This window comes from Micromys minutus, assembly GCF_963924665.1.
Source record: "Micromys minutus genome assembly, chromosome: 28".
Taxonomy (NCBI): domain Eukaryota; kingdom Metazoa; phylum Chordata; class Mammalia; order Rodentia; family Muridae; genus Micromys; species Micromys minutus.
In genome coordinates, this window is record NC_137963.1 from 7501 (window position 1) to 242941 (window position 235441).

Below are 235441 nucleotides of genomic sequence, written 5' to 3' on the forward strand. Positions count from 1 at the left end.
AGGCAAATAGTAACTCATCTTAAAGTGAAAAGCATCCATTTAAAAAAAAGCATTAATTACCATAATTTACTCATTAAAAGTTCTTTTTCATTACGAACAGACCCTTTTCCATCTATTTAATTGCTAATTTTAAATCATTGTTAAGAGTTCAAAGTCATATATTTAAACACATTAACTTTTAAACTTTCTATTTTTCTATCTGAGACTATATAGAAACTCATCTTAATGTGAATCCCATCCATTAGAAAACAATATGCATTAGTTACCATACAACAGACTTAAGTAACTGGACAATATTCACAAAGTTGTAAATACTTAAAAAACACAAACAACAAAACAGATTAATTTAGAAAATAAAAGGCAAGTAATAGGCAAACCAATTATCTGTGTCCACTCTAGTAGAGTCAATTCCCGTGTGGTTTCTGGTAAACTTAAAAGCGTCCAGAGCAAGTTGTTCTGGAACTTAACAAAGGGTATTCTAGCAGCATTTCCATGGGCAAAGTCCTGTCAGTGTGTGATAGCAAACTCACAGAATGGTAATTCTAGTAAAATCCCAGACATGTATCAGTTGTGCTGTTTTGCAAACAATTAAGAACTTATTACAGGATGGTCTGGGCTTTCCAAAGCAACCACAGAAATAAAGTGCTTCCAAACTGGGACAAGTGGCCCTCCAGGCTGCCATTTTAACAGCACACACAAGTGTGAGCAAAGCATATATTGAGACACTGGGGTGGGGGTGGGGAGTAACAGGTGCTCTGCATATAAAAGTGATAGAGAAGTAACAAAACAAAAGGACAACATTGCCTGGGGATATTGACACCTGATGGCTGAGAGCTGAGAGCAAGGCAGAGGGAGAAGCCTCTGCAAAAGCTGAGGAGCAGATGTGCTCCGGGAAAGAATGGCCCAAGACACGGGTGCTGGAGGAAGGAGTGAGGTGGGAACCCGGTGGCAGGACTCAGAGACAGGGTCGTGGGCACACAGGTCGGTGAAAAACCGGAGTGCAGGTGGCAGAGTCCAGTGGCCTTGCTGTGCCTGAGGGGGAACCTGTAGCGATCGCCTATCTCGCCGGCAAGGAAGACGTGCCACAAAGGATACTTATACAGGTGTTTATTGTGGGTTTGATTGCGAGTCCAGAAACCAACCCTCTTTATATAGGCTTAGGAGGATTGTGTCGCTACCTGATTGGTGCATTCTGTGCGTCCTAATTAGCATACTCGGAGTCAGCATGAGTCAGCAAAATAGGCATATGTGCATGCACACTTAGGTTGCTTATCTCAAAACTGGCCACCCTCCCTTCGGGCTGGGTGCCATCTTGTAATGGCGAATGTGGTAGCTTCCCACAGGAACAGAGGTCACAGGTTACATAATTCGGCGGCCTGAGGTGCAAGGGAGGTTCAGGGATCCAAAGCCTCCAGGCTCCTCACCATTCCCAAACCCACCGGCCCAAGGGTTGCTCACCTTCTGTACTGCCTCAAGACACCAAACCTAGGCCTCGCCGACGCCGTCCACACTCAGTGCCCCCACTGCAGCCAGGAGGAAAGCGGAAGAAGGTAGCCAGTCAGCAGGACTCCGTCTGCACCATGCAGATCTCTTGCCCCCTCAGTCCCAGTTCCAGCCTCATGCCTCCAGGCTGGCTCCACCCTGCTTCTCGCCACCGCCACGCCCCTCTAGCTCACCCTAACTTTACAAACCTGAGGTTTTTCCCCCCAGAAAGGCAGAAGAAATTCAAATAAAAAAAAAAAAACCCAACCCCAACCCCTAACCCCTAACCCTTAACATCTAACCCCTAACCCCTAACCCTAACCCTAAACCCTAAACCTAACCCAAGACTTCAAAACCATTGAAGACTTTCTGTTTTACTTCTAGGTATATATAGTCCTTGCTACTCATTAACAGTTATTTTTCATTAAGAATAGACCTTTTTTCATCTATTTAATTGCTAGTTTTCAATTATTGTTAAGGGATTCAAGTCATATATTAACTTTGAAACTTTCTATTTTTCTATCTGAGACAAAAAAATATGCATTACCATTCAACAGACTTAAGTAACAAGACAATATACACAAAGTTGCACATACTTACTTAAAAGACACAAACAACAAAACAGATTAATTCAGAAAAAAAAAAAAAAAAAGGCAAATAACTAGGCTAATCAGTAACCCATGTGCACTCTAGTAGACTCAATTCCTGTATGGAGAGTTTCTGGTAAACTTCCAAGCGTCCAGAGCAGGTAGCACTGGAACTGCACAAAGGGTATTCTAGCAGCATTTCCCTGGGCAAAGTCCTGTCAGTGTGAGATAGCAGACTCACAGAATGGTAATTCTATGTTATACCTGGCCCAATAAAAACAGTAAAATCCTAGACATGTATCACTTGTGCTGTTTTGCAAACAATTAAGAACTTAGTACCGGATGGTCTGTGCTTTCCAAACCAGCCACAGAAATAAAGTGCTTCCAAACAGGGACAAGTAGCCCTCTAGGCTGCTATTTTAACAGCACACATAAGTGTGAGCAAAGCATGCATTGAGAAAAGGGTGGGGGGTGGGGGGGGAAGTAACAGGTGCCCTGCATATAAAAGGGATAGAGAAGTAACAAAGAAAACGGAGGAAAACATTACCTCGGGATATTGACACCTGATGGCTGAGAGCAAGGCAGAGGGGACGGGGCGGGGCGGGGGTGGGGTGAGTGAGGAGAGGAAGCTGGAGAACCCCAGAGCAGGCACCGGGCGCCCCTGCAGTGACTGCAAAACCTAAGGAGCAGATGTGCGCAGCGAAAGAATGGCCAGAGAAGAGACGCTCGGGTGCTGGAGGAAGGAGTGAGTTGCGAACCCAGCGGCCGGACTCAGAGAAGGGGCCGTGGGCACACAGGTCGGCGAACGACGGAGTGCAGGTGGCAGAGCCGGGGTGGCCGTGCTGCGGCGGAGGAGGAACTGAGGTCACGGGTTACATAATTCGGCGGCCTGAGGTGCAAGGGAAACTCGGGGAAACGAGGTCTCCAGGCTCAGCACCATTCCCAAACCTGCCAATCCAGGGGTTGCTCACCTTCTGAGCTGCCTCAAGACACCAAACCTGGGCATCGCCGGCGCCACTGCCACTCAGTTCCCTAATGACAGCTCGGAGGAATTCAGGAGAAGGTAGCCAGTCAGCAGGATTCCCAGCAGTATCTCTTGCTCCCTCAGTCTCGGTTCCAGCCCGGCGCCTTCAGGCTGGCTCCGCCCCGCTTCTCGCCTCCGCCACGCCCCTCTAGCGCATCCTGCCCCAACACTACACCTCATTCCGCTCAGTGCACAGGGGCTGCTATCACAGAGAGCAAGGCAACCAAGGTCCCGCTCTCTTCCAGAGTTGGGGATGGCATAGCTTTGGTGGCACACTGTTGGCTGGCAAAGGAGGCCTCTGTGGTGTCTAGTCTGAGACTCCATTGTCATTACCTTAGTCTTTATTGTTGGAATATTTAAACATGAAGCCAACAACTCTTCTCCCAAAGTTCAACACTTTCATTCCTCCACGTTAGATATTTGAAAAAAGTTTGCAAACACTTAAACAATCATTCTCTACTCCTACAATCTGAACCTGGGGTCTGAGTTGCCTGGTTTTCATTGTAAGAAACCAAAAGCCACAGAAAATTGACTCTGCTGCTTTTAGATTGAGTCAGCTTATCAGAAATGTTCCTGGAGTCATGCTTGGTGACAGCATAATTTTAATCCTAGCAGGTGAATTTCTGTGAATTCCTGGCCAGCCTGGTATACATTGAGAATTCCAGAAAACCCTGTCTTAAAAACAAAAACATTAGGTGATATTATATGGTAATGAGTATATTAGCTTATTTAAGATTTAGTGCCTGAGTGATTAAAGAACAGATGTTATACAATTAAAAGCTCATGAAAAAAATCCCATTACATGTTCTTAACATCCTTTTGTACTTAGAGAAACAATTTAATTTCTCACAGGAGAAAGAGTTCCTCTTACAAGTAACTGAGGCATAGGGTTAGGGTTAGGGTTGCTACCACAAAGCTGGAGTGGCAGTATTTTTTTTGAATGATCTTCAGGATTTATTTAGATAAGAAAGCTGTTGATCCCAACAGGAGGGGGGAAAGGAAAATTTTTAAAAATCTATAAGAAAGTGGCCCCCAAACCCTGACCCATCAACACAGCATAGGGTGCTTCGTATGTCTTGCTTGTCTTTCAAAAACAAGCCAGACAGCCCAAAGAGCTGGTGCTGACTCCTGAGGCAGGTGTGTGCTTTAATTCCAGTCTGAACTGCACTATGCAAAAGGCACACGGACACATTAACATGTATGAAAACCAACAGCACAAATGGATTTCCAAAGCCCACAGTAGTGAGTGTATGAAGCTTTGCAGTGTGCACAATCTGTGACCTTGATCCTAGGGTCCTGGTGGGAGGACAGCAGCATCTGTCAAGAGGTATTGCCTCAGTGAGGCTGCTGACAGCAGGAGCCATCCTGTGAAGGCCACAAGTCTACTCTGGATGACAGCAGGAGTCCCTGTACAGGCTGATCCCTTTCACACTGGCTCACTGTGTGAAAAACTGAGAGGCTGAATCTGAGCTCATCCTAAAGCTTAAGTTGAGAGGACAGTGGAAGCTTTTTACAAAAATGTTGTTTCAGCTTTAGTGGTTTCTAAAAATTGCTGGGTTTTCCAAAATGTCTTCCAGTAAATCAGTGTCTATAAAACAGTGGGACTTCCCCCAAATGACTTCATGTAAACTGTTAGGTGCAACTGGTGGAAAGGAGCCCCGTACTGCAGGTGGCCAGTCACAAGCTTAGGCTGTGAGATGCTTTGGTGAGGACTACATAGTTAGGAACACTTTTGGAAGATATGTGGTGCCATCAGCGTAGAGGTGATGGGACCTGAAGGCAGGAAGTGCTTCTAAAGAGTCTGCCTCATCTTTAACTTCATCTTTAATTCTGTCAATAGACTTGAGTATTTCAGCAACAAGGCTCAGTGTCTCGTCTCCAGACACCAGCTGCTTTATGGATGCATGTGCACGGTTCATGACAACATGGAGGTTCTACAAGGCCACATCAGTGTTCTGCTTCACCATGGTAAAGCTGGAACCCCAGCCTAACCTAAGAGCTTCATTTTCTTGCTTGGTTGCTGGGAATTGAACTCAGGATCTCTGGAAAAGCAGTCAGTGCTCTTAACCGCTGAGCCATCTCTCCAGCCCTATGGTTAGTTTCTTAAGCATACCTTTGCATGAAGTTGCTTTTTCTTTCTGTATTTTCTACATTGTATTATTAAAAAGATTAAAAAAAAAAAAAACTGCTTTCTGAGACCTGGTGGTGCATCCTGCGGAGCTCCCTCCAGTCTGCTCTGTCCTGACTCACTGATCACTCCAGCTGAGAAACAAGTTGGTCAGGAAGCTGCGCCTCAGCCATGGCATTTAAAGATACCGGAAAGCCCGTGGAGCCGGAAGTGGAGATTCGCCGAATTCGAATCACGCTCTCCAGCTGCAACGTGAAGTTGCTGGAGAAGGTTTGTGCGGACTTGATCAGAGGTTCTAAGGAAAAGAATCTGAAAGTGAAAAGACCAGTGCACATATCTACCAAGACTTTGAGAATCACTACCAGAAAAACACCTTGTGGTGAAGGCTCTAAGACATGGGATCGTTTGCAGATGAGGATCCACAAGTGACTCATTGATTTACATAGTCCTTCTGAGATTGTTAAGCAGATTAGTTATGTCGGTATTCAGCCAGAAGTGGAGGTTGAAGTCACCATTGCAGATGCCTAAGTCAACTGTTTAAATAAATTGACTTAATTGTTTAAAAAAAAAAGATAAAAACTTAAGTTCTAGAAAACAAGATACGTGTGGCTGAAGGAAGAACACAGTACTTGTCACATGTTGAACACTAAGCAAATATTTAGTAAACATCTGTTAAAACGGGAAAAAATAACAGATATGCATGTTTGGTAGTGTCTAAGTCCCCTTGTTGCTCTGTCTGGTGGATAGAGTCTAAGCTGCTTGTTTTAGCGGTCTGCATCTAGATTTTTGACCTTGGTTAGCACTTGTTCTTTGAAAGAAGCAGGGAACTAATCTTCTTTCTTTCCATCACTGTCTGGCATACATGGTTTTTCAGCTAAATATTTTCTTTGTTTACCTAATTACCTGCATCTTTGTAACCACTAGATTTGTTTTATAATATTTAACATCCTTTTATAATTCATATCTCCTTCATTTCTATTGGGTGGTACACCAGAAGTCAAATATTAGAGGAAATGTCTAAGTTCCACTTGCTATTGAAAACTGACAAAATGAGATTTTCCTTTCTTTAGAAAAAGTGGTTATAATACCTTGATACTATATTCTTATCTTAACTTTATGATATTAATTTTTGTATATTAAGATTTTTAAACCATTTGGAGCTTGTAAGAATATTTGCTATAAATTAAATGACCAGATCTTCTTTTTATTAAGTTTATAGCCAAACCTGTGCCTAGAACTTGTTTTCCTATGCCTTTCTTCTACTTTTCCCAATATCTCATTCTCTGGATCATTATTAGACATAGCCCCAAGATTAAATGTATTAAGAGCTAGAAGTTAGTATCTTTGACTTCTACACACTAGCTTTATATAAAATCAGGTCTAATATTTTGACTTTTATTGTTAGATGAGGCATCTTTAGTGGTTTTTGGAAACTTACTCCTTGTTCCTTATATTCAGAAATTAGGTCAATGTAACCAGTGCATCTGATCCATCTGTGACTTCCTTTGTGAGCTGTTTCCTGAATTATCTCTTTGATGATTTCATTTGACCTCTGCATGTGGTTGGAATCCTTCCTGGATTCCCAGGATGCAGATGTTTTCTATCCTGTTAGCAACTTTAGTTTTCATTTCACAAAACAACAGATTAAATTTTGTATTAGTCATAGACTTATTCTCAATTATTTCTTTTTCACAGTCTTGTGTCCCGGCCTCTGATTTCTCCAACCATTCCTTCACATTCTCTCTCCTTGTGACTGTCTCATTTACTTCCCAGTGAGGACAGTGTAACCCTGCATTTCCATGAATCTCACATGGAGTAGCTCACTCCACTGGTAGAAAACCCCATGCACTCTGACCATGTGTAACAGGTCAGCTAGCCCAATGAAGAGGAACACTATGATGCTGCCTCTCAGGACAGGGCATTGGGGTTATATGGATCACACTCAGTGTTTACTTCCAAGATGAACTTTGTAAAATTTCCAAGTGAGACTCTTATTTTAAAAGTCTTTTAAATATAAAAGTCATGTAACTTCCTTTTAAAACTTAATTCGTGGTTGTAACTTTGAAATGTAGCATAGTGTGGCCCTTGTCTTTGTAGTGGCATTCTCTGTTGTTCTGTTATTGGCAACCCGTAGATAGTGAACTGTTGCAGAAACACTGGATAATCTGTTCATATTCTGTCTTAACTTTGTAAGAATGTGACACATACTTATATTTTACCAGAAGCCATAGCTATGGGTGCTAGGATCTGAACATGTTTGTACAGGTTGTATATTAGGTAAAGATGTTGATGGTTATTGGTCAGATAAGAAACAGTTATTGTTGGGGTTTTGCATCTGTATTTTGGCGTTTCCTGTATCAAACATGGATTGCTTATGCAGTTTAATCAGAAGCAAAGGCTGTGAAAAATGGGCTGCCCAACAGCTGTGGCCTATAATGCATTATAATTTCATTCTAATTCCTATGAATTTAAAAAATATGACAGCTAATACACATTTATAGCCCAGATGCTGAGGTCAAATGTGGATCTGGAGAGTCTCCAGGAGAGAAGGACAAGAAAATCTCCAGTGCTAGAGATAATGCCCAAGATGAGGTTTTGTTTTCTCATTAAGCAGAGCAAAAGTTCTTTTGAGCAAGATACTGACTTTTCTTATTGCAAGAAGAGCTTATGAAGGTGAGAACAGGAATAGGCATCTGAAAATGAAAATAAAATCAGAAGTCTGCAGAGAACTTTCCAGCTTATATGTCAGCAATGTGAAGAACAGTGAAGAGGAGGCAGCAAGTTTGCAGGTGACTGAGTGGTATCCTTACTTGAGAAGATGAACACATCTCTTGGTACATGGTATGAAGTTACTGATCTAGCAAATGCCTTTTTGTCAGTACCGGTCCATTAATATCACCAGAAGCAATTTGCTTTATTCGGCATTGCTAATAGTATACCTTAACAGTTTTACCTTGAAGATATATTTTCTCTTCAGCTCTGTGTCATAACTTAGTTAGGAGGGCTCTTGATCATCTGTGTCTTCCATGAACTATATTAGTGTTCTAAAGTGCACATTATGTTGGATGGATCAAGTAAGCAGGATGTACTCTCCACTTTGGACTCATTGGTAACACATATGGTTATCAGAAGATGGGAAATAGATCTAACTAAAATTTAGGGGCTTTCTAATTTAGTGAAAGTAATTCTAATTCTTAGGAGTTTAGTGGTGTAGGGTATTCAGAGACATTAGTTCAACGGTGAAAGATGAGTTAGTATACCTCCCACCACCAAGAAAGAAGCACAACATTTAGTGCTCCTATTAGGATTATGAAGACAGCATATTCCTTACTTGGATATATTACAGATCTAGGCCAGCGGGAGACAGAGATGTTCTTTCCTTTACTGGAAGGAATAGAACCTGCCATCTATCTTGTACCTGCTGGGGCCACAAAGCTGCCTCTGTCCAGACATTTCATCAGCTGGGCTAATCTGCATTGCTATCTAGACGAGAGGTGACAAATCTGTTCCAAACTGACAATCAGTGCCCTCTGGCAGGATCTTAGATGCACAGGAACTTGCATGGATGTGTGGCAGTCTAAGACAATTAGTATACCTCTGAAAGACCTCCGAAGGGAGACCCTCACTCAAATCTCAGGAGAGGCGCGCACCCAGCGAGGCACCGAGACCAGACTTGCTGCAATCGCATGAGGAAGTTTATTGAAAGTGAAAGAGTGAGATCTCAGGCCAGCATGCTGGGGTCGAGACTCATACACCACGCAGGGGTAGAGGAGTTCGACCCCGGCCTGAACTTGTAACGGGCTTATAAAGGCAAAAATCACAAAGGAGGGGGAGGACAGAGGGGGATGAGGAAATTCAAAAGGGGAAGAATCATACATTTTTTATCAGTACACCCCCAGGCACACCTAGGGCGTTGGAACATTCCACAGAGGTCATCTGGACCTTCTGTGGTATTTTGGGAACTCAAATCTCAAGAAAGTGGGATTTCCTGGGTGGGATTTCCTGGGAGCGATTTTCTGCAGAGGAAATCCCTAGGGCAAGGAATCAGTGTCCTTTGACAACCTTTTACTCTTCATTCCCCCGTTTTTCTTTTTGTAAAAAGCTCTAATCTTAGAGCGATCCCTCAGCTTCTTGTAATATCTGGTATTGTTGTCTTAGGACCATTACCTGTACAGCACTCACCCTTTCTTTTATAAAAGTCACCAGTCTATTGAGGATGCATGGCCCAAAGGTTAGGATTAGCATTAAAATAAGTAAAGGCCCGACCAAAGCAGAGACTAGCATAGAGAACCAGGGTGACCTGTTAAACCAATTTTCATACCATCCTTGGTATGTTCCTCTTTCTTTTTTTCTGTTTTCTAGTCTTTCTCTAAGCTTTGCCATAGAATCTCTTATGACACCAGAATGATCTACATAAAAGCAACATTCTTCTTTTAGGGCAGCACAGAGCCCTCCTTCCTTTAGAAAAAGCAGATCTAATCCCCTCCTGTTCTGTAGCACTACCTCTGATAATGAAGTCAATGACTCTTCTAGTTTGGTTATGGACTGTTCTAATGCTCCCAGGTCCACATCCATAGCTGCTCTGAGTTCATTATAGTAGTAAGGTTGTTGGATGAGGGCAGCTGCCCCTCTTCCAATTCCTGCTGCCACTCCAAGTCCTAACAAGACAGCTAAGGTCAAAGTAGCGGCAGGGTTAGTGCGGTTTAAAACAACAAATGCACTATCAAGCAGATTGAACAGGCGGTCCTCAGTTCTCATAGGGAGATAGGAGGGTGTGGTCAAAAGGGGATACGAGTCCTCCTTTGGTGACAGAGTGAGACGAGGAGGTCTCTCAGGCCTGGGTACAGGGTTATCAAGCACCGAATTGGGGCCTACGGGTCGTGTGGGCGGACTCTCTATCTTTATCTTAATAACAAAAACGAATCCAGGGTCCCCTCTGCCGGTATAGACTCTCCATCCCCAACAGTTTCCTCTTACCCACTGACGATCTTGTTTTCCCTGTGGGGTGAAGCTGATATTTAGAGGGTTACAATAACTGTCTTTGCACGGTCCCTGAGGGCTACCCGAGCTTTCAGAGGCACACCCAGTCCTATAAGCCGGGTATTTGGATGGATCTCTTTCCCCTTTCTCTGGCTCCCGTGGCCTACGACCCTTTTTAACTATAATTAGATCCCAAGCAGAGGAAGGGTTCCAGTAGGCTTCTTCCGTGGTCTCACATCCCCATTTACTACAAAAATAGTCTGAGGCCCCTCTCTTCATTTCCCTGGTGTGTCCCTGTACGGGGCAGACATAGAAGTCTGCTGCCTGAAGGTTGGCTCGGAAAAACTGTCCTGTACACCCCAATGTGATCCCTATGCCATGAGGGACACACTGTTCTTCTGGGGGTGGCTTTTCTAAATTCGTATAACTGGAAAGATCCCAGGCCATAGAGCCGGCTGCTAACTTAGAGATATCGGGTGCAAGATCAGGCCACCAAGTCCAAGGGGGTGCACTGCGGTTGTTGACCACACGACGTCGCCCACTTCATTAAGCACTTCCCAGGTTAATTTTTGAGGGGCATGGGGGTTATTACCCAAGGTTGGGGACACGATGAAGGCGCAGCTTAAGAGAATTGTCACCAGCTGCCACTGTACCCAAGCAGCAATCCCGTTGACCTTGACTGCCGAGGGGGTAGTCAACAGCACCAGGTAGTGTCCCTTCCACCGGGGCTCAGGCGTGCCAGCGCGATGTCATCTGACCAGTACTGAGTCTCCGACCTGGAACCCGTGGGGCACTGCGGTGGTTCCTGGAGTGTAGGCTTCTTTGATTCGGCTCCAGATCTGTGTTTTAATAACTTCTAAGGCCTTTAAGTGGGTAAATAGAACAGAGGAGGAGGGGGAGTTAGTGCCAGGATCCAATATGCCGCACAACTCCGTTAAGGGGGGCGGTCCCCCATGTAGGATTTCATAAGGGGTAAGGCCGAAATGCCCCGGCGAGTTTCGGACTCTAAGAAGCGCAAAGGGGAGGAGGGTCACCCATTCTTTACCGCCGGTCTCAATAGCTAATTTAGTAAGGGTCTCTTTTAGAGTTCTATTCATTCTTTCTACCTGTCCTGAGCTCTGGGGTCTGTAAGCACAATGTAATTTCCAATTAGTCCCCAATAAACAAGCTAATATCTAACTTACCTGAGCAACACAGATGGCCCATTGTCTGATCCAATTACCTTAGGGGTGCCAAACCTAGGGAAGATCTCTTCTGGAATCTTCTTAGCTATGACCACTGCTGCCATTTCTCTCTTTGTGGGGAGGCTTTTACCCGCCCAGAAAATGTATCTATAAAGACTAATAGATACTTATATCTATATCTTCTTGGCTCAGTTCTGTAAAATCCACTTCTCAGTAAACCTCAGGTCTATCTTCTCTCCTCCCGGCCTTCTACATACATTTGCTTTCTAACATGGCACACAGTTATCTAGTCAAATCTGGCACAAAAGAATTTGACCTCAAGACAGTCTTTGCAAGTTTGTCTACCTCTAGATGAGTCCATTGATGCATTTTCTTCAAGTCCAGTGCTGTACACCAGGTCCTGGATAGGGCAATGAGCTCAACAGGTTATAGGGGTTAAGTACTGTGAGGTGGAGTTCTGCCACCAATTTGTTTACTTCTCAGAGATCTTGAACTGTCCAGCAGTCATTGGTTCCATGTTTCCGCACCAGTAGGAGAGGCACACTTCAGGATGATGGACACATACGAAGTTGCTGGAGTAACCGAATGATGAGTGTCTTGATCCCATCTCATGCCTCCTTTGATATGGGGTACTAACGCACCAATAGCCTGGACTTTCAGCTCCATATGGGCAGGGGCTGGTTCTTAGCCTCTCTCATTCCTGCAGTCTCCACCCAGGCCTGTGGATATGCCTGCAGCCACCAGTCCGTCTGATCTGAGGCAGGCTGTTTAGAGTTGGTACTTGTCCTCCAACTGGATGGTTAGAACCTGCACAGGCTCCCCTTCTGGACCTCTAACCTGTGGTCCATCAGAGTGGAAGTGAATCTGTGCCCCATCTTAGTCAGGAGGTCTCTCCCCAACAGGGTGCAGGGACAGTCTGGCATTACAATGAATAAGTGGGATACGCGGCCCACTCCGAGATCCACAGATCTTCGGGTAGTCCATATTTAAAACTTTGAAGCCACATGTCCGGGGCTTCTGTTGCTGGTGTCCCCCTTTTTTCTTGTTGGGGCAATTTTTGTCTCAGTGGCCTTCTTCTTTATAGTAAGCACATTGATCTTTGTCAAGAGGCTCCCTCCTAGTGACAGACTTGATTCCTAACTCCCTGGCCCTTCACTACTGTGGCCAAAATCCTACAAATTCCTTTTTTGTCTACTACCCTCTGGTCCTCTCTTTCCTCTGCCTTCTGCTTCTCTCTTTCTCACTTCTCTTCCTCAGTCTCCTCCTTATGAAACACTTTCTCTGATTCCTTCACCAAATCCTGCAAGGTATAGTTTTGGAACCCCTCTAGCCATTGTAACTTTTTCTTAATATCTGATGCTGACTGCTGTATAAAGGCCATAGCCACCTCTGCCTGCTAACCCTCAGAGGTTGGGTCAAGGTATAACCCCTGTCAAGAAACACAGACGGCGGTTCAACAGGTCCCTGAAGAACCTCTCTTACCTTAGCCAAATTCGTGGGTCACCTTGCAGCTCCCTTGAGACCTGCCACTAGAGCCCGGTGGTGGACCGTGAGACGCTCCTTACCTTCTGCAGAGTTGTAATCCTAGTCAGGGCGGATCAAGGGAAAAGCTGCATCTATAAGATTAGGGAGATTGGTGGGGGTCCCATCTGGTCCTGGAACATTTTTTCTAGCTTCCAGGAGGATCCTCTCCCTCTCTTCCGTAGTAAAGAGGACCTGCAAAAGCTGCTGGCAGTTGTCCCAAGTGGGCTGATGAGAAAACATCAGGGACTCAAGGAGTCCCGTCAGGCCCGAGGGGTTCTCTGAAAAAGAGGGGTGGTTATTTTTCCAGTTATACATATCGGCTGATGAAAACGGCCAATACTGTAGCGGGACTAGTTCTCCCGGAGCTGGGGCGGGTCCATAAGCCCGTAATGGTAGGGCAATAGCAGAGCCAAACCCCGTGCCATTTCCCCCTGGGCTTCGACCCCGGGAGCTTCAGGTCCCGGCCACTGGTCCTGTTTCAGAGGCCGTCTGGGAGTCAGTGGGAGTCGGCGCCTGTGGGGGACTTGCATGAGAAGCCGGTTGAGGGTATGGGGGTGGAGGGTTGTCGAGGAGAAGAAAACCATCATCAATTTCAGGATAAATCTGCGTGGGGGCTGATGGAGCAGGTGCCAGCTTGTTCGAGGCCACGGCCACCTTTGCCGTTTCTGCCCCCACTGTCCAGGGTCTCACCCAGGATGTCGGGTTTTGGACCAGGTCCTCCCACACGATGATGTTTGGAACCTGATCGGGGTGTCCCCCCTGAAGCCTGAAAAACAATTCGCTTAACAGCGGAGATAAGAGATAGATTAAAAGTTCCCTCCGAAGGCCATCCTACGCCAAAACTCGGCCATTCGGAAGAGCAGAAAGTCTGCCACGGTCCTTTCCTAACTTCAACAGAAAGATTATGGGCCCTTGTCTTAACGTCCGTCCAATGGTTCAAAGTCAGTGTTAGTGGGGTTGTCACAGTCTGGCCCATTTCTAGTTCTGACACACACACACACAAAACACTCACAGATACTACAAAACAGAGAGACAAAGTCAGTCGCCGACCTCGAGTCGACCCGAAATCCCAAAAAGAGCCAGATGGCCCAGAATTGGCCCTCTGACACAGATCGTCAAGGAGAAAAACTGATCTCCTGACTTTTCCCGTGGGGGTCCACCAGGCGTTCCTGGTCCTCCCCCTGTCCTCCTGGGACGTCTCCCAGGGCGAGCAAACGGCGGACACCCGGACACGTCTATCCCCGTCCACTCCGCTCCTCCCTTGGAAGAGCAGACTCGGTTAGAGCGTTTGCGAATACAGAACTGCGATCGCACCAGACCTCTGAACAATCCACAAACACAGAATCACAATCTGGACAATCCACAAACACAGAATCACGATCTACAAACACAGAGTCACAACAGGACAACAAGGAAAGAAAGGAAAGAAAATCCTTACCTCCAAGTAGGTCTAGGGCCCCTGGGTGGTCGCGCAAATCCCGAACGAGCCCCCAAATGAAAGACCTCCGAAGGGAGACCCTCACTCAAATCTCAGGAGAGGCGCGCACCCAGCGAGGCACCGAGACCAGACTTGCTGCAATCACATGAGGAAGTTTATTGAAAGTAAAAGAGTGAGATCTCAGGCCAGCATGCTGGGGTCGAGACTCATACACCACGCAGGGGTAGAGGAGTTCGACCCCGGCCTGAACTTGTAACGGGCTTATAAAGGCAAAAATCACAAAGGAGGGGGAGGACAGAGGGGGATGAGGAAATTCAAAAGGGGAAGAATCATACATTTTTTATCAGTACACCCCCAGGCACACCTAGGGCATTGGAACATTCCACAGAGGTCATCTGGACCTTCTGTGGTATTTTGGGAACTCAAATCTCAAGAAAGTGGGATTTCCTGGGAGCGATTTTCTGCAGAGGAAATCCCTAGGGCAAGGAATCAGTGTCCTTTGACAACCTTTTACTCTTCACCTCATGTTTCTATCCCTACAGATATCCAGAATTTTCTTTCTTTGATTGGGAATGATCCAGCCACACATGGCTGAAAGGACAAAAGTCAAGTGTGGGAACTGGAGAAATATGTTCTCCATTAAGAGCATTTGTTGCAGGCTTAGAGGACTCACATGACAGCTAACAAACCTCTTTAACTCGAATTCTGGTGGAATCTGATGCCCATTTCTGGCCTCTGTGGGAATTGCATACATGTGGTGCCCAAATATTTGGCAGGCAAAACACCAATATATTATTAATGTTTCTATTTAAATGTATGTTATCATTTTAATTGTTGTGTTCCATATAAGGGTTTATCATTATTTACCTTGAGCAGTATAGGTTTTATCAGGTACAGTGCTTCATGTTGAATACTTCCTTCTTTTACTTTGTACTCTTAATTTAAAAAGACATTCATAGGATGATAATTTGTAGAGTTTTTGCTTAATGTGTGCAAAGTCCTAGACTGATTCACAAGTACTGTACAAATTAGAATTAGTGCCTGTCATGATTTGAATATGCTTGGCCAAGTGAGTGGCACTATTTAGAGTTGTGGCCTTGTTTGAGTAGGTGTGTCACTGTAGGTGTGGGCTTTAAGACCCAATCATAACTGCCTAGAAGGCAGTCTTCCACTAGCAGCCTTCAGATGAAGACATAGAACTCTCAAATCTACCTGCACCCTGTCTGACTGGATGCTGCCGTGTTCTTGCCTTGAGGATAATGAACTGAACCTCTGAACCTGTAAGCCAGCTCTAATTAAATGTTGTCCTTTATAAGACTTGCCTTGGTCATGGTGTCTGCTCATAGCAGTAAAACCCTAACTAAGACAGTGCTCATACTTATAACCTTAGGACCCAGGAGATAGAGCAGAAAGAAAAATATTTGCAAATATCTTCAGGCAGGACACAATGAATCTGAGATCATAATAGGTCACAGTCTATCAATAAATGAAGATATTGAAAAAAGCACATAGGCCTTCTCATAGCATCAAATGATACTTGCCATATTGTTTTGCAGTAGTTTCCAGTGACTTCTCCAGGATATATGTGCTTCAGAGTCTTTGGTCTCTTGTTTTTCATTCTTTTTGGCCTGGACTCTCTTTGAATAGTTAATAATGATAATAGTTCTCAAATATCCTAAAGATTGTGGTATTACATAACATTTTTATTCCTACCCTGACGTAAACCAAATTGCTCCTACTCTATAAATTCTATAAGCTTCTTTAACTTACACACAAAAAAAGAACACTGTCTGAAATTGTGGTTTACAGCACATCTCATGCCAGTTTAGGTGGAAAGTAGATAAAGTACTTGACTGCTGAGAAGTTCCTGATGTGGCAGAAACTTTTATTTGTGCATGTGCGTGTGTGTGTTTATGCATGTGAGCATGCATGTATTCAGAAGCTTTTATATAATTCTTTGTTTACATGATGTAGCAGACCAAGGTAAATTAAAGGGATAGATATATCAAAGCCACAGATAATGATAAACAAAGACAAAGTCACTCATTAGCCAGCATGCTCAACGGATCAGCATATAATCATATAACTTACAAAGAAAGTTCCAATCATACTCAATGATAACATGGTCAAGGAATAAAGAAAGAAAGAAATTAAGAATTTTTTAGAATTTAATGAAAATGAAAGCACAACATACCCAAACTGTGGAATGCAATGAAAGCAGTACTGAGAGGAAAACTCATAGATCTGAGTGACTCCAAAAAGAAACTGGAGAGAGCATACACTAGCAGCTTGACAGCACAGCTGAAAGCTCTAGAACAAAAGGAAGCAGATCCAAGAGGAGTAGACAGCAAGAAATAATCAAACTAAGAATTAACAAACCAGGAACTGGTTCTTTGAGAAAATCTCTGTTGACACAGAGAGAGTATCCAAATTAATAAAATCAGAAATGAAAGGAGAGACATAGCAACAGAAACTGAGGAAATTCAAGAAATCATCAGATCCTACTACAAAAGCCTATACTCAACAACAAAACTGGAAAATCGAGAAATGGACAAATTTCTAGACAGATACCAGGTACCAAAGTTAAATCAGGATCAGAAAAACCATCTAAACAGTCCCATAACACCTAAAGAAATAGAAGCAGTCATCAAAAGTCTCCCAAATAAAAAAAGCCCAGGACCATATGGGTTCAGTGCAGAATTCTATCAGACTTTCATAGAAATACCTAATACCAACACTCTCCAAACTATTGCACAGAATAGAAACAGAAGGAACACTACCCAACTCATTCTTCAAAGCCGAAATTACGCTCATACCTAAACCACACAAATACCCTACAAAGAAAGATAACTTCGGAGCAATTTTCTTCATAAACATCTAAGCAAAATTACCCAATAAAATTCTTGCAAACAGAATGCAAGAACACATCAAAACATTCATTCATCATGACCAAGTAGGCTTCATTCCAGGGATGCAGGTCTGGTTCAATATATGAAAATTCATCAATTAATCCACCATATAAACAAACTCAAAGAAAAAAAAAAAACACATGATCATCTCACTAGATGCTGAGAAAGCATTTGACAAAATTCAACATTTCTTGTTAAAAGTCTTGGAAAGATGAGGAATCCAAGGCCCATACCTAAACATAGTAAAAGCAATATACAATAAACCGGTAGCCAAATCAAACTAAATGGTGAGAAACATGAAGCAATCCCACTAAAATCAGGGACTGAACAAGGCTGCCTACTTTCCCCCTATCTATACTATACAGTACTGGAGTCCTGGCCAGAGCAATTAGACAACAAAAGAAAGTTAAAGGGGATACAAATGGGAAAGAAAGAAGTAAAAATATCACTATTTGCTGATGATATGATAATATACTTAAGTGATCTCAAAAATTTCACCAGAGAACACCTACACCTGATAAACAACTTCAGCAAAGTGGCTGGTTATAAAATTAACTCAAACAAATCAGTAGCCTTCCTCTACTCAAAGGATAAACATGTGGAAAAAGAAATTGAGGAAAAGACACCTTTCACAAATAGTCACAAAAAATATAAATTACCTTGTTGTGACCTTAACTAAGCAAATGAAAAATCTGTATGACAAGAACTTCAAATCTCTGAAGAAGGAAATTGAAGATCTCAGAAGATGGAAAGATCTCCCATGCTCATGGATTGGAAGGATCAACATTGTAAAAATGGCCATCTTGCCAAAAGCAATCTACAGATTCAATGCAATAGCCATCAAAATTCAAACTCAATTCTTCATAGAGTTGGAAACAGCAATTTGCAATTCATTTGGAATAACAAAAAACCTAGGACAGTGAAATCTATTCTCAACAATAAAAGAACTTGCAGGGGAACTGCCATCCCTGACTTCAAGCTATATTACAAATCAATTGTGATAAAAACTGCATGGTGTTGGTACAGAGATAGGCAGGTAGATCAATGGAACAGAATTGAAGGCCTAGAAATGAACCCACACACCCATGGTCACAAAGGAACTAAAAACATTCAATGGAAAAAGGGCAGCCTCTTCAACAAATGGTGTTGGTTCAAATGGCAGTAAGCATGCAGAAGAATGCAAATCGATCCTTTTTTTATCTTCTTATACAAAGTTGGAATTCAAGTGAATCAAAGACCTCCAGATAAAACTGGGTACACTAAAGCTATTAGAAGAAAAAGTAGAGAAGAGCTTAGATCACATAGGAATAGGGGAAATTTTCCTGAACAAAACACCAATGGCTTATGCTCTAAGATCAAGAAATCGACAAATGGGACCTCATGAAATTGCAAAGTTTTTATAAGGATAAGGACACTGACAAGAAGACAAAATGGCAGCCCATAGATTAGGAAAGGATCTTTACTAATCCTATATCTGATAGAAGGCTAATATCCAATATATACAAAAAACTCAAGAAACTAGACTCCAGAGAATCAAACATTCCTATTAAAAAATGGGGTACAGAGATAAACAAAGAATTCTCAACTGAGGAAGACTGAATGGCTGAGAAGCACCTAAAGAAATGCTCAACATTCCTAGTCTTCAGGGAAATGCAAATCAAAACAACCCTGACATTCCATCTCACACTAATCAGAATGGCTAAAATAAAAACTCAGGTGATAGCAGATGCTGGCAAGGATGTGGAGAAAGAGGAATACTCCTCCATTGTTGCTGGGATTGCAGGCTGGAACAACCACTCTGGAAATCAGTTTGGTGATTCCTCAGAAAATTGGACATAAAACTACCTGAAGACCCAGCTATACCACTCCTGGGCATATACCCAAAAGATGCTCCAACATATAACAAGGACACATGCACCACCATGTTCATAGCAGCCTTATTTATAATAGCCAGAAGCTGGAAAGAATCCAGATGTCCTTCAACAGAGGAATGGATACAGGAAGTGTATTTACACAATGGATTACTACTCAGCTATTAGAAACAATGACTTTATGAAATTCCTAGGCAAATGGATGGAACTAGAGACTATCAACCTGAGTGAGGTAACCCAGCCACAAAAGAACACACAAGGTATGCAGTCACTGAAAGCAGATACTAGCCCCAGAAAGCTCTGAATACCCAAGAAACAATTCACAGACCTTATAAAGTTAGATAGATAGATAGATAGATAGATAGATAGATAGATAGATAGATAGATAGATAGATAGATAGATAAGGAAGGCCAAAATGTGGATGGCTCAGTCCTTCTTAGAAGAGAACAAAACCCTCACAGGAAGAAATACAAGGTCAAATAGAGGAGCACGGATTGAAGAAAAGATTATTCAGAGGCTGCCTCACCTTGGGATCCACCCCATATGCAGCCACCAAAGTCAAGCACTATTTCTAATGCCAAGAAATACTTACTGGCAGGAACCAGATAGAGATGCCTCCTCAGGGGCTCTGCCAGAGTCATACAGATACAGCTGAGCATGCTTGCAGCTAACCATCAGACTGAAAACAGGGACCCCAATGAAGTTGCTAAAGAAAGAACTGAAGGAGCTGAACGGAATTACAACCTCATGAGAAGAACATTATCCTCCACAACTTCCATGGACTAAAACACCAACCATTGAACACACATTGGGAGACCTATGGATCCAGTTGCATATGTAGCTGAAGATAGCAGTGTCTGGCATCAATGTGAGAAAAGACTTTGGTCCAGTGAGGGCACATATTCCCAATGTAGGAGAATGCCAAGGCACTGAGGTGGAAAGGGAGATTAGGAGCAAGTGCACCTTCGTGGAAACAAATGGAGGGAGAGAGGAGATGGGAGCTGGTTGGGGGAAGGGGATAACATTTCAAATGTAAATACAGAGAGTATCTAAAATACGGAATACTAATAACAGATGCACACAGTATCCAATACTCAAGACCCCAAATTTTTTGTGTATGGAATAGAGCATAAACAATACATATGCACCAGCCATAGATTCTGTATCTCTGTAACAACCAAAACTTTCATTACAAACAAAAAAAAAAAAAAAGAATTTAATTTATTTTGCTCAGAGGCTTTGATATTTGTGTCTGTTTAGAGCAGTGTCTTTTGTAGCTGAGACTTTGGTCGTTATCCAAAATTAAAACTTGTTTTGAAGACCTGCCTCTGCTGCACTGTGCCTTCAAGACAGTAATATACCTCCTTTTATGCTGGGCTTTACTAATCAATGTGAAGGAAAAGACACTAGTGAATGAGTTTCCTCTAACCTCCATGGCTTTTTTTGTAGGAATTATAAATAAAGAGGGACCCATGTAACAATTGAATTCATCGGCCAACTTTGAATCTGGTGTAGTCACAACACAGAAAGGCTGTGGAGGAAAGAAAGTGGAAGCTTTCCTGTTTTGACACTAGTTAGCTTGAGTAATGACTACTCAGGTAATCAACTTTAGATGACCAATAAAAGTCCAAACTGGCCATTTTGGGATGGTTCATAGACCAGGGCAATCAAGAAACTGGATGTGAAACTGAATTTATTTCTAGAAACCAAATTTCTGTAGTTACACTGGATCAATCAACACAGAAGATCTGTACAAACTGGTGTTGCTGTGCATAACAGGTTATATTTTTGTCTGAAAAAGCACAACCTGAGAAAAAAAGATATAAAAATACATATGTCTAATCCCTAAACAATATTGGACCATAAAGCCTGTTAAAACTTTTTAAATAATTTTTTTGAGATTTTAATTAATAATTTTGAACTTTCTCATTTTTTTCCTACTGGTAAGTCTCAAACCCTGGAACAAATGGCTGAGGTGCCAATTTACCAAATCAAAGCAGATCTGGTTGTTCTTCCTGACATTCCCAGTTCCTACCTGTTACAAGGTGTGCCTGGTAAAACTGCTCTCTAGCCTAGGGGTTGGTCTGTCTGTCTCTCAACTGCCCTTCTTTATGTAATTCAACTATTTTGTTACCTGGTCTTTTTTTTAATCTCCTGACTGATAGGTTATTTCTTCACCTGTGATAGGTTATTTATCTGCCTTTGAAATAAACCAATTGAATCCAGATTAGATTTTATTAAATGCAAGTTTATTGGGAAATTTCAGCAGGGTGCGTTCACTGGTCCCAAGGACCTAGGCAGTGGAACTCACGTTGGGAGGGGTGGCTTGAGGGAGAAGAGAAAAACAGAAAGGGTATATGCACAGAGAGAAGGGAAGGGAAAGAGCAAGAGGAGATCAAAATGTCTGGATTATACAAGAAAGAACCTCTAGGAGGAGGCAGCCCAGCCCCTGGGCTAGAAAGTTCGAGGTTGGGGACAAGTTATGCCAAATAGGGACTAAGGAATTGTGATGGTTTGCATATGCTTGGCCCAGGGAGTGGCACTGTTAGAAGGTGTGGCCTTGTTGGAGGAATTGTGTCACTCTGGGGGTGGGCTTGGAAACACTCCTCCTAGCTGCCTGAGGATGCTCAGTCTGTTCTTGTCTTCCTTTGGATGAAGATGTAGAACTCTCAGCTCCTCCTGCACCATGCCTGCCTGGATGCTGCCATGCTCCTGCCTTGATACTGACTGGACTGTAAGCCTACCCCAATTAAATGTTGTCTTTTATAAAACTTGCATTGGTCATGGTATCTGTTCACAGCAATAAAACCCTAACTAAAACAAGAGTGCTGGAGAAACCTGGAGGCCAGGTCTGCTTTGATATGTAAAATATGCATATACCTCAGTATCTTGTCTAGAATACTGATATCTTGATCTGACTCTCCTCCCCTCTCCCCTGTTCCCTCTACCCTCTACCCTTTATCCTGTCCCCTTTACCCTCTACCCTCTACCCTCTTCTCTCTCCTTACTTGGCTTGGGTCATGGCCACTTTGAAATTTCACAGATGTCCCTATATCTTGCTATGCTCTCCCTTTTATCTATAACAAAATTTCAACTACAGCATAGCTAGGAGAAGCTATATCTTTTCATTTCTTGTTTCACTCACCTCCCATTGACCGGTTCTTGCTTTCAGCTTAATGGCCATTTTTTACTTTAATTGTTGTTACTCTTTGATTTGACAGAAGTTTGGCTACAAGACCTCCCAGCTATGAGGTAGATATAGCTCCGCCGGATATTGAGTATGTAATGAAATGTACATACAAAGGACCCTGTGCCTTGGTAGAGTAACAGGAAGTACTCTGGGACAATGAAAAGTTCTACTAAAATACAAATAGTCTGTCCCTAGGATGGAAGGGAAGAACTGGGACAGCTTCAGCTGTCTGAGTCATTTGATCTCTGATCCCCCAATACAGGAGCTGCTTCTGTCCTGATGCCCTGCTTTGTTTGACTAATAAGCATTTGATTTATAATAAACATTAAAGCACCAGAGTTTGGGCAGATATCAACTTTATATTCTATTTTATCTACTTCCCTGCTAATAGGTGTGAGAAATCGCTTGACAAGTTTTGCCTAGGCTGCTCATACTCCCAGGCCAGCCCTCCTGGCTATCCACTCACAATCCACCTACTCCATAACACCTTCTTCCTTCTTCCTCTTCTCTCTCCTTTATTGTCCCTTCTGTAGACACCAAACCTAGGAACTGAAGCACCACTACCTTTCTTCTCCCCAGATTCAGGTTTCAGGCATCTTTATTAAGCAATCATGGAAAGCAGGGGAAAATGATAGAAATGATGTAATTATAATCCCAAAAAAATTATTGTGAAAGGTTGAACTGGGCTTTATGGCTATATGTCTAGAGTCTATAATATTGTATTAGAACACATGAATTATTACTTATACTTTTTCTCTCAGGCTGAACATTTTAAACCGAGAAAATAATAGTCCTTTTAGACAGGGCCACATCATGATACCCAGATTTTCTATTTTGGTTGAACTAGTGTAACTACGGTAATTTGGTTTAACATAAGTTCAGTTTCTTATCCAGATTCTTGATTGCCTAGTGTGAAGACCCAAGACATAGCCAGTCAGTACATTTATTGATTATCTAAATTAATTACCTCACAACTCCTTGCTAATGTCAATCACTGTCAAATCAGAAAGCTTTACCCTCTTTTTCCATGCCTTTATATACTATGACTAAGTCTGCTTCACAGTTGGTCATGGAACTTGATTCTTGCACAGACCTGTCTTCATTTTAAGACCCAAGGAAAGACCCAAAAGGGTGGAGGAACTCATTCAGTGTTTTATTTTTGCTTCTCACTGACCACTCAAGGACCAGTCTAGAAGTTGCAAGACACTTTTTAGCACTGAGCAAAGGAGAAAGGATTGGGTGCTCAAAGCAATTCTCAGTAACATACAAAGAGGCAAGCCTCAGCTACAGGCAACATTCCTGTGAACAGAAATAAATAAATAGGACTTGAAAAAAGTGGAAATTCTTAATGACCTGAAATTGTAGTGGAATAAAAGCAAGCAAGAGAGAGCAGTGATGCATTTGAAATCAATAATTGGCTTTTTAAACAAATAAAATAGAGTGAATTAGATAGTCTAATTCATTCCTTCTGTTTTTATTTTGTGGAATAGTTCAAGGAATATTGGTGTTAGCTCTTCTTTGAAGGTCTGGTAGAATTCTGCACTAAAACTACCTAGCCCTTGCCTTTTTTTTTTTTTTTTTTTTTTTTTGGTTGTGGGGTTTATAATGACTGCTTTAATTTCCTTAGGGGTTATGGGACAGTTTAGGTAATTTACCTGATCTTGATTTAACTTTGGTTTGTGGTATCTGTCTAGATAATTATCCATTTCATCTAGATTTTCCAGTTTATCAAAAGATCTGATGATTTTTGTAAATTTCCTGTTTCTGTTGTTATTTCTGTTTTCATTTCTGATTTTGTTAATTAGGATATTGTCTCTGTGCTTTTTCATTAGTTTGGCTAAGGCTTTATCTATCTTGTTGATTTTTCTCAAATAACCAGCTTTTGGTTTTGTTGATTCTATGTTTTATTCTTTTTGTTTCTAATGGGTTGATTTCTGCCCTGAGTTTGATTATTTCCTGCAGTCTACTTCTCTTAGGTGTGTTTGCTTCTTTTTGTTCTAAAACTTTCAGGTGTGCTGTTAAGTTGCTAGTGTAGAATCTCTCCAGTATCTTTACTACAGCATTTAATGCTATGAATTTTTTGTCTTATCATTGCTTTCGTTGTGTCTCATAAGTTTGGGTATGCTGTGCTTTCATTTTCATTGAATTGTACAAAGTCTTTATTTCTTCCCTGACCAAGTTATCATTGACTAGAGAGTTGTTCAGTTTCCAGTGAGTATGTGGTTTTCTGGTGTTCTTGTTATTACTGAAATCTAGCCTTAGTCTATAGTGATTTGATAGAATACATGAGATGATTTCAGTCTTCTTGTATCTGTTGAGGCTTGTTTTGTGACAGATTATATGGTCAATTTTGGAGAAGATACCATGAGATGCTGAAAAGTATATATGTTTTAGGGTGAAATGTTTCCTATGGAAGAGTCAAAGGAAGGACTTAAGGAGGTAAAAAAGATGGCAGCCCCATAGGAAGAGCAACAGTGTCAACTAACCTGGATGTTTCAGATCTCATAGAGTCTAAGACAATATTAAATAAGCATACAGGGGTTAGTTCATGGCCCCAGGCATGTATGTAGCAGAAGACTGCCTTGTCTGACCAAAATGGGAGAGGATGCACTTAACCCTGTAGAAACTTGATGCCCCAGGGAAAAAGAATGCTGGTGAAGGTGAAGTACTGGTGGGTAGGCAGGTGGAAGAACACCCTCTCAGAGATACCAATTAAGAAGATGGGGAGAAGAACTCAGTTAAAAGGGACCAGAAAAGGGGGCAACTTTGGAATGTAAATAAATTTAAAAATTTTAATTTAAAAGAAGAAAAAAAGAAACATAATTGAAAAAATATGTACCTACATTGACTTTGAAAAAGAGCAGTCCTTTTTCTGGCAGAGAAAATAGCGTTGATACAATACTCTTTGACCTAGTTGCTACATGCAATGTGAACTGCTATGATCTATAACAGGACACACACAGCTAATGCTGATGGCCTGTGTCTCAATCATCTGAGTTGACATAACTCTGAAAGTGAACTGGACATATCTCCAAACTTAGAAATTCAATATTCCTTTGATCAAGCAGAAGTCCCCAAATTATATACCTATCAATGTGGTCTGTCTTTATTTTCCTAATATGAATAAATTCATGCTGGCAAATAACAAAATCACTTACCCTGTCACCATCAGGTGTTTTTGTTTGTTTGTTTTGTAATGGTGACTTCAGGGTAAGTGATTGGAAGCTATGTTATTAAAATAGGCATCTCAAAAAAAAGTAACTTATTTAAAAGGTGCTTCACTTTTAAATATTAAATTTAATAAATTTATTTATTAAATTTATTAAAAACTGAATAATTCACAGAATATATCAGGTTTAATTTGGGTGGGCACCACTATAAATTTCATTGTGTGGAAAAAAAACTATTGTATATCAAGTTCATTGACATGAAAAGGACCTTTTCACTTCCAGAAGTTATAACCACATTCTACTCCATGATGTTGGTAGTAGATTATGCAATAAGCACCAACATTTATCACTCTCTGTTTAATGACTGTGAGCCCATTTATATTACCAAAGAAGATTTTAAATATCCCAACATAGCTGAATTACAAGAAAAAGGCTTTGAAACCAAGTATATGGAGATAATAGAGGCCCTTAAAGAGTAAATGATTAAATCACTTAAAGAAATCTAAGAAAACACAAACAATTGGAGGAAATCAATAAATACCCCAAAGACACCCAGGAAAACACAAACAAAAAAAAAAATGGAGGAACCCAATAAATCCTATAAATAAAGCCAAGGAAAAACAAACCAAAAGGTGAAGGAAATAAAATTATTCAAGACCTTAAAATAGAAGCAGAGAAGAAAACACAAACTGAGGAAATACTGGAAATAAAAATTTAGGACTGCAAAGACGAACTATAGAGGCAAGATTCAGCAACAGAATACAGAGATGGAAGACAGATCTTAAGCATTGAAGATACACTAGAAGAAACTGATGCATCAGACCAAAAAAAAAAAAAAAAAAAAAAAAAAAAAAGTTAAATCTAAAACTTCCTGACATAAAATATCCAGAAAATCCAGGACATTGTGAAAGGACAAAACATAAAAATACTAAAAATAGAGGAAGAAGAATACTAGATCAAAGTCTCAGAAAGTATTGACAGCAAAATCTTACAAGAAAAATTTTCTAATCTAAAGAGGGAGGTACCTATCAAAGTACAAGAATCATTAAAACACCAAACAGAATGGATCATAAAATGAAGTCTATTTCCTGTAAAATAATCAAAACATACAGTACAAAGAATACTAAAATCTGAAAAGGTACCGTCTTTGCCTTTACGTATGTTGCAGTGTTCCTGGTTTAGTGCCGGGAAACTTTTAGACTCAACATTTTTTGACCAATATATCCATTTTTATGCTTGTCTTCCTTTCCTGTTTTGTGGGTGAACCTAACCTCCATAGTTGTCAGCGTACAGGCAATTTTAATGGCCTGCTCCTAGGGACTTAGAAACTGCTTAAGTCATTACCTGCCTCCATCACCTTCTGCTGTTGTCCTGGCTCAGCCACAACTCCAACTCCCTCATGTGGTGCCAGGGATCCCTGTAATTGATATTGGTTAGCTCATTGGTTTGGGGTATTTAGAACTTCCTCATTTATTATTTATTGTTTGTGTCTTAATTGTCTTAAGTTCTCACCATTTCAGAGCTACAGTTATCTGAAGAAGCCTCAGTTGAGGGTATGCCCTCATCAGAATAGCTAGTTACTATGTCTGTGAGAAATAGTGTTGATGATTGATGTGGCTCTTCCACTGAGGGTGGCAATATTCCTAAACAAGTGAGCCTGGGCTGGATGAGAGAGCTAGGTAAGCATGAAACAGGGACCATCAAGAGAACAAGCCAGGAGACAATCTTTGCCAATGCTTTTGTCTTCAGTTTCTAGCTTCAGTTTCTATTTGAGCTCCCTACATGATGGATTGTGATCTGACAGAACCATGTACAGTGACCCGTTATTACCTGAGATGCTTTTGCTCAGAGGATTCAATCACAGCAGCAGAGTAGCAAGATAGAACAACAACAACAAAATGGTATCAAAAGATAATTTTGCTACTGGAAAGAATCTATGTTCTCTTTTGAAGGAATGTGGAAAATGTCAGAAATTGAGATGGCAAAAGTCATAGAAAACTGTACATGGATCTTAATCAGCTGTTCTTATAGGACCTGGAGGTTGGAGTGTTGACAGTAATGTTGCCAGAGGAGTGAGGTCATAAAATTTCTGTGGAAAATACACTCTGTAAAAAATTTAGCTAGATGTCATTTGTGTGATATTTGGGCCAAAAATCTTTCTTACTTGACTTATGACCTGAGATACTGAGTAGGGCAAAATTTAAAAATAATGGGCTGATTTCTATATTTTATTCTATTTATATGTATTTGTTTACTTTTCCCATTTATTTATTTACTTATTTATCCAATTAACATTTCAATTGCTACCCCTTCCCCATTTCCTCTTACACAGTCCCTCATCCCTGACTCTTTTTGTCTCTGTAGGCTGGGTGGTGACCACTTGAGTAGCCCCACCATAGCATGTCAAGTCTCTGCAGGGTTAGACACATCCACTCATACTGAAGTCAGACAAGGCAGCCAAGGTAGGGGAACAGTTTGGACAGGCAACAACTTAAGGGACATCCCTGGCTCCAGTTGTTGGCAGACCCATGTGAAGACTGAGTAGTACATGTACTACATATATGGTGTGGGGTGTATGATTTTTGGTTTGGTGGCTCGATCTCTGAGAATCTTGTCTTCTTATAGACTTCCTATTTCTTCAAAGGCCCTCAATCCTTTCCCCAACTCTTCCAAAAGACTCCCTGAGCCATGTCCAAAGTTAGGCTGTGGGTCTTTGCATCTGTTCCAGTTAGGTGCTAAATAGAGATTTTTTCAGAGGACAATTATGCTACACTACTGTCTGCAAGTATAATAAAGTATCCTCAGTAATGTCAGGGATTGGTGCTTGCCCGTGGAATTGGTCTCAAGTTGGGCAGGATATCATTTGGCCATTTACTCAGTCTCTGCACCATCTTTGTACGTGCATTTCTTGTAGATAGAACAAACTTTGGGTGGAAAGGTTTTTGGTTCAGTTGGTGTACATAAGTCCCACTGGAGGTCCTGCCTTGCTGCAGGATGTGGCTTCTCCATGGTCCATATCTCATTGCTATGCATCTCAAATAAAATCACCCCCATAGACTCCTTGGCACCCTTCCATTCATGGTTTCTGGAACACCCTGAAGATGCTCCCATTCCTCCACCCACACCAGCTGCAGATTTTGATTCATTTTCCTGACCCTCTGGCCCTCCCTTGTCTCTCACCACGACTGTTCCTGATCACTTCCCCTTACTTTTCAGCTCTTCCACCCAGTTCTCTCTCTCTTCTGAGTGACATTGAAACATGCTCATTTGGGCCTTCTTGCTTCCTTGGGTCTATGGAGTGTACTTTGGATATCCTGTACTTTATGGTTATTATTCATTTTTAAGTGAGTACATACATGCATGTCCTTTCAGGTCTGGGTCACCTCACTCAGGATGATGGTTTCTAGTTATATCTATTTGCCTGCAAAATTCATGGTGTTCCTGTTTTTAATAGCTGATTAATATTCCATCTTGTAAACGACATTTTCTGTATTCATATTTCGGTTGAGGGAAATATGGATTCTTTCCAGTTTCTAGCTGTTATAAATAAAACAGTCATGAATTTAGTGGCGCACATGCCCTTGTTTGTATATGTCTAAGAAGGGACCCTAAGTGTAACACTTCCTCCTGCTAAGTCTTAAATTAATAGTAGGAGTAGGCAAAGTGTTTCCTAGACACAGAAAGGAACTTTAAATAAAACCTGATGCAACTGTGGTCCTTCAACTTAGAAGCCAAACTTGATAGGATCATTCATATTTTGCTGCTTCACAAAACTAAAAGATGAAAATTTCAAAGTCATGGATTCTTCCTCTATGGTTTCAGTTTAGCACTAGAGATGCATACAGGGAGAGGGAGTACTCAAAATGAAAGATTTATGAGAATTTACAAAAATAGGGCCATCTAAGCCTTTAGAAACTGAAGTACAATGTGCAAACCTGGTGGATTTATATTTTTAATTTTCTTCTTTTTGTTTTTGTTTTTCAAGACAAAATTTCTCTGTGAAGTCCTTCCTGTTCTAATAATAGGTATAGAAACCACATAACCTGACATGTTTTTGTACAATAGGCAGATGCTTTTGGGCATCTCTTCATCCACATCTTTAATTTTCAAATTTGGCCAAATATATACATTATATTCTATTTCTCAGGATGGCATATGTTCATGACATCAATATTACCTGAGGCTTCAGAGTCATTGTATTCTAGGAATATGACATTCTACCCAACTGTTGTGTTTGTTCTGAAAATTTTGAATAAATAAAAGTATTTTGTCTATGTGCATAAATATGAATATCATGTGTGCCTCATTTTACTGTTGTCAGAAGACAGCCTCAGAACTCCTGATCGTGAAGTAATGAGTAGTTGTTGGTCCCCATTAAATGCTAGAAATTGACCACCATTATGTAGAAGACCAGCAAGAGCTTTCCACTGCTGTTCATATTGAAGAACAATGTCAAAGTTCTAGAAAACATGAAAGGTATTTTTTCATGTGCAAGCTGATACAAATATGTCACTGAGGAAATTTTAATATGTTTTGGAAGTTCTAAAGAAAAGCAAGCATGTAAAATATCAGTTCATTTAATATAATATAATATAATTAAATTAAAATATCAGTGTGGCTATAATTATAATATTCTTACAGAACACTGTACCTCGATGTCAGTTATCTGGTTCATGTTTGCAAGGCATTCCTCTAAGAAAAAAAGACAAGACATGCCTTAAGTGGTGCCTTTATTTGATTTATAGCTCAATTAGGGCTATCCTGTGGAACTACCAGCCTGTATAGTCCCATGATATCTAGATGTTGCACATTGAATAGTGATACATATATATCCAAAACCTTCTAATAAACAAATAGTCCATGGCAAAGTTGGTCATATTCATATTCTTATAGTGACATTGCTAAGTTTATTGAGAGATCAGGTTATGAGAGTCAAGAATGTTTGTCGTGGAGAAACCTTAATCCATATACCCCATGTCTATAAGGAACAAAAAGTCAAATTGTATGAATGCAATGTGGAAACCTTTCATTTGTTCTTCTTTTAATGGGTATATCAAGTGTCAGAAGGAATAAAACCATGTGATCATAGGGCTATTGATATAGCAACAAACCTTTTCTTTATTCCAGAATGATGAGAAGATATGTAGTTTTCATCCTTTGGTAGACTGAATATTATAGAAGTTTGAAATTAATTGGTTTTCTGACTTTACTAGGAATATGCCCAAAGTCATACTGCAGAAAATCCTTATGGGTACTAAAAATTTGAAAATTCTTCTGTTTGTCCTGATTCACAGAGCTTATGTAGTGTGATTCATACTACAAAAAATATAAATACAATCAGTGTTTTAAAGCTCTGAGTTGTTTCATTTTTCTTCAGATATATTAACTACATAAATAGAAATCTCTTATATATAAAAATGTGAGCCATATAATAAATGTTCTTCATCACAGGTATTTTCAAAGAGACAAAACAGCCCATAGTGAGAAAGAACACTGTGAACCTACACAGTGATAAAAGCTTAAGATCTGATTCTTCTTTCTTATTAGACCAATAATCTAATAAATGTTGTAAAGCTTTTACATGTGCCAATTATCTTTGCAGGCAAGTAAGAAGTCATAATGAAAAGAAAGCCTATAAATGTACTTTTTTTTCAATATGAAAAATGTACTTTTTTCAATATGAAACCTTATGAATGTAATCAATGTGGTAAAGCATTTGCAAAACTCAGTCATCTCCAAAGACATAAAAGAACACATACTGGAGAGAAACACTATAAATGTAATCAGTGTGGTAAAGCCTTTGCAACATCCACTCATCTCCAAAGTCATAAAAGCACATACTGGAGAGAAACCTTATCAAATGTAATCAATGTGGTGAAGAATATTCACAAGGGAGAAGTCTCCAAAGATGTAAGACAACACATATAGGAGAGAAATGTTATTAATGTAATCAGTGTAGTAAAAGCCTTTTCACAAAGTTATTGTCTTCAAAAACATAAAAGAAACCATATTGGAGAGAAACTTTATGAATATAATCAATGTGCTAAAGCCTTTGCATACCCCACTAGTCTCCAAAACATAAAAGATCTCATATTGAAAAGAAACCTCATGAATGTAATCAGTGTGGTAAAGACTTTTCACATCTTTTTAGTATCCATTATTATAAAAGAACACATACAGGAAAGAAAACTCATGAATGTAATCATTGTTCTAAAGCATTTGCAAACCACCCTTATCTGCAGCAACATAAAAGATTACATAAAAGAGAGAAACAGTATGAATTTTATCAATGTGCAAAGCCTTTGCATGTCATAATTCTTTAAACATACACAAAAAAAAAAAAAAAAAAAAAAACTCACACTGGAGAGAACCTTTGGTAAACCTGGGCAATTCACAGTCATCTACAAGTACATAATAGAACACATTCAAGAGAGTAATCCTATGAATATAATCAGTTTATTAAGTCCTTGCATGCCACAATGATGTCTGCATACATAAAGAACACATACTGTAGAGAACCTTCAGGAATGTAATGAATCAGGTAAATCATTTTGAGGACATAGTCATGTCTGAATACTCAAAAGAAGATGTGCAAGAGAGAAACCTTATAAATGTAATCAATGTGGTAAAGCCTTTGCATGTCATTGTACTCTCTAAATACTTAAAGAAACACACAGTTTAGAGAAACTCTATGAATGTAATGATTGTGAAAAAGCCTATGCATATCACTATAGTCTCCAAAGACATAAAAGAATGCAAACTGGACAGAAATCTTGTGAATGTACTCAAGTTGGAAAATCATTTACATGTCACAACAGTCTGTGAATGCATAAAAGAGCACATTCTAGAGAGAAACCTTTCCAATATAACAATGTGGCAAAGCCTTTACATGTCCTAATCATATTTAAATACATGAAAGAATTCATAGTAGAAGTAAACTGTGGTGGTCTTTGGAGCTCTGACTAGTACAAAACAGCCCCTCCTACTACTTGCCTGGAAGACAGTCTCTTCCTGGATGCCTTTTCATGAAGATGCAGAACCCTCAGCTCCTCTTGCATTATGCCTGTGTACATGCTGCCATGCTTCCTGCTAAGATGGTAACTTGGAACTGTAAGCAGATCAAATTTGTCAACATAAGAGTTGCCCTGGTCACAGTGTCTTTTCTTAGCAATGGAAATTCTTTTTTTTTTAATTTATTTTTAAATATATATATATATTTAAAACAACTTTATTTTACAAAACAAAGATAAATGTACAGATTTTGCTTAAAATAGCAATGGAAATTCTATTTAAGATGAGATTTGATACCCCAACTTAAGTATTGCTATGATAGACCAAAAAAATCCATGTTTTTGTTTGGAACTTTGGATTTCTACATGCATTAAGTGGAACTTAATGGGACATCCAAATAAGAATGTGCAACACATACATACTGAGGGTGATTTGAACTTTGTGTATAGTTTTTATGATATTTTGCTGAAGAGTGTTGCTCCTTTTTGCTCTTGTCTGAAGAAAGTCCTTGAGGCTAAGGTAAAAAGGTTTATATTAATCGCATTGACAAGAAAAAGTCTCAGAAAAGCCAGCATAGCCTTTGGCCTGTGTTTACTATAATGATGATTGTTTTGATCAAGCATAATAATCATAGAAAGGAAAAATATAAAATGTAAGGTTCAAAGAACAAAGGATCACCAGGAAGTTGAATGAAGCTAAATTTTGTGATCAAGGATATCCAATGGTATTAAAGGAATGGTGACACTGGGGCAAGATTCCAAACCAGCTAAACTTATGGAAATGCAGTTGTATAAAGGAGAACTATATCATGTTAGGCATTATTATTACACGGCTATTATTTTCATGCAGACATAAGGATAAACAAGTATGTGTCAAACTGACAAATAATAGGTTGTGGTTATTATTCTGGTTTTAAATTTAAGATCTATAAGGAAATGCTTAGGTCAAGGCAGAGTGTTATATGCCTTAAATCCCAGGAGATGAGAGTCAAGATTTCTGGTTCAAGTCATCCTGACACAGAACAAGTTTTAGGTAAAGATAAGCTTAGTTATGGGGAAAGTGTTGCACACCTTTTATCCCAGCATTCAGGAGACAGAGACATGCAGATCTCTGAGTTTAAGGTTAATCTGCAGAGAAAATTTGAGGACAGCCAAAATTAGGCAATAGAAAAATAGAAAGCTGGTAATAATGTAATAGAAGGGACCATGTTCCAGCCCCAGCAAGCAGTAGAACTGAACAGCTTTTTCCATGTGGTTCTGGCTTTAGAGGCAATGGCTCAGAGGTTAAGAGCACTGACTGCTCTTCCAGAGGTCCTGAGTTCAGTTCCCAGCAACCACATGGTGGCTCACAGCCATCTGTAATGGGATTTGATGCCCTCTTCTGGTGAGTCTGGAGACAACTACAGTGTACTCATATGACACCAGTAAAAATGAGGCACATATGATAGTCATATCCATGCACACTAGCAAAAAAATCATACTCACTGAAAAAATTCCACAGGTAGGAAAAGTGTCACACACCTGCAATCTAATGACTCTGAAGCCTTGGGAAGTATTGATGTCATAAACACATGCTACCCTGAGAAATAGAATATAGTCTATATATTCTTAGCCAAAATTCAAAATTCAAAATGTGTATGAGGATCTGCACAACAGCATATGCTTGCATGTACAGAAACCTACATTCCAAGCACATAAGTTAATAATATAAAAACAAAATTAGCCAGGTATGTTGGCTCACGTCTAATCCCCTTCAGAAGAGGAAAGGCTACACAGAGAAACTTTGTCTTGAAAAACAAAAACAAAAAGAATAAATAACTCAGGCTTGCAAAATGGCTACACACACACACACACACACACACACACACATGCACGCACGCACGCACGCACGCACGCAAGCACGGTCTGGCCTCTGAAGGGACCAAGATCTCCTTTCTGGTCTACCTGATCAAGCCGCTACCAACCCTAGTATTTGTCTCAATAGGAAGTACAGCAGCTACCCCTCCCTTCGGATCTCCAGGTACAACCTCCTACCTACAGCCCGTCCTCAAACACACTCTCTCAGGGACCCACTCCAGGGAACAGGAGCGTTGCAGAAACTTGTCACCACTAGATGTCGCTAGACAACAGTCTCGATCATCCAAGCAAACCGATACAGATCACTCAGGTGCGGCCACACTCGGTCTCTCTGGAGGGTCCTCCCTATCTCAGGTGGACACGCACCCACGCACAGCGGAGCAGAGTACCCACCACTTCTACGGAGTGGCACATATGGTCCCGGTTGTCCCGTCCGAACCTAGTGAATGTGGACTGGACTGGGCGGGCCGACCCCCTCAGGCAACCAAAAACGGAAGTAAGGGCGGTGAAAACTGGACGAAATCATTCTCTAAGTGACTAATCTGTTAGTGGGGCAAGGAACAGGCACAATTAGAAGAAGGAAGCGTTCAAACAAGAAGTGAGGGGAGAGTGGCGGCGACCTCAGTTCCACGCCATTTAGGTCTCATTTTGAAAACACTCCACTGCTTGGGGTTTGATGTTTTGTGTTCCTCTCTGTCACCTTCTGCCCTCACGCACTCTCCTTTTCGAACACTAAATATAGAGTTAGAGTAAATTAAATTCCAGGTTTGTTTGTTTGGTCTGTTTTTTGTTTTGTTTTTCCCATAGGGATACATTTTCATAATAATTTGTTTTCACTTTGATCAGAAAATAAATTTTTTAATGAATTTGCTTTCCCTTGTTCGTGTGTGTGTGTGTGTGTGTGTGTGTGTGTGTGTGTGTGTTGTCTGTCTGTGTCTGAGTGTGTTTGCTCTAAGTTGATTTTACTTATGTTTTTATATATCTGTTCCCTCCATCTCTCTCTTTCTTTCTTTCTCTTTTTCTCTTTCTCTCTTTCTTTCTATCAATACAGGATTGATCTTTCTACATAACCCAACCTGCCCTTGAACAGGCTATGTATAACATTCCAGCTATGATCTCTGAGCCTTGACCACCACCTTATCTGCCTATTTCCAGCTCCTGCTTGCTGGAGTTACTGACTTTATGCAGTTCAGAGTTCAGCAAGGCAAGCAGGGACACACCTGGAGTCTGAGAGCATGCTAGATCAGCTCTCAGGATTGGGGAGGGGGGAACTGATGCAGGAACCAATAACGCTGCAGGATGGGGTTTCCTTCAGAGGTGGTTAGAAATAGAACATATAGCCAGCCACATTGGGAAGACTGCTAAAGAAAAACAGTCGAGCCTCTCTTGCTCTCTTTTCTCAACCTCTCTGCCCTGCCTCATAATAAAAGGTAAAAGTTAAAGAGGTGGAAGAGGAGGAGGATAACACAGATTTGAGGAACCTGGATTATTTGCTACACTGTTTGTATTTCACAGATAATATAAATACAGATATTAGAGAGTCTGATCCTGCCTGCACCCATTAAATATAATGACAGTGGTTGTGGATCAAGAGTACAAGAAATTCACAATCCCAAACCATACCAAAGCAATTCCTCGTGATGAGAATAACCAAAATCAAAACCAAAACAAAACTAGAACTTGTTCATCAAAGACAATCTCTTAGTTTTAAACCAACAAGCAGCTGAATACCATCTATAACTCTAATTTCTGCAGATAATTCCACCTTTCTCTGGTTTCTGAATGTGCCTTGCACAGACAGAGTTCAATAAAATCGGAGCTGATTACACTAAGAAACCCTGTAAAAAAGTAAAAAGAAAAGAAAGAAAAGAAGAAACAAAAAGAAAGGAAGAAAAAAGAAAAGAAAAAACAAGCAGCTCTGATAGACAGACAGATACACACAGAAAGACACACTGGCAGGCAGGTAGGCAGAAAAACTTGTTTGTCTGGTTTGTTTGTTGGTTGTTTTTTTTGTTTTGTTTTGTTTTTCAGGAAATGTGGCCTAGGGCCTACATAAACCCAGGCACTAGAAATAAATAAGTAAAGATCTCTTAAATACAAATCTGGGGTGAGCCCTAGTTTGGCATGGAGACACACACACAACTAATTTACAATCCCACAACACTACATCCATGTGTGGTATGGGAGAAGAGGAGCAAGAAACAATTTCCACAGAAGCTTGGAGAGTTGTGGACCAGAAAAAGTGGCCATTAAATTGACAATCCCAACATACTTTTTTGTTGTTATTCCTCAGAATTTTATGTTTTTGATGGTGGTGGTGGTTGCTTGTTTATTTGTAAGTATATCCCAGAAATATGTTTTCTTTGATTTGCATACCTTAGAGATGATCAAGTATCTTTAAGTAAAATGGGAAAACTAGCTCACATATGTCTGTTTTCCCCCATTGTTGTTGTTGTTGTTTCATGTAACTAAGTAAGTCCTCAGACATAACTCTGCAACACAAAAATGGATGACAGAAGTTTAATGAACAGCCTGTTTCTGCTCCTCCCTGTCATGTTTCTGCTTTTCATGGGTTCAAGTCCCACTACCCACAGGGTAGGCAAGAAGCAACTGATCCCTTCATCTGGCTTCTGAATGTATCAGACATACACAGGGTTCACAGACAGGCAAGTTGGCAGGCAGACAGGGAACACTACCAATCCTTACCTTATCCCTACCTCCTCCTCAGTGAGAGCGTGTGCCCGCACACACACACACACACACACACACACACACACACACACACACACTAAATAATAAAATCAGGTCATCAGGCACCTTGGCCATCATGAAAGAGTGTGTGTGTGTCCAGAACTGCATATGGCCCTGAACTTATTGATCCCAACCCACAATTCAGGTTCCAATGCTGAACTGTGACATCAAATGAAGACCCTACATTTTATGCCAAAGATTCACAAAAATCTGCACCAAGCTATTATACCCATCTGGATTTAGGGATAGGGGAATTCCTCAGGAACATGTCTTTGTTGTACACTTATCCTGCTCCCATTAGTTGGGGTATTAGACTGTGGCAGGGGACTTGCCTTGTCTAACATTTATGTCTCGACTTGCCAACCAGGAAGTCAGTTGCCCAAATACACAGATGTCTCCTTCTGCCAAGTAGGACGTCAGTTCCCAGGGAGCTTACACTTTACTTGAACGTACCATATTCAAAAGGGAAGTATGGTTCCAAATAGTCTCTGCACCAAATCGGTGCAGGTGTCTCTCTTGTACTGAGGGTTCATCCCTGGGGCAGCTTATAAAAGCAAATACCATAAAAGCTTTACATAGGTGGGTGCAGGAAATGCTGCTGGGTGGTCGGTTTGGGTGCAAGCTTATTACAGGTAACTATAGAACAAAGAAAGCAGTTCGACTGGCTTCTATCGTGTTTGGTCTCTCTCTCTCTCTCTCTCTCTCTCTCTCTCTCTCTCTCTCTCTCTCTCTCTCTCTCTCTCTCTGTGTGTGTGTGTGTGTGTGTGTGCTGAACCAAGAAGGCAATGGCAGACCAGTGTTTGCTCCTCCTTTATGAGCTAGGCCACCCTTTTTTCTTAGTTTGTTTTGTTTATTCCAAGTTAATTGTATTCATTTCTTTATTTTCTTCTTCATTTCTTTAGTTGAGTCTGGGGTCTCTGCACATAAGCCCGTAAATCAGTACCTAGATCAGGTCTGCCGCCAGCTCACAGAGTTCTATCCACCTCTGCCTTTCCAATGATGAGATTGAAGACATGCAGCACCGCACCTGGCTTCCTTTCATTGTACATTTAGTTTAATCTCAATGTTTATTCAAGTTTGAGAGAGTAGGGAAGGAAAGAGACAGAGAGTGTCAGAGAGACAGAGACAATGAGGCAGAATTGTAGGTTATTGTTCAGTTTCTTCAGTAGCTGTGTGTCAGTAGCCATCTTGGCAACCATGACCCTCTACACACAAGTAAAATTAAGTCTTTAAAATATTTCAGTATAGACCTTACTGTTGTGGGCTACAATAGCATAAATTAGATATTCATAGGAAAGAAGATGGAGTTAGCTTACTATTACATTTATAATTTCCATGCTTTCTTCTGGCCTCTGAAAGTGCATGCATGCACATACAAGAGCAAGCCCCCTCCCCACTTATGATAGTAGGGCTGGGGATATAGTTCTTTGATAGGGTGCTATTTGCGTGAGTGCAAGGCCTCAGCATCTGAGAGTAGAGTAGAATTTTATGTAGTGCTTAACTCTGGGTGTCTATTTCAAGACAGGTATTTTACTATAGGTATCTGAAATGTTTGTTTATCTGTTTTTGTGAGATAGAGAAGCATGATAATAATAATAATAATAATAATAATAATAATAATAATAATACATTTAAAAATTCACTAAACTAGATTATTTTCCTCAAAATGGCTTCCAGTATTAGTGTCTGCAATTGAACATCACATCTCTGATTTAGAATTCTTTTATTTTTAGTTTAAAATAACACAAACAAATGTACTGATTTCTTATAGTCATGAGTCTGGCACACAAATGGTTCTCCCATGAGGTTATAGTTAAGAGTTTGGCTTCAGTTCTTGACATCTTCAGGCTTGCCTAGGAATTCTGGGCTTTCTGGTGTGGCTATTGGCAGGCAACTTCAGTTTCCACTGGTGTTGGCTGGGAGCCATTTATCCCTGTGTTAGCATCTCTGTAGCCTCCCTGAGTGATCAAGTAACATGGTAGCTGGCTTCTTCCAGTGTAATGAGAGAGCGCTGGCGAAAGTGAATCGAAAGCTTGAATTTCGTGTGAGAGTACTTACTTCATCTCTTCTGTAGCTCTTATCGGAAAAAATATGTCACCAGTTCTGTCTTTTCCTAGTGAATACATGTAGCCAGGTCTCAGGCATGTGTGCTACCCATTTAAAACTTTTCTGTATCTAAACAGGTGGGAGTGTCCCTGCATTTTGAAGCATATAAACAACCAAGTGTAGTAAACTGACCTAGGCATTCCTTCACATAGTAATTTGTGTGGTGGGGATGAGAACACTTAAAATACTCTCAGCAGTTTTCAAGAGTAGCTACACTATAACTGCACCTGACATACAGGAAATCTGCTTGTTCCTAACTGAATTTTTACATCCTCTGATCAACATTTCCCATCCTTCTCCTCTCCAGCCACACCAGAGCCTGCTGTCCACCACACTACTCTCTACTCCCATGAGTATGCTTACATGTTGGGGTGGGGTGGGGGCTTATCTAGGCACCCAGTACTGAAGCAGGCAATAATCCCTTATTACCTATCAAGTTGGCGTTTGTGGCCAAAGTTACTTTACTCTTGGCAATTTCTATCAGCGATTGCAAGTCAAAAACTGTTTACATTTTAGCAATTTCTGCCTTCTTTAACTCTTTGCCATTCTGTGGCCAAAAGCTGTTGGCTTCTGGCAATTTAAATCCTGTCTTAACTTTTAGTTTTTCAAGGACCCTCCATACTTCATACTGGTAGACATTTTAAGAAAAAAAAAATCTATAGAGGCTCCAAATATGTAAGGGTTTTGTTTCCCTCCTCCAGTTACTTCCCATCACTTGTTAGTGTTTGTTGTCTTTATATAAGGCAATTTAATATGTGACAGATGTGATCTCATTGAGATCAACTTTGTGTTTTTATACATTGAAAAATATCATTAGAAAAAAAAAAGTATTGTTCTCTCTTTGCTTTTTGTTTTTGCTTTTGCTTTTGCTTTTGAGAGATTAAATCTAGGACCCACACACTCTATTGGTATTTTAGCTTCAGTCTCTTATTCAAATCTCCACAATTATCTTCTTGTTAGGTCTTCAGAAATCCTCTTGTGCAGTTTTTATGCAGTTTTACATTCTCCCCCCCCCTCCCTTTCTCCCTCCTCTTCCTCTCTTTCTCCCCCCATATACCCTCACCTCATGCTCTCCTTTCTACTCTCCTTATGAGAGAGGATCTCACATATAGCCCAGACTGCCTTAGAGCTGGTTATATAGCCAGACTGACTTCAATGCTCTATCCTCTTGTCCTAGACATTTTTTTTTCTCAAATGGCTGTTGAATTTATTTCCTTGATCAATAATGGAATAATGGTTCTGGCAGAAAATAGTTAACCAACACTGAGACATTTGTAATGAGATACTAATTTTAAAAATCCATGATACCTTGATAGAAATTAGAGTTTACACAAACAAATAGAATTCTTCAATATTGCCAGCAAATTATAAAATGAGTGTTGAACACCTGACGGGATGCAGCAAGGACATTTATATTTGACATCTGACCATATTTCCAGTCACCATAATATCTTCTCTCCAGATTTAAAATAATGGTACGCTGATTTCTATAACAATGCTTTTTTTCTCTATACAAAAATAAAATAATGGCCAACAAGTCACAACAGTGCAATAGGTAGAAGCTAATGAAAAATCGCACAAAACAGGCACTGAAATAAATACTAACTAGGAGGAGACCAGAACCCTCCTGTGGGTTTGTCACTCACTTTAGAGTGTAGGATTTGTCTTCAGAGTCACAGGGGACCTCCCTGGGGGCCACTCATCTGACAGTGAAATCAGTTGCTCCCAGACCCCAGGGAACAGTCACTGAGTTAGAAGCAAACACCAGGTGGGGCCAATGACAGCTACTGCTTTTCTTTCTTCTGCTGAGCTCTGTCAGCATCCTTGAGATGACATGGACAGGTAAATGTTCTGCATGAGAGCATCTACATGGCAGAGGTGTGTGTGTCCTAGCCCAAGCTAGAAACTGAAGTCACTGTTTTTCCTGGAAGGTCAGTGTGGAAAGGGTTCTGTGTGAGAAGCATCCTGTGTGACCTCAGGGTCAAGGTGGTCACCTCTGACCACCTCAGAGAAGAGGCCTTTGCTAATCCCTGTGAGTGAGCACCCTGCATTGCCCAGACTGGTGGCAGGCTGCATGGCAACCTCTGTCTGCAAACAAACTGGGCCGTCCTGACTCACACTGACTGACTCAGAACTGGAAAAGCAAAGTGGTACAGGGAACCTACCTCATCGAGACCCTTTTTGGATAGTCAGAGAATATGAGGCAGCTCCCCACTGAACAAACTGCACCAAAAGGTGTGGAAGGCACAAGCAAGAGTGGCCAGAGATCCTGCAGGGCTGTCAAGACCACAAGCATCCACAAAACAGGCACAGAAGTGACCTGATTTGGTTCCCACCCTTTGATAAGGAAGAGATCCTCATTCTATTTTGATTAAAATTTTCTTAAAAAGCAAAAACAGAATTTTTGGTTTTAAAAAAAGGCCACTCAGAATTAAAATAGTTATTTTTAACAAAGGAAATTAATTTTCAGGTAAGCTTGACACTATCTGGAAATACCTGTGTTCCCTGCAAGACCCCCCCCCCCTCCGTGTGTCCACTGCTTCACCCTCTCAGGACCTGAGCCTAACATGGAATCAGACATGTGCAAGAGGGAGCATCTCTGAGCACCTGTACAGAATGTCCAGCAAGAAAGACAGCTGGCTCTCGCTTAGAGTACGATGCACAGGGCCTGGCCAGCAGTTCAGATGGGTGTCTCCTTCCTTTCTTTGCTGGGTGAGAGCTTTCACCTGCTCCTTGGCTGTTCTCACTTCAAGGACACCATCACAGGGCTGTGAGCCTGTGCCCCCTTGCCTCTCCGGCTCCTCCTCCTGTCGCTGCATCTGGAGCAGCAGGAGCTGCACTCGAAGCTCAACAGTGGCCTCCTGCTCCTCATGAAAGGCTTGGTTCAAGTAATTGTTTTTTATTTCTAACTCTTTATTCTGCCTCTGTAAGTCTTCCAGAATGATCTGCAGCTCTCGCTATCAGAGGAATACTTCTCTGTCTCACTGCAGCCATGCTGCTGGTGACTCTGGATCTCCCCAATCTCATCTCGGAGGTGGTCGATCTCTTCTTTTTGCGAGGCAATCTGACGACACAGAAACTGCTCCATGGCCAGGAGCTCCTCCTGCTCAGTCAGGATCTCATTCACCTGGGTACGAAGGATATTGATAGCTTCTTCATTTTCATTCATTTCTTCTTTGAAAATATCCTCTTTCAAAAGACTTGGTTTTACACTCCTGTCAAAGACAATACATGATTTATTGTTCACAGTCAAGAAGTGGGCCTCTTAAATTAAATGAAGAAAACCCCAGCAGCAGCAGGAAACTGTCAGTAATGATGGCTGTATATTTGCTAACTAGCTTGTCCCAGACTTCCAAATGTTACAGTTATTGACCTATGCCATGGTTACAAGTTTGTTTTCAAGATAATTTTTTATGTATTTGATGTATTTAATGCTATTATGCATAGTATTTTTTAAATTAAAAAAATTAGATTATAGTTAGGTATGGTGACATGTAGTATATTTCTACCTACTAGTTAATGAGGTAAAAGGTAGCAGATTTCTTTGAGTTCAAGGTAAACCTGGTCTATAAAGTAAGATCCAAAACATTACTATGTAGTGAGACTGTCTCAAAACAACAAAACAAAAAATTAATTAATTAAAAATACTACTGGGATAATAAAATAAGGAACACTGGAGAGCATGAGTTTCTGTTAGGCTCAGTTTATGTCTAAGCACAATTAGGTCAAAGACAAAACATTAAATAAGACAATATACAAATAAGACTCAGGAAAAAATGGCAGTTTTCTATGTTGTTGCATCAATGTCTTGCTATTTACTGTCAATCAATAAATATATAATCAATGTCTCATAGTTTTCTGAGTGAATCCTTGCTGGCTGGGGTATAAACAGTAGCCTGATAATTTTGTAAGAAATGTATGCTATGGGCTGGAGAGATGACTCAGGGGTTAAGAGCACTGACTGTTCTTCCAGAGGTCCTGAGTTCAATTCACAGCAACCACATGGTGGCTCACAACCATCTGTAATGGGATCTGATGCCCTGTTCTGGTATATCTGAAGACAGCTGCAGTGTACTTATATACATAAAATAAATAAATAAATATTTTTTAATAAAGAAATGCATTCTATGCTGCTCCATTTTGTACATTCATAAGTCAGTAAATTATTTACTTAAATATTAAGTATTATGAACTGTATATAAGTATATGAGTTATGCTTCTCTATGGTTGGCAGTGTGGTGGGTTTTGCACCAGTATGACTGAAAACACACATCAGGCAACAAGCATTGGGCTATTATTAATGATTATTACAGTATCTTTAGGCAATAAGTGTCTTTCTTTTTTTTTTAAAGATTTATTTATTATATATAAGTACACTGTCTTCCAATGCACCAGAAGAGGGCATAAGATCCCATAAAAGATGGTTGTAAGCTACCATGTGGTTGCTTGGAATTGAACTCACAACTTCTGAAAGAGCAGTCAGTGCTCTTAACCACTGAGCCATCCCTCCAGCCCCAAGTGTTTTTCATCTTGGAGGTATTATGCATGGGTGAATAATGCCAATCCCAGAATCCATGGGTTATTAAATGAAAATTCAGTGCCAGGTGTAGCTCACCTCCTTGTGAACTGTTGACCAAGAAGGTCTCATAGACCATTGAAACTATATAGACATGTATTATATACAAATATGAAACTGACAAAAAATTTTTTTAAAAAGAAAATCTCACCTCCTTTATGTTTATATGAGACCAATATTATATATATACATATAGATACATATATATATATATATATATATATGTATATATATATAATGTCTCATCACTGAGCAGCAGGCCATTATGTAGGCATAGGATAGAACTCTGTAACTGAGACTGCAAATCTCCTCTTATGTCTACTACAACTTCCTTTCAATTACGTGGTCCTTTGAGTTTGTTGCAAACACAGTTACCTAGTTAAAAATAAGAGTTTTCACTTTCCTTTGCATGTGACTAAATGATGTCTGATGAGATTTGAAATCTAATGTGAACAGCCCCTAGGTCATGTGCTTAAAGGAATAATGTAGATTGTCCTGAAGCTGTTTGTGTTTTAATGTTATATTAATTCCACTTCCCCAAGAAGGGCTGCCCATTCAGTACTCCAGAGGTGACTTCATCTGAACCTTTCCATTTCAATTAGTAAAATAAAGGAAAGCCAGGGACTGGGCAGGGAGAGGGAGGTGGAGAGAGAAGAGCTGGAGGGAGAGGTCAGAGGACAAGGGGGAAGAGAAACTCCAGCATGGAAGTCCACAAAGACCAGCTAGACCCAGGTGGACTTAATTGGCATTAAACAGCTATAAGCATTGAGGATTTTACAGGTCCAATATCTCATATAGGGGGGCAGTTTGTATCTTTGTCTATTTGATGTAATCATGTTGTGTAGAGGGTTTGTGGATTGAGAATCGAACACATAAACCTGTATAAAAAGCTATCGGGCTGTAGAGTTGTGTTTGTATGGCTTTTGGAGTGAACAAACACCCTGGGATGGAGGCAGAAAACAGGCAGTAGGAAACCACCAGGGAAGGGAGTTATGTGAACAAAGTTAGGCCTTAGGGGCAGCTTAGACCAGGCGACAGAGGTGCACACATCTCTGTATGAAAATCAGGCCTGAGGAGTGAGACCTCGGGGCCAATAAAGACACAAACCTTATTTATTTTTTAATATATACTGCAACAGAATAATTTTTTCCCTCCACATCTCTGCCCTGTTCTACAGGCTGAAATATAGCTATACCAGTGATAATCCAATTTTGATTGTGTGGACAACAAGCCCCTGGAAGACACAGAAACAACAGAGTAGAAAGAACTCAGGACTACACATGATCTTAAGGATCAACTCCATTCAAACCTGAAGACCACCTTGACCTTGAGTCAGAAAACAGGAAATTCTGCTAGGGGTGCAGATCCTAGTTCAGCATTTGGTGTCTCTTAAGCACTTGCAAGGACCTGGATTCAGCTCCCAGTACTCCTAGCACCACCATATATACACACATGTGTCAATCTTATCACTTGATCTTAGCCAAAAGGTTGAGAAATAATGTTAATATATTTAGAATTTATACTTTTGAAACTTGCATCAAGCCAGTGTCTAAGGTGATATGTTAGAGGATACTATAGCTGGTTTTAAAGTCACTACTAATTAGAATCACCTGCTTACGGATCCTCACCTGAAGAACTGTCCTGATTGCCTTCATTGATGCAAGTTATGAGGAGTACCTTCTGGTAACAATACAGGCATCAGGCATGCATGTAGTATGTATAGACTCATGGAAGCATACACACATACATGTAAAAATAAAGTATAAATAAAATAAAACAAATACAGGAGCCAGCAAGACAGTAATGCTGGTTCAAAGACGCATAGGAGAGACCCAAGTGTCCACATCCAATGTCAATCATTTACTGTCAGTGTTCTGAACTGTGTGGGTCCATTGGAGAAAGAAGAAAGGCACTGCAGAATGAGTCAAGGCCTGGCTGGCAGCAGGGAGATGCAGACTTTGTGGACTGAAGAGGGAAGAGCTGTACAAAAGTTTATTTATTGGTGGTTACACAGTTGTTGTTGAGTAAAACAAGTTCCTCATATCAAAGCCTCTGATCTAATTTATATGTTTGGTGAAGGAAAACATCACACCCAGCAACTTTACTCCTTATTGTCTACCATTTGTGGTACTCATTAATCCAAGATGTTCCAGGTGTGCCAGGATTGACCTGTGACCAAAGTCATTCGAAGGCTGTAAAGCTTCTCCTGAAAAACTCTATAAATCACAGAAAACAATCTCTGTTTTCCACAAAGATTTCTTCAAGGTCTCAGTACTTCTAAAAAATAACTATTCATTCTGATGTTTATCTTAGATACAGTGATTCTACTAAAACCCCACTATGATCTATCTACATGTTAGAACATTTGTAGGCTGAATTCCCAGATGTGGTGTTCTGAGAGTTTGTGATTTGGCTAAATTACTGTCCTCAATAGGGCTATAACAACACAGACTTCATTCAATAACACCAATAACTCTTTTTTCTTTCTTTCTTTCTTTCTTTCTTTCTTTCTTTCTTTCTTTTTTTCTTTCTTTCTTTTTTTCTTTCTTTTCTTCCTTCCTTCCTTCCTTCCTTTTTCTTTTTCTTTTTTTGCTTTTGGTTTATTAATTTTAATTTATTTTTTAAATTGGATATTCTCTGCATTTACATTTTAAATGTTATCCCCTACTCCCCCACTTCCATCCCCCTCCACCTCCCCTTGCTCCCTCTCCCAACCACCCTCTCTACCTCAGTGCCTTAGTATTCCCCTACTCTGGGAAAACATGCCTTCACTAGACCAAAGGCCTCTTCTCCCATTGATGCCAGACAACGCTATACTCTGCTACATATGCAACTGGAGTCATGGGTCTCTCCATGTATACTCACTGGTGGGTGTTTTAGTCCCTGGGAGCTCTGGAGGGTTTGGTTGGCTGATAATGTTCTTCCCTTGGGGTTGCAAACCCTTTCAGATCCTTCAGACCTTTCTCTACCTCCTTCATTGGGGTCTCCATGTTCAGTCCGTTGTTTAGCTTCAAGCATCCTCAACTGTATTTGTCTGACTCTGGCAGAGCCTCTGATAAGGCATCCATATCTGGCTATTGCCAGAAAGCACTTCTTGGCATCAACAATAGTGTTTGACTTTCGTGGCTGCATATGGGGTGGAACCCCAGGTGAGGTAGTCTCTGAGTGATCTGTTGTTTAATCCCTGCTCCTTTATTTGTCCTTGTATTACCTCCTGTGAGTGTTTTGTCCTCCCTTCTTGGAAGGACTGAGGCATACCTATTCTGGCCTTCTTTCATTTTGAGCTTCATAAGGTCTGTGAATTGTTTCTTGGATATTCTGAGCTTTTTGGGCTAGAATTCGCCTATCAGTGAGTGCATACCATGTGTGTTCTTTTGTGACTGGATTACCTCACTCAGGATAATAGCTTCTAATTCCATCCATTGCCTAGGAATTTCATGAAGTCATTGTTGCTAATAGCTGAGTAGTGTAAATGTACCACAATTTCTGTATCCATTCCTCTGTTGAAGGACATCTAGATTCTTTCCAGCTTCTGGCTATTATAAATAAGGCTGCTATGAACATGGTAGAGCATGTGTCCTTGTTATATGTTGGAGCATCTTTTGGGTATATGCCCAAGAGTGGTATAGCTGGTTCTTCAGGTCCAATTTTCTGTCCAATTTTCTGAGGAACTGCCAAACTGATTTCCAGAATGGTTGTACCAGCCTGCAATCCCAGCAACAATGGAGGAGTATTCCTCTTTCTCCACATCTTCTCCAGCATCTGCTGTCACCTGAGTTATTGATCTTAGCCATTCTGAATGGTGTGAGATGGAATCTCAAGGGTTGTTTGATTTGCATTTCCATTATAACTAGAAATATTGTGCATTTCTTTAGGTACTTCTCAACATTTGGTATTCCTCAGTTGAGAATTCTTTGTTTATCTCTGTACCCCATTTTTAATAGGATTATTTGATTCTCTGGAGTCTAACTTCTTGAGTTTTTTGTATATATTGGATATTAACCCTCTATCAGATGTTGGATTGGTAAAGATCATTTTCCAACCTGTTGATTGCCATTTTGTCCTTTTGACAGTGTCCTTTGCCTTACAGAAACCGACCAAGATATCATGAGTAAAGCATTGTTCAGCTTCCATGTATATGTGGGCTTTTTGTTGTTTTTGTGTTATTGAAGACCAGCCTTAGTCCATGATGATTTGATAGAATGCATGGGATTATTTCCATCTTCTTGTATCTGTTGAGGCCTGTTTTGTGACCATCTATATGGTCAGTTTTGAAGAAGGTACCATGAGGTGCTGAGAAGAAGGTATATTCTTTTGTTTTAGGATGAAATGTTCTATATGTTTGTTAAATCTATTTGGTTCATAACTTCTGTTAGTTTCACTGTGTCTCTGTTTAGTTTCTGCTTCCATGATCTGTCCATTGATGAGAGTGGGGTGTTGAAGTCCCTCACTATTATTGTGTGTGGTGCAATAAATATAAGCTTTGAATTTTAGTAGAGTTTCTTTTATAAATGTGAATGACCTTGTATTTGGAGCATAGATGTTTATCTTGATAGATTTTTTCCTTTGATGAGTAAAAGGTGTCCTTATCTTTTTTGATAACTTTTGGTTGAAAATCTATATTATTCAATATTAGAATGGCTATTCCAGCTTGTTTCTTGGGACCATTTTCTTGAAAAGTTTTTTCCTAGCCTTTTACTCTGAGGTAGTGTCTGTTCTGTTTACATTATGCAGTCTGATAATCTATGTCTTTTTATTAGGGAATTGATTCCACTGATGTTAAGAGATTAAGGAATAGTGATTGTTGTTTCCTGTTATTTTTGTTGTTAGAGGTAGAATTATATATGTGTGGTTCTCTTCTTTTGGGTTTGTGGCAAGAAGATTATTTTCTTGCTTTTTCTATGATGTAGTTTCCCTCCTTGTGTTAGAGTTTTCCATCTATTATCCTTTGTAGGGCTGGGTTTGTGGACAGATATTGTGCAAATTCGGTTTTGTCCTGGAATATCTTGGTTTCCTTATCTATGGTAATTGAGAGGTTTGTTTTTTTTAAAAAAATATATTTATTTATTTTATGTATATTAGTACACTGTAGCCATCTTCAGACACACCAGAAGAGGGCATTAGATCTCATTACAGATGGTTGTGAGCCACCATGTGGTTGCTGGGAATTGAACTCAGGACCTTTGGACCTCTGGAAGAGCAGTCAGTGCTCTTAACCACTGAGCCATCTCTCCACCCCTGGCTGACTCTTCTCTACTTTCACTTTGTCATCTATGTTTACAGGGTCTGTGACAAAAAATTAGGATGAACAGATACAGCAGGAAAAATTCCCTGCAACAAGCTTTTTAGGGGAGAGGGTTGGGGGATGGAATGCCATGTAGGAGGGGTTAGGGCCTTACTATGGAACCTTGGTCAACCTGGAATTTGCAAAGATCTATCTCCCTGTCTTTGACTCCTGAGCAGAGATGGCAGGCATTTGAGGATATGGTAAGCCCTGCCCTGTATTTCTTACTTGTATGTTTGTATGTGTTTTTGCTTATCTTTGGGAGGTGAGATCTGTGCTAAAGGCATACACAATACTACTTTTTTTTCTTTTTTAGTGTAGAATAGAGTTTATTTAGGTTGTGGGGGAATTAAGAGGGTAGTAGAGGCAGAGAGAGAAGAGAGAAATAGAGGAGTAGAGGCCAGCCATGAGCATGTGGATGGGGGGGAAGGGGAAGAGGAGGGGTAAGGGCAGGAGAGCAAGAGAGAGAGCAAGAGAGTGCAAAAGCAAGAGAGCAAAAGAGAGAGAGGAGGGGGCAAGCAGCTCCTTTTATAGTGTCAGGGCACTGGGGCAGAGCATACCTGGCTATTGCCAGATAACTGAGGGATGGGGTATACCTGGCTGTTGCTAGGTAACTGAGGGGTGAGGCTTACAGAATTCCAACATTCCCCCGTTTTGGTTTAATTAAAAAAGAAAAATTAGAGGCAATGGTGGACCAGGAATAGGGTCATTATGATTGCTGACTGCTTCATGCTTGTTTTGGGGCAACATTTCTAGAGAGTCTAGAAAAGTGGGGGTAGAGATGTTTGTCCAGTCTTAACGTTGGCTATTTCCTTGTTGTTCAGGGTCTGTGGTACCATCTGAGGATAGGTCAGAAGGAACAGGTCCAATAGAAGCGTCCGTGTCTGTGAGAGAAGGCTAAAGCATCTGCAGGTTGTTTCTCTGGAGTTGTGCTAGATGTAATGAGCACCTGGACTTGACAAGATGTTGGAACACACATATGTATACATCATGCGTAGAGATTAAGTGCATTTGGAAAAAAGAAAATTTTTGCAGGAATGGTCCTATTGCTGCCATTCCTCCCCTTCTCTCATCATAAAAAGGAGGAAAAGGGGAAGGGGGCCAATGGTGAAAAGGGAATAGGGGCGACGAGTCTCATTGGCTACTTCCTGCTGTCTTGGGGCATTGTAGGGGGTGCAGCTGGCTTTCACCATTGGTGTCCACCTGGCAAATGTCCACATCAGGCTCCTCTATGGACAGTGGCTTATAATCCTGTAATAGGAACTGATTAATAGTTTGGTTAGAAACTTTTTGTATCTGTTGTTGAAGGAACATAGAGGCAAGATTGATAAGGCAGGGGGCAAATTTCTACAGAATGTCCTGGATGTCTTAAAACATTTTGTCAAGAGAGATAGAGGGAAGGTATGGAGTCATGGCAACATCAGAGTCAGGGCACACAATGCTACTTTTGATTCTTGATACCAAACTTTTTTTCTCTTTCCCTTCTGACAAAGAGGAAAGAGAGAATAACTTCTGAGGAGCCCATGGGCAGTGGGTCGGAAGAGAGCCTTTAAGGTGAGTTTTTCAGGACTTTGATTTGGACTTCCAAATTCTCAGAAGAACATGCAATTAAACAAAAAACAGAAGTTAGCTGGCTTGGCCAAACACACACAGTAAATGCTCTTTGCCCTGTTACAGAAGCTTGGCTCTTTTAACCTTGGCTAAGCAGGTGGAAGTTGGCCCCATGTGGCTGAGAAGAGACAGAAATCAGGACAGACTTCACCCCATGTTCTACTCCCCCACCCCCTTACCTTTACCCTGTTCCTAGATTTCTCTTCTTCACCTGCTATGGTCACTCTGGACTCTGCTTTCTTCGAACTAATGAAGCTCCTGCATTGGAGCTGCTTTCAACCTAAAAAGCTGCCTGGGGTGGGGGGTCATTCATTTACAGTAACTTCAGGGTGCTTCATTCCCCCTTTCATCTCCTTTTCTTTTTCTTCAAGCTTGTAATTGCTAGCTGCAGGAGGATTGGTCTCCTAGGAGTGCCTTAATGTGATTGTCAATGTAGTGTCCAATACCTTTAGCCTATTTTCCATTCTTTTCTTGCTTGCCTATCTGTGTGTATCATATTATCATTAATGGTTGGTTGTCTTATTTTATGACAGGGTCTCCCTATGCGTACCCCCATACTGGTCTTGACCGCCTAAATGCTCCATTACAGAAATGCTTACCTAGCATTTCTCTCTTCTGCACTGGCATGTAAATTTCTTGAGGCCTGAGCATTTTCTCTGATTTGGGACCTGTCAGTATCTGTCACAGACATTTTCTGCCAGTCCTCTCTGAGCTAATTTTAATTATCCTTGCCACTCTGTTCTGAGGACTAGCTGAGAATCCCAGGACTAGAGCAACCAATATATCAGCCTGGGGCTCAGAAAGCCAAATCAAAACAAAACATAAGTATTTTTGAGTTAGCTGGAACTGGGTTAGGGTGGGGGTGGGGTTGTGCATGAAGACAGGTGGATCTCTGAGTTCAAGGAACTCAATGAAATCCAGGAATGCCAGGGCTACACAAACACACCAAGGTCTAATTCCTCCAACATTCTTTCAGGGGAACCAGTGAGTTGGCTTTCTTGCATAGCATCGGTGAAGGAGATACTTTCAAGAGTGTGGGTGCTCCTCCCCAAGCCACACCTGGAAAGTCTTTACCTAAGCAGGACAGGAGCTTTATTGTAGCAACGTAGATGAAGCCCACCCCTTCCCAGGCCTGTGTTCTCTAGTTCCTACCCAAGCCATGTGCAATTCAGATAGAGACACATACAACAGGTGTTGGGAACAGCTGAATACCCAGGTGAGGACCTGTGACTCTCCCCAATCCTCTATGAGGGGATGTAAACAGTCCACAAAAGCAGCCAGGATGATCTTCTTTATGCTGCCACTGCTGAAAGTCTCAGGATGGTGACTGTTTGGCTGGGAGAATAGCCTTGTGCAACACCTTTTTTTACTTTCTTTTAAAAATTGATGTAAGGCTTTTGTAATGTAAAATTAACCTGCAAAAATATTCATCTCAAAATCAAGTGTGGTGGCACACACCTGTCATCCCAACGCTCAGGTAGCTGAGGCATGAGGATCAGGAGTTTAAGCTTATATTCGTCACCTCACAGTGAGTTCTAATCCTGTCTAAAAAGTGTACAGTTCAGCCAACAGTGGTGCCTCATGCCTTTAGTCCCAGCACTGGGGAAACAGAGGCAGGCATATCTTTGAGTTTGAGGCCAGCCTGGTCTACAGAGTTCCAGGACAGAGACACCCTAAAATAGTGTACAATTTAATGCCACTTAGACATTTTATTCAATTATTACCTTTTTCTAGTTTATCTAGTTTATCATCCTTACTAAGTAATCGCTCCCCAGTTTTCTCTTCCCCAGCCCAAGTGACTACTACTATGTTTTCTTTTTTTATGAGTTTATTGCTCCTCAATATTTTATTTAAATGTAAGTTTACAATAAATAATCTTTTTCTTCATTAACTGTTTAGAGTTATTCATGCTGCAGCATGCATTAATGTTTTAAGATTAATGGATAATTTAATGGTATATCACATTATTATTTATTTTATATGAGTACATTGCCACTGTCTTTAAACACACCAGAAAAGGGCATCAGATCTCATTACAGATGGTTGTGAGCCACCATGTGGTTGATGGGAATTGAACTCAGGACCTCTGGAAGAGCAGTCAGTGCTTTTAACCAATGAGCCATCTCTCCAGTCCCAGTAACACTTCTAATTATGGAGTTTTCATATATGGCTTTGATCATATTGAAAACGTTTTCTTCTATAGCTAGTTTGTTGGATTTTTATTTTTATATCATAAAAAGAAATTATATTTTGTGAAATACTTTTCCTCTATTAAGAGAAATACTGTGCATGTTTTACTCAGTTCTTACTAGTGTATTTATATCATGTAGTTTTAATTTTTGTATAGTGAGCTATCCATGTATTTGTGCAATCAATCTCAACTTATCGCTTTAGTTTACTAGTATTTTATTGAGAGGTTTTGCATTTGTAATCACTAAAAATAAAAATATTTATCTTCTATGTGTAAATGACTATTGGGCTGAAGATTAATAAAAAATCAGAACTCTTCTCCCTGCAAGAGAAGGCTTCACAAAGTCCAATACAATAGTTAAAGTCATCTGTAATGCTGTGGTTTTCCACTCATCCATATTGTTCCCCAAAAAATGACACTGAGACTTCTTATATATGAATAAATGCCTAACCAACAGCCTTGTCTTGTTCCTTGAGTAGCTCATAACTTAATCATCCCATTATTCCAGTCTAAGTGTGCCAAGTGGCTGGAGATCTTCTTCTCAGTTTCATGTGCCCACAGAGTTCAGGGTGAATCTCTTTTTCACTTCACTTAATTCCTAGAAATCCTCTCTGTACCCCAATTTTCATCTCCCTTTTCTTGCTTAAGGTAACAGGTCACCAGCATTGTATTGACAGGTATTGCTTCCATACAGTAGTTTTGTTTTTCTTGGCACTTCAGCTAAGATTCTCTCTATACTCTCTAGCCTTTCCCTCTTCCTCTTTTTCCTGCCTGATGCCTGGATGTAAATCCTGCTTTACAGTGTTTGCTTATCAGCTCCAAAAGAATGGCATCAGAGGGTCTTCCAACAACTTTAAAGTTTACTTCCGACAGTGTCCCACCTCTGTAGTCTGGGACTACTCTTTCTGGGTCCTGTCACTTTTCCAGCATGTACTATTTGTTAGAATACACACCATGTAAGGCAGCCTCCTAGGCCACGGCCTTGAGTAACTTTTCTCCCAGGCATGTGAATAATCTTGATTCTTTTCTCTCATTAATTGCCTTGCTTTTGAGGACTCTATTTCAGCTACAAATTTATGAAGGTTGAGGATGAGTATATATCTCCTTGGCAATATATAAGAAGTGTTTAGTGTGTTTACAGTTTCAGAGTGTTGAATACATGATGTCAGGATTAAGAGAACAGCTGAGAGCTCAGGTCTCAAAACTGCAAGCAGGAGGCAGAGTGCACCAGGAATAGTGTGAGGTTTTTGAAAACTCAACCTTCCCAGCCCCTACTTCAGTGACTCTCCGATCCCATTAAGGACACACCTCCTAATCCTTCATACCAACTCTGACTAAACTTTCAAACCCCAGAGTTTGTACTGGTCATTCTCATGCAAACCATAACATCCCACCTCAGTCAGATGATGTGATCTTGATTTCCTTCACTTGGGATCTTTTTTGAGCTATGATGTCAGGGCAGTGCTTCTTTGTTCAATTTCTTTTTCACTGTGATTTTATTTGTTTGAAATCTTTGTTGCTGAAACTTTTGTTTCAAATGTTATTTGAAAATTCAGCCAAACCATCTTTTTTGTTGTTTTTGAGTGATGCACTTTCTTTACAGCCCAAGTTTGCCTTGAATTTACTAGATAGCTCAGGCTGACTCCTCCTTTTCTTTCTTGGAATTACAGGCATGAACCACCATACCTGGCTTCAAAATTATCTTAAAGGTGTTTCTTATAACATTAGTAAAAGTTTTGACTTATAAATTGGGAGTTCTAATTTGCAAAAACATAAAAAACAAAACAAGCTTTCTGTCACATACAGACTAGATAGAATAAAATGGGATAGAATAAAGTGATAAATAAATGATTAAAACCAGAAAATAACTCTTTGAAAGGCATTGCTAAGGTGTTCTCTGGCTGTACTGACTCATATTAATAGTGAAAATCTGTTCCTGGTTTCTGAGCTTACTAGAAAGTTTTGTTTTTCTTGGCACTTCAGCTAAGATGGAGAAAGATTTTCCAAAACTGCCCGGTGTGGTTGTTCACACCTGTAATGCCAACACTGGGGCAGATGCAGGCAGATATCTGTGACTTAAAAGTGACTAAGGGATATACAGTGAAGCCTGTGAGAATGTATTACAAAACAAAGCAAACAGTAAAATAAAAATCCAACGACTCAGGGCAAATGACCTAGAACAGCCTGAAGTTGCAGTGTAATAATGATGCATAAATCAAACCATTCATTTGTTTAAGAGAACTATATTTGTTTACTATCTCGTAAAGTTTTTCAAGCATAGTAGCTAAGAATAAGCTATAATCAGGGGCCAGAAAGATGGTTCAGTGGGTAAAGATGTTTACTGCTCAATTCTGGTGACCTGAGTTCAACCCCCAGAACCAATATAAAGATTGAAGGAGGGAATTGACTACAAAGTTGTCCTCTACACAGATGGCATACAGGTCACTAACTCACTCACCACATTGCACACATGCACATGTTTATGCACACACACGCATATACACACTCACACGTACACATGCACAAAACACATATACAACACATGCGTGCACACACACACACACACACACACACATCAAGTGAGAAGTAATTAAGTGAAAACTTGATAAGTCAACTTTCAGACAGAATGTTTTCTGATCTTATGTTAAAATGTACCAGATCTCTCCAGTCACAACACCCTCAGAATTTTGCATGAGGGCTATTCACTGATGACCTATATCTTTCAGAAATCAACACAAAACCCTGTCATCAACAACCTCATCAATTGTCACCAGAATTATTTTCTAGATTTTTATCAAAAAATGGGGTTAAAAATTTTATACTTGTAACTAAATGTGAAGGAAGTAGGAAAAGTGTTTCAACCTGCTGTCCTGGAACTCTCTCTGAAGACTAAGCTGGCCTTGAGCTTAGATCCTCCTGCTTCTGTGTCCCGCGCAAGTCGTCTCGCCCGCAAGAACGACGCGGCACACACAGGATCCCTCTGTAGCAAGCTTTAATAACTCTTGAGAGGGAGAGCCAAAGCTATACAAAGCGGAGACACTGAGTGCACCAAACCCTCCCCTTATATAGGGGTTTTGTCTCGCCTCGGACGTGGCACCTCCTGATGGGCTAGGGCCAAATCATGCAATGTGATGTCAGAAGCGAGCACCCGGGTCGAGGGGCGTGGCTAGGCTTTAGGCGGGCATGCTCTGGTTATTTACCGTTGTTCCTTAACGGAAACCAGCGCCATCTTGCAATGGCATGTAGGGCGGCGCCCCACACTTCTGCCTCTGACATGACAGAATTAAAGGCATGCACCACCACAGCTCCACTTTCCATTTTGAGATAGGATCTCACTGTTTCCCAGATTCACTTATTCCATAGCTCAGGCAGGCCTTGTACTTGTGATTCTCCTGCCTCAGCTTTCTGAGTTATAGGCCTGATATTCACTGTGGTGTTTGTGACAGTCTCTTTAATAGCCTGAGTCTTGCCTTACTTAGTTTTTTTCTATTAAAAATTAGCTTTCTAAAAAAGTACTGATAAGAGACCGTAAAAGATGTCAGTTCATCATTTGAGTAGACAAAGAAAATAAAAAGTGAGAGTAATAGCAAGGATGAGAGATTCTCTGTTTCAGCTAACTAATTTCCTAGGGCCAGGGCATGGCTTAATAAATAAGAATACTTGCAGGGGATTTGATTTGAGGTTCAACAACTTCAATACCTCATTTTATATTTACTTTACACACACATACACTTGAAGGTATTGAAACAGATTAAGGCCACCTTATTAACCCCCTTTTTATCACTATAATAAAATACCAGAGGAAGGGATTTTTGTTGTTTGTTTGTTTGGTTGTTTTTTTTTTTTTTGTTTTTTTTTGTTTTTTGTTTTTTTGGTTTTTTTTGTAAAGAAAATATGTTTATCTTAGCTCATAGTTCTGGAAGTCGAAGGTCTAGTGCCCTCTTCTGGTGATGGCTTTCTTCCTGGCTGCATTTCAGAGCTGTACTGAGCCTTAAGAGAGACAGGATGTACTTACACAGGTGTACTCTCTTCTAAAGCCATCAGGATCCATTTATATGGGTTTTGTTTTAATGACCTAAGCTAACTCTAATCAGTTATCTAATCCAAAGCCCCATCTCTAAATACAATAGTTATGTTAAATCCCAGACATCAGAGCATCTCACAGTGGGGATTAAGTTTCAGTTGTGAAGCCTGGAGTAAGGGATAAAAATACAAACTGTCTTCAAATCAAAGTAGTTAGAAACAGAAAACTGAGTGTCCTGGGGCAGATGCAGACTGTTTACAGGTGGTCAGTTGTCCACGTAGGAATTGGACTGACTAGCTACAGTGAGAACCTAGATTCCCCTACCCCACACTGGTCAACAAAATCAAAGCTTATGAAAATGACACCAGACATGGGGGTACACTCCTTTAATTTCTGAGGCAAAGGCGGGTGGATAATTGTGAATGTGAGGTCCAGTCTGGTCTACACAGAGAATTCCAGGACAGCTGGGGCTATACAAAGAGACCCAAACATCAACAAAACATCAAGAGTCTCAAACATCAACAAAAGTTTATGAAAATGAAATGAATCACACCAGAAATGACACAGTCTTACCACTTGGACTGCTTCTTTTATTTTAGAAGAACATCAAAGAGGATATTGTGTACTGGATAACTTATAAATAATAGAAATTATTCATCAATATTTTAAGGACTGGGTGGTGGCTGAAGTCTATAATTCCAGTGCTTGGGTGGCAGCAGGAATGCCATGAGACCAGGCTTGACTAAGTAGGCTTGCCAGGGCTATGGTGAGACACTATCTCACCTTTTGCCTTCCCCAACCTCTAAAAAACTTTTAGATGCTGAGAAGTCCACAATCAAGGTGTTAGCACATATGGTGCTTATCACTCACACTTCAATCCATGCTCCAGCCTCTCAACCTCCCTAGGAAAGGCAGTAATCCCACTATGAGGAGATCAAAATTTTCTAAAAGGACCAACCTCTTAGTAACTCCCAGGATGAACACTAGGTTTCTGCATAAAAAGTCTGTGGGGGACATCAATATTCAGCTCATAGCACAAACATAAGAGCATTCTCTTTAATTTTCCTCTTGTACAGTTAGCCAGTGGGCTCTATCTGGAAGCCAGATAGGTCACCTATTCTTGAAGGGCATGGGCTTCTTGCTATGCTCAAGAGTAGTGATTTTCACAAGGTGATTCTGGAGTTAACAGTAACAGTAGAAACTGGCCCCCATTCCACACTTAGCTACTCAGAAACTGTGGAACTTGGGCTGTGGCCTGTGACCTGTCTTAACAAGCTCTTCAGGTGCAGGCTCAAACTTGAGAACCCTCCCTTTAAAGACACTTGGGGCTTATCACTGAAGTGCTGAGCCAAAACTAATGTTAGAACACAGATGTTTCTATATGCCTGTCTTGCAAAAATGTTTTGTGTCATGCCCCTCTTCTAGGCTGGTGTAGAAACCAAAGCCCAGACAGATATATGGTTAATGCAAATAAGAATAGAATTGTTAGATATGGATAAAGCCAACCAGTCATGGAGCTATACTCCTGAAATCCTCACTGAGACAGTATTTAGACTTGCCTTAGGCAAGGAAGTGATGGCTTATGAACTAGTCACATACACATGTGACTACTCCCTGATTGGATGAATGACACATAGTCACTTCTCTGGTTGAGAGCATTCTAACATGTGTGGACCCTTTACTAGCTTGGCCAGTGATGTTCTCTAAGATGACCAGTCTCAATAAAGATAACATCAGTCACTAATTCTGGTTATAACTTCCCTCAGGTCACTGGGCAAGACAGCAAAAATGATACTCGTAGTATTCCTCCTTTGGAACATCTACTCTTGACAACTCTTAACATGTTTTCACTCACATTTCTCACTCTTACCCACACTTTCTGTTTCTTTTGAGAATTAGACAAAGAACTCTGAAGCCAGTGGCTTTGGTGGCCATTAATTGCCTGGCATCCTGAGTTAGACTCACTAAAAGCCGAGACTGTTGCTCTTAACCCATGTCACTAAGATTTGGGAGGTTAAATCAAGAGGATCAGGAATTGTGGCTACCCTGGGCTACAGAGCAAGGTCGTGTATCAAAAATATCAAACAAAGGACTGGAGAGATGGCTCAGTGGTTAAGGGCACTGATTGCTCCTGCAGAGGGCCTCGGTTCAGTTCCTAGGACCCATAGGGTACCTTACAAACACTAGTAAGTTCAGTTCCAAGGGGATCTGACACCCTATTCTGATCTTCTCAGGCACAGCATGCACATAGAGGCAGACACACAAAAGACCAGACAAACATAATAAATAAATCTAAAATAAAGAAAATGAAGAGGAGGAGGAAGAAAAGGAAGAAGAGGAAGAAGGAGGAGGAAGAAAGTAAAAAGAAAGAAAGGAGATAATCAAAGAATTATTGTAACTATGTATACATTGCCACAAGGAGATTTTTTTAAAAATGAGAGTATTTGTCAGAATGTGGAAAATATTTGAAGTTGGGGACAGAAGAGGGCACTAGTATATGAAGGCAAAGATATCAGAGAGTCATAATAGAACAGAGGAAAAATTCTTAGGGAGACCTTCTCAAAAGAAAAAACGTACAGTCCCACAACTGCTTAAATTACTTGTTCTGATTGGCCATTGAGCAGAAATTCTCAACTGATGTTGCTAGAATGAGTGAATGAGTAGCTGTCCATACAATAACACTTTGAATTATGTTTATTTTGAAATCTTAGTGTAATAATGTCTGGATGAAGATTGTTGTAGAAAATATTTTATCTCAATCCAGGGCTTTTACCCTGCCTTTGACCATTAAGTTCCTGGATAAAAGACACATACAACCTCTATATTTATAATAAGCCTTTATTATCATTAAGGTTGGACAGATATCTACCCTCTATGCTATTAGAATCTACCTTTCTATTAATAATCCTGAGTTATTACTTACTATTTTTCATCTGGGCTGCTCTTAACTCCAGTTGGCCAGCCCTCATGGCCATGCTTTCTTGACTCTTAACCTAGAACATAACATCTTTTCCTGCTCTCTACCTTCTCACTCTCCTCAAACACCAAGTCCAGGAACACCAAGCTCTATCTGTCTCAATCCTGTCCAGCTACAGACTGAAAGCATGTTTGTTTACCAATCAGCAAAATTTACCAATTAATGGGGCAAGGTTATTTGGGTCTACATTCAGACTCTCTGTTCTCTCTGGGGCAACCAGGCCTTGAGAGTTCATACTTAGTATTATAATAAGTAATAACAGACCAAACAGAGATAGCTACTGGTCAATCATTCATGCACTAAGAAGTTAAAGGATGATAGTTTAGAGAGACTTGTGTGGAAATTCCACAGCTCACAGGAAGCCCAACATTTTGTTCAAGTATCCAAGATTATGTCTTCCATTCTGATGATATTGCCTCATGCCAATGGGACAGAAGCTCCAACTACTACTGGTGTTTAAGTTGACGAGAATGAGGCATGGTAGAAGAGAAAAATGGGATTTATTTTAAACAGCCTTCTTAGATGTCAACTGTAATATTTCTCATTGGTCAGCACTTTGTGTTTGATAGGTTATTTCTCCATTAGTGAAATGAGCCAATTAAAACCAGATTAGAATATATAAAAGGCAGGTTTATTGGGAAGCTGTTCTTGGGTGGACAAATTCACTAGCCCCAAGAAAGGAGGCCAGGGAAGTTGCAGTGGGGAGGTGGGGGAAGAAGAAAAAAGAGAAAAGGCATGCTTGCCCTCCCCCCAAAGGAGAAAGAGGAGGGTGGCAGGGAGGCTAAATGCTTGGATTACATAGGGAGGAGGTCAGAAAATTTATGGGAACTTGAGGGCTAGGTAGCTTTGATATGTAAAATATGCACCCCAGTCTCTTGTCCCAGGGTTAGACACCCTTATGGTCTCTTTCTCTTTTTTGGTACTGTTGGTCAAACCCAAGGCATTCCATCATTTGAACCCTGCATCCTCCTGTTCCCACCTCCCAGGCATTGGGATTATAGGTGTCCACCATCATATTTCAAACCCAGACACACGATTGCTTCACCTCCCTCATTTTTAGGAGGGTGCGGCAGGTTTTTCTACATTTCAGGCTGACCTTGAACTTCTTATATAGCCAAGAGTGACTGTGGAATTCCTATCATGCTGCTTCCGCCTCCAGACACATGCCACCATGTCCACCTTAAGCAGTAGTCGTGACTGAACCCCAGGTTCCCTCCATTCTGGATGAGCACTCTACCAGCCCCCCCCCCCCCCCCCCCCCCGACTGGCCACTCTTAGTTGCAGAGAAGTCCTTGGAATGAAAGCTTTTAGTAGGACACTGTGCTGTCTTATGTAAAAAAAGCAGATTTTCTTTTTCGTGGTGTAAAGAAAGCATGGAGGACAGAAAGCAATGAAGGTTGCTACAGATGTGCTCCTACTTGTTGGAAATCACATTTTCAGGAAGTGAGTCTGTATTGTTGCTTCCTTTTTTTCCCTAAGGGTCTCCCGTAAGTGGGAAGGCGAGGGGGGAAGGGGGGGAGAGGGAGGAAGGGGCCTATTTAACATATCAAAGTGGACCCGGCTTCTCAGTTCTCCCAGGATCCCTCAGTTCCCACCTGGCAAACAAGCACTCTACTCTGAATTCTCCAGCTCTGGGGCTGAGATGCCCTTCTTCCAGAATCTCTTCTTTATATAATCCAGACATTTGGTTACCCACACGTTTTGCTCTGTTTGTACCTTTGGCCTCCTGGCTGCTATACTTGGTTTCCTTTTCCCCTTTCTCCACGTGGTTCGTGGTTATTATCACGCTGGAGGCTTCCAGATCTGTTTGCCTCTGTCTATGCTCTCCCACATATTTGTAATAAACCTTCTCCTCCACCATATCTAGAAGCAGCAGTGACCTTTCCTTATAATTTTTTTTCATTCACTTACCTTATGCCAAGTCCTATGTGTCTCACTTTTAATAATTAAAAAAAAAAAAAAAAAGATGTTAAAGACAGCTATTCTGTTTAGGAAACAGCATCTCCTGCCTGTCTGCGTGCCTAACTTTAATTCCAGAGTACTCACTCACCTTACAGGTATGTGCTCCACGCTCAGCTCTAGCTCTTCTGCAGTGCAAACACATGTACACTTGTGTGTGGAGGTCAGAGGATTACCTTGGCTGACATTTTGGCTCCACCCATGTTGTTTTTTGTTGTTTGTTTTTGAGGACATGGGCTCTCACTGACTTAGAACTTGCCAAATGTGCTATGCTGGCTCCTGGCCTCTGCCTATCTTTGACTTCTCATCTGGGATTACAAATGCATGTCGGCCACCATGCCTGATTTGTGAAAAGTGACTTCTGAGGATCTAACTCAGGTCCTTGTGTTTACAAGGCAAAACCTTTGCCTGCAGAGCAGGTAATTTTTAATGTATTATGGATATTTTATATTTTATTCATGCAATGGCCACTTATTAAGCATACAGCCTACATTATAGTGGAATGGAGGGGGTGTTGCTGCGGGTCACAGAATTTAGGCAAGTGAACACCTGTGCAAATGAAGTAGATTCATCAGAAGAGTGGTAAGTAACTACCGCAGGAGGGCGGGGCAGAGTGTGGCAGAAAGGGAGGGGCTATTTTAGAAGGAGAAGCTCTATCTGAGAAGAGAGACAACCCCATCCATAAACATGATTTGTAACAAGTGCTTGCATAGATATGAGCTGCCCTGACACAAGTGAAGATGTAGCTTCTATTTAAATCAGGCATCAACAAAATCCTCACTCCAGCCAAGGGTAGAGAGTCCATAAATAGTGAGAAGGAAGCTGTCACCAATATGAAATTAAACTTCTTTCGTATGTGTGGCTTTAAAGTGAAGTATTCTTATACTAGATAAGCCAGGAAATGGACTCTCTTAGTAATCGCACTTTCCGACCAGAGCATAATGATTCCTGGCAAGGAGAGTTCTGTTTATCAAGTGAACCCATCCTAATTGTTCACTGAGAAAGAACTGTTTTATATTTATCATCTGAGATCTTAGAAAGCTACTTCTATGCTGAAAAAGAAAGCCAACCTCAGCTAAGAGCAAAAAAACCAGAGACTAGATGTTCCAGTGGCTACCACACATTTATTACTTACAATGGAAGCACAAATAGTTGACATGACCTGAGGACATATAGGACTTTAGGTTTAATCTCTGATCTATATATTCTCCACCGAACCCACGCTTATAAATAGAAATGTTTTAAAAATAAACTTTGTTCTCATTATAATATAATTATGTCCCTAATCCATGCCACATGCTTTGAAATCTCTTCAACACTGGCGGAGTTGAAAGTGATATGAAAAAAAAAAAAGGAAAAAAAAAAAGAAAAAAAAAGAAGAAAAAAAAAGAAGAAAAAAAAAAAAAGAAATTGCCAAATTCGAAAATCAGTTCATCCTTTGCCTCCACAGAACTAAGCCATTACTCTTTTGAGGAAAAAAGAGATTAAAGATTTGTTTATTTATTTAAAAAAAAAAGAAAGTGATATGAAGATAACAAGCAAATGGGAGAGGAAATCACCAATAAGATAATTTCCCATCAAAGTGTACTATTCGAATCCAGGAAGCAATGACTTTTAAAAAGAAACATCAGGAGTGAGTAATAGTGTAGAGGCTGGTTCAGACAGGAAATCTAGCTTCAGAAAGTGAAGCAGAAACAGGACGTGGTGGTAGGGTGGGGTAGCTAAGAAGGTGACAGAAACTTTCATTGGTATTCTGATGTTTCACAGGCACTAAATGACATCTAAGTCCTTTCTACTACTCCACATGTCTGATTCTAAGCAACTTAAGAATATATATATATATATATATATATATATATATATATATATATATGTATATATATACATATATATACACACACACACATATATATAACTATAAAATTTACCTATTTTAAGAGTACAGTGTAAGAATTTCCTTTTGAGTAAAGGTCTATGTAGTGCAGGGTGGCCTCTAACTTGATAGAGGAAGATAACTTTGAATTTTTGACTCTCTTGTATCACCCACCACACTGGGTCTCAGCAGTACCAGGATACGCCTAGGTTATCTGTCCTCCATGCTAGTGGAACATTTTCTTGGCTGAGCTACATCTCCAGCCAGCAAAGTGCTTAATTAGTGTCTGTCACCTCAATCAAACTCATTCTCCTGTTATTTAGAGGGGTTAGGAATTGTTACCAGCCCAGTTATGACCTGTGTCCCAGCAAGCCAAGTTCAATCACCCATATTTCCTAACCCAAATTAATGGTGAAAAGCAGAAAAAGAAGATTGATTCAATGTGGCCACCTTGAGAAGAGGACAAAGATCCAGAGGGACACCCTTCCCATCTCCCCTTGCCCCAGGTCCAGCTTTGAGAGGAAGATCCTGAAATGAAGTTAAGGATTCAGTAGAGTATCAGAGGTATGGGAATCTGGGCTGTCCACGTCTTGTCCATCCTTGTTTTTGCAAAGTGGTTTGACAAGTTGTAAATCTCTTAGAAAAGTTTCCCTTTCAGCTGGCTCCTGTTTTAGAACAGTATTTTTCAACTTTCTAATGCTGTGACCCTTAATACAGTTCCTTGTGTGTGGTGACCTCCAACCATTAAATTATTTTTGTTGCTACTTTATAACTGTAATTTTGCTACTACTATGAATGGTAATGTAAATCTCTGTGTTTTCTGATGGTCTTAGGCAACATCTGTGAAAAGGTCATTTCTACCACACTGCTGTGTTAGGCTTTCTCTCCTTCTAGGATGAGATTCCTGAAGGGAGTTCTGAGTTCTTGAGATCCATTTCTGTGACAATCTGAGAAACAATTAGAGGGGCACACATACTTTCTTTCTTTCTTTCTTTCTTTCTTTCTTTCTTTCTTTCTTTCTTTCTTTCCTTCCTTCCTTCCTTCCTTCTTTCTTTCTTTCTTTCTTTCTTTCTTTCTTTCTTTCTTTCTTTCTTTCTTTCTTTCTTTCTTTCTTTCTTTCTACAATCATTATCCCTGCCAGTCTGGTTACAAAATGGTTACAAAGATGTTACTAGAAATTTTGGGAGATTCTTCATAGTAACTAACTGATACTGAGGAAATCAAGGTCTCCTCTTGGGAGGTTCTTAGTTTCATCCATAAAATAATTTAAGAATGGACTCAGTTAGAAGTCAGAGGACAATTTTATGAGAGTTAAAACAAACAAACAAACAAACAAAAAAACTCCAAGGCAGGCGAACCAAAAACCTCAGGTGCTTCTCAGAGGAGGCAAAAGGAGAAGGAAAAAAAAAAAAAAAAAAAAAAAAAAAAAAAGAACTCTTTAAGCCATCATGGAAGTGAGACATGTGATGGGGAGGAGCTATATTTAGAGAATATAGGCTTAGAAAAGAGAAGAAAAGGAAAAGTTTGGCTTTTCTGAGTAACTCATAAACTCAGAAAAGCAGGCAGACTCAGGAAGCTGCATGTTGGTAGCTCTCTAAGAGACTGTGTGTATGCGCATGTGTGTGGGTGTCTAGCAAAGAAAAGTGTATTATCTCATGAAATGAAGAAAGCATTCCACTTATCTTTATCAAGGCTTCAGAGCCCACCTTCTAAGGGTTGGTGTCTAAGCCAGATGATTGACATGCCTCAGAGAAATGTCAATTCTCCAACCAGGTAGATATTGTATTCTCTTGACTAAAAGGAGTCTTCCCTTAACTGGCTTTTACTGCTGCTGTGTCAAAGACACTTGGAGACAATAACATTGTGAAGCTGGTATCAAGGATGCCATGGTGACTCATGGGAAATTGTGTTAATAGGCCTCCTCTTAGTTAGTCTACTGAAATCCACAGGGAGAAAAAGAGGGTTGGCTGTAGTCATAGAGAGACCGGCTATCAGCCAGGTGCTGCCACCAGACTGCCATGTTTCTGATTCTGTTTTACTGTTTTACTTAGCATCCTGACCCTAGGAATGTGGCTTAAACTTGAGTTTCAGTTTACTGATCTCTGTCCATCTTCTTATGAAAATGAGTGAGACATAACGTACAAGGGCCCCAGCATAGTCCTCGTGAAAGGCTAGTTCTCAATTAAAATTAGTTAGTTTCTTGTTTTTATGTTTACAGACAGACAAGTAGCATAAATCAGATACTGAGTATGTAAATGACTGCATACAACAAGGTGGGGTGTAGTGATAGTAATGATAGAAGTTTGGTGTCTGGAGATACCACAGATCAGGGATAGAAAATTTTATGGGTGCTCTAGATGAGTGGGGTGTTTTGTAACATTTTTCACCAAATTACACCCTTAGGGGAATTTAAAATAAAGCTGACTCTCAACCCTAATATATATAGTTTTAACTTTTTCCCCCCAGTTGGATTGCTCAATTATTTTCCAAGCCAGAAACAGGAATCAATTTCCAAACACAGTCAACAGATACTGCAAAAGGCACAAGAAGGTCCTAGAAATATTGCACTGAAAAAGACAGCATCCCTATCCTCATGGCTAATTCAAGCACAGATTATATTGAGTCTATCTGGATTTACAAAAGAGCTGAGTGAGAGACACGGTAGCAAGGATAACCTGGAGCGTGTTGGGAATTGTACAGGTTTCTGAGTTACACTGAAGTCACACTGAAGCCCGTTGCTTTGCAAACACATAGGCAAAACTGAGCTTCTATCTCTCCCTTGGAGAGGATGTTCTTGACACAGCTCTTGGGCATGTGATGTGTCAGAAGCCTCTAGGTGACCAGTGACCCGTGGTTGTTCTCTAGCTGCATCTGCCAGATGCTCTGGGCGAACAATCTGGTTCCAGACCAAGGACTAGGTGAACCACTAGCTATAGAGGGAGCACAACCACGACCTTGGGTTGTCAACCCTGCGCGATCCAGGCTCCTGCCAATCCTCTAGGGAGGCCAGGACACCAGAGGTTCCCCCACCCCCACCCCCTCCAGTACCGGCTGACTATGTGTGACTCCTCCCCACGGAATCTGGTTGGCTGCTCTCTAAGGGGACCGCGTGCCGGGGCGGGGCTATTCGACGAGGGGGCGGGGCATTAGCCTGGCATCCGCCTGGGTACTGGGTGCGCAGTGGATACCGCGGCGCCGGGGGCGGGGACGGCTGGGTCCGGTCGCTCGGGACAGTCTGGTTCCTCCTCCACCGGCGCTGGGCTGAACCCAGAGCCCAGAAAGAGTCGGTTCTGAGTTCCCTGTGAGTGTGCGGCCGCCGCGGAGGGGAACATGGCGCTTGTGGGCAGCCGAGTGGAATTGGACGCGGACGAGGTGCGAGGACTGGCAGAGCGGGCTGGTCCGGGCGTCGGCGGCCGTGGGAGGGATGCGGAGTCCCGCGGGGTCTCGGCTGGCCCGGAGGGTGGACGGGGCTGTCTTTCACGCCGAGGAGCCAGGCAGAGCAGCCTAGAGCCAGGCTGAGCCTTTTTGGACCCAGTGGGCTTTTGCGGAGTCGTTCTGGACCGACTGTCGCTTTCTGTGGAAGTTCCGCGGGGTGTCCGCCAGGCGGGTGGGGTAGGGCTGCCTATTCACCCCGGGCCCGAGGGCCCGAGCCTGAGCCCCGCGGCCGGGAAACGTCCCTTGTGGTCCAGAATCGCCGGCGGCCTCGCCTATCTGGGCTACCGATGTGACCTGCGGGGTCCTCGTCCGGCGCCGGGGTCTGAACGCTCCCGGGCGGGGGCGCCCGACCTGTTGATTCCAGCACTTCCTTCAGCACTCTGCTGCTGCTGGGAGCGCGCGCTCAGCTCTCAAGTTGAGGGTCAGGCTCCTGCCGCTTCTGCTGCCATTTTACCTGACTTGAATTTTACAGGTCGCTGCTTGAGGAAGCTTTGGTTTTAAATGATGCAATAGATGATGATGTGGAGGAGGCCAGTGAGTTAGGATTCTGTCTTTACTGCCAGAAGATCTTGGTAACGCGTAAATATTGAGCTTTAAATGTTGACCTTAAGAACCGATTAAAAAGCGAAGGATTGATTTTTATGTTACCGACAGTTTAGTCGAACCAGAGCTGTGGGCCCAAGACCACACACCGGGGAACTAGTGCTTGCCCAGGGGGCACGGATGTGTTGCTGAATCTTCTAACTATACACAAGGCAAACAATGAGATAGCATATTATTATTTTCTTCTGTGACAACTTTTATTTATAGCTTTACTTGGGTCTTTTAGTATGACCTGTTGCCTCCCCTTTTTAATTTAACAGCCCTAGGTCTTTTCTGTAATCCAGGTAACACACCACTATAATACTTTGACCATTTATCACTTTCTCCGAAGTTTCTAATATTCCCTCTTATGTATACATTAAATAGTCATAGTCTTGGCATGGTAGAGTCTATATAGTAGTCTCAATTGCTTATCCCAGGCGTGTCTCCAGCTGCTTCCCTGTCCCTAACCATTTAATTTATTTGTTTTGAAAATGAAGGAACAATCCTGAGCCTGGTGATAAAGGTCTGTAATCTCAGCACTCAGATGGCTGAGGCAAGAGAAACACAAATTCAAGGCTACCCAGATCTACTTGATGAGTTCTAGGCACATAAAAAAATCCACTAGCATGGATTTTCCCCCCACCCCCCAAAAAAAATCAAGAAAAAAATTAAGACCCAGAGCAGCTCATAACTGTAAAGTGGTATTTCTGACTCTTGCTTACTGTTGCAGAAATGGAAGCCATCACAGGAGATGTTAAGTGGGATTGTCTTGGCATATTGAGACATAGGTCACTCAGTTTCAACTGCCAATAAAACAAACTCAGGAGCTCATGTGGAAGTTAGGTGTCAGAGCAGCAGACAACCTGGCACAAAGACTTGAATACATGTTTGTTGATTGAATGCATGACTGCAGAAAAGAGTTGGTTTCATCAGTTTTCACCTTATCACTGATTGACTATTACGATGCTATTTCATGCTAGTTATTAGTCTTAGGTGAAACTCAAGCACAAAGAAACTCATTGCTCAGACCAAATCTACTTTTTACTCTCATGGTGTACAGGTATGTGGGCCTAAGTTTATCCACTCTTTACTGAGTCCTTAAAGTGTTGTGTGTTTAAATCTGATACCTCAGAGAGAGAAGGTACAGCTTTGGATGTCTAGGTCTCTCAGAGTGGGCAGGGAGAGAAGTTATGTGTGAACCCATTTAGGGTGAATGAGCAGGTGTGCATTAGGGTTTTGTAAGTAATATTCTTGAAGTACTTGTGAAAAATCCCTAATTGTAAGTGGATTAAAGAACTCTACCTCGATGGGCAGTGGTGGCACATGACTTCAGTCCTAGCACCCAGAAGGCAGAGACAGGCGAATTTCTGAGTTCAAGGCCATCCTATACCAGCCTATACTATAGATCCTGTTCCAGGACAGCCTGGGAGAGAGAAAGCCAGTCTAGGGGCAGGGGAGGTGTTAGAGGAGGAAGAAAAAACCAAAACAAGAACAACCAAACCAAACAAACAAAAAAAGAACTCTACCCTGAGAGTGGGAGACTGTCAGGTTCACCAGGTGAGTGTGTAGTCAGGAGGCAGCTTATCCAAGGTTTTACTTAGAGCACTTTGTTTTCTTCTTGGCCATTATTTGATGCTTTGGGGAAGTAAAAAGGGACAAAGCACTGTAGCCCAGGAAGCTCTAATCTTGTTGCCTCACTTATGTGTATTTGTGGGATTAATTTATGGCCGTTCATTCAGTCGGTAAAATGGCAAGCATCTGATTATCTTAGGTGCCAAGCTAGTGCTGATTGGGAGATCCAGCAATACTAGGCTGACTGGTGACCTTGACTGATAAATCACTCAGCCCCTGAGGGCTTATTCAGTTTCCTAGTCTAGAGGAGTTAGGCCTAGTTATATGTAAATGTTCTAGTTCGAGGGATTTTTTTTTTTTTTTTTAGGGGGTGGGAGGGTGGGAGGGAGGTAGGTGGGGAGGGAGATCCTTTTTTGAGGTCATGACTAATATGGGAATACTTTTTCTTCCTAAGTACCCACAGAATTGATTGTGATGGGGAAACTTATTCTAAGTATTCCTTGGGTGGATTTTGTTTTTTAAAACAGGTTTTTGAATGACTTATTAGGGGGCTGGAGAGATGGTTCAGTGATTAAGAGCACTAGCTGCTCTTCCAGAGGACCCAGGTTCAATTCCCAGCACTCATGGTGGCTCACAACTGTAACTTCAGTTCCAGTTTCAATACCCTCATACATGCAGACAAAACACCAGTGTTTATAAAATAAAAATAAATTTATTTACAATGACCTTTTAGATTCTGCAAAGAGAAGTATAGTTACATTTCTTTTTTAAATTTATTTTATTTTTATGTACATTGTGATTTAATAGAAATGAACACTTTGTACACATATGAATTGCATTTAAAATTAAAAGTCATTCAGTAAATACAGTTATTAGGTTATTAATAGATTTAAATTTTGGATTTAACATTTACAGTTTTATTTAGTTATTCTGAACCCACTATTAAGAAAATTAAGCCATGGGGAATGCCAAGGCGCTGAGGTGGGAGTGGGTAGTTGGGAGTGGGACTGTTTTCATGGAAGCAAGGGGAGGAGGGATAGGAGGGGAGAGAAGGGGATAACACTTGAAATGTAAATACAGAGAATATCCAAGAAAAATGATAAAATTAAGCTATGTATATATTCTCTTACACAATGCATACATCACATTGTTAAAGTTTTATGGGCAGATGCAAATAGGGAAGCATAATGAAGCAAAAACCTTAAACACTTAATCATGTGAAGAAATGGCTTATGGATGGTGTTCATGGCCTGTTCTATGTGTCTATGTATGTATGTTTTAAAGATGGAGTCTTGCTATGTATTGTGGCTGACTGGGAACTTGACCTTATAGACTAGGCTGACCTCAAGTTCCCACATACCGCCTCTGCCTTCTCAGTACTGGGCTGATAGGCATGTGACGCTGTGCTCAGCTGATGATGTTTTAGTAAAACTGATTGCCACAATTGCTTTAGAATGATACTGGAAATCATTGAAGGAGGTAATTAATGTCTCACTGTATAGCTTTGGCTACCTTGGAAATTGTTATGTAGACCAGGTTGGCTCCCAACTCATAGAAATCCACCTGTCTGCTTCCTGAATCCTGGAATTAAAGGAATATACTGCTATGCCTGGCTACACCTTTTTAGTTTTTAATTAAATTGAACTTAATTTTGTTTTGTTGTGGCATGGTTTCTCTGTGTGTGGGCCTGGCTGTCCTAGAACACCTGCTTCTGTCTCCTTAGTGCTGGGATTAAAGGCATGTGCCACCACCACCCAGCCCACACCCCATTTTATTATAAATAGTTACTGGTTAGATTTCTAGAAAATGGCAAGTGCGGAAGGAGAAAGGCCTGATGCAAATGCTAATCCTGTGGAGTTCTTGGTTCTCAAGCACTGACAGGCTTTGATTCAACCACAGTCTAAAGTGAAGCCTCCCTTTCCTTCCCAGGTCTCCCTACTTTTCAGATTGTGGAGGCAGGAGGAGCCAAGGGTGTTTCAACAACTCATATGGGTTGGGATGAGGCTTGAAGTAGAGCGGGGGTGCGGAGTTGGAGAGGTGAGACTGAATTGCAGGGCCTATGGGGAGAGCAAGGAGGAGGACTTGGCTTGGGGCAGAGGTGTGGGAGAAGGAACAGCCATGCAGTGGTAATTCTGGTTCCTGAGTAAGCTCAAGTTGGGTGGAGATGGGGGCATGCATCTGAGCAGAAGAAGGGCTCATTCTTATTCCTATTGGATGGGTGCTTATGCAGGTAAGGAAGCCAGCAGGGTAAACCCTGTGGCTCAGAAAGAGTTTCTTTATTGGGGGAACCTGGACTTAGAGTAGGCAGGTTGTCTGTAAATGGGTAATGCAGGTGAATGGAAGGAAACTGCACTAGTTACTATCAGTAGAGCTCAGGTTAACAAACCACCGCCAGTTGCTGAGATGCTGGGTATAGAGTGTCTTTTGGAATCCTAGCTAGTCCTGGAGTGCAACTTTCTTAGCAGAACTTTCCTTGGTCTTCCCCACCCCTCCACAGACTTGGGTACCTCTCTTCCTTCTTCCGCTGCTTACATGGGCAGGTGTCATCCTTCCAGGTGGTGTCTGCCTTCTTGGTTCTCTGCCTTGGGTCTGTTGCTAATCGTGAGACTCTTGGTTTCCATTTTGCAGTCGTCTATGGACAGTTTCCCCAGCTTGCCCCTCTGGGGCCCAGTTTTGAGTCTTGAGTGGAGTCTTCTGGAGTCCCTACACATTCACTGCCACACTTGTGAGCTTCAGGCAGGGAGAAAGACAGGAGGAGAAAGCCCCCTGTTAGCAGATCTGTCAGAACTCCTTTTCCATCCCTAGGCCCAGTGAGTCTGGGTTCCCTCATACTACAGATCTCTGTTCCCCTGTGGCCAGACAGCCATGTGGGTGAAGTCATCAAAGCTCTCTGAAGGGACTCTTGAGGTGTGGAATACTTGGGAGTTCTTAATGGTATTATGATCCTTAAACTCTAGGTATCTAAAGACCCTGTGTATGCATGTGGTGTGTGTGTGTGTGTGCGCTCGCGCACACACACACACACACACACAGGTAGCTGATGCTTTTTTGCTGTATTCTGTGGACAAGTACCTTGGCTATTTAAAATTATCTAACGAAGTATATGTTAGTTGGATCTTATGGTAACGAATAAGTGGTAGAGTCTTTCTTGGGTGGGAAATGCTAGAGATGGGAAACTCTTCTCTGGGTGGGGCTCTGGAGGGTGGGTCTGGGTGTGTCAGGTGCCAGCTGGCACTGGGGACACAGAAGTGGGTATCTCACTGGGAGAAAGGTGAAGTTTTCATTTACAGGATGAATAAAGGTTAACAGGATTTGGTGTGAAGGGAGTTCAGTATGGATGGTCAGCAGGGTGTGGTTTTGAAGGTGTGTCCTGCCTGGGAGGGAAGGAGGTCAAGACTTGGATTCTAGACTGAGACCTTGGGAAGGGCAGTGACTTAGAACTTGCCCCTTAATACTCTGGGCCTTGGTTATTTTGGGGGTGGGATTGGTTCTTAATGGGTAGCAAGCAGTCTGAAATGCATGCTGTGTCTCTAAATTCTTTCCGGTTTTGACATCTGTCATCTAGAAGGTGACATTTGAACGGGTTCAGAGGTGGAATTTTAGTAGCCAGTGTGGGAGCTGAAAGCTTGAGGAAAGGCATGGTGGAAAGGAGTGGTGGAAATGAAGCCATAGTTGGTGTGTGCCTGTGGCAGAGAGCACTGGAGAATTGGCTGAGACTGTTTGGCCAGGTTTTGGTAGGCCTTGAACCAGCTTAGATGAGTTTTAAAATTTTGTTTTGCTTTTGTTTTTTGTTTGTTTGTTTCCCCCTTCCCCAAATGGGGAGATATGTGAATCTTTTACCTGTTTAGGGGCAGAGTATATGGGGCTTTTAGATTTTTTTCTTTTTCTTTTTTTTCTTTTCTTTTCTTTTTTTTTTTTTTTTTTTTGAGACAGGGTTTTTCTGTATAGTCCTGACTGCCCCAGAACTCTGGAACTTGCTCCAAAGACTAGGCTGGCCTTGATCTGAGAGCTCCACCTGCCTGTGCCAGTGTTGGGGTTAAAGGCATTCACCACCACCACCAATATGAGTCCTTTTGCATTAATTTTGAGTCAGTACTACTGTAGATACTGTCAACCTTCTACAGCATTATAACAGAATATGTTTCCTTATACCAAGACATCAACTGGAGATTCTTTGTAAAATCCGGAGACACTGAGCAGTGGTGGTGGCACCTTTGTGGAAGTGTGAGGAATTAAAGAGCAGGCTAGCACTGTTGTTTGCTTGGAACATTTATCCTTAGTGAATGCAGTTTAGTAATGTACTCAAGGTCTGACACAAGGGGAGGCCAGGCCCAGACACAGCTGCTGCTCCATGCCCTTGGAAGCTGGCATTACTCACATAGACACCAGCAGGGCTCAGTCACTGAGCACTTGGTGAACTGGTCTGCTCTGAGTGGTCAGTGGGTTTCTGGGCAGGGCTGTGAAATCAGGCCTCACTGTCTTCCTCCAGGATTCCTTCCTCCCTAGTCAGCCTCATTTTGCTTACTGTGTGAGAATCTGAGGGTAGTTTCCTGGGTGCTCAGTGGCCTGAGTCAGTGGGAGGAAAGGAGAAGCCAGTGCAGCAGGGACTCATTCTGGCTCTGCCCCAGAGACGAAGAATTAGGTGACAAAACAGCCTGTGTACTTCCTCAGATGTGTCTGACCCTGCCTGGGTTCTTGCTCACTACCCCTAGGTTGTAGTTCTGGGCTCTGGACTGTTCCTAGGAAATAGGATTAAAGACTGGGAAAAAACGAAAGTAAAGGATGCAGCATTCGCTGTTGCTTCCTGTTTTCATAACAAAACACAAAACAGGAGGGCATAGAGGGTCCCCAGTGTCAAAACGAGCTTTTGCTCACACAGTAGAACATATCTGTAATGCCAGATACATTGAAGGCTGATGTAGAAGAATCCTTTGTGCCCAGGAACCCCAGGCTAGCTTAGCCTGGGCAGCAGAGTGAGTGAGTCCCTTTGAATCTTAGAAAGCGAAAGGAAGTGATTGGTGAAAGGTCACAGAACTGTTGGTGGATGGGAAGGTTCATGAAGAACCTTTTGAAATAGGTCAGGGACCTGTGAAATCGCATGGAAGGCCTAACACAGGTGTTACCCACTCCTGTCTTGTCTATTTTGTAAGTAAAGTTTTATGGAAATACAAACAATGGCTGTTTGTCTAGATACTGTCTGTGGCTACTTTTGTACCACACTTGAGTAGCAAGGATACACAGATCATATGGTAGTTAGTACTTAAGGACTCGTAGGTCCTTTGATGGCCCTTGTACTAGGTTATTTCTAGGGATATAGTTTATTCATAAATGTTGTGGAGCCTATGAATGTTTTGCTTACTTCCTTCCCCATTAGTTAGATATCAGAACCTAGTTAAAACTAGTCTGTTTGCCACATCCTCTGAAGTAGTGTGTGCAAAACCGGAGGCGGGTGGAAGTGGGCTTGGATTCCTGCTTCTTTTACAGCATTGGGTAAGTTACTTAATCTCTTGGTATCTTCATCTTAAGGAAAAACAGTTTATCCTGCCTAGTAAGATTGCTGTGAAGGTATACAGACTAAGCAGAGCCTTAGCGTTGGGTATCAGTGCTATCTCAAATGCTGGCTTCTGGTGCTGTCATTGTTCTTAGGCATTTGTTCTCCCAGACCCTGCATGGCAGTCCTCCACTGGGGGACAATGCAGTTTCCTATTAGGTTAATTCCCAGGACTCCAGCTGGGTAAATGGTGCAGATTTATAGTCTTTATAAGTATATAGTATTTATAAGCTTTTCTAAGGGAGAAAAATGAACTTAAAGGGCCATCTGTTCTCGAATGTCCCATGAATGTTAGCATTTGTCCCCAGAGGACGTAACATACTTTCTTCCACTGACATTGGTAGTAAATGGTGGTATAACGTCTGGTTGTTCTGGACCTTGTGTTATGTAGCCCCACTTTCTGTTGGTGGATGTCTGTGTTTTTGCAAGGTTTTCGTGCACCAATTTTGTAAGGGACTAGGATGTAGGGAAGGCATGTTTATGTATGGGTTACTGGTTCCCACTGTTATTGATATGGTAACCTCTGGAGAGCAGAGATTCTAGAGTCTGAGATTGAAAATTGAGATGCCACATCTGGTGAGGACTTTCCTGCTGTGTTTTAACATGGCCATGACACCATGTAGGGAAGGAGCATGCTATAGGGGAGAGAAAGTGGGCTCACTTGACTCAGTAACCTGATTTTCTTATTTATTTTCAATATGAGGGTATTGAACTCATATATACAAGACAAGCACACTCACCAACTAAGCCACATCCTCAGACTAATAACCCACTTTTAAAAAAAAATTATTTATTTATTTTATTTATATGAGTATATTGTTGCTGTCTTCAGACATACCAGAAGTGGTAATCAGATCTCATTACAGATAGCTGTGAGCCACCGCGTGGTTACTGGGAATTGAACTCAGGATCTCTGGAACAGCAGTTAGTGCTCTTAACCACTGAGCCATCTTTCTAGCCTAATAAGCCACTCTTACAGTTACTAACCCACGACTGCCAGTAAGTAACCCTCTTCCACAATAGTAATTGACATTAACCCAATCATTAAGATTTTGTTCTTGTCTTAGTACTCTATTACTGTAAAGAGATACCATGAAAGCAACCTATGAAAGGAAGCATTTAACTGGGAGCTTGATTATTGGTTTAGAGGGCTAATCTGTAGGCCAAGGGTGGAGGGAGAGCCATTGGACCTGGCATGGCTTTTGAAACCTCAAAGTGCCCCCTCCAGTGACACACCTCCTCCAACAAGGCTGTCTTCTAATCCTTCCAAATATCTCCACTAACTGGGGACCAAACCCTCAAATATGAGCCCATGAGGGCCATTCTCATTCAAACTATCATAGTTCTCAGTTTGTAATCACTTCCTAAAGATCTATCTTTCAAGACAGTTTGAGTAGAGACTAAGTTTCCAATGATTGAACTCTGGAGAACCATCTTAATTAGTGTCACTGTAGAAGAGGTTAAAGGTAAAGGAGGTAGGTGACAGTGTGTAACGACTGTTGGCACTGAAGGGCAGTCTGGGTCCTTGCTCTGCTCTAAAGCAATGCATCAAGCAAGCTAGTTTGTGCTTTGTAAAGTGGAGTCCACTCTCACCTTAAAGTCTTGTCTGGACTAATTATTGCCTTTGAGGTAAAACATGGTCATTTTGTCATGGTGGCTTAGTGGTTCCCACTTGAATCTGCTTAAAGTCTCCTTGCTGGGGAGCAGGTGGCTTGTTAAGATGGGTATCCCTGGGTTTTTCTACCAATGATTCTTATTCAGTATGTCTGGTGCAAGTCCTTTGGTTGCTCACATGGTGGACTTTTTACATTAGCCTTTCCAGAGTGCTTAGTGCTCCTTGTCTCATGCCCAAGGTCCTTCCTCAAGTCCACCTCTGTTTCCTCTGCAGTTCCCACACAGTCTTTCATCATGTTCAACCCCTGCAGGTGCTAACCCTCCCACAGCTTCCCCTGCTGGCCCATAGCTATTTAGCAATCTTGGCTTACCCAAAAGAGAAAGAGTCTCCCTTTGACCCATTTGTTGTGAGATCCAGCCAGGATGAGATGGAGGTGTCCTGGGGTTCAGTCAGAACTGAGGCCTTTCTTCCCTGGAAGATTTTAGCAATTCTTAACAGCATGATGTATCCTCTCAGCCAGAGAGAGAAATTTCCTTATTAGAGTCAGTCAGACTTTTCTGTTACTGATATTTCTGATAAAAAATACCAGACAGACAGAATTTAAAGGAGTTTGCTTGGTTAACTGTGTGAGAGGGTCATTCTCTTGCCATTTGGCATTGGGTTTCTAGGCACACAGTGAAGCATATGTTATGGTTGTGGGAAAATGTTTTAGTCTTCTTGGTCATAGAATGGTGGATCACTCCCAACAGCAGCCCCAGTCACTTACTTCTAACCATCTTCTACTTTTCACTGCCTTCCAATAATGTCTGACTCCATAAAGGATCAACCCATCGATTAGGTCAGATCCATAGTATCCAAACACTTCCTAAATGCTCAGAAGCCAGAAGCCAAGCCCTGAAAAATGAGGCTGTCAGGACATTTTGCATTCAAACCCTAATACCTGCATGGCCATTAGCATTAGCTAAGTACATGCATTCTTGCCCATGTTTACCAGACATGTCTGCAGTATCAGCAGTCAGGAGGGGAGATAGGAGGATAAGGAGTTCAAGTCATCCTCAGCTACTACACAGTTTAAGGACAGCCTGGGTTACATGAAAACAAACCAGCCACCCACCTAGCTTTTTTGAGCTATGAACAGAGTTGGCTTTTTCCCTCCCTCCTCACAGTGTAGAAATCTAATCTAACTTCCCCAGTGGTAGCTCACTTTTTATGTAGCTCTGCTTCCTGTGTGCCATTCTGGTGTTTCAGTCAGTGTCTGGCATATTGACTTGACTGCACTCCTGGTTAGTAACTAGTCAGTCTTGCTGTTTCTAAGTGGATTCCTATGGTTAGGATTTTGTAGAGCAGGATAGGCTGTTTCCAGTATTGCAGCTAACCATGTTGATCATGTTGGCCTTGTATATTCATTTGCTGGTAGTAATTTTAAGATGTATTTTGAGGAGGAAAGATTTTAAACAGTATTAATGGTCTTTTTGGACAACTGGCTCATGCTGGTTAATTTTATACCAGTTAAGGTCATCTGGGAAGAGGAAAGGAAATGCCAGTTAAGAAAATGCCTTCACTAGATTGGCCTGTACAAAAGTCTGTGGTGCATTTTCCTGATTAATAATTGAACGGCCCTCTGTGGGCTGTGCCATCCCTGGGTAGGTGGTTCTGGGTTGTATATGAAAGCAGGCTGAGCAAGCCAGCAAGTAGGTCTCTGCTTCAGTTCCAGCTTTGACTTCTCTCAGTGATGGGCCATGTATAACCTCTATGCTAACATAAGCCCTTTCCCTCTCAAGTAGGATTAGTCAGTGTTTTATCACAGGACACAAGCTAAAGCAAGGGAAAGGCCTACTAAGTCAGTTTCCTAACTTACAGCTTGACTCTTGGGGTAGGTATTGAACACAATTGTGCTTTGGCCCAATAAAGCTGTTAAAGGTGCTGTGCATATCTAGCCACTTGCTTGGTTCATATCAGTCACACACACTGCATGTTTCTCATGACTTTTCAAGGTAGAATGATGGCTTTCCTATTTCCTCCTGTTGTTTTTCAGTCTAAGTATGAAGTAGTCTGCACTGGGGTTGTATTGTACTAGGATGCTTGCATTTATGAATTGCTGTTTAGTTGCTGGCTTTAGTTTCATTAAACAAATGTTAAGTGAATTTTGGTTTAGAATTAGAACAGAATTTCCAAATATTTCTGAAATGGCCTAAACACATAAAAAAATATGCTCTATTTTTGTGTGATGTTAGTTGTATTGACTGTTATAAAATCAAAATATTTAATGAAGAATGCTGAAGATGTTTAGTGTCCTGCAGTATCAAATCTTAAGCCAACATATAATTCTTTATAGGAAAATAAACAGATCCTCCTTAATAGTATGAAACTTCACCTTTACCTTTATTCATTAAGTATATGAGTGTTCTGTTTGAATGTATGTTTGTGCATCATGTAATGTCTGATGCCCTTAGAGTTCAGAAGAGCATTGGATCCCTTGGAACTGGAGTTTTAGATGGTTGTGAGCGACTTTGTGGGTACTGGATATTAAACCTGGGTCCTCTGCAAGAGCAACAACTGTTCTTAGTGTTGAGCCCACTCTCCAGCCCCCTCATCCTTAATAAATATTAAAAGTAGATGCGCGTCAGAAAGTTATCTTTAAACAAGTTTTAAAAATTATTCATTATCAATCAATATTTAATTTATATTCCTAGTTTGTATACCTGTATATTTGACGATGCATAATCATTTCTTGGGGAAAAAGAGGTCAGAGAAAATTTAAGAAGTCTCCCATTTGAAAGTACCCAAGTTCAGTTGTCTGTATATCGCATGACAGTAGGTTAGATGTGAGTATTTTAAGGTTGTTTAAAGAACTCTTGTTCTTGTGCTGAAGACTACAAAGCCCTTGATTTCAAGGGAGGTCACTGGAGACTTTTACCTTTTGTAATCTTCTGAAGCAAACAGAGGGCTTTGCAGAAGGATTTAAAATAGCCCCATATCCCCAAAGACCTGGAGTGTCAGCCTTTATCCTCCCACCCCACCTCTCAGTCACCCTTTTTCTGCCTTCAGCCACTGCTGTGGAGTCTGTAGCTCCATTTTGGTCTTCTTTGCTATCACTGTGGTCCCCATGTAAGACCACATACAATGGTCTTCCACGGCCCCACCCCTGGGAGAGCACCCTATGTGTGTCCTTGCCTCCTCTTTGCCCTCTGATCTGCTCTCTGTTCTGTGTCCCCTTCAATCTTTTCCAGACACTGGTTATGTGTTTCTTCTCAGTTTACAGACTTGCAGTGGCTGTTCATAGTAATTATAAGAAAACCATTCTCCTGTGACCAGAATAGTCGAGCTTTTTGCCCCTCTTCATCTGAATCTTGCCGTCTCTGCCTCTTTTTCCTCTCAGTGCCAAGTTATTCCTTAGCATAGAGCTCTTGTGTGAGTGCTTCTTGGTCTGGCTGACTCAGCTGTCACCAATTCCTGAATTTCTCATCCTTAACCACAGAGGTCAAATTTCCAAAGAGGGCTAGTTTTTTGTCAACAAGGCTACAAAGCTAGAGTCATCAGAGAGGCAGGAGCCTCAGTTGAGGAAATGTCTCCATGAGATCCAGCTATAGACAAGGCCATAGGTCATTTTCATAATTAGTTCCACTTCTTGGTGGGTGGTACCACCCCTGGACTGGTGGCCCTGGGTTCTCTAAGAAGGCAGGCTGAGTAAACCATGGGGAGCAAATCAGTAATCATTCCTCCTCCAAGGCCTCTGCATCAGCTTCTGCCTCTAGGTTCCTTCCTTGTTTGAGTTCCTGTCCTGACTTCCTTCAGTGATTAACTATAATGTAGAAGTAGAAACCAAATAAACCATTTCCTCCCCAACTTTCCTTTTGGTTATGGTGTTTCATCACAGCAAGATAATCCTAAGACAGAAGCTTAGTTTGGTTCCTGTCTTCAAATCAGCTAGGTCTTTACTGCAGAGTCCTCTGTTTTCTCCTAGCTGTAGTAATTATCTACATAATCTTGTTTCTTTATATCCTTTTTTATCTGTCTCTTCTATCTAATTTTCACTGCAGGAAATAGCAGTTGCTGTAGGCAGTTTGAGGAGGAAATAAAGTACTTGTAAGGGCTATAGAGTGTTTGATCTAGACTCCTGCTCATGCATGACCCCCAAGTCCTATCTAGAAATGACCCACTTAGGGAAGACCCTGGAGCTCTGGGCTCTGTCAGTTAGCTCTCCATTGCTGTTACTGAAGGGAGGAAATGTTTATTTTGGTTTCCATCTGTGGTCAGCTAGCCCCGGACAGACAACATTCTAGTGGGAAGATGCTGGGGCAATGCTGCTGCTCTAGTGGTAACCAGCAAGAGAGAGAGAGAGAGAAGACAGACAGGTTCCAACATCCCCTCCAAGGACATGTTGCCTCCACAGGCTCTTGCATGCCCCACCACAGCCCAGTAGTACACAAACATGACTGGGGCTAAGCCTTCATGGAGCACTGCAGTGAGCTAGAGTAAATGCCGAGATACTTCTGTTGACATAGCTTGTTCTCACCTCTGCTGGGCAGCAGGAAAAGCCAGAGAGGGGAGGAAGATGGCCCCATCCCTCTAGACTGCCAGTGTATCCTGATAGAAGGAGCCTGTGTTCTGCTTTGTTTTATTTTATTTTCACTGTTTAGCCTTTGCTAGCCTACACACTTAGGGTCCTCTTTCCCCCAGTCCCCACCTTCAGAACCTGGGACTACAGGTATGTGTCACTGTGTCTAGTATGCCCTGGTGAAACTTAGCAGGTGAAACTTAATCCATACCCAGGCATTTGGAGGAGTTGAGAGATTAGCTAATGGCTAAAGGGTGACGTCAGTTTCAGACAGCAGCAAATCAAACACAATGTTAAAGTCCATTTGAGAGTGTACATTGGTGTGTCAAATATGAAAGCCAGGATTGGGAAAATAAAGTATATATATATAAATCTCAGAGTCACAGGGTAAGAATTCTGACCCAGGAATTCTTATGGCAAGCAAGCACTAAGCATTAGAATTTTCTCAAGAGGGAAGGTTGTGAGAATTTACAAGTTATCTGGACCATATTTGGAACAGTTTGAACACCACAATGGTTAAAGGACACAAGGTATATTATAGCTGAAGAAAGTCAGGGTCTTTGAGTCCATGCTGAAGGAAGATAAACAAATGGCTTGCTGTGGTAGAATACCATAGGCAGGCTGAAACAGCAGGGGTTGATGCTGTCTGTGTTCAGAGGCTGTTGCTAGATTGCTTCAGGAGCCTGCTGTGGTAGCCAACGATGCCAGAGAGGTTCTGGGGACTAGTCAGGATGACACTGTCCTAGGTGCTGAGTCTAGGGGCACATTTGTCTAAGCTGTGTGGTAGTCACATGCCTTCTTCGAAGACACTTTTTACATTAATTAATTAATTAAGTAATCAGTTAAATTGTTGTGCGAATATTCAAGGAAGTCAGAGGGCAGCCTGTGGGAGTCAGTTCTGTTCTTTCACCATCTGGATTTCACTGGTTGAACTCAGATCTGCAGTTGTGGTGTGGAGCATCCTTATCTGCTGAACCATCTTGCTAGCTACTCCTTCCTCACTTTAAACATCTTAATAATTGCCAAACAAAAATAGTCACTGTGCAGGGGAGAAACAGGCTGCTGTGTAAGGTGTTATAGTCAACACCACTGTAGGGACAGGTGGCCTGAGAAGGCTGTAGTAGGGTAGTACCTTACTCATATACCTCAGAGTCACAGGGAAAAAATTCTGACCCAGGAATTTTTATGACGAGCAAGCACCAAACATTAGGATTTTCTTAAGAGGGAAGGTTGTGAGAATTTACAAGTTATCTAGGTCGTATTTGAGACAGTTTGAGCACCACAATGGTTAAGGACACTAAGTCTGTTATAGAACACTGGAATCAGATGGGGTCCATGTGATAAAAGACTCACAGAGTTGGAGAACTTTAGTTCTGAATGCTGTAAAGAGAGAAGAAAAGGAAGTTGTCAGAAAGATAATGGTATAACAGTTACAGATTAATGAGGGCAGGAGAGGCGTGAGAACTGTGCAGTAGCTGGCTGTAGCCCAGAGCCTGTACTGTAGGATTAAAGTATGCACAGTGATTGGTTAGCTGACACATAGGGACTGGCATGAAGGGTAGTCTAATTTGCAGAACCAGGCTGCGTAAGAGGTAAGGACAGGCTGTAGGATGTAAACCACACTGATCTGTAAGTATGTCATACCTTACTGTCAGGTGCTTCAGAAAAATAAACCATGTGGATAGCTAGATAGCAAGCAAGGGAAGGAGGTATTGGGAGAGAAGAAAGAGCAGGTTATGAAACCAGTGTGGCAAAGTGCCAAAGATAGGAGAAATTAAGTGGCACATAGGCATGCCACTGTAACCTGGTGACTAGTGTGTAAGTTTGCAGTTCTTTCCAAATAATGTTTTTTTTTTAATGTTGCCAGAATGAAAAGGAACAGAGTGGCAGTGTTCTCACTGTACCTGTACTTTCTCCTTGTGTGCAGAATCTGCTTCATAAAGGAACAGTGTCCCTTTTTATAGTATTCAGATTGTTCATGCTCTGTGTGAGAGACATAGGTATGCATGTTGTAAGCTTTAAATCACTTAGAAATTAACATGGTCTTTTTCTTTACCATTCTTTCCTGCCTAGGTCAGAAGGAACTCATTCTACCTCTTAGTATCATTGATTACCATCCTCACAGGGTTTGCTTTATGAATATAGATAGAATACCACCTGTCTCTTCCAGAACTAAAATGTTCACTTAATATGCCTTGTTTTTTAGACTTGTTTGAAGAGAACTGAGTGACATCATTGTGCCATAGTTTATCTGTAGAAGATTGATCTTTTTTCTTACATGTTTTAATTTTTATTGGTTATTTGAGAATCTCACATCATGCATCTCTCCTAGTCCTTCCCTAGACACCAGAAGCCATGAACTGAGGAGAGTCATGGGCAGTCAGGGAGGGACAGAACTAGCTTTCCCACCCCACATCACTGAACTAGCTCACTTGATCTGTTTTTCCCTCCCTAAGACTATATATGCTGGCCGGCAGCCTTTAGGTGCAGAACAGGCCCTCAGACCATCCACCACCAGGAACAGCGGAGATCCAGTGACACAGGCCAGGTACAAGGGAAAGGCAACAACCAATCACCAACAACAAGATGGCAAGAGGAAAGCGAAAGAATGTACCTCAGGGAAACCAAGACCACCTGGCAACACTAGAACCCAGCTCTCCCATCATAGCAAACAGTGGAATGCCAAACACTCCAGAAAAAAAAGAAGACTCAGATCCGAATTCATACCTCAAGATGATGATAGAGATCCTTAATCAAAAACGGGAGGAAAAGCATAAAGAATTACAAGCTTTTAAAAAGGAAACAAGAAAACCACTCAAAGAACTAGAGGAAAACAGAACCAAAGAAATGAAGGAATGGAAGAAGGAGTTTAAAATGGAAATGGACACAATAAAGAAAACACTAAAAGAGAGAACCCTAGAGGTAGAAAACCTAAAAAAGAAATCAGGAGTCACAGATGCAAGCATTTCCAACAAACTACAAGAGATGGAAGACAGAATCTCAGGGGCCGAAGACAACTTTGAAAACATAGACAAAACAGTTAGATAAGATGCAAAAACTAAAAAGCTCCTAACCCAAAATGTCCAGGAGATCCAGGACACAATGAGAAGACCAAACCTAAGGATAATAGGAATAAAAGAGGGCGACGAATATCAACTAAGAGGCACAGTAAATATCTTCAACAAAATCGTAGAAGAAAACTTCTCTACCCTTAAGAATGAGATGACCATGAGCATAAAACAAGCTTACAGAACTCCAAATAGGTTGGACCAGAAAAGAAATTCTTCCTGACACATAATAGTCAAAATGCCAAGTGCCCAAAGCAAAGAAAGAATACTAAAAGCAGTAAGGGAAAAAGGTCATGTAACATATAAAGGCAGACCAATCAGAATCACATCTGATTTCTCAACAGAGACTATGAAAGCTAGAAGAGCCTGGACAGACATCATGTAGACCCTAAGAGAGCACAAGTGTCAGCCTAAGCTGCTATACCCAGCAAAACTCTCAATTACCATAGATGGAGAGACTAAGATATTCCAAGACAAAAGATAAATTTACACAATATCTGACCACAAACCCAGCACTACAACGAATTATAGGTGGAAAACCCAATACAATGAGGGGAACTACATCCTAGTAAAAACAAGAAAATTCCTAAGCAAGAAAACCAAAAGAAGAAAGACACACAGGCACAATTCAACCTCCAAAAGCAAAAATAGCAGGAAACAGCAACAACTATTCCTTGATATCTGTTAACATAAATGGACTCAATTCCCCAATAAAAAGATATAGGCTATCAGACTGGATACATAAACAAAACCCAGCATTTTGCTGCATACAGGAAACTCATCTCAGAGACAAAGACAGACACTATCTCAGAGTAAAAGTTTGGGAAAAAACCTTTCAAGCAAAAGGCCCCAAGAAGCAAGCTGGAGTGGCCATTCTAATATCGAATAAAGTAGATTTTCAACTAAAAGTTATCCAAAAAGATAAGGAAGGACACTTTTTACTCATTACAGGGGAAATTTGTCAGGAGGAACTCTCAATCTTTAACATATATGCTCCAAATACAAGAGCACCGATATTCATAAAAGAAACCCTACTAAAGCTCAAAAAATACATTGTGCCCCACACAATAATAGTGGGAGACCTCAATACCTCACTCTCACCAATGGACAGATCATGTAAACAAAAACTGAACAAGGACACTGTAAAACTAGCAGAGGTTGTGAACCGACTGGAATTAATAGGTATCTACAGAACATATCATCCTAAAACAAGAATACACCTTTTTCTCAGCACCTCATGGCACCTTCTCCAAAATTGACCACATAATTGGTCACAAAACAAGCCTCAATAGATATAAGAAGATTGAAATACTCCCATGTATCCTTTCAGATCACCGTGGTCCAAGGCTGGTCTTTAATAACAACAAAGACAACAAAAAGCCCATACACATGGAAACTAAACAATGCTCTATTAAATAATAGCAGGGTCAAAGAATAAATAAAGAAAGAAATTAAGGATTTTCTAGAATTCAATGAAAAAAAAAAAAAAAACCCCAACATATCCAAACCTATGGGATGCAATGAAAGCAGTACTGAGAGGAAAACTCATAGCTCTGAGTGCTTCCAAAAGGAAACTGGAGAAAGCACACACTAGCAACTTGACAGCACAGTTGAAAGCTCTAGAACAAAAGGAAGCAGATACACCCAAGAGGAGTAGACAGCAAGAAATAATCAAACTTAGGGCAGAAATAGACCAAATAGAAACAAAAAGAACCATTTAGAGAATCAACAAAACTAAGAGCTGTTACTTTGAGAAAATCAACAAGATTGATAAACCCTTAGTCAGACTAACTATAGGGCAAAGAGAGAGTATCCAAATTAACAAAATCAGAAACGAAATCAGAAAGTAGAGACATAATAACTGAACCTGAGGAAATTCAAGAAATCATCAGATCGTACTATAAAAGCCTATATTCAACAAAGCTGGAAAATCTCAAAGAAATGGATGAATTCCTAGACAGACAGATACCAGGACCAGGTAAACCATCTAAATAATCTCATAACAACTAAAGAAATAGAAGCAGTCATCAAAAGCCTCCCAGCCAAAAAAAGCCCAAGTCCAGATGGGTTCAGTGCCGAATTTTATCAGACATTTATTGACGACCTAATACCAATACTCTCCAAACTATTCCACAAAATAGAATCAGATGGAACACTACTTAACTCTTTTTTTTGAGGCTACAATAACCCTCATTCCTAAACCATGCAAAGACCCTACAAGGAAAGAGAACTTCAGACCAATCTCACTTATGAACATTGATGCAAAAATACTCAACAAAATTCTTGCAAACTGAATCCAAGAACACATTAAAATGATCATTCACCATAATCAAGTAGGCTTCATCTCTGAGATGCAGGGATGGTTTAATATACAGAAATCCATCAATGTAATCCACCATATAAACAAACTCAAAGAAAAAAACCACATAGTCATCTCACTAGATGCTGAGAAAACATTTGACAAAATTCAACACCCCTTCATGTTAAAAGTCTTGGAAAGAACAGGAATCCAAGGCCCATACCTAAACATCATAAATGCAATATACAGCAAACCAACAGCCAACATCAAATTTAACGGTGGGAAACTTGAAGCAATCCCACTAAAATCAGGGACTCGACAAGGCTGCCCACTCTCCCCCTACCTATTCAACATAGTACTGGAAATCCTGGCCGGAGCAATTAGACAGCAAAAGGAAATCAAAGGGATACAAATTGGAAAGGAAGAACTAAAAACATCACTATTTGCAGATGACATGATAGGGTACTTAAGCGACCCCACAAATTCCACCAGAGAACTGCTACAGCTGATAAACAAGTTCAGCAAAGTGGCTGGATATAAAGTTAACTCAAACAAATCAGTAGCCTTCCTATATTCAAAGGACAAACATGTGGAGAAAGAAATTAGGGAAAAGATACCGTTTACAATAGTCACAAAAACTATGAAATACCTTGGTGTGACTCTAACTAAGCAAGTGAAGGACCTGTAATGACAAGAACTTCGAATCTCTAAAGAAGGAAATCAAGGAAGATCTCAGAAAATGGAAAGATCTCCCATGTTCATGGATTGGAAGGATCAACATTGTAAAAATGGCCATCTTACCAAAAGCAATCTACAGATTCAATGCAACCCCCATCAAAATACCAACCCTTTTCTTCATTGAGTTGCAAAGAGCAATGCACAATTTCATCAGGAATAACAAAAGACTTAGAATAGGGAAATCCATTCTCAACAACAAGAAAACACCTGCGGGAATTGCTATCCCTGACCTCAAGCTATATTACAAGGCATTTGTGCTAAAAACTGCATGGTACTGGTACAGAAATAGGCACGTAGATCAATGGAATAGAATAGAAGATCCAAAAATGAGCCCTCACATATATGGTCACCTGATTTTTGACAAAGGAGCAGTAAACATTCAATGAAAAAAGGACAGCCTATTCAACAAATTGTGTTGGTCTAACTGGCACTCAATATGCAGAAGAATGAAAATAGACCCTTTCTTATCTCCTTGTACAAAGCTCAAGGGCAAGTGGATCAAAGACCTTACCATTAAACCAGATACACTGAAACTATTAGATGAGAAAACCTTAGAACACATAGGCACAGGAGAAAATTTCCTCAACAGAACACCAATGGCTTGTGCTCTAAGGTCAAAGATTGACAAATGGGACTTAATAAAATTGCAGAGTTTCTGTAAGGCTAAGGACACTGTCAAGAAAACAAAACGACAGCCAACAGAGTGGAAAAAGATCTTTACCAACCTCACATCAGATAGAGGCCTAATATCCAAGGTATACAAAGGACTCAAAAAGCTAGACACCAGAGAATCAAACAACCCTATTAAAAATGGGGTACAGAGCTAAACAAAAAGTTCTCAATTGAGGAATATCGAATGGCTGAGAAGCATCTAAGGAAGTGCTGGACATCTTAGCCATCAGGGAAATGCAAATCAAAACAACCCTGAGATTCCACCTCACACCAGTCAGATTGGCTAAGATCAAAAATTCAGATGTCAGCAGATGCTGGCGAGGATGTGGAGAAAGAGGAATACTTCTCCATTGTTGGTGGGGTTGTAAACTTGTACAACCACTCTGGAAATCAGTCTGGTGATACTTCAGAAAATTGGACATAGTACTACCTGAAGACCCAGTTATTCCACGTCTGGGCATATACCCCAGAGACGCTCCAATATACAACAAAGATACATGCATCACAATGTTCATAGCAGCCCTATTTATAATAGCCAGAAGCTGGAAAGAACCCAGATGTCCTTCAGTAGATGAATGGATACAAAAATTGTGGTACATTTACACAATGGAGTACTACTCAGCCATCAGAAACAATGACTTAATGAAATTCTTAAGAAAATGGTTGCATCTAGAGAATATCATCCTGAGTGAGATAACCCAGTCACAAAAGAATAGCCATTATATGTAGTCACTGATAATTGGATACTAACCCCAGAAAGCTCTGAAAACCCTAGAAACAACTCACAGACTGTGTGAAGTTCAAGAAAAGAAAAAATAAATAAAAAAAAGAAAAAACCATTATGCTTAATCCTTACACACCAAGAAAACTTTCACTAATTCCAGGTTACATTCTATTTTACATATACTTTATGCTCATTGTAACTAGTAAGATCTCAATGAACACTATCAAACCTTTAAAAAAAAGCCAAGCTCTGACAAAAATGTATTTGTATACTTTTATGCAAAGATGCTTAAAATTTGTACATTTATCTTTGTTTTTTGTTCTCTAAAATGAAGTTGTTCAGTTAAAAATAAGACTGTATATGCTAACAGTGGGATCTTTATGTATGAATATTTTTATTACACACACAGACACATACTACATGCTCATGTGTATGTAGATGTGAATGTTCATGTGGGCACCTTCATGCCATGGCATGATTATAGAGGTCAGAGGACAATTTACAGGAGTCTCTCTCTCTTCTCTTTTCCACATGGGGTCTGGGAATTGAACTCAGGCTTGGCAGCAAATCACCTTTACTCACTGGGCCACATTGTAATAGTATGAACTTAAAACAATATTGTGGTATAAACTATGTTCCTTTTAATTTAAAAATACTCCTGTTAGTGATAGTTTCAGAATCAGATGGTTTAAAACAATAATCTTTTGGTTCTGTTTGTTCTCTTTGTGTAAATTATTCTCCTGCTTCCCACTCCCAAACCAATAGGAGGCCCTTGCCAATGAACTATGCATTAACCAAGCTGGGTGGTGGTGGCACACACCTTTAATCAGGAGGCAGAGACAGTCAGATCTATGTGAATTCAAAGCAAACCAAGACAAAACAAAAATTTAGCTAAGTAATATCAGTGAAACTGAAATAATTTTGCTCACCTATGTTAAATAAATCCAGTACATATAATTGTAAATAAATTCAGTTTATACAATTGTAAAAGACCTTTGGCAAATGCACTTTTTATATTCTATGCACTGCGGTGCACATCTTTTAGAATATGTTTTATATACACTTTGGTAATTTCATATGTGGCCATAATGGTTCTTGATAATTTCCTCTCCCAAATTTAGAGCACATTTTATGTCCTCACTGGTCCATGGAGTCTCTGTATGTGTTGTTTTGCTAATTTAGAGTATTTATTTGCAGCTATTTTGGTAGTGAATTATTATTTTTTTAAGTCCTTAGAACTTCTCCCGTAAGCTACAGCATCTCCTCATACAGTTAACTTTCACTTTTAAAAAAACACACTAATCTGTGGGTAATGCCTTGCTGTTCTACTCTTCTTGAGAGCGACATCTGGTGGCTGGTTTATAATCTCTTCACTTCCCTGTGCTTGTTGGAAATTGAGAAGAATCTTTTGTGAATGGCTGGCTCTGGTTGCTTGGTAGTCACAGCAGCCACTATGCTGGGTCAGGTTGGTAGCACTGAAATCCATACCTTCCCAGAAGCCTGGAGATTGGATTGCATGTTTGAGGAGGTTCTTTTTGTTTTATTAATTTAAAAAAGGGGGGTTGCTACAATAAAGGAAACAGGAAAGACATTTTTTGTGCTTTGACTTCTTTAAAAAAATGAATATCTTCATAATACTGTGTGTGAATTATGTCTAGGCTGCTTTAGATAACTGAGTCATCTAAATAAAATACAACTCATCAGAGTAAAGCTTAGTAAAAATGAACTCATTTAACTCATTTACTTGACTTTTTAAAAATAATTTTTTGAGACAGGGTCTCTCTGCAGAGTCCTGGCTGTCCTTGGCTATGTAGACCAGGTTGGCCTGGAACTCACAGAGATCCAACTGCCTCTGCCTCCTGAGTGCTGGGATTAAATGCATGCGTTATCACGTCTGTTTGTAGTTCCTCCATTTACAGAAAGTGTTCACAGGGATGACTTAACCTATAACCCCAGACTTTGACTATCAAATCTGTGGGTTTTAAAAACTATTTCATATGTTATTTGTAAAAGCTTTTTGCTCAATGCTTGTGTCTCAGCATTTAGGAGACTGAAGGGACGGGTCTGGTGGGCAGGTCCCTTGAGGTCCAGAGTTCTAGGTCTGTCTAGATAATGCAGTGAAAGGTTGTCTGAAGGAAGCAAATTAACAAGAGTGACATAGTGGCTTTTAATTTAGAGTTTGAGGTTAGCCTGCACAATAAATTTTAGGTCAGCCAGGGTGAAACCTTGTCTCAAAATCAAGCCAAACCAATTCCATAGAACTTCCATAGGTAATAAGGGAGCACTTTCTGGAGGGTAACTAGAGAACGATGCAGTAATGTTACCTCTGAAGAATGTGTGAAATTATATTTAGTTAAAATGTCTAAGGCAAACTCTGTCTTCAGGTAGGTGATGTTACTGTTCCATGATTAGAATTCTGTTTTAAAGAGCATTTTGGTGTTTAGAGGTAGGCTTTTGTGGCCCATTTTGAATCTTCAGGCTTCCTACCGCAATCTTCTTGAATGCTGGGATTTGAAATGTCTGCCACTGCAGGTGAATTTAAAATTTTCTGAAGCCTGTTTTTAATAACTGAAAGATTATCCCCTCTTCCCCTATAAAAAGTTGGATTTAAAGACCTTGGTCAGAGGGTCAACTCTGCTGCGTATTTTTTTCTTCTCTTCCTGTTAGTCTGCTCTAATTGAGATGAAATTTGTATGTAGTCTTTGAAACCCGGGAAAGGTTATATTTTGTTAACTGCCAGATCTAGGAGCAGTTATAGGTGGGGGTTTGGAGGTGGTTTCTGGAGTATTAGCTTTTGCAGCTTTTGATCAAGATCTCTAAGGTTCAGTTCAGGTTTACATAGAACTTGCTTTAATTTTTTTTCTTTATTTTTTAGACAGAATTTAGCTATGTAACTCTGACTGACCTAAACTTGATTATATAATTATTTTCTTACATTAGATAATAGACTTTAAGATGACTCAGAAGAAAACCAGAGGGAGATTTTTTTTTTTTTTTTGAGTTTGAGTTTGAGTTTTGAGTTTGAGAGGGAAAACAAACAGACAAAAACAAGGGTAGGCATGCTGCTGGTTGGGAGTATGTAGGTAAGAAGAAAGTCAAGCTGTTTGGATTAAGGTCAGAGAAGCTGGCAGGTGCATTAATGAAAGAATATAGTTTGATGTGTGTGTGCAGAGAGTGGGATGCCCAGAACAGCAGTCTAGCTGATTTAGGATTTTTGACTGGTATCTGGAAAGCAGACTGAAGGAAGAAGCTATGGTCGTGAGATAGAACTTGGAGCCTCATGCAGGCTTAGTGAGCAGTGGACATCTGTTGTAGCTGCACTGAGATGTGCTCCTGACTCGGAAAGTTCTATCTCACTGAATGGACAGTTGTTACTACCATTAAAAAAGATGTCTTTTAAAGAAAAGGTTTATTTTTATTTATGAATTTTTCTGTGTATTCAGGGTGCCCACAGAGGCTCTAAGAGGGTGTTGGAACCCTTGGAGCTGGGGTTACAGGTGGTTGTGAGCGCCGAGGATGCTCTTGACAGCTGAGCATCTCTCCAGCCCCACACTCATCTTTTAATATCTTTCAGGAGTATTGGACAGATTTCCTGAGGGTCTTTCCTTGTCTAAGTGGTGGATAGGTCCACATGAGTTAGCCCTTAAAGGGAAGAGGAAATATTATTGCTTTGTGATCTTATAATATTACTTGGGTGGCATATTACAATTCAGCTCCCATTCCTTTCACCAAAAGTGAACAGAACAGAGCTGATTAAAGCACATGAAACAAAATAGGCATGCTTTAACAGGAAGAAGTGGTCTTCTTTTAATAAGCTTCCACATGCCCCATACCTCCATTGCAGTTGTTAGTGTTGTGTGTGCATGAGCCAAACCAACATGAGGGCATGGGTCAGGGTTTTTTTTCCCCCCTCTCCTGTTTTTTGTGGGTTTTAGGGATAGAACCACGGTTATGTGGCTTTCTGGGTAAGCTCAGTCTGGGTCCCTGGTGTTTCTGACCTTAATGTAGGGCAGTGTGGTGCCTTCTGCTTTCACATGATATTTTAAATTCCAAGGAGTACAACTGTGATATTTTCTCCTTCTTACAGTTAGTTATTTGCTAGGTAAACAAGGAAGATGATTATAGATTATAAGTATTGTGGATGAAATAAGTCAGATGATGAGAAATTATAAGTTGCTATTCTTGGTGATTTAATTAGTGTGATCAAAGTCTTAACCTTGAAGAAATTATATTCTGCAGTAAAAACTAGTGATGGGAATCAGCCTGGGCGGAGGGCCACACTGGTGGGAAACATAAATGAGCATGGTGTGTTAGAGGAGCAGAAAAGAAAGATCTGTAGTTGAAGAGGAATGGGTGAGGGGCAGACTGGAGGTGAGGTAAGAGGTAGGTGGATAGGCTTTGAAGGCAGTGGCCAGGAACTGGGCTGGGTACAGTGAAAGCTTGTAGAGGGATCTAAAGCAGAGCAGGGGATATGTGTACCTACTGAGAGGGAAAGGAGAGGGCTCTCAGGTTAAGGCTGAATGGATGATAGGGAGCACATGTGTGTGTTCTGTATGTGTGTGTCTGAGTGGAGTGTATTGTGGATGTGAGATGGGGGAGGGGAGAAAAAGGAGGGAGGGAAGGAGAGAATATGAATATTCTGACTATTGTTTTTTTAATATTTATTTGTTATTTTATGTATGTGAGTACATTGTTGCTGCCTTCAGGTACACCAGAAGAGAGCATCGAATCCCATTGCAAATGGTTGTGAGCCATCATGTGGTTAACTGGGAATTGAACTCAGGACCTTTGGAAGAACAGTCAGTGCACTTAACTGCTGACCCATCTTTTTAGCTTCATTTTGGCTAGTTTTATTTCAACTCGACACAAGCTAGTTCTGAGGAAGGAGGAAGGGATCCTCAGTTGAAAAAAAAATGTCTCCATAATTTCGGGCTGTAGGCAAACCTGTGGAGCATTTTTTTAATTAGTGATTTATGGGGGAAGGTCCAGCCCATTGTGGGTGATGCTATCCCTGGGGTGGTGGTCCTGGGCTCAATAAGAAAGTAGGCTCAGCAAGCCATGGTGAGCAAGCCAGTGGGCAGCATTCCTTCATGGTCTCCGCATCAGCTCCTGCTTCCCAGTTTCTGGCTTGTGTGAGTTCCTGTCCTGATTTCCTTCAATGATGAACAGTGATATGGAAGTGTCAGCTGAGTAATCCCTTTCATTTCCAAGTTGCTTGATCACAGTGTTTGATCACAGCAGTAGTAACTCTGACTAGGACAGAGTATGATGATGCTTTTGAGCAGGCTATGGGCGTGCAGCACAGCATAGTGACAGTGGCAAGCCTAGTTCAGGATCATAGGATTGGTGGGTAGGTTTGAGATACAGACCAGAGAAAGCCAAGACTGATGTGGGTATGTCCTGTTAGTCACTGGATGCTCTTTGTGGTTGATGAAGCCAAGGAGTGGAAGCTGCTCAATGAAAGAAGCTGCACTCTTGAAAAGGGTGACTGACTTCAGGCTGAGTGTTTTTACCAGTCTCAATCATGGTAAAAGCAGAAAGAAATCTCATTTAAATTCACTGTGAGCAGTATTCCAGTAGGATTGTTACTTTACCCCCTGCTGATCCTTTTCCCACCCCACTCCCTCATTGATAGACTTTTTCACACCTCTAAGTCTCCATTCTTGAGAAACTTACTGTATTTTTTACTCCTTTCCAGGACATCTTTGAAGATGCCTTGGAGACCATCTCTAGGTAAGTAATAACATAATACAAAAAAGTGAGGCTAGGCAGTGGTTGTCCATGCCTTTAATCCCAGCACTCAGGAGGCAGTGGCAGGTGGACCTTTTGTAAATTCAAGGTCAGACTAGTGTACAAATTGAGTTTGAGGATGTACAGGGCTACGTAGAGAATGCCTCTCTTGAAAAACAAATAAACAAACGAAGAAACAAAAAACCAAAGCAAAAAAAAAATGTATTTCAGGGAGAAATTGATGGTTCTTGTGAATAAAATATCAATATTTCATTCTCAGCTTTTTAAGAGTAGTGGCTACTGTCTGGGAAAATGCTCCCAGTCTATAACAAAAAGTTAGGATGATGTAATTACACTTAGGATCTATCAAACATTCTCAACCATATTTTATTCTTGCATTGTAGGGTAATGTACCTAGACACCTTGCCATTGTTAAGAATTTAAGCTGTTACTGGTTTAAAAATCTTTTTTTTTTTTTTTTTTTTTTTTTTTTTAAAGCTAGGAGGTGGTGGCACAGGATATTAATCCTAGCACTTGGAATGCAGAGGCAGGTGAATCTCTGAGTTTGAGACCAGCCTGGTCTACAGATTGAGTTCAAGGATGGCCAGGGTTACACAAAGAAACTCTTGTCTTGAAAAGCCAAACACACACACACACACACACACACACACACACACACACAAACCTACAGTTTTAAAAAAGAGGACATTGAATCCTCTGGAACTGGAGTTATGGATATTCTGATTGGCAATGTAGGTGTTGTGAATTGAACCTGGGTCTTTTACAAGAGCAATAAGCGCTATTAACCACTGCACTAAAAAATGGTTTAAGTGATGCATGTTTTCATATATATAACTCTGTCACATATTTGAATTGTTTATGTTTGAATTATTTGGAAATAATTAAGAACTCAGATATAGGGTTGTTGGCTTAAAAGGGCATGCTTATTGCTGTTTACATATTGAGCTTCATAGCAGAATAATGCAGAATAAACAGAGTAAAACAGCTCACAGCCTGGCTTAAGCAACAGAAACTTACAGTCTTGGTGTTTCAAACCTTGAGAGTTTGTGACAAAGGTGCCAGTGTAACTGGGTTCTAGAGAGGCCATTCTGTCTCCTACTTATATGGGTTTTTATTGCTTTGTCTTTATGTGGCAGAGCACTGTTTTGGGGAGTCACAAATCTCATTGTGAGTGCCTCACTCCTGAACTTGAACCATCTCCTATATGTCACGCACCCCACGTCCCGCCGGCAGGAAAAGGCGTGCAACAACAGGATTCTTCTGCGAACAACCTTTATTGTACAACACTCTGAGCAGGGGATCTCCACGTGGGAGAGAAATTCACTGCTTTTATATGCCCAGGTGACTCGTGTCACTACCTGATTGGTGCACCCTCCAGTAGCTCATTAATATGCCCCGAGAGCAGGCTGTGACATATGTGGCGTATGTGGCGCATGCGCTCTAAGTCTCTTGGCTGGGCAACAGCTCTGTTTGCTGAGTCCTCGGCGGGAAGCCGGCGCCATGTTTGGGTGCGGCACAAACGGCTCTCTACACCTATAGTCTGCATCTTAACTCTTACCATTCTGAAGATGAAAGGCCTTTACTGGGAGAGGACACATACTTCAATCCCTAGCACTTTCAAAAGTGTTTCTTCTGTTTATGTGGGTACCAGTCCTATGTGACTGATGTAGGTAGGCTTCAGTATTACCACCACAGAGTGTGAACTGAAGGTTAATCACATTAAATTGTCCTAGTTAGGGTTACTACTACTGTCACGAAACACCATGAGCAATGCAACTTGTAGAGGAAAGGGTTTATGTAGAGTGTAATTATTAAAAAATATAATATTTTAACATTAAATTTTAATATTAAAAATATTAAAAATTAATCCACACTATGGCTGGGTAGGCAATGGCCCAGTGGTCTTGCCCGCTCCGTGGTCTCTGCAGCTAGCCAGCTGCTGGGCCTCCCCGATCTTTCCAGGTTAACTACCCTCTGGCTAGCTGGCAGAAAGCTGGCTGCTGCTTGTATAGATCCTCATAGCCCAGTAAATGAAAACTCCAGGGGCTTATAATTTACCAGCTAGATTTATAACAGTAAATCTTCAACCCCTAAAATGCCCACACAAAGAACTTAAAACTTAACTGATATAGATACAAGCTGTACACCTAGACTGGACAAATGTGCCTGTCCTACATCACTCAATTGTCTATCTGTGAAATCCCCAGTTACTTATGGCTCCTAGGACTACATGGTTTTGACTCATCATCCTCTCCTACAGGTTCCATAATGTCTCCTTGTCTACATCTCCCATATATGTCTGTCTGACTGTCTGTCTGTCTGTCTGTCTGTCTGTCTGTCTCTGTCCCCTCTCTAAAACTTTCAACTTTGCCTTCTTTTTCCGCTGCCCAATTATAGCCTCACCTGCATAAAGACAACCATCTATGTTTATTTCAGCTAAGGTTCATCACTGAGGGAAGTCAGGACAGGGACTCAAACATAGCAGGAATCTTGAGGCAGGAACTAACCCAGGCTATGGAGGGGTACTTGCTTACTGGTTTGCTCCCCATAGATTGCTCTCCCTGCTTTCTAATAGAACCCAGGACTACCTGCACAGGGATGGCACCACCCACAGTTTACTGGGCCCTCTCCCATCAATCACTTAAGAAAATGCCTTGACGGCTTGTCTACAGCCCAGTACTATGAAAGCATTTTTTCAGTTGAGGTTTTCTCCTTTTAGATGACTCTAGCTTCTGCCAGGTGGACCTAAAATTTGCCATCACCCACTCCTTAAATGATACCTGTTTAGTGCTTAAGTATAAGACATTTATATACTGTCTTTGAATCTGTTTACTTTTGTTGTCATTACTGTTTAGAGACAGAGCCTTGTCTGGCCCTGGCTGGCATATAACTCTTGATCTTTCTGTCCTAGGCTCTTGAGTGCTAGGATTACAGGCATTACCACCAGCTTGGGGCATCTCTTATGTCCATCTCAATCTTAAATCATCCATCTTAATCTTCCATTTACTATAGTGCACTTAATACTTTTATGTTAGAACTGTAAATGTTTATTTTGTCCATAGGTTTTAATATTTATTTTTGTTATTGTTGTTGATTGCCTATGAGACTAAAAACAAACAAAGCAAATGAACAGAAAAACCCACTTTAATCATTGTGAGGATTAGGAAAGGCCTTTTCATTTAGGAATGGCTTCAGATTTGAGGATTTTCTATGAAAGGAGCAAAGAGAGCTCCCGTACACCCTGCACTGGCTTCCCTTGCTAGCTATTTATTAATCAGCACATTATGTTTCCCACACTGAGTAACATGGACAATGCTAGAATTCAGATTAGGAGTGTTCCTATGATGGTTTGTATATGCTTGGTCTAGGGAGTGCCACTAGAAAGTGTGGCCTAGTTGGAGTAGGTGCGTCACTGTGGGTGTGGGCTTAAGACCCTCACCAAAGCTGCTTAGAAGTCAGTCTTCCACTAGCAGCTTTCAGATGAAGATGTAAAAGTCTCAGCTCTGCCTGCAGCATGCCTGCCTGGATGCTGCCATGTTCTTGCCTTGACTATAATGGACTGAACCTCTGAACCTGTAAGCCAGCCCCAACTAAATGTTGTCCTAATAAGAGTTGCCCTGGACGGGGCTGGAAAGACGGCTCAGTGGTTAAGAGCACTGATTGTTCTTCCAGAGGTCCTGAGTTCCAATCCCACATGGTAGCTCAAAACCATCTGCAAAGGGATCAGATGTCTCTTCTGGTGTGTCTAATGACAGCTACAATGTACTTACATAAATAAAATAAATAGATCTTAAAAAAAAAAAAAATTGTCTTGGTCATGGTGTCTGTTCGTAGCAGTAAACCCTACCCAGCTTATGGTGTGGGCTTTGTCCTTAGCCCTGTGCTCTTGCCAAGTATTAGGAAATTTTAAGAGCTGGGACACAGTAAGCTTTAAGTCATTGGCAGTGTGCTGACAAAGGAAATTAGGGGACTCCAGCCTCCCCCTTCCTGTTTTGCCTCCTAGCTCCTACAAGGTGAATTGCCTTTTTTTGCACTGCACCTCTGCTCAGATGTCACAGACCTCAAGGCAATGAGGCAGAACAGCTGCAGCTGTGAAGTAAGCCAGGTCACATATATGGGCAAATAGTTATATTTCTTATGAGGAAATGCTGTGTATCTAGGGAGAAAGGAAGCTGACCAGATATAGAAAGCTGATTCTGAGAACAGGCCATGACAACTGGAAGGTTTACAAAGCCCCTCCCTAAAGTCTATAAACAGAAAACAATTGCTGAAGGAAGAGGAGACAGAGCTACCTATAGGTTGGTCAGGATTCTCTAGATACAGCCACTCCGGAATTTCTACCCACACTAGATAGATCTGTTAGGGGTCTTCTCTTGGAGTCTAGCTGTTGGACTCTTCTGTAAATGACTCCTAGGACGACTAGACATCTGTTCATGTCACCTCAGGAAAAGTCATGAACAGGAAGATAATACATTGCATGGAGAGCAATAGTATCAAAGAAGAAAACACAGAATTGTTAAGTCCTGTCCATATGACAGGAAGGAGAGTGTTCTAAGTTATAAATATTGTTACACAATATTGGCAGTGATTATTTGTGTGAAATGGGATCGTATCTGATTTTAATCTTCTTTTTCTAGTTATTATTTATAATTTGGAAATACCAACTTATTTTACTTGATAGTAACTTTTTTTCTTCACTGAGACAGTGTCTTATATAGCTTAGGTTGTCCTAGAACTCACCATGTAGCTGAAGCTGGCCTTAAAATCATGATTCTCCTGCCTCCACCTCTCCATTACAGGCATGTGACACCATATCCAGATACTATTTTTATAATCAGAAAAAATAATGGGTCCCATAAGAAGAAAGTTTCAGTTCTGTTGTGAGCTAAGCCCTTGTTAGATGAAGCCAAGTTACAGAGGCCTTACTTCCCAGAGCCTTAGCTCTTCAAACCAAGATAGCCTAGGCCAACTTCAGAATCTTGCTTATTTAGGTTCTCTGGAGTAGAGTTCTTTAAGGATCATGTTTTTGGTTTTGGATTAGCCAAATCCACTATGGGGGCTGGGCTTGGTAATGCATACCCATATAAGCCTAGCATTTGGGAAGAGGAGGCAGAAGGATTCTGAGTTCAGGCTGGCCTGGGGTACAGAGTAAGACTCCATGTCAACAATCAAAACACAAAAATAAAGCAACAACAACCAAAAAAGCCACAACTCTAAACCCAAAAACACATTTGAAATAATATTTATTAGATGCCAATTTTAAACTGACCTTTCTAGCAACCTTGATATGACTGCAGTGCAATAGGAGTTTGTCACTGAAATATCTAGACTGAAAATTCTAGAGAAACTCATTTTTCCTTATTATGTGCCCCTCAATTATCTTTTAAGAAAGTACATGGGTATGTAAGTCATGTATGGGAATAACAACCGGTTCTTACATTTTTCTTAAAATAAAGTAATTCATGCTACATCTTGATAGATGGAGAAATGCCTAGGTTAGGTGAGAAATCACTGAAGGTCCTTTGGTTTTTATAAGCCCAGTCCATCTGTATCTGCCTTGCCTGCTCTTTTAGGATTATTAAACAGTGACGGATTAGGACTAGGCTGTGACAGGGATTGGGAAAGAAAATCTCCCAGCATCCCTTCCTGCGGAAGCAGCCGCCACAGTAGTGAGTGTAGCTGCCACTGTCACAGACAGGTCTTAAATTCACCCCTGCAGTGCTCCGGGAGGGTGGCTGATGCCTCGGTAACTCCACTGCCAGATCTGGCCATTGAAAGTCTCTTTAGAGACCGGGGGACGAAGCAGTCGTTGAAGATTTCTGTTGGTTTTATATTAAGGAAGGACTCCTCTTTCAGTTGGTTTTTAAAAAAAGATCTGACAGGAGAGAGAGACATCTTCACAGTGGAACCGTGTTCTCTGAAGTTACTGCTGCCATTAGCTCGTGAGTATGCTGTATTTATTTAGCAGTTCCAGGGGGACATTATTGCAAGGTTCTCTTTTAAGTCGTGAGGATTTATTTAAGGAAAGCTTTGGGGAAAAAAATTAAAGGAGTTTGGTTTCATTAGAGACCTGCAGGTTTTGTTAGATGACATTGTCCTCCTTGCAGTTTCCTGTAAGGCTTTCCGGGTCTTCCCACGCCCCCTCCCCTTTTGAATCTTCCTGAGGGCGATCGAGTCTGTAATTGCAGAAAGCTGCACGTCTGTGTCTGTGTGCCTGCCTGCGCTGCAGATGCTGTGGTCTTCCCAGGTGCCGTGCCTGGCTGACCCGCTGCCATGGCTGGCTAACTATTGCTGCAAGATGTGCCCTGGGGCTCCCTGAGACTCCCACAGCAGAACAATGGCAGCGGAGGAGGTTCACTTGTGTTTGCTGTGTTTGTCTTAGGTCCTCTGCTGCCTTCTTCCTAGCATTTTGCTATGGTAATTAAGATTTTAAAGATGAATAAAGCGATGTTCATTCAGAAATAGCTGGAACCCTTTATCCTAAACCTTCACCTCTTCCTGGGTGGTATTGGCTTTAGCTAGTCTCTTCAGCAGCTCAGAATGGATGTGAACCCCCTGAAAGTGAGCTCTATCTGCTTCATGACCTTTTTAAGTTCACACCAGAATCACCGCTGACTTGTGTGTCTGTGTGATGCAGATCCTGAATTCAGGATCTGTCCTGAGTCATTGTGTCCCACTTTCCCTGCTGGAATTCACCAAAGAGTGCAACTCTTTCTTTGCTGAATTGGTGAGTGCACCCTGAGCATTCTGTTAGCAGAGGTTGATTTTAGATTCCTCTTGTGACCCCACATGTTCTTGATTGGGCTTTGTGAACTGATTCATATCAGTTGGCTATTGATATCTTCCCTGTATCCTAAAACCACATTAAACTGGTTTTTAGAAGTGGTATATTCAGAGGTTGGTTGGTAGTCAAAATACTTTAATACCAACTGGTAGCAGTCATCTTTTTACATGTAATATGCCTGACTTAGGTTGATATAATATAGAAGCTTTTCAAGTGCCAGTATTTGGTTGATTTCCTCTGAGTAAAAATAAATACAGAATTTTTTTAAAAAAAGAAATAAAATTTTCTGCCACCTAGAGATCAAACATCTGCTATTTTTATTTTAAAACATTTTGTCATACCTAAATGCTGCAACTTGAATTTAATTAGGAAGAGTTGCTAAATTTAGGATACCCTGCCTTTAAACTAAAGAACATTCATTCATCCATCCATCCATTCAAAAATGTTTACATTTGTTGCAAAGCTTTTTTTTTCAAGCTCTGAGGAGATGATGCTGAAGAAAACACTGTATTTGGACTCCTAGAACAGATATTTAAGCAGATAGAGGAGGCAGTTAAAAACTAATTACTAAGTTATTTCATTAGAGCTGTGGTGAGCTTTTCAACTATATAAACTACAGGCTACTTTTATGAGTAGCCTTATATGGGACACATAAATGCTTAAAACTTCTGCTGCCCCAGATCTCTGGTGGCTGACTCCTTGAGTTCTTAGCTGGAGAGGGATGTTAGAAATATTTTCATTAGTTCTATGAGCACACAATAGACATGGTAAATATGGAGTTTAGATCACTAAGAACTGGTTTCTGCTTTGGTTGATCCACTGGGGAAAGGGAGGAAGATTGGTTATTATGTAGATTCTGTGCTATCATTTTCTTGTCTTAAGGGAGACATAGAACTAGACCCTTCTTCAAATGTCTTCTGGGCCAGCTTCTACCACTCTCTGTCATCTTACAGCAACTGTTTTGTCACAAATGAGGAAAATAAGTCTGGTCAAACCCATTGCCCAGGGCCATTCAGGATGCTGATTATAATGACAGTCAAGCCCATTGCCCAGGGTCATTCAGAGTGCTGATTATAATGGCACAGTTTGTAAGCTGGTCAACCTGTGTTCCTTGGGGTGATTGCCTGGAAGTTGATTGGGGGAGACTCCCTGAATTTCTTCCTCTGGTATAAATTTCAGTGTGTTGCTGGATATCATGCATCACAAAAAGTAAGAAGTGATTATTTTCTTTGGCCCCAAGCCCAGATCTTCCATCATTTGCACTTGCTGTTCTCTTGCTGGCTTCCATCCTCAGCTCCTTTTAGAGAGGTAAAGTCTGTGTATGGACAGAATGAGCTTCAGTGGTGGGTCAGGGAAAGACATGCAAGAGGTTCCTCTGAGAAAAGAAGCAGCTTTGAGAAGAAGCTAACATTTCTTTCACTTGTTCAGATTGCTGTCAAGTCTAGATAGCTGTCAACCTTAGTGGTGTTCCCAGTGTCTCACAGTAGTATGCTAGCTCCTGCATGCAGTGATGAGGCAGAGTGACTTCAACAGACACATTCTAGCATGTCTTACTTGACCTGCCACAGTTTCTAGATGGCCACACAACTTCTTTGTGGGAATTGTGACAAAGAATTGTGAACCCATGGGATCTGTAAACACCACACTTCCCAAGCCCTTTGGGTATGTTCACCCTACAGCTGGACAGTTTTCCTTCCTTCCTTCCTTCCTTCCTTCTTTTCTTTCTTTCTTTCTTATTTAAATAAATCTTTTACTATACCAAAAAACAAAACAAAACAAAACAAAAAACTTGCTTTCAAATCCGATCAAGCCAGAAATGGAAGCTCATCCAGGACCTCTCATAGTAGGCAAGCACTCCCAACACCACAGTGCTCCTAATTTAGTAAGATACAGGATTTATATCCCAGAATGTTACATAGCTGTGACTGTTTTTCCAAGATGAATGTTTTTGGTTACTGCCATTTCCCCAAGCTCTATAATGAACACACTGATTTCTGGCTGGTTTTCTCTGGAACCACTAACCTTGTAACTGGCATGCTGAGGCCAAGGTGGCATTAACTCAGAGATCCACCTGCCTCTGCCATGCTGTGACTAAAGGTGAACCATCACTATGCTTGGCACCATCCGATACCTGACTCACTTCACAGCTGAGTTTTGAAGGGCCCCATGAAGTTAAGGTTACAGGAAAGCTCAGGGGAAACATCTGTTAAGAATGTGGACTCCTGTGGGTTTTAAGGAAAGGGCAGACAGGGAAATTCTTAAGCCAAATTTAGTGGGCATTTCCTGGGTACATGTGGTTTAGGAAACAAGTCTATTGCTTCATTAATTTTTTTGTCCTTCACATTTTCTGTGTATAGCACTGGGTATCCTGGAACTCTGTAGAGCAGGCTTGCCTGGCCTTGAACTCGGGAGATCTGCCTGCCTCTCAGGTTCTGTGACTAAAGGTATGTACTACCAGGCCCAGCCAAACACTATTTCTTAGTAGAAAACAAGTGACTAAATGTCAGCCCCCTCCTGTAGCACAGAATGAGACTAGCTTAATAGACCAATGTGCATAAAAAAGCTGGCTGTGCTCACAAAAGACTTCCAGGTGCCAAGAGGGTGTGTATGGATACATGGCTTTTTTTTTTCTCATTATAGATAATTGTGAGCCACCATGTGGTTGCTGGGATTTGAACTCAGGACCTCTGGAAGAGCACTCAGTGCTCTCAACCACTGAGTCATCTCTCTAGCCCCATGTATGTTTTTTCTATCATAGGGATCCCCCATCCTAAATCCTGAGCTACAGAAAAGCACTGTCACTGCAGGTCAGGGTACAAATGCAGTTACACTGACCCAAGCCAGGACAGCAAGGCTGAGAGGTCAAAAATCAGACAGAGCAGTTGCAACATGGCCTCACACCAGAAGACTAAGCATGGCCTTTGTTACCTTTCTAACTGCCTTTTCTGTCTGAGGAACAAGCTCCCAGCTTATATACCTATAATCCAAAAAGAAGGCAGAACTGCTGTGGAGTTTAGGGCCAGCCATGACTATATAGGGAGACCCTGCCTTAGACAAACCAAACCAAACACAAGGCCACCAACCCTGACAAAATAAAAAATAAAACCAAGACCCTCTTTGTTCAGATTCAAGCCCTTGGTCTTCCCCACTGCTTTAAGAGTCTTGGAAGGGTGGGAGGGATATTTGGGCTAGTTGCCCACCCAACATTAAACACCAAGATAGAAGGCAGTGCAATTCTTTCCTCCACAGCATGTGTTGATTTCAGTGACAGGCAGCCAACGTGAGCAATCATCCGTTTCCATGGAGCTGGGCTGTGTTAAATGTCTATGATGCTTGCACACTCTACTGTGGTTCTCCTGGCCCCTTCCTTCAGTTTTTGAAGGCAGAAAATAATCTTCTCTGAAGATACTTGATAATTTTAAAAAACAAAAACACTTCAAATACATGTTTTTGATAAACTTGCTTCTGTTCTAGTTGAGCTGCCAGATGAGCTGATTGATTCAGTCACCCTGGTAACCAGGTGAGCCCATCTCCTTGAGGAAGCGTACTCTATTCTTGGTAGCATGACGGGCCACAGAGAGATGGAAAGGACACAAGAATGAAGAGATCTTTTGGAAATGCTTCCCAGGGAAGGCGATCTCATGGATGAGGTCTTCCAGGCAAATGACATCAAATCTCCCCAATTACTGTGTTGTCTGTCATTAATCTTTGCTTGTCTACATTTCAAGATGAGTTCCTGGACAGACTTCAGATTTGGAAATCCCCAGGTCACATAAGGCTCCACTGTGCACAGCATTTTTACACTCTGAGGGGTGACCTTGACAAAGATGCTACTGAATATTTTCTTCAGGCCAACTTTCATGATGGTGCTCTTTACCAATAAACTCACTCCTTCAACCCTTTCCATGCATATCCCTCTGATCGTACCCACATGTGTTTGCTGCCTCTGCACTGAAGACATGAACATGTTGGACAGGACAGGCCTGTGGATGTTGGAGACCTATCTTCAGGCTAAGACTCAGACATTAACCTAACTGCCATATGGCCTTGTGAGAGGTGGCAAATATTTGCTGCTTTAATGGAGACCTCATCCCTAGCATGGATCTGTGCAAATTTCACAAGTGGTTTCCTTTTCTTTTGATGTTTATTTAGTCACAGGTGTGGACAGTCCTTAGTGACCATTCAAGTGGCACAGATGGATTTCTTCAGTGATTGTTAGATTGGTGTACTATAGAATACATTATTTGAAATCATTACAGGTGACTGCACTTTAGAAGAAGAAGAAAGAACATGGGGCTAATTGAATTTCACCTGTGGTTGAGGCTGTAGTCATTATCTTTTTAAACAGAGAGTAAGGCAGAATTTGAGCCTCTCAGTTATCCATAAACCAGGACCTAACACAAAACATTTACCTGCTGTTCACCTCCTTGATAGCTTAGGGCTTCTCTTCTCTTCTCTTCTCTTCTCTTCTCTTCTCTTCTCTTCTCTTCTCTTCTCTTCTCTTCTCTTCTCTTTTCTCTCTCTCCTCTTTCTCTCTCTTACTCCCCCTGACCCTCTCTCTTTCTTTGCAGTAGCATCCAGTTATGAAAGCCATTCCATCTGATAGCTTTGTATTACAAGCTGACATAAATATAGCATATCAGCTAGGAGAACATGGAAGTTGGAGGAAGAGTAAACTCTGGTGCTTAATTTCTAAAGCATTTACAAACCTTTCCTTCCATGCTAACACAGCCACCAGCATCTCTGCACTAATACATTCTCGAGTTCACTTCATAAAATACCACAATTCAAAATAAAAAAAAAATGGCTTTTGGGTGGCCATGGTTCTCTCTCTCTCTCTCTCTCTCTCTCTCTCTCTCTCTCTCTCTCTCTCTCTCTCTCTCTCTCTCTCTCTCTCTCTCCTGGATTATGAGGTGAAGGAAAGGAAAATTTGTCTTTTCAATTGTTGTTTAAATTGTGAAGCTTCTTTTCCTTTCTTTTAACAGTGAAACAGTTTCTTCCCAGTTTTAGTCACACTGAAAATTTGCATTTGTTGTGCACCCAGCAAATATTTGCTTCTGTGCTGGGAAGGGCATTAGTAATTGGCCAAACACTGCTTTTAGCAGCCTCTGCCCCAGGATTGCTGGAAACATTAGGCAGAACTGCTGAGTGGCAGGAATGCCCTGGTTTGTGTAATGGGAAGCTCTTGGTTCTCCTCACCTTAAGTGGCCTAGTAGCATCACCACAATTTACAACCCCTTACGTTTATTTATGTGCTGTCTCTGTTTAAAAGGCAATTTTACAAATGGAGTGCATCTCATTAGACTGAGCTGGGAATTGTTCTTTCCTGTTCTTGCTGAGGCCTACCATCAAAACTGCTGGCACACCTAGGGTAGCAATCCAATTTTGTCTTGTTTCCCACTACACCGCCTCCTGTTTATGCAGTATTCTGGTGAGAAAGGATGAGTCAGAAATGAAGTAAATTTATTGCTGGGATCGAGTCCTCCAATAGAGGAGTTCCCCCCCCCCCATTTGCTTTTTCAGTTAAAAGAGATGAGCAGTGGGACCCAGGAAGATGAAGCAGGAGTTGCACATGCACATCTCTGGCAGGCCTGATGCTCTCTTGTAGTTTGTTTTGAATAACACAGGAAATTTAATCTGCTCTGCCTAAGGACAAAAGTTGGAAAGGTCTAGATTTCTGCTCTTGGGAGTTTGTAGCATCTTCTGGCAAGGAAAATAATACTCTTTGGGGAATAATGTCTTTTCAGGTCTGAATTGGTTTATATGTTATGTGGAAATGAACTTTTATTCTTCCCAAGTGGTTTTTACTTTGCTGTAAAGCCCTCGTTCCCACCAGGAACAGAAAACAAACAGACATGGAGCCACTATTGCTAAGTTGACTTCCTGATTGCTAGTATTCTCTTTTGGAAGGATGGTGGTTTGGGGAGTGGTGAGGAAGAGTCACTGCCAAGTGAACTGAACTCTGCAGCTGTATCTAGCTCCTTTCTCTCCTTCCAGGGAGAAGCTGGAAGTGGTTTGGAGGAGCCCCTGGGTAGGAACTGCCATCCTGCCTTCCCACTGGTGTCTAGTGTGGCTGTGGGGCTGTGAGGGATTGTGGAAGCCTGGAGGGGGTGGCTGTGGTAGTTGTTAGGTACCTGTGGGGCTTGTAAGTGGACCCGGCCTTGATCATGGGGTTTGGAGTTCTCTCTTGATATTGGTTGGCCCACAAGAACCCTGGATGCTGAAGCTATTCCCACTTTGTCACTAAACTAGCCTGAAAAAAGCCTTATTTTGTAGTAATTCTAGACATAGAGAGAATGTGCAGTAATCAAAAAGTTAATGAATATGCTTAATCTAGTTTATATATATATATATATATATATATAATTTCCTTTATAAGTTGGATGTAGTGGCACATATCTGTCATCATGCCAGTCTTTGGAAGATTGAGGCAGAAGGAAAATGCTTAAAGCTAGTCTGGGATATATGAGGCGCTGTTTCAAAAAAAAGTGGTGGTGGTGTTATATATTCTTTCTGAGTCAAATGAGAGTAGGATGCTCCAGAAGGGGGATGAGAATCTTCCCAGTGAACAAGGCTTTTTATATGCGTCTATTTCCTCAGCTTTCTGCTCGTGCTTCTTGCTCTGAAGTTAAAAACTATGTCTTTGGGACCAGCCTTGCATGCCTTCCCTCCTTGGCTATTGACTTTCAGTTGAGTTTCTCACAGTTGGTTTTAACACAGTGAGTGCGTCTAGGTTGGTGGGTAGACCAGGGTGGCAGGTGTGTTCAGGGGAGGGTGGTGTAACCCTTCAGTTGTCCATCCCCTGGTTCCTTTATCCAATTAGCATAATGCTAAATGAAGGTTTCTACTTGCAAAGCATAGGGATAGGTGCTGAGACACTGGCTTTCTTCAGATGTTTGCTGTCCCAGGAAGAGGATGTTACTTGGCACTCAGCTCACTTTGCTCATCCTACATGCTCCCTCATCAGTTAGCTTTCTGCCATGTTCATTAATTCACTTTACTAAGATGTTGCTAAAGCTGTATCTCTCCTAAAAATTAGTTTATTACTATCGTGTATGTGTGTGGGATGTGTGTGTAGGTGCACATGTGCCATAGTGTGTGTGCTGTGTGTGTGTGTGTGTGTGTGTGTGTGTGTGTGTGGTTAGAGAACAACTTTTGGGAATGGGTACTTACTCTCCACCTTTATGTGGGCTCCAGGGATCAAATTTAAGTTGTCAGGCTTGTGTGGCAAACATTCTGACCTGTTGAATCATCTCTATAGATGCTAAGTTGTAGATTCTTTATGCAGTATTTGCCATTTGGATTTTGCTTTGTTTGTGTATTTTCAGACAGCATCTTTCTATAGATCCTGGGCTAGCCTCAGATTCAAACAGTGCTGACCTTTACATACATCTTAGGATATAAAGTTTTCTGGTCTCCAAACATAGGAAAATAAGATTGATAGTGTACCATTATTTATTGTCCCTCCAGGGTTAGTTTCTTCAGTAAAGAGTATGTCTCTGGTTGAGCTAGACCACCCTGGAAAGGTTTGTGATCCCCACTGCTTGGGAGGCTGATGCTGGGAGAAGACTGAGAATTTAAGGCCTGTGTGGGTAATTTAGTAAAACCTGTCTTAGAATAAAAGTGAAAAGAAGTCTGGGCCATAGCTCAGTGGGAGAGTGCTCAGTGCAGTCCAATCTCCAGCAGTAAAGCTGGAGTAAAGCACAGTTCATTTTCAGTAAAGGCAGACAACAATAAAAACAACAGGTTGAAGGTACATTCATAAATTTGGAAACAGTTCAGATGTCTAAAAATGAACTATTTTAGTTTAATTCTTAAAATAGTAATGAAGCATGTTATAGTGGAAGAGATAAAAAGGCTAAATCAGCAAAAGACCACAAAGGTTTAAGAATTTGCCACATTAGTGGGAAATCAAAAGATTTCTGAGTGGCCTAAAATGAAGTGGGAAAAACATTAGGCAGAGATCCATTGTGGCCTCCTCACCTGGGAGGGGCTATATGCAATAACATGCTCTTCTTGCCTAATTTTAACTCCAGTTTGAGCTGTTTCTTGTAAGCATGGGATATTCAGAGTTTCTCTCCTTAAACTAAGACATGACTGTTTCTTTAGTGGTTTGAGCCTAAGCATTCTTTCGCCTGATTATGAAAACAATGTATGACCATGTCAGAAAATTTGGAAAAGATGGAGATAGGAACAAAGAATGGAAACCCCACCCATCACGTCCTAGAGATGAGAGTTGTTGAGTTTTGGTTTAGGAGATTTGGTAGTAAGTTCCCAGAGGAAGGGTATTTTGGGTCACACCATTGTTCTCATACCTAATATTTTATGTCAGGATAAAAGAATTATGTTCTTATTATCACCCCATGGCTTTGTCAGTTTTATTTTTTTTTTAAGGAATCAGGATGAGAAGGAATCAGGGAAAAGTTGGAATGATATTCTTCTGACCCTGGTAGCCATGGTGACAGGCAGATGAGCAGTGGGGGATACTGAAGGTAAAGCACTGTTGATTGACATGCTGAGTTCCAGCTGTTTGTGTTCTCTTTCCTCCAGCCCTCCCCCACCATGCATCTTTGTTTCTGATTTAAAGGAAAATATTAATTTTTATCTGTACATATTCTCTGTGTCTGTGGTATAGCTGTAGACTGTAATTTATGCATAAAACCTTATCTGTTCCCATTCTATCTTCCAAATAACTGACACCAAGACTTATTAAATTTATTAACAAGCAGCAAACCTAGGCTAGGCAGGTTCTGAGCTATTCTAACCTCTAAGGCTATTAATATCAAACAAATGCCCTGTTACTTGCCCTACCTCACTCTGGTCCATGTGTCCTCATGTCTGCTCTCTCATTGAACTTCATGTCAAATCCTCCTGGTATCTATCTCCACATGGTCTCTCCACCTCTTCTCCTCCTGGCCCTTCTACATTTTTCTTCCTGGAACCCATAGCTAGGATTGGAAGCCCAGCCTTCCTATTCCTCTGCCCAGCTAACTGGCTGATCAACTCTTTATTGACCAGTGTGAAGGTGATGGAGAAGAATGTTTACAAAACACTGAGACAGATGGTGCTTCCTAAAAATAACAATATCAAAGGCTGGGCTGTACTCAACTCTCTGCCCATATACAAATTGACATTTGAACAATATAAGCAAAACTGTTATCCAGTACACAAAAACATTCCAACATGCAGACCAGTAGAGGATGTCAGATTCCCTGGAGCTGGAGTTACAGGCAGTTGTGAACTGAACTGCCTTCTGGATTCCAAAAATTTAACTTGAGTTCCTAGAAAAGCAGCAAGTGCTTTTAATAGCCGAGTTGTCTCTCCAGCCCTTCTTTTTGATTAAAAAAAAAAACAAAAAACCAAAACCCCACGTTTTTGTGTTCTTGTATGCATGCATATCACATGTATGGGGGTTTGAGGACAACCTTTGAAAGTCCATTTTCTCATTTCACTGGATAGGTTCTGGGGATCCAATTCAGGTTATCAGGCCTGGCAGAAAATGCCTTCCCCCACAGGGCCCTCTTTGATAATGTTTGAGATTCTAATGTGGTCCAGGCCACCATTTATTCACCATGTAGTGGTGGCTACTCCTGATCTTCCTGCATCTGTCTCCCAAGCACCAGAGTTACAGGTGTGTGCCACCAAACCTGGCCTGCCTCTTTCTTGCTCATCCTCCTTGTCAGAATCTCCTTTTCACTGATCACTGGCCATGAACTTTTCACATGGCCATTTTGCTACTGAAAGAACTCATCTGTTGGGTTGTCATATTTTATTGGTTAGATTTTAAAATCATATACTCACTTTGGGAGACAATTGGCAATTCTTCAGTGTCAAATGTGGAATTATTTCACCTAGTCTGTTATATTCATTTAAAATTTATATGTGAGTATTTATAACAGCACTCTCCATGATACACAAAAAGTAAAATGTCCCATATGTTATGAACAAATGTGATGATAACCAAATTAGGCATATCTCTCCAAATGGCATATTACGTAGTATTAGATATGGTAGTGTTATTCCCTGTTCCGTTCAGTATGAATGAGTCTTGGAAACATGGGAAGTAGAAAAAGCCATTCATCTAAAACATTTACAGATGCAAAAAGGTTTGCTTAGAACGGAGAATGATGGTAAATGGGTGGGTACCTTTGTGTGATGGAATGTAAAAATTAAAGTGTCTGAAATAATACAATATAAAGGATAATTTTTCTTATATGTTAATACCTATAGGTGAAAGATAATGTGTGACCTTCTTTAGTCACTGTCAGTCAAGTGAGTTTTTTTCCCCATGATTTGAAAACATACTTTCTAACTTGAGTATAGTGGTGTTTAAGATAAAAAGAAGCATTCAGGTAAAATTTAAACGTTTATGTTACTTGTAGTTGTACAGATATTAAAATTAGGGAGCAACATAAGGTTTAGTGTTCTTTTAAACACATGGGTATCAGCACAGTGCTTATATACTGCTAACCAGTGCTGAAGGAGATAAGCAAAGCCTTGAATAAGTCACTGTATAGTTTACATTGCTTCAACAAAACAGGTAATTTATATAGAGAAAAAGGGGGCAGCAGACAGACAGTGTTTCATGGTGGTAGCTTGTATAGAAACTTAGTCATATCCTGTACAGGGGGTAGAGGAAGGACACACCAGTCTTGCTTCTTTCACAGCACTGTTCATGAAAACTCAAAGGTTGTAGTTGAACTACCTCACCACTCCGAAGTGATAGACTCTCTCCCATGGGATCTACCTTCCAGAGGTCCACCATCTCCTACTTGGATCAGGTCTTTAATCACAACAGATTTTTGAGAGGGCAGAACAGACTGGAACATAGATGTCAAAATGCAACAGTACAAAGAACATTTTTTAGATTTCTGTAATAATATAATGAAATTAGAATAAAAAATGTTCAGCAAGACTTTTTGTGTAACTTTATAACTATGGCTGTCAAGATCACATAAGCGAGAATGACAATCTAGTAAAAAGATCCCCAAGTACCAGTTAAGGAAGCAGAGGACTCGCTTCTTTTTGTCTCCACTTACCAGAAAGCTGATGTAATGGTAAGTGTGTGACATGCAGGTGGCAGTGGATATGTGCAATAAAATGTTCAGAACCAGGCTGAAGGAATGCATGGAAACTTGCTCTCTGTTATGGGTTGCAGCATGGTGTAACATTGTCCACAAATAATAACTACGCTATCCATGTATGCGGCAGGCTCATTGATCAGCAGGGAGATTATCTAGGTGATAAAATGCCTCCCAAAGTACTTGGGAAACTGAAGAAAAATGTTGAGATAAGATTTATTAAATATAAAATGTTTTATCATTGGCCCAGTGATAAAACCATTGCATGTTCAAACATTTGTATATCTATTGGAGTAAAATAGCTGCAAGATAGTGTCAAGGCTTTAAAAATGTATTTATTTATGCATTTGAATGTTTTGCCTATGTGTATGTGTATGTACCATGTGTGTGCCCTGTGTGAGCCTAGTTGTTCACAGGGGTTAAAAAAGGGCGTTGGGTCTCCTGGGAGCTGGAGCTATGGTTAGCTATGAGCTCAAACCTGGGTCTTCTCTAAGAGCAACGGATTAACTCCTGAGTCATCTCTCCAGTCCCAATGTCACATTTTCTAGAATATAATATTAACAGTAAGTGACCAGCCAAGCAAAGGCAACAGACCTCTGGAGGATGAATTGCTGAGTGCCTGCCAGTGCTTTAGGATCTGGAGAGAACTTTAGTCTTTCTTTTATCTGGTCTCTGAGCTAACACATGGCTGGAGGATGAGTTATTGATTACCTATCTTTGGAGGAATGGAAGAATTGGGGATGAGAGTTAGATGTCCCAGAACCACATTCTAGATATAAAGTATGTGAGCTATGCTGTTTTCTCTCCTTTGTGCGTTTGGAACATTTCTAGCACTGATTTAAAAAAAGGGAGAAAAAATAGGTTCTTGATGCTTGTTTGATGATGTGTCATGCTGAGAATGATGAGTGGGAAGCAGGATTCTGCAATGTCAGCATCCACAGCCCAGTTTCCTTCCTAATTCTCCTCTCCGGAGGCCCCTCCTGGTATCCTTCTGAGAAGGCAATATATCCTGATTATTCTGCCAAGTAACTTTTCTACAGAGGGGAAGCTGGAAGAGAGAAGTTAAGGAGCTGTGTAGTTAGAACTATGTCTGCTGGCCTTAAGAAGGAAGTTTGACTCCTGCCAACAAAGGTAATGTGGACCTTGGTGGCATGCTATAACCAGATCCTGGAAGAAGTAGCCATGCAGAAGGGGAGATGGGAAGACATGCATACCTTACTATTGATGTTTGTAATTGAAATAAATGTATTACAGGATTCACATCCTAAACTAGAAAAACACCTGATCCTGAGCAAATTAAAAGTACACACTGTAGTATGATAGGCCTGTTGTGATATTAATGTAAAATTTAAAGCATAGACTTTCTGGGACTTTAGTGTGTATAAAGGGTGCGAAAGATGTAATCTAAGTGTTTGTAACCAGACCCTGGTCTGGCTGCTCCTCTCAGCCAACACTTAGGAAATAAGAGGCCGATGGTGGGGAGGGAGTGGTTTTATTGATGATCTGGCATTCAGGGCCTGTCATGGGAGCATACACCTGCAATGTTGGCTCTTACAAGACTGAGGCAAAGTTTGTGTTCAATGTCAGTCTAGCTAGAGAGAAAAATTTTGTCTTTACAAACAGTGGGTCTAGAAAGGTAACTAGTAAAATTTCAATGCATACTATCAAACCTTTAAAAAAATTAAGTACTGACAAAATATATTCATATAGTTTTATTCCAAAATGCTCTTAAAAATCTATACATGTATCTCTCTTTTTTAAAAATAAAGTTGTAAGGAAAAAAAAAAAAAAACACTAGCTGTTCTTTCAGAGGCACCTGAGTTGGATTCCCAACATCCACCTAGCAACTCATAACCATCTGTAACTCTAGACTCAAGGGATATGACATTCTACTTTCTGGCTCTCACATGTGGTACACATGCAGGCAAAACACTCATACACATTAAAACTGCAACAAACTCAGCATCCTAACAAGATGGGTTGCTGTTGCCTCAGAGCTTCATCTTATAAATATAATGAATATTTTAATAATGTTCTAATAAAATATGTGTAGCTTTACTTGTAGGAAAAAGTTCTGAGCCATGCTTGGTGGCTCATATCTGTAATCTCAGCCCTTGGGGAGCTGAAGCAAGCAAATTGCTGTGAGTCTAAAGCCAGCCTGGCTATCTGAGCTATAGAGATAGACCCTAACATAAAAAAAACAAAACAAAACAAAAATCTGGAAGATTGTACATATAATGATCTGGGCCAAGCAGTGACACATTCACAATACCAGCTTTTGGTACATAGAGTCAGGAGGACCTGGGAATTTGATGCTACTCTGATCTATATAGTGAGTTCCAGGCTATCCAGGACTGTGAAGCCAGACCATGCCTGTCCCTACCCTCTTCCTCAAGAGAGAGAGAGAGAGAGAGAGAGAGAGAGAGAGAGAGAAAAGGGAAAAATTAAGAAGGATGTAAAAGATGAAGGCTGTGAGTCAACAGTTTTTAACTTATGGGTCATGATCTCTTTGGGTGGATTGCATATGAGATATCCTACATTTCAGATATTTACATTATGATTCATAACAGTATCAAAATTAGTTATGAAGTAGCAACTAAATAATTTTATGCTTGGGGGTCACCACAACATGAGGCACTTATAGGGTTGTAGCATTAAGAAGGTTGCGAAATACTGTCGTGGATGATTTTAGTATATTTTATGTATGTTAAAGTATAAGCAAAGTTGATAAATTTCCCAGTGGTTTTATTTCAGAAATGTTTAACACAAGATAGAATTGCATTACTTGCTTTTTAAAGTGAAGTAGAGGTGAGCTATATGAAATGATTAACAGGTGTATTGTAATCATGTTTGTGCATCTCTTCCTAACAAAACAAAGAACTAAAAACCCTCACTGTTTTCAATCCACAGATCTCCATCAGACATGGCAACCAGCGGCTTTCACTTTGTACCATGTGATACCAAACAGACCTCCAGACAGCCTGGAGCATCTGCTGTGGGACGGTCAGAAGGGTATGTGGGTACTGTTGGGGGACTCTCAGGAGACTAGTACACCAGTGAGGTGGGACTGGACATAGGCAAATATGGTGTCCATTTGGCAAGTTAGAGAAGGTGGATTCCAAGGGACTCAGTGGTATAGTATGAACAAAACTAAATTCAATTCTCGGGGCACAGGTTCTTGATTCTCAACAAACATGTATGTTATTTGTGTGTGTGCATGTGTCTGAGAATGAGTACCATGGCACGTGTGTGTAGGGCAAAGGACAACATACTGGAATCAGTTCTCACTTTCCGCTGGGTGAGTGCCAGGAATTGAACTATGATCCTCAGGTTTGGCAGCAGGAATCTTTTACTGGCCTATCTTTAAACCTTAAAACTTTGGTCTTGTTTTGTTTGTTAGTATGTTTGTTTATTGTAGCTGGGCAGGCCTGGAATTAGCTATGTAGCCGAAGATAACCTTGAATTCTTGACTCATTTGCACACAGTTCTGGAATTACATTCACCACACCTGACCCAAATAGATTTTAAAAACTAATGTTAACTAATACAACTAATAAAAACTAAAATTTTTTCTTCCTTATATTTTCTCAAGTCTTTGGCTTGAAAATACATTTTAAGAAACATATCCATTGTTTAATTTGCTTAAGTTAAGCCTGTTTCCCTCCTCCCTGTTGTTTCTTGCTTCTTTCTAACTCATTTGGCATTTGCCCAAGGCTCTGAATTTCTTGCTTATTAGTATTTCACATCTTCACTAGTAGATAAAACCAAGGTAGTTCCCAGTATTTGCCAAGGAGCTGTTTCAAAATCAGTTAATATTAGGCATTGCAAAAATAGCACCACATTAATGAGATATTAAAGAGCAGCTCACCACACTTATACCTAAATAAACTAGGATAGGCAGAAATGACTGTAGAGCAGAACCAATTTACAGAATTTAAGACTAGACTTTAAAAAAAAAAACCAAAAAAACTAGACTAAATTGCCTGCTTCTGCTTCCTGCTTCCTCCTCCTCCTGCCCCTTCTCCTCCTCAGTGTCTTTCTATGAAGCCCGAGTTGTCCTGGAACCCAATGAGACTAGGTTGGCTGGAAACTCACATACATACTTGCCTCTGCTTCCCAAGTACTCGGACTATAAGCTGTGCACCACCACACCTTTTTAGTTCTGAAAGATGATAATTTTTATTTCATTCCTTTCAGTATATTATTCAATCACATTTTTATCCTTTTATACATTTGCATTTCTGTCTTTTCTGGCTTTTGCAGCAGCATGTGATACCTATTGAGCAAATATTACTTCATCTTCTTGCTTAGTTTTGACTAATTTGTGTGTGAAGGGATTATTAAAACAGGGTCTTGCTCTGCAGATCACATGGAGGGTTGGTGCAGAAGTGAATAGAGAAAAGCCTGGAGCACGCAGTGGCAAGGACGGAAAAGAAGTTTTGTATGGTTTGATTTTTTTTTTTTTTTTTTTTAAAGACAGTGTAGCCCTGGCTGGCCTGGAGCTTGCTATGTAGACCAGTCTGGTTTCAAACTCAGAGAGTTCTGCTTTACTCTGCCTTTCAAGTGCTGGGAGTAAAGGTGTGCTCCATCACATCTGCTGGGAGACAGGATTTCTGAGACAATATACTTCCTTTGTTAGAATAGAATCTACCCCCTCTGACACTATAGTTTCTGACTTTGGTCAAGTTTCTGTCATTTCTCTTATTTTCTGTCTTGCTTGCTGCATATGTGACACAGAATTCTTCCTTCCCCCAACCTAGATATTCCCATGAGTCATCTCATTGTATGACAGGTAGGGAGCACCTTCCCATGATCAGTGATCATCAAAATTAGGCCTCTGTGCCTGTGACCCCTTCTCTCCTAATCTAGTGAGTTTTAGGCCAGAACTATAGTTAAAAAGAATGAAAAGAAGGAAGGTAAAAGGAAATGGGAGAAGGTCTAAGAAACATGGGTTCTGAAGCTCCTCCTTTGGTGGTCAGCATGTCAAAGCACTGTATTTTGGGGTTCACTTTCTGTTTCCTTTTGTAAGATTAGGGAAGAACCTCCTTTAAGGTGCCACTGTCTGATAAGGGAGACTATTCCAGAGGGTGCAGTATTGTGTGCCCCTCTCTATATCCTCACCACTTAGGAAGATGAACCAGAGGACAGAAGAAAAGAGTGGACACTTCCTACCTCCACCACCCAGAAGGATTTGTCAGGAAATGGAGTCCAGAGTTTGATGCCTATGATTATAGCACTCAAAGGCTAGGGAAGAAGAATTGGGCCTTGAGGTCCTGGCCAGTCTGGGCTATGGTATGTTTCAAAGAAAAAACCCACATAAACAAAATCATTGGTTGTCTGTATGGCTCCACTTCCCTGCATAGGTTTATCTGCATTTCAATCTCAGTGCAGGTAATTGGGCACCCACTGTTCAGCCTTGCCATGCCTGTGTGTACAATGTACATGCATGCCTTTTCCCCACCCACCTGTTTCTTATAGATTCATAACATTGAATCAGAAGAATGGAGAAGCTTCTTTGCCCCAGCATTGAGAAACGGCAAAGGAGGAAGGAATTTCAGCTGGTCTCCATTTCTACTCCTTGGGACAGGGTGCTAATAATAAAAACTGCAAAAATTCTAAGTCTTTTTCTTTTTTTCTTCAGTTCATCAGCCAAGGTGGATCTCAAGAGTGGCCTGGAGGAGTGTGCAGAGGCACTGAACTTATTTCTAAATAACAAATTCAAAGATGCCTTAGAGTTGCTTCGTCCCTGGTAATTTCTTTGTAGCTATTTTATGTGTTTATCTGATGTCATGTTTGTATGTGTCTTTGTCTTTGTCTCAATATGTATAAGCTAGTTTGAGTGAGACCCCATCCCACCAATCAGCTTTAAAGAAGTGTCATTTCATATTTAGTCAGTAATCCTTACGCTTTAGCCTCCACACTTGCTCAGGTGTTGTCTCCATGGTTTTGGAGTTGTCACACTTCAAAGTTTTCTTACATCTTCTAATGAGCACTGCCTCTAAGTATCACTAAACAGTGTTTTCTTTGAAGCTAGCAGGGAAATAACTGGAGAAGGGTAGTCACTGTGCCACAATCAAATCTAAGAGATTAGGAATGTGATCAGGGCTCCCTACTGTTGTCATAGAAGTTACTAGCACCGAGCTTTCAAGCTTGGCAGCACCCTCATCCATCCAGCCTGCTCACTGGCCTCAGCTGTGCATGTGATGGACTTTGTAGAAATGATCTTGCAGTGGTCTCCAGGCTCAGCTGCTAGGGGAAAATTTGAAGCTGTAGTTGGGGAACATGATCCCTCAAATCAAGTGGCCAGTGGTGTCCTTCAGAATTGTCTGGACCTCTTCTGGACCTCTGCTTCCTTCATCATCTTTGGTCTGCTTAGCTTTGCCTCTCTCTAGCTCTCTTGCTTCTGACTCAGTGTCTCAAACTATGTCCTTTATTCTTTTTTAAGCATCCTCCTTCAACTGTACTGTGTGCTTACAAAATAGCATAAAAATAAATTATCAGCTTTATAGTCTCTGATCTTTATGCATAGTTCACTGTTAAAATTCTCTTTTCACCCCACTTGAGAGGTTTTGAACTGCCACTGATAACTGAAGTGCCTTCATTGGGGACAAAGGCTCTTTAGACTCTGTCCTCAGTGAGTGAAAGCAGTAATGTTGCCTTAGGATGTTGAGCAATAGTACTTAAAACACACTGATATTTGAAACATAAATAGGTAGGTAAGAGGCTTTGAGAGGAGGTATCACCCTCAGGCAGTGATCGAGAGCTCTTCATCAGGGATTTTCATCAGGACTCTCAGATATTAGATCCTAAGGGTTTTTTTTTTTTTTTTTGCTCGGGTCCCTGTGTGCATGACTTAATTAATGTATTGCAAAAATGTGCTTTTTCTGGGGACTGGAGAGAACAGTTTTAAAGGCACCTTTTCTCCCTATCATATAAACACTTCAGCTCCCCTCCCCTCCCCTCCTCTCCCCTCCCCTCCCCTTCCCTTGGATTTTTCTCTCACTCACCTCCTTTCATTTTTGAGATAAGTTTCATGTGGCTCTCAGGCTGGCCTCAAACTCATAGAAGATAACCTTGAGTTCCCGAGCTCCTGTATTTGCTTCTCGGGATGCTAGGATCAGTTTTGTGTCACCAAGTCTCACTCATTTCAGATTTTAAGATGGTGCAGTGCTCCTTATTCAGCTGGAAAAAAAATAGCTTTGCTTTAAAACTTTTTCTAGAAAACAAGTCCACAGGCTGCCCCCTTGTGCTGAGTTAGGGAACGGCATGTTGTCTACAGCACATATTCTACTGTGTGGGTTTAAATTGGTACTTGAGGTTTTAAAGCAGGCCTTTCAGAGCTTGTATCATTTCAGTAACCATGAAGGAGAAGTTGAGATACACACAGTGAAGAATAGGTATTGTCAGTCTCTTTCTTTTTTATTGAACTGAGATATACTCACTGGCTGTGTTCTTTCCAGGGCCAAGGAGAGTATGTACCACGCCTTGGGCTACAGTACTATTGTGGTGTTGCAGGCTGTCATGACCTTTGAGCAACAGGACATCCAGAATGGCATTTCTGCAATGAAGGATGCTTTACAAACCTGCCAAAAGTATGACTTGAGTAGTTTATATCTGAGCTAAGATACCACACCTTCTTGCCATAGTGTCAAGTAAATGCAGCTTGCTAAAGTAAGGGGCTTGTTTGAGGTTGTCCAGAACTATGGAGCAGGACTTGAGCTTCAGAGTTTCTTGGCTAGTTGATTTCTTCGAAGTGGAACTCAGGAAGTCCTTTCTGGAGTTATAATATGACTCCCATTTAGCACCTGTATCCTCTGCTGGGTACATGGGGCCTGAGCTGTGGTAGAAGTCTGAGGGAGGCTTTAGAAGGGTTAGCAGAGAGGATCTTTTTAGTTATTTTGCTGTAGGTCAGATAAGAACTGAGTGCACTTGTTCTACATGGAAGAAGTTGAACAAGAAGGGAATTTTTATTTGCCTAAGGATGTGTTTGGACACTCTTGGTTTGTCAAGATGAGAGTGTCAGTTTAAACTTCACTCTGCACATAGAAGGTTATTATTTGTACTGGTGAATTTTAATGTGGCTAAGATGTCTTCATGTAATTATGTTGTAAATCTCAAATGAAGAAAATTTTCCTGGTAGTGTACTTTTAAGTTCATTTTTTTTTCACCCATAGAGACACTTAGCACAGGCCTTTTTTTTTTTTTTTTATCCAGAAAAGTGAGGGGGAGGTTTGTATGTAGTGGGTGTATGGGATCCTCTACATTGTGCTTGTTAGGTTGAAAGTCCATGGTTGGTGGTTCAGGACTGGGCACTGTGTGTACAGAGGAGGGAGGCCTTGCAGAGGGGCCAGGAGTTCCTGTGTGGAGACTTCTTGCTATGATTGAAGTGCCCACCAGTGACAGCAAGCTTAGTCTGATGCTGGTCTTTGCCCTTGTCTTCAATGCAGATACAGGAAGAAATGCACAGTTGTCGAGTCTTTCTCAAGTCTCCTTTCTCGAGGGTCACTGGAACAATTGAGTGAAGGTAAGAGTCCACTGAGGCTTGGAATCCCTCTCTTTTAAAGATTAAGATCCCTAAAACCATCACTAAAGTGTAGAGAAGGAAGTGGCCTTTCCTCTTCCCAGCTCACCTTGGTCACTGGTTGACTTTGAAGCTATGTACACATTTGTGCAAACAGAAAAGTATATACGGGACACAGAAAGTTTATTTTTCCCTTGCTTTTGTTTTTTTTTTTTTTTTTTTTTTTTTTTTTGCAAGCATTGAATCACACACATGTGCTACAGTGTGATCTTGCCCCACACCAGTGTGCGTAAATGTGTTTTATCTGTTTGGAGCTGTGCAGTTATGTGTGGGGTTAAAAACATGCTTGTTTTTCCTCATTGAAGGCACCTATATGGTTATTTTTTTCCTATTAGCAAATATTGTTGTCCTAAGATCCTGTACATATATTTTTTTGTGTATTCTTTCAAGTACTTCTTGAGACAGATTTTTAAAAGTAGAATTACTGGAACTTAGGATTTATAACTTTATAATATTTATAGATATTGGCATTTTTTCTCAAAAAACTATATTCAGCTATTGTTGGAGGGTTTCATTTTCTTTTTTTTAAAGATTCAATTATTTTTTTATATATTTTTTAAAGCTTTATTTATTTTATATATGTGAGTATACTGTTGCTGTCTTCAGACATACCAGAAGTGGGGTTCAAATCCCATTATAGATGATTGCATGCCACTGTTTGATTGCTGGGAATTGAACTCGGGACCTCATAAAGAACAGTCAGTGTTCTTAATCGCTGTGCCATCTCTCTAGCCGGGGGGGGGGGGGGGTTCCATTTTCTACAGACTATTAATGTTTTTCCAAGGTGAAAGTACTGTTTTGTTTTTTCCATCAGGGCCTTTCTATGGACTTCTCCCAGTTCTGAATTCACTATGTAGATCAGGTTGACCTAGAACTCACAAAGATCTCACACCTGCCTTTGTTTCCCAAGTGCTGAGATTAAAGGTGTATCTGGATAATGTTTATACCTTTAAAAGTGACAATGTTTGTCTATAAAGATGTTTGGCTTGTGGGCTTTGAGAATAGTCAGGAGTCACTTAAGCACTCAGTCAGATAACTGGGAGAAACATCATCAGCTAGCTTTTGAGTACACCACGATTTTTTTTTTATGGACTAAGGAATTTACAATTCAGATGTTTGCTGGGGAAAAAATTTCTCAATTTAAGTCAGTCATAGTGAAGGAATAAAGCTAAATGAATTAAGTTGCATGTTACTTCCAGAGCTTTTGCTTGTGAGGGCAACCTAAACAGACTGAGTTTGTAGGGTATTATAGTTTGCTTTCTATTGGTGTGAAAAACACCATGGCCAAAAGCAACTTGGGGAGGATGTATTATAGTTCATTATCAGGGGAAGCCAAGGCAGTAACCTGGAGGCAGAAACTGAAACAGAGGATATACCATGAAAGAACACTGTGTACTGGCTTTTCCAGACTACTTTCTTATGCCACCCAGGACCATACCTGCTGGGACCACCGTCAACATCAATCATCCATCTGGAAAATGGAAAATCTGGCCTGTAGGCAGTCTGATGGAGATTGAGTTTCCTCTCTCTAGATAATTAACGTAGGTTGGCAGAAAACAAACCAGAACAAAAGGACATGGCAGAACACTGTGGCTTTAGTATAGGATTTGTTTTCTTGTTGGCAGTTTTTGTCTGCATGGTTTAGTTTCTATCTGTGTTCAGAAATGAGTATCTACATGGAGTTTCTCATGGACTTAGGCAGATGACTTCACTCAACAGTTCATGTAATCCAGGATTATCCAGGAACAAGTCATTCTGTTTCTCTGGAAGCATGGAAGCAATCTAGGTCTCTGTGTCACTTTGGGCTTATTTATCTTCCACCCTTTCTAGAATGTCTTAGAGTAATACTCTGACTTCATATAATTGTATCTGTTTTTAACAGAGGAGATGCATGCTGAAATCTGCTATGCTGAGTGTCTCCTACAGAAAGCAGCACTTACGTTTGTGCAGGTAATAATGTCTGGCTGAATGCTGGGGTTGGGTGGGAAGCCTGCAAACACTGTACAGAGAACGGTAAATGTTGCTCATCCTGTGTTAGCGCTGAGGTTTAGAGTGGTAATAAAAGATATTTGTGGTCCCCCCTTCCTCCCATAAGGATTGTCTGAAAGAAGGCTCTGGGGAGCTGTATTCCCACTCATATGTACTTACTATCTGCTTCAAATGGCTTTTAGGATTCTTCTTAGTGTGAGAGCAAAGAGGACTCCAGTTTGCACATGTGTGCTGCAGACAAGAGGTCCCTGGGCTGAGGACACCTGTTTAGTCTCTGGCAACTCTTTCTGTATGAGCTGCTTCTGCAACACTTAGGTGCACATCTACTCTTTCCAAGGACCCTTCACACCTTACTTTAATTCGCATTCCCCTTTCTTGCTTTTGTTTCCAGACAGGCTCACTATGTAGCTCTGGCTGGGCTAGAACTTGTAAAGATCACCTGTCTCTGCCTCCCAGTGCTGGCCACTATGCCTGGCCAGAACAGTTTTTAAAAGTCAAGAGTCGTTATGAGTTCCTAAATTTTACCCTTTGCCTGTGTGTGTGTGTGTGTGTATGGTATGTGGTGTGTGTGTATGTGCGTGTGCGCTCCAATGCTTTTAAAACATGGATTTTACATTCTGACCTGATGATGGTTATGTCCCAATGAGGGCAGTGGGAGTAGAGATGATAAGCAAGCAGCAAATAGTCTCAAAGTTTTAAATGATTTTGAAAATCCTTCTGTCCCTCCCTCCCTCCCTCTCTCTCCCTCTCTCTCTCTTTTTTTTTTTTTTTTTTTTTTTTTGAGGTGATAATGGTGGTATCTTTTTTTGCTTCTGCAAGTTGACATGTTAGCTTAGATTCTGGTTCAGTAAAACTGAATCAGGGTAGTATCCTGTTCCCTGAAGCCCTGTACATTACTCAGACTGGTTGACTATGGCAGTCTTGACATGTCAGTAGCATCACAATGTGAATCATGGAGGTCTATAATTTTTTCCTATGTGTTTTCCAAGTGGGCATTTGATAACTTTTTAAGGTTTACAACTTTGTTTTATAACTGAGGATTGAAATCAAACGTCTTAGAGGTGTCTACTATTCCTCCCTCATGTCTGCCTGTGGTCACTTCTGTATCTGTGCTTTAGCTTGGTAAGGATCTGCAGCTCCACCCCTTCCTCTGTGTTCCCACCATGAATCCTGGCTCTTGCAGTGGTGCTCATCAGCTGCTGAAGATTCAGTTGTACAGCAGCTGAGTGACTGTCCCTGTTTCTTTTTACTTTTAATTCATCCTGCATTCTGTGATGGATTCTCACTCAGAAAGGAGCTCCCTGCCTTGTTATTTTCTGCTTCTACATTTCATGGCTTTCGTGGACTCTGTCAGTGTTCTGTATTGTAATATCACAGATTGGGAAGGGTTTCCAGGGTGCACTGGAAATCTCCTTTTCCTTTTATGGTTGTCTTCAGGTGCTGCAGACCCTCACTTTGCACAGGGGTCAGAGTAGCTTCCCTCCTGCTCAGCTTCTTCCTTTTCTGCAGTAGTTGCTGTGTTAGCTCTGATCTTACTTGCAAATGGCCTCTCGTGGTCTTTAATGCTTCCTGGTGTATCCAGTTGAGGTTTCCTTTGCATAAACTTTAGGATAGCTTTGCCTTCTTTCCCTGGGTCTGTCCTTGTCCTTTCTTGATTTTCTGGTTGACTTCATGCTCCACTTTGTGTTTTCTTGATACCCCATGTGTACATCCATCACAGTGCATGCCTCCACCGTGGCTCATGCATAGTTATTCAGCACATTATGTTGCTTTTGCATTCAGATGCCCATTACAAAATAAGCATTTAGCCAGTGTTTACTGAATCATAGAATGAAATAATCATTATTTGATTTTAATCCAGCCCAAAAAATTTCTTTTTGGGTTGTATATAAACTTGTATAAGTATAAATAAAATTTTATTTATATATCTTAATATTTTAAAATATTTTAAATTTCTTAATATATTAAAATTTTTAATTTTTAAAATAAATATATAAAATTAAATTTTCTTAATATCTTAAAATAATCCTAAATAAGAATAGAAACATTTAAGTTGTATAGTGAATTAAGTAGCTAAGGAGAATAGTAAACTAAAAATAGGGTTTTGTTTTTGTTTTTTGGCTTCAAAAGTGTCTGAGATCTTTAAATTAGCTAATGGCCTTAGGAGTGTAGGAATGTGGGCCTGTTTCTTGTCATTACCATTACCATAATGCCCTTTCGTTGGTTATTTGGTGTATTTATTAGACTCTAAGAGTGCTGATCCTAAAGAGGCCATTTCTTGAGGCCAACTGCCTCACTTTTATGAGTGTTAACCCTCAAGCACAGAGAAGTAAAATGGTCTTCTACCCCCAGATTGCATTAGTGACAACCACTTCAGAATTTAGATCAGTGATTTTTGGTCCACAAATTTATACAAATGAAATTTACAGTGTTGGAGCTGAAGAAGATGGCTCGGGGGTTAAGAACATTGACTGCTCTTCCAGAGGTCCTGAGTTCTGAGAAACCACAAAGTAGCCAGCAACCATTTGTAATAGGATCCAATGCCCTCTTCTAATGTATCTGAAGACAGCTACAGAAAGGCAGCTCATACACATAAAATGAATAAATCATTTTTAAAAAAAGAAATTTACAGTGTTAAGTAGACTTCTTTTTAAAGCACCACTGAAAGAACTATTATTCACTGGGTATGGTGGATACGAAAGTTTCGCCTTAGAACAGATTTGTGTAGTCAAATGTTTTGGGTCCCACTGAGCCCAGAAGAGTATTTCTCAGTGGATAGTGGTATCTATTGAAGTAGCTTAGGACTACATTTGGCCCTCAATTTTTTGAGGATTATATCCTTAGAAATACAAGGTAATAGACACCTTTTAAAAATGTATTTTCACTAACTTCAAACTTAGAAGAAAAAATTACAAAATGACACATTGCAAATGCAAAGCAAGTGTTATGTATCAATTTCATAATTATGCAGTCAAAACACAGTATTTGGGACTAGGGAGCAAACTCAGTGGTGGAGTGTTCCTTTACCCAGCATGCTTTAAGTTTCATTCCCAGCAAAACACACACACACACACACACACACACACACACACACACACACACACACACCCCTCATTACACAAATAAATACTGTTTAACTTTTCACCCTAAGTGCTCTAATTATTTAATTGTATTATTTTCAGGATGAAAATATGATCAACTTCATCAAAGGTGGACTCAAAATTAGAACAAGTTACCAAATATATAAGTAAGTTACAAAGTAAAGTGTGACTGAAATTGAAATTAAATTAAATATTTTTGAAGACAGGCTCTTGTGCTATAGCCAGGCTACCCTGGAACTCTGGATTTTTCTGCCTTAGATTCCCAAGTGTTAGGATTATTATTACTACCACACTAAGATTGGCTTTTAAAGAGATTCTTGGTCTGTACAATTCTGTTCTTCAAAACTCTTGTGGACTCTTATGTCTAGATTTCTTATGTTTAGAAATCTTATGGCTAGATTTCTTCATTTGGTGTTGGTAAATGCACCTGATTCCTGCCCAGGTGCTGTTTCACAGAGGGGCTTAAATTTACATACTCGTCCAAGAGCAAATATTAGAAGAGAAAGTGACAGACATAGTTTCTGGTCAGGTAACACCTTTATTTGTTTCTCCTAAGAATATTTGTATATTTGTATTTATGTTGCTATTTATATATTGTGTTCTTGAGACAAGGCCTCATTACATAGTACAGGCTGGCTTTACATCTCACATTTTTTCTGCCTCAGACTTTGGAGTGCTGGGATTATAAACACATGCCAACTCATATGGCTTGCTTTAATAAAAACTTTTTAAAGCATCTATGATTTTGTGTCTCTAGTTTTTGCGGTTAATGTAGTGATTATAATGTCCTTCTTGACTTGTTAGCATTAGCTTAGAGTTAACACAGTACTGTTTTGTGTAAAATTTAAGAGCTTTGGGAAAACATAGTTTCATTTGCTACCAGTTGGCATTTGTTCCAAGCTTCCTTTCTGTTGCTGTGATAAAACACATTGACCAAAAGCAACTTAGGGGAGAAAAGAGCTTATTTGGCTCACATTCAGGCCACAGCCCATCACCAAGAGAAGTGAGAGCAGGAACTCAATCAAGAACTTGAAGCAGAAACAGTGAAGAAACAGTGTTTGTTGGTTCATGTGTGTAGGCTCATGCTTAGCTCGTTTACACAGTCCAGGACCTTCCGAAGGAATGATGTTGCCCACAGTGGACTGCATCTTCCTACAGCCATTAGTAATGAAGACAATCTCAACTGAATTGCTCTCAGACCAATCTGTTCTAGATAATTTCTCAACTGAGACTCCCTTCTCAGGTGAGTCTAGGCTGTGTCAAGATGACCATTTATAGTCAGCCTTTTTAAACAGTTCTTATGGTGTGTTCCATATGTGTATCCATATAAATGCATAATACAGCTCCATCCTTTTGTTTTAAATACCTTCGTCTTACTCTGTTTCTGCTTACCAAATATTTGACACCATTTCTGTTTACTTTTATGCTGATGAACTTCCTTTAGCATTTCTCATACTATCAACTTTTAGCATTTTTCTTCAGTTTGCGTTGTTTTGAAAACCAGTTTATTTTGGCCTTTACCTTCAAGGATATTCTTGCTATGTATAGTATTCTAAGTTGTTAGGGTGTTTTGTTTTCTAGCCCTTTAAAAGCACCACTCCATCATATCAGTTCTTGTATTGTTTAGGACCTCATCTGTTTGTGCAATTGTTTCATATATTTAATATATCTTTTTTTTCTCATCTCCTTGAAAAGTAAGTTGTGTCTTTGCATTTCAGCAGTTTAGTTTGGATTTAGACTTTTGTTGCCATTATTTCCTCAAAGTTTGTTTCTCCTGCATTTTTTCTCACTCATTTCTTCCAAACCTGCAATTACACACTGGTCAGCCTGATTATGTTCAATAAATTACATATTTAGTTTAGATTAGATCCAACATGTGGGTCATCTTGGAGTCAATTTCTATTTATTGCTTTTTCTGTTAACTGTATGTCATGTTCTCATGTGGGATAATTTTGTTTAGACTCGGGCTCCAGATTCTTCCTGTTGCAGGGACATTGTTCTGCTGTCTCCTGGCCCCTTCCCCAGTCACATACCTTATGGATCAGCCAAGACTTTGGTTTTGTTTTGACATAGATTTTCCAATAGTGTAGTTCTTTCATCTGTGGAAATGTCCTTACATCCACCCCAACCCCTCTCACTATCTTGGAATCTGTCTTTTAACCCAGGTAGACTATATGTCTTACTGACTGTGGTCTGTACACCCCATATGGATGCTTTCAGACACATAGACACATAGATATAAAGTTAATTAATGAACTATTTCCTACTTTCAGAAGGTACCTACTCTCCCAGCACCTCTAGTTTCCAAGTCTGCAAAAATGTTTGAAATATATTTTGTGTGTATTTTTCAGGGTTAATAATTGTTATGTGCTCAAAGCAAACGGAACATAAGCTTCTGAGCATCACTGGGAACACACCCCTTCACCAGAAGCAGAGCCTGATCAGTATTTTAAGAGGCACTTTTACCTGTATGCATTATGTAAACCTGGAATCCATAAAAAATAATCTCACAAGAGGGAGTACATTTGGGAAACTTGTCATAATGTTTTTAGATTTCCTTTCAAAGTACTTTTTAGAAGATTAAAGAGTTGATTGCTTTTCTAATTATGAGAACTTTAAAAAGCTAATTTAAGTAGTCCTATGGTAGCAAAGACATCTGCATCAGTGCAGGGATGGGGCTTTGAAAGAGGCCTTAGTGTGTTTAGGTGGGCATGTTTGTATGTACTTCTACACACAGATGTTTTCTTAGACGTTCACACTATACTAAATTCCTACTTATTCACGAATCCTTTCAAAATAGTGGAAAAAGAGAAATATTTTAAGTAAATTTTTTTGAAAATTGTTATAAGGTAAAACCATCGTCAATATAAAAATAAATTTCAATAAAATTTAGTATTTAAATTTTTTTTCTCAGGAGACAGAGGTAGGCAGATCTCAGAGTTCAAGGCCAGCCTGGTCTACAGAGTAAGTTCCAGAACATTCAGGACTACACAGGGAAACCTTGTCTTGAAACAAAACAAAAATTTAAGTTATTAGCAAAGAACATAGGGAAATATTTTATGTTCTTAAAAGCTTGGGGCTGGAAACATAGTTCAGAGGTTAAGAACATTGTCGGATTTGTCATAAGGCCAAAGTTTGTGTCTCAGCTCTTATACTGGATGGTTTGCAAGTCCATGCAATTTCAGGTCCAGGCAATCAGAGGCCACATATGTATGACACATAGCACAAACAGCACACACACACACACACACACACACACACACACACACACACACACTAAAAATCTTAAAAGGTAAGCTTTTAAACATATAGATGTTCTATATTGAAATAACTTATTATTATAAATAATATTTATATATCTTTTTTCACACTTACAGATATAAGCATTCTGCAAAATAAGAAGTTTAATTATAGTTTAAAATCAGCTTTTAAATTTTTATTTAAAAAATTCTATTTGGAAGTCTAGAATAACTCTGTGGTTAAAAGTGCACATTGCTCTTTCAGTGGGCCTGAGTTCAGTTCCCAGCTCTTCCCATATTAGGTGGTTCATAATTTATAACTTCTGATCCAAGGGATCATATGCCTCAGGCCTTCTTGGGTATTCATGGACACAGTAACACAATCATGTGCAGAAATACACCACATATAATTAATTTTTAGAAAAATATCTTCTTTTGGAATATTTTCATTATAAATTATTATAATGAATTTTTATAGATCCTTTACTTACATCCAAAAATACATACCACATAATCACAACTCTGTTATTAAACTGATGCTTCCTCGACAGCTCCCAACTCTCCCTGTCTAACCTGGATTTACATTAGTTGGTATGTCCCCTTAATTTCTGTCTGTTTTGAATAGGTCTTACTTCTGTAGCCCAATTTAGCCCAGGCTGACTTTAACTATCTGGAAAACACCATTTTTAACCTTCTGAGTGCTAGGATTATAATCATGTGCCACTATGCTCAGAACAGATGACAGCATGGGATGGTTAAAAGTTGGAAGGAGTCTGATGCAACTTATATACTCTGGTCAGTTAATACTTCCTATAAACCAGTTAACTCTAAGCTGGCTAGATTTGGCTAGAATGCATTGTAAGGGAGACTATGTGCTTTACATTGTTGTATTATACTGGGAATAGACGATCCCTGGTTATACCTTATTGTTTTGTTTGGTTGCTCTTGTACTAGGGAGGGAACCCAGGGCCCTGTGGATGGTATCTTGTGTCCTGCCACTGAGACACATCTTCTTTGTTACCTTTTTGGTAACTGGCTATTTCCCAGTTCAGTAAGCAGTTACCACTTATTGCTAATTTACATGTCTTTGATTATTTGTCTTTGGAAGATGATCTGAGGTCCGGGGATGTAGTTTAGTAGTGGAGTACTTTCCTAATGTATGAGAACCTTAGTTCAGTCACCATCACCACCTCCACCACCCCTTTGCTTTTTCGAAGGGAAAAGATAAGACAAATGATACCCTTATTGTGGGATTAGTCTCAGCAAGTTCCCATGTATCTGTGAGTCCTTGGCAGCTGCATGGGATTGAAGTATTTTTTGCCTGTAGGATCCAAGTGTGCACAGTAGCTGAGACCTGAACACTCCTGAAGTCTCCTAGTAAATGCTCCAGGGAAGCTGTGAGATCAAAGCCTTGAGGTTCTCTGGCTCCTAAATTGAGTTTGCTGATGTTTGATTTTTCTATCCTAAACATTGTAAAATGGGTGTTTCCTTTCAGCTTTTGGGAATTACCCTGTATCCTTAGGAGCAGACTAGCTTAAAAGTGTAATTTGCATTTTTGTAATTTTTAAGGTAATGACATTTATAGTATACAATGTAGCATTACATTGGTCTGACAGTTGTTTGTCAGAGTCATGGGAAACTCATTCTCTACCCTTGTTCTCAATTCAGAGAGTGCCTTTCTATCCTGCACATGATTCAGAAGAATAAGCATGAGCAACACTTCTTCTATGAGTTTGAAGGAGGAGTCAAGCTTGGAACAGGGGCCTTTAATTTGGTAAGGAAACAGTTATAAAAACCAGAACCTTTTGTAGATAGATGAAACCAAGTGTCCACTATCGAACTTCATCCCAAACCTCTACCTGTGTTTGGTTAGTGAGCTGCTGGAATGGACTAGTTTTCCCATCCTGGGAATGCTACAGAGTTCCGTATGTGCTCAGAGTAGCTTTAGATCCCACAGTACAAGGGAAGCATACAACACCCCGATTGGACTAATAAGGCCTTTAGTAATGAGGAGCCTAGAATCTAGTTCTGTTTGTACACTGGAAATGTTTGTTCTCATGTCAGTGATGGCTCTGGAGTTGAATGTGGGAGGGAGTAATACACTGTCAGAGTACAATGAAGTAGTGAAAAGAATCATATTTTGAGCATATAGTCCCCAGGGCTCTATGTTGATGAGCCCATGTGCAGCAGTCAGTTCTGGGGGTGGAGGATGGACTGACTTCTCCCCATGGACTGCCTATTCTGTCTGCTTTGCTCTTAAACCTCATCATTCACCTGGGATGCACTTTCTCCCATTCAGAGAGATAGTTCCAAAATCTCTTCTTCCTAAGCCTCTGGCCATCTATCCCTAGCCTACTGGCTACCTCTATGAATTGGTATATGGCCACTTCTGGGAAACTATCTGTTTTTCACTGTCCTTCAGGGGTGTCCCAGAAGGCGCCAGGCTGCTGTGGCTGCCCACTTCTGTTAGTGCTGGAGTATCACCCACATCACTTTAGGTTTGTACCTTCCAGAAAGGAATGTAAAGGAAACTTTGCCTAAAACAGGAATGGAGGCTCATGTCTGTAACTAACACGTGAGCAGCAGGAGGGCACTGTAAGTTCAAGGCCAGCTTAAGCTACAGATGAGACCATATTTCAACAAAACAAGGCAAAATGAAAAAGAAGAAAGCAGCCTTGTTCTCGATGTCTTTCATATCACTTAATTTCACAGAAGAAGAGCCAAGTCATTCTTTAGAGAACCATGGAGAAGCCAGACTTTATCGTCTCTTTACTGAGTCCTAATCAAGTTAGACTTGGTTTGGCTTATTGGACATTTGAACAGGTTAGGGTTTACCACTGACTGGGCAGCTTATTGTCAGCGTCACACATAAGCTACTCATGTGGGCTGTCTGTAGTCAGAGTCTAACACACAAGTGCACTTATATTTCTATTTTTTTCTTACAGATGCTGTCTCTTTTACCAGCAAGAATCATCCGACTACTAGAATTTATTGGATTTTCTGGAAACAGAGTATGAATGGCATTTGGCTTCATTTTGAAGAAATTTCTGTTGTTCTCTGTTATAGTGGTCTTCTTCACCTAGCTTCTTTTCAAATGATATTCTCTCAAGAGTGCTGCTTTTCTTAGGTTTGAAATAAATACTATCTCTTTTACAGTGCACTCCCTCATATTTCCCCAGTGAGGCTCAAGTGTTTTAACATTCAGAATCATGTATTGTTTTTAGCTGATGGTGCTCACTCTGTTCCCATAAAATTGTGAGTTCCTGTTCCACTGTCCCTGTTGGGGGGCAAGGTCTCTGCAGGCATAGAATCCTGTGTTCTTGCCCATCACAGTACATTGAGCTTGAATCTCAGTATGGTTTTCTGTGGAGCTGGGGATGAAACCCAGGCATGGCTTTGCTCATGCTTGGGTAAATGCTCTACCATTGAGACAAGCCCCTAACAGTTCATTGTGTGTCTTAGTCAGGGTTTATACCTGCACAAAATATCATGACCAAGAAGCAAGTTGGGGAGGAAAGGGTTTATTCAGCTTACACTTCCACATTGCTGTTCATCACCAAGGAAGTCAGGACTGGAACTCAAGCAGGTCAGGAAGCAGGAGCTGATGCAGAGGCCATGGAGGGATGTTACTTACTGGCTTGCTTCCCCTGGCTTGCTCAGCCTGCTTTCTTATAGAACCCAGGTCTACTAGCCCAGGGATGGCTCCACCCATGATGGGCTGCGCCTCCCACCCCCTTGATCACTAGTTGGGAAAATGCCTTACAGCTGGATCTCATGGACGCATTTCCTCAGGGGAGGCTCCTTTCTCTGTGATAACTCCAGCTTGTGTGAAGTTGTCACAAAAACCAGCCAATACACTGTGTAAATCAGAAATTTTACCCAAGAAATACAGCATTTCTTGGGAATGAGCAGTTTATTCCTCTCAATCCATTATATGATCAATATGGATTAGTTTGGTATCTTGCTAAGATGAAATACTCTTCACAAAAACAATGTAGGGAATGTATTTCCAGGTTGCAGTCCATTATTGAGGGAAGTGAGGGCAGGAGCTAAAGGCAGGAACCTGGAGGAAGGAGCTATGAGGGAAGTCTGTCTGCTGACTTGCTGTCTTGCTTGCTTATAGGCTCATACTTAGGTAGCTTTCTTTTTTCTATTTTCTTTTTTCTTTTTTTAAAAAAAAAGATTTATTGTACAAGGTAGTGTTTTTACACACACCAGAAGAGGGTATCTGATCCCATTACAGATGGTTGTGAGCTACCATGTGGTTGCTGGGAATTGAACTCAGGACCTCAGCTTTTAACTGCTGAGCCATCTCTTTAGCCCTTAGCTAGCTTTCTTGTGCAGCCCAGCACCACCTGCTTAGGGATTGGTGCTACTCACAGTGAGCTGTCTTCTTGCATCAAGCATAATCCCCCAAAGACATGTGACAGACCAATCTGAAGTAGGAAGTTCCTCAGTGTGAGCTTCTTTCTCAGATGACTCTGGGCTATATAAAGTGGATAACTAAAGCTAACTGAAATGGAAGGATCTATTAGTCTCATGCCAGTTTAAAATAAAACCCCAAGTTCATGGAGGGCAGGACGTATGAATGCTGTGAACCTTTTCAGTCAGATTTTTCTCTCTTTGTGATACAATTATCCTCCGCAGGACCTGGGCCTTCTGCAGCTACGGGAAGGTGCGTCAGGAAGCAGCATGCGGTCCCCACTCTGTTGCCTTACAATTCTGGCTTTCCATACCTACATCTCTCTGATTCTCGGTAAGAGCTAATAGTCTCTGTCTGCTGACTTTTGATATATATATTTTTTTGAGTTAAGATGGAAGATAGTGAGATTTATCATAGAGATCTTTGGCAGAGAGAGCTGACCAACTGTTTCCACTGAACAGTTTCAAAGTTATGTATATGCATGCATGTTATTTATTTTATGCCTATCAGTGTTTTGTTTGTGTACCACATGCATGCCTTGTACCCATAGAGGTCAGAAGAGGCATTAGATATCCTGATACTGGAGTTACAGATGGTTGTGAGCTGTCATGTGGGTGCTAAGAATTGAACTTGGCTTCTATTTGAGAATAGCCAATGCTCTTAACTACTAAGCCATCTCTCTAATTTCTCATAACATTTTAAAATCTATTCTTAGATAAGATTTATGAATTAGGTGGCCATAATTTTACCACATTTGTGTTAGTATTTTCATATTTTTTATCTTGTAGAAAATTAAATTTAGACGTAATGTAAGGTAACATTGACTAGAAAAATGGAAATGTCAGTGGGAGTCTGAGATAGCCACCTCCATTCTTAGGACTCGTCTGCCCTGGAGCTCTTTAAGTCATACCCCTCTCAGATGAAAACACAAAACAATCATTTTTATCTTGTCTGTGAGTGTGTACTGTGTATCAGTGAGAGTTGGGGAGCTGGTTGTAAATGTGTATTGTTTTGTGAGCACTGAGTAGTGTCTGTTCAATTTTTAGGTACAGGAGAAGTGAATGTTGTGGAAGCAGAGAGTCTCCTTGCACCGTTCCTTCAACAGTTCCCAAATGTATGCTCACTGTTCCATTGTCTGTCTCAGCCATGACTCTTGGCCGTCATTGTGTGTTGAAGTATGTTCTTTCCTTTCTCCACAGGGCTCCCTCATACTGTTCTATCATGCTCGAATTGAGCTGCTGAAAGGCAATGCTGAAAAGGTAGCTGTGTCATCAAGGGAGTGTCTGTGGGAGGGTTGTATCACACGATCACTCAATATAAGTAAATTTGGTTATGTGGACTACCAAAAATAAATAGTAATGCTATTCTGACAAGTTAAACTTTTCTTTGTACATGTATGTTGTCATACTTAGTAACTTACCTTAAAGCATATTTACACATATGTGAAGTAGTTTATGATGGGGTATATAAAATATTTTTAAAAGAATGTATAAAATAATACATAGGCATTTGAGAGGCTTCAGAAAACTTTGACCATTATCTATTTCTGCATTGATTTTGGAAGCTATCTTATACTTAATGATGAAACTATGCTGGTTTCTTATCAAAGGAGCTCATTGATTAATTCTCTAAAAGCCAAAGAGAAGTGTGTGTGTGTGTGTGTGTGTGTGTGTGTGTGTGTGTGTGTGTATGTGTGTGCGTGCGTCTGTGCCTGCCTGCCTATGATATGCTTCTACACAAAATATCTTTCTAGATTAAACATCTTTTTCTATTTATATTAAACCCTAGATCTGCCTTCCAGGTTGTACATTTAAGTCTCCTTGTATTCATTTTGATGACTGGGTTTTCTTTTATGAGCTGGATATTTTAGACTTATTAAAGTGATCTGCTATTGGTGACTGGTCACTAAACATTTTTGTGCACAAATATATCGTTATAGAATTCTGGGTCAGATATGCCTGCATCTTTAACATATCCAAGCAAATTGCCTTTCTCAAGAGTCTTTCAGTGTAAACTTCTGTAAAGAAATGGTGAACAGACTGGAGAGATGCTGCAGTAGTTACAGACACTTGCTGTTCTTGCAGAGGGTCCAGGGTCAGTTCCCAGCACCCACATGGTGTGGCTCACACCTGCCTATAACTCTAGTTCCATGGGATTTAATACCCTCTTCTGGCCTTTGTAGGCACCAGGCATACATGTGGTATACATATATGGTGCAGGCACTCAAATGTACACAAAAAAATGAATCTTTAAACATACGAGAATCCATATTTCTAGTGCACTTTGTCAACTTGAAACATCTCTGTCCTTTAATTTTTTTCCCCATGTGATGAGTGTAAAGTGAAATTGAATTTTTTACTTAATTTTATTATTACTATTATTATTTGTTGTGCTGGTCTAGGGCCTTGTGCAGGCTGGGCAAGTGCTTCACCACTAAGCTATATTCCTAGTTCAAACTTTAGTTAACCAGTTTATGAACTTGCTATATGTTCATTAATTATTCTTTTTTGTGATTTGCCTGGTTACATCTCTACCAATCTTTCTGATAAGGGCTTAGTTAACCTTTTGCTGATTATGGAATTTTGATTAAAGTGCGTTTTAAGCACAATGAAGATTCTTATGCTATTATAGACTGTGTTTTATGAAAGAACTTTGACATTTCTATCTCACTTGGAAAGCAGATTTCCTTCCTATTCCTCACCAAATCCCCTCCCAAAGTGAAATGAAGCAACAGAATCTGTGTTGCCATACGTTAAGGAAGAGAACGTGATGACATGTTGAGTGGCTTAATGAGGATGATTTCTGTTCTTTTTGTACAAAGTGTTTCATGCATTTTTCCATTAGGTTATTATCTCCTTGTCTAATATTTGGATGATCAGCTTTATGCAATTGACTTATAGGCTCAAGAAACATTTCGCAAATGCATTTCAGTTCAAGAAGAGTGGAAACAGTTTCACCATCTCTGTTACTGGGAATTAATGTGGATTTATATATACCAACAAAATTGGATGCAGGCGTATTACTATTCAGACCTACTTTGCAAAGAGAGTAAATGGTCCAAGGTAAGCCCTCTGCTTCTGTCATGTCCTCTGCTTGCTATGTGGTCACAGTGGTTTGTGATGTAAGATTGATTTTTCAAGAATACGGCATGGATACTTTTCTCAGTTTAGAGGCTGTAGGAGAGGGGGAGGTAGATATACTGACCACACTCCAGGCAGGATGTGGCTAGGATATAATTGCAGGTGCCATCCTCACTGGTCCAGGTTTTTTTTTTTTAACAACTTTATTTTACAAAACAAAGATAAATGTACAGATTTTAAGCATTTTTTGCATAAAATTATACAATACATTTTTGTCAGTACTTTTTTTTCAGATTTTAAAATAATTTTTACATAAAACTGTATGAATATATTTTTTAGTCAGTACTTGATATTTTTAAAGGTTTGATAGTATGCATTGAAAACTTAATAGTTACAATGAGCATAAAGTACATGTAAAACAAAATGTAACATGGAAATAGTCAAAGTTTTCTTGCTGTATAAAGATTTTTTTGTTTTGTTTTGTTTTGTTTTATTTCTTGGACTTCATACAGTCTGTGAGTTTTTTTCTGGGGCAGTGCGAGCCTCTGGGGTTAGCATCCCATTATCAGTGACTGCATATTATGTCTGTTCTTTTGTGACTGGGTTATCTCACTCAGAATGATATTCTCTAGATGCAGCCATTTTCTTAAGAATTTGGTCAAGTCATTGTTTCTGGTGGCTGAGTAGTATTCCATTGTGTAAATGTACCACAATTTTTGTATCCATTCATCTTCTGAAGGACATCTGGGTTTTTCCAGCTTCTGGCTATTATAAATAGAGCTGCTATGAACATTGTGGTGCAACTGGTCCAGGTTTTATGAGCCCTCCTCATAGTGCTCCCCAGCAAGGCATTTTGCTGCCAGGATGGACTGCATATGTGGTCACAGTTCTTGATCATCAATACTGAAATCTTGGTGATTTTTGTAAACTTATGGTACCCCAGCAATCAAGCTTTTGGTGATAATTAAAGTTAATTTTGAGCCACTTTAGAAAAGTTGGGAGAAAGGGATCATGGCTTATTGTCCCTTCTGCCCACTTTCCCACTGTGATGGCATGGTCCTGTGGTCCTGTCATAGGAGAATGGTCACATTAACTGAAAGTATGACCATCTATTGAAACAGATTTCTTCTAATAGTTAATCATATTTTTAAGCAGTTTTGGAAATTGTGCCATTGTGCACATGTATAGGAGCACCTGTTTTCTTCCTTTTCGATTTGTGTTTGTTCTTTTTAGACAGAATTTTACCTTGTAGCCAAAGCTAGCCTGGAACTCACTATGAATCACAGATCAGCCTTGAACTTATAGCAACCCTTCTGCATCAGTATCCCAAGTGCTGGGATTGCATCACTTCAGTTGGTGCAGGGAGCTAAAAAGCCTATGCTGCTCTCTGTCTCTGTCTCTCTCTGTCTCTGTCTCTCTGTCTCTCTGTCTCTCTCTCGCTTCCCCTCCCTCCCTCCCTCTCCCCTCTCCCCTCCCCATCTACCTCTCCCCCTCCCTTTCTTCCTAATTAAAAATGTTCTTGGGCTGGAGAAATGGCTCAGTGGTTAAGAGCACTGACTTTTCTTCCAGAGGTCCTGAGTTCAATTCCCAACAGCCACATGGTGGCTCACAGCCATCTGTAACGGGATCTGATGCCCTCTTCTGGTGTGTGTGAAGACAGCTATAGTATACTCACATATATAAAATAAATAAATCTTTTTGAAAAAATGTTCTTTTCATATTCCCTCCAACTGCTCCCTACTCACCCATCTTTATGTTCTCTTCCTTTCTCTTTTTAAACAAATCCATAAATCAAAAAATTAAAATCAAAACACTCAAAGGATCAGTAAACTTAAAATCTTAGAACAAAACAACCCCTACAAACCAACCAACCAACCATACCAAAGCCATAGAGTTTGTTTTGTTATGGTCAGCTTGTCCTAGGCATGGGGCTATGTCCTGCCTGGAGTGTGATTGGTATACCCAGTGCAACACTTTGCAGAAGATTTTCGTATTCCTAGTGGTATCAATTGCAAATAGCTTCTTGGTTAGGGTTGGTACTTATGTCCACTTACCTCTTTTAATTTTGGGACCCTGGTGAAAACAGTTAGCCTTGGTAACATCTGCATAGTTTCTAGGTTTCTTCTGGTTTTCAAGGTTAGAATGTCATGTTCCTATGAGTGTTCTCTAACAAGCTTCTTTTTTTTTCCCTCAAGGCAACATATGTGTTCTTGAAAGCAGCCATTTTGAGCATGCTTCCAGAGGAAGAAGTGGCAGTGACTAAGGAGAATGTAGTGTCTCTGTTCAGGTGAGCATGACACTGTTTCTGTCATAGAGACCCTGGGGGTGTTAAGACACAGCTGAGTTTTCCCTTCATGTTCCACTTCCTTAGTTCGTAATTTCTCTACTCACTGGTATGGACACACTTAAAATAATAATGCATTTAGCCGAGAGCCAGTATGGATTCTTTAGCATGATTTCAGATCTGTTTGCATGTCTGGGAATAATGAAAATATAGCATTATACTTGTTTTCTAGAATTAGGGTTTAGTTTCCAGGGCTTTGCACCTGCTCTTTCATTCAAGCCTTTGGAATCTTTCAGTGATGTAATTAGATCTTTTCTTGAATTCTTTTCCTTATTTATGCATTCATAGAATTATGCATAAGAAGCCACCCACAAATATGTAGCCTCTCTTCATCCATGTGTTTAGATTTTGTGTGTGTGTTGTATGTACACATCATGTGTAGGCATGTGTATGCACATACCTGTACATGTGCAGAGGACAGGGGATAACATCAGGAGACCCACTCTACACTCTCTGTCCTATTCCCTCTTGACAGGATGTCACTGATCCTGGAGCCATTTGAATTCAGTTCTTAATGCTTGTGAGCCATTGCGCTTACTTGCTGAGCCATCTCCCAGCCTAAAATTACTTAGAACTTTGAAAATACTAAATCCTAAAATGATTATTTACAAAGTCACCTATGCTTGGTTAGCTTTCTCAAATTATGCAGATGGATGGCTATCTTTTGAGACATATTATGTTAAAAATCTGTGCAGCAGCTTCAGGTAGTAACAGGAAATGTTACACTCTCCTCACTTGCTGGATAAATACTTTGAACTCTTTTCTGCTTAATCTTTTATATCTAGATTAGCCTGGACTGTGTTTGACAGATGTAAGATACTAGCTAAGCTGAAGGAAATCTGTTAGTGGCTCTCATGGAATTGTACATCCACATTACCTGAACGTGTGTCACCATCCAGAATGCTGTCCCTACACTAGAACCGCAGACTCAGGTCTGGGTATCACCCAAAAATGTGCATTTGGAACAGTTTCCCGGCTGCTACTGGCCTGTGTTATCAGTCTGAAAACCTCAGTTGTGAATGATATCTATGCTCACTGACCTTTCCATGGGGATCTTCGCAGGCAGGTAGATGGCTTGAAGCAGAGAATCGCGGGGAAATCTCTCCCAACCGAGAAGTTCGCTGTGAGGAAGGCTCGGAGGTACTCCCCCTCCTCAGGTGTCCCAGGAAAGCTCGTCTTGCCAGCCCTGGTATTTGCTTTTATTCACTGTTTACATACTAGAGATAAATTCACTCTTGAGAGCATGAGGGAATGTACTTTAGTTGTTAAGCTTATAGCTCAGTTAAGAACTATTATATATTTTTATATTTATACATAAACTAATTTTAAAAGTTGAAATTTTTACCTGATATGTTTTGACTAGTTAGTATGTTCTAGACATTGTAATAAAGGCAACTTCAAAAAAAATCATTTTGAATAAAATGGAAATGAATTATAAAACATTACAAATTCAATTTTACATTTTCTAATAGCTATGTAAAAAAGTAAAGGAAACCTTTAAAACATACTTTTTCAAGAATATAGTTTGTTGAATCTGGGTATGGTGGCTTATACCTGTAATCTAGCACTTGGGTAGCTAAGGCCAGAGAATCACTGCACATTTGAAGCTAGCCAGGGCTGCATAGTGAATTCCAGATCAGTCTGGACTATAAAGTGAGACCCTGTCTTACAAAGCCAGCTGCCTTCTCCACCCCTAAGGTATTATGTCTAGCCCATGTAAACAAAACGTTGCCATTTTGATGTGGGATTGTAAACTAGGGAAATTCATCCCTAAGCCATGCCCTTCTGTAGACATGAGTTTCCCACCTGAGAGGAGCCTCCTTTGAACTAGCCATGCTGTACTGCAGGACCCCGTACTGCTGGGCAGGAGGCTGTTCCTGTCCTGCTTGAACTCACCCTCCAAATCGCCTCACTGTTTTGGCAAAGCCTCTGTGAAGAACACAATTTTACTTGAATTTTAAAAACAAAGCCTTTTTTTTTCTTGTGAGGAAAGCTGTTCAATGCACACAGGTGTGTTGGTCCTCTTGTGTGGTTGGTTCTATGAACCTTTTTTATTTGGGGATTATTTAATCATCTTTCTTTGAATGTTATACAGCATTTTTCATTTTTTGCTGTTGTGGACATTCTACAATGAACATCATTTACATGTAATTCTCTAGGAATGTTTTCAAAAGAAATGGAATTTTTAGTTAAAGGTCTTGTGTTAATGTTGGGTAAATAATGCTAAATTTCAATTCCTCCCCCCAAAAAGACCCTGTATCAATTTAAATGATGGATCTTTCTTTTAATTTTCATTTCTGCACTGACACTTTGAACGTAATTATGCACATGCTCATTCAGCTTAACTTTTTCCTGCATTGCACTTCATGTCCTTTGGTTTCATTGGGTTGTTCTTGTTTTGTTGCTGACTCTAAGAAGTTCTTCATGTATTTAAGAGGAATAAGAATGTATCCCCTAACCGGGGTCAGATAGGAGCTAGCCTACAGCTTTCGTAGACCCAGGTGTTTCCTACAGAACCCCAAAATTAGACTGATGGAGTGAGATAGAAATGCAATGAACCTGTGATCACTTCCTGAGCACAGACAAGAATGCTGTGCTAAACAGAGATACCTAAACCCCTTTTCCCAGTTGATGCCTGTGTTGCTTAATTATGTTTAGCTGTGTCCAACATTCTTTTATATCAAGTGCTCTGCACTGGGAAGAATCTCTATGTCAAAGAACTTTCCAGAAACTTTACTGAGCCATTGTATTTCTTTGTCTACATTAGAACTTAGACACTGGAGTGTATAAGACCCTATCATGCTTTGAATCACTGAAGGTTGGTGGGTGTGTAGTGACAAAGAATTGACTAGAATTGATCATACCTAGAGTTGTTGCCACAGACTGGTTTTCATAAAATTCTCAAACCAAGCTTGCCTCTCCCTTTGATAAATACTAAGTCAATAGAAAACTTGAAATCATCATCAGTTTAAAAATAGCATTATTGAATTGTGCTCTTAGCTTCCAGGACCATAAAACAAACCTGACACCAGCATTTCCTGCCTCATGTCCATGGCTGCTCCACTAAAAGGACTCTCAAATAATATCTGTCAAAACATAAATGCATGTTCATCATAGACCCTTCAAAATATGAACTGTACTATCTGGACATTAGAAAAATATTTTAAGGCAAAAACACATTTGCTTTTGATCAAAAAAATTCTTATGTGTGAGCCCATTAAATATAATCTGCAAGGAGGAGTCATTAGTTTATATTTCAGGAGCTGTCATTCAGCCATATGGCCTTTAAACAAGCATGCTTTCTGCATATTGGATCGCATTACTGGGCTGACACATGTTTTTAATGATATAAAAGAACCTGAGCCTAGTAAAATAAATATTCCAATGATCATTTCTAGTGATATGCTTGGAAACACTTCATGTAAACAAGTGGCAGACATTTTAAAATATTTCTCTTTACTTAAAAGTAACAACAGAAATTTACATCAAACAAAATTGTTCATGGTGTCAGTTTAAAATAATGTTTTACTTTTGTATCTATATTCTATCCAAGGATTGTATGCTAGTAGATAATTCGCATGTGTTTGTTGAATGAATGAATGATTTTTTTTTTAGTAAGAGTATAAGATATATACTTACTTACCTTAGAGCATAAAAGACAAAAGGCATATAAAACTAGGGAAAATTATATCACTAAATTCCAAATAAAGAAAAAGTTAGAACAAAATTCTGATTGTCCTGTTGAAGTTTTTAGCAACACTTCAGGTAGTTGCTACTGGTTTTCTATCCTTCCTCCTTAGGAAATGATGTACGTCTGGAATGGCTTTTCAATAGTGGGCAAAAGAAGGGACCTTTCTGAAAACCTCTTGGTGACTGTGGAGAAAGCTGAAGAGGCATTACAAAATCAAAGTAAGTGTGCAGGGCCCTTGACTCTGCTACACTTCCTTTCCTGTTTCTCCCTGGTGCACATGTGCCTGCATTGATCTGAGTGCATCTCAGGAGCAAGGCTTGAGCTTTCGATTGTCATGAAGATAGAGGGAGGACAGCACCTATTGTTACACCAGTGAATCTTTTGAACGTAGTTCTAAACAAAGGACATGTGCCACAAAAGGCTGTGGTATAGGATGAGATTCCATATTTATGAATAGCCACACAGCCAGTGTTTAAAGAAGGATCAGTCAGCATCTTGTTTTTAAGGAGTAGCTCTTCTTAGTCTTTTTCTGCTACTGTAACAGAATGCCATAGGTTGGGTAATTTATGAAGAATAAAAAGGATATTTTCTACAGACGTGAAGACTATCAGGTACAGGATAGCTGATGAGAACTTTCGTTTACTGCCCTGTAGCATGGCAGAGGACATGATGTGGAGAGCGACTGAAGCAAACAGCATATATCACTGCTCTCTTGAAGTTCCTACCTCTCACACCATTGCAGTGACTAGTTAAATCTCAGTGGTTTTGAAGGAGACACTCAGTTAACACTTCTGTACTGTGCTGTGAATGGCCCATTGCCTTATATTTAGGTCCACAATACATTCCACCCTCTCTCTGGACTCCATGGATACAAGGCAGGCATGTGATCCTCAGACACACACACACAGGCAAAACACTTATTCAGATAAAATGAAATAGTAGCCAATCTAATGGATATAAGGCATTCTTTCCCATTTTATTGTAAAATTATTTTAAAAAGAAAAATGTTTTATTTTGTATAGAAATCAACACAACTACATCATTTTGAAATTGAAATAAAATGGAAGTATGTTAGAGTTTACCTTTAAAATAAGATTTAAGGGCTAGAGAGATAGCTTTATTTTTAAGTGGTTAAGAATTTTTACTACTTTTGTAGAAGACCCAGGTTCAATTCCCATCACCCATATGGTAGTTTATAATTGCCTGTAACTTTGGTTTCAGGGGATCTGACCCCCTCTTCTGACCTCAATGTGCAGTAGGCATACAGGTGGTGGTACACATTAATGTAGGCAGAGTGCTCATACATATAAAGTAAAAGCCACTGTGTTTTAAAATGGGATTCCATGAGATAAGTTTCACCAAAAGTTTAAAATTTTGAACAAATTTAGTAGTGCTCATTGTTGATCAATGAATTTGACTAACTTAATAATTTAATTTGCTTATTCAAACTTCCTTAGTATTTCCATAGCTGCAAAGACTTAGAATAAAGACAGATAGCTCTCTTGCTGCTGTGGGCTCCCGCTCTCCCCATCCACAAATTAAATGGATGAATGAATGCTTATGTGAAAACTGGAAAATAAAGGAAAAACTTTTACAGGGTTATGTTAAACAATTCCCTCCCCACCCCTAAGAAAACTAGCCTGCCTTCCCCCTCTATTCCCTGCTTCCTTAGACTCTATAGGATGGATCCCGAGCCTCTGTAGTGTGCTGTGATATCCTCCCAAACCCCAAGAGTGGATCTTTTGTCAATCACATTTGCAAGGAGACTCTTTACCCTCAGGTTGTTTTGCTCTCTATTGATTGGAGAAAAAGAAATAAGGGGTAATGCTTGCATCATGGGCGGTGCTTAGAACCCAGACAGACTTGGGTAGTGCTTAGAGACCCAAATCACTGCCTTTTCTGTTTCTGTTTCTGTTTCTGTTTCTGTTTCAGATGAAAGGCCTGATCAGGTTCTGGGTAATGAGCTGAGAGTCCAGCAAATATACCAGGCTCATTATAGTTCTGTCCCTCTTTGTTTCTTCTCTAGATAAAAGAACTTGTTTGTTGTCAGGATTATCAGTACAGATTAAGTTTATAATGGTGTTTAGGACAATTGTATGTAAGGACATTATCTTCTCTGACCCCCACTCCTGACTCTTAGTGATTAGACTCCTGTTCTCCAGAATAAGGGGTGAGGAATCTGTGATTGGAAAATTGAGTTACATAAGCCTGTCTTTCACCCCAGCCCATATTAGTTATCAGAATGTGGTCTGGTTTTGTGGTTCAAAAACAGGGTAGGAGGGTACTACTGACCTACTGTAGTGCTTTGCCATAGTGAGTAAAGGTTGGTCATCCACACAAAGAGTACAGTCTAGACATAGAGTGCTCTTGGAGGCATGCTTAGAGTCGGTCGGCATGTGGTATTAATTTCTGTACCGTTTTCTTTGGAAGTCTAAACAAATCCATCATGTAGCAGAAGTTGGCAGCAGACCCACTTTGTCTATCCTTGCAGTTAATTTGTGTGGCGACATTATATAGCAAACAGAATCAGTTCCATGAAGGGATTGCAGTCTGGTGGCCTTTCACGTTTCAGTCAGCTTCCACGTTTCCTGCTCGGTCTGTTGTGGCGAGTTTCTAAAATACTCAGCCTAGATATTTTTGTAGTTTTCAGGCTTCCTTCTTTCTTGGTCTGCCCACATTTAGGGCACTCAGCAGCCACACTGTGCTGCACACAAGCTTGGGCATCATTACCATGATTTAAAAAAAACCAAAACTTTTCAAGCAGTATTATTTCTCTCTGTGTATGTGGAGGTCAGAGGACATTTTGCTGCACTGGTACTTTTTCTCCACCATGTGGGGCCTTGGGATCAAACCCAGGTCATCAGGCTTAGTGGCAGTCACCTTCACCGGAGAGCCTTATTGCCAGCCTTGTTGCAGTGATTGTTTTTTCCAATTGAAGATGGAAATTGTTGAAATCTTCCTCTTTCATGAGACTTTGAATCATGACAGGGAGTGATCATGTAACAGACAGTGAGCTATGGTCAGAGGAAACTGTGGCTTTTGTTTCTGTGGTTTGTGTTGGATATGGAATATGAACCCCTCTGTTGTATTACTAACTTAAGATCCCCATAGAGTGACTTTACTGGTTTTTCCTTGGTAGTTGTCTGTACCACCTCAAAAACCATCATTCATTGAGCAAGCAGATGTTGTCACAGAACAAACTGTCAGAAAACTGCTTCTCAAAGTTCAACAGGATGCACAGCAGTGACACTAAATTCCAGTGTCCAATGTGGGTCTTAAGGCTTTGGACTGAGGCCTGACTGACCAGCTTCTCAGCAGACATTTCTGAGAGAAGCATGGGTTCAGGGTGGGCAGCTGTAGGGAGAGGTAGTTCTAAGTAATGAGGAAGGTCAGAGGTGTTAGAGGTGTTGGCATCTGTGGGTTTTCTAGTGATGAAGTTTTCTGGGAGAACTTGACACTTAAAGTGAAGTGAGCACCTTCTAGTGACTGAGTAGCACTGTTAACTTCCAGTGGGTGAGGGCTTTATGAACTGAAACACACCTGCACTTGTCACTGGTGAGGCCTGAGGCTTGACCCCAAAGCATGAGACTTTCAATCTGGGGACTAGTCAGTTCCCTTTACCACCCCTCCACACTGCTGTCACAGCCCGAAATGTGTAAATTAGCAGTCTGTTTTGGAATGGCTTCTTCACATGTCACTCAAAAAGAAAAAAGCAGGAAAGCCTTCAAGCATGGAACACGTGGCATGGCTACCTTTGTCACATAGCTACCCCACCATGAGATGCAGCTCATTCAATTAAATATGTTCAGACTGAACTACAGATGATGGGGGCCCAGGTAGGGAAAGGAAATCCTTGATGTTCTCTAGGAACATGGAAGTTCGTGGAGGCTTTGGGTGCCTTTCCTGTATTTGGGGATCATTTTACGGCATAATTTCCCCCGAAAAGAACATAACCTGGGAGAACTGATAGGTTGTAAACATAATGATCTGGAAGAGAGGTTTCTGCTTCCTGCATTTTGAACGGGTGGGAGGCCATCTGCTTCTCCATATGGAAGCGTTATCCTCTCCTGCACAGGCGCCAGCAGAATTAGAAGCCAAAACAACAGGAGGAGACAGCCTGGTTCCTCCTTCTTTACCTCTGAGAGAATTAATGAAGCTCCTTCTTTATTTAGAGTTCAAATTTCCTGTCGTAGCTAAGGCCACAAAATTCAGAATGACCACCTGAAAAATCTGCCTGTGAACACACCATAATAAATACTAGAAGAATGAGTGAGTTCAGCATTCTTCTCAGCAAGTGTTTGCATGTGTAGTGAGTTAATACATATATTTTTCAATGGTCCTTCTAAAACCCAACATCAGTTAGTTTTCCCTGTCAATTAGAATTTTTCTGAAAGTATTTTTGGGCTGGAGGTGAAAGGCAACCCAGAGTGTCAGCCTTATATAGACAACCCTTTAGCATTCATCCAAGATACCACAAAAACAATGAGAGTTTACCCCTTTTGTTTATGCTTCTTGTTTTAAGACTTTACTGACTACTCTGTGGATGATGAATGCTTGGTGAAATTACTGAAAGGGTGCTGCCTCAAGAACTTACAGCGGCCCTTACAAGCTGAGCTGTGTTTCAACCATGTTGTGGAAAGGTAAGAGCCAGCCTGAGCACAGGTTGTGGCTTCAGGGGAATCTGTGGGGCAAAGGGATGCTCCCAGCCTTTACCCTCATGAACAAAGGTACAGTTTGCTTGGAATATGGCTTTAAACATTTCCACATGGTGCTTAAAGATGACTGCAGAATGCAAACTTACAGCCAGGCTGACAGTCATTAAGCGCTAGCAGTGAATTGCTGAGCCTCTCTTAAACTCACTTTGTCTTTATCTCTTCTGTGTATGTTTATGTGGTGTGTGAGGTGTGTGTGGTGAGTGTGTGTTGGGGGTTGCATGTGGGAGTGTGGGGGTTGGGGAAGGGTGGATGTGGGTGTGTGTCTCATATATTTGTTCTGCACATATTTGGGCTCACTGGATGACAGAGACATCATAACCTAGAGGTTGAGTGTCTCCTCATGGTAATTTGGCAGAGAAGGAAGGTAATAAATACCACTTCTTGTTTTTCTCAAAGTAAATAGTGATTTTTTTTAAGAGATAGCAATGATAGTACTGTCCTGATACTTTACAGAGAGTTGGAGCAAGGGTATATTCCTATCAACAAAATGGTAGCCACTGTGTTCTCTACAGGTTAAAACTACTCACATTGCACCATGTGGGGTCAGTAGCAGTGGTCTCTACTACTTTTCATAAAGAATCTGGAAGCTGCATCTAATTTTAGATCTCCTGAGTTTTAAACATTGGCTCACTATTCTGAACACCCCAGAAACAACTCACAGACTATATGAAGTTAAAAAAAAAAAAAAAAAAAAAAAAAAAAAAAAAAAAAAAAAAAAAAAGAAAGAAAGAAAGAAAGAAAGAAAAAGAAAAACCATTATGCTTAATCTTAACACACCAAGAAAGCTTTGACTATTTCCAGGTTACATTTTGTTTTATATGTACTTTATGCTCTAGACTGCAAGCCAAAAAGATGGAGGCCTTACTGTGTACCACTTGACACCCTCTTTCCCATGTCATGTGCCTTTCCATTAAAGGCCACTTGGATCCTTCCTCATGACAGCATTTATTTGAATATAGGGCACAATATCTAGTTCCCAAATAAGATAATCTGGTGAACATACTAGAAAAGTACATATGCTTCTAATTTATTGGCATTTTCATAATGTTCAAGGGCCAGCGACAACAGTGACCATGTGTGCCACTTGCTTCGTTTAGTTGAATCTCACAGGGAGTCATTTACTTATGTGCTTTATGATATTTGAATTGTGAAATCACCTTGAGTGGGGTTAACTTGAAGAAGAGATCTCCCATACCACTTACATCAGCTTCTGCCCAAGCTGTTAATCCTGTTGATCTACACAGTTCTTGGATCTCTAGAGCAATGTACATTTGAAATGCAAGTTTCTGTGAGGACTGGCCTCTTGGTTGTTAATTTCCAAAGATACGTGTTTTTGTTTTTCTTCATGTCAGAAGTACAGGCAAAAAGTCATCTCTGTCTTGTCCCTCGCCAGCAAGTAAGTTTCCTCTAATCTGCCCTTTCTCCAAAGGATGAATCCCATATTCCAAGCTTAAGCCCCAGCCACCTGCTCTCTATGGGTCTAGAGCTATATCTCCTACATGGCCATTGAGATACAAAATCTCAGGCTTCTTCAGACCCCACGTCTCCTGCACAACTGTCTTGCTCTTATTTCTCTTTGGCATCTGAGATTAGTTTTGGTTATAGCCTGGTAAACTGAAATTAACCTGACACAAAACTGTACTAGTCAGCAAACAGAATAGCCATTCAGAATGGAAACTGTGGGGAATCATGCTGCACTTTATACTTTTGATAACAAGTATATTTTAAATGTATATATCTGTCACTAAAAGTGAAAAATCAATTATAATTAGAACTACAGGAACAGTTGCTTTAGATTTAAAATGCTGTTTGTTACTTAAGCTTTTTCTTGAGCTTCTAGTTTTCATAATGATGCTGAAACAAGGCAGCTAGCCACCTAGTCACTGACATTTTGAAGAATTCTAAGACTTAAGTATAAGGGAAATTGATGCTTTGTTAAACACAAATCCAGTGCGACTTCCTTATTCCTGAGTTTAGAATCACACGCTCATGAAGATGACCTTGTTGACTCTGGGTTCATCTTGTTGAAGGTCTGTGTGCGTTGATCTGCCTGAGAAGTCATGCTATACCAGTGCTGGCCTTACCCTAAGGAACAGAAGATTATGTATGAAAGCATACTTCATCCCATAGGTTGTTTTTTTTTAAGATTTATTTATTTATTATATATAAATATACTGTAGCTGTCATCAGATACACTAGAAGAGGGCATCAGATCTTATTAGAAATGGTTGTGAGCTGTGGTTGGTGGGATTTGAACTCAGGACCTCTGGAAGAGCAGTCAGTGCTCTTAACCACCGAGCCATCTCCCAGCCCCATTCCATAGGTTGTCAAGCATTGTATTTGTGAAGCAGCAGCCTTCCTCTGATGATAATCTTGACATTATCTGAGAAACGAAGAATGATGTGTGTTTCAGGTTATATTTTTTGTGTTCTGTTTAGACTTAATTGATTTTCATTTGTTCTTTTAGTGAAAAGCTGTTGAAGTATGACCACTATCTGGTGCCATTCACTCTGTTTGAGTTGGCATTTTTGTATAAAAGTCAAGGGGAAATTGACAAGGCTATAAAGGTCCTAGAAACTGCAAGGTGAGTGAGTACTTAAGGTAACTTGTCCTGTTGACTTGAAGTGGGAGACATCAATGCCATTGCAAATTAGCAGCAGTGATTTCTGTATTCCTTAAACCAGCGAGCTAATGCAGGTCCAGTGTGGTTGCTTTTGCTAATTTAGGCTTGTTTTAATGCATGGGCTTTTGCTGGAGTTGTGATGTTTCCTGCCTTAGTCCATTGCTCTGTGGCTACCTGGAGATGTGATTGTGTGCACCTAGCTAACCAAGCAGCTTCAGCTTATTCTAGGAGTCATCACACTTTTCTGTAAATGACCAAGCAGTAGGTATTTTGGTCGTAGAGTGAGTATTGTCTTTAGAGTATAATAAGGTGTCCATTGACAATGTACCTGTAATGTGGAAGGTAAGTGAAGACTGGGTGTGCTCAGAGCTGGTCTTTGGGTCATAGTTTTCTGACCAACAAATATTGTTATGTAAGTCATATCTGCCATTTCCTGAAGAACTTCATGTGACTCTCTTTCCCTGCATTCATTTTTTTCTTCTATGGTAAGACTAAGTGGCTTTTGTCATTTCTGCTAGATAGTGACTCAGACTTGTGGTTATGGCCCACTTTCAGCAAGACAAAACCCTGTAGTCTGTTTGGCACAGTTGGGGCAGTGGAAAAAGAATGCCATATAAACTCTAGGCCAGTTGAGTATAGTAGCTCACACACAAATGTAATCCTTACTGTAATTCCAATGGTAGGAACATTACCACAAGTGTGAGGCCAGCCTGGGCTACAAAGGAAGACCTTGAGTCAAAAACAGACAGACAAACAGACAGTGAAATCTTGTGTTAAAACAAACAAAACAAAAAAACCAAAGCAAAAATGCTGGGTCACAAATAACTTAGTAGTCACTGGTTATTTCTTTCTGCTCACTGAGTGCCTGTTATATGCCAGGTCAGGGAAGACCATGGAGAGGCTACTGTGAGCTCAGCAGGGAATGTTGTGCAGGGTTAGCTGGAGGGAGAGATCAGAGAACCTGCTGGAATGTACAGTGTTTATCTGGGGTACTTGAGTTGAGAATCTTTGAAGGATGAGACAGTGTAGTTGATACTTGTATAAGTCGGGTAGTTTAGGAAAGGTTGGTTACCAGGTCATCCTGCACAAGATGTGGCCATGGAGCCTCTGGGTTGTGCACTGTGGTTAGTGGGTGGACAGTGGTGCTTTATACTAGCTAGGGGAATACTCAGAGCAACAGGTTTTGAAAAGACACCTCTCTTAGGGCTGTAGTACTTGGAGGTAGCTTCCAAGTATCCATGTGGAGAGGGTAAGCTGACCATGAGATGTGCAGCTGCTTTAAGGGCCACATGGACATGAGCCAAGTCCCCAGCAGAGTGTGGCAGTCAAAGCCATTGTTCCCAAGGTCATTATGGGAGGCTACAGAGCTGGAGACAGATCTCATATATATAGCACTGGGACATTCCAGTCGCAGGATTAAGCTGTAAGAATTGGACGCTTAAGATCTTAATATGATTAAGTGGAGTTAAGAGGATAGTAAGTTGTTATTTAACTTCCTACAGATGTCAAGGTTTAAGTAAGTTGTTTCAAAATAGTGAAGTGTAACTCGTGGCTCAGAGTCAAGAATTTGCCCATAAACCTGAAGACCTGAGTTCTATTTCTAGAACCTACATAAAGGTAGAAGGAAAGAACTAACCTCACAGAGTTGTTCTCCAACCTCCTCACAGGCTCTGTGGCATGCCTACCCCACTAATATATATCTTACACACAATAGCAATGATAAAATCAACCTGAAATCTCTAAATTCATACAACTGGTCATCAGCTAAGAACATTCAAATATGAGAAGAAAAACATTTGGAAATTGTGAGAATGTGTGTCAGTGAGTGCAGTTGCTAAACAGCATAAGACCAGAACTATAAAGGTCATGTGTGAACTTGACAGGGAGACAGAGAAATGGGCCCAGCTACCATAAGATGCTAGGGATGTTAGCTGTGAACAGACTGGCATGGTGCCACTAAGTACTTCTTACAAGGGAAATGGACAATGCAGGAAGAAGCCACTTTCGCAGGTAATGTGTTAGGTATGAGAACAACAGCTGTTTCAGTTGGGATGTCTGTACATCCTCAGATGAAGCTATGGGGTGGCACAGTGGACACTGCTGCTTCAGACATTCACTGTTGGAACATAATCATTGATACTCAGTGCAGATGGAGCAGCAGGTGATGTTGCCTTTCTGCAGAAAGACAGCTCTCTACCACCAAAAAAGCACACAGTGTCATCACTAACCCAGGCAGTACCAGTAGGCCAGCCGTAAAGATGCTCAGCTCAACATAAGCTTTTCAAAGTGGCCAGGTCTGGCCAAACACTGAGAAAATATTCAGTTATTCTTTGATAAGTCTTAGTAATGGGTTTATTTTAATCTGTGAATATCAGAATATATCACACTCATCAAAGTTACCAAGAAAGTGTAAAAAAAAGGCAGGGGAGTGGGGAGTAGAAAGAAACATTACTTCAGAGGAGGCATCGGTTGCTTGTCTGCCAAAGCAGTATGTGAAACCAGGAGACTGAAGCTGTCTATCTACTTTGCCAGTTCCTAACAATTTTATCAAGGAGAGGTCAACATGAATGATTTAAGTCTATGTCTTAGGGTTTCTGTTGCTGTGAAGTGACTTAGGAAGGAAAACATTTAATTGGGGATGACTGACTGTTTCAGAGGCTTATTGCAGGAAGCATGGTGGTACCAGGCAGAGATGATGCTGGAGAAGTAGCTTGAGGGTTCTACATCCTGATCCACAAGGCAACAGGAAGAGAGATACTGGGCTTGGTTTGAACATTTTGAAACCTCAAAGCCCAACCCCAGTGACACACTTCTTCCTTCTAATAGTGTCTCTCTCTGTGGGCCCTTTGGGACCATTTTCATTCAAACCACCACAGTCAGATTTTTTAAGTACTCTTTGGATTTTGTGTCTCCTGCTTTTCTTTTTCATGGTTTTGGGGATTGAGTCTCTGTGTACCAGGCAAGTTCTCTACCATGGTGTTCCATTCCTTACCTCTCACTGTGTACCATTGCTTTCCTTCTTGGCCCCTTCTGACACTGGTTTAATTGAGCCATTAGTGACAACAATCACTGAGAACTTACATGAGAACTGGAATAAATGGTTTTGAGGTCATGGGGGGGGGGGCTTACTGTCTTTGTTGGAGTAACTTCATGTGGGTTTCAAGATATTTTTATTTTGTTGAATTATGGATGGTTCATGATTATTATGTTATATGAACCCACCTTAATGTTTTCCTCTAAATATGGAAGTTGAGCTATGTAGCTATACTTAACAAAAATGTGCCATGCCCTCATGACCATGCTATAGTTGTGGTCTGTCAATTAAAATGTTCTACTTAAAGTATGACCTCTTAAATTGTCACCAGGGAAGCTTCTGGAAACCAAGAATGCAGACTCACTGTTCACTTTGCCCCACAGAAAGAGTCTGCTCTTTACTCCATCCACTGATGCATATTAGTGTTAGAGTTATTTTCTAACTCTAACAGGAGATCAGAAGGGGGCAGAGGAAGGAAAGTGGTATCCTGCTAGACAGAGTAAATGCTGACTGTACAATCTTATCATTCTTCATGTCTTCAGAAACAACTACAAAGATTACTCCTTGGAGTCCAGACTACACTTCAGAATTCAAGCAGCTCTTCATCTCTGGAAGAAACCATCCTCAGACTGATCTGGAACACACAGGATGGAATCTTCCCCCCAGTTAACATTGACTCTTGCTATAGAGATCAGTCCGTGTCAAGGTGGAACCATGACCCTTCAAATAAGAGACAGAAAACCTGTTGTCAGGCACTTCCTGTCACCAAAGTGACTTATTGTTGGTCTGCATATTTTCCCCTATGGAATAGCATTTAATACTATATAGAAATTCTTATAGTTTACCTTTAAAAAGAATTTCACATTAGATTTCAATTGAGGGATGAAGTCTTTTAAAAGACTGAGAGGTACAATAAAGCCTAGTTAGATTATTTATTTTTTTAATGTAAAATTAATATTGTTCAAGTAGCAAATGGCTTTATCAGCTGAGCCATTTTTAGATTGGCTTATCCTTTAAACTTCAGAGATATTTTATTGCTGTTTAAATCTCAGAGAGTAAATAAATATCATATCTATAATAATATAACAGTGGGTTTCTGAAGATTCTGGAAGAGAGACATGGAGGGCCTGTGGTGGGTAAAGTATTCCTAGGTAGAAAGGACTTGTATCTCTACAAGATGTTATTATAGATGCAAGTTTCAGTGTTTCCAGTCCTCTCATTGGTTGAAGGTGGTGGCATTTTTCAGAAACTATCCGCATTTGAATATATCATATTAGATCCAATATAGCACTGAATCATATAGACATATTTCTTATGTATTTAAGAGAAGAAAAAGCTGTATTTTATAACTCCCTAACCTTAGCGCCAAAGCCTGAAATACAGACTTGCATTACATTTCTTATAGGAAGGAAAAATTCCTGTTGCTTTAAATGATACGTATATTATCAGTGATTTTTACAGTTATGATGCTGCTGACCGAATGCTGATGGTTCCTTTTAAATATCTGGGCTGCATTTTGGTTCTCTGAGTAGGAAACAAAATCAGAGCATGAACAAATGCCTTTCTGGAGTTCCCACACCTGTCAATCACCAGTTGTGAATTAGAATAAACTTCCTTATTTTGTGAAATAGAAAAAGAACAGGTGGCTTTAAAGTTCTCTTTGAATTTTATAACTGAATCTGTATATTAGACATTTTCAACAATGTTTAGCATTTAATCCAAACACTTCCCATTAGAATGTATTTTTTTTTCAACCCCTCTCTCTCCTCTCAACCAATGACTATCAATAGTAGGTATAACAGCTGAGGCCAGATTTTTGTCACTATCCAGTGACAAAACCCAGTTAATTTGTCCATGAATCTGGGCTTTTGTTTCGTTTATATTATTTCAAAGACGAATGACTTGTCTAGACAATAGATGGCTTCATCTTTCCTAGACAGATCCTCAAATTTGTAGTTCGGAGTCCCACTCTGTTAGTTAATAGTTAACAGCATAAAGCAAATAACTCACTCTTTCTAGGACTTGGGTTTTTTTGGTAGGAATGGCAACTGCTTTCAGCCTCAGGTAGATGGTCTGTTTGGTAACTTTCTGTACATTGGGGAAGCTCTACACATAAGAGTGAGTCTGATAACTATGGTCTTGTGCCTGGATTACAGTACCTCTAGTATCAGCTGAGTCTTTGGTCTCTGCTCTACAATGAAATGAATGCAAGCACTCAAAACCTTTCAGTTTATTTATTTATGCATTTAGCATGGACAATGGAGTTATGGAGTTGCTCCTGCTCTTCTGTACTGCAGTTCCTCATGCTCAGCAGGTGTCGGAGTCATGTTACTTAAGGTACCATTTCTTCATAAACATTGAGGAGGTATTTTTTGAGAAAGGTGATTAATACACTTTGAGTCAAAGGACCATCCCTTCAGATAACAGGGAGGCAAATATTATTATATCTTATTAATATGAATTACACAACTAGCTACAGATAGAAGGGAAATAAATTACCATGAGCTATAGAAATATGTTTAATTATGTATTTCTTTGAAGAAAAGTTTATAAATTCTTTAGAAAGGCTTTGATAACATTTTAAAAACATAATATATTCATACTATTAATATGGTAGGGTGTGGTGGCACACACTGTTAATTCTAGCATTTGGGAGGCAGGGGCAGGCAGATCTCTGGGTTCGAGGCCAGCCTGGTCTATCTTCAAAACTCAAACCAAACAAACAAAGAATACCCATATTTTGTGAGAAATTATCAAAGCTCATGGTCTGTAAATTCCCATTCTGATGTAAGATGAAAAACATTAAGCTAAAAATGACTATTTTAGGGACTGGAGAGTACCCAGCAGTTAAGGACACTTTCTGCTTTTCCAGAGGACCAAAGTTTGTTTCCCAGCACCCATGTCAGGCAGTTCTCAACTATCTGCAACTCCAGAGCTGACACTCGTTCTGGCCTCTCTAGGCTCCCAAACATACATGGCATGCATGCACATAGAAACACGCATGCACATAAGTAGACAATAAATGACTACTTTTTTATTATCAAACAAATTTACTTGTACCATTATATTCTTTTGTTTTTATTGCTCCTATTCTCTGTCAGCAGTGTGGTCCATCTGTCCAGTGGCTGCAACAGAATTAATCCCACAGAACTTTATTTTCTGTCATGTTCAAGATACTGTATTGGCACCAATTTCTTAGGATGTTTGTAAGAATCATTTTTTAAAATCTGTCATCATTTAGGATGCTTTGTGAATAGCAAGTGCCTGAAAGACAACATTATCTAATCATCTTTTTATGACACAGGTTTCCAGTATGTCTGATTGCAGTTTCTGTAGCTACCAGCAAAGGCAGTGTTCTGATTAGTGTTTTGTAAAGATAAGGATTGTATTTAGAGCCTTGGGAAGAAAAGCCTGATTTTTGCTGGACATTTAACAGAAGGATAACTACACCAACTCCTGTGTAGTTTTTGACCACTTGCTCTGCCTGCATATAGGAGATATTCCCAAGTTACAGAGCAGACAGTTTAGTGGCTTTCCACCTGTTCTGAGGACAGGAGGAGACAGGTAGGTAGGAGCTAAGGGAGATAAATTTCAGATTACTGGGTGTGAAGGACAATCTGCAGTCCGTAGAGCAATCCAACAGTCCAATCAGCTCTTTGGGGGAAGGAGTGAATATAGCAATTCTGATCAGCTGTCATGTCTTCTTGGTCTGAGTGTGTGTCTGGGCTAATTGAATTGGAGGTCAGCTCATTCTACAGTTCTTTAATCAGGGTCTAAAATCTGAGGCATGGGAAGGTAAAAAGCAGGTACTCCCCTCTTCAAATAGAAGAGCATGTTCCTTATTAGTCATTCTACTGTGATGGATACTAACAGCATTTTCTGACTCATCTGTCCTGTGCTGTCCATTGCTGGTAGTTCCTTGTTAGTAGTGCCCAGCTCCCTGGACAGTAAAAATAGTTTAAAAAGTTTTTATTATCAAGTGGAAATATTAATTTTGGAATTATTCTAGTTAATTCTCTCAACATTTTGTTTTTCCCTATTTTTTTAACCACTGTTTTTGCCATCATTGTATTCCTGAATCCCCCAATTCTGGTGTGTTTGGTTGGAATTAGTTAATGAAGTAATTGAAGTCCTGAGTGTTTGTGATTTATCAGGTCTGGAATGGATCTTAGAAAATTATGTTATCCTTTTCAGCCTTTTGTGCATGTTGGGTCTTCTGTTCTCTGTCTACTGCAATAGCCACTTGTCAGCCATAGCTACCCCACTCTTGCAAAGGCCATGGCCAGAGAACCTTCTTGCCTGCAGCAGTTCTTAAAGGCTTCCTGGATTCTTGGCCCCTGGCATTCTGGAATTTACCTGCTGTCTGCTGTACCCATTCCTGTTACACCATCTTGTTTCAAATATCTGTCAGTAGTTTACTTTCTTTGTCCTGTGTACTTGGCAGATGATACAGCTTGGTGGCTTGTTTGAACATTGGTCTTAGCACCTCATTCCCCTGTGAGCTTCTTGTGTGCCATCTCAAAGTTCTTATTTTTAAGATTACTAGGTTAGTCTTATTTTAGAGACTATCTTTGCATGTCACAGCTGTTGGGGTTATAGAAATATTCATAGAGTATTTCAAGAGTAAGACAATTTCTAAAAAATTTAGTGAACCCTTGGTGATACATTATCAAAATGCCAACATTGACCCTCTTAGCTAGCCCAGTGTACTATTCAAAGATTGTTAGGCACAATTTATCCACTCAGGGAATAACATGAAAGGTGACTTAAACTAAATTTAAATATTTTATGACTTCCAGTTGCCTATTGTGAATATCTTGAGTGTGTGCCTAAGTGATATACACAATACAAGTTTTAATCTCTTTAAGGATCTCTTGATTAGGTGCAGTGGTAGATCTAATGAATCAATAGACTGGTCTATAGGTAAGTAATATAAAATAACCCATATCTGATAATCCTTCATGCCCTTTTAGGAGGGAAAGGGTTTCTCCAAATTGCTTTCTTCCTCACAGCCCAATTGTCTATGTATTTTTCTTTATGTATTAGATGGCTAGAACCCTGCCTCTCTAGTTAGTATTTTGGTGTATTATACATTTGCTATTAGCTCTTTTTATTTTAGAATATTGAACTCCAAATAAAATATAAAGGGCACATCAGACTTTATCATCATGGAAGGTAGAATTTACATTGAGTGGTTCTCTCTGGTATGGACAGCTTTTCATATGAGGAGCAATTTAAGTCCATCCCAACCCATTTATAAAACCTCACTGCTGCTGGAAGAAGTGGCAAGAAGAGCTATTCTGTGTGTTAAGATGGCTGAGCTGGTTCTCAGCCTGAACCATGCAGAAGGCTATGTAGATTTAGCCTCAGAAGATGACTTTGCCCCATTCCCTTCTGACTGCACTCTATACAGTGACAGGTTAATCACAGAATGCTGCAACAGGACTTTTCATGCAAAGATCAAAGCAGCTGCCTCACTGTGTTTAAATAATAAAGAATATCTGCACATGCCTACAGGTTGAGTTTTATTTTGTTTTTTTTGTTTGTTTGTTTGTTTGTTTCTGTTTTTTGTGGTGCTCAAATGGACCACTGAGGGCTGGTGTAGGCCTTGTAAATGCTCTACAACTGAGCCACATCCTCAGCCTCAGGTTGAATATTAAATAGGAAAAGTCAAGGTATGCTAATATCAAACGTACTGACAGTAAATGCACAGTGCACCTTGTATGTTAGCCCAGTTGTTCTTAGAAATGTATAATTTAAAGGATAAATTTAGAGGACATTGGGTACATTTAATTTTATTGCACAGTAACATTTTATTTAAAAAATATTTTAAGGACTTTGAATTAAAAGCCTGCATAGTTTGTGTACAAAATAAAATTTTAAAAATGTTTTCAGGGGAATATAACTGATCTTATTAAGGAATATTATTTATACTTATTTAGAAAGGAATTGCATTATTCTGAGTTTGGTGTATACTCAGTTTGAAGGTGTGGCCCATTCTGCTTGAGAAATTATACATGTATACATCTTACTTTAGTCTTATCTTAATGGAGCAGGATACCCAGGCAGGTCACAATTTTTGAGATAGTTAATGAGTACAAATAATTTTCACAAATTTCTGCTTTTCCTGAAGTAATTTTTTTCCCCATGATAAACAGTTAAATATTCTTGGTACAGTTCTCCCCTAGCCCGCTCTTATACTGAAACCAAGATTACTGACACAGGTGAAGTAAGCACTAGAGCACCCAGCCCACGTGACTTATTTTTAAGGAAGTAACTTGTATGAAGAGAGAGATTATGGTAAACATTTAAAATCTCAGGCTTTTGGTTATGTTGGGTCCAGATTACCCAAGACTTAGACTGTGTATCTCCAACTTGTGCTGTTAAGGAAACCACTTAGTGGTTTGCAGTGTGTTGTGTTCAGTCACTGTGCCATGGTGGTACTTCCACAGCCAAGTTTTTTTTTACTTTTTCCTTTTGTTGACTGTTGGCATCTGCACACCTGAATGAATATCAGCTATCGATTTATAGATTACTATTTTAAAGTATTTATTTCAGATGTTCATAGAATGCTCAATTTTTGATGCAAGTTATTTACAGAGGCAAATATATATTTAATAATTGAGATATATTATTTTATTGTATAACTTATTTTCCAAAGCAAATTTACTTTGTAGGTGTTTGTCTTTTGAGAAGAAAATTCTTTTCTTTTGCCTCAAACTACAAATTTTAAACCTGTCTTCTATTCTGGTGTAAGTGGCTCTTGTGATAATATTTGCTTTTCGATTATTTTTAGATTATTTTTAGATTAAGTAGCATTTGGGAACCAATTTGGAGTTGCTAGTTGAATTATTGGAGCTCTCGTCTGTCCTTAGGATTCAGTGCTGTGCTGGTCAAACTTGGCAGTGTTTCCCTGCCTCAGTTTCCTTGCCTCATTGCACTTGAGCATGGTCTCTGGTAGTTCGTTTTCAGCAATCATTTTTACAGAGGAAAACCCTCTTAGAAATTGAAGAGGTTAGAAAGCTGACAAGTGGATTAGGTTCAGGTCCTAGAAAGGAAAAGAGACCTGCTAGAAAGCTTTGTCAGTCAAGAAGGAAAAAGAAAAGTACAAATGTATGTTTTTTATGTAAAATTTGTGATCCCTGTGACTTTTCATATGCTGTTTTATGTTAATGTGATCACCTGTGATGTATGAGTGCAGATAAAGATTTAATTTTAAACATGAAGATAACAGTTCCTGTTTCTATTTTTACTATTTAGACAGTTTTGAAAACAGATGTCCTATTAAAAATTGTATTTTTAAGTGGAAATAAATCAATTTGAAAGTGATTTTCTTTTCCTCCCTTTGTCCCTTAAAAAATACTTTGTGTTATTAGATATATATTTAAGTTGCCAGATTATTTTCAGAATTCTCTATTTTCATATTGCTATAACCAGTTTACCGCCAATGTGCAATTGAATTGTTATTTAAATAAATGACACGTGATGAGATTATAGCCTTCTACTTGGTCTGTATGTAAAAGCTGGATACAACATCTACCTGGCTGGCCTTTAATTGTCATGATTTAGGATTGACTTTTTGTTTCTTGGTGCGACTCCCCTTTTTTCTCCACTCAACTGTAGTGGCAAATATTAGAAAAATGGTTCTATGCACCACACCACACTACCCCCCTGCAGTACTACTCTCTGTCCCTGGCAGTCTCTCTGCGTCCATGGCTAACCACACACATTAGCGCTGGCTACTCTCTGGCTTTTCTCCGGTGACTCTCTGCTGTAGACTCTGCTTGCATTCCCAGCAACCTTGGTAAAATCAAAACTCTTGAGGCTTGTAATTTATCAATCAGATTATATCAGTAAATTCTCACCTAACAAAATGCCCACACAAGGAGAGAGAGACCAGAGAGAGAGAGAGAGAGAGAGAGAGAGAGAGAGAGAGAGAGAGAGAGAGAGAGAGAGAGAGAGAGAGAGAGAGAGAGAGAGAGAGAGAGGAGAAAAAAAAAAATGCCCACACAATAAACTCAGAGCCGATTGATAATGATATAAATTGCCCACCTAGATAAGACAAATTGTCCTGTAATAATCCATAAGTTATACATCTTCTTGTAGCAAATCTCAACAGATCCACCACCTGAACGTCTCCATTTTCTTTCCTGTCCAAAAAGGAAGGTCTCTTTCTCTTGCCTCCCCTCTTCCTTTCTCTGACCAGAAGTCCCGCCTACTCCTCACCCAGTGATTGGACCATGGCCCAGGAGCACAGAGTCACTTACTCTAAATTCCATGTGTCAATGATGTAGCAATTTTGAGCTTCTTATAGTAACAGAACAGAGAAAGTCAGTCATAAATAAAGCACTTTTCAAGTACATTGGTAAGTACATGAGGTAGGCAGGTTATAGAAAGATGGGGAGAACTCTGCCATATGCTTTAGATGCTATCTGACAACAGATTTGGCCCTTTAATTACTGGAAAATTAGATTTTTGTTTGGTTTGTTTTGCCTTTTGTTTGTTTTGAATTCATTCCAAGGGTAGTTTTTTTTTTTTTTTTTTTTTTGGTTTTTGGTTTTTTTTGTGTTTAATCTGTTAGGATATTAGGTCCTACACAGATGTGGGCAAGGAAGGAGCTAAAGATGGACCAAGATGAATTATAATCAGGTTCTGGACTTACAACATTCCAGCTTTTCCATAACAGTACAGTTCTAATCAGTTGGCTGGTGCATTTCAGGAGTACTTATTCACACATCAAAAGTCAGCTTGGTTGTAAAACTTAAAGATCATTTAGCTGTCATGAGATTGTCAAAGCAGGTGTATAAATGACTCTAGAATTTGGGACTGAGGTTTGGGGACCTCAATAGCATAGCATTAAAAACCAGGTGACTACAAGTGTTCAGACTTCCTATGAGAGCTTCATCAACAGCTGCCACAGGCTCAGGAGTAGAGAAGTTCGTCACAAATTCCTAATGTTGAAAGAACTGGAGGCAAGCTAGCAGGGAGTGGGAGATGGCTCAGTTAGCTTGGGTGAAGGTGAGAAGGTCAAGACACTAAGATAGAGAAGGAATATTAATTGGGCCTCCAAGAACAGTTTATGAAAATCAAATGCAGCCTTAAAACACAGTGAGAAGTTAAATATTCAGAAGCAAGTCCTTTGTACAATTTGTAATACAAATGAATATGGACAGTGTTAGTAGTGACAGTGAAGTAATCAGTGAATTCAGTCAGTAGCAGCAGTTATACAGCATCAAGCTTATCCCCACACTGAAAGAACATGAGGTTTTCCCACCCACTGGAAGGACAGACATCATGACAACTTATCACCAAGAGTCCTCCTCCAACCAATCTCAGCCAATCTCTTCATTTTCCATAGTAATAAGTTTTCTCAGTACATCTTATAGATCTCAGACAATGGGAAGAAAGCTCTCACTCAAAGGCAGTATATATACTCTAAGGTGCTATATATAGCACTAGTTTTGGTCAGCCTGTCCAGCATAACTCTTACATTTAAATTGGTTCTCATTGGGAGCCTTGGAGCATAGCTAAGGCAAGTCTGAAGAGACATCTCACAAAATCACCTGCTTCAGACACATGGACTGGGTGTCTTTCTGTTCCTCTTTAAGTAGACAGGAGAGCTTTGGGTAGCATCCCTTTGGACTACTGTTTTCTTAAGAGACACTCTGTGTTGGCTGGTTTTATATCAACTTGACACCATCTAGAGTTACCTGAAAGGAGGGAACCTCAATTGAGAAAATGCCTCTATAAGATCTGGCTGTACGGCATTTTCTTAATTAGTTCTTAATGGGGGAGGGCCCAGCCCATTGTGGGTGGTGCCATTTCTGGGCTAGTGGTACTAGGTTCTATAAGAAAGCATTTGAGCAAGCCACACTGAGCAAGGCAGTAATCAGCACCCCCTCTATGGTCTCTGTATCAGCTCCTTCCACAAGGTTGCTGCCTGTTTGAGATCCTGTCCTGGCTTCTTTCAGAGATAATTACAATGTTGAAGTGTAAACCCGAAAAGCCCCCTTCTCCCCTGTTTTCTGGTCATGATGCTTTATCCCAGCAATAGGAACTTTTAGACGCACCCCTTCCAAGTCATTGTGTGGTACCCACTCTCCCTTACTTCCATCCTGTTCTTCTGAAACTGGCCTTCTAGGGCTTCTGTTTCTTTCCCCACACCTTTATTTAGGTGTGTTTCTTTTTCTGTTCCTCCTTAGCTTTCTTGTTCCCAGTTACTAGTTACCACTCCCACAACTCATATGGCAGCCACAGCTATCAGCTGAGGTTGAAAGAGTTTCTTTCCTCGCTTAAAATCACATTCATTTTTTTCTCTTCCAGCCTGAGAAGTGAGAGCCCAGTCCTGGACTCTGCTGCTGAGCTCATACATGTGTGTGTTTTCACTGTCAGCTGGTGTGCTTTGAGCTCAGTTTCTAAATGATAAGAGTTGTCACCAGGATGACTGACTCTTTTTTTTTTATTTTTATTTTACAACTTTATTTTACAAAACAAAGATAAATGTACAGCTTTTCAGCATTTTTGCATAAAATTATACAATACATTTTTGTCAGTACTTTTTTTCAGATTTTAAGATAATTTTTACATGAAACTATATGAATATATATTTTTAGTCAGTACTTGATTTTTTTAAAAGTTTGATAGTATGCATTGAAAACTTAGTTACAATGAGCATAAAGTACATGTAAAACAAAATGTAACATGGAAGTAGTCAAAGTTTTCTTGTTTTGTAAAGATTTTTTTTGTATTGTTTTCTTTATTTCTTGGCACTCCCCCAGAAACAACTCACAGACTGTATGAAGTCCAAGAAACCAGGGTGACTCTTATGTGACAACACTCAGTCTCCATAGTACTTACACCTGGAGAAAGGCCACCCAGAGACATCAGCACAATCTATTCTTCATTAATTCCTTTTGCTATGGTTGCTTTGCTTTCAAACATTTAAGAAGGTTTGAACAGGGCTCCCTGGATGACTGTGGCCACTCTAGTGTGAACCTGACACCCCTGACGTGGATGCACTTTGGATTTTGTACCACTACTCTAGTCCATTGGCAGAGACCTAGAGGAGCTCTGCGTCCCATGTTTTTGAATCTATGTGGTATCCCTCCTGGGATGTTGCTGCAATTCTCACTGTCTGCTGCTGAACTTTGGATACACACTGAAATAACAGAAATTCATGGGCATATACATGTGTTCGTTTTTAATTTAATATTTGGGTAAAGCTTTTTTTTTTTTTTTTTTTTTGGAAGCAACTATCAAGTTTGAAAAGCAGTTAATGTTTCCATTGGTCTTTGGAGGGAAACTCTTTTCTATGGGTTTAGCATCCTATAAGGGAAATTGAACAGCATGCCACAAGCGGCCCCCTCCCGTCTCCTAAATTTAATAGAAGAAAAGCATGTGACAGGAGACGTAGACAAACCACAGAAGTGTGTGTAATATTTTATCAGTAATTAGGACCTGGGCTTAATTATAAATTCCATGTGCCCTTAAAGCCAGTGTAAGCCTGTTAGATTGGATAAAACAAACCACATGACCAGTACGAAGGCCACATGTAAAAAAAGCAAGGTCTGTTCATAAAACTTGGAGGGCCTTTGTCTGAGGTTTTGAAGACTCCCATATGTCTAAAAGATTCAGTGTCACTTGAGCTTTAAGCATAAGGGGAACCTAGCACAAAATCTCAAATCTTCATTAAGAAAATTTGGCGAAATTGAACAAGAAGCAGCTGCAAGGGGGAAGATTTATATGCATTTTTAGCCCCACTTTGAAAGCCTCAGAATGTTTTCGGAGCAGAATGGAGCAAATTGTCGGGAATCTTGTTTTCTGAGCAACCAGTTATATCAACATTGCTGCATGCCAGCACTACAGCCAAAAATAACATGGAAGGAACAGCCATAAATCTACTCGGAATTAAGCCAGTAATTTCTGCTTTTGTGATCATTTCCAAGAATGTCCCTACCGAGATATTAAATGGAGAACAGGAAGGACTCACTCCAGCCCTGCAAGCTTTCATTTCATCTTTTCTTTACTTCACTTGTTAATGATTTGTGTGAATATACTCTGAATAGTTTAAAAGAGAGCCCAAGGCAAATAAATAAATAAATAAATAAATAAATAAATAAATAAATAGGACTGTGTTCTTTAATTTCAATTTGAAGTCCTAGAATTCTAACTATTTCTAGATCTGTCTTTCATTATCAAGTGATGAATCTTAATATTTCAAAAAATAAAATAAAAATGTTTGGCCAACTTTGGGTAAAATGCAAGGATAGAACAAAACCTCTTTCATTTGTCCATGGTATGGCTTTTCTAAAAAGAGATGGGCTCCTTTATTCCAGGAAGACACATTCTTACATGATGGCTGGAGAGTCCTTTTTATTTTCCCATATCCTCTCCTTCCCACAGTCCCCTGACAAGGCACTTATAAGGACCATGCAAACATTTACAATGCTTGCCAGTCTCTTAGGAAATGTGTCTGTTTGGACATTTTAGAGCTTGGAGACCTTTAGACCTTGATCATTCCCTGAGATGTGTGTACAGTTTTTATCCAGTATGAACAAGAACACCCTCCCTCACCACCCCTCCTTACCTAGATGATCTTTCTAAGGCCAAATCTGGGAAGGTTTTACTACATGGGGACTGTCAGAAAGATGAAGGTTTAAGTGGAAAGGGGCTTGAAAACACCACGACCAAAAACAACCTAGGAAGGAACACTTTATTCTAGCTCACAGTTCAATAGGGGTAGAGTCCTATGGCAGGGAAGGCAAGGCAGGAAGCAGATTGATTACATTTTCATCCACACACAGGAAACAGAGAGAACAGGAACTAGAGTGAGGTTATAAACCCTCAAAGCCTGCCCCCAGTGATGAACTTGCTTCAGCAAGGCATGTCTCCTAAAGATTCTATGATCTCTCCAAATAGTGTCATCTTCTGGGGAAGAAGGTTGAAATACGTGTGTGTGTGTGTGTGTGTGTGTGTCTGTGTGTGCATTTCTTATTCACACCACCACAGAGTTATATTTTTCTGTCAGTGAAACTAGTTCTTGGGAAAGTTATAGGCCTCATTCTCAGAAAGGAAGGGGCTAGGCATGGCTGCTCATGTCTGCAGTTCTGAGAAGAGGCTGGAGCAGAATGATTACAATTTTGAGGCCAGCCTGAACTACACAGTGAGACTTTATCTCAGAAAAAGGAAAGGAGGAGAAAACTCAAAGATGGAAGACATGGAAGAAGAGGAATAGAAGGAGGAGAGCATCCCTAGGAAGGCTGGGATCATTAATAAGGCAAAGATGGAGTTGTTGGTATGGGAGTTCTTTTAGACACATTCACTAAAGTTGTTCATCACCAGGATCAGACCCCATTCCTTAGCCATGGGCAAGCAGCATCTGAAGGAAGGGCCACAATGTGGCTTAATGTAACTCTCATATTTTTGCATCTCAAAATTGCCCATCTAGGAGGGAGAGGGAGAAGAATGAACCAAAGTCATCTTTGAATATTATTGCTATTAAGTATCCAAGTAGACAGTGAAGAGACAGTGTTTCACATTCATGCACCAGTCTGTAGCTCCAAGATGACCTTCTTTTTCTCTCTACAAGAATAAAGTAAGTGCCCATGATTTTTATGAATATATAGGACTGTACACTCATTGGGTCAAATATGAGCAGTGGAGAAGTGACCCAAACTTTTGGAAAAATGGTATTGAGGTACTGAGGGGGAAGACCAAAGATGAGAAATAAAGAAGATAAAAGCAAAATAAAGGACCAGGAGGTTTTGCATAAGCTGAAGGCTTATGTCAAAATAGTTTATTGAGAAGTACAGCATCTTATATACTGTTTGGAAGGGGATAATGGGCCAAGGTCAACAGAGAGCTAAATCAAATAATATTGGCTAATACAGCATACCCCAGATACAGCTACCATAGCCCTTTATGGGAGAAACCTGGGTTCTCAGGAGCCTAAACCTCAACTCCTTCAAGGCACTGGCCCCAGTCCTAGATTGGACCTTGCCAAATCTGCCTCTGAGCAAGGACACAGAATTCACCAGGGCTTCTGATAAAGCCTTGATTCTGTCTTGCTCCTAACAGAGCAGCACAGAGTTTCAATAGTGGATGTTGAAACCCCATGTTCCCTAATTGGTTAGAGAGCAACAAGCTAATGCCAGGTCAACATTTCTTGATATGTGTTTTCCTGGTTTTTAAATGTCCAACTCATGGGGATAAACAAGACAAGCCAGGAAGTGAGAACCATGGGGTGGCCCATTCATCTTTGGGATGACTCGAACAGGACAGTGTTTCTTGTGGGCTCTCTGTACACCTGAGTTGTATACTTTGCACTGTTATTGAACTTGAGGGAGGAGAAGGAAAGATGGTCCTGTTTCCCTTAGCAGATTAACTCTCCTTCCCGATCCCCTCTATTGTCTTCCTTCTCCACAGCCTCTATTATCATTTTCTCAGAATATTTGAGATTATTTGCATGTCCCTTAAAAAAAATGTCTGAAACTGGTCCCAATCTTACACATTATAACAGAAGTGACCTCACCTCATTTTTTTCTCACCCATTTAGCTATAAAGTTGCTTTCCTGGCTTTATTTGAACAATCTTTTGCCCTGCAGTAAAAGGTACTGTATAAGTGACTCCAAAGGAAAACAGCCCCTGTTCTAAGGGCAGTAAATTTCCTCTTCCAGATGGTCTGTACAGTCAGCCAGCTACCACCCGGCCCCCTATCACCGCCTCTGTGCACCCACCATGCGTGTTGCTGGCAGTCCCTGACTCTCCAGCTGCCTTAGCTCTTCTGCCAGTAGCACCTTCCTTGGGGAGGATGTGGAGAGGAAGCAAAGGCTGCCTCCTTTCCTGTCTTTGCTGAATGTGTTGCTACAGAGTGTCATCGGCCTCTCAAATTTAAGCTGCGGTTAGAGTGAGGTTGTCATGGAGGTCTTGCCTCTCTCTGGAGCTGTGGCTTGCTCACTCGTTTTGTGTCTTTGGAGAGAGTTTACACTAGAATTTGTTCTACCAGTCACATATACAAGGTGTTTTGCATTCAGCTGGGGAGTTTCTAAAGCCTTTCATTCCACACTCAAGTCAACAGGCTTAGATCTCAGTTCCTGTTTGTGGTGAATAGTTGCAATGATTTTTAATACTTTGTTCCAAGTAAATGTTTTCTTCTTACCTGCCATGTTTTGTTTTGCTGTAAAATGTTGAAATATACGGACCATGGTTGAACATCTATCTACTCAAACAGGACTGTACAATTATAGACAAATATACATTATCAAAAGGATATCAAAAGGCTATCAAAATAGCCACTTATAGAAGATGAAAATGAAACTACTGCTAGGAATGAGATTGTTTCTTGGAGCTCCACAGAACCCTGCAGTGGAAAGAGTATTGGCTGTTGCAGGGCAATGATGTCTGCTTCATTTGTGCCTCTGCATCTCCTCTTAGGATGGTTTGACTGAGTTTATGTCTAGAACAGAAGCAAAGAAGACACAAGAGCTCAAGGCTGTTTATCTCTCATCCTCTTCATTCCAGGAAGCTGCTGTAGCAGGGATGTGGCTTGTTATGTCAGCTGGATGGCAGTTGGCTCTACACAACAAACTGGGGGTGGAACCCTCAAGGACATTTCTGGGTAGGTCTCTCTCAGGTAGTGTACTTGGACAATTTTAATCAGCTCACCTGGGGAGCTGGTATGACAGAAGGACTGTGGTGACAGCTATACAAAGGCAGCGGCTGCAGTTTTCTCTGGGGATGCTGATGGCTTCTGTCTCTAGCAGGAAGGGATGAGCTGTTGGATGATCTGCGGTGAGTTTGTACTCCCACTGAGCCCACTCAAAGGTTAATGCTTATGGACTGTCTTTTTCTAGCCAGGGGCTCCTCTGATTATGGGATCTTGGATCTGGCTACAGAGCAAGAAGGTACACTATTAATCCAAGAGGTTAACTTCCTAGCTAGAGAAGGGTTAGGCTCATCATGGAAGATTATGGCAACATCTGCTTTAGAATCTCCTGAAGTGGGCCAATGATAAGTGCTAGCCACTAAGTCAGAGGACCTGAGTTAGATCCTGGAGCCTACATAAAAACACCAGCTGTAGTTATCTGTGAGTGTAATCTCCATACTATGGTAGGAATATGGGAGGCAGAGATGAGAGAATGGCCAGGAATCTCACAGGCTTGCAAGCCTGGAGAGAGCCGCATTACTGAGACAAGAGACCTAGTGTCAGCAAGGTAGATGAGGTGGAAAGGGAACTGATCTCTAGAAACTTGTCATCTGACCTCCACTCTTGCATCCTAACCTGCAAACATATCACACATACACACAGATGTGCTCATACATGCACACATGTAGGCACATGCATGTACAGATATACACATAGAAAATAAAAAAATATTTAAAACAATATAAAATATCTGTGACATTTGATTTTTGTGCAGCAGAACTCTGTGCTCCTTACATAGCCTTCAAGACTATTTCAGCTGGTCTGTGGCTATCTGGATTTAACCACTGCCCCTTCTTTGTGAATTGGATTGCAGGCACCTTTACCCCTTCAGCTGCCTCCCCTGCATCTGTTTCCCAAGCTTAGCATGGAGTCCTTTACCTTCAGCTCTTTTCTTGGTTAAGTACTCATCAATTGAGGCCTGCCATTATCTCTCCAGAAGCTGAAGAATCTAGCTAGTCCTCTGAATTGTAAGTTTTATGTTTTTGTGCATCACTTTAAGTCTGTTTTGTGCTGTTCTAACAGATTATTGAGAACATGGCTGTTTTATAACGAAAAGAGGTTTGGGATTCATAACTCTGGTAGCTGTAGCTGTAGAGTCAAAATAGCACGATGCTGTATTACATCATGAAGTAGAAGCGGAAAGGGAAGCAATTGCATCAGAGAGAACGCACCTACAAAAGGAAGCAGGAGGATTTATTCTTTCTTTTAATGACCTGCAAGAAATGCTTCAATTCCAGGCATGACCACTTAAAGATTTATCTACTTTCCATGGGGCCTCACTGGCAACCTAGCTTAGCTTTTAGAACATTTCAACCACAGGATGTCATGTCTTTGTAAAAAGACACTGGAGAAGTTGATGAGGTCATCCATCAGAATAAACAAGGATGAACTATTTCATAACACCATGTAAGGCACTTGTGAATAGTGATCTTCTCTAAAGCTAGCCATGCCTCTTCCTGTAAGGAAAATGCCAGCAAACTCTACTCTAGTATATAATATGCATATATATACACAGTAGACTCTACTGTAGGGAAACAGATATGTTAAATGTCATAAAATTGAACAGTTATAATGTGGGGTGTATTTTTTTATTGTGCCTGTAATAAAGTTTAAACATTTTAGCCATCTCCATAGAGCAAACATTCTAAGGTTGGTAGAAAAAAAGAGAGATATAGGTTATTCATGAATATGTAAGAAGTATTATAACTTATATAACAAATAAATATTTACATAAACAAAATTAAAATTTAAGCTAGGAGATCTTTCTTACTTCTGTGATTCTGCTTCACAGACAAGGTGTGTTTGCTGGTTTGTTTCATTCTCAGCATAGTTGAAAACAAAATGTGAGTCTAGACTTATAATTAAAATGTTGGAACAGGAGGATTTGTCTGTATGGATGTTGGTTGCCACCTGATTTAGAAAATATTCCATGAACTGGAGAGAAATATCTCAGTTGGTAAAGTGCTTCCAACAAAAGTATGAGGATCTAATTTCCATCTCTGTCCCTAGGTAAAAAGCCGGTGTGCTGGTATGTGTGTTTGTGTGTGTGTACACGAGAGCGTGCCGGTGTGTGGGGTTTGGTCTGATAAGATGGCTCAGTGGTTAAGAGCACTAGCTGTTTAATCCCTAGCCTTCCTACAGTGGCTCCCAACTATCTGTAACTCCAGCTCTAAGGAATTTGATGCCCTCTTCTATACTCTATAGGCACCAGGCACACTTGTGGTGTACACACACACACACATGCACATGCACATATATACATATAGAATAATTTTTAAAAAATCTAAGTGTAGAGGTGACTGAGACCTGTTATCTCAGTGCTGGGAGGCAGAGGCAGGAAGGTTTGCTGGCTGCTAGACCCATCCACATGGTGAGCTCCAGGCCAATGAGAGACCTTGTCTCAAGAAATAAGGTGGAGTTTGCTGGGGGAGAAAGAGGAGTATTTTTCTTCCATGGTATAGCTACTAATAAATAAGTTGCCCTTGCTTAAGTAAATAATTCTGGATGCAAGGTATGTAAGCAAATATATTTGAATGCAATGGGAGCCCTGTGCATGCACACGTGCGCACACATACACACATATGAACATACACACATGCACACATGCATGCACATATGTGTGACATGAAAGTAAAAGAGGTCTTGTTGGAAATAAGGGGTTCAGAAAGAGGGAGGAAGAGAGAGTAATGAGGGATAGGATCAAAGTGTGACATACATTCATATATAAAAAACTGAAAGAAGACTGGGGGGGGGGAAGCAATGACAAACAAAAACAAGGGGGAAAGATTGAGAAGAACCCAGCATCAGCCTCTGACCATCATAGGTGCATGTTCTGTTTCACAGCACATCAACACAAATGCACACATACATACCCACCCAAACATACACAAAGAAATAAAAACCATAAAACAACATCAATGTGTGTGCATCTCACCTTTCAGTTTAATTACTAAAGTTTAACCTGATAGAAAAACTTGAATGTTAGCTTTGAAAACCCTACTGTATTTTAATTTATTGTAATGTATAATATACTAATAAGGGTTCAACATGATTTAGTGTGATAATGTGGTACTTACATTTTATCCTATGAAACCAGGAGGCTGCCTCACCTCTAAGAGATGCTAAATGGTATGTATAACCAGGGTTCTTACCATTTCTCATTTGAGTTGATAGCATAATATTTGTAAGCAGACATATTCTTAGTAAGAAGCAATGAATATGAAGTCAACAGGCATCCTCTATTCATTTCCTTGGTTTTCAGGCTCAGGAGCCAGTGAAGGTAAAGGTAAAGTTGGTGCTTTATAACAAGCTAATGACAACTGCTTCCTGCCTTCCTCAATCCATGCCCATTTGGGTCTATGGTATCTCAAACACACCCCAGAAACAGAGAAATTTAACTCTATATTAAATCTGACCCAGGAAAGCACAATTCCTTTCTTACATATGGAACATTACTTTATTCACAAGTAATCATTTATTATCTTGTTTTAGCACTACCTCAGTGTGAATGAATAACCCATGTCTTTCTATGCAGCGTATAAAGTGTCAGCATCTTATTGACCTGGGTAATTCTGAGCAAGGGGTTCTGGGCAAATGCTACAATGATGGTGTGTGGGAGCATTTACATAGAGTTGAGGTCAAGCAAGAGTTGGGCTTTTGTCTCTCTCATCCTTGCTGCCTAGCTCAGGCTGAATCAGGATAATAAGGCTGTTCTATCAGAAATCTGTGCTAATTAGCCACAATTTCTCAACATCCTTGGACTGCTTTTGAGCACTAATTACTGGGAACCAGAGAGTGTAAGAAAATCCACACCCTGCGGACACCTAGTTAATACACACCCCTCTATCAGGTGAGGATGGGACAGGCCATTTAATTTCCCCAAAGAAAATCCTTTGGCTTTTCCCCTCCTCATCTTTTAAGTTTTTCTTTTTTAACAGCTTTGTTAATTTAGGCTAAGTGGTTTGGTTGTCATGGAAACCAGTATTCCTCTCAGGCTGATTGTGTCAAAGGCATCATTAATCTGTTTTCTCAACTGCCTCTTCCTCATCCATCTAATTGCAGCACCCCTCTTCCCCCTCCCTTCGGCTGACATCATTTTGGACATTTTTAGGACACCATATGTGAAATTCAGCACAATTTATACTCTATTCAAATTCCGTATCACTACATTAATTGTCATTCCCACTGTAAAGGAGTACCGCGGCTCCCCAGGTGGGTACCACAGGTCTCCAGGGCTCCGTGGGCGAAGGGGAAGGCTATGGTTTTGTTTGCCTCAGGTGCGGTTGAATGTCCCACATAAAGGAGGCTTTTGAAGCCGTGCCACTCCCGCCTTCTTGCCTCTTTAGTTTTTTATTTCCAAAACAGATTCTAAATAATTAATCAGGATTTTTTTTTCTGGGAGCCATGATCTTTGAAAGAGTAAAGAGCCTATCCTACTGGGATTATATAGGGGGAAGGATACTTGGGGAATAGGCTGATCACCATCCTACTGAGATGGCTTTGGTCCAGCAGCGGGCATACAGGCCTCATTAACTAGTTTAGTCCTCTCGGGAATATTGCAAGAACAAAGTGCTGTGTCTGCTGTGGTGTCCAGTTTTACTCAACTTGTCCCTACAGCTCTGATGCATGGAAAATTCTCAACCGATTTGCTCCATTCCTGTCTGCACATCTTCCTTACACACATGTATCCTTGTGCAAGTTTGCTAGCTAGTTTCCTTGTCCATCAGCAGAACAGGTGGACTAGCACCACAGTGGATGACATATGACCCATCCACTCTGCTTCGACCTCCTTGCCCTTAATGAGTTTGGACAAATGTTGGTCTTAGCACATTCCTTTCAGGAAAGCCAAATCTTATCTTTTCCCTATCTAGTTACCATTTTTTTTATGGGTAATGATAAAAAATTGAAACAAAGTTCACACATATAACATTCTGTACATAAATCATGTAGTAGACTGAAAATTTCATTTTATAACAATACATAACAGTTAAGTCCCTTTACATTTTTGGTGTGGTACTCACTTCTGAAGGTTTACACCCTGATTTTTACTCCTGAAACAAAATTCATTATTATATGAATTTTGACAGTGACAATTTTGAATGAGACAAAATAGAATAAAATTGTTTTATTATTTTAAAAGTTTTAAGTTACATTTATTTATTTATTTATTTATTTATTATATAAGCATGTGGAGAAGGTGGCAGGCACATACAATTACACTTGTGTGGAGGTCTGAGGGCAACTTGCAGGAGTTGGTTATCTCCTCCTACGGTGTGTATCTCAGGAATCTAACTCATCTTGTCAAGCTTGGTGGCTAGTCTCCATCTCAGCAGTCCTTAGCCACTTATTACAGCCCATATTTCATTTAATTATAGTTAATTTGAAAATATCTCTCTTCCAACATGAGCTATTTAAATCATATCTCTTATCCTTCTGCCCAGCAGAGTGTCTGACACATCACATTTAGTCAGAGGATTTGTTGGATAAGTGAATGTTGACTTAGGACTAAAACAATATTGATGTGAGGCTAAATCAGTTTACAATAGTTAAGAATACCCAGTGGTCTTAAGTGTCCACAATGGTGGCAGAAGAAATAAGATTCAACACATCGACTCCTTAAGAAGAATTTCTATTTAAAATCAAAGGAATGACATAGTATATAGGAAAAAACTGGGGCTGTGGCTATGATTTATACATTTACTGTTTAAGTTGAACAAATTTGGTAGCATCAAGTGGGATGGGAAGCATGAGAGAAACTCCAATGACTCTTGGCTTTTTGGCTCTGATTTCTGGGAGAAGGCCAGCAACATGGGGTTTCCTATGTTTGCCAGTGAGAGTTGGGACCTTAGGAGAGATGACTTGAACTTAATACATTTAAACTAGCAACAGTGAAGAACCTTTCAGGGTAAAACACAAAGAAGGTCATGGTCTTCTGATCAAATGACCGAATCTTTATTGCAAAGTGTCCAGTATCTTCTGGTCTAAGCAAGAAGCTTTCTTTGGCAAGGCTGCTAAGCATTGCAGATAAATAAGGAAAATAGGACACTCAAGTTCTTAAGAATTTATAGCGAATAGAAGCAAAATTCAGATTTGTGAGAAAAGTTTAATATTTTAATTAGAAGAAATCAAGACTGTTTTGTGTAGCTAGGAAATTACTCATTTCCTCTCTGACTTTTGCTGTGTGTCTGTGTTGCTGGAGATTGAACATAGAGCCCACATGTGAGATAAATGTTCCCAAGTTCTCTTTCTACTTTTTGTTTAGAGATGGGGTCTCCTAAAGTTGCCCAGGCTGCCCTTGAACTTGTAATCCTCCTACCTCTGCCTTTCAAGTAGCTGGAATAATAAGCCTAAACCATTAGATCTGGCTTTTAATGTTTTTAAATTTATTTTACTGGACACCTTTTAAAATATTTTTATTTTATGTATATGAATGTTTTACTAACATGTATGCCTGTGTACTATGTACCTGCCTAGTTGGTACCCTTGAAGGTCAGAAGAAGATATTAGCTGCTCTGGAGCTAGAGTTATGGATGGTTTTGAACTGCCATGTAGGTACTAGGAATCAAAGCCAGGTCCTCTGTGAGAACAAGTGTTCTTAACCATTGAGCCATTTCTCTAGACTCTAGGTCTGGCTTTAAGCAAACAATAACAAAAACAAAGCATAATCAAATAATTAAGCCCAAGGACAGATAGTACCAGGCAAGGTAGTCTGCTGATCCCACCACATTCCACTGATTTCCCTGCCTCTCTCATACCTCTTCTTTTTTTACATCCTTGTCTCTCTGGACTGATCTATCTCCATATTTATTATGCCTGACTTTTAAAAATTTGACAGTGTACAGAGCTTACACTAGTGTCTGTGATGGTTAATCTTGGCTGTCAACTTGTCTTCACAGGAAATAAATTGAAACACAAGTTTCTGGGCATTCTTTTGAGGGATTTTCTTGGTCAGATTATTTGAAATAGAATCACCCTAAATGTAGACAGCATGTTCTGGTGGGGCAGTCCAGATAAAAGGAGTATGGAAGAAGAAAACTGCTTTTTGCCCACTGCCTTTGCTCTTACTGGCAAGTCCATTTACCCCACTGCTGTGATCCTTAACTGCTGTTAGAACCTGCTTCAGGGTTCTAAAACAGATGGAAGACCAGCAGCTCTCCAGGTATCCTCCAGGTATTCAGTGCCAGATGGCTGAGACCTCTGGCTTTGTGGGCTGAACAATAATTGAGAGAGTCATTATCAGACTACCTAGACCATACCTTCTAAGCCAAAATCACCTTTTAATATATATTTGCATTTTATCCATTCTGGTCTTTTAAGGCAGTTCTCAACCTGTGAGTCACAACCCCTCTGTCATCACATATCAGATATCCTGCATATCAGGTATTTACATTACGCTTCATAACAGTATCAAAATTGCAGTTTATGAAGTAACAACAAAATAATTTTATGGACAGGGACCACCACAACATGAGGAACCGTATTAAAGAGTCAAAGCTTTAGGAAGGTTGAGAACCAGTGCTCTAGAGAACCCTGCCTAGTACAGATATTCCTCTCCATCTTTAACTTTCTGTAGAGATGACATCATCTTTGATTGTCCCAGTTTCAGATTTGTCAGGTGAGGGTGATAATTATCCATGCCATTTTTAAAGTCATGGTCTAAGAATGCAAGGTGGGAATATCTGGCTGGTTGCAAATTGACTGGATGTATGGATGAGGGTCCACCAGAGAGAAGACAATGGGAAATAAAGCTAATTTAAAACACTGCAAGGCAATAACTGAGAAAAGGCAAGAAACTGTTGTCTTAGAGGAGACACCAGTGAAGAGACACTATGACCAAGGCAACTCTTATAAAGGATAACATTTAATTGGGGCTGGCTTATAGTTAGTTTCAGAGGTTCAATCCAATATCATTATGGCAGGAAGCATGGCAGTGTTCAGGCATACATAGTGCTGAAGAAGAAGCCAAGAGTTCTACATCTTGATCCAAAGGCATCTGAATGAGAAGACTGTCTCCAGGCAACTAGGAGGAACATCTCATTGTCTACCCCCACAGTGATACACTTCCTCCAACAAGGCCACATTCCCTAATAGTGCCACTCCCTGGGCCAAGCATAGTCAAGCCATCACAACTGGGTTCCAAAATTGTAGCTGTAGGTATGGAAGGCAAAGAAAACCTTCAAGAGTTTTGAGAATTAGAGACAAAGAAGCTTAATAGATCAACCAAAAGGTAACACAAGGGCCGAGACAATGGCTGTGAAACCCCAGATCGCCAGCACTGCACCTCCACACCAGCACAGGAATCCTAACCTGTGCTGTAGTTAAGCCACTGGAAAGGTAGTGTCACTGAAGATCCAGCTTACCAGTGATCTGAAGAATAGCTTTTCTCCTAGGCCCTTGGGCTCCTAGCTTAGCCTCTACAGCAGGGGGAAGTATGCTAAACACAAGGCAAGTCTTCACCCTTGCCTGCTGGATTCTCATGTTCCTTGTTGCTAGGAGACTGTGCTCTGAATGTGTGCCATAGAACCTAGTCAAATGAGTCCATCACAGCAAAACCAAGAGCACACAGATGTCAACTAGGGGCAATGAAAGACATCTGTTTGGCTTGGAACCACAGATTCACAGATGTTCACAGTCCATGACTGGTGGTTTGATTATGTTTGGCCCAGGAAGAGGCACTATTAGGAGGTGTGTCCTTGTTGGAGGAAATGTGTCACTGTGGGCGTGGGCTTTGAGATTCTCCTGCTAGCTGCCTGAAGATAGTCTTTTTGTGGCTTCTTGGCCTTTGGATCAAGATGTAGAACTCTTGGCTCCTTCAGCACCATGCCTACCTAGATACTTCCATGCTTTCTGCCTTAATAATAATAGTCTAAATCTCTGAGCTTGTAAGCCACCCCCAATTAAGTTTTCCTTTGTAAGATTTGCCTGGGTCATGGTGTCTCTTCACAGCAATGAAACCCTAAGACACCATGTACATTCAGAGTTTGAGATGCCTTGGAAGCCAGCTGTTTAGGTGACTATGGATGACTCAATAGCCCCCCCCCCTTTTTTTTTTCTTTTGTGGGTCTAAGCCCACCTGGTCACCAAGACTTTTTCTATCCCTGGACAGTTACAATGACTCTTTAAACTCTGCCATGTCTGGTTTAAATATTTGTATAGATACTGTCAGATGCAAGCTGCAGAATGTAAAACTCTATTTGCTAAGGGTGGTATCTGATGGCGTCTGAGTCCCAGTGGGTCTCCCTAAGGCAGGAAGTAAAGACTGAATCCAACACAATAAATATTGAGGGAAAACAGTGGTGATCCTTGAGTTTGGAAAAGCACCCTCAAAATGGCAATAGTTAACTTTCTCTGCTGTTTGGCTTGTTCTGCCCAGCATACCACACTTTCTTCCTCTTTTCCTTCCCCCAAATCTTTCTCTCTTTTTTTGTAAGACAGGATTCACTATGTCTTTCTGGCTGTCCTGGAACTCACTATGTAGACCGGGCTGGCCTTGAACTCAACAGAGATCCACCTGCCCCTGCCTCCCAAGTGCAGTGATTAAAGGCTTGTGCCACTATCAACCTTTGTTAGTAAATTGTTTGACAACACACATAATTAAAAGCAAAAGTTAAAGTAAACAAGTGGAATACCTTTTCTATTCTATCTTTTACATTATTAAAAATTAGTGCTGAATTGAAAACAAAATTGAAAAACTTTCTTCTTCTTGGAGACTTTTCACTGCTTCAAATCCCCACAGTTTTAGATTGTGAGTTTAATATTTGTCACATGCCCAGTATTGTCCCATGGATATAAAGAACAATATGACATAGTATATTGTTCTAGAGAAACAAACCTTAAAGCTGTTACTTTTAAACTCTTATCCTTTTGGTTCTGATAGTGAATCAAAAGTTACCTTTGATATCTCAACACTATCAGGAACTGATAAATAAGTGATGGTAGGCATTACTTAGCTCTTCATTTAATTATTTTAATTGAAGAGCTCACAACAGAGCATTTAGGCCCTTCAAACCTCTTTTCCTGGACTAAGACAAATATCAGAAACCTTATGTTGGTGGTTTCTAATTTTCAGCTAAGGGTTACCGTGGTGTGTGCTATGCAGTGCCCTACAGTGGAAGCATTCCATGCATACCTTCATCTCCTCTAGGAATCTCCTCCTTCCCCCAGAAGGTATCACATGCATACCTTCATCAGTTTTTATGTCGTGATCTCTCTGATAGTCCATTTCCTAAGCATCAAGAAAAATGGTGACAGCATAGTGAGGCCATTGCTTCCTGGAGGGAGGCTTGCAAGACTGAGGAAACTAACAAAATTTAGCAGTCTCAGGAAATAGACTCACAAGGCCCCTCTCTCCAGTGATAAAAGATGCAGAAAGACTCTGGCTGAACAAGTTGTTCAAGGCTCTTCAAGGATTGCTTTCATGAGTGTTCTCTGTGCTGGAGTGGGAGCTGCCGTGAGTCACCACACTTTGTAAATAACCTTTTACTTATAAAACCCAATTGTTTGCTCAATGAGATAGACTTAGGTGGAATCATTTCTCTGGGCTGCTGGTGTTCTGTCTGGGGTAAGAATAGATGCTTCTAGGAGAACTTCCCAGGAAAAGGAATACAGAACTTACTTTTATTGTTGGAGATGTGGATAGTAGAGTGGCTTAACAGTGAACTTTGCTCTTTCCCTCACTCATACCTAATGTATCTCCAAGATCATTAGTGTTCTTTGCTCTGAGTTTACTTTTTGGTTCCATGTCTAGCTTATGACATGCTATAAGTATGCCTTTTTATACTCGTAGTGGCTATGAGGTTGTCTTGGACTTACACAAATCATTAAAAGAAATGTCTCCCTTTGTCCTTTCTCAGTTTTACTCTTAGATACAGTGGAGGGTGGTAAGAACTATCAAAAGAAGGTCTTTAGTAACTCTAAATCAAAGACCCCTATGCCCATCTACCATGAAAATTAACCACAGCATGTATCTGGCAGTTGTGGCTGAAAACTTCTAGTCTTGCCAGGAGATAGGCATCCACAGCATCACTGTTGAAATCCAACACAGGCAACCTCTATTTCCTTATTATCCAGAGGCCCAAAGTCAGAGAACATCACCATGTGCTTACTGAACTGATCTATTTGTATTTCCTCTTGGCAGAGATGAATAACTTCTTAGAAGTAGTCTCTTTGAGAAGAAACTTTGGAGGATATTAACAGTTTCTTTGTAGACAGATCTATGATTCAAAAAGGCATATTCCTATGTGGGACAAAGGTTGATTTTCAATATTTGTGAAGGTTGAGTACACAGACAGGATAAATAATTCCTACATTATTATTTAAGAAAACTCCTTTTTAAAATGTCCTCATTGATTCATGGAACATACACAGATAATTCCTGGAATAAAGACAGTGTGCAGGATTATGGGATTTATTTTGTGTGTTTGCTATGAAGATGAAATAGGGCTTGGGAATTATTGTGCCCAGATGCAAAGGGAAATTAAATAAGCTCTGAGGATGAAAAGAACTGTTTAAAAAGTACCCTGCATGACATTTCAGGTAATAAAGCATCAGGGCCAGATGGATACACAGCTGTATTACATGGAACTTTCAGCTATAAATTACTTCTGATTTTAGAGAGGTTTATAAACAGGCCACAGGAACTGCAGAAGCGCCCCTGCTTCCGATTGCACTGGCAAGAAAAAGAAATGTGTAGGCTGTAAGCTTAATTTCTTTTTTTTCTTTTAATTCTAACCAAAAATGGTGACAATTATATTTATAAACTATTTACCATTTCAAATATGTTTATTTTATAGGGGTTTCCCATTGGGTATTTATCATCTTATTAATATTGAAAATACTGTACCAGATCTTTGAGAAATAGTATAGATAAAGTCTCCTCCCCCTCAACTAAACTGAAGAGTTAAAAAGGCAGAAGGTTTTGTGTTATTTAAGATTGTGAGATGAACCAGAATCCAGGCAGAATATATGTGATCTTTTCATTTCTGCAAATTCTTAGAACAGTTACACATGTGTGAAACTACCTGATATCCTACAAATAAGAGATACTGTGGTGTTAGCCTCATATCCCACAAGAGCTGAACATTTCTCATAACAAGAGTCATCACTCTTAGGGAAACCCAGAGCTGCCTTGTCTGACAAAGGAGTTGCAGTTAATTTATGGTCTTTCCCTATGTGGGTTCACCTGCCAACCCAGGATCATTTCATTGTCTAATATCTAAAGCAGATTAATTTTGTCCATGTTAGGATCTAGGAATGGATGGTACCTTCAACCAGTCCAGACTCAGGAGGTCTGAGGAAGAATGGTACTGTGTCTCAGCCATTGCTTCTTGTGGTGAGAGCACCTATTGCTGCTGCTGTCCTCCCTGACATTAGACTCTGTCTCCTTGGCCTTTCAATATAGACTGTGAGAATGACTGGATAGGACCTCTATGCAAATGCCGTGGCAGAGGATTGACAACACCGTGCCCTTTGACTTCAGGAACTGTTGGAGAAAAGACAACCAAGACAGAGTGGAATGTTTAAATTTTAGCTAATAAGATTAGGAGTGGGAGGGAAGTGAGGTAGGAGAGATTAAGGAGAAGCATTAGATCAGTTTAAAAAAACAAAAAACAAAATCCAAGTGAGGAAAGTAGCTGGGAAGGGGAAATTGTACAGATCGACAGGTTTTAGAGATCAGGAAGTAGAGAGGAGGGGGTATGAATGAGAGAATGAGGAAGAGACATGGTGGCTTAGGCTTTTATTGTTGTGAAGAGACACCATGACCATGGCAATTCCTATAAAGAAAAACATTTAACTGGTGATGGCTTGCAGTTCAGAGAGTTAGTCCATTGTAGTCATGGCAGGAAGCATGATGGCAGGCATGGTAGCTGAGAGTTCTACATCTGGATCCACAGGTGGAGAGAGACAGGAGAGAGAGAGAGAGAGAGAGAGAGAGAGAGAGAGAGAGAGAGAGAGAGAGACTGGGCCTGGCTTGAGCTTCTGAAACCTCTAAGCCCACCCCCAGAGACATCCTTCCTCCAGAGAACACCTTCTTTAACAAGACTACACCTGCTAATAGTGCCACTCCCTAAGGACCTATCAAGGTGGAGATTAAATAATAAAAACTAGCTGGGTAGTGGGGGCACACACTTTGGAGGCAGAGGCAGGCATATCTCTGAGTTCAATGCTAGTCTTTTCTACAGAGTGGGTTACAGGGCAATCAGGACTACTTAGAAACCCTGTCTTGAAAAACCAAAACTAACCAAAACCTCCACAACTTCCTAAAACACCAACCACTGAGAGACCTATGTAGCAGAAGATAGCAGTGTTTGGCATTGATGAGAGAAGAGGCCTTTGGTCCAGTGAGGGCAGGTTTTCCCCAGTGTAGAATGCCAAGCCACTGAGGTAGAGAGGATGATTGGGAGCAAGTGCACCTTTGTGGAGACAAGTAGAGGGGGAGGGGATAACATTTCAAATGTAAAACAGAGAGTATCTAATAAAAAATAAAAAAAAAAAAAAAAAAAAAAAAAGGAAAGAAAGACCAAAACCAAACAAAACCAAAATAATAGAAACCAAGAAATAAAAAGGAACACTTACAAATGACTTGCTAGCACAACTGCACTGAGATCCCCAGCCCTAGAAGGCTTTATCTGGGGGTGTGCTGGGTGGGAACCTTTGTTCTCTGCAGCCTTTACTTTGTTTGAGGCTCTGTGGAGGAGGGGAAGCTGTAAGTCATTTCTTGGTAGTTTCCTTGGAGCCCTGTACTCCAATGTGGCTTCTTGGTCCTGTGTGTGAGGAGCTTACTTTCCTTGCAGGTTGCCAGCCTAATTGGTGCTGATTGGGGAGTGCTTGCAGCTGGCCTCAAAAGCTCTTACTGCATCTTTTGAGATAATCATGTACTTTGTGTCTTTGGGTCTATTTATGGAATGTATTGCATTTATTGATTTGCCTACATCAAACCATCATTGACTCTCTCAAATGAAGTCAACTCAATCATGAGGAATGATATCTTTGATGTGTTCTTTAATTTAGTTTTAAAGTATTTTATTAAGAATTTTTTGCATCTATGTTCATCAGAGAGAATTGTCTATAATTTTCTTTTCATTTGTGTGTGTTTACTTTTAAAATACTTATTTTTCTTTTAACTAATTGTGTGTGTGTGTGTGTGTGTGTGTGCGCGCGCGCGCACATGTACACTTACATTCATGTTAGCTCCTTCAGGGGCCAGAGCCATTGGATCCATTGGAGTTGGAGTTACAGAGAGCTATGAGCTGACTCTGTGTGAGCACGAGGAACAAGTTTCAGTTTTCTAGAGAAGTAGGAAGCTCTAACAACTGCTGAGCCATCTCTTAATTTCGGTTTGATATCAAGATTATAAAAAAGAGCCTTGTAGAAGTTTCGTAGTGTGCCTCCATCCCTTTTATTTTATGGAACATTTTATGAAGCACTGTGTTGATCCTTCCTTAAAGAGCAGAATTCAGCAGTGAGTCAATAAAGACCCGAGCTTTTCTTATTTGAGATTTAAAAATATTTGCTAAGTCAGTCTTGCTGCTTATCATAGTCTCGTTTAAATGACCGAGCTCGTCTTTGTCTAGTTTTGATTAGCCAGAAACATCTAGAAATGTATCCATCTCTTTTAGATTTTCCAATTTGGTGGAATATAAGTGTTAAGAGTATATTTATTGATTTTCCTAAATACTACTAAAATCAATGGTGTTGTCTCACTATAATCTTATTAATTTCAGTCTTGTCTAACTTTGGTTAGACAAATCTTGGTTTGCTGATCTTGTTTATGCTTTCAAAGAATCAACTCTTTGTTTCATTGATGCTTTTTCAATATTTATTTTCACTTTCATTTCATTAATTTTTGCCATTATTTATTTCTGATTAGTGACTTAGGGTTTGGCTGGTTCTTGTTTTTCTAAGGCCCTAAGATACATTATTGTTATTGAATTTCAAACACTCTAATTTCTTTAATGCAGGCACTCATAGCTATAAAGTTTCCTCATTAAATGACCTTTATTTATGTCCCATAGGCTAAAGGGTATGGTGATAATTTGACTCTAGGAATCAGAAAGAAGTCTTCTTTTGATATCTTCAGTGACCCATTCACTATTCTTTGGTACATTGCTTATCTCTGCATATCCTGTAGTTCCTCTTGCTGTAGATTTGTAGATTTATTTCATTAATAGGATTCAAAAAATTATTCCAATTTTCCTGTGTCTGCTAGCCTTGTGTACTATTATATAGTCTATTTTTAGATAAAGTCCCACAGGCTGCTAAGGAAAATATATATTCTGTAGTGTTTGGATGAGATATTCTATAAATATTAGATGTTTTTGTTTTGTCATCAAATGGATCAGTTAGCACAGATGTCTGTTTACTTTTTGTCCTGAAGCGCTGTCCATTGGTGAAAGTAGGGTATTGCAATCACCTATACTATTTTGTTGGAATTAAGCTGTGTCTTTATATCTGGAAGCAGGTTTTTTTTTTTTTTTTTTTTTTTTTCTTTTCCTATATCAAATTGGGTGTTCTTGTGGTTTGAATCATAATGTTCTCTTAAAAGAGTGTGTTGGGATTCTGTGAACCCCACCCCTCAGTTGCCTGGCAATAGCCAGGTATGCTCTGTCCCAATGACCTGACACTATAAAAGGGGCTGCCTGCCCCCTCCTCACTCTCTTGGCCTCTTGCGCTCTTGCAGCCTTGCTCTCCCCCCTTACCCCTCCTCTTCCTCTTCCCTTTCCCCCCTCCCTCCATGTGCTCATGGCTGGCCTCTACTCCTCTACTTCTCTATTTCTCTTTTCTCTCTCTCTGCCTCTACTACCTTCTTAATTCTCCCATGACTTGAATAAACTCTGTTCTGTACTATACCGTCATGTGGCTGGTCCCTCAGGGGGAAGGGATTCCCAACATGGGCCCCTCAGAGACATCTCCCTTACCCCCAGGCCTCGAAGCATCCAAATGGGCCATATCCTCCCCCCCCACCCCCACTCTCTTCATCCTTTTCCTAACAGAGTGTTTCCTTAAGTAAGCCCTCATCTTTTCTGACTGGCTTTAGATTAATGTCTGGTGGGTCAAACATCAGAACAGTGTTTGTCCTGGTTCCTTTGCTCGTAACACCCTTCTTATCTTCTCATTCTGAAGCCAAGGTTTTCTTCATGCCAATCAATTGATGGGTCCTGTTTTATAAATCCAATCTGCTTGCCGGTGTTTTTTGACTGAGAAATTGAGACTAATGATATTTAGCATTTTAACTGAAAGGTGTGTACTAATTTCTGCCTTTCCTTAAGTTTGTAATGTTTATGTTTTCCTACTCATTCTCTTTTTCTCTTTTCTTTTTTAAAGATTTAATATATGAATGCTTTATCTGCATTACACCTGTACACCAGAAGGGGGCACCAAATCACGTTACAGATAGTTATGAGCAACATGGGGTTGCTGGGAATTGAACTCAGGACCTCTGGAAGAGCATTCAGTGCTCTTAACTGATAAGCCATCTCTCTAGCCCTTCACTTTCTTAATTATTGTTCTATATGGTCTATTCTTTCCCAGAACCTAAGAGTCTGGCTTCAACCACGTTTTACCTTACTGAATACTACAATGGCTTCTATTCAGAGTTCATTGTTTTTTACATTGGAGAGTTATTCTGACAGCCAAGTTTCAATCAATAGTCCTGGGTGGTGGTTGGTGAGTTGCTGAGTCTACACACACACACACACACACACACACACACACACACATATATATATATACATACATCCACACAGAGATCTGACTGCCTTTGTCTCCCAACGGCTAGGATTAAGGTGTGTAATACTATCGTCTAGCAAAATATACAATATTTTATTAATTCTTTGAGAATAGTATACAGTGTATTTTGATCAAATTCACCTGTTACTCCTCCCAGATCTACCTCATATTCCTTTCTAATTTTATGCTCCACCCCTGCCTAAGTAACCCACTGAATCAAATTTGTGCTGTCTCATGTAGGACCATCCACTGCAGTGTGGTCATCTTCCGGAGGCCACATTCTTAAATAACACTGACTTTCTCTTTCCCCAGAATCCACCACTGTCACTAGCTCCTCATTTAGGGCTCTCTACTCCATGTTAGAATACTGACTAACATAAGGTTGATCTTATGCAGGTCTCATGTAGGTAATCACTGTTACTGTGTAGTCTTGAGGTCAGTAGCCCTGTCCTGTCCAGAAGGCACTGTTTCATCTTGGGCCTTCCTAACTTCTGGTTGTGAAATCTTTCATTGTCTCTTCTGCAATGGTTTCTGAACCCCAGGATGATGGGAATATAAATGTCTCTTTTGTACCTAAGTACTCCACAGCCATTTTTCTGAGGTGTGAGGGCTGCAATAATCTGTGGGCATAGTGATTCTAATTTAAGAACAGTTTAACAAAAGCAGGTATGTTACCCCTGAGGCTTCAGAAGACTTTTTTTTTAAGGCTATCCTTTTGTTGCCTTGTTCTTTGTAAGATGGTGCCAAGAAGAGATTTTCCTGGCTTTCTCTCCTTCCTCATAACTTTTATCTTAGTGTTTCCTCATTTTTTTTTTTTTTTTGGTTGGGGCTGGTCTCTTGCTACTATGTATTCAAATGCTAAATACTGGCCCCAAGATCCGGTTGACTCCCCGTTCCCCCCAGGAGATCCTCACCTACACCAAATGATGTTAAGTATTTACAATTTAATTGGTTAATACAAGGCTAGAGTCTGTGACTGGACAGTAGGGAGAGAAAGGTGGGACTTGAGGATTGAGTGAGGGGTTCCAGAAGAGACAAGAAGATGGGGAAAAAGAGGTCACCACAAGGCCTGATGAGTCAAGAGCACATGGCCAGGAGAAAGGGATCCTGAGGATAATCTGGGTAAAAATCAAACAGCAAGTGAAAGACCCCCATGCTCAGTCCCGGGAGAAGCGACATGCCAAATCACTCACAAGAAGCGATTTTGAACCAAACTGCAAGAGGATTTTTATTCCAAGCACGCTGAGGCCCATAGTTGTACACCACACAGGGGTAGAGGACTGTGGACCCTGAGTGCAGGATCGAGACAGCTTTTATAGGGTTTACAACAAAGCCCATGAATCCCAAACCAATCGTGGCAAAGCCCACGAATCATAAACCAATCATTTAAAATTATCTAAGCCTGCGCTTTCTAGGCCAATCATTGTAAACTATCTAAGCCCGTGCTCCATGGACCAATAAGTTCCCTATAGTCTCAGAGGTCTGTATTTGGGAGGTCTCCTGGGTGGGGGTGACAATGGCAGTCAGGATAAGTCACTAGGGTGGGGGTTTCTATGGTGCAAGGAGTTTGCAGAAGCCAGGTAAGCGGTTAAGTCAGTTTATCTCCTGTTAATTTACTAGGCCCGAGTATCCAAGGGCCTGTTCTACGCCCTTTCACCCAGTTTTATACAGAAAGGGGCTCTGGAGTGTGACCTTATATCTACTTACTAGTAGAGAGCAGGGTCTGGAATTTGAGGTATTTAGGGCTCCTTAGGCATGGGGATTAAGGCTCCTTCAGAGTGAGGTAGCTTGGGGTCCTTGGCGGGGTTAGGCTATATTTTTTATCCTTTCATAAGTAACAAGGGACACATGGCTGGGATGTAAGTTAGAATAACTCCAAACATGCCCAACCTAGGCTCACAGTTTGTAAATAAAATAACTGATAGTGTGTCTCTTATACAGGCTAGCTAGAATAAAAAATTCTATTTAAATTTTCTCCTTAAAATGTCTGTTATGAAAATGTAGTGCTGATTTCCTAAGACTGTCTTAAGTGTGGCTTTGTTACTGCCTCTCATTAAGAGTAGAGAGCCACCTCTGATGTTCAGTTTCTCTCTGATGGACTCTGGTTTTATTCCCATGTTCTTCTTTTACAAAGAAGTTCTCATTTTATGTTATGGTCAAACTAAAGGTTTCCAGCCAGCTGCTGTCAAAACAACTGTGGTTAGTCACTCTCCCTCTCTATCTTTCTCTTAAATATCTACTCACAGGTGTATGCTTTAGTTTATTGCTCTAAGAAGCTACCAGCTTCTTCTGAATTGCTTACTGATAAAGTCTCTGCTATGCCCTTAGGCTTGAACATCCCCACAGTCCATCCCAAATACAATCATCCTCTGAAGAGAGATTTTAAGGCTTCTGTTCTTGTCTTATCTCACCCCTTTGGGAAAAGCACCATCCATTCTATTGATTCTGATTCAGTACTTGAGGGAGGGGCATAACCCCATTGACCCCCCCATGTTGCTTTGCCATCATGTCCCAACACAGCTCCCTACAGCTTTGCTAGAACAGGACAAATAGGACAGCAGCCTGTGTTTTTCTTAGCCTGCCTCTCCTGGCATGACTTTTGGTTTGGTTTCGATGTGAAATGTTCCTCATTGGCTCATGTACTTAACTACTTACCTCTCAGTTTTGGGGAGGTTCTGGGAGCCTGGAGATATTGAAACTAGCTGAAGAGGTTAGATGTAGGCTATTAGAGGTAGGCCTTCAAGTGTTATAGCCCAGTCTCACTTTGGGACTTACTTTCTGCCTTGATTAACCATGTGCCCATCATCAGGAACACAATGGTCTCAGTGGCCATTGCTTTTCTTATCCTGGTGCAATATATTCCTCTAAGCCAAATGCTCAATAACTTAGCCTTCTCCATGTCTGTGAGGGATTTTAGTCACAGTGGTATAAGAGCAACTCATAAAGCCTCCATGTTCTAAGTAAGCTGAAACAAAGTTGCTTGGGTACCCACTGCCTTTATCCTGTCGTGGTTTTAATGCAGCTTCTGCCATATAAGATGAGGGTCGAGGAGCATAGCCCTAGATCTTCCAGATGTTCTCACCTGGGAGAGAGGTTGTGTATCCCAAACTAGGAATAAAATACAGGTGGCATGGCCCTCCTTAGAATCCTGTAGCCCCAGACTGAGAGCTGAAAAAGGGTGTGACTCTCTGTATTCTTATTTTCACCATCTCCTCCCAGTTCTGAGCAGAGTTAGGGTAGATGTGAAACATCATCAGCTTGCACTCCTATGGAGACTTAGTAAATTTTCTTGACTAAATATTTTCCATTTGTTGTATGCACTTAGATGTTTGTTAAACATAAGTTAAAAAAATCTTTTTTTTTTTTTTTTTTTTTTTTTTGCCAGCTATAGTTATTTTCTTGGGGAGAAGGTTTGCAGAGGCTCCTAAGCTGCTAATCTGAAGCTCAGTTTCCTCTTTCTACTGCCCTCATTCACAAACTGTGCATTCTGTTGACTGGATATTTTCCTCTGTGCTGGAGTTGAACCTAGGGCTTCACACTTTCTAGAAAAGCTGTCTAGCTATAGCCCCGGCTTGGTCTTAATATTATTACTGTGCTTCTCTATGTTTTAACATAAACTTTTTGTTTGAAATGAGAAAAGAGGCTTTTGAGGAAAGAAATTATTTCATTTTTTGTTGACTGGGAAGAAAAGCAAAAAGCCTACCACACACTCTCTCTCCTTTGGTTGAGTTTCCTTAGAAGGAAAGGTGCCTGGTAAAATCTCCACATAAGCATGTTAATGACAGATGCTTTGGCAAGCATACAGGAGGTATCAGTGACGGGGCATTGGTTAATTATTTGGTGTTTTGAATGTAACAAAATGTGCCTGCTCTGTGCAGAACTGACCCTGTTAAATAGACCTGCAGTCCATGGGTTTACAGTGTGTGACTCTCAGGGAAAGGCCACATAAGCCTTGTAACTCCAGAAATAGTAAATGGAGGTATTTACTGAAATGTCTTTTATCTGTAAAAGTGATTCTGGATCTATGTTGGACATCTCAAATTTTGCCCTGCCTGTTTCAAAAACTTCAACTTGGCCTTAGACCTCAGATTTTAATGTTGTGTTTTGAGAACCCAATGTCAAAATAGGAAAGGAAAGCTATCTTTTTGGGAGTCTTAGCAATTTTTGACACTTTCCTAAACTGACATTGAAAACCACTGTTCATTCAGGTAACCAAGAATTACCTTTGCTGAACAGGAGCAAGAAGCTGGAACTCTGTCTGCACACTATGGGCCCTGCTACTTGGGACATGTTTTTTACTTAGCTTCAGGTCTTTTTTTTTTTTTTTTTTTTTTTTCCTGAAAACTAAATTTGCCTTAAGTCAATTTTCTGGGGACTTTTTCTTTCTTTCTTCCTTTCTTTCTTTCTTTCTTTCTTTCTTTCTTTCTTTCTTTCTTTCTTTCTTTCTTTTTTTCTTTCTTTCTTTCTTTCTTTCTTAGTATATTCAATGTTTTCAAGCAGTGCAATTAAAAAAAGTAAAGATATTTAAGCTCTAATATTTAGGGTGCCTAAGTGATTTGTGACTTTTCCCAAGGAGACATGAACAAACACTAAAGGGCTCTAAAGACAGGTCAAAGAAAGGGTCCCAGTTCATGTTTAACTAGTTTATCGAAAGCTCATCAGCCCCAGAGCTCCAGGGGGCAGTCTCCTCTCCTCTCCTGTGCTCCTGCCCTTCACAGCCCTTTACTTGCTTGGAGCCCTTTCCTTTGCTTGGAGCCCTTTCCTTCCTCCTTCCAAGTGGAAATGGTTCTTTCCAGAGGAGCCACACAGGCTAAGGAGAAAGACAAATTACTGAGGATTGGGGAAAGCAAATAACCTTCCAACCAGGAGATTTCATGCTTTTGTTTTCTTATAAGCACCCCTTCCATGCAGAAAGCTTCTCTCTGTATTTATATTAAACTTACAAACCAAAAAAAAAATTTTTAAAAACTATATACAATATAAGACAAACAGGAAACCAACTCAGTTTTATTAATTTCTTTAGTACGTTTTCTTTGGATCTCTTCGTTGGATGTGTGTCTCTTCTGCTCTTGTTTACAAGTCATTCTGTGCAGAGCTGAAGCCTCTCCTGTTCCAGGATTCATCTGAGGTAGGTAATTAGTTTATACTTGTTTGGAAAACCGAGGCAAGAATCCACCTGTGCTGCCTAATTACATAAACAAGCTGGAACAACAGAAACTCAGGAAAAGGCTGCCTACTCTGGGCAATTTTTCAGTGGGATTTGAGAAAGGAAACTGGGACCAAGAGCCTCTAGCCCTCGGGCCCATTTATCCATCCGGATGACATTTTGATGCTTCCTGGGTTTCAAAGACTAACAGTTCTCTGGCCCCTTCCAGGGTCATCATCTAAAAACATGAGTGTCCTGGTTTGTTCTTATTGCTGGGATAAAATACCACAACGGAAAGGTTGTTGTTGTTGTTGTTTTTCAATTTACAGTTTGTAATCCATCTTGAAGGGAAGACAGGGCAGGAACTCAGAGCAGGAAACTAGAGGCAGTAACTGAAGCAGATGCTGCCCCTAGCTTGTTCCCTGTGGCTTTCCCCCTTTGCTTTCTCATATACTCCAGGACCACCTGCCGAGGCATGGCACTGAGAATAGTGAGCTGGGCCTCCACATTAGTCATTAATCAAGAAAATATCCCAAAGACATGCCTACAGGCAATCTGATGGAGTCATTTTCTCAATTGAGGTTTCTCTTCCCAGAGAAAGCTTTCCTGGTTATAGGTGCACATGCAAACCTCCTTGAGGAACAAAGTAAGCTAAATAAAGATCGGATGTGACTACATGAAAATCCTTTGTAAAGTACATGTGACACATTCCATAGAGATGAGTTCTGTAGATTGGCTGAGAACAAGCTCATGATAGGAGTCTTGGGGAAGATCTGGTGTGGTATCAGCTCACACAGATACTACAGAGGTTGCTGGGTTATTAACCACATCTGCTTCCAGTGATCTGGGGAGATAGCAGGTTGTACATCCCTTCTTTAGAAGAAACAACCCTGTGTGTTTAACATTTCAGGTCCCCTAGAGTTTATGAGCACAAAAAAGCCTCGGTACCTCCCCCAGGGGCATCTTTACCTGCTCATTGGTTCTTAATTGCTGGGCACTTCAGTCAGGCCTTGGTGAGTCATCAACCATTTCTTTTTTTATTCGGTGAAAAGTCCTAGTTTATTCTCACAAAGCCCTCTGGGTCAAATCTCATTTAATACAAATTCTTGGGCAAATGGTCTTCTATAGCCAGCACTGCCACTGCCTGGGGTCTGCCATTATTTCTTTATCTCTGCATTTGTGTCCACTGATTTCTATTTCACATGCTCTCCTCAATTCTTTGGATAAGCTCCATGGAGCCCTCTAGGCTCAGGTAGACCTCTCCACGTGCAGTTTCCCACCCAAGCCTTCTTATAACCATGACTCTATCCTGCATGCCAGGTGGGCACCATCCACCATATCCCTATGCATTATTCTTCTTATCCTCTGCCCTTCCTTTCAAGCTGTCTGCAGTGTCTCAGGCTCTTCAGTAGGTGGCAACCTTCACAAACAGAATTCAGGCAATTTCTCAGCTGCCAGAATAGTTACCTCAGCTGCTCTTGCTCACTAATTAGAGAAACTCGATTCCTCCGAGCTACAGAAATGTTCCCACTATTATTGTCCTGGAGAGGAGGGGGCAATCTGAGTTATTTGAGTGACCCCACTTGCCGTCATCCCATGCTTAGACCATAAAATGGGGGGAAATCATGTTCTTCACTGCATGGTTAAGAATGGGGAAGACGAGCCTTCTCTCCATGAGGTATTTTCAGATTTGGTACAGAATTTTTCTTTTGAAGGGGTGATAATGATCTTTATCATCAAAGTAATGGAAAGAAGAAAATATTTTTTAAAACACAAGTCTACACCACTAGCTGTAAAAAAGACCCCCCACATACATCCTTGGACTCTAGTTAACAAGAGCATTGCAGAGTTGGTGACTATGAAATGGGAGAATCAGTGAGAGCTATTTGATACTTGGGAACTTTCTGGAGCAATCAAGGGCATTATAGTTTAGGCCACTCTGAGGTCACACCTACAGTCCACTCAGGTCATACCTACAGTATTCTGAGGTCACACCCACAATCCACTCTGAGGTCACACTATAGTCCTCTCTGAGGTCACACCTTCAGGCTACCCTTTAGTTCTATATCTTCACCTCTGCTGACAGGACTGAAGGTGTCTGGGTAGGAAAATGGATGCACTTCCTTTTCTTACTGTGCCCCTCCACAATGTTGTGTCACTGGTATCAATTTTACCTCCAGGGATGAGTTTTCCTTGGGTCACCCAAAGCCTAGGCTACTTTTCCTTCAGATAGATGTTCTTCAGCAAGAGATCAGATCATTAGGAAGGGACGGGACTGGCTTTCAGGGAAGGAAATACCCACTTCTAAATGTACACTGCAGTCTTTTAAAGAGCACTGTGGCAAATCTTGTTTTCCTTTTAACAATGTTTTGTTGACCTCAAACAAGAAAGTTCCTTTTTTATTTAAGAGCCCTTGGCAATGGAGTGATAGCTATTCTGCGTCACTTTGTGGATCCTTGGTTGTATATACTTTTTGTATTCCTGTGTTAAGCACACACTGTTTAGCATGTGAATCTCACATTATCTGAGAAGTCAGTGTGTTACCTCCTCACCCCTACACACATCTAATGTCTTTCCAGGCAGGTTTAGACTATTCTTTCATTTGTTCCTTGAAGCAAAGACAATTTATTCCTGAGAATAATTGTGTCTGATCTAAGAAGGGGTGATTCCCGTGGTCTCTGTACACCTAGTATATGAAGTGATGGATCTTTGGTTTCTGTTGAACTTACAAGATCAGACCTTTGGACTAAAAATGTAGTTTCTTCTTGTTAAGAGAAAACTGATTGGCCAATAGAAAGTAGTGTAACTGGACTTTTGGGGTGCTAAACTATTCTGTAATGTAAATTATTGTTAGTTTTAACTAATGTAGCATCCTGGATCAGAATTACCCTTGTAGAAGACTATCTTGGGTAAGGAGCTGTAAAGGGAAGATCTTTGTGCTTTCTTCCTAATTTGCTATGGGAAGCCATTATAACCATTAAAACTGATGTGGAAAAAAACTTAAAAACAAAAAATTTTAAATTATGTATATATGTGTGGTTTTGTGTATGTGATCCCAGTGCCCAGAGAAGCCAGAAGGGAGTGTTGGACCCACTCCCTGGAGACTCAATTACAGACAGCTGTGAACCAACAAATGTGGGTGCCAGGAACCAAACTCAAGTCCTTGACATTGTGTGTGTATAAATCTGTCTTAAGAACATATAGTCAACATTAATATTTGGTGAAAGGATTTCTTCCTTTCTGGCCCCTTGGTACTATCAAGTTCAGATTTATAATATGCTAAAGGGCTCTTTACACTGGAATTTGTAGAGGCTGATGAGAATATTTGTTGAGAATGAACCATACTATATTTCTATATAAAACAATGCAAACAAGCCTTGCAACACTATACAACTTTTTATTAGTTTTCAATACTGCAAGAGGAATGATAAGAACCCTGAGCATGTGAGGATAGGCAGTGGAATCTGTCACCTCTGTTTCTTCATCTCTGCCTATCCCCATTCAGTTGGTCTGACACTGTCTAGGTGATGAAGGATGACATTTTGTGTCAGAACCCTTACTGTAATTTGTGAACTCTCTTCTCATGTTTGTATTCTTGCCCAGAGTTCTCTAGCTAGTTACACTCATTTTTACTTTAGGATTGCTTACACATCAAAACGATATGGGCTCTCTCGTGTGTGTGTGTGTGTGTGTGTGTGTGTGTGTGTGTGTGTGTGAAACAGGACTATAGAACAGAGAGCTGGAGAGAAGATTCAGAGGTTAGGAACACACATACTGTTCTTACAGAGGACTCAAGTTTGGTCACCAGCATAAATATTAGGTGGTTTAGAACTGCCTGTAACTCCAGCTCTGGGGCATTTGATGATCTCTTATTCCTCTATAGGAACTACACTCATGTGTACATACCTACACCCACACACAGTGTTCATAATTAAAAACAAAAAAAAAATGGTTAAATGAATACCTGTTGTGCTGGCTGGTCTTAAGTCAACTAGACACAAATTAGCATTATCTGAAAGGAGGGAACTCTGAGAAAATGCTTCCATAAGATCCAGCAGTAAGGCATTTTCTTAATTAGTGATTGATGTGGGAATGCCCAGTCTGTTGAGGGTGGTGCCATCTCTAGGCTGGTGGTCTTCGGTTCTATAAGAAAGCAGGGCTGAGCAAGCCATGGAGAGCAAGACAGTAGCACTTCTCCATGGCCTCTGCATCAGCTCCTTTTTCTAGAAACCTGCTCTATTTGAATTCCCAGCTTGACATTTGTCAATGAAGAACAGTGCTGTGGAAGTGTAAGCCCAATAAACCCTTTCCTCCCCAACTTACTTTTTGGTCATGGTGTTTTATTAGATAATGAGAACATAGATTATTTACTACAGGCAGAACTAATGGTTGAAACTGCTTTGTTTATAAATGTTTTAAATTTTTTATTTAAGAGAGTTCTTTTTTTTTTCTTTTTAAAATAAAATTTATTTTATTTATATGAGTACAGACACACCAGAAGAGGGTATCGGATCCTATTACAAATGGTTTTGAACCGCCATGTGGTTGCTGAGAATTGAACTCAGGACCTCTGAAAGAGTAGTCAGTGCTCTTAACCACTGAGCCATCTCTCAAAAGACCCCAAATGTTTTAATCTTGATGTTAATTTTTTTCCCTTTTCATCTCTAATTTTATTAATTCAGCTGTTCTCTGCTTTGTTTGCATAAGAGCTTTGTGTGTGTGTGTGTGTGTGTGTGTGTGTGTGTGTGTGTTATGTATAGTCTTTGTTTCATTATTCTCTGTATTATACACTGAGTCTCTGTTTCATTCATTTTTTCCCTGACCTTTATTAGTCTTTGTTATCATCTATTTCTTCAGGGTATGGGTTGTTCTTGCTTCTCTAAGAGTTTGCAGTGCATCATTAAGTTATTTATTTGAGATCTTTCAGAAAATTATAAAAATAAAATTATTTGTATTTATGAATTTCTCTCAGAAATGTATTTGCTGCGCCCTAGAGATCCAGATAAGTTGTGCTTTCATTTTCATTTGATGATAGAAATTATTCCTGATTTCTTTAATGACTTATTGGTCATTCAAAAGAGCATTGTTCAAACAGTTTCAAAATAGTAGCATAGTTTCCATGGTTTCTCTTGTTATTGATTCTTACTTTTATAGTATTATGGCCTGATAAGATACAATAAATTATTTCTATTATTTGATACATTGTTAAGACTTACTTTGTGGCTTAGAATGATATCTAATTTAGAGAAAAATCTATAGGATGCAAAAAAGAATGTGCATTCCATAGTTATTAAATGAAATATTTTGTAGATATTTGTTAAATGCATTTGATCTAGACCACATATTAACTTTGAAGTTTCTTTATTGATGTTTCAGCTTGGACAACAATGGAGTATTGAGGTCACCTACTCTGTATTATACCAATCTGACATCTTATGACCATTAGTGTTCATTATATAAAATTAGATGTTCCATGCATATGTTTACAGTTATTATATATTTTGGAAATTATTTCTTTTATCAATACATAATGGTTCTAATTATCTCTTCCTAGTGATTTTTGGATAAAGTCTGTTTTAGCAGATATCAGATAGTTACTCTATATTTGTCTTTGCCAGAAAAGCACATTTCTTGAATTCTATTTTCTTTGGTCTGGTCTGCTGGGGACTAATATAAAGCCTCAATCAAAAGTAATGTCTGCCTGCCACCATAAAGTGCCATTTAACATTCATTTCCTAATGATAACAATTTCTTTCTCTACTTGCTTAATACCACAGTTAGGATATTAACCTATAATTCTAGGATGAGTCCTTTGGGTTTCTATGCAGGTTTTCAGTCTTAGCATCAATGCTAGCACCAAAGTGATTTCTATTTCTTCTGATATGAAGAGATGACATCTTAGGTGGGAGCAATTTTTCTATGAGCATGGATAATTTTGGAGCTGAACAGTTTACAAGGATCCTTGTCTCTCAGATGCTCAGAGCTTTGAGCAAAGCCTGTCACATCAATCCAGAACTTCTTTTCCTCTGATACAAAAATTGCCACAGGACTTTTGAAGCCACAGGAAAATCATTACAATAGTTATCTCTAACAAATGTATTCACATTTTTCTTAGTTTATGCTGCTACAGCCTAGAGGATGTAGATCTTGGAATTCCAAATAGAACCTCTTTAAATTCTAAAAACCTTACACCCACACAGATCATCTGTACCTATAGTTAAATTTAGTTTAGAGAACTCAGAAGAATAGAATTTAGTTGAAGTCAGTCAGAATTAGATTGGATTTGAATTGATTCACATATTGAATCAGAAAGGAATTTAACTGAGCAGAAAAGAATCTGAGAATGAACTATGCAGAGGTTGGATTTTATGAAGACTGAGTTCTACAGAGGATGAATTGGGTAGCTTGGTAGAGATTTAGCTGTATAGGGAACATAGTCACCTGTCACATGTTATATATTTCAGAGTTTTTGTTAATTGCTCCAAAATTCTTTTCAGCATGTCCATTTGGGTCATTTCCTAACTTTTTCTAGATAGAAAGGGTGAAAAGTCTTATCCACAAGATCCTTCTTGGTTTATCCCCCTTCTCCTTTCAGTCTTTCTTTCTCCCATTCATTTTAAAACCACAAAGAAGTCAGTTTTCCTTTCTTTTTTAGAACAGAAGAGTTTTCAACTCTTCTTTGACAGCCAGGCTGTCTTTTCTTTTTCTTTTATTTTCTGTTGTGATAAAAGCTATTTAAGGGAGAACAGGCTTGCTTTGGCTCATAGTTCAAGAGTAGTCCACTTAGCTGGGAAATCAAGGTAGCAGGATCTCGAAGAAGTTGAGTACTGCATGCACAGTTAGATCAGGAAACAGGGATAGAGGCATGTTCAGCTGGCTTTCCACTATTTTATACCACCTAAGATTCTCTGCCCAGAGAATGGTACCACTCACAGGATTGTTAGTCTTAGATCAGTGAGCATAATCAAGATAATCCATCACAGGCAAGCCCACGGGTCCTTAGATAATTCTATAGCTGCCAAGTTGACAATGAACACTAACCAATTCACAGACATTCGAACTCAGTTTTCAACATAAAACCTGAAAGTTCAGCAAGTACGTAATAGAGATTACTCTATCCTAGAAAGGTATGGGAAAATTGCTAAGACCATATGCTTTTCCCCATCAAATTACCTTAGTGGGACTAGTAACTTATGAAACGCTTCTCTTTCTGCTTTTTGCTTGCCAGATCACCAGAACTGTTGGCATATGCTGACATGAAAAATAAAGAGTAAAACTCATTGTTCTCTCATTTTCCAGTGCTAAGATATATGAATATGCTAAGATAATTCCCCATAGGTAGTTTCATCTTCTGTAGTTGAACTACTTGAGGTCAACTAAATATTCAATGGAAAAAATTCTAAAAATAAATGCCATGATTTATTGATTGATTGATTGATTGTGATATTAGAGATTGAGCCCAAGGATTTGTGCTAATAGTTGTAAATTTTAAATAGCCCGATGTTCTGTGGAGTATGTTGATGTCCTGAATCCTCCTTGCCTGGGACATGAGTTATACCTTTATCTTTATTATATGCTGCTGTGCTGTACTGCAGTGTATGCATTGTGTTCACAGTGTGGGAAAAAGCACTTTATATGAGACATGGTACTATGTATGGTTCAGGCACGTGCTGAGGACATTGAACCATAGACCCTAAAGATAAGGGAGACTGGTAATTGTAAATCAGCATGCACTCTTGTAAAATCTTATAATTCTGATGTTATTTGATCAAAGTAGCAGTGACAACTTAATAGATGCGTGTCAGACTGACCATGATAGAACCATACTGCGGTGTGAAACATGACTGGTTAAAATCTCTACAAACAGACTTTAAAAATTAACAATTTATTTGGTAAACCTTCAAGTAGCCACAGTGGCATTGGGTCTAAATTTCAAAGACAGTTAAGATAACAGACACTTGATTTGTTTAAGTTCTAGGTATAAAAAATGCAGAAGTCATGGCCTTTCCCTTCAGGAAAGTTGAGAACCTTATTAGCGGAATTAGACTAAATAAAAATAAAAAAATATTTGGGCTACAGGAAAGAGTGGGTGTATTTTAGGACTGAATCATAGGATAAAGCTCACATTGTCAGCTTTGGGGAAGGCAGGTATGTTATGATGTTACACTTAAACCTGTAGGAGCAGCCTGAACTTCAACTGTACTTGAGAAGGAAGTGTTGTATATAGCAGAGGAAGGCAGGAGAAGGGTTTGGGAAGGCTAAAAGTTATGGAAATGGGTTGAATGGGGAGAGGATTAGTAAGACAAGAATCCATGATAGAAGAGCTCTCTTCGTCTTTCTCCCTCCTTCCCTTCCCCCCTCAGGGTCTTGCTATATAGCTGAGACTGACCCTGAGCGTGTAATCTTCCTCCCCTAGTCCCTCTCATTGGGGGTGGTTACAGGCATGTATCACCATATCTGTCTTGAGAAGTATTTCTTGATACTTCTCATTTAGTTTAGTGAGTTAGGGTAGGTTAGATTTGAGTTCTCCACTTGAAAGACTACTTAGTCTCCTAGGCAGAGGAGAGCTTACCAGTTATGTTTATCCACAGAGAACAGAGGATAGAATTATCTATGAATACATTTCAACTTATTGCAGAGTGACCATTTGTAATTCTTTCTCAGCAGAAACAGGGTGGGGAGCTGTTGTAGTTGAATTTGCAGTATCTCCCAAAACACTATTTGTTGGATCTGTGATGCTATTCAGTGGCAGTATGGGGTCTGGTAGATGAAGTGAGCCATTGAGTTGCTATCTTGAAGGGGACATTGGACTCCTACTCTTTCTATTTCATATCTTTGGTTTCTGGGCATGGTATATTGTGCCACCACAGGACCACACCACACACAGTGACTTCTGAAACTGAGCCACCATAAATTTTCCTCCTCTAAAATTGATTAGGTATTTTGTCACAGAGACGGAAAGCTCCCTAACACAGGGAAAGTTCGTACATCTTCAGTTATACTTCTGTAAAGGGAACAAAGTAAGTACTTGAGATTATTATATTTTGTACAGTAAGAATTAAAATTCAACTTGATATTAATGGTAACATCATTTGTTTCTACTGAGTTGCTGATCTTTTATGAAACCAAGCCCATCGGCATATTTTCTCTTTAAGAAGGGACTCATTTTCATGGTCCATGGTGCTGTATTACTTAAGGGCATTTTAGGAAGAACAGTATTAGCATGGTGATTATGGAAGTTGCAGTGAAGGTGTTGATGGCGTCAGAGGCTACCATCAATGAATAAGGAAGGAAGCCTCTTGTGTGTGTTGCTATGCAGAAGGATTGAATATGGTTCAGAAAACTCTGATGAATGAGAGGCAACAGATGCTCAGGATACAGGCATGCCTGTGTTTGGCACCCCTGCCCTATATCTCTTTTCATTCTTCTTTCCAGATCCTCCCTCATTTTGCAAAATCCCCAGTTCTCTCTGCTGTAAAACCCACTCCTGGTCTAATATTAGAGACACCGCCCTCTTTCCCATCTGTCTTTCACTTCTCTTCCTCGGCGTTATCTATTAGGCTTTCTTCTGGGCTGGAAATAGTTCCAGGATATAGATGGTGGGTAAAGTAAAAAACAGCCCTCTCCCCAAACCTGATTACTTCCGCTGACATTGACTTGAAAGCTACAGAAGGGAATATAAATTAGATTCTATAAACTGGTGTTTAGAATTATTGTAAGTTATTTTTGTGTTTTTAATTATACTATCTGTAGTGTGATAAAAGGCTTTAAAGATACATTTTCTATCAAATAACAACTATGAAATGATCGGTTATTTAGAATTTACTGGGGGGAGAGGAGGGGGTGTGGAGTTGTTATGGGTAGATGGTGTGGCTGGGTGTTACATATAGAGGGATAGTCTGATAACTTTGTCATTTCTATACAAGAGTCTTTTATTTTTAAAGGATCAGAGTCATCCTACAATTTAGGAGACTTTGCAGAATGATAAGAAGATCCTACAATTTAATAGAGACTTCACAGAATAAGAAGAATACATACAGTCAGAGGAGCCAAGCTGCAGGAAGGATTTTTGTGTTAATTTGACCTTTAGAGCCTCTCAGCACTTTGTGCAAAAAGTATGCTATGTCCTTCTAACAAATGAAAATGCATCCTTAAGGATAAATGCTCTGGATATGGACATATGGAGCTGTTGTAATATTGTGGTGGTATATGGCCTGGTGACTGAATGCATACCTAGAAGGCTACAAGCCTTGTACTTACAGCACCTGGTCTAAAAACAACCTTGGATGGATGGTGTCTGTTGTGCATTTCCTATGGGACAAGGAAACTGGCCTTGGCTTCAACTTGGGACAGTGTCCAGGCCCCCAAGCCCATGGTTTACACTCTAGGTTCTGGGGCTGTCCCTTGTGCTCACTCAACTCCACTACTACAAAGCATGGCTAGAGATGATGGTTTCCTGAGAGCCCATCTCACCTGTCTGACCTATGCTGTGACTCAATATACCACCTAGAGCTGAAAATGGTTGAGTGTAGCCTGCCTTTCCCTTTTCACTGCTCAGAGCACAATCCCACTGTTTTGATAGAAAGGTGTAGGGCTCAGGGTTACTGAGGACAAAGAAAAGTGGTGATCAGCATTGACTGTGAGCTCACATGAGAAGAATCTCTGGAGAGCTCTCTATGGCCTGAACTCAATAGGCCTACGGCTCTCAAGTGGCAGTCAATGTGGGCATTTCCACTGGTTGGTAACATTGGGACACATTCAGGTTTCACCTGTGGCCTGTTGTCTCCATATCATTTGCCTGTGATTATCTAGGACCATTCACTTGCCAAGTATTCCAAAGATGTTAGAAGGGAGTGGAAGAGTTCTGGACTAAGTTGGGTACTATATGGGATCATTGCTCACAACATGGCCTGAGGAGAGTCAGTGGAGCCAAGGAACCAAAAGCAGCCTTGAAGTCAGGTTAGGATTCAACAATTTCACACCTTTTGAGAAGTTTGCTTTCAACTACCACTCCATTAGAAAACAACTGTGGGGATTTAATAGTATCTAGATTTTTTTTCTAAACAGTTTAGAATCTAGAAGGTGCCTTGTTCATAAATGTAAAGTATTTTTTGGCACCTGCCCTAAATTTATTTTTATGTTTGTATTTGGCTTAGCAGAGGCTTTACTTTGGTTGTTACCTGCCTATAGCATGTATGGTGATTTGAATGAAAATGGCCCCCAGAGCCTCATAGAGAGGCATTATTGGAGGTGTGGCCTTGTTGGAGGAAGTGTGTCACTAAAGGTAGACTTTGAGGTTTCTTTCTTCCTGCTTTCTGCTAATCCAGATGTAGAACTCTCAGCTATCTCTTTAGCACTATGTCTGCATGTGCTGCCATGCTTTCTGGCATGACAATAAAGAACTAAACTTTTGAAACACTAAAGCCTGACTCAATTAAGTATGTGTGTGTGTGTGTGTGTGTGTGTTTTATGAGTTGTATGAGTTGCCTTGGTCATGGTTTCACTTTACAGCAATAGAAACCCTAAGACAGAACTTATACCATTTGGTTTACACACACACACACACACACACACACACACACACGCCTGGAATTTATCAGTTATCATTTAGTCAGTTTCTGTTCTTTGGGTAACTGACCACACTCTCTTGACAAGGCTCTTGAAAACCTGAAAATTTCAAGTATGTATCTTACTTCTAATAAGACTACAAGTATTTGTTTGTTTGTTTTAGACCTTGAAATTACTTTGTTCAATTGTGTCTAAAAATTATAGAGGAAAAGAATACGGTTTCTTTTATTTTTGAGGCAGAGAACAAAAACTTCACATCTTACATGGTGGCCATGTGGTATACATCAAGTGCCCAGTTTACAAACTCTAATATAGAACATATTTGAAAAGACTCCCAGCTAATCCACACTGAGAATATTTATGTACTTTTGGGGGGATTTTGGCATGGGTGTTCCTTTTCCGGAACAGGTGGTGAAGCTAAATTTGTTTGGTGTGCTCGACACACTTGGAGCCTCACATTGGATCGGCAGTGGATGTAATGAGCAGTTCTTTGTGTTTACTGGGGGGGGGGGGGGGGGGCGGTTGGGACTTTCTCTGTGGTACTGAGTTTCTGTTTCTGCTCCCAGGCAAGCTGGAAACAGTTCCTGGCCTGTATCCTTCTGTAAGGACAAAAAGCTGGAGTTGATGTGGTCTGGGGACTATGGCTCAGCTGTGATGTGGCCCTAGCCCTAGCTCCATCACTGGATCAGAATTGGTTTCAGAATCCATTCAGGTCTGCAGAAATAGAAGCAATGCTTACAATCTCTTCATGTTTATTGAAAGGGTGTCCTGACAGTTTTGGGGTATTACACATTGGAAGATAGGGGTGGTTAGAGCATGTGCCAAAATGTAGCTTAATAGCTCCAGAGAACACATGGTGAGCTTACTTGCTGGACCTGAAAACATCTCAAGTCTAAAACCAAATGACTCTGATTGTTTTTTTTATTATTATTATTATGTGTGCATATTTATACAGAGCATTGTGTCAGTGTGTTTTGTTGGCTTGGGCATGGTCATGTCAAGGGCCCCAATGCCTCAGTCCCATGGTAGTGGCAAATCCTTCCGGTGGTCCAAGTGTGAATGTTGATAGTGTGTGCAGAAAATGTCTACCCAAAACTTGCATTTACAGCCACCAGACTGTGCTCTTGCTTAGCTGTGTTAGGCTTCCAGGATGTTGTTACTTCTCTATATGAGCTTTTCTAAGTCTGTGTGTCTGCTATTTTTTTTTTTTTCCAGTCTGTCCTTTTTTTCATTCCTTCAGGGCCTGTCGTCAAAGTTCTCAGACCCAAGCCGAGCAAGAATTTGGCAATATATGTGCTGTGTGTGCATGCACACAGAGGACAGAGAAGAACATCGAGTGCCCTGCTGTATTACCCTCTGCCTTCTTTACCCGAGTCAGATTTCTCACTGAATCTGAAGCTAGGCTGGCCGCCAGCAAACCCCCAACAATCTTCTTGTCTACAGGCCCAACCATACTGTGAGCACACAGGTGTATGCTGGTGTGGCCATGTCCAGTTTTTTACATGAGTACTTGGGATTTGAAATCAGATCCTCTGGGTTGCGTAGCAAACACATCTACCTGCTGAGCTCTCACTTTTGTCCTCAGTATTTGTTTGTTTCATGGGAAGTAAATGAATCTCCCTCAGGAAGCTTTGTGCTGGAAAGTGAGGTTTTCCTGATGAGAGGAAACAGCACTTGCTCAAGTCCTTGAGGTTCCCAGGCTTTCCCGACACCTTTGATGAGCCAAGTGAGGAGTGTCCATAATCACAAGAGTATGATACTGGCAAGAGTCACCAGTTTTTTTGTTATCACCACAGTTACTTATGGTTCTTGTTCTCACAGTGAATCTGAATCTAACCCTCAGTAGCAGCTGTCAGGATTGCTTTCCTTTCATCCAGTTCTGTGTGATGACCTCTGACTTTCCAGATGCTTACTAGTGTTCCATCTGGGATCAGGAGACCCAGGTTTTCAACATAATTGGCACAGGCTTTCCCTGCCTTAGGGTTAAAGCCAACATACAATAGTGTCTCACCTGGTGACAGCTTAATTTTCTTGTGCTATACTTTCTCTTTGGGGGTTGTAGACAAGGCTGATGTTAGGAAGATACAAGCCAGGCTTCATAGAAACTTGACTAAAAGAACATACTGTTTTTGTTTTAAAATCATCCATTTGAGCTAGATAATGGATCAATTATGCTTTGAATTCAGATGTTGTAACAAAGGCCAAAGCCCAGTGGTTTCAATGGAATGGTTTGATAATCTACTATGAGATGGAATATACACTCAGGAATGTGTCAACTTTATGTCACTTAGTTTCACATTCTCTTACTTATCCTGTAGCTACTGTTTCTTGGTCCAAGATGACTGCTCCAGCTTCCACAGGCAAGTCCACGTTCAGGTGAAGAAGAGAAGCCCTGAATGGCTCCTGTGGGGTTAAATGATGGCCCCTGTCCCAATCCAAATGTTGAGCCCTTCACATAGGGTGCTAATAGGAAAACACACAGGGTCACCACAGCGCCAACCACATGACTTCCTTGTAAGTGAGAACGGCCAAGGAGGGCCCAAGAGGGTCTCTCACTTCAGATTGGCATCCAAGACTTCTATTGAATTTCTGGATGACAGTTATAACCCTGCTCTTCCAAAATGCTTCCCATCCCACATTTAGTGAAAAGACTTAATGAGAGATGGTAAACCTCACTGAAAAATTCAAACAGAAAGTACTAATCCAGGTTCCATTGCTCACATCTCTAATTACAGCACTCAAGAGGCAGAGGCAGGAGGATTGCTGTGAACCAGAGGCTAGCTTTGGCTAAAGAGAGTGTTCCAGGCAGCTTGGGATATCATGTGAGATCCTGTCATACCTACAATCCTACCACTGTGAGGTTGAGGCAGGAGGGTCAGGTTATACTCAAAGTGTAGGGTTATACTCAACTACTAGTTCGAAGCTAGCCTGAGAAGCATGGGACTCTGTCTCAATTTCTGCCCATTAGTGTGTGTGTGTGTGTGTGTGTGTGTGTGTGTGTGTGTGTATGTGTGTGTGTGTGTGTATGTGTGTGTGTGTGTGTGTGTGTTTGTGTTATTGAGGAATGGTATAAATGGTTTTCTTATTGAAGGTTATGCTCAAAAGTTTGAAATCTCATAGTCTAGTGTAAGTATCTCAATGTTATCACTGAGAATATGTTCATCTGTGGTTTGCTTATGTTTGTCCTTGATTTGATTAAGGCTGTGATGACTAGGAGACTGGGTTTTGTAATCTACATTTCCCTTTACAAGATGAATTATCCCATCTCAGGTTGGATGCTGCAATTAGTTTTTTTACTATTTTTATACATTTGTATAAAATTTTTACATATTTGTATACATAGGTATATGTGTAGAAAACCATGATAGAGGGGGACAACATCTTAAGAATGTGTCAGAGGAGAGAAAATAAGGGGAAAAAATATAGTCCACAAGAGCAACAAGGAAACTGAAGGGTAGCTCATGAGAAGGTAGAAGAGTGATAGGTATGGAGGAAGAGTTTCACCAAAACCAAGGAGTATATGACAATCACATGATGAAACTCATTATTTTGTATACTGATTTAAAAAACTAATGCAAAATTTACAAGTCAACTAGTGATGAGAGTCACATGTTATGAAGTCAGTTTGACTTCATAAGCTGACCATTCCAAAGACCAGCTTTGATTCAATCATCCAAATGGATTGTCAAATTTTGATACATATGTTGACAGCTAACAATCTTCTGTTTTGCTTTATCTGGGGGAGGATCTTGATATGTGGCAAAGAATAATTATTATGCCCTAGTTGGTTTCTTAAGTGTCCTATCTAATATTGATCCTTTTCATAGTTATTGGTGAGGGATGTATGGAGACAAAAATAATGCTGTTACTTGATTTCTTTCCTAATAATTAACTTTTAAAAAAATTATTAGCAGGTACGGGTATACACCTTTAATCCCAGAATTTAAGTAGGTAAATAAAGGAATATCAAGGAGTTGAAGGCTAGTTTTTGTTGCAGAATCCAAGGCCAGACAGTACTACATGAGACCTGCTCTCCAGAAAAAGGAAAAAAGAAAATGAGAGTTGGGTGTACATTCAGTGATGGTGTTTCCTAACAATGAGGTCCTAGGCTCAATTCCTAGTTCTGCAAACAAACAAATAAAACATAATTTAGAATTCCAGTGTGAAATATTTGCCAAGTAGTTAACACCACTGGTATACTACTTTATGTTTCTGAAGAGTATTAGACTTAGCTTGCAGTATCTGGGCTAACCTGAAGAACTTCATACTTCAGCAAAGGAAAGCACCTTTAACCTACCTGTGAATGTACACAGTTCATCCATGTCCATATCACCCTCTGTTACTGTCACTTGACAAGATCCAAGGAAGACTAGCCTGTACTTAAAAGAAGTCCCCCCCCCCCCCCGTGTGTGTGTGTGCGTGCGTATGTGCACATTCTATTTATTTAGAAAAATTTTCTAAGGACAGGAAATTCAGCAAATATTTAAGTGTTTCTTGGTGACATGCTCAAACAGTTCACTTTAATTGACTAGCATCTCTCTTTTAACTCTGACAATTTTATTTTCCAGTTCCTGTTTTATACACAATGCAGCTGCTATCTAATGATAGTGCTTAACTTGTCCAGAGTCATCAAAGTCATTTCCAAGGCTGGGCTTAGGCCATAGGAGGGCAAAGTCTCAGTATTTAAACTTTATCCCACTCAGCATTCCTGTGTGTTCTCTCTGTGGTCTGCTGGGACACTCTGTGACATTTGTATATAGGTTAGGTAATCATTTTTCAGAATTCCAATGTCAGAAGAGACTTTCTATCATGAGACTGTTGGTGTAATGACTGAATTATTCTGAACTAATTCAGATGGCCAGCTGCCTCCAGGTTCATTCTATTAAAATTAGCTTTGCATATTTCTACCCTATCCTTAGGAAGACTCATATTTTAATCTCTTCAAAATTCCGGGAAAAAAAAAAAAACAGATCATTTTCTTGCCAGTAAGAATCTTTTCATGTAGTCAAAGCAAGTTGTGATTTCTGGTGCTCCTGCCTCATTAGCTCCTCCAGATGGTGCATGTAAACATGGCAGGAGCTTCAAATTGTGTGAAGGCCGGAATATAAATTAAGAAATAAGTATTCATTACAATTTGTATGACAAATGGAAAGGCCATACAGCAAAACAGTGTACTGCTTGATTGATTTTACCCCATTACTCCTGGGATTCTCTAGAGACTATTTTCAGAAATGGACTCCCTGTTTAAAGAAGGTCAGTTCTCAGGGCATTGTTTAAGGATTCTGATGAGCAGCTCTAATGGAGGGGCTCATTGTTCCTGTATCATCTTTGACCTAGATAATCTGTGGGCTGAGCTCAGGTCTTCAAGAAGTATGAGATGCAGAAAGAAAAACCAGTGCTTAAAATCAGATGAATGAGAAGCCTGACCCAAGAATAGTGCTCAGCTAGTCTGAACTTTATTTTAGAGGTGAAAGTGTGCTCTGCAAAAGAGACTGTGGAGATATTAGAATGTAGCATGAATCTTAAAGTCTCCCATTTTAAGAGTGTTTGGTTGGAGATAGACAGAGATGCTAGCAGGCCAAGTAGGATTCCTTCAGTAGGTCACTGCATTAATTTGAGTTATAATTGCCTGGATCTGAGTTTTATGAGTTCAGTGGAGGATTATGATTTTCTTAATCATTGTATGTAGAATATTTAAAAATGGAAAGATGTCATATATAGAATATCCTTCAATGCTGAAAATCATATAATGAAAGAGATCAAGAAAAGTACCCAGTTCCCCCAGAGAAGTGCATTTCTATTAGACAAGGTACAACTTGATAGGGTTTAGCTAAAACTTAAGGGTTTTTTTTTTCATTGTGCTTTTTTGCTTTTATTGCTGTTTTTGTAGTATATCCATACATTATGAACAAAATTTCATGGATTATGAGGGCTATCTGTCTGCATTCAGAGAGTGGCTGCCAATACCTTCCTTAGTTCAGTGGGACATGGGACATGATCTTGAATGAAGGATAACTTTTATCATTCTTTGTCTACTTAGCTCATATCCAAAATCCTATGTGATAAGAGATGCTGGTGAAGATGTAGTGGTGGTGTATGTTAAAGAACATATTTCTAGCTGGGCAATGGTGGTGCATACCTTTAATCCCAGCACTCTGGAGGTAGAGGCAGGTAGATCTCTGAGATTGAAGCCAAGCTGTTCTTCAGAGTGAGTTCCAGGGGTATACAGAGAAACTTGTATTGAAAACTTCCAAACCAAAAGAAAAAAAAACAAAAAAAAAAACAAAAAAAAAAAAAAAGAAAGGCCATTTTTACCACTATATATGCTACTGTGTTTATTGTCTACCTTTGCCATTACTTTTCCTGAATGCTGTCTAGTTCAAGGAATTTGTTAGTTAAAACCAGTCTTCATCTTTTGTGAGCCTCCTCTTTGTGAGAATGCAGTATTATTAAAAAAAAAAAAAAAAAAAACTCTAACATTCTAAGAGACTAGAACTTTTGCAGGACCTCATAGCTAGAGTGAGATGTACACCTTGCCTTGAGGTCACTTAAGACTCATGACTGATATGTTGTGTTTATAAAATGATAAAAGATGTGTCCTGGGTTTTGGCACCAATGTTAGGAAAAAGAGTGGAGGGGATATGTTCTATGGAGGTGTGGTGAGATATAGGGGGAGGGCAGATGCCTCTGGTGGGCCCATGTTGGGCATCCCCTCCCCCTGAGGGACCAGCCACACGATGGAATGGAATATTATAGAATAGTTTATTTAGTGCATGGGGAGGGGAGTTAAGAGGGTAGTAGGGGCAGAAAGAGAGAGGAGGAGAAGAGGAGTAGAGAAGTAGAAGCCGGCCATGAGCACATGGAGAGAGGTAGGGAGGGTATGGGGAGAGAAGGGTCAAATGGGTAAGAGCAAGATGGCAAGAGAGCAAGAGAGGCAAGAGAGTGGGGAGGGGGGCAAGCAGCCCCTTTTATAGTGACAGGTAACTGAGGGGCGGAGTTTGGAAGAATCCTAACAAACTGCTGTGTCCTATTTGTTTAACTTGATCTGAGAGAACAATGCAATAGATACAGATTCAGCCTCACATAGCAGGCAGATGGAAGACACAGGAACCCTGAAATAGACTTCACAAATGACTCTGAGAAGTGCTTTTCTTTTCTTAGTGTAACACTGATGCAGTATTAGCAACACAACATTTATCACTAATGCATAGAATCAGAACATTTTGTGTCCCATGTGAAGAACATGCAAGGGACATGTGAGACCACATGAGGAAACTCTGATACATTTTGAAGCATTTTGGAGCAGCCTATGAAAGGAGTAAAGACTTGAACTCATTTGAGCATTTAGGGAAGATCCCATGTTGAGGATGCATTCCTTGTTAAGGATGTGACTTTTCGACATCTCAGTATCTAAAAGCAACAGGAACTTGAGAATTTTGCAAAAGCATCTTGTCTGCCTACAGTGGTGGAGAGGTCCCAGGAAATGGAGACTTGGATATCTCAGGTTAGCTGAACCTGTAAATCCATCTCAGGAGTTGGGAATCTATGGCCTGAAAGCTCCCTTTGAATAGTAACCTTTCTTTCTTTCTTTTTCCCTATCAAATCCAGTGATTCTGCTTTAGCTTCTATCATAAGGAAAGAACATGATTTTCTCTAACACATGTCTATGCAATGCTTGGCTTTCCACTTTGCCTGCTTTGTCTGCTTCCACTGTGGAAAATTTTCTGTTTCATATATATATTATGTGTACACACACAGCAGTTATGAATGTTAGTTAAAAAAGTTGAAACCAAGACATTATTAAAACAAACATATAAATGTTCATCTCTGGGCACATCATGCATGTACAATTTCTGGAGGACCTCTTTGTTCCTGGTCCTATCTTTATCTGACAATTCAGCAGCCCTACCACCTGCTGCTATAGCAACAAGAAGGCCCCCACCTGTTCCTCCTCAGGCTGTCAGGCTGGTCTGCTTTCACCTTAAAAATATTCTGGCTTTATAATACCTTTAGATGCAAAAGATGGGCATATTGCATGCTGATGGTTCAAATTAGAGGCCTTTAAAGGGAAGTTTAACAACCTCAGTCTCTGAGGTGAGAAAACTGAAGGTTAGTTATCTGCCAGCCCTCAGTTGGTTATTAAACAAACTAAATGGACATTCCCAACAGCTCATAGCCTCTACCACAAGGGCTTTAAGTAAATAAGTAAATAAAAAGCATCCCTTATCTAACACACTTCAGGCTTTTGTTTTCTTCTACTAACAGATAAAAAGCTACTAAGACCTCTGTGGGCTTCGATAATTATCCACAATAAGCTTTAAAAAGATAATAAAAGGAATTGCAACTGCTTTCTTTCTTTTACCTACTTGTGAAAATACAAATTCTGGCTAGGCAGGCCTCTAAAAGTTTCAACTATAAAAATTGGACCTTGCTTTTCCCCAGAGATAATAGGCTTCCTACTTGATAGGTAAACTTACAAATAATGTTCTGTTGTTAATGACTTAAAAATTGCTTTTTGCTAGTTCTTTATCCTTTGATCATCATAAGAAAAAAAAAAGACTTGCTTTTTCAGTGACTACTCTCAGTAATCAAACACCTAGGTGTCATGATATTAAGGGAAAAAAACCCCACAGTTTAAAAAAAGGTTAAATGGATGTAAAATGAAAGGATTTTCATAAAGAAAGATTTATGTATGAAGGTTAAAATGGATAGATATGTTCAGATGGGAAAGAAAGGTAAAAAAATGTATACAAGTTATAATGAATGTTTGAGCAATTGAAGGTTTCTAGATAGAAAGGGAAATAATAAAGGCTTAAAGGCTCTGTGCCACTTGGGAGGTTATAATGTATGAGAAAGACAATACTTAACAATGATAAGTGATATTAAGACTTCGAAGTTCAAAGTTGAGCACGATGATGTTAAACTTCTACTTACATCAGCAGGGTTTTTACAAGTCACTAATCTATTCTTGTTTACAGCTCTTATCACTGCCTACCAAAGCTTTATATAAAGTTATCATAGTCACAGGCTTAATAAATTTAAATTTTCTTTGGCTGTTTTAAGTTCGTTCATGTATATGTTGATAATTTTTCTGGCTTTACTTTTTCTGTGGCTCAAACACATGAGTCTGCTGGAGCTGTTTGTAGTCACTTGATGCCTGCTTTCTCTACAACAGTGATTCTCAACCTTCCTAATGCTGTGGCTCTTTAATACAGTTCTTCGTGTTGTGGTGACCTGTAACCATAAAATTATTTCATTGCTACTTCATAACTGTAATTTTGCTACTGTTATGAATCATAATGTAACATCTTATATGCAAAATATTTGATATGTGACTCTCAAGGGGTTGAGACCCATAGGTTGAGAACCATTGCTCTACATAAGGACTTCAATACGGATTAAAATTGACAATCATCCTGTTGATGTATCTAAAATGTTATTTCATATACTTCTAAGAACAAGCAATAATTGAATGAAATCATTTATTACTTAAAAAAAAGCCCCAAATATACAAACAAAAAGTGGAGGAATAAAGGATTAATTTATACTTTATTTATATTTATAAATAAATAAATATTTTCTTTATATGAGTACACTGTAGCTGTCTTCAGACACACCAGAAGAGGACATCAGATCCCTTTACAGATGGTTGTGAGCCACCATGTGGTTGCTGGGAATTGAACTCAGGACCTCTGGAAGAGCAGTCAGTGCTCTTATCTGCTGAGCCATCTCTCTATTTACATTTTACACTTGATCTTAGCCAAAAGGCCGAGAAGCGATCTATTTACATTTTAAATCTTAAAAATTGTTTCCCCCAGTTTTACCCTGACACCTACAGAAACACATCAGATGAAGGAAGACATTTTATCCAAATTCATGGTTTTGTATGAATTCCTCAAAGGCCTGGTGACTGGGTTAGAGCCTAGGCTCTCCTCTGTGCTTTCTCTGGACTCCAACAGGATTTGTAAAGCCACACTGTGAACTGGCACCAGAAGGTGTCAACCTGGTAACAGAAAAGGACACTTTCCTAAATTTCAACCACATGGAAAATGCATGCCACTTCCAACTCTTACCATTTACCTGCCTTGTCGTTATACTGTGGGTTTTGTCTCCTGAATTTAATTCTCAGAGAACAAGTTCTTGCCTGGATTCCTGTTAACAAGAGTTATCTATGGCATAGAAGATCTGCTTTAGAACAACTTAATTATGACCTGGTACAGATATGTACAAGAAGATTGATTGAGATGATTATTGCAGCTACCATAGCTGCCCTGGCTGTCACTGTCACTCTGGAAAATGCCTTGACTATCCAAATCACAGAAACTGTAAATTCCTATCTTCAAAATGCACACCTCATAATGGTGTTTAATAACAAATGGAACAGCACTTCTAATTGGTCTTCAGGATTAAATCGTAAAATGTGGTCTTTTATACAATTAGGGATTCTGTTTGTCTACCTCCTTCCTCCTCACAGTCCTATTGTGCCTTTGCCAACATTTCAAAGGGACCACCCAGAACAAGTTTATACTGATTCAGGCTGCCCCTCCAGTACACCATGCCTTGACCAGCCTTTCAACAGTGAGCACATCTGTTGGCAATCAGGCACATTTATGGGCTGCTAGAGGTGACTTCAAAACAACCACGCATCTTCACAGCCATTTGTTTACAGGCAAATGTAGCTCCCAAGGGGAGGAGGTGTAGAATCCCAACAATCTAACATTTCTTAAGCTTTAGCAATTTAAGCACAATTATGTATGTTCATTGCCACCCTATTCATAATAGCCAGGAAATGGAAGCATCTTAAATGTGGTCTATATACACCTTGTGGTTCTATTCATCTGTAAAGAAGAACAGGGGAACTTCAACAACTGAACAATGACAACACATGGCAATGTGGATGGGGGAAATCTCACCCCTAAATGAAGAGCTACAGGCAATGAATGCCTTCAGAGAGAGTGAAAATCAGTCTTCTCCAAGAATGAGTTCCCTAATTGGTTATCCAAAACAAAATGATCAGTCCTAAAATCTATACATACAAAGTAACACTAAATGTTTTCAGCAAAATGTGTTTATATATTTACAGGCATGTATACATAGAACATATAACAGTAATAACTAAAGAACGGGGAAAATTATCACTTCCGACTTTTTAAATGGGGTGTGTAAGAATCACTAGAAACACATTTTTTATTTAAAAATTTATTTATGATGAGGGGAGTGCACTCAACAGTGGCACATGTATGGAGGCTGGCTCTCTCCTATCTTTACAGGGGTGCCAGGGATTGAACTCAGGTTCCCAGGCTTATGTAGCAAGCCTCTTTACCCACTGATCCATCTCACCAATCCCATGACTAGTTTTGCTATTAAAAAGTTAGGTACAGAGGCTGGGGGGATGGCTCAGCTGGTGAAGTACTTACTCTATCATCATGAGGACCTGAGTTTGATACCTGGCTCCCATGTGAAAAGCAGGGTACAGCAGTGTATACCTGCAATTTCTGGTCTCAGGAGGCAGAGCAGGAGGATCCTTAGGGCTCTGGCTAGCCAGGCTAGATAAATCAGTAAGGTCTAGGTTCAATGAGATCCACTGCCTCAAAAATAAGGTGGAGAATGATGGGGGAAGATAATCCCTGGTTTCCATGTGTGTGTTCATGTGTGCACACATATGCACACCTCATGAATGAAAACACACATACATATACACACAGAGGAATAGATGTACACACACACACACACAATCCACAAACAAAACAAGTACAAAATATTCTCTTTTTATGAGAACTCCCCCTTAGCTTCTTTGAGCAACTCCATTGATGTGGAAAGTGTCTAAGTTCTTAAATGACTGAATTTGCCTGTTGCTTTCTCATGAACTCTGTCCAGTTTCTCAGGGTATGGGGCCCAGGTCCATAATGTGCCTATGGGCCACAATGTGCTTGTGGGCCGTTGATAATTATGTCTCCACAGCACGGCCAGCAAGGCGCTTCCTGTTATGCTCCCATGTTGTGTTGTTGACATTCTGTGATGTGTTTGTGGTCTACACACAGGCTCCCCTTCCAGCTGGAAAGACTCTCCTTTCATCTAGAAGTTGCTTAAAGAAAATGTTCCACTTATCTCAAAGTCTGGGAGAGTGGGTGGGAGGGAGGAGTTTATTTGCTCACATCTTCAAACACACTGTGTTTTGGGGATGCCAGCAGCACAGTTTTAATTTGCTCCCCATAAAGACAGATTCCTGTTGCTTTTCCTGAGATCCTGAGGGAAGAGTGTTTGTCTTTAATGTCAGGCATGGAGATAGTACAGCTGTGTTTATGATAGGAGGCACCTGTAATTTATCCTCTAACACAAAGGTTTAGGAAGATTAGCTGTATCCCCCACTCCCCACTCTGTACAGATCTATATTGGTTCTTTTTTTACTTTGTTTTAAAGGTTCAACTCCTCCAAACTTTTGATGCATCAGGAAAATGGTTGGAAAAGCAATATATATACTTGGAATCCCTGAAAATGGTATGTCAGAACATGAACATATACTAGATTAAACATAAAAAGCTTGGACAAGTAAGGAAAACTGAAACTACCCTGATGTCTAAACGCCAGTAGGGCAGGCTTTTATGGGATCTGAGCTGATCATGGCCTGCACATTCCTGGTCCCTTACTCTTTCATTCTCTTGCTGTTTTTTTTTTTTACAGCAAATCATGCTAAAGATTATTATCATGGAAAAAAAGGCGGTCTTCCAAGGACGTTAGGGTATGAGGTCAGGTAAAACCACTTGGGTTGAAGTAGAAGCATAGTGTGTGGACAGGCACGGACAGTCTTTCTCTTCCCTGGAGTTTAGAAATGCTGAGACAGCCGGGTAGAAGAACTTGGTATGGTGGAAGTCCTGAGTGCAACTCCTAGTGCCTACACACACACATAACACACACCACACACACACACACACACACACACACACACACACACACACTCCCATAAGTATAAGAACAAGCAACAATAACTACAAAACTAACTTTTACTATTAAAACTAAATATAAAGTAGTTTTTCTTTATTCCACAGAAACGAATGGAATGCTAAGCGTTTTCTTATAATTACCAGCAGATGTATCCCTTCTCGGTCTCTGAAGAGGAAACATCACTTGCCCATTCTGGGCTATGAGAAATCAGGGACCTTGATTATCTGTAGGAACCTTTTTCTATAAGTTTACATCAAAAAGTTTTCTAGCAGCTCAAACAAAATATAAAGGTACAGCATCATTTATCCATTCATTCGAAGGAGATCTGCTAAGTTTTTACTGTGTGGGGACCTTGTATAAAACAGCTGAAGCTGGCAGTAAGAGCTACACAGATACAAATATATTTAATAAAAATTTAGTGTTTTCATGGGCACATGGAAAGAATTGACCACAGATAATAAGAACTGCACAACATTTCTTGATGAGATCTGGATTTAGTGTGTCTGTGAGATTTTTTCTGTAGGTCTGGAGACTTTTTAGTAAAAGCTAAAGAAATCTGTTTTTACTCATTTACTTTTTCAGGTTTTAACTCACATATGTTAATTATGTATAATAACAGGTTTTACTGTAGCATTTTATACGTGTATATAACTGCTCGTTCACTTCTGGCTCCCACTAGTCCCTTTCTCTTATAAGCTAGTCTCCTCTCTGTTTTCTCCCGCCTTCCTTCCTTCCTTCCTTTCTTCCTTCCTTCCTTCCTTCCTTCCTTTCTGCTATGTTTCATTATTTTTCTTATAAGGTCTTAGGTGAGGGAGTATTTAAAAGACATGGGCTTCCTATCAGTGTTGCTAGAAAATATATCTGCTTCCTCCAGTGACCCATTACCAGCTTGTGGATGGTACTGTGAGCCCTTCTCTCCTTTTTCCCATGGCAACATGTTGACAAGCCCCATCTTGTGTAGTAAGCCCCATGCCAGCAAGCAAATCCACTGTGAAGTCAAGATTGCAAGGGCATTGAGCACTTCAAATAAAGACAGCATTCCTCCTCACTCCATCCCTTCCTCCATTTTTTTCTGCTTCCTCCTCAATGATGTTCTTTAAGCCTCAGCAGGGATGATACCGATATCTGCTTATGGCAGAGTATTTAGTAGTTAACTATGGTTACCCCTTGGACTGTGAGTCTCTGCAGTTGATATTACCTATTGTTAAGGGGAGCCTCTCTGAGCCATGTTAGCAACAATCTATGCACATAAATATAATAGTTCAGGAGGCAATCTGATGGACCCTCAATGTTCATTTAGTGAAGCACTAGTATTAGTATCCTCATTATGGACTTCGATTTACCCAACCACTGACATTTTAATCAGGCTTACAGAAATTCCATCTCAGATCCAACTAGAAAGTGATTGGTTACATGAGTGGGTACTCCTTGCCTGGCTGGCTGGTCATTTCCCATGTAGGGTTTGCAGCTTTAAGATGTTTGATGACAGCGGAGACCCAGAGACACAGGCCTGGTGAGAAGGTGTTCAGACTAGCCAGGGGGCAGAGAGATCTCTGCCAAGCACACTCGGAAAGTGTGCCACTGCCCTGCTTGATCCAGGGACCAGGGAACCAGCATTGGGCCTCCTGTTCCCAGATGGCAGCTTTTGGGTGCAGAACAGGCGCTCGGACCATCCGCCACCAGGAACAGCGGAGATCCAGGGACATAGGCCAGGTACAAGGGAAAGACAAGAACCAATCACTGACAACAAGATGGCAAGAGGAAAGCAAAAGAACGTACCCCAGGGAAACCAAGACAACCTGGCAACACTAGAACCCAGCTCTACCATCACAGCAAACAGCGGAATGCCAAACACTCCAGAAAAAGAAGACTCAGACACAAAATCCTACCTCAAGATGATGATGGAGATTCTTAAACAAGAACAGGAGGAAAAGCATAAAGAATTAGAAGCTTTTAAAGAAGAAACAAGAAAAACACTCAAAGAACTCAAAGAACTAGAAGAAAACAGAACCAAGAGATGAAGGAATGGAAGAAGGAATTTAAAACAGAAATGGGCACAATAAAGAAAACACTAAAAGAGACAACCCTAGAGGTAGAAATCCTAAAAAAGAAATCAGGAGTCACAGATGCAAGCATTTCCAAGAGACTACAAGAGATGAAAGAGAGAATCTCGGGGGCTGAAGACAACATTGAAAACATAGACAAAACAGTCAGAGAAGATGCAAAAACCAAAAAGCTCCTAACCCAAAATGTCCAGGAGATCCAGGACACAATGAGAAGACCAAACCTAAGGATAATAGGAATAGAAGAGGGCGAAGAATATCAACTAAAAGGCACAGTAAATATCTTCAACAAAATTGTAGAAGAAAACTTTCCTACCCTTAAGAATGAGATGACCATGAGCATAAAAAAAGCCTATAGAACTCCAAATAGGTTGGACTAGAAAAGAAATTCCTCCCAACACATAATAGTCAAAATGCCAAGTGCCCAAACCAAAGAAAGAATACTAAAAGCAGTAAGGGGAAAAGGTCATGTCACATATAAAGGCAGACCAATCAGAATCACATCTGATTTCTCAACAGAGACTATGAAAGCTAGAAGAGCCTGGACAGACATCATGCAGATCCTAAGAGAGCACAAGTGACAGCCCAAGCTGCTCTACCCAGCAAAACTCTCAATCACCATAGATGGCGAGACGAAGATATTCCAAGACAAAACTAAATTTACACAATATCTGACCACAAACCCAGCACTACAATGAATTATAGGTGGAAAACCCAATACAATGAGGGGAACTACATCCTAGTAAAAACAAGAAAACTCCTAAGCAAGAAAACCAAAAGGAGAAAGACATGCAGGCACAATTCAACTTACAAAAGCAATAATAGCAGGAAACAAGAACCACTATTCCTTGATATCTATTAACATAAATAGGCTATCAGACTGGATACATAAACAAAACCCAGCATTTTGCTGCATACAGGAAACTCATCTCAGAGACAAAGACAGACACTATCTCAGAGTAAAAGGTTGGGAAAAAGACTTCCAAGCAAACAGCCCCAAGAAGCAAGCTGGAGTGGCCATTCTAATATCAAATAAAGTAGATTTTCAACCAAAAGTTATCAAAAAAGATAAGGAAGGACACTTTTTACTCATTACAGGGGAAATCTGTCCGGAGGAACTCTCAATCCTTAACATATATGCTCCAAATACAAAGGCACCCCTATTCATAAAAGAAACCCTACTAAAGCTGAAAAAATACATTTCACCCCACACAATAATAGTGGGAGACTTTAATACCCCACTCTCACCAATGGACAGATCATGGAAACAGAAACTGAACAAGGACACTGTAAAACTAGCAGAGACTATGAACCAACTGGAATTAATAGATATATACAGAACATATCATCCTAAAACAAAAGAATACACCTTCTTCTCAGCACCTCACGGCACCTTCTCGAAAAATAACCACATAATTGGACACAGAATGAGCCTCAATCGATATAAGAAGATTGAAATACTCCCATGCATCCTTTCAGATCACCATGGTCTAAGGCTGGTCTTTAATAACAACAAAGAAAACAAAAAGCCCATATACACATGGAAACTAAACAATGCTCTATTAAATGATAGCAGGGTCAAAGAAGAAATAAAGAAAGAAATTAAGGATTTTCTAGAATTCAATGAAAATGAAAACACGACATACCCAAACCTATGGGATGCAATGAAAGCAGTACTGAGTGGAAAACTCATAGCTCTGAGCGCTTCCAAAAAGAAACTGTAGAGAGCATACACTAGCAACCTGACAGCACAGTTGAAAGCTCTAGAACAAAAGGAAGCAGATACACCCAAGAGGAGTAGATGTGAAGAAATAATCAAACTTAGGGCAGAAATAGACCAAATAGAAACAAAAAGAACCATTCAAAGAATTAACAAAACGAATAGCTGGTTCTTTGAGAAAATTAACAAGATGATAAACCTTAGCCAGACTAACTAGAGGGCAAAGAGAGAGTATCCAAATTAACAAAATCAGAAAGGAAAGTGGAGAAATAATGACCGAAACTGAGGAAATTCAAGAAATCATCAGATCAACACAATCCCCATCAAAATACCAACCCAGTTCTTCATTGAGTTGGAAAGAGCAATGTGCAATTTCATCTGAAATAACAAAAGACCTAGAATAGTGAAATCCTTCCTCAACAACAAGAAAACATCTGCAGGAATCGCTATCCCTGACCTCAAGCTATATTACAAGGCATTTGTGCTAAAAAATGCATGGTACTGGTACAGAAATAGGCACATGGATCAATGGACTAGAATAGAAGATCCAGAAATGAGCCCTCACATATATAGTCACCTGATTTTTGACAAAGGAGCTGTAAATATTTAATGGAAAAAGGACAGCCTATTCAACAAATGGTGTTGGTCCAACTGGCACTCAGCATGCAGAAGAATGAAAATAGACCCTTTCTTATCTCCTTGTACAAAGCTCAAGTGTAAGTGGATCAAAGATCTCCACATTAAACCAGGTACACTGAAACTATTAGATGAGAAAGTAGAAAAAACCTTAGAACATATAGGCATAGGAGAAATTTTCCTGAACAAAACACCAATGGCTCAAGCTCTAAGATCAAAGATTAACAAATGGGACTTAATGAGATTGCAAAGTTTCTGTAAGGCCAAGGATATTGTCAAGAAAACAAAACGGCAGCCAACAGAATGGGAAAAGATATTTACCAACTCCACATCAGATAGAGGCCTAATATCCAAGGCATACAAGAACTCAAAAAGCTAGACACCAGAGAATCAACCCTATTAAAAAATGGGGTACAGAGCTAAACAAAACGTTCTCAATTGAGGAATATGAAATGGCTGTGAAACATCTAAGTGCTCGACATCCTTAGCCATCAGGGAAATGCAAATCAAAACAACCCTGAGATTCCAACTCACACCAGTCAGATTGGCCAAGATCCAAAACTCAGATGACAGCAGATGCTGGCGAGGTTGTGGAGAAAGAGGAACACTTCTCCACTGTTGGTGGGGTTGTAAACTGATACAACCACTCTGGAAATCAGTCTGGCAATTCCTCAGAAAATTGGACATAGTACTACCTGAAGATCCAGCTATTCTACTTCTGGGCATATACCCCAGAGACACTCCAATATGCAACAAAGGCTTATGCACTACAATGTTCATAGCAACTCTATTTATAATAGCCAGAAGCTGGAAAGAACCCAGATTTCGTTCAGTAGATGAATGGATACAAAAATTGTGGTACATTTACACAATGGAGTACTACTCAGCTATCAGAAACAATGACTTAACAAAATTCTTAAGAAAATGGTTGCATCTAGAGAATATCATCCTGAGTGAGACAACCCAGTCACAAAAGAACAGACATAATATTCAGTCACTGATAATGGGATACTAACCCCTGAAAGCTCTGAACACCCCCAGAAACATCTCACAGACTGTGTGAAGTTCAAGAAAAAAAAAAAGAAAGAAAAGAAAAAACCATTATGCTCAATCCTTAGACACAAGAAAAGTTCGACTAATTCCAGGTTATATCCTGTTTTACATGTACTTTATGCTCATTGTAACTAGTAAGACCTTAATTCACACTATTAAACTTTTGGAAAAAAAAAGCCAAGCCCTGACAAAAATGTATTCGTATACTTTTATGCAAAAATTCTTAAAATTTGTTCCTTTATCTTTGTTTTTTAAAATAAAGTTGTTCAAAAAAAAAGCAAAATTAACTTACAGATTCAATACAATGCTTATCAAAACTATAATGTTAGGTTTCACGGGTTTAGAAAAAAATTGAAGAATTCATTTAAAAAAAAAAAAGACATTTGATGACAATTCTCCTCAATGACCTATATAGCACACTCCTTCAGTATGCAAGCTAGACAGCAAGGAAGAACTTCCATCCCCATCCTGCTTGCTCTGCCTGCTCCTGACCACAGTAATGTAAATCTCTTTTCTAAGGTCTTCTAAGTCGTAAGTAGTGGTCAGTTTGAGAATGTCCCTATTCATGATTAGGAAATTGACAGATACACTGTCAGATCTCTGTGTGAACAATAATTGATCAATTTACATTTCTCAGCTTTCTAGATTCTGTAAGTTCTGTCTGTATGTGTTCCAAACTTATTATATAGTACATTTGCTAGTGATATAATAATATTTCTCCCTCATAATTTTTCTAGGATAGTAATTCCAAGATTTCTCATAGAAAAACCTAGGATTCTCTAAGTTATTGTTGATATATGGTTCATGACTGGATTTCAGGAAATTTTTCTTCTGACCATCCCTCTACTTCCTGTTGAAGTGTATTTTATCATGCTCTTAGGAGAGCTGTGCACATTGCTTGCTTTAGAGTAACCTTCAGGTTGGAGAGATGGCTCAGAGAGATGTACTGCTTCTGCACATGATGTGGTTTGGTTCCTAGCACTCCTGTTTGGCTGTTCACAGTCATCTTTCCTCCATGTTCCAGGGGGGATCTGTTGTCTGCATCTTCCTCAGGCATTAGCACTCCATACACACACAGACACAGATGCACACACACACACACACAAAAGAAATATTAAGAAAAAAAATAACTGTTAGTATTCAAAAGGTAGAGAATGTGTGTTTGATGGAAAAAATTTAAGATAAATTTCTTTTTGTTTGTTTTTGTTCTTTTAATTAAAATGTAAATAATAATCTTTCTTTTTTATTATTTCAATTACTTATTTTATTGTGTGTGCATGTGGCATGTGTGCACGTGTGAGTGTGGTATGTACAGGACAGAGCACGTGTGGAGGTGGGAAGACAACCTTCAGGAGTCATCACCCTCTTTCCACTGTGGGATATTAGGACTGAACTCATGTTATCAGGTTTGCACAGTGAGTACTTCCACCACTGAGCCTTCCTGCTGGTCCAATGTTTCATACCTTCCTAACAGTTTTCAATGTGATACTTAAACATTTTCAGATTAGATTAAAGCGAACCACATGTTTATTGGCTCAGTAAAGCATCCAAAAATTGCAAAGTAGGCTCCATTTCTGACTCTTTGGAACATCTTAAAATAATAAAAAGTGATTAAAAAGTGAACGAGGCAATGGAGTGACATGTTGACACTTAACAGATGTGGGTCAGCTACCAGAAAGAGGAAACTCAAGGAGGATCAACTGGAGTACATCTGTTCACTCTACTGGGAACTCTACTCCTTGACAACAGTGTTCCCTTTATCTTCAGGCCACATAGATACTACAGGAAAGTCCATTTCCCAGGGGGACCTGTGCAGGAAAGAAAAAGGGGTTATCTTGTTCTTTTGGGGGTGCCTTAAGAAAACACTGCAAGCCTATAGCCAGAGAGCAGTTTCCCACAGTGCTAGCATCTGGAAAGCTTGAGACCAAGGTGTTGGTAAATTATGTGTCTGGTGAGGGCCCATTTCCTGGCTGTCTGGTTTATAGATGGTGCCTTCTTGTCATATATTCATTTGTCGGGTCTCTGGGATTGAATTATAAAGACTGCAATCCCATTCAGAAGCTCTGCTTTTCAAAAGCAGGACATTAGAGACTGGACTTCAAGGCTTGGAGTGATACAAATAGTCATACCAGAGCAAGGACCGACTAAACAGTGGGAAGATTCAAGGCTGGGAATTGAAGGCAAACAAGATGTTGAAATTGAATGGATTGTCTTTATGATGCTGTGACTTCAGTAGGTGAAAAACACAATCTGATGGAGGAGTGATTTATTTTGCCTTATTGTTTCTGGGGGTTTCAGTCATTGTGGGAAAGGCCTGGTAGGAGTCATGTCAGAGCAAGTCTGTGGCACAGATCCCTCACACATTAGGAAGCAGAGTGTTCACAACAGGAACTGAAGCTGGGTATAACCTTCACATGCCCATCTTAGGTGGCCTACTTCTGCCAGCTATACCCCACTTTCAAAGGACCCCATGTCCCCCCAAGGACAGCACTCCTGTCTAGGGACAAGCAAATGAGAACGTGAGCCTGTGTGGTATTTTCATATCAGACCATAACCAGGAAAGTTCTATTGCATGTTGGTGTTGGAGAGTCCTGGGGACCTTTGGCAATGTATCTTGAGAATTTCATGTTTTCACCTTTTCATACTTGTAAGAAAATATCATTAGAGGCTGACTGGATGACTCAGTAATAAGGGTACTTGCTAGCAGAGACTGCAAGCCTGACACCTGATTTGAATTCTCAGAACCATAAAAAGGTGGAAAGACAGAACCAACTCAGCAAAGCCACATTGTGGAACAACAACAATAAAGGTAAAAATAAATATGTATAAGAATCAACATATAAAATACTATCTTATCACTAAAACTTTACAAGTGTGATAAATCATTCAACAGAAAAGAATGAGTAGAATAAATAGCTTATGGCCTTTTAATATATTATAACAAAAAATCATAGTTTTAAAGAAAACATTGTTTCATATTCAATGAAAATGTGCCAGCCATGTTCAATGCTCTGTATTGTAATGTTTCATAACTCGGTTTTAAAATTTGTAAACGTCTGCCTATGAATATTCATCTACAAAGTTGTTGTGGCTGCATAATTTCCTCTTAGAGGGATACATTACAGATTATTTCTGTTGCAATTCAGAGTGGTTCAGTCATGGAAAGCAGTGGTAACTTAGCATTTACTTAAAGTAATGATCCAACAACTTTATTCCTGGGTATTTGAAAAGATTAATGGAAACAAAGTGCTAATGATTTTGGTATTTTTATTTATAATTCATAAAATCTATAGTAAACCCAGATGCACTTCAACAGAACACTACTAGTAGGTTGTACAATAGAATACTACTCAGAAATAAAGAAGGAACTAATGATTTACAAAATGAATGAATCATAGATACATTCTCCTAATTGAAAACAAGCCAGTTCCCAAAGGCTACACACATTCTGTGATTCCATTCCCATTGACATTTTGAAAATAGCAATACAGTAAAGGTGAAAAATGAAAGCAATTGCTATGAAAAGCCAGGGGGTGAGAGCTGTCTCAAATGGGGCAGCATGAGGGAAGTGTCACAGTCACTGACAGCCTGCTCTGTAACATAATTCTAGTGATTGATTCATAATTATACATCTATCAAATCCACAGGCTTGCATACCCCTAAGGATAAAGCTTTTTTACATGTATGTTTGTAGCAAAACATCCAGAATGCAGTGAGAACCCAACATAGAAGGTTATGTTTTGAATCTGAAATATCCATCATGGTTTCATGTTTGAATATTTGGTCCACAGATATTGTTGATATTTTGGGAAACTACTCTTGTTTGGTGGGATCTAGCTGGTAAAATAGAATTTCTAGGAGCTTCTTTTGAAAGTTAAATCTAGGACCCTGTTTCTGGCCACTCTCTCTACTTTCTGATGCACTGTGCTGTGGGGAACCTTCACTGTACACTTCTGCTGTGAACTCTGTGGAACTTTTTCCTCCATGATGGACTGAGACCCTCTAAAGCCATGAACCAAAATAAAGCTCACATGTTGGTCACCAATTCTATCAGAACAGTGCAAAAGTAATCAATACAGACTACGGACAGTAACAGTTCAGCTCTATTAAAGAAGAGTAAGAACACTAACAGCACGGGAAAGATCTGTATTGGTTATTTAACAACATTCTTACTGAGTGCTGTGAGGTTGCTAACAAAAGAATGGGGGATGAATACTGTATTTCAATTAGTATGCTTGCTTCTTACAGAGATATGGGTTAGAAATTCTGTGTGTATTTTGTGTGGATATTGGCATTGAATAAATAAGTATAAAATCTATATAACACAAATCATTTTTTTGAAAAAAAAGATTTTCATGCCAGCCATGTTTTGATTATCTGAATAGGGAGAATGGAATTTATAAGATGAAAATTGAGGTATCAATTTAAAATTTACACACACACACACACACACACACACACATACACACACACACACACAGAAGGAGAAAGGGAGAGGGAAAGAAGGATAAGTAGGGGTTGATTTTTCTGTGTACACTTCTAAATTCTGTATAATGGCCTAGATCTAGTGACAATATTGCAACAATGAGCTCAGACAGCACACATTTGCCATCTAGAAACTGTTCCTTTTCCTAGAATAGGAATCAGAGCTCTCTGGATGTTGGGCCCCATTTTGGCCTTAGCTTGGGCCTTGAGAACAAGAGGTCCTGCACTTGGCCTAAGTCCCTGTGGCCTCGTGGGAGAGCATAAGCCTGGCTTGATTTTTGAGACCTGTCATTCACTTCTACTTGAGAATGACTCAGCACAATCTGCTGACCTGAATGAGATTACCTCTGCCTAGCTACTGCTGACTTATAAATTTCTTATAGGCCCATCATCTCACCCCATACCTCCATTTCTACCCTCTTCTCCTCTCTACATAAACAAATTGCTGCCATATTAGTGAGTTCCTGCTTTGACAAGACTTCCAGCTGGATGTGTTTCTTTTGGGCCATCAGCATCATCGCTTCCTATTTAGCCCCTGAGAGAACCAGACCAGGTTTTTCTCTTCCTTCACCGGGACCTATTGGCCAGAGACAAAGAACCAACAACTGGAGAAGTGATTTATTCCAGAGTTAGGAAAATACAGGATGAGCCTAGAGCATCTTGTCTCAGAATGTAAAGAAATTCTGGCAGAAAAAAAGAACGCAGGAGGATGGAAGGAAGGGAGCAAAAGAAGGAGATGAGAAGGAGGGAGAGATGGGAATTTTTTTTTTTGAATTGTGTGATAAAAGTACCTTAATGAAAGAAAGCAGCTTATGGGAGAAAGGGTTATTCTGCTGCACAATCCACCATGACAGGAAAGTCAGGCAGCAGAGCCAAAGCTCAGGTTGTGAGCTGATGCTCAGCATTCCCCATCCCAGGGTATACAGTCCAGGAACAGCACCTAAATCTTCCCATGTCACTTAGTGCAATCAAGATAACCAGCTGCCTGTGGGCTCTTAGGAGGTTTTGACAAGTCAATGACACTAACCTGCTATTGAGTTAGAACCCAGAGATAAGTATTTGTGAATCCACACTGCTACCAATAAAGAATTAAGGAAATAAACATAGGAAAGAAGCGACTCTTCAAAAGATTAAAAATAAGCAAATAGGCTGCCGCATCCTCTGTCCGTCGTCATGGCTGCCTACAAGCTGGTGCTGATCAGGCATGGCGAGAGCGCCTGGAACCTGGAGAACTGCTTCAGTGGCAGGTGCGACGCCGACCTGAGCCGGGCGTGCCATGAGGAGGCGAAGCGCGGCGGGTAGTCGTTACGAGATGCTGGCTATGAGTTTGACATCTGTTCCACCTCTGTTCAAAAGAGAGCAATCCGAACCCTCTGGACAGTTCTGGATGCCACTGACCAGATGTGGTTGTCGGTGGTCAGGATGTGGCGCCTCAGTGAGAGACACTATGGGGGTCTAACGGGTCTCAAAAAAGCAGAAACTGCTGCTAAGCATGGCGAGGCATAGGTAAAGATCTGGGGATGATCTTACGATGTCCCACCACCTCCAATGGAGCCTGATCATCCCTTCTACAGCAACATCAGCAAGGATCGCAGGTACGCAGACCTTACTGAGGACCAGCTGCCCTCCTGTGAGAGCCTGAAGCGCTCTCTTCTATTGCCAGAGCGCTGCCCTTCTGGAATGAAGAAATTGTCCCCTAGATCAAAGAGAGGAAAAGGGTCTTGATTGCTGCCCATGGCAACAGCCTTCGGGGCATTGTCAAGCATCTGGAGGGTCTTTCAGAAGAGGCTATCATGGAGCTGAACCTGCCAACGGGCATTCCCATTGTCTATGAATTGGACAAGAACTTGAAGCCCATCAAGCCCATGCAGTTTCTGGGAGATGAGGAGCCCTTGCGTAAAGCCATGGAAGCTGTGGCTGCTCAGGGCAAGGTGAAGAAGTGAAGGAAAGGAGGCAGACTCCTTCCCTAACACCTTCCCTGCCTGTTCCTGCCTCCTGCACCCTCCCCAGCACCTGCCACACTGACTACGTCTTTAGGATCTTAAGTTTAAGTTGTAGCTGCAGATGGGGACCTGTGGATCCCATTTTCATTTTAGTATTTTATCCCCTGCACCCATTCCCTTCATAGAATCTAGTCAGAATAACACCTCTGGGGTGCAGGTTCTTGGTCCACATCCAGAGATGGCTCCCTGTACCAAGAGAGTTGAGAGATAGTAATTATAGTTTTTCTTAGTTCTTTGTTTACTAAGGGTCTGCTTAGGAAGAAGTCAGGGAGGAACTGCACTGTGGTATGACCAATGAGAAGCTGCAGTCCAGTTTTGTCCCTGGAATCTGTCCTTCATTCTTCCCACATTAGGTAACTGGGGGCATAGTCATTCCAGTGGAGAGTGAAAGTAACCTCATGGTGATTTGAAAGACCCCACTTTCTCTCTGACCCTAAAAGAGCTGCTGGCCCTATAAAGTTGGATCAATCTTGTCAAGTCTATGTATTACATTTACTTTTATATAAAAAAGTGTATATACATATATCAGCACACAAAAGCACTCTGAGGTTGCTAGTGGCAGTTGAAACAGTCCTATGTGGTCACTAGAAATAAGCCATTCCTCATATCAAATGGGACAAACTCCTTGTACCTCTTGCTGTGTTTGGATCCCTTTGCCTTGTTTTGTAGAGGTGAAGAGCCCCTTGATCATGTCCAAGTTTTTGTCTTTCACTGTTTGAATCATGTTCCAGCTGCTTGACCCTACTGTGTGGGTTCAGAACTCATTTGGGCATAACAACTAAATCTCTTTCCAGATTAGTATAATAAAGGAGTGATGTGCAATAAAAAAATAAGCAAATATAAAAAAGACAAAGATATCTAGAAAAGTCACCATTGGAATACCAGAGCAATGTTGACTTCAAGCAAGTTCTACCGATGGATGCTAAAGTTGGTGGGTCAAAGTTTGAGTGTAGTTGCTGGTTTTGTGTTTATAAAAATATAAAGAGAGAGGGAATATGTTTGGTGGATGTGTGGTAAAGGGGTACCTTGGCAGGCCCATGCTGAGGCATCCCTCCCCACTGAGAGACCAGTCAGTCACACACTGGTAAAGTATAGAATAGAGTTTATTGAGGGCATGGGGAGGGGAGTTGAGAGGGTAGTAGAGACAGAGAGGAGAGGAGAGAAGGAGAGAAGGAGAGAGAGAGAGAGAGAGAGAGAGAGAGAGAGAGAGAGAGAGAGAGAGAGAGAGAGAGAGAGAGAGAGCACAGAGCAGTAAATGCTGGTCATGAGCATGTGGAGAGAGCTCCCTTCCAAGGGAGAAGGGACAGAGGACAGAGCAGGGGGTAAGAAGGCAAGAGCAAGAGAGAGTGGAGGGGGCAAGCAGCCCTTTTTATAGTGAGGCAGGCATACCTGGCTGTTGCTAGGTAACTGTGGGGCAGAGCTTAGACAAAATGCTAACAGCTGGGTCTTGAAATATCTCTGTGCAGTCCTTAGCAGAGGATCACAGAGGGAAAAGAAATGTGTTTGTCATGGGAAAATCCAAGCAGAGAGCACATTAGAAGATGGAAGCTAACATCTATAGTAAGGAAGAGGGCACAGTGTTCCTCCTAGTGAGACAGTCTGGTACTCTTAGTGTCATCACTGCTGAAAACATAAAAGTCTGTCCTGTCATAATGAGACATCGAGAAAATTCAAATTAACGGGCAATCTACAAATAAGACTCTTTATGGATGTCAGGGTCATTAATGACAAATACTGAGGAGTTGTCACAGAGACATGAAAATTAATGAAACTCGGGGTCTTGGGTTGGATTTTAGAATAGAAAAAGGCCGTGAGTGGATGCACTGTTTAATTAGTAGCAACATTCTAATATGAATTCACTAGTTATTTTTTTTTAAAAAATTCTACTGCACAAAGTGTTAATTAGTGGCAGCTGGGTGGAAGGCTGTGGAAAGCAGCTGTTCCCCACCTCTCTGGGGACATTCAGTGTTTTAGCCCCGCTCACAATTTGGAATAGTGTATCAGTCAACTACACAGCTCCAGACCAAACTGCCTGAATTAAAGTTAAGTTTGTTTGTTTGTTTGTTTAATTTAGAAGTTATATGACTTTAAAATCATGATAGGGGGCTGGGGAGATTGTTTAGTGCTTAAGGACACACTGAGTGCTCTTCTCAGAGGACCCAGGTTCAAATCCCAGCACTCACATGCCAGCTGTCTGTAACCCCAAGATCTAAGACCCTCACACAGATATACATGCAAGCAAAGCACCAATGCACATAAAATCAAAGTAAATGATGTTTTAAAAAAGCATGATGACCTTCCTGTATCTTAATTTCCACTCTATTTATCTCTAAAGCCAGGTTATGATAACATGAGCTCCAAACTATGCAGAGCTGGAATGAAGATACAATGAAATAATTTATATGAAGTATAGAGAATAATGCCTAAGGATAGTAAGTCTTCAGTAATTATTAGTTCATACATCGGTACTTACATTTTAAATAAAAAATTTTCATCCTACAATCTTCTTTGTAACTTGTCTCTTTGGCTTCTATATTGTGAATATAATTTTCGTTGGCAAATGTATGTGCCATGGCACTTAGGACCACATGATATTCTGTTCTTTGGTATAAAATAGATTGTAGAAATGTGGACACTTCCCCAGCTGAGACTTCTTGTACTGAGAACAAAGTTAACACAAGGTAGGTGCTCAATAAACACAGATGAAGGAAGAAGGAGCATAATTGAAGTTACTTCCAAGTTCTCACTACCAATACTTTTAGGAAAAGCATTTCTTATTTTTGGGAAATTTTGGAATTTGCCTGCACTGTTGTATAAAGCCTGGCCATCATTCAAAAACCAAAACCTAATTTCTACACTGATACAGACATACATCTAAGTACAACCGTTTCTCATAAAAGAAAAATGTACCATGGCCAAAGCAAAGGTGTATGGTTACATTTAAAATAATAACTTTAAAATGTCTCTTTCATGAAATTGTTTTCAAAGAGTGTTTACCACGATGGTTTCTTTTAACAAAAATTGCTCAAATTATCTTGAGGTCCAATGACACACATGTTTTGATTGCACATACGAGATTCATTTAGTCAAAGAGACTCTGGGTAGGAAAACTGGAACTTCGTAAGAAAAAAGAATCCCCATTACTGTAATGAGAGAGTAGTTCTCTAACATTTAATCACATGCACGTTTAGCAAAGAGCACTTTATATTCTTTATAGCAGCAACATCTGGTGGCTTTCTGGCTATCCCGCAACAACTTCACGTTACTTTCCAAATTCCATTTTTCCCCATTCAAATCTGTACAGTTGCTTTGGGGATTTGGCAAAATTAGAAAAATTTTAATTTGATTTGAAAAATATGCTAGATTCCTGGAGTTAGGGTGGAAAATAGTAATAAATGAAAAGCCAATAATGAATAGAAACTGAGGCTGGAAGAGCCCCCATATACATGTTATACTTGTGGGCTTTGCTTGGAATGTTCTTTAAGGATGCTACAACACAGGCCCACAGAAACTACTGACTATACTGCAGCTACTTTCAAAAGTTTGAGCAGCCAAGGGTATTTCCACACAACTGCTGTGTCTGGACTTCTATTAGGACTGGGTTCTTCCACTGAGACTGTGTCATAGTTTTAAATGTCCAATTAGATTGTGTGCTTGTTTTAAATAATTGAACTGAAATATCAACTATATAGATGAAGACTTTTTAAAAAATATTATTTTTGTATATGTTTTTACTATTTATACTTATTTATTTATTGTATATAGACACACTGTAGCTGTCTTCAAACATACAAATGAGGGCACCAGATCTGATTACAGATGATTGTTAGCCAGCATGTGGTTGCTGGGATTTTAACTCAGGACCTCTGGAAGAGCAGTCAGTGTTCTTAACCACTGAGCAATCTCTCTAGCCCCAAAGACATTTTTTTTTTAAAAAAAGATGGAGTTTCTTGTAGCTCAGGTTGATTTTGAACTCTTGAAGTCACTGTTTAGCCAAGTATGACCTTGAACTTCTGAACTCTATCTTTTTCTCATTTCCAAGTGCTAGAATTATTGTTGGTTTTATTTTGTGCTGAAAGCCAGGTCTTTATCTTTGTGTGTGCCAGACAAGAGCTCTGCCTACTGAGCTATATCTCAATAGAGATGACTAGCTTAAGATTCTTCATTTACAACCTTTCTTTGTGTGAAGAATGTATATGCAACTCTGTATATACATATATGTATGTAAAATGTAAATGTAAAATATATAAATGTATTTATATGTATTTGTGTGTGTGTGTTGTTGGTGGTGGAAGCAAATTTATTTAATCCAGCTGTGGTACCTTTAACTCAAGTCCTTAGGAGGCAGAGGTAAGTGAATCTCTGTTGTAGTAAGCTCTTCAACCTGAATAAACCCATTCAATGAAAACACAACTAAGTAAATATGAATACAAGCTGTGTGCCTAGATTGGGCAGATCTATCACTGCACTACTCTATTCCCCAGCTATGAGATCCCTTATAACTTGTGGTTTCTCTGGGCCATGTGTTCCAGCTCCCTCTTCTTCCACCACCTTCTCCTCCTCTTCTGACCCTCTCTCTCCATCTGCCCTTCTCTTGCCCAATCACCAGCTCTTGCCTTTATTTTACAGATTAAAATGGGAATAAGGTTCTGATGAAGTCACCTGAGTATGTGACTAGGCAACCCTTCTTGGGGAAGTGAAATTAGCAGCAAAATATAAATGGCTGCAAGACAATCAACAACAAATCTCTATGAGTTTAAGGCCATCCTGGCCTATATTCCAAGTTCCAGGTCAGCTAGGACCATATAGTGGGATTCTATTTCAATGAACAGACAAACAAAAACAAAAACACTGTAGGTTGATGTCTGTATGCAGGTGAGGGCTGGCACTAGTTAGGTCAAGGTGATACATGATTGGACAGTAGAGAGTGTGGTGGGGACAAAGTTTTGGTAAGGCATAAGAGAAGGAGAAAGCAGGAGATTCAAGATGGAGATGGCAGAGGAGGATGGTTCAGATCAAGGTGAACTGGATCAATTTGATCTTGTATAAGTGGGTGGTTTATATCTTTATTAATTGGCAGTGAACTTATCATTTGGATATATTGTAGATTGAGAATTTAATATATAAATCTGATTGATAAATTGTTGATTGTCGAGTCATGTTTTTACCCAGCTGTGGAGAACAGTGTGTGAAAGCCAACAGCTGAGAGTGTGCAGATCTGGCTCAGGGATCTGAGAAATGAGATGAGTGTATACCAGGCATGGTTACTAATTGCTTAGAGGACTGCATAGTAGAGAAAGAAGCCAGGTGTTCAGCTTCACAATGGAGTGCTCATGGAGTGAGAGCTCCCTCAGAGTGAGACCCCTCAGGACCAGTAGCAAAAGATTCCTTTTTAATATTTACTGCAACAAAACACCTCCAAAGCAATTTTTAAAAAAGGTTTTGGTATATATACTTTTATTTATTAAAGTTGAAAGCAGATTTACATACTAACAAGGTAGGTATGCTTGCTTATTTCTTACATAGAGAATTAAGTTGTAGCTATTTATTTGATGTTAGAGATCATACAACATATTCTGTCCTTCTTAGCAATGATCAGTGTTCTTATGTTGTTATTGCCAACACTGAGAATGTCACATTATGAAGTATAAATGTAGAATGGCAAAACTTTGTTTACAGCCATTTTAGGAATTGTTGGAAATTTTATCCTAATTCCAAACCCACACTCATTTTAACGACTTTTATTAAGTTTTCATCTGTGTGCTTTCCACACTGCAAGTGAGGCATGAAGGTACAACAGATAACTTTGGGGAGCTGATTCTCTCTCCACTATGGGGGGTCCAGGCATTGGACTTGGGTTGTGAGGGCTGGCAGAGTTAGGGCCTTATCTGCGGAGCCACCACTGTCTCAGCTCCATTTAAGGATTTTTTTTTTTTAAGTGAGTCAGAAAGTAATCTTTTAAAATTGACATCCCAGTTATAAAAACTATAAAGTTTACTTTCTTGTTTCTAAGTTTAACTTACACATCTTGTTTTACTTATAAATTCAGCACAACAGCCTTTGATGTTCAGTTACTTAAAACTTAACAAATTCCTCCAAATAACTTTAAAGTTTCCTTTGTTTATGCTGATGTTACATCCTATAAATTCATCTTAGGTTGGAAGTATGATCATTTGTAGATGCATAACCTACTGAGCATTGCAGCTTACCTGACTCTACTGTAAATGAAGATAAAATGTTTATATGGGCCTATCTTGAAAGCAAGCAGTCAGTGCACTTAACCACTGAGCCCAACAAGGACTTGTATTTTCTATACTGAATAACAGGAAAACAGAAGGTCATCATGAAGGAGTGACAAACAGGAAAATAGAAAGTCTGAATTTTTGGTGACAGCTAGGTGCCAAAGAAGTGGCAAACCTTTGGCAAGCTTTAGAATGCTAACCTAGAGGTTGCTGGAAGTTGGTATAGCTCCAAGCACTTTGTGGGGCTTTAGAATACCAAAAGAGAGCAGTCTTCCAAGGCAGAAACCTGTGGAGGGCAGGCCTCTGAGGGCAGGAATGGAAGGTTGCCCTGAGGTGGTAACAAGTCTCCCGCCTAGGTGCCATGGAGGAAGCCAGATGAGCTGACGGCATTATTGGGGGACCTGAAACAGCAGACAACTTGAAACAGTTTGACTTCTGAATTTGGGGTTCTTCACAGGGTCCAGAACTCAGAGACAGGATGGTCTAGGCTTTGGGAGGGGTCTGTTTGATTCCTGGTTTCAGGACAGGAAGGGAAGTTAGATACAGAATGGGATCATGAGAGAAAGGAGCTGGAGAGTCTTTCATGGGTGTCTTGCCCATCTACACAGTTGGTGTCCTATGGCATATACATGACCACCTTTGCTTTATGCCCAGGCTGTACTTTCAAGGCTTAATTTGCAATAGGCAAGTTTGTAGTAAGGTTTCTTTCTGAAACCCATATTTTCTATAAAATGATGAGTCTCCTGAGCTCAGTGTCCCTCTCCTGGTGTGATATCCTGTATGCAGGCATCCATGTGGCCTATGTTATGCCTATGGGTCTTGGAAAGCAGGCTGAGCTGAGGCAAACTCTAAAACAATTGTCCTATTTGCTCTGCTGTGGGCAAAAAAAAAAAAAAAAGTCTTCTGCCACAAAACCAGAAATTCTATTCCCACAGAACAAGAACAGCCAACTTCTTAAACTTTTTAATGATTTTAACTGCAGAGAAAAGAAATACCTTAAAATGAAAAAACAAACTAAATGTTACGCTGAACTGCTGAAGGAATGCAGCTAAACTCACTCTTCAGAGATGTTTGGAAACTGATTTGAGTGTTGCCCTGGAGGCACGAGTCGCTGAGCTCTTCAGACTGCAGATATTGGTGCCAACCAAACCCATTATGTTCTAATGTCATCCCTCATGTCCCTATTGCAGAAAGTCTGCTCTGTGTCACCTGGTGATAATGTAGCCCTAGGTCATGTACCTCTGTATGGAATAGCACACCTTCCTCCTACTCTATCCAAAGTTGCTCTAAATAACTTGGCAGAACTGTTATCAGTTGATACAGACTCTGCACCTTCATAAGAGAGCCCAACAGGTCCATATGCTTTGCCTTTTAGAAATGCCTTGGCTTGCCCTTTGACTCTTGAGAGACCCACCACTATCCTGTAACTAAGAAAACTCAGTTTGAGTATGGGGAACCCAATGGAGGAGTTAGAGAAAGGACTGAAAGACCTAAGAGGGTCTGCAACCCCATAAGAGAACAATATCAAACAACCAGACCGCCCAGATCTCTCAGGGACTAAACCACCAACCAAAGAGTACACATAGAGGGACCCATGGTTCCAACCACCTATGTAGCAGAGGATGACCTTATTTAGTATCAACAAGAGGAGTGGTTCTTGGTCCTGTAAAGTCTTGATGCCCCAGTGTAGGAGAAGCTAGAGTAGAGAGGTAGAAGGGAATGGGTTGGTGGAAGGGAGTGGGTGGAGGGGAGCACCCTCATAGAAGCAGGGGGAAGGGGGTATGGGAAAGGGAGGAACTAGGAAAGGGGATAACATTTGAAATGTAAATACATAAAATATTCAACAACAACAACAACAACAATAATAATAAACTCCCAAACTTGACATCTCCTACCATAAACCTATGTCCCTAGAATGCTTACTTTGTTGGTACTTTCTGTCTCTGCCTTTGCCCAGGGTTTTCCAAAAAGTAAAGAAAAGAAAGAAAGAAAATAATTTCAGTCTATTTCACACTCAGAAAAGTATTATATACATGTGGTCTCCTTTACAGTGATTTTTCGTCACTTTATAATAAAGAATAACTCAAATTCTCTGTCATGTCCTGTTCCTTTAATATTTTAAGTTGTGCCCTAATGTGGGTCATAGATTTTCTTCTTCCTCAGCCATTCACTTACTACTCACAGTAGAGGCT

The 235441-nt window shown here is 40.4% G+C and overlaps 1 protein-coding gene and 2 pseudogenes across 3 annotated transcripts; all 3 read left to right on the forward strand.

Moving 5' to 3' along the window:
* The first annotated feature begins 5392 nt into the window (after positions 1-5392).
* On the forward strand, positions 5393-5749 carry LOC308438558 (small ribosomal subunit protein uS10-like; annotated as a pseudogene). Its single transcript has one exon. The product of its transcript is annotated as a small ribosomal subunit protein uS10-like (transcript).
* A 61245-nt stretch (positions 5750-66994) lies between these two features.
* TTC39B (tetratricopeptide repeat domain 39B) lies at positions 66995-154463 on the forward strand. The gene is made up of 20 exons (XM_080940097.1): positions 66995-67079; positions 94223-94257; positions 115051-115152; positions 117782-117889; positions 119601-119732; positions 120588-120664; positions 122604-122671; positions 125893-125957; positions 130719-130824; positions 131996-132061; positions 133698-133806; positions 134520-134587; positions 134673-134732; positions 136374-136535; positions 138749-138840; positions 139960-140086; positions 142698-142806; positions 147111-147228; positions 149771-149887; positions 153503-154463. The coding sequence occupies exons 1-20, from the start codon at positions 67038-67040 to the stop codon at positions 153591-153593; spliced, it is 1854 nt and encodes a 617-aa protein (XP_080796223.1). The 5' UTR covers positions 66995-67037; the 3' UTR covers positions 153594-154463.
* A 71714-nt stretch (positions 154464-226177) lies between these two features.
* Positions 226178-226947, forward strand: LOC308438575 (phosphoglycerate mutase 1-like; annotated as a pseudogene). The gene has a single exon. The product of its transcript is annotated as a phosphoglycerate mutase 1-like (transcript).
* The last annotated feature ends 8494 nt before the right edge of the window (positions 226948-235441 follow it).

Excerpts from the sequence above, each read along its gene's own strand:
- TTC39B (XM_080940097.1), top strand. The coding sequence starts at position 67,038 with ATGGCGCTTGTGGGCAGCCGAGTGGAATTGGACGCGGACGAG. Across the intron at positions 120,665-122,603 it reads ACTGGAACAATTGAGTGAAG|AGGAGATGCATGCTGAAATC; the intron begins GTAAGAGTCCAC and ends TGTTTTTAACAG. Across the intron at positions 136,536-138,748 it reads AAGAGAGTAAATGGTCCAAG|GCAACATATGTGTTCTTGAA; the intron begins GTAAGCCCTCTG and ends TTTTCCCTCAAG.